Source organism: Bombus pascuorum, chromosome 14, assembly GCF_905332965.1.
Source record: "Bombus pascuorum chromosome 14, iyBomPasc1.1, whole genome shotgun sequence".
NCBI classification, from domain to species: Eukaryota; Metazoa; Arthropoda; class Insecta; order Hymenoptera; family Apidae; genus Bombus; species Bombus pascuorum.
The window spans coordinates 10,950,462-11,238,819 of NC_083501.1; the positions used below are offsets into that span (position 1 = coordinate 10,950,462).

Here is a 288,358-nt window from a genome sequence, read left to right on the forward strand (position 1 = left end):
TAGTTTCAGTTAAACTATACCTATTTATATGTTTGCCACTGCCTATGCAGTATTCCATTTCATATAATATAATTTTTATTCTTTCTTGTCACTAAATTATTGCTTTATGTTTAGCAATTGCTTTTATTTTGAACAAATTAAAAAGTTATGTAATTCTTCAATTTAAGTTATTGTAAAATATGCAACTCGTATAGTTGGAGTAATAATTAAGTACTGTAGTATCGTTATTCATTAAAAATAATTATAATTCACCGTGGATATATACGTTACGTTGCCATGATTATGTTATTGTAAGTATGCTGTTGACGCAATTGTGTTTTTGTTCTTCTGCTTCTCGAAGAAATAATTTATGTTAGAAGATATTTATATAATATTATATGATATAATACAAGATATTAATATAACATTAAACCTATTATTTTTCTCCTTTTATTTCATGTAAATATACACGTGTATGTAATTTTTTAAATATTATATTTGATATCTCTCAATTTCTTTTTCCTTATTAAAAATGAAAATAAATAAATAGTGTTACATTTCAAAAATATGTATCTTAATGTGTTAAAGAATTCGCAGAGCTAACGTTTTTTTATAATATTTTATATTTAAGGGGTATATTATTTGTTAGTAAATTATTGTGCAAGAGGACGTAGATAATGGAATTTACAAAATAGAATCTTACATACATATTTACACAGAATGTCTTTAATTTATAGTATAAACAGTATTAGGTAGGTTCTACAAATATGACTCGAAATAGTACGAAAATCAGGAATTGCTAAATTGCGTTGAAAGCTTCACTTTCAAGAAAATTGAATTAACAAATTTCGAGTACACGTGAATGTGTCAAGTTTTCTATTGGATAAAAGTGAACAGTCGGCAAGAGGTTATTTTATATGTGAAAATAAATCAAAAACATAGAATAAAATTATTTTATTTAGAGCTATATTTTGGAAAAAAATTGTACACGTCCCTGACAAAGTTTCGCGTTACTTGACAAAATCGATTTTTTCGAAAACAGAACTTGAGATGAAAAAATGTCATTCTACATTTTCGACTTTTTTTCGATTTGTAGAATAATCTGCCAATTGTCTATTCCCATCCAATGAAGAATTATTCAAATACAGATACATTTGACAAGTCTCCAAAATATATCTTTTATTTGATTGATTTTCATCTTATTTTAAACTATAGAATTTCCTTAACCACATTTGTGCCATAAATTGTGGGCCACTCTGTAGATATTTTCTTTTTGAAACATATCTTTCGAGATAAAATTTAGCAGGTAGATTTCATTATGAACCCTTAACTTTTATAAAACTTGGAAAATTTTAAAACACAGTCTTCTACTATCCGAGTATTCTGAAATCCGAACAGAACGTCTGCTAGTGACAGATGGTTCTCTCTGTTATAATAATTATTATTATATGTAAAACTGAAACTGCAAATGAAAATGATAAGAATTCCTCACGTTGAAGTACAAGCTACTAAAAAACTATTGGAAATTAAATATTAAAGTAAACTGGTAACTTCTTTGATTTATATCTTTGAACCTTATTTTTGATCTCTATCTTTGATCTCTGTGTCTATTTGAACAAGTGAAATTTAATATCAGAAAAGTGATTGTTCTTTTAGACTACGGTTATATCGGATGCGTCTAATTCGCCGTCCGTATACGTTCGTATATACACGAACGAATCAAAGTCTTCAAAATAAATGAAAATGGTTGTACTGTACTATCTGTACAATGTACACATTTGTCTTCCGATCAATTTGATTTCCTCGCCCGACTTCTTGCGAGGGTAGGTGACTTAGATTTTTCGGACGAACGATTATTTTATTTATTAAGTGTTCCTTTAGTTTCACGACGTAGAATATAAAAATATGTTTCAGAATTTATCTGATTAATTCAACAAATTTTGGAACAAGTTACAATAGTTTTCTTCTAAATTCCTTTTTCTTTCTTATAAAGAAACCACTTTATTTTCTTGTTTTAATTTTCTTAATTTATTGATACGAATTTTTGATAAGAGCTTATCTAAGAAACAGTAAGAATTTGCTAAATCCGTGTCCATTTCGTACAATGTGTATCACAAAATTGATCGGCCGAATACGCATCTAGTATAATAATATGTATTACACTATATATCATATGTAATTTATTGCACTTTTGATATGAGATCATCGCATACTAACCTTCTGTCCACGATGGCTGATCATTAGAATCCACGTGAGAAGAAGAACCGGCATCGTCCAGAACATGATCTTCGTTCTAGAGACTCGTCCTGCAATAAACATCATCGATATCGCTCCTATACAGATGCCACCATTTAAAATGCCCCCGATCAATCCGATTTCAGTTGCAGTAGCATCGAAATAATTCCTCAGTACAACACTAGCCTTTGAATTCCAACCTAGTGAGATGCCAAGCGCAAAACCGCCCAGGGACGCTGAAATTTTACCAAAAAACACTATTTTCAACTCTCTCATTCCCCTTTTCTCTTTTCTTTCGTCAAGTTTTCTTTCCTTTCTTCTATTTGTTTTTCCGTTCATCGCGCTAATTACGTGTTTTGCGGTTAATTTACTCGCGAATCTTGACGAGGATCGCACTCGTAGAAGAAAAATGTTTCTTTTTAGATTTTTAATTTTTCTACAGTCGAGGAGAAAAGGGGAAATTGGATGACGAGCACCGTGGGGTCAGACTTCCTCAACATGCTATGTTTTGTGCACGCGGTTTCCTTTGTTGACAAAGTCGGTTGTATCTGACGGACGTTAGGTGGTTAAGCATATACAGATGTCCTCATGCATATGTTAAGTTTATGCATGATGAGCAGATTGCAGATGTTTATGTATTTATGCAAAATTCACTAAAATTATATAAATGTCACAAAATGCATGTAATGTGAAAAATATATGGAATATTTAAAGCAAATTATTCATAATAATAATTGTTATTAAATAAAGCGAATATTTATTTAGGTGCTATTATTTCAGTTAAGTCTACAAGAATATGAATTTGCATAATCGTCTGCAGTATAGTAATGAACTTGGAAGTCGTTTGGTATATGTATGATAATGAGCTATTTAGTTAGTATGAGTTAAACTGTGAAATATGGAATTTCTTGTATTAAATATTAGAACAGACGATTCAATTAAGAAAACCGATTTATTAGTTGGAGATAAAGGAACATCTTATTCTTTATATATCTTTTTTTACTAGGAAGCTTCAAAAGAAAATACGAACAGCTTTTTACAAATATTTAAATTACTATTCATATTGTAATATACAATAGAAGATTTCAGGGAAATGAAAAACCAAAAACGTAATTTGAACCACAAATAAAAAAGTTATAATTGAAAAATATTATAAAACAAGATGCACAGTAAGATATTGCGATAATATAATTATGCGTTTAATATAAGATCTTTATGAATTTCTCTAGCAAGACCAAATATTTAGTTTTTAAAAATGATCTTTCCTTATTCTTCAATCTGATGAATCGTTTTACAAGTTACAGATTCTGTTATTTGTAATTCACAGACATGTGTCCACAGAGGCTTCTATGTAAAAATATAATATACAAAGTACCACAATAGTGATAAGTAAACAAATGAGGTATATCAAAATATATGCCAACACGTAGTTAGGTACCATATTGTGTAAATTCTTAAAATATTTATCTAAAAATAAGAAAGAACTTAATTCTGATAATACATAATTTAATCATTTGTTAGTATCGTTATTTTTTCATTTATTCTAAAATCTTTAATACAACTGTCAGTCAGAGTATTGAAAAATCTAAGTTTACAAACAAGTACGTACAATCAGAAATTGGAGAAAATAATACTTTCAGCCTCTCTTATAATTTTTATAAGAAATATAGAAGCTATAAATAGTTAATAATACAAATAAATCTAGATAAAGAGTTAACAACTGATATTTGTATTGTGAAATTTAAAAAATTATTTATTGTTTCGACAAATCAAATCAAGAAAACTAACTTCCAATGATTTAAAACAAATTACTTGCAATTTTAATAGATGATCGAAAACTTCCTTAATTTAAAAAATTGTTGTATTAGGAATTTGAATTTGACAAAGACGAAAAAGAGGTTAGCTCACCTACGAAGGCTCCGAGATATTGGTTTAATTTTCGTATCTCGACCACGTTGTCGTTGATCGATGCGGTGGTCATGGTCTGTTGAGAATGATATTTCTTTTTAAATAATTTTGCGTCGTCGACGATGGAAAAACAAATCGGCTCTATGAAATGAGATCGTAGTCGAGCCGAGTTCCGATTTCGACGTGGCACAATATCGACTTGGGATCTCGTAAAATCAATCGTAGTCGTCGTTCGTTTTCTGAAACAAAACATAAATCATGTTATGCCATTTGATCGAAGAATTAATCAGGGTTATATACTCGTGGGCGACAGTTTCTTCCGAAATATTTCAATAGTTCTTTTTCTTTTAACAGCAGTATTTATTTACCATTTATACTTCATTGGTATATTAATATTTCGTCAATACTTTCTTAGGGAAAGATTTATTTTTTCTTATTATAGCCACTCAAATAAGGTTAGACTCCATCGAGGTTAATTGTTGATTTACGAAAAATTAAACTAAATTAAGTAAATATGTACATACATAGAAGTTCATAGAAACTTACAAATTATAATATAGTATGACATATTTCTTATATTTATTATATTGATTTGTTCTGTTTTAATATTTCTGTCATTGTCCTTCATTGTATTTTTTTCAGTTTTTTTGAAAGGCAAAAGTATAAGTCCTTCCTAAAATCTTCATCGACATTTCAATAAATTTTATACAATTTTTCATTTAATATATTATCGATCTCTTCCGCAGGATATTTATTGTTTGTGAAAATTTTTATAAATAATTTCATATGCTCTTTACAATTATTCTTTTGTATTCTTTATGGGTATATATTATATGTATATGCTTTTCAGATCCATATATTTTTGCCATATACTTTTATATTATATATACATATATTATTTAATTATCTTGATATATATGTATGATATATATGTATATATAATATAACTTTTATATTATTTCCTCTTTGTTATACTATTTATGCATTTTAAAATATATTTATATTTGTTTACTTCAAACTTCTATTTGGAAGTTTCTTTCTATTATTATTATATATTTATTGTTTACTATTCCTGAATAGTAATTGTGTATACTAGTGGTATTGAACATGTGTAATAAAAAGATTCCATATTTACCCGATTATTTCGAAGATTTGTATAGGGAGATTCGTTTCGGCGCTTTTTAACAATGGATTCGCAATACGGGACGCTTCATTCGAAAACAAAATGGTTTCAGAGATAATTACAATGATCAACAGTCGTAGAATTTATCACGTGATACTCGCGCGTTTGTATTATACGCGCACACACGTATTAAAATTAACTGCGCTTACGCGTGTAATTCATTAAAATTTATTTTGAAATTGATCGCCACTCCACAGTCCCACGTACGCGCGTGAGAACTCCATTAAAATTTATGTCAATGTCAAAACCCTACTCTACACAATTAACAAATACTACGCATTGCATTGCTTGTGTACTTTTACAACGCACGTGGAAAATTTATCGCTGACGATCGGATTTTTAAATTTTTAATCAACTTTGTTACAAATGATGTTAAACGAAAGATGTGCATTCAGTTAAAAGAGCGCTGGAATGTTTAATCTCGCATAATTATTTTATCAAATGTGGAAATATTATTTATAACGATTTTAAATTTTAGTGAGTAAATTTATATTGTATTTGTTTGATTTGTGACGTTTTGTGTAGAGTGTTACGTTCAGTTCTAAATCATATAAATGTAATTCTGCCAAGTCGCTCATGATCTTAGTAGTCAATGCGATTATAAACCTGAAACAAAAAAAAATTCTAGACAATGTCGTTCTTTGAGATAAATTTTTAGAAACGGTTTTAAGAAAAGGGTACTATTTATCTACTGTGATATATTGTGAACGCGACAGGACATATTTGTACAAAAAGTTATTCTACATAAAAAGGTAAGTCAGAAAATCAAAACAAAATGTTTTCATTCAGAGCTTCGTTTTCAAGAAAATCGAAATTGAATGCTCATCAAGTACTGTAGTATTGTGTACAGAAGGCCTATGAGATATCGAGTGAACCATAAACAATATCGCGAGAGAGCTGAGGCGCCCATCAGTGTGTCGTCGGTCCTTCAATTGAATAGTTTCGTAGAAAAGGCCTACGTGACCCTGGCCAAGAGTAGATACGGAACACGTGCGTGGTGGGCCTAAGAAAAGACAAAGGAATGGTAAGGGAGAAAGACGAATTAACGGTCAGTGTCAGTGGAGAAGGCAGAGAGTGTGAATCAAGAAGTCAGGGAGTGCGAGTTACGTTGTCGATATAGTGTTGTTAGTGTTGTCGAGAAAGTGTAGTCCGCGCGTGAGAGAGAGAGAGAGAGAGAGAGCGTTGGATCCATGGTGACGAGAGTTGCAAATTAACTATTGAATTGTCTAAATTATAGTACGTTATTGTATTTAGTTCACGTTAAACAACCATCGTTTCCTATTTCATTCATTGTAAATAAATCATAATTGTTTACGTTACTACACTACATATGAATTCGATCAATTGCAATTAAATCCGAGCAAGCAACCGCACAAGGGGTATTCTGCATGACAAAATAAGTCGAAAATGTACAATACAATCCCCTTATTTAAGATCTTATTTTCTAGAGAATCAGTATACGCGTTGCCAATGAACTTTTGAATTTGACTTTAAATTAAACAATTGTATGCTACATTTTTTAATTACGTTTACATATAGAATAATCACTTGTCTGACTATATCACGTACGTGATATAATCTTGATACATCTAGTATAGTGTTTTGTATTATATATTGTTATTTATTTGTTTCACATACGCGGGATCTTTATCTCATTAGTATACAAAAGTTAATGTAAAATACGTAGAAAAATATGAGTATAAAAAAAGATGTATAAACATAAGATTTATGAAACTTTATGAATGGAAATCCCGAATATATGAGTAGAACCAAAGAAAGAATCTAATATATTGCCAAATGTATTTACGACATTGCAGTTGTGATTAAATAACAGTAAAATATAATCTTCAGTCTACACAAGCATTTTTAATGCGTCTTTTATCAATACGTCTTTAGTTTTTATTAGTTTTTAATTTTGAAATTGTTTACATATGTTATTGGACAGTTCTATTCTCGAAAAGTGTCGATATAGCATTAATAAAACATATAGTAAAGCATAAGAAAAATGTATTAATTTCCGAATTATTAGAATTAAATAGAACTATATACAAATGGTATAGTACAAGATAAGATCAGTGAATGATTATTGTTAATACATTTCAGTCAAAAGGCTATTAAAAACCATTTTCATTAAGCGTTAGTATACAAAATTATATAAAAAGAGGAAAAAGAGTTTTGTTATAATTCATTTGGTATATTTTTCACAGCTGCAATTATGTCTAAAAATTCATCTTCCTGCAGCGTAATGTATATTACTAGGATAAGTCATATTTCTTCTCCGATTGCAAATAGACAAAAATGTTAGAAACCAAAGTTTCAAAGATTGCTTGTTCTCTAAAATCACGTTTTTTTTTTCAAAAGTGCTTTACGCAAACTATTACTAACAACACATATGTATCACGCAATTGAATATTATTATAATTTTAACATACATAACAATATTTTTTAACATACATAAATTGTCCTTCCACAGCTGTGTATCAATAGATATATATTATATCAATACAGGGTGTCTCAGTATTGATGGTACAACTGTGGAGGGGGTGATTACACATGAGAAAGTAAGTCGAAAATATGGAATACATTTTTTATATTTGAGGCTTTGTTTTCGGGAAAATCGATATTGAATTTCCTCCGACGATGCATGCACTTCACTAAGTCGTGGTTCAATGGAACATGATACAAACTATATCTGTTGGTTTATGAGTAATAATAAAATACGTCATTCTTAAGATTTACTTTATTAATGGAAACATTTTTGAAACTGCTGGCCATCATACTGCATACACAGGTGTGCAAATTACATTTGGTACGGTAACTTGGTGACCGCGATCACCGGATTTATTACCCCTTGATTTTTATCTATGGGGTCATATTAAATCAAAAATTTATTCCGAAGACAACACAAGTCTTCCACAATTAAAACCGAAAATACGTAGAAAAGCGTTCATAAAAATTTAATTCGGAGAGCATACTTGTGTATGCAGTATGGTGGCCAGCATTTTCAACAATTTTTCCATTAATAAAATAAATCTTAAGAATTACATGCTTTATTATTACTCATAAATCAACGACATATAGTTTGTATCGTGATCCACGATAATAACCACGATAAGAGTAATCCAGGTTTAACCACGACATAGTCAAGTGCATGCAAAGTCGGAGGAAATTCAAAGTCGATTTTCTCAGAAATGAGGACTCGAATGAAAAAAATTTATTGTATGTTTTCGACATATTTTCTAATGTACCTCCACATTTGTTCCATCAATACTGGGACACCGTGTATATTATCGACTAAGATGGTTGAAAAGTGATTAGTTCGGAAAATATTTCAAGTTAATATCTTTACTAAAGGAGATGCTTAACTGCATTTATATTGTGTTTGTTATTACTTTTCCATTGTTTTCATGGAGCTGAAGTTAATCTTTAATTGTTGCTGTCCAATCTACTGTGATCTCTGATTCAATGTTTTAGGTTTTTTTAGAGAATAAAATGGATGCGAGTACCTTATCTTACTTCTTACAAAAAAAGTGTAAAAGACGCAAGGTAGATAAACGTAATGTGACCATTAAATTATTTACCTAATATCTTTTTACGAAGAATAATGAAAGGATTTGATTCATGCAGAAATAAAATATATTTTATTTGTTTTATAATAATTATGCAATTACACAATGCATATACAACTTTACATTTGTAAAAATATTCTGTTTAAACCATTCCTGTTTCTTCTAACAATATCCTACTACTGTACTGTTCACTGTGCTTAATCCGCTAAGGGGAGTCACGAACGACAAAGAAAATGATTTTTATTTTATTAGCGATCCAGAAGATATAAATCTTTCTGAATAATTTAATGTAAATTTTTTAAATTCCGAGTACAAGAGGTACATCATTTTTAATTTTTTTAGTTGATTTAAATAAATCTCTGCTTCATTTTCATACATTTCTATACATCGTTTTAAAATCTAAAATAACAAATCAAATACAACTTTTAACAATGATTCTTAACACATTATTAAAATTTATGAAAGAAAAGACTTTGGAAACTCAGGTTGAAAAAATCAATGTTCATAGTTTTTCAATAACACTTTATTCAAAATTCAAAATATAATTATATTTCTAAAAAATTTAAACAAAGATTATGTTTCCAATTTATTCACTGTTGCATATTAACCGAGTACTTAGCCAACGAAAATTTAATTAAAAGAGCTTCAGTGATTTGGAAGAAAATGGGTCATGTAGCAAGAAATTTTCCTATATTAGCTGGTTACATGTTCCCTTAACGTACGCTTCCCTAATGTTACATAAGGTGAAAGCTTCGGTTTTTGCAAGAAAAAATGCAAAGATGCAATCTTCTACAAAACATATTTATTTAATACAAATTATTTTATCTTGTAGTAAAAACGTTTCATTACGTCGATAAAGTATTCAAGTTTTTAAACAATTTATAATATTTACTATTCTAGAAACGCTTCATCTTAAAAACGCTTAAAACTCTAAAGGGTAGTTAGGTTATCGAGCATTCTTCGTTTGCATAGAAACAGTTCATGCGACAGGAAATAGAAGCTTGGCAAGCAATTGGATTACCGATTACTCTGCGCAGCATTTCCATGTACGGCCTATAGTTTACAAGCAATTAAGTGGGCCGCACAACAGTAAATGCAAACCCTTGATTATACTCCATTTATCAACGCTGTGCTCTTAACCAGAACCCATCAAGTCGTAGGTGTGCTCTCAATTGGCTCACTGGATGCAGAAGGATTACGCTTGCCATCAGGATGGCCAATTATGTCGTCAGACTGTCCACGTAGGTACTACGAATGTATCAATTCTGATTGAGACATGTCTGATAAAGACCGTTTTCTATTGATTTTCTCAAATTAGTTTGATCTTCAAATGCTGATTTTAGAATCTACAACGTAGGTACATTACTGTTATGGCATCTATCTATTTATTTAATTTCCTTAGAAAGTAAATAATTTGCATTCGTTAATTATTTACTAATCTCTGAATTTTCTGATATCTTTATCTTCTTTTCCTTTTGTTTTTAATTAGGTTAAACCGCTGTGAATTAATAATAGATTTATCTTTTGAAGTGAAACGTAACTATTTGTTGCGAATCTATTAATCTCTAAGGATATTTCCAAATTTTCCTACGTTCCCTTTCTAATTTTTAAATTAGAAGAAATTATTGTAAATTAACAGTAAAGCTGTATCATTAATCTTCTATAATCAGAATTTTAATTGCTTGAGAAAGACAAATATTGGAACACATTATAGTTTCTCAATATAATTTGAAATTTAGAAATTCATAACCGTTATATCTCATTTAATTTTAATAAAATAAGATAGTACAGTAAACTAAAATGTAATAAATATAAATACATGAATATAAACATAAGGGTTATAAAGGACTAATTAATATAACTAATTACATAGTATTTTAAAGCTCGGGAGCCTTTTATCATATAGAATCTAATAATAACAATGTAGTAATAATATTGCAATAATATGTTAATAATATTAAAATAGTAACTTGAACATATTATTGTATGTGTGTGCGTGTATGCGTGCGAATATTATTTATACAATTTAAATATTATTCAATATAATAATGTTTCACAAAAAATAATACAGTTTCTGACATATACCACAAATTTTTATGAAAACTATATGAACAAATGCATAAACATTGAAGATATTAAAAAATAACTCAATTAAAAAAGTGAATTCTATAATTAATAAGAAAATAAAAATCTTTTATTTACAAACAGTAGCAATCTGTTTTAGTACCAAATACATATTCAACCCGAAATTTAATGAACTTCAAAATACTAATAATTTTCCTTAGATTCAGTTCAACTTTATGAACTTAGTTTTCAAAGTTTGAAAACTCAACACTTCTCACAACATTAATTATGAAAGCAAAGACTAATTTTCCTCAAACAAATTCTGAAACTTTCCCAATCACTTATTTTTATTTTTATCGCGATTCACATTTTCTATATCGAGAATAGAATAAAGTATATCAATATTATTCAAATACACAAGTTGAGCATAAATGTTTTTGCTCTTCCAACGTTCTAAGTTATAAGTTGCTCCGTTCCATCCTGTTGTCGCTTTGAGCCTTCAAATAAAGCCGTGTCGACGCAACCAATTTTCGCATCAGTGCCACTTCAAGATTATCGGTGCAAGAAGGCAATTTTATACCGGACGTCAGGCCATTTCTATGTGCTGTCTGCAAAGTCGCACGACACCTGACGAAAAAGAACGCTTTAGCCATTAGGATTACTTTATCAATATATTCTTCAAAACAGACATTTACTTGGATAACGAACGAGCTTCTCGATATTTTTGGCAAAGTAAACTCAATAAAAATATGTAAATAAGAAAATTATATTCCTTTTATGTTTATATAAGTTGTAAAATCTTTCTGTATCTTTTGTTATGTTTATTCAAATACTAACAAAGTATACTCTATTATAAGATACATATTGTGCAAATGATATATTAGATTTACAAACATGATAATTAGGCTTACATACCATGCAACGCCAATAAAGTACTTAAATACGTGCATTAACCTTAAATTCGATTTGGTTGGTCAAGCCGGAATTTTTGGAGGTTTTTAGTAAATATTAATTTACCAATCTCCTTTGCCTGCCGACTGCACGGCCATCGATTTTCTATTCAACCGGGGAATTTATTATTTCACGTTCATATTTTATAACGAAAGTTCCAGTTACTCAGTTTTAGTACAAGGTAGGACGAAAATAAAATTCTCTTCACGCAGGATGTGTCGAATCATTTCATAATCGAAGAGGACAATAAACAGTTACAAACGATAGAGAGCTAACAAACAATTCAATTTATTCGTTTAATGAATAGCTTTGCAATTTGTCGAAGAAGTTATTTACTTATTCTACTACTTCTATTCTTCGTTCTGCTTCTTTATTTAAATATCTTGTTGTTGAGGTAGTTTTGTAACGTACATAAATATTCTCTTATATCTATTTTATCTAAGATTATTTTTTCGCATTTCCAAATTTTCGATTTTTCGTATAACTTTTTAATACGTTTTTTTATCAAATTATATTTCGATAAAAATATTTGAATCTTTAACCCTATAGTTGTACGTCGAACAGTATTCAATTTTTTCAATTTTGACATACAAATGTATTGATCTTATAATGGTATATCAACCTAAATTTGTTACAAGATATGAAACTGATAACAATACATTTTAATTACGAATAACGTTTAAGAATAATCTGTTAATCCCAGATATATTTGTGATGCCTATTTACATTATGTAGGTATATTATTAAACAAGGTTTAAAAATAAAGTTCAAAATTAGATTCAAAGTACAATGAACGTTTCAGCTGCTGTTTCATACCTTAAGAGGGTAGATGGATGTCGATCAGTCGTTTTTTGTTCCCAATGGCGATAAAGAACGCGGCACAATAATTTTGTAACGAAACAAACTATTACGCTGTCCAAAGGTGAAATAAAGGTACGAAATCACAACTCTCGATTAATTCAATTAAACTTCAACTACACGATTCGAATTATTATGAATTATTATTAATATTATTATGAATTGTATACATGAGCCACATACAGCAATTGTATAGAGCTATATTAGAGTAATTATATCTTCGTTTTTTTTGTTGAGATAAAAACTGTACGAAGAAAAAATTGGTTGGACGAATATCGTGATTCATGTTTTCTCCCTTCGAGGATTCTTCCCGAGTTTTCAAGATCCTCGATGATTTTTCAATAATGATGCCATATTTTCATCATCGCATTAGTATGGTTGATAAAAAACGGATTGTAAACATGTATATGTTGCTTCTGAAATGACCTAGAGTAAAAATTTCATAAATTCGGAATTAATGAATTCATGTAAGATATCGAGCATTTTCTTATTTTTGCTCAAAATTCTTATTGTTTTATAAAAAAGGTTCGATATCAGCTCCATCATTTTCAAGAACCCAATAAATTATGTTCTTAAGAATGAACTTCGTTTGATGACACTTTTGGTATTATTAACTCTAACATTTATAAAGATCACACAAATCGAAACATAATCCTTATCAAGGCAATCGAAGATTTCTCTGCCTTATTTGTCTCACTATCGTCGACTATCGTAACTAATAGTCGAGAAGAAAAGATTGAAATGGAGCTAATTTATGGAAACGTCGGTAGGAATTCTGTGGATGCACAGCGGCTTTACCATGGCTCCAACTATGATCGTACGTGCCAGATCATCATTCCATTGTACCATATATGAAATTATATATATATATAATTATATTAATTATAAATATATATACCAAAAGTGTCATCAAACGAAGTTCATTCTTAAGAACATAACTTATTGGGTTCTTGAAAATGATGGAGCTGATATATATACATTTATACATATATGATATATATACATTTATACATATATACATATATACATATACATATATACATATATACATATATACATTTCTTGTATAATAATACAAATTTGGGGAACAAATAAGAAAATGTTCGATTTCTTACTTCCCTTTAAATTATCATGAAACTTCTACTCAAGGTTATTCTAGAGTCAACTTCTATATTTTTGAAATCTTTTTTTTTATTAGGTACGATAATACCATGGTAAAAATATGCCACTATTATTTAAAAATCATCGATAACCTTGAAAACTATTAAAAAAATGACTTTTATGCAAAATAATTACATATTCGCTGTTCTAAACCAAAAAGTTTTCCTTGTAAATTTTTTGGTATCTGCACAAATAACGAAGATATAAAAGTGTACAAGATAAACGGAACATTTTGTATACTACTTTATAATTTTTCATTCTTTTGCATTGCCAATAACCTATGTAAAATAGCAAAAATAAAAATAAAGAAATATAAGAAAAATCGACAGTTTGATTCCGCACTTATTTTCATCAATATTCGGTCGTTTATTCGTCGAAGCGAAAAGCATCGTCGAAACAATAGCCCTCGACCAGTCATGTTCATTGTCGACGTTATTTGTCAGCATAACGAATATCATCGATGTCGATAGAGCAGATATCTCTCAACTGATGCTAGCTGTCACGCGATTTGCCGGCGTAACGATGCGTTTGCGAGGGACACCTGTCGTCGGCATGTACTTGCTTGCAAAACTATTCCTATGGACAAACCGCGAAACGGGCATCCGTGTTATGCTCTTTTATTACCGGTGTATATACCGGTTATGTTTTGTCCGGCGCACGAGAATGATTATAAATTCGTTGATTGCCCTGGTTGATCCTGATTCGATATTGATTCGGCTACTTTCCGTTTCTGAACCGTTTTCCTGGTTGTAATCTAGAACATGAGGCGTGTTGGGTATTTGAGAGAAAATGTTTTGCGTGGTTTTGAAGCAAGCCCTGATCGTTTCGGGCAATGAATTTATGAAGGTATAAATCTACATAATTTAAAAAATCTATAACGATTGTGTAAGACAATAAGCATGGAGCTTTATAAAGTGAAAGATTCGAATACTCACCGCAAAGATTAAATTCCAAAGAGGAAAAACGCGAGGACGTAATGGTACAATTATCGAAGGGAGAGGTTATGAAATTTGTTACAGTTCATAAGAATAATCCAATAGTGATATGATTTTCTCATTAACCTTCCTGCGACAGGTGTCTCTGGCTGATGATCAAAAGCTATTACGCTCGTGTAGATGACACAACGTCGAAAGAATCTCCATTCTATGACGTCCATTAAATTAACATGTTACTGGAAGTTATAAATGAATTTGTCATCTGTTCTCTGCCGGGACATTTTGTCAGACGAATTATTATTATATTATTTCTTTATATCAGCGAATTATGTCATCTCTGATAATTTATACACTACCGCCTAAAAGATTGGATTCACTTACAATATTTATGATTTATAAAAATAAATGATTTATGAAAAGAAAACGAAGAATAACGTAGTTCACCATGTCTTTGATATATTTATTAAAGATCTTTCCATTGTATCCATTGTATCGTCATGTTCGTATTTTATTTCCGCAAGCCCTTATTTCATTACTTTATTCTTCAGTTGATATATGTAACTCCTGCACAATAATTTACTTAATAATATTAGTAAATTGACACGTTGTAAACTGTAAATTATAGATTTCTCTTTTACGATCTTGCAATGTTACGTTATATTTATACATATAAGAAAATAGTAAACATAAGAAAATGATGAAGAGATAATTATAGGTTAATCCTTAGAATCTACTGATCCAAACCCCAATGACGGAATTTCGATTGAAATAGATAAAAGATCTCCAATCCTGTGTAGAATTTGAATCTGATATATAGAATCATTATAGGACATATATAATCGTTAGCACAATGGGTAAAAGACTGATAGGTTTTCGATAAAAATCAATAATATAATAGGAGAATTAATAATACGAATGCTAAAAGAAGTTAAGACAGTGATCGAAAGCGAGACAGATGGGAGATAGATTGTTAAACATAGTTTGTCAGATTGTTATTATATTGAGTAATAGAATACTTCTATCTACAGTTTTAAATGATCATAATTTTGCAAAGTTGTAATTATTTTCTAATAATTTTTTCTGGTTATATTTAATTATCTTTAAGTATTCTAACGTGTACTTATGAATAGGGATATATCTATTTTGAGTAATTTCAATTACAAGACTTTTCAGTGCAAAATTATTCTAAAACATTTTAATTTATAAGAGAAAATTAGCATGAATACAATCTAGATCCCAGACTTAATAGAAGATTTGAGGAAAGCTAATCTATCTAAATAGATGTAGATTACGCTCACAGTGTAGTCTTTGTATGGAATTTAAAGTGAATACTATATAAACTGTATAAACGCAAATCAAACTGAACTAAGATAATATATATGAGCTGAAAGTAGATCAAATTATACAATGAATGAAAAATCCTAATCCCATAATCGACATTCAATCCTAATTCAATGTAATTCACTATTATCCTTCTGTACTATTTGATGTAGTACTATATAGCAAAATCCATAATCGAAATATATCGATTGCAAAAACAATTTCTCATAATTTGTTGCGAGCCTAATTGAATTTAAACAAAGCATTGTGTTGTGGGTTGTAGAAAATTTCCAATTTACTATAATTGTTCTGATTTTCAATCTTATTTTATGCACGATAGTAATATATGTAACAATTAATAATGTAGAAATAATTTTTGGAAAGTTTTAAAGAACAGGGACCATATAAAGCATATTTATATGTATATTCAAAAATTAAAAAAAATAGCTATATTACGTTACTGCATAAAAAATGTCATTTTGAAATTCAGTATTATTAATATTATAACTTGCTTAAAAATAAAAATAAAAATTTATTTGAAGCAACATCATATGATTCGTTATATTTCTATTCTTTTATAAATATGTTGCTGGATAGTATATACATAGTTAGTTACAGAATTCTACATGCACTCGCCGCATTTTGTATATCTAATTTAGTGGAAGAAAGTAAAAGCATATGTATTTTGTGACAGTATCCTATATCATATACGTTTGAATTCGCTTAGTATGTTACTCCATTTTCAGATGAAATTAAAAAAATGTAAATTTTTAGATTACGAAGGTCCTAAAACGAAATTACATCAGAAATTATACAAAATTTCATTATGTTCAGATGTTTGTAGGTCTACAAAATATTGATATAATGTTAAATATATCTTTTTTTAAATTATTTTATGGAACTATAATAGATGTATACATATGCACTTTTGTGAACTTGTATTTTGTATTTTTGTACTTTTTCTTTTTAATGTATCATCCTAAAAACACCGTATCGATAAATATAACTTATTTTGAAATAAAAATTTCTAGTCAATTTAAAAACCATAGGAATTAATACTTTTAACGCAATGAATACTTCACTCAATATAATTAATATTCTCAATATCTTTTTTGAAATTTTATAAACTTGTTGATTCAGTTCTGAGAACCTGTTACCCGTGGTCTTTCAAGGTAATTTTTCCACGTTTATATTCATAAAGAAAAATGGACTGAAAGCCGTGTTTCTGTATGTTGCACTTTAAAAGCAATACAACATAATTAAGAATGTCATGAAACCAGTGGGTCGAACAATATAGTATCTGCTGAAGTCTTTCGAACGAAATAATACACAAATGAAAACGATTGTCGAATGTTTTATAATCTAAAATAACTGAAATACGATTTGCATGAAAAGTCGCGTTTATTATGCGACATAATAAAAGTTGAAGATGCACTAATTTAGAAGATAAAATTAAAATTGGAAGACATGACAGAAATGATCTTTTTATATGTTTTCTTTTCTGCAGTAAATTAAAAAATATCGTAACTGTTTAATTTTTGTTCAATATATTTCAATTTTTGAAAATAAAATATTCGTTATATTATATAATTCTTATAACTATATCTGCAATTATAACGCAGAATAATTATATGTAATTAAATTTTAAAGTTATGAATCTTTTGGTAGGGACTTTTTAAGAACTATATAATTTTCATTTGAGAATAAATCAAGATACAAATAAATTTTCATAATATCGATTTCATCGTGCTGTGAGTTTAACTTCCGATTATCATTACAGTCCATTATTATCTAAAAAGTAAAAAAAAAGTGAAATTGCTTTTGTTATAAGCCTTCCAATTATATTCATTGAGCATTCACTCAGGAGAGAATATCAGGTCATTTCAGGAGTTTTATTTCTGTCAATATTTCTACCTAAAATTACAGAAGAGCATTGTGTTCAATCATAAACATATTTTCGTTCCTTTTGTATTACTTGTCCTTATTTAAAAACTCTTGTTTATCCCTAATTTATAAAATTTATGTGATTTAAAATTTGTACATAATTCCTTTCTTGAAAACTCGAAAGTTACCTTCACGTGTTCTTATAGTCAAAGATTTCGGTTATTATCTTTCTCTACTGCCAATCTTCTCAAGATTAGCTTCTATTAAATATTAAATCTTCAAGATTAAATGCCAGTGACAAACATATAATAAATAAATAAATATTAATAAAGAAATAATGACAAAATAATCCAATACGTTCACAGAAAATATGCAGCGCAGAAAAGGTGGTTCACAGTTAATTCAATTACAACGAAAAATCGAACAGAGCCAACTACAGCGAGCCAAAAACCGCATCTCCTGTAAAAGGAAACCTTGGATGCGGATTTATTCGCAAGTCAGCATTTCCCTTCGACGTTCCAACTCGACGACCTCCATCAATCGAGCCTCAGAATGTGAATGTACAACCTTTTCCTCTTCTGCGCGTGCATATTTACATTCCACGTGAAAATTTAAGAAGGCGGACCACTGTAAAGCACGCGATCGTCTGACGCAGAGTTGATTCAACAGCTGCGCTCGCGCAGAAATTTATGTGGCCGAGAAAAATACCCGTGGAAAGGAGGGAAGCGACATTTGGATGGCTCGAAATAAACGGTGAAAAGAGGGTTCCTGTTGCGTGGCAGCTGCTGCGGCCGTCGACTTGAATGAGGAAGTTTCGCCTTTTCCCGCAACCATTCACCAATTCTCACTGTGGTTTTCCAATATAAAATCGAGATAAGATGATCGGAAGTACAATTTGCCAGCCAATTTTATCATGGCAGATTAATCTAGCATTTCAAATTCCATTAGGAAAAAATACCGTTTCTCAAGAAGAAAATAAAGTAGGGCTTCGATTATCCGAACTGATTACTTATAGAAAAACTGGATAATCAAATTTTTCGGATATTTAACCGACTAAAATTTTATTGTAAATGCGTTTCATATTGAAAATAATATAAATCATTTACTGCATCTTATTACGTACATATATACTTACATATGTATATCTTAATCATTCTCTTCTTAATCTTCTAATCTGTCTTTTCAATCTCTCTAAAGTGACAAAATATAAATGTTTTGTTTAAATCAGTAGTTCTGTAGGATTAACTTCCTTGCTATTTCACATCAATTACTGTTATGAATACTTCTGATATATGTCCGTCGTTGTTTTTGCTACTGTGAAATTTTCTTTTTATTCGTTCAATAGTTTCTTCGTAACTGACATATCTAATGATGAATTGGAAACGATAACGTAATTGATATAGATAAGCATATTTAAAATATCTATTTTATTTTACTGTTCGATATTGTTCGGATAACCAAATATTCGAATAAGAGATGTTCGAATGTCCAAACGTTAAAACAGTTAAACACTGTTCGGAAAATCGAGATTCTATTCTAATAATACTGAATTTCTTCTCAACTACTACTGCTGTCAGCTAAACGCAATACACGACAAAAATTCAATTTTCTTACTCTAATTCTTAAACATCTGATATCCGTATATTTGCAGCGCTTTCGTGCGAGCAGCATTCCGAATTATTGATTTTTTCTCGGTTGAAAGCCGCAAAAGTACACTTCGCCGTTAGTCTATAAATTGTCGTTTTCTATTCTCACGAGTACATGAATATTCACGAGCGGCTCGCGGTAGCTTTTTGCTCGGGAAACTTTTTTCCTGACCGTGATGCGGCGGACTAGAGGCCTGTTGACACTAATAAATATGTCAGCTGTTGATTAGGATTATACAGTCGTGTCTTTGTTGTCACGGTCGATTTTAGTGACCCGAAATGTAATTGTTCGATGATGCAACGAACGGTACGGCGATTGCTTTTTTCCCGATCCAATAGTTTTATCGTGGTCTCAGCTGTGATAATTATACTCATAATGTCGTTAGAGAAAATATCGTGGTCATGCACGATAATGCATGGATGCTGTTGCGTAGTCGACACCATTAATTGTTTTTTACTTTTTATTAATAATTTGATATAAAATTACAAAAATACATTATGAGGTCAATTCCGAACATTCGTTCATTTTCCATTACTTCTTCTCATTTAGAAATAAACTATTAACTAAAACTAAAATTTCTGCATTTTAGGATTTGATCAAAATTTTACGATAAAAATTTTACATGTAGGACTCGCAAATCTATCGAATTAATATTTTTAGTTGTCACTGTTGCTTTATCTCTTTTATGAAATTCGCGACATTACAGCAACATACCTTTACCATTCTACTAATCTGCTTGCAATTTGCACTTATTAGAAATTAAATACTAATTAAGACAATAAGTAACTAAAAGAAAATGTGGTTTCGACAGATAGAAAATAGTTCTTCATTGAAAGTTGATTATGAAATAAGGATAAGACTTATGTAGCTACGTAAAACATACTATACTTCCTATAATACTTTTTGCAATTCCATTGCATGCTAGATTATGATTATCTATATAAATGTATATTTTGATGGAAAGTTGATAATGATGTGAAACTAAGGACTTTTTGGATTAAATCACACTAATATCATATATTGTTGTTGTTGTTTTTTTAATTGCTCAAACTATAAATTACAAATTACGTATCAGTATAAATACATTTTTCTGCACAATAGGAACAATAGCACAAATGAAAGTCCACAAGTAAATTTCATAAATTACGAATTATCTGACTATTTCAGGTTACTACCACGATAATTATAAACAATTATTGAATAATTATAGATTAGTTAGATAAATAGAGACAAATTACAAGTTATGTATTATAGAATTGTATCGTTTGTAACTTGCAAAATCGTAACAATTAGTGTATAAAAATTCTATAAGCCATGACAATTCAAAGGTTGCAGAACCTTCTTGATGTAATATTCATTATTAGGGTAATATTGATAGTTTAACTTCTAACTTGTAAGATTCTAGAAATTATTTATGTAACAAAATTTTATAATCCTAAAATTGTTGCAGCTTATAGAATTTTGTTACAGAAACCGTTGTTACTATTCCACAAAGCACAGGTTAAACCACTAATATTATTGGAAAACTGCAAATTTTTAAGCAAAATGATAATAAAAATATCATTTACCTCTATTAAATATATTAATAAAAATAATATTACTTAAAAAATGAAACTTTAATGGAGATTTGTCTCACCTACTAAATATTACAACGTATGCTTTGATTTTGATACCTTACATATTATTTTATGATACGTACATTCTGCAAATTTTTGCATCTTCAAAGTCTCCATAAATGTATAAATATCCATAGTCTGATTATGGCGCAAGATTATAACTTGTTTCACTGTGAAACAAAAAATATTTGAGACTTGTACAATTTGAATACATAATTCGTATTCTCAGAATTTTCATACACAGCATTACTGCTGATGTAAATATATATACAAATACTACTAAATCGTCTATATTTTAAGCACGTAAACATCCGCAGTCTAATTATACGTCGTAATCTTTGAAAAAAGTTTGCAACAAAATACAGTCCTTTTATCAACAACGTCGATCAAAAGTCATTATTCACTGGCCACGATATCTCTTCCTTTCAAGACTGAAGCGACTAACAAAGGACAATGGCATTGCAACGAGCAATTTCTGAAAGTTGGCAATCGGCCGTTGCATCGTGCCAAAACGAAACACCAATACGCTCGAGTTTCGCGGCGATATATCGAACGGCGTTTCTCTGCTCGCGTTCTTTCCGGTTACCCTGGATTTAGAAGATTTAAAGGTTGCTTGAGTTATAACATCTCGTTTGAAAATTGTTTGTTCAACATTTTATAGAAGAACAAGAACAACATATGGAAAATATATTTTAATTATTGTTGTGACGTAGCTGGATATTTTATTACTTTATTTTGTTAGATGTTCAAAATATGGGCCACGGACGTCAAAACATCTTTATACACAGTAAGTAAACGAAAAAATATACAAATTATATGAAATATTCAAAATATAATATTCATTATAATATTGGTAATATTAATAATAAAACGAGAAAATAATTTTTGACATAGGTTCCATTTTTTTAGTTATTCATAAAAATATGAATTTAAGTAAATATTCGCAGTCTGCTTATGGTATTTCAACAGTCACCAATAATGTGTACAAAGTATATTAAATTACATGTTTTCAAAACGATGATGGATCGAGCATAATGTAAAGATTACCTAAGCAGTTCGGACATCCATCTTATCATAACTATATTATTTTTTGTGGAGCGCATTAAAATCTGCTGCTTATAATGAAATTTCTGCAACATTAGGTGTTACGAAAGAACGAACTTAAAATATATGTGTTGCAGTATGAACTACGGGAGTGCCATAAGATTGCATGCAGAAATGTGTGAATGTGATTGCATATGTGAACATCGGACAGAATAAGGTAATTTAGATTTTTACATGTATCGTAAAAAACAAGTCTTAGTATGCAAGAAAATTTCGATGAACTTAAAGTTCTTTATGACAAGACTTCTTGCATTTCTAGTAATTGAAAGCTTATACAAAAATTTATAGTTTTTTACAAATTCTGCTAGGAGCATCGAATCATGTAATTATCAATTTAGTAATATTTCAATATGTCTTATTACATAAATTTATTATAATTTTATAATTACATTAAAATATGATGATTAGATCCTACAAAAATTCGTCAACCATGTCTTTGAATTTAACAAATTCCTTTCATCTTTAGCTACTTTATATTAAAAATATTTTCTTCTAGTCATAATATTACATTGGTCAGAAAATCGACAAAAATATATTTAATAAAATTTGTTTTTTATGATCTTCATATATTATTTATATTAATATATGTAATATTTACAGTATTTAAAAAGATATATTAATATTGAAATCTCTACCAAAACCAATTTGAAGAAGTATACAATATAAAAAAAAGGCCTCTTTAATATTTAAGGAAATAACATGTTTACATCCATATTAAGTATACTTATAGAGTGTTATAATTATCATATTTTATTTGCATGTAAGAAAAATACTGACATCCACCTCAACTTGTATATATTAATTTCGCGTACGTATACTTTGATTCGATCAATGAGACTTATATGATTCTCTTAATTACACACAATTCATATAAAATACGTTGATCGACAACTTGTCTTATTGGTTTTTGTCGTGACTAGTGGGTCATTGTCATTAATAAGACTGGGTGATAAGAATTGCAACCGTTGACAAGTTAGTGCCAGCAAGGAATCTTACACTTATTGGCAAATGGAAACAGCAAAACAAGTTGTTTCCCAGTTATTCTAATAATAGCTGCTATTGATTTATTGTATACGTAAAATATAGACTAAGCAGTCTCATATTCGATGCAATACCAAAAAGGAATATAGATTAAAGGCTAAGTTAATAAACTTTACTTAATAAACTATGGTAATAAATTAAGTTTACCTGTATATTTTGTAAGACGTGTAATTGTATTGATAAATAGAGAAAATTGATATTAAAGAAGAAGAGTGCGGATGTTCATTTGAACTTTCCGATTTGGGGAATCAATTTCGATAGCTAGCTAGCTGGCTAGAAAATTTCTTTTGTTGATGCCATTAATTTGGTAGATGAGTTACGTTTTTAAAAAATCATCAATTTCTAGATGTCTACAAAAATTAAGCTTAAAAATGAATTATTTATTCAATTACGATAAGGATATTTATATCATTTTTAATCGAAATAAGACTATTATAGAAAGTATGCCAATAGTTATAGTACAATCGGCAATAGTGCAATTCTATGTGAAGAAACAAGTCGAAAAGGTAGAATACACTTTTCCGATATAATTCTTTGTTTTCGAGAAAATCGAGTTTGAAAAGTTATCAAGTACTCTTAAACCTGGTTAATTATCGATTTGGTATGCAGGACCTGAATAACAAAGATAATGACATGTAGAAAGAATATCTTACTCTAGACCATCAAAACCCAAAGACTATTAAATGCTAAATAAAAGAAAATAAATGTTTTCGTTGTTAAATTATGGAATAATTGGAAATTTTTTATAACACTTTAAATGTTTCTCTAAATCTTATTTATGTGGCTCTTATAGTAAAGTGATGGCATGACGAAAGTTAAAAATAAATAGAATAGACTTAATGTTGATGAGCGTAATATTAACTCAGTCGCTACTCACAGATTTTGCTCGTTTGCATAGCAGCACTGTCCAGGTTAAGCTCCTAAGCTTAGAGAGCTTTCTCCTCTCTATCCGGGTTAGCATGGTATAGGAACGCCATAAAGTTAATGTCATCTGTGAGAAATACGTATTACTGAACATAATTGCCTCTTACCAGAATTTGTCGATTTCTGTCTCTTAAATGTAAATGTATAAAATCTTTTTACATTTAGTAAAACACTAATTAAAACATTAAATTTTTTTAAGATCCAAAATACTTTTAATTTATACATTAAAATTATAGAGTTGCAAAAATATTATTTTTCATCTTTTTAGCGTTTACGTCGTTATTTCACCTGAACATAATACATAGTAAAAGTTGGGAGAATAATTTATTTTAGCGTCTATGGCTACAAAATAGAAATAAAATCTTGATTCCGCTGTATCTACGTAATATGGAGACTTCGCTTAATAGATATTAATAATACGTGAATGTTATTAAAATACAAGAATTAGTGGTAAACTAATGATCAAAAGCGATACTTAGTATATTCTTGTGGAAGCAATAAATATATACAAGATACATATAATATATACAGATTGAAGTTTTAAAGTTGTAAACGCAATCATCTCACGACTGTTCATTACTTAAAACAATGTTTCAAGCAAAACTTGATGTTCATCTTACAAGGTCATTCAAGGTCATCTATTGTTTTTCAGAAATTACCTTCATTGAGGTGAGTCCAAAATCTAGATTCTAGATAATAGTTCCATTCTCTTGAAAGCTATAAAGTTTATTTGTTGGCAAGCAACCCTAATACGATTCTTTATATTATTAAGGGTAGTCGGTTTCTCCTGACTAACTTAATCTTTCATAAAGCTTCAAAGAAAAGTCTAGGCTGTCAGGTTTTGGTGCGAAGGGTTCTCCTCTTTCTGTCCAAGAAATCAGAAATCCAGCCTAACTATAGATATCCGCTGTTCACAAACAAGAGTGACGATAAATCGCATCATTAGTGTGACTTAGATTCATGTTTATTGCTAAATCGATGATATATTCCGGTATACCAAATCTTGTTGATGTTCAACGGAGATAAGTTTTGAATGAATAAATGACTTCGAATGGCCTTCAAAGACCAATATTACAGATCGATGAATTCGTCATGGAATAGGCTACACATCTATTTAGGTGAAAACATATAACTTCAATTAAAAAGAACAGAGGTTGTTGTGAAATGGCAGGGACATATCCACCCACATAAGATTTGTGACCATCGCAAGATATAAGTTTTGCTCGAAACATTTCTTTGAATAATGAATAGTTTAGCAGACAATTGCGTATAATGCTTCAAATAGACTATCTGTCATCTGTATAACATATGAAATTTATATATATATATAAAATCTCATTAATGATGTATCAGAACAATGCACGTTTCGTTGAGATATTAATCGGTTTTAGATATCATTGCTCGAATTAATTACAATCATCAAACGAAGTGATGCCAATAAATTTCTTAAATAATAAAATCTTACAAATGTCAATTATTTTATCACGTATTAAGATTTAAAATTAAATTTTATCGGACAAAGGATTACTGAAGCATAAAATAATTATGAACCGTTCCATTAATAATTGGATCGTTTAGTTTAATAGTGGTGTAAATCCATTTTTTAAACAAATTGAGAAGACGAAAAATTTGCATATACTTTAATATGAACTTTTTAATTATAGGCAATATATGATTTAAATCTTAAAATATTTTTTTGTTTCAATGAATTGAAATTTCGTTAATAAATGGAATTGTATAATCTTTTATTTTGAAAGTGGTGTAAGTCCATTTCCTGTACTCTTTTCTTTACTCTGTTCAAACCGTAGTGATATATAGATAGATGGCGTGAATCGATAGCTGAGAAAATAATACAGGAATAGAAAGAGAATGCTGCATAAAGGCCTCTTGTGTCCTTATCTAATAACGCATGCACATTCGTATAGTAAATATGGAAGTGTAACGTTGATTAACGAGCGGTGTTAGTGTGCATGCTTGATTAAACTCTGACAGAAAGGACGCTTCTACGCGTGTTCTGCTTCCAATCTCGTGTCGCATCCACTTACACGGTAATATATGATTCGTGTACTCTATTTTGCTTTATATCTCAATGGTCCAAACAGTCGAGGGAGGTACCAATAATCAAACACAGATGATAGCAAATGTAACCCTAACCTCTGTATCTGGTATAATATTGTATGTACGGATGTAAACAAGTTTAAATGTGATTCAGTGATATGTCCGTAAATTATTATTACATTTATTAAATTATTATTATAATAAATTACATTGCTTAGTTTGTTTATTAAATGAATGATAATTTTATTTATATCGGGTCGTATCGAAGTGCAAACTTAAGATTCAAGAAAGTATTATGTGATGTTGTTATCTTTAGTTTCTTTTCTCAATGGATAACCACGTATTAAAATCTGATAGTGAGACAGACGTGTTTATTGAGTCTAATATAATAATATTATAATAATTTTAATTTATTTAGCTTTATTTTATATGTTTTCAAATATCTTACAGATATTTATAAACAAAAGTGGATTAAAGCATGAAATATAAAAAAAAAATAATTTACATTTAGTGAATTGTATAATTCACTAATTTTGGATGTAGCGCAAATCCATTCATGACTCTGAAAAAAGATATTGGCCTAGTTAATTCTCAAAGAAATCATTTGTATAATGAATTAATATCTACTTAAACACATAGAGACGCGGACATACTAAATGAATCTTACCAGGATTTTTTAATCGACGAAAACGCAAGTACTTCAATATTTCAAAACAAAGGAAAATAGACTTATTTACCTACATACCTATATTAATAGTAAATTACATTCTAACAAACATAAGCAAATGTTTACATATTTTTGAGCCGTAGTATATATGTAGCACGTGACACGACACTCGAAGTTGTTAATTTCTACTCATTGAAATATTCTTTTCTGAAATTTCCCTTGTATCCTTCCTAATCTAGTACTTGGTCCAGCCATATTGAACGTTCTATATACTTTGTAAAAATTTCGCACAAATAACAAGATCCAAAAATGATTATATTTTACTATCATTCCTTGCCTAGGATCTAATACTGAAACAATGTTCGAAACAATGTTCTTGTACAATGTTCGAACAATGCAGGCTGTGTTTCGCATTCGCATCACAGCAAGACTATTTTATTGATCCTGGGCCAGGGCAGCACGTGACGATGCCATTATCAATTCGTTGTGACCGATTCGATCGATCGTTTATCGACGGAGAAAAATTGTCCTGTGTGCTCGTTAATTCGCTCTCTCGTCGGATGGGAATCGGTCGAACGGGAACGAGAGAATTGCATCACGATCGGTGCTCGCGCGTCGCGATTCAACTCGCACCAAAATGTAATTATGCGAAACTTAATTACAATCTGCAGATACGCGAGCTATTTGCCGGCGTTGACACGTAGCCGCGGCTCACGCTGGCTGCGTGTCTGATAATTCGCCGAGATCGCTCCGACGACCTCCGATAAGGCCGATTTTCGCTGCGTGGTGCTGATCGTGTTGTTTATACATATAATCATTTTGAGGGAAATGGAGGTGTATGTTTCAACGTATTTCGAAGCTTGTTCAATTTTGCCGTGTTTTCTCTTTTGTTTGCATTTTGCAAGATTATTTGCGATTCGTGGGCGGTTGATGATATGAGTAATTATTGTTGGTATAGTAGAGTCTGAATTCTGATTCAAAATTAATGAGAAAGTATTCAAACAAGAAACCTTTTCATCAGTATAGTGGGATATAGTAATATACAAATAAGAGTTTTATAATTAGAAAAGTCCCCCCACTTGTATGAACCACTTTAGAGATAAAAATGTTCGGATTAGAGATTTTCCGCATAATCAAACAAGCAGTGTTTAGCATTGAGTCTTACATATAATAGTCAAGATAAAAAGATGAATATTGTTTTGTATGAAACTTTATAAATTGAATACAAAATCAAGAAGCATCTGCTTTGCTCAATTCCACTTATTTTTCCATGAAATTTGAAGGAGATCAAACTTATGAATCATAAATTTTGTTTAGCAGTAAATCACATGATTTTTTCAGTACCATTAGTATGTTATATTCATTTTAAACTTCAAACTATTTCAATCCTATTTCCAAAGCTGTAAATGCATGAAAATAAGGTAGTACATCTTTCTCACTACTGTGACTGCTTGTTTCATCTATAATACTTCTTGGCTATTATAATTTAATTTGTTTTGCGATATAACATCATCGGATGAATGTGCCTGATTATTATAATTATTATCGAAGTGAGGAATTCTCCAGGAGGAAGAAATGCAATGTATATATTTACATAGAGTATTCTAACAGGAAATATGCTGTTCGGATAATACAGCGTTCAGATAACGGATATTCGAATAAAGGAAGTTCTATTTCACATATAGGTATTCAGTAATATTCTATGGATATAATTAAGCAAGAAATATTATACATACACGTATGGTTCATTTAAAACCTTGTTAAACAAATATGAAGCAAATGTGAAATAAAAATGTGAAATACAAAGAAAAAAACACTTTCGTCTTGAATTTCAACGTCACTCGACTTGTATATATTGTTAATTACCAAAAAGAAAGGAGCAGCATTAGTACGCGTGGTTAACTGGTACAAAGAATCGATTGTTTCATTAAGATACAATGAAATTAAGATGCGGTGTATAGGATAATAAATTCAATTCGTTATGAGTTTTGCACAAGTAGAAACATGAATATTTTGAAATGGAGTATTAATAACTAATAATTGTGTTAAATCTATTCTTGTCTTGTAATATAGCATACATATACTATATATTTGTTACTCTTCTCTTCATATTTCGTATTTTTATTTTAATTTTTCACGGATGCTGTAAATGATCTGTATCTGTATTATAACATGTTTATGGTTGTGCCTACAGATAATACTAACAAAGTTTGGCTGTTAAACGTCGAGGCATCCTATCTATAATTCAATTTAATATTATAGAAAAACCTTCAAGATATGATTAACTTGCTTCATAATTGTAGTATCGAAAACACTCTCTTAATAATATCTTAATAATATAAAAACTGTTCTTATAGTATATTACAGTGTACAAATTTATATTTAGTTGATATAAAATATCATTATTTTGGCAACAATAGCGAAAGATAATATGTAATATAAATGTAACTTTTTTTTTATATATTTCAAATAAATATTGTTGACAAATTAGACAAATTTCTTGCTATGTACGACATATTATGTACTCTGTGCAAAAACAGAATAATTTTAAAGTTCGAGAGATGATGACAGCTGAAGAAATTTACATGTGTGTATTGTAATAATTTATAATATTCTATTGCTATTATATAAAATAAAATGTTTTTCTTCACTGTAATGTAACCACACTGTTTCCATAATAAACTCCAAAAACTATAGTAAGATACTTCCAAACAATCCAACATTTTCTTTTTACTTTACTTTTGCATTTACAATCCAAATAACTACTAATTAAACTAAACTAACCTAAACAAACTCAAAAAATTATACATTATTTTGTACATTCTCTCTTTCTGTTTTCTATTTTTAATGGATTTTTAGCTTACCTTTCTGTTTGCCTATCTATCTGGGTAAAATTTTGTAAGCGAAATTTCACTTGCTTCCCAACTAAAAAGCTGAAATTTGGATCATTTGTTCATTTCCGATGACGCTACAATATAAATAAAAAAATTGATAATTTTTTGATTAGAAATAATTAGTCTGGTTATCTAAGGTGAAATCTGAAAAAGTCTTTTTATGCAACTATAGGGTTCAATTATTTATTGTCGGATGACAGTTAAAGCTAAGAAGTACAAAATGAAATATATGCATTGAAAAAGTAAGAAAAGATGTTTTTTTTATTTAAAAGTGTACTAAAAAGAAAAAAACAATTTTCTTAAATATAATAATAATATAATTACAGGGAAACCTGTATATGTTGAGCACACGCTAATATAATGCATAATATAATAAGATATCAGTCATCATAAGATAGCACTTTAATTCATATTACTAAAAATACAAATCTGACAAGCTCATATTAGTTCCAAAATTTTCAGAATTTTAATGCTTTCTGTTTGATTAGATAAATCTCTAGTTATGATTTGAATCAAATATTCTTCCAATTTTACCTCCTAATCATTGAAAAATTATTTTCCTTGGCTTTATTAGAAATTTGTCCATTCAAGAAGTTCATCCAAGAGAACAAAAGAGGTGTTGGCCAAATGAAAGATGCATCGCAAGATTAATGCAATGAGCCCGTTAAGTTTTTACTTTTAGTAATATGAATTCATTAATTGAGTGATACCTTATTATATGATTACCGCATGTGCTCAACATATATAGGTTTCCCATACATTACCATTAAACTCAATTACTTAATAATACCTAATTAAGAATATTATTTTCTTCTCTTTAATGCGATTATAAGTAAAAAACATTTTTAAAAGCTTTGTTTAATCTATATATTCTTTCTATTCATTCTTTTTCGACAATAGATTCGTCTATAACAAATAGTTAGCACATGGATATTTACAGCCAAATAGGGAAGGAAAGAAAGAAGAAATAGGAATGTTCCTGGTATTCACTTTTATAAAGCGCACAAATGAGACCTGATGCAGATAGGAGGATCCACGAGCAGACTGTCCGCCTAGGCGGTCTGTAATTCTCTGTCAGCGCATTATAATAGGGACAAGTCGCTTGAAAAACTTGTGTGCAATCGGTTTCCATGCTGAGCTCGTGTATGTTGGCGTTTATGGCCTTTCACGAACTGTAACATAATGCACCTCATGGGGATCGAGTATCGTTACAAGTTCATCTATTATGGGAATCTCGATAATCGAACGTTTTCCCGGGATAAGTAGCGCCGAACGTTTCTTGTCAGCCATTGACTCGTGACTACTAACAATTAATAATGGCGAATCCTTTGGATCTACTCTAGAAGCATTTCGTGATTGTGGGAGTCAGTGTTCCTTGCGATCCTTTGGAATATCTGAAAATTTAAAAAATTATTATCGAATAAGAATTAGGATAGAATATTGTATGGATATTTATTTTTCATAGATTGTCTTTTTTGTTTCTTTATTTGTTTTTTCGACATACTACATGTTAATTTGTAAAAAATTATCTGTGATTCTTCTGTATTTATTTTTTATACAGAGGCTCACAAAAGTATTCGAATACTTGTAGATATCTTTTATGAATATATTATGTGTATGATACGAAACATTTTGAAATTTCACTAACTTCGAAATGACATGCAACTACCATGATTTTATTGGCAAAAATTTCAAGGATTCTGAAAATCTACATACACGGCAAATCACATGAGAAGAGTTGAAGCTGAAATATTTTAGATACTATTAATTATATTGAAAAATGTTTCGAATAAAAGTTAAATGACTTCAAGGGAGGTATATTTTGACGTTACTAGATTCTCTGTGAGTGTGCGTGTAAAGATCATGTGAAGGCCAATTTTGTTTTTTTCAATGGAATCATATATTTTTTAAATACATTACTCGATGCAGCTCAAAATTATCTGTACAAAATGATTAACATATTTGTCGAGTAGATATGCCAGAAAATTATTAGTTTAGTAAATATTTTAACTTTTATTTTGTAAAACTTATCCTCAAATAGATCATCTTCATCAAGAGATTCGCCGTCAGATTTATCAATAGATAGACAACCCTCAATATTCCGCAGGACCATCATTAACCTTTATTATATGCTTAAGGTGACCATTTATGCTGTATAAGTTTTCACTAAATATACGTTTACAATAAACATCTCGTAATTTCCATATACAGTTTCAGTTCAGTTTCATATTTTATAAATATAATCATAACAGTCGTGTCTTATTACAGTATTAATGATATTTCGAAATGCTCTATATAACATACAATATATGTGTACAGATACAATTTTTCTATGGTAAATGTCTAAATACTTTCATGCGTCAGTTTAAATCATGTATTTTTATAACATTGATTTGATTGGGGTATTTATCGATTCAATTCACTCAACTATATATAATAAGCCTCCTATATAGTGTAATTACATTCTGTTAATAATAGTTCGTATAATAGCTTTCTATTTGCAATATATTTCATTATTTCATCGATATATTTTAAAATTTTTGGAAGGTGTAATATTTGGTTTGAATTTAATTTCATAATAGAGGAAATAAAATTAATATAGGATGCATGATCTATTCTGATTCTGCAAATAATTAGGACCGGGACCTGCGTTGAAGAGAAGCTTAAGGATTTATTTTCATAAAGATATTTTTCACATTTAGCAAGTATATATTTCCATTCCTTGCTTCTTAGCTTATACTTAGGGACATATTAGAAAGGAGAACTGTTATCCCTGATAAGAATATTAAGTGTATTATTGGATAAGTTTTATTTTTAGTCCAATTCAATTTTGTCACTATCACTTTCCTTAAATGCTGAACGTAAACTGGAAACAAGAAGAATGAAAGAAAGGATAATCTTTGCTGTTTCTTTCATGTTGCTTTTCTAATCCAATTTTTAAGATTCGAGTTATTTCGAGCTTTTAAAGTAATTAGACAATTTAAATTGTTATAACAAAACACATAGGATTTGGAATTTCCATAACATATAGAAATTGAAATATTAAGATCTACATGCGAAATTTCGAAATACTATTTTATTTCATATAATATCATTTTTTAAATATCCTTTGACCGTTTAACAATCAATTCTAATTTTTATAATCTATAATTATAGATTTTTTCTAGGTTCATCGAAGATATTACTTTTTTCAATTTAGCCACGCTTATCTACTTATACCTTTCATCGAAACGCTTCTTTGCATTTTATTTCCTTTCCTTTTAGCTTCTTTATATTATTACCGTATCTAAATCCCCGTAATTCCCCTTCTTTCTTGTTCTTCTTCTACCCTTATATCTTTTGAAAGTATAGTCACTCTTTTTCTGTTAAACGTTACTTTTTTTCCTTCGTTTCCATGAAATTTTTGCCTTTCATTCTAGATTCTTCTTTCTTTCAGATTATAGAATAGACTATTTGTTTCATTTTTTATTACCATATTAGTATTATTCCTACTTTCTCCTTTTTCTCATATTATTTTGTTCGTTTATTCTTTTCAAAGCTATTCTCGAATATTATAAAATTTATTTTTCTTATCCTTTACAGTGATTATTTCATTTATTTTGTATAGATTTCTTTTCTACTGCAATTTTGTTTAATTCTTTTCATGTATTTTACACTTTCTTGATGAGCTTCTGTTATTTATTTTTTATTACCGTTATAACTCTGTTTCATGTATTTTTCGTAAAACTATGTATGTATATTCCTCCAAGCTTTTATTGGCTTCCTATATGTTTCTTCCTATTTGCCGTTTTAATCTCATCGTCATAGGTTTCTCCACAGACGAGTTTCTAACTTAGCTATTCTCTCTTTTGTTTCCAGAATTTTCTTCATATTTCTTACAGTGCATCGTCTTTCTGATACGTCTTCGTATTCATTCAATGCATAAAAAGTTATTTATGCTAGTAATAAATTATACTAAAAAAAAAAAAAAACAGTGCAGTACATTCAGTACGCATTTACAACGTTTCGAATATACCAGGTTGTGCATTAATTACCAATAGAGTATGGATATTTATGCATGTTAAATATGTAAGAAGCATATGACATGTATACATCTAACCTATGCAAAATATATCAAAAGTATATTTGATATAAATTTAAAAAATCGAATATTTTCTATAATACATTGCTTATCGAAGAATAGTTTCGTAGCCATTCTAATATATTATAATTTGCTTCGCAATAAATTTTAAGTGTTTTTTAAATTTACAGTTGTTTATTGTTGATATTTACGTGTAAAATATAATACTTGTTTGCCTTTTGAAATTTCCAAAAAAATGATAAAAATTTTTAAAAGTATTGACATTTTTATTAATATTCAAGGAAACTTTTCGTATATTTGCTTGTCAGTAACATAAATCACAATACTGTAAATGATACGATAAGCTTAATAAAACTGAACTACATCAGCTAGTAAACCTAACAATTGACAATCAGTAATTAATAATCAATGATTAATGATTAATAATCAGTGATTAGTTAACATTGATTACATATTATTGTTTTTTAATTCTTTATATAATTATAATAAATTATATCATTTTGATAGGATACGCGAGTTATTTGAACTTTTCGCGGCTTCACCTACCCCATGTTACGATAATGTTTCAATTCTATTTACACATACCGAAGTTGCATCTATCTTATACATAAGTTTTAAGTGTGACATTGATCTATCGGACAGTTTCTCGGAAAAATTAATTTAAAGAAAGCTTTCTCGTTGCTTGCCATAAAGTGAATAACTTTGAGCACCGTAATTAAATTTTTCGTTAAAAAAGATAACGCCAATAGAAATTTTTAATGAAATGAAAAATATGTTGAGTGGTCGTACACCATCACATACTGCAATAAAGAAATAGATGGCAGAATTTAAACGTGATCGTACCAGTTTGGTAGTTGACCCGCGTAGTGCACGCCCGAAAACTCCATCAGCAAAAGGGATTGTGAAAAAAATACACAATATTGTTTTGTAAGATCGATGAACGGAAATTACCGAATTGCTAAGATTAAAAAACGAAAGTAATTTGAGTCTTGAAATAGTGTTTTTATTTTAAAGCCGTAAACTTTTCAAAGGACCCTAGTAAATATGTCATATAAGCAAGAAATATGTAAGATATTTCTGTATATATTTTTAACATAATTATATGAAATTTATGCTAAGTATTGAAATGGAATATTATAAATATTATAAATGGAAAGCAATAAAGAAAAAAAGTAATATATGTATATAACATATAATAATAATATATTATATATTATATTATATATAATTTATGCATTATACAAAAAGTACAGAATAAGAAACGTATAACAAATTTCTATGCAGGTTTCATTTCTCTACTCATTGTAGGAAATATGTATGCACTTTAAGGGAATATATCGTCATTGTTATTAATGTTATTTAAAATTGCATTAACTGCCAAGGTAATTAGCGACTACTCTATGTTAAACAACTCACCTGTATCTTGTGGCATTCGTGCACGAGGTTCTAGTATTCTAAGGCGCAGGGCCATCTGTTTCCGACACTAAGCAGCAGTATTCTAATGCCTGAATGCGTACACGCAAAGTAGCAATCATTTTCGGAAATATTTGGAGACATGTGGGACCTACAATATTAGATAGATTCCGAACTGCCAGAGACTGTGCTGAAATAAGCCCAATACAATTACGAATAAGAAATGCACAAATATCAGAATTCTTGAGTGAAACATTCAGTAATATTTCATAGCTTTAAACAATTAAATTACAGTAGTATCTCAATTATATGAAATCTCTAATATCCAAGCACGTCTCGTATGTATTAAACAGTCCAATGTAAATACACACCGCAATGTACTGTACAAATCAGCAAAGATTTAGCCTAACACATTAGCCAGTTACAACACAGCGTAATGTTGTCGCGACGAAAATGTGTGGTGCTAACTATGAGCACAGAATACAAATTAATGAAAGAAGTTAAGAATGCCGAAAGTGCAGCACCAACGTGATATAATGGTTTCCATATAATAAAACTTCTTTAATTGACTATGATGCTTATAATACTTATACTATAATACTTATGTGTGCTTCAAATAACAAATTGGAACATAAATAGAATAGTAATGACGACTATTTCAACATTTTAAAGCATTTAAGTCTTTAGAAGTAGGACTAAAATGGTAAAAAGCACGAAAAGAATACAACTTTACCGAATTAAATCTGCTAAAAGAATTATGTGATTTAAAAACTCAAAAATTTTCATCTACAAATTTTTATCAAAATCATATTTAATTTTGTTATTTGTGATTGTTATTATTAATGTCTATGTTTTTTTAAATACATAAACATATGTATAACTGTTCTATTATCGGAAAATTCCTTTGTCAGAACATCAATCACATTAATTAATTCCAGCATCCGAACTTCTACTGTATGTACATCTATTTAAATAAAGCACAATAGAAATATATATCAGCCACAGAATTTGTAAAAAAAGACGTATTTTAATATCGATAGTTTACCTTTCAAGGCGAAATATGATCGAAAATAATAAAGTGGTATTTCTGAATAATAAGTACCTATATCGCTATTATATCATTATTTTTCGATATCATGCCTAAATTAAAAGAAAGAAAAATGAACGCAATTAGTTAGTAATAGTGGCTCCATATGTTTTAAGGGTTTTGACATGGGCTAGTTTCACTGGATTAATCATATATTCGTCGAATATTCAATAGTACATAAATTAGCAGTTCATTCGTCGAATATTCAATAGTACATAAATATTGGGTTTACATTGACGAAGGTGGACACTACTTTGGTACAAAACAACGTACTTAAAAGTGTGTTATATAAGAAAATTTAATATTATTGGTAATTTTTGACTTGCAAAATTTCGCTCATAATATTAGTTCAACCGAGTGCAGGAGGATTTTGATCTATTCAATATAAAATTATTAAATTATAGGAATTATTTGTGTAATAGAAATCTATGACCTAAAACTTCCACCTTCTTAATGCAGCCTTTCGAGAACTAAACTATTCAATCCAATTTCTTACAAACTTCTCAATTTTATTATATAATAAGTAAACGTAATTACAAGTATTACACGCAATAGAGTATATGACAGTATATTAAATAAATAAAAGTCCAGTTCTCACAAAACAAATGACTTCTATAAGTTTATTTATGATAAGAAGATGGCATAAGCAACAAAGAAAGAAAGTCTGGAACAAAACAGTGTTTCTAATATCATTATTTCTCTGTGTTTTCCAAGTTATGGTATTGATAGATATTCCAAACATCTTAATTCATAAATATTATTAATACCGCCATATTATAGTTATTCTAAACAGTTACGCGTGAATTTATCTCTTCATTATGTCTAGATTTTATTTTATTAAGAAGCATTATCCTTTTTATACATTTCAATAATCATAATTTTATATTGAGAATAAGATTTAGAAGCATTAAATCAAACATCTGAATCAATTGAAGTTAATAATTGGTACAAAGATTACACACGCTGAAAGTTATCAAGTTATTACGTAAAACGATTCTGATAAGTGAACAATATTTCGTTTGTATGAGCAATTTTTACAAATTATCTTCCTCTCTTTCTTTTCTTCTCTCTCTCCATCCCTTGCCGCTATCACCATCCATCTCCCTCTTTCTACCACCCTATCCCCACTTCTTCGCCCCACTCCAACCCCAATCGCGGCACTGTTCGTCTCTCTCAGGCGCACTTCGGGCATCTCCGTTGCTCAACCACGCTCATTCAAGCCCGACGCGTTCCGAGTCGACTTGGCTCGATTCAGTCGCGGCCGACCCGCCACGCTGAGAGCTTTGTCTATTACGTGTGTGTTCGTGCTTCCGTTCGACGCGTCTTTCACTCGGTTACGTCTCCTTCGTGTTCAACCCCCTTTTAAAAACGATCCACAGAATTTTCCAATCTAAAACTACCCTCTGCACGAATCTAAACAAAAGAATTGCCCAAAAAGCGTAGAAAAGAATAATCGGTGTGTTAATTTATTTTACTCTCTCGAGTTTTCATCCTCTGATAAGAATCTGAAATAAAGTTTCAAATATAGTTGACATTCGCTGCATGCTGTCCACGAATCTCGTGCATCTTTAACCCGTGCAGAAAAAGGAAAACAGGTGTCTCGCTCGGGGAATAAAAAGGGTGAACATCTGTTGGGTGCGGTATAATAAAGGTTTACGAAGCTCTCTTCGAGGGGTGTTTAAACGAATGAGTGTAGTGAAATGAGACGTTCAGTGTCCACGGTGTTTGCGGTGTTCGACCGACATTGCGACAAGCAGGGATTCGTGAACGGTGGTATTTTGTGAACCAGCGACGCGTGTGAAGTGGTGTAGAAACAAAGTGAATTCTCCTTCATTCCGGTGTTTTCTGCTCTTCTTCTAAGGGAATCAGAAAGTAAGTGAATTCATTCTCGTGTTTATCTACAGAACAGTAGTGAGACTACAGTTTTGAAATGTTTTATATTATTACAAGACAGTCCTATCGGATTGGAAAGCTTTTGTACTTTTTATGGGGCGCCTCAGTAACATGAAGAAAATACATAAATACAAACATTCCCCAGGGGAAACGATAAATATTTTCATTCATCATTCAATCTAGAAATTTCGAAAGGAAAACTGTCAACGATAAAACTATCGTTAATTTTCAACGATTTATCATATAAATTTAATTCTAGAACACAAGTGTTTATAATTTTATTGATGAAGCTTTCTTCATGGACTACAAATAATATATTTGATTATCGATTATCGAATTATATATTAAGCTACTAACGAAATAAGAAATTTATAATATTACGTTATATGAATAAAAATTTAAAAAATGTGATAAGTTAATACTTAATAAATTTCACGATTAACGTTTACGAAATTTACGAAATAATGTTTGTGTCTAACATTCAAGCTAATGAATTTTTATTTCCATGTAAGTATTTAATAACTATACAAACGTGACTCCTTCTTTCCTGTACTTGAAGGATTTTGAAATTTCTAAATCATCTGATTCATGCAAAAGAAACTATTTCCGCAGATTTAGTGAAGAAGATTGAAATAGGAAACAGATAATATGTACATGCTTATTCAGCTTAATTGAACTACTTAGAGCAAAAATCAGATAAGTGATAAAATGTTTAGTGAAACGAATTGTGGATAGAGATAAACTTTAATTTCATATATAAACCATAAAATAACCATAAAAGACATAATCCTCTAGATATCTATGAATCTTGCGTAGACACTGATTTTATCTCGCTTTCTTTTGCAGAAAGATGTACCACTATCTCTTTTCTAAAGTGCCCCATAATTTCTAAGAAAAAATAAAAAACAACCAATTATCACACCGATAAAGTAAAGATTAGATTAAGTTAAGAATAAACTAAAAATCTGTGATTTTCTTATCTGATATGTAACTGAATTATCAAAAAATCCGTTGTTGGATGTTATATGGATGTTTGAGCTACGACTTTTAGGATTTAGATTTGTGTAGTGTGTATTATCAAGAGGTTGCTGAAGCGCCTGTTCAGAGTTGTGATTAGAATATCTGACTACATAAAGGGTAACTGCAGGTTTCTACGTGATATATTACGAATCTGCCATTGATTTATATAATTAGGGCAAATTTGTATGAGTTATTGTGTTTAAGATTCCAAAAATATTAAATAAGCATGTTGTGAATGATAATTAGAACACAGGAGATTTTAACTTTTGTGTTATTTATTGTGGATACGTACTTTATTAGTGCTTCGATGATTTATATTAATTGAGTAGGACTGTTACTGTAAAGTTTAAATAATATAAAATCCTTTTCCATTATTTTTATAGCATTTATATTCAAATCAGGATATTTTGAACTCGGAGCATTTTTACAGTTAATTTGCTTAAATAATTTAGAATGTTCAAAATCCTGTTCGTTATTCATTCTGTATAATAATATTATTAGAATTGTTAGAGTCAAAATAAACATTTTAATCATATGAAACTTTGTGGTTTATTGTCCATGTGTGCAATTCGAAAAATACCATTGATATTGAAAATTGTGCTTGAGATATTTATAGTACAGATGTTTTCGTTTCTATTATACTATTTAGAGTTTAAATATGTGTAGTTTCGTCGTGCTAAATTTCTCCTCATTCGGTCGCTGTGTTCAAAGTTGTGACGAGGTCATTCAAATTCGTAGAGCTTGCGTTATTTACTTTGAACTTGTTTCTAAAATCTACTACCTTCAAGGCTTTCAGTGTTTCATCCAAATTTATCTAAGCTTGAAATATACTTAAAATCATTCGGTTTTACATGTATTTTGTATTTCAAAATTTGTATATAATATATTACAAGTATGTATTTTTTGTTTTATAGTTGTTTGACTGAAATTTATGATTCAATGGTATTTTTTTTTTAGTAATTTTTATAAATTTTTTATCCGATTATATTAGATATATTTGAATTTTGTTATTATCATTTGAAGAAGGAAACGTATTACATAATATTGCTGTTTGGAAACATTTATATTTTCTAATGTAATAGACGTATGACATTTATCAAGTCTGGATATGAGTGAATAAGTAGATAGTAGTTATTTGTTCAAGAATAAATTAACACTGTATCTGAATAAAAAAAATGTTTGAAATATGGTGTGAATAGTTTTGTAGTACATACATACAGGTAATTTGATATATCTAAAATATTTTATCATATTTAGCAAAATTACGTATTTAAGAATTAAATTTCTATAATTTATTTTCCTTACCGACATTTCAAATATTTCCTTCTAGAAGTTATACACAGTTAAATATTCATATATTTTACAACATATACATTTCAACAAGTATTACTACTGCATTTATTCCTAACTATAATTATTCTAATATCAGTATCTCAGTTAATGAAATTTGAAGTTTGATGATTAATTTTGTACATCCATCCATCTTATAGATTAATTAAAACGAAGAAAAATCTTATATCATGAAACATATTGTTTAGTGATATTTTTAGAGGATATCATTTTTAGAGGAAAAATTATATCATGTATAAATGCTAAAAAATATATCAATTTAGCTATATTTATTCCTTCGTACAATATAAGTATCTTAAAAAGCTAGAACATATTATGGCAGCACTTTTACTTTTTTTGCACCTTATTCCACTAAAAAAATCGTTTTATTTTAACATATACTTTGTTTGTCATCTTAGTTCCTAATTAACAGCATTATAATCTTCATCACAACTGCCAACATTAATAGAAATAAATATCATCAACCGAAATTTTGACATAAATTACGAATGTCAATATTATTAATTGAAACTACCAAGTATTGATATTCATAGAGTTTGTACCAACAACTAATTTCAACACTAAAATTATGAATATTCGGCATGAAGAACGGACAAGATCGTTTTGACGATTTAATTATCGCGTTAAGGAGCGGAGGAGCGCAGGTTGGTTGATCGATCGACACCGATTAGGGGAATTGGGCTGTTTTAGGGAAGCTTTCCGTGAGAAATGTGATCGAGTTCTGACCAGTAATTCAGTCGCTGATGTGGAATTCAGCTGGTTTTAGGAATAGGTTCACAGCGAAGACAAGTTTCGGTGGTAAAGCGATGAATCTGAACCATTCATTCGGTTTTCCAATGGTCGAACGCTTTTTGGTCAACGGTTTGCTTACTGGCAGAGATGCTTTCACGTCGAGGGCAAAATTTCGAGGGTACTTCGACGAATCGCTTAGTCAATGTGGAAGGTTTAATTTATTTCTCTCCATTGAGGGAGAATCGAATGAATGGGAACGTAGAATCTACAGAAGATTGAATATTTAAACACGTCTTGCTATTGTAAATATAGATGTACTAAAAATAATGCAAAGTAAAGATATGCAATGATATACGAAAATATTCTGCCTAAGGGAAATCACACGTCTTTTTCTATAAATATGAAACAAACGAAATAAAAAAGTAAAGGGAGAAGAGTTAGAAAATGAAAGAAGTGTCAAAGAAAATATATAAATATTTGATAAATTTTATTACATTTGACAAAGATATGCTCATCCAATGGCTTTTATGCATCACTATCGATTTGTTAAATATACAGATATATAGATAATGTTCTATCAGGGATGAAGAAACATTTGTCAGTAAACAAAAATGATTCTGAATAGAAAATATTATGTAAACATATAATATTTAAAGTTAGTAAATTAAGAAATATCACTTTCAAAGGTGTACAAAGTAAAGTTGCTAATTTTCGTTGATATCGATTTGTTTCGTTGACATAATAAATTCCTATTATGGAACTATTAATTATATAAATATGATATGTATTTATTCCGTTGAATAGGATTTAAAATTTTTAAATGTAGAAGTTTGAATATTAAATAATTTGTGTATACGAATTGTGAACAAAAGAATGAAATTTTGGAGGAATTATTATATATAAATATAATTTGTACCAAGCACGAAAAGCTATTTGTATAAACTTGCTGAAGGATATGAAATGAAAAACATAAGCTGAATTCAATTTCTAGAAAAAATGGAAAATCTGCAATCAAAAGATCGATGAAATTAAGATCCATAGATCGTATTTTATTTAATAATCGAATTACTGACTGCACTTTGTAAAAAAGACATAAAATTGAATATTTCGTCAATGAAAAATTGTCAATCAAGATTTCTGTAAAGAATCGAGTTTCATTCATTTTGTTGATTCAAAATTCTCTTAATTAAAAAATGAAGCGAATTTGATTTCGAAGGCAGCTGAATAATTTCACTGGAATCACGGAATTTTAGTACTAGTTGCAATGACTTTAAGTAGATTGATTCAAGTTGTTAATGCAGTTAGAAGGAATACGCACGTTCCAAGTGGAAGAACTATACGAGAATGAAACACGATCAATAGTTCAATTTCAACGAGGTCAAATTGAATGAAGCTCGATTTATTAGTAGAAGCAATCGATTTTGCTCTATTTCTTGGAGAAAAAGGATTCGCAACGTCGACAGATTTCGAAACGCAATTAATTCTCGATTATCTCCCAAGATTTACCGAGTCCTGTCATTGTGTGTTCGAAGCGTTTCTGATGACACTGAACGATATCTGCATTTTTATTCAAGAAATTTACAAAGTGATGTCTATTAAGATTTCTATTATGTCGTAAAAATATTTATAAGGAAAGAAAAACGTTTTATTACCATATAGTTGAAATATTATTATAAATTCTTATAATGTAGATTTATTCAATTACACTTACTTATTGTAATATTTACATAGTTATTCTGGTGACATTTTTAAATTTTTATTTCGTTGCAACTGTATTTTTTAGTTGATTTTAACGTTGCCACAACATCAAAGATTTAGATTCGTTTGTATCTAAATCGGTAATTAAAAATTTTGTAATTTACAACCTTCGGTACAGTTCTGATGCGAATAGAGATCGTGTGCAATTTATTAAGTTTTTAATCTGAATTCAGTCTGAATTCGCTCTCAATTTAATAGGCTATTCGTATTGTTCGACAGATTTACTATTCCTCTCACAGCGTCGCATCGCGTCGTAGTTTTTGCGTTCGTTGCATATGAAATTTTCAATTTCAAAAATATTTATATATTTAAATAAATCATTCAGAATGAAGTGATTATAAAGTGTTGTTAAATAATATTTGTATTACATATCAAGTTGAAGTTTGAAGTTAGTCGAGTACAATATGGTCGGAATTTTGTCAATTGCTTTATTATGAAAATATATTAGGAATTGTGTATTAGAGCAAATTATAGATCAACGTCACATTCGACATGTTTATAGAACTCCAAAAGCTACATGAAGAGAAGAGATAACCTGTTGTTAGTGTGGCAGATTCAGATTGGGAAATATCTATATTGACAATAGACCAAGGAAAGATTTTAATTGTAATAACTATAACTTTGTTTTATAGTGACCAGAATTGTTGTGTGATGGGATTCAATTTGCTGATCCATATTTTAATTAATACAGTTTGCAAGAAGCAATATATATTAAGTTTAATTCAAAATTTGGCCATCTCATTTGCAAATAATATTAATAATTAATAAATAAGCAAGAAAAAATTAATAGTTGACATTAGTAAATATAAATAAATACGTGTTTATCAAATATATTTATTCTTGTCATATTAAGATAGAGAAATTGAGTGTATATTTGAACAGAGTAGCTGAATTTTTTGTGATCTACAGTACATATATTATAAAATATTCGACTGGATATGTAAGCATCCAATTCGCCCAATGAAAACAAAATACGTTACAGTTGTACAATAGTTAACCGCGAATAAATATAACCTTTACAGAATGAAATTAACGTGTATATTTATTATTGTACGAATTTATCGACTAATAATAAAATACATGAAAAAAATGAAAATGAATAAACACAGCTTTCGACAGATGCCAGAAATCTATAATTTATTGACGAACAAATTCATTGGTGGATTATAAAATACGCCAAAAAAATTCATATAAATAAACGTAATTTTTAGAGAATACGAGAAACCTATGATTTATTAACAAATAAATTGATCGACAGAAAATGAAATACGAATTAAATTAATACTAAAGCTCAGTTAATATAATATGTTGTAAGTACCGTATTTTATATATTGTTTCATTCCTTTGTTTTTCAATATTTCTGCATAATAAAAATCAGTTTGATATTCTATATCTTATCAGAATCGTGTTTTACCGTTATTAAACGAAACAAATTCTACCCCATCCTAAATAAGTCGCATGAAATTTGTTCAACCGGAATCGCGTGAAGCTTTATTCGAAATAATCCAGTGATATTTGCTTTTTAGAGGAAATTCCCGTTCCTCATACGCGCGCATATTTTTCAGCCTGGAAACATGGATTCATTCCTCGCGGTGCTTCTGAAATTATGGGGTGACGAGAATTCGAACAATAAAATTGCTATGGAACATTGAAACCGTATATGCCGTTTATATTTACATTTTGTAGACGTCGCAATTCCATGGAGAAGGATTCCGTTTGTTTCTATTATTCGCTGGATCTTCCGTCATCGAAACAGTGAATTCGAAAAGTTTATTATGTATTTGATATACAAATGCTTTGGTTTATCGTTTAAATAAACATTGAAGCTACAGAAATTTTCATCTATAATATGTCGTAAACGCCTTATTGATTATATTAAGACATTTTGAAATATTTGAGTGTTCTAGGAATGGTTTTGAACTAATATTGTTGGTGGAAAAGTACAATATTATTAATATTATTAATACATTATTTTCCCAGTTCAATCCAATATTATATAATATTGATACCTCATATTTGTCAAGATTTATAGTAGTAGAAATGTGAAGAAATAATTAGCAAAGGGTATTTAAATCGTTTAATCGAGAAACAATTACTTGTAAAAGATTTTTGATTTCTTTATTATACTGTGTATTGTTCTGTGTGGATTTCGTTAAAAATCGTTTTCGTAATAGAAAAAGCTTATAGTAATGTTGTAGAATAAATAAAAATGTGAGATTCAAAATGGTAGATATTTTACAATAAATTGCTGGAACATTAATTCTCACATTGCAAGAAGATATCTACTTTCCACTTACATAAAACTTTGAATAGGACAAATGTTCTTTTATTAAGGTAATCTTTTCAATCAGTACAACGGTTAGTCGTATAAATTGAGTTGTACAAATCGTTGAAATACTACCGGTTCAATTAACGAGTTTGCTCAGTGCCCGATTAAGGATGTTCAGCTGTAATTTTTTATTCCATTAAAAAATTAAATTATATTGTTGTGACTTGATGGTGGAGGTATTTAAGTTTTTATGATTTTAAAACGACTGCTTCCATTACCGATAAAAATACTGAGGTATTTTAGTAATTTATTTTATCGTTGAGCTTCTGATAATTTCAAATATAAAATTATTTTATAATATTTGTTTTATAAAATATCAATTGCGCATTTGGGATTGAACAAGTTTAACCCCCGAAAGGACGAAAATAATATTTTGATTGTATATAATGGTAGTACATGATAATACAGAGATAAATAAGAAATAGAACTAATAGAGTAGCAAAATATAAATATATGACAAAAAAATTATTAAATTATTATAATTTTAATTTTATTATGAGTCAACAAGTAAACAATGAAAATATTGTTTGTATAGAATTTTTCAAAGTTGTTTAATATTTAAGTATTTACATAATGGATATTTAATGTTAAATTCTAATTACAGATCAAAATCCGATAATTTTATAGCCTTTATAATTGTAATGACGCATGATCTCATAATTTCATAATCTTGTGCTTAAATCCCATAGCCTCGCGGTTTCATGATTTCATAATTTTTATAGCCTCATAGCCTTAAGGTTTCATAATTTCATACCTTCACGACCCCATTGTTTTATAGTTTTCAGTTTCATGGTTCCATAATTGCTTCGTTTTAGAATCTCATAATCTCGTAATTTCATTGTTCCATTGTATAATTTCATACATAAGTCTACAATATTACGCTCAACATCGTCTCATAATTTTATAGTTCCTTATTTTTTTATAGTTTTATAATTCCAAAGTTCCACAGTCTTACAGTGTTGTAATTCAAAAGGCCCATAGTCTCGTAATCCTATAAACCAGCAGTTTTCAAGCTGTGATATGCATATGAGTAATAGTTGAGTGATATGTGGATAATAAAATGTATTAAATATACGCCATAAAAATGTTATCTAAAAGTTTATGAATGTTCATTGTACGGTTGTTTCAGTATTAAATAACTATGTTAGAGTTCAGTTCAAGTATTCAATTATTTTATTAGAAACGAAATAAAAATATATGACATGAGTAACATAAATATATACATACAAGATATATCTTCCTTAGTGACACTGAAATTTGTTATGGTTTTGGTTTTAGTGATATGCATTTATGAGATGGTTGGAAACCCCTGTTATAATCTCATGCTCTCAGAATATGCCTTATTGTAGTCTCCCTGGTTTGATGATTCTGTAATCTCATGGTACCATAATCCCTTTTCCCATTCATATTCCGTACGTCAGCAGGTGGCGTCGCACTATCTCACGAGTCACATCGTCGACCGATGCCATCCTAATAGCGAAAAATGATGACATTGGTTCGGTGTCGTGTCGGCAAACAATTTTGTTTACCGAGTGGACTCAAGAAAATTCTGTTTAGCAAATAAGATCGTATCACACGATGCGATACTGTTTCGCGTGACAACTGAAACAAGCGTTCCCGGGCTTTTGTCCGAGCGCACCTGTTCTATATTTCTTTTGCGGCCCGTAATGCGGCAGTCGACGTGCTCTGTTGCAAATCATCGTTAACCTTTCAGCCGTGACCACCTCTAAATCGAAATTATTTTCCATGTGTGACACGATATTTGCGCATCAATCGATTAAGTACATTAGAGCTGTTAAATTTCTCGTCATATTTGATGATCCGCGCAAACAATGCATTTTTTACAATGATCTAATCTCTTCTGAATTTATTACGTAACACGTGTGAATACAGTGATCGGCATTAATATTCGGACACTCTTTGAAACAATATGTTTTCTAACATTGGACCAAACGATCTGAGTATTTTTGACGAATTGAAATTAGACAAATTAGTTTATTGGATGACACGTAACAGAGTGTTGAAAATATTGCAACTGATTGAAATCGCGAGGGACAATGTGAAAGTCTCTTTTTACTACGTTTTTATCTGAGTCTGCAATGAAAATTTAGGCAATGCTTCTAAAATTAATTGGTAATATTAAGTGACAAAAATTACTAGTGAAGACTAATAAATAGGATACTAACAATAAGTTCTATTATAGTTGAAAATTGTCCATGATAATTACTGCAATAAATAGCTTTGATGTGACTCTAATTTGTTTAATATGGTATCTTTTGATTTGGAGAAAGAAGGATTCATGAATAAAATGTTTGTGTGTCGTATTCTATATTTGCTAGGATTAATTTCAACTTTCTCAGTTATTGAAGATTGAAAATATTATATAATAACTGTTAGAGGTAAAAATTTTCAGTATAAGCAAATACGGTGAGTTATGTTAATTTTGATATTCACATCGTTTATTATCTAAAATGCTATGGATTTTTAATTATCTTCATAAATCTAAGAGGAAATTAAATGATAAGAAATGTATAAAATTTGCTTAAATTTGTTTACTTGTAACACATTACTCATAATATATTACTTTTGGCATCTACATATGTACGTTGTTTATTATTCGAAGTCTATAAATAAGTTACGTTATGATGTAGTAGCGACAAATGGTAAAACTTTCCAAGTAAATTCCAAGTTTTAATAACTTAATTATTTTTCTAAATATTCCAAATGTACATGCATGTGCCAAACTTGCGGCTTATATTACGCTATAGACATCTTTTACGAATATATTATTTGTATTATATGAAATATTTTTAAGTTTTATTAATATCGTAATAAGATAACATGAATGGTCAATTTTTAAAGAAAGCTGAAAATTTACATGAGCATAATATTCATTGCACGTATACGATCTATTCGAAAAGTCAGTCATATTATTATATGAATAAGATATTTTGGACCATTTGGGATTATTTTCAGAAATAAATGTATGTTTACAACAACTGTTCATGCTATGCACTAACATTTTCTGAAACGAGTGTTTGTATATAGGTAGTAAATAACATGTATTTCCTACATATCTTTTCGAATTGGTTTTAAATTTTACCAGTATAATCATGACAGTCACATTTCATCACGTTAATGAAATTTCAAAAAGTGTCATATTACACATAATATAATCATAATAATTTTCGTGGTAAATGTTCAAGTATTTTTGTGAGTCACTGTACATATGACACATTGAGAGCAAAAGTTCATTAACCCAATATTCAGCAGACTGAGTTATTCGTTGATTAAAATAGATGAACAGAAAATATTCAGTACAAGGATTGATTTCGCTACATTATTTAAATTTGATTTGGAAAGAATAAATTTCTTCATATTTGACTAATTCTTAGATTAATTAATTAATTAGAATAATTAATGCTTTTATCTCACAATCAGAAAAGGTATGGTTTTGCTTATTTTTTCTTGTAATATCTCATAGTTTAGTATTCTGAACAATATTATAATCATTGTGGATATCTAAGCTTCTCAAAGCATAAACCTCAACGTATATACTTTTATTCGAACCTTCCTCTTCACGAAAACTTACGACAGCTAGAAAATTTCTGCTTAACGAAATACACATACAATGAGGGACAGAAATATCTGTACAATTCGTTTATCGCAGGAATAAAAGGAGAAATATTTTCCATATTACTAAATATGTTCAGATGTTCTGTCTCGACACAATGTTACAATTATGTGAATCTTGTCTCATAATTATACTACATAAATACACTATAAATTATAATACCAAATAATTTAATTGACATTTGTTATTTTTATTCATTATCGAAAGAGTCTCTATAATGTACAGTTAGATATATACATTTGGATATATTTAATAATATAATATACTCCAGCTATATGTATATGTTTGTCTGTCACTCTGTCTGCCGTTATAATGAAATAAACTATAATAGTAACTTTTACTTAACGAAAATTTGTTTTACGGAACCTGTTTAGATAGCTTGGAACATTGTTTTCCTCGTAAAAAATATGGTGCTCTTTTAAATTTATCAGGAAGTCATCGTTGGAGAACCTCCTTCACAGCTCAAAATTACTGATCGTGTGGTATTTAGAGGAAGATCGTATAGGCGATTTGGTGTAAGCTCGATTAAATCGACCTGACGTTTTTCTTTGCCCCTATTGCCAACTTATTTCGCGCTTTCCACGCTAGAAGGAATAAATAAAGCGTGCAATTCAATGTTCTTTGCTTCATTCAGTCAAGTGCGATGATGTAAATTACTTCTTTGAGGGTATTTCATCGATTGCAAGGTATTGTTCTCCTTTGTTACTCGTATAACAAGCCACCATGCCTTTATTTTCTTCTTTCTTTTTTTAGTCTCTGTCGTTCCTTTGAGTCTGTTCAGTGGATGCGGGAGTAGAATGGGGAATTGTAAGTGGATCTTGTGTTAACTGTACTGTCACTAAATAAAAAGTGTTACTTGGAAATTTGCAACTTGTATTTTTTTATAATATTCAATGTTTCTTTCATTTTTGTGAGACTAAATAAAAAATTTGCATTACGTTAGTTAGGTTTAAGTATTAGGTTGTCCGAAAAGTTTCTTTCCTTTTATGAGCAAATAATAGGCGTACAAAGCTTTTTGTTTTATATTATTTTGTCGAATTACGTACGATCCATTTTGTTCTGTTGAGATAAACACCGCAACATTTCAGGGACCTGGTTTCACGTTTGTATGAAGGTGCATTGTTATAAAAAACACGTTTGCGAAAGAAAAACGCTTTCCGGACAACTTAATAGATATTACGACTGTTTTAACTTATTTTGGGATCATTTTTACGAAAATAATTGCAAATTATGTTATAAACAAATACAAATTTTGCAATTAATGATAGAGTTTTATCTCTGAAATGAATATTTTTATATAGCTTACATATTGTAGTCACAGTTTTGAGTTTTTGTACTTTTCTATGAATTGTTTTCTGTCTTAGAAAATGTATATTCATAGATCTTTTCCTTTCCTTGATAAATCTTATCAATCTGAACAATGCAATATACTAATTTCTTAAGTATATGTATGAATATAATTAACTCAGGGTTACAACTGCTAAGCTACATACTTTACATTGTGCTTTTCCACTATGCAAACAAACTGAAATTGATGTTGAATAGTATAAAATGGGCAAACTCGAATCCTATTAGATACGTTTTGATTTATTCAATTTAAAAAAAATTTTTAAATTATCAAATATAGATACTAAAGTTATTTCTATAATACATTGTCTATAAAATAATATATGACCTTTTCCAATTTCATTAAATTTTGTAGTTACAGACACATATAATAAATAAAGCTACATACATATAACAAATAAATATATCTTCGAATGTTATGTGTATTGATTCGAATTTCAGATGTTTGTTGATTAAAGATATTTGTATCTTCGATTGTTGATACAACTTCTTGAAAATGATTAAATTTATACACTTTACTGTTCGCGTGTGTTTCATCACTATTACAAAAAATAATTATTTAACTTAATAATGTAACCAGCAACTGCACTAAAAGACTGATAAAATGCATCTTACGCCATCAGATATAATAGGCAGATTTTCAAAGAGTAATATTAAAGTGATACGTAACGGGTGAGGCAATAAGTTCATAATTCGCTGATAATTATCAAATCAAGAAAAACGGTTTTTCACATTAAGTCAAACAAAAGTAAGAAAGGAAGAAAGATAAGGTAATGAATGTCTTTTGTTATTCTCACTAAATTGTAATAAAAACGCAAATCTTCTAGCATTAAATACTTCATCATAATTTCCAAAAGGTCTGCAACATACTTAAATCTAATGATGTTCCATATTATATAAGATTTCGAAACAATTCGAAGCTATTGCTTTAAACGACTCGTCTTACATTTCTCGATCTCAACGATAGTCTGACTGATTTAACGTCTCGTACCGTTCTTTTTTTCCCATTAATCTCGAGGATGTTCTAGGATAGAAGAAACGCGATTTACATTCTAAGACGTAGCCAAGATTGATGCACCGTGCAAGGTTAACGTAATTTCGATTGTGTAACGATATGTACATGCTATAAGTAAGAAATTGAAAATACGTGCTGTGAATTAACTGATTTCAGATAAAAATGTTATGAATGTTTCAATACGTGTATTGAATCGATCGATAATATTTTAAAGTTCTATTTTAAACTTCTAACAAGTGTACTAATAATAAGTTACCTACGTAATAACACACAAATGTTCTATTATTGCCATAATAAAATCTGAAGATTAATAAAAAAGAATCTGTGGAAAATTCAGAGGCATAAAAAATTGTTAATATTTATTACAGTGGTATTTTCCTTTTCTTTCTTTTGTCTTAATTTAATTTTTTAAATATTAGTTAATATGTGCTCAGTCTGAGATTTTAACATGAGATAAGTTAGACATAACGTAACTGTAATATTCTTCATTTATTTATAAAATTCTTTTATTTAATTAAATGCTAACATCTGATCAATTGCATGATTATTAGCGATAGGATCGAATATTGTTATATTGTTATATTATTTTGTCAATTATTCTGATTCTTTTAATGAATTGAAGAAGATCATGAATTTTGTATGAAAGTAATGTAAATATTTTAATATAATTCATTTGCGTTGAATGATATTTTATTACTAGATTACGTTATGTAAGTGTCTCTTCTTCTACCGACGTAAATGTTTCGAAGCGAGAATATTCTACCAACGTCGTACATTTTCGCGACTCTTGCCGTATACTTAGCATTTTTTAGCTTCTGAAGTATTATATTTTCCGTTTTAGTAATTAGTATTGTATGTTTCTATTTTTATGCTACTATACAATAGGTGGCGATATTGGAACGTAAAGCCAATGTCATGCTAAAGTGATAAAGGAAACATTGTTCAAATAATAAAGTATTGGGATGTTAGATGTTCAAATGCGGAAAGTTATGCTGTAATTCAATGAATTGCATAATTCCTGTGAACTATGATTCAACGATGGAAAAAAGCAGAGAAAAACTGAGATTGTTTTAAGAAGCAAAAAGTTGGCATTATCTCTAGCATTATGCATAAGCTACTAACGTATACCACTATAGCATGCACATGATAGATCGAATAGAGTAAAATGTTTGAGAAGCGGAAGAGTTTAATATAGAAATGTTTAAATAGTAAAACATTTAGATAGTGAAATACTTGAACAATGAAACATTAAATTAAATTATATTAAATATTAAAACGTTCGAATTTGAGTCGAATATTAAAATAGAACTAACAGATGTAATAAAAGATATAAGATGTATAATAGAAATAGTAGAATTTTTAGACAGGATGGGCATTATTAGAATGAATTTTCATTCAAATAATTATACAGGTAAACTTTTTATTTTATTTGTTATTAGCTTTGCCATTTTAACTTAAATAACATTATTTAAATAACAATGATTTTTATTTGTTTTTATCAAGGAAATATAAAAATGTTTATCTATAGTATACGGAATTCCAACTCTAAAGTTCTAATACATAAGTCTAGTATATATATTCCTTCTTGAATTTCTTATCTTTTACGTTGGTTGATCTAATGAAATATTTCGATACACAGTTGTCCCTAAGGTAAGCATTTCATGCCAATGAATATATATTGCATATAAACGAAAAACAATTATTTATTTTCCGTTATCTTTTGTTATTACGTGAAATAATTAAATATTTGACAAATACATTATTTGAAGATAATCTATTTCTCAAATAAAACTTTATAATTTATTTGCAAATAACGTTATTCATAAATAAATTTATTCGTTATTCTGTTTGGGATAGTTAATTGGTCTTTTTATGTATTATTTCTCATTTGAAATAAAAAGTGCCCAATTCCGCTGTCTGACAGTAGAATATTTAGATAATGGAACGTCTGAACAGTAAAAGGTTGGAGAAGGTTCCGAGAAATAGGAGAACGTTCGAATAATATGTAAGATATTTAGATGGTATAATATTCGAATAATAGAACATTTGAATAGTGGAACAATTAAACAATGCAATACTAATACGAGAGTATCAGAATGTTTGGATAACGTAACGTTAAAATAGTAAAACATTAAGACAATTAAATATTCGAATAACGAAACGTTTGAACAATAAGGCCTTGATCATACAAAGAGCAGCGAGCGGAAAGAGCGACCAAACATGTGATGACAAAGCGGCAGAAAATAAATTAAACTCATAGATTTGTAGGAAATAATTCATACAGAATCTGAGCGGCGGAGTTCACCACTCGCCACTCTTTGTATGATCAAGGTCTAAGATGTTCAAATAATGGAATATTTAAGTACTAGAAGGCCAAAACAGTAAAACATTTGCACAATAAAATGTTCAAGTAGCGAAGTATTTAAATGGTACAATATTAGAATAGTGGAATTTTCATATAGTAAAACGTTTCATTAGTGCATTACAACATTTGCATAGTACAATGTTCGAATGGTACAACGTTCGAATAGGAGAACGTCGGAATGATGAAACGTTTGCATGGTAACACATTAAAATAATGAAATGTTTGCCCAGTATAATTTCCAAATAGTGGAACATTATAAAATGTTTGAACAATAGATATTTTAATAAAAACTATGTCCCGTTATTCTAAAATCCAAGTAATTCTTGTACTCTCCATTCACTTTTAAAATTCAATGTATAACCCTTTCCAAAAACTAGTGATTCGTTCAAGTGCTTAAGTAAGGGCGTAAGTAAGTAAATTGGCCAACTAGATTCGAACACTAAATATTTCGAAAAACAGGTGCAGTACTCACAAATAGATTCGAACTTAAACGCGACAGATTCGATCACAGTACTATGTGAGTACTTCGACGAAAGAAATGAAGGAAGTAGGGCGAAGTGGGGGATAATGGAACACGTAACTTTGGATTGTAATTACAAAAAATCAAAAGGCGATAGAACCAATAGGATTTCAATAGGAGTTTTAAGTAGGCCTTAGGCTAAAACAATGAGACACCTTGTTAAGAAAAGTATTTGGCTACGAAGGGAAGTAAGATTTTTCGGAAATTTAGCAATATCCGCTTCGCTCAAGTGGTCTGGCAAAACAGAACACTCATTTAAAATCATTTAAAAGTGCAAAACCTTTATTCTTATCAATTAAAAGCTCTTAATTTATATATATACATGTTTTAATTTTGTTTTATGAATAGAAGTCACAGATAAATACATCATCTTTTTCAGCACTGGTACAAATCTTACGGGCTCATCCTTGACATTCCATGCATTGTATCAATTTTATGAGAAACTATGACAGTAATTAAAATTTTACTCTACAATTTAATAATTGCAAGAAATAATAATAAAAGCTGAAAGACATTTCTATTCTTCCGTATAGGTACGTAGGCGTTTCGTTTTCACCAAATGAGGTACTTTAATAAACATTTAATATCAGTGAACTAAAGACCAAGTAAGACATCAAAATACAGTGTAAGGATTACAGAATTCAATACTGTACGTATTGTTCTAAATTTTCAAAATACAAGTTAAAAAAATGGTAGAAAAACCAACACAAAATAGAAAATTCGATACCGTAAATTTTTTCAATTCTATAAATCAAAAAATAATGTGTGTGCGATGATCGATCACAAATTGTTGTGAGGTCTGTTTAGTATTATATAATATAACTGCAACTCATTTGCAGCTCCTATCTAATTGTAAGAGAAACATTGATGTTCCATTTTATCCACCCGTTCCGTCATACTCTACATTGCCCTTTTTTCCAGTATCGAATACTAGTCGAATAAGTTGGAAATTTTATGAGCAACTTATTAGAAATTTTCCATTTCTTTCAAATAATTTCTCTTGGTGATCATTGACATCCACTATTGTAATTGTGTATAAAATATAAACTAAATATTATTTTCAAATAGGTGAGCGCAAGCAATAAAATAAAATTTATAAAATATGTAGCGCTTTTCTGACTATCATAACTTGATTAATACTTGCAAGAGTTTTGATTCGTTCTTATATCGAAGTACTTGTAAGTAGATTTTCGGAACTTATAAGTATTCATTCTGATGTTCGCAAACAGTGTATGACAGTCGAGTAGTTCGCAAGTGCAATGAACCATTATACTTATTTCGCAAAACGATGTCAGCAGATTTCACGAGTAAAAAGTAAGAAAAAGGGTATGATACATGGGTTCAGAAATCTTTCATTAGAAAATTATAACAAAAATACGAAATAATAATAGTTTGGTTTTCGTCAGATACGGCATAAAAACGGATTGTCAACATTTACCTATAGTAGTATCAAATCAAATTATTGCCTGTTCTAATAAGCATTGATATTTAATACCAGGAATTAATGCAAAGAATTTGTGCTTCATTCGCCACAATTGAAGAAAATCAACAAGAAATTCGTAATGTAATGAATTAAATTTTTGTTACACGTCGGACCCTCCCCGGGGGGACGCGGGGTTTGAGGATTTCCCCATGTAAATAAAAAAAACAAAAGGTAAACAAAAGGTATGGCCAATCTGTTCTTATGCTGTGTAGAACGAATAACTCGCTGTTATTTTGAGTTTTTGCTATAATTTGTTAACAAGGCTTCTTTGATATAAAAATGATATATATATATATATATATATATATATCGTATAAACATAGACTCAAAAGATGATATATATATATATATATATATATATATATATATATATATATATACAGGGTGCGCCGTTAGAATTCGGACAGAATTCAATTTGTAGTTCCCACCATATTAGAATTCAGATGTTTGTGCTGATTGACTCTGAAGTTAGTTAAATATGTCAATAAGTCTTCTATAACCTCAAAATGACAGAACTCGTTAAGCAAAACCCGGAATACGATAGAAGAGCGGCGATTATAGAAAGTCTTCGCGCCGGGAGAACGCCGGTCGAAATTATAAAATTCTTTAGCTACCCAAGATCGACGGTAATTTAATTTTGTTGTGGGCAAAACCAAATTTCCAGCAAGTGTTCACGTTTTGAGCGTTGTCTCAAGTGAGGGCGACGTCATGCCTCCGCACTTCTTCCAAAAAGGCGAAAGAATCACAAAGGAGGTTTATTTGGAGGTCCTGAAGACAGTAATAAAGCCGTGGATGGAAATTACGGCTTCTGGAAGGCCGTATTTATTTCAACAAGATGGCGCACCTGCTCACACAAGTCATCTTGTTCAAAATTGGCTCTCTGACAATGTGGACATGTTTTGGTCGAAAGATTTCTGGCCTCCTAACAGTCCCGACCTAAACCCATTGGACTATTACGTGTGGGGCGTTATCGAGAGACAAACTAATAAATGCAGGCACCCCAACGTCAACTCCCTACGAGCTGCTATCGAGTCAGAATTCGCGACAATTAAACGCGACCAGTTGAAGTCAGCGTGCTCGCGCTTTAGAGCAAGAATAGAGCAGGTCATAGAGGCAGAGGGTGGTTACATAGAATAAAAGTTCTCAGCAAGGACCCTTTAAATGAGATATAACAACATTTTCATGTGTTTTTGTGTATTGACTTAAATAAACAACTTTCTGCACAAAACTTCTTTTGTCCGGATTCTAACGGCGCACCCTGTATATAAATCATATAACCATAAACTCCAAGATTAACAAATTATAACAAAAACTAAAAATAACGGCGAGGTTTTCATTCGATACAGTATAAAAACAGATTGGCGATATTTACCTACATTCCATTTCAAAGCGTTGCCCATTCTTACAAATAGGGGACTGATATGTATCAAAAATTTAATTCATTACATTGCGAATTTTTTGTTGATTTCTTTCAATTTCAGCGAATTATATATGTATATATAGTGTAATGTAATAATATATATAATATAAACTTAGACTTAAAAATGTACACACACATACAGACACACATATATAAATCATATACAAAATATATATATATATATTTTTTTATTCTAGTAGAATATACCGACGTCGTTTTGCGGAAAAAAGTAAAGACAGTAAAGTTACGAGTAATATTAGAACTCTATGAAGTGAACCTTGGGTATCAGATTTCATTCAAATATTAAACTTCGTCTCATTACTAATTCTAACGCTCTTCTAACAAATATTTACGCCAAATTATGGGTTACTATATATTTCGAAGATCATCCATAGTTTTCCTTTATCAATCTCAAACTGGGAAGCTAATCGCGAGAAGCATCGCTCTTTCCAATTAATCCGCGTGATTCCACGATGTTCTGCTCTCGGCCATTCAATTTGCCAGCAAGCTCCACATTTCAACTGGAACGATATGTCAATTAAAAGTTTATTACTCCCAAGATTATTTCCCAGTCTGATGAAAGGATACAAAAACTGAGAAAAGAAGAAAGAAGGAAAAGATACAGAAGTTTTCGCGAAAACGATTTAATAAACTGCATGTTATCGGATAATTACAGAGCTCGCGGAAACCGACATTGCATACATATGTGAGTCATATTTTATGCGCCATTACCAGGGGCGGACTGCGACTTAAATTTTTACTTAAAGATTTTACTTGGAGTGATACGATCAGCGCTCCATTTTTATTCATTAATTAAATTCTACGTAGAATGGCCCCAAATTCTTATTGATTCACCTGCAATTTTTCCAAACTTTCCAATGACCAGTCCCCCCTGATATCTAACATATATGTCTTTTCATTATTTACGACAATTAGAAAGAATTTACGACTGTAATTTTATCCACACTGTTTATGGCATAAAAATTAAATTCTACATAAAGCGACCGTAAATCTCTACCGACTCATCGGCAATCTTTTCAAATTCTCCATGACCAGTAGTCCGCCCCTGATCGTTGCGGAATAATAAGTTGGCAAAACAGCGGTTCATCGCCGGTTGCCAGGCAGAGCTGACCGAATGGCAAACACGTGTCAAATCGTTTGACTCATTCTCTGCCGATCTTTGAATTTTCCACTCTAATAAAAAGGGTTCTTCAGAGATATCTTGTATATCTTTGCATTTTGTTTTAGCTTCAAAGTCTTCCTGTATTTCTTGGCTTTCTTACGTCTCTAACATTCCTTAGATCGTTAGATGGATTCAGTTGGATTAAATTTTCGAATCTGATAGGAAATATTATAGATCCTTTGGATATTTTAATTTCTTGGACTTCTATATTTTACGGTTTTCGCATTTTGTTTTAGTTTCAAGAATTTTCTGTATTTCTTGGGTTTCTTGCGTCCCTAGATTTTCTTATATTAACCCTCTGGATTCCCTGTTTTTCTAGATACCCATGACGTTTTAGATTTTTTGTAATTTCTTGAGTTTTAAGAGATTTTTCTCGTTTCTTAACCCAGTAAGGATCAAGCAACGAAATAGTATGTAAAAGTTACGTAAGCTGAACTTTACCAAGTAAACGTAAGTAAAATGAGTCACGAATTAGAGTCAAAAAAGGAAGTTATATGATTTGAAAAAAGAACAGTTTATCATTATGTTACAAGATACTTCAATTTCTTTAAACTTCATAAAATCATAGGCTTTAAGCGGAAGAAAAGGATAGCAATGTAAAAATGTATCGAGTAAAGTTCTCAAAACTCCTCTTCATAATCACAACACGAATTTAATAAAACTCTTAATGTTAGTCCTTAATAGATTGAATCACTTGCGTTGCTAGAATTCTTTAGATTTTTACTGGATTTGGATTAGGTTAAACTATTCAATTAAATAAAAACTAAATCTTATAGATTTTGTGACTTTATATATTTCTGTAATATTTAGATTTCTGGAATTTTCTGGATTTTTAGAATTTCTCGGATTCTTTAAGAAGCCTTGTCACACTTTTTATACTGATTTCGTATGGTGTTTCTTCAGCTGTATTTATAAATTTTTGTCGATCATTCTTAGTGATTTTTTATGTTCTGAAAGTTTTTGAATCTTACGTCTTTTGGATTTTCTTCAGGTCTTTTACGGTGTTGCGACTCCTTACGGTTTTTTTTATCTCTTTTGAAATTTTTCAGGTATATGAAGTTTCTTGCATACTTCTGAATTTTTATAATTTATTTGGATTTCCGAAGCGTTCTGAATTTTGAAGATTTCTTTACCTTTTAAGACGAAAAAGATGATTGAAATTTTTTTAGCGTTTATCGGGATTCTTACAGTTTTCAGGATGTCTTCCGCTTCGTCCAATCCTCAATTTTTTTTTTTTTACTTTCTTGAATTCTTTAGGTTTTTTTGGATTTTTATCAAACTTCTTACATCTTACGTAATCTTAAGAAGCTTCTTGAATCTTTTAGGTTTTTTTTATATCTTTTAAGCAGTTGATATTTCTGAAATTACTCTTCGAATTTTGACTATTTTCTTAATTACATAAAAGTTTTATGAATGCTTGAGATTCTGGAGGGCAAGTACGTTTTGGATTTTTGAAATTTGAAATTTTCTTGTGTTCTTAAAGTTTTTCTAAGTTTCTTCATTTTTCTGAAGTTTTGTCATTTATGTTTTATATTTTATATTATTTAGGTTTTCTTGTGCATTGTACAAACCGTAAGTTTCTTAAATTTTCCCGAAGGCCAACGATGGTGGCTGGGGAATTGAAATGTTCGAAGGGAATAAGAAAGTTTTCGTTACTTTTGGCAAAGATAGTGATAAAGAGATCTCTGCACGTGTCTTAGACCCTTTAACTTCGCTTTTTGTGTAATTTTCCTTTTCTTAGTAATATATTGCATTTTGGGGAATAGAGGCAAAGTAGAAATATCGAAGTTTGGCACATGGATTTCGTTCGAACTGGCCTATAGTCAGGAGATTTAATTTGTTGAAATTATGGATTTATAAAAATTGTTATAACTCGAAAAGAATTTTCACAGTAGATGGAATTCTGAGAGAGTAGTCAAATTATGGTACTATTTACACGCATGAGTTAAATTAATCATTTGTGTTAAAAAAATTGTAATATTATCATATTTAAATGATTTTTCATTTGTTAATTCGCGAAGAAATATATTTTGAGCGATCGATTACTACAGTTTTTTTTAATTTCATAAAGGGAAATTTACTTGGGTATAAAATTGCCTTCTTCTTATTGATGATGGATTTATAAAACTAAAATTAAACCAAAAATTGATTAAATATTTTGTAATATTATTGATATTTATATTCTTGAGCTGAATGCTACCTGAAATATTTTAAAATTATTTAATATCAATCAATTTTATTATATTCGTAACATTACTATAATTTGTAAAGTATAGAAAATAGGTTACATCAGCTCATTAATCTTCCCACGCTTTTACTTCACTAAAAGATGAAGATCTTGAATTGAAAAATAATAATTAACACGTCATATTAGATTTATGATATGAAAGACTGTGTAGGATAAATATGGCAAGCCCATTTTTGGTGATTTAATGAATTTTATGTCTTTTTACACTTACCGACTGAAAGAAAGTATTTTAATCTGAAATAGTTGAAAGATGCAATGCTTCTGAAAACAGGTGATAAAACGTATAATAGGTAATAACCGAGAGTGGCAAATAACTAGAGTGCGGATTTTTATACATTTATAAGAAATCAGAAAGTTAGTATAGGATGTTAGTATGAAAAAAATATACAAAATATTCAAAATATAGTGCTTTCTACAATATTTAGTGGATGAAACATGTTTTTTTTAATCGGAATATGTTCAAAAATATGAATTCGTATAAAAATCCGTAATCCAGTTATAGCTCATTTCGAGCTTATAATCCGCAAGCTCCGATTTTATAACTCATTGTTAAATTGCTAACGACGATGGAAATTTATTTTTAAAATTGATCACAAGTGTCTGCTTACATGTGAAACACGTAAGTAGCTTTAGCTACTGCTAGATCAGTTCACGCGTAAATCCAAACAGGAAGATTAGAAAGTGTATGTTCATCTCGAACTTTAAATTTTTGGATTAACGCAATCCACTACAGCGCATAGTTAATGCATTGAATTTATCGTCGTTCTCCAGTTTCCATCAAGACGCTGTTTTTGGCTGGCGTTCGGTGAATGGATGTATAATATATTTACTAACCGAAGCTATTTAGATATATTGCACGACTTAGGGAATGTTGTTGGAAGTAAAGAAGAACCTTGCCGCCGTACCTGACGTGGGTTTTTAGCAGGCTGAAGCGTCTATTTATCGCTGCTCTCAGTTTTTGTTGGAAATTAAGACGCAAAATACCATTCACTGAGAGCTGATGTTTTATTTAAGGATCAAACTTACTTGGATGTATTTTCAGGTGTTGAAATTATTCAACTTGTGTAACTTTAGTCCAAATCTGACCTAAATCTTGTAAACAAATATATTGATTTTTCACTTAATTTGTTTGAAGGAATAACATTTTTTCATCTAAGTTTTCGTTTTCGGAAATGTTTCTGTTGAGGTTTGTATTATTAAATCCAAAATATACTCCACGTATAATAACAACGTAGAAGAATTGTAGCAAACATTGTTTTGGCTTTCGAAAATTTAAAGATATACATAATACACTACAAGAACTGCATAACAATTTAGCTCAGAGATTACAGCTGTGTGTGCAACAACATGGTCAAGATTTCAAACACTTGTTACATTAGTCGAAGGATTCTTATAAAGTACTAATCTTATACTTATTTATAGAATTATTCAAATTAAATACCAAATAAAAGAAAGTAATATTACCTACAGACCGATATCGCGGTAATAAGATAACAGCAATAACAGGAAGCACATCGTGACATTATTCGTGTTCAATAATACAAACACGAACAGAAACAGAAATGTCTTACTTCGAAACTTCCAGTTAATACACGGTTATCCGACAGAATTTCAAACTCTTTTTTTTTTTGAAAACGAAACCATAAATGAAAAAATGTTATTCTTTCCTTCGACTTATTCTTGCATGTAGAATCACCTGTTGCACCACGATTTTGAGGACCAAGTTTCCAAGATTTTATTTTGTTTTAGGTTTCTCCTATTTAGTGAACGGACCAGAAAAAAGAATGGAAAATATTGAAATCGTACATTATCCATAATCTCATTAACAAGTCTTATCTTTATTAATAGCATCTTTTGCCAATTTTCATTTCCAATGTACAGTTTTATCAAATCTGTTAATTCTCAATCGAAAAAGGTGATCGGAATCCGTGTGGAAACATCTTTTGATGAAACCTTTTCAAGAAATATATTCTTAACCCTATTATCATTATCCTCTCATATATCGAGGTCCAACATCGAATGTCGACGTATGTCATCTGTGATGTGTCAGGCACATTAGATGCGAGACATCGATGCACAACCTTCGACAAAGCTCAAAATAACAATAATGCAGTGACGACACTTCTTCTTCCTCGCGTGCTCCGTGTGTCTTCGCAATGCATGCCAAAACAAAAACAGCTGAGTGCTATCAATAAACATTGCCATGCGAATTTAATTCGGGAGCTTCGTTTATGAGCTTGGAGCTGGTCTAGACTGGTGAAACGTTTCCAACAATTTCCGGTTGAATTTTCGCTGTATGCGATAAAGGGGAGCGATGATAGACAGATTGAGTGTTTTGAATGATGCGATGTTTGAATAGCTTTGTACTCGAAGTTCGTCCTGAAAGACATACGTAATTGGGTAATTTCTGACGTTTTGTTGGAAGCTTTACTTTCTTTCGTTGTAGATGATTGAATTCATTACTCGAGTGACGAGTCTTTTTCAAGAGAAGTTTGACAAAAGAATTATATTTATTTTGTGTCTACAAATTTTATGTCTCTTTATTGTTACATCGAGTGAATAATTCTTTCATGATTTTTCCTCTATAAATTTTAGAATATTATTCAGTAGATTGAACAGATTATTATGAGTAGATTCTATGAACATTAGAATGCACTACTAAATTCTTTGTTCTACTTGAATTTTTGAACTATAATATAACTTTTGATGCATATTTGCAATTTTTTCCATTTTTCATGAATTACAGCATTTTTTCATACTTTTTCATGGAATTTTGAAATTCTGTTTCTTTCAAACTTTTCCTCTCATCTTTTCTATCATAATTTTCAAACTTTTTCATATTTCTTTATGGAATTTATATCTTACACGTTTAAGCACTCAACCTTTTTCATTTCCTTTTTCTGAAATTCCCAAATTTTTAAGGAATTTTCTTATGATATTTATTACCTTGTATTTACTAATATCTAATTTCTTTAGCGAATTAAAAGCTTATTGTCTCTCGCGTTCCATACCACTTTTATATATTTATTATTATTACGTTTTGAAGAACCTTATTATTTTTGATAGCTTCGAATGGTTTTTATTGGATACGTTCTTCAGTTATCATGATACACTTCAAGCATCATTTTGAAATTGACAAAAGAAATCAATGTTTCTTTTGTGATTTTAGTAAAGAATTAAATCAAAATATTCTTTCTTCATTTTTTTTTTGTGCTCGTAATCTGCGATATTTAAGCTTTAACGGCCTGAAGTTCTTTGTATACTTGCTTATGTGTGATTTTAGAAAAATGGTAACATTTTTTAATTCTTATTGATCGAATACTAATGTTTTTCTAATTTCACACGGTTCGTAAATGAAATTACAAAATTTGTTTACGTATGCTATGTTCACTTTTGACTTTTGATACCAAAATATAACCAATGTCAATTACCCACTGTTCTTGAAACACAGTAAAAGACGAGAAATAAAGCAATAAAGTAGGTATGTTATTGCTAAGTTGAAAACTTAGCCATACTTCGTCTCAGTTATCATGATATATGATCCTTCACCAATGCTGCCTTGCCATGTTGTATGTCTATTAACGAAAATGATTGTTTTCACTCAGTATGTATTAATATGTTTGTGTTAAGGTCAGAGTTCTCTGACTTAACTAAAAAAATTTTTCTTATAAAATCATGTGAATTAAAAAAAAGCGTAAATGAAGTATAATAAGACTTTTGTAGGGCTGATATGGGTATATTGGAAAAATATATCTTTGAGTTAATATTAATACACTGAAGCATAAAAAATGCAATAGAAAATATAACAGTATAACATTTCTAACATTATTAAATTTAAGAAAAATTTTGTTGAACTGATATATGTAAGTAATGTTGTGCAATATATACATATATGTGCACATATGCAATATATGTTCGGTTTCACAAAAACCAAATTACTTACTTTCTGAAGGTTATTTATCGGAAATAAATGAGGAATAAATAATCTCAAATTCCAAAGTAAATTTAAGAGAATTATTTGTAATGTCATTATGTTTCTCCACTCTTTTATTTATGGAATTGATCAATATGGTTTTCGAATGACTCATATGTATCTGATAATTCATCTGGAATATCTTAAAAATTTTATAACGCTTTACAACGAAGAGTTGCTATAAAAAGCTACGAAATTCACATAAATCAAACTTTCTGTCAATGATAAACGATAGTCGTCATGTGAGTTCCTCAGTATCAATTTCACAAATCCCAACAAATGCCACGAAAATACCATTTCTCTCTAAAAATAATTCTCGTCGTTTATCACAAAACAAGGAACTGCCAACAGACTGACTTCACAGTTAAATATTTCCGTGTCCCCTTTTTCTGATGGTCAATTAACGAATCGTAGTACCGCAACTTTTACCAGCCGAATCACTTAGTAAATTTGTTATTTCTAAAATAAACCGTGTTCAATTATCTGTACGCAGTCGTATGCAGATAAAACGGCACAGAAATGAGTAACTCGCGACAGTGGAAGCTGCCAACTCGTTCGTGGCTCGATATCAATTCCTACAAGATGACACGGCCCGCTTAATTGTGGCGCTATGTTCCGTGAAATATTCCTCATCAAGATTTCCTTGCTTCGTTCTCCACCGTCTCGGAATTATCTTACTTTGTCGCTCTTATTTCATTGTTAAGCTCTAGCGTTTCGAAAAAGAAACTTACGACTTTCGCGTTTGATTTTTCTTCCGGACGAGAGACACTTCGTCTGTAAATTTGTATAACCCAAAGCTAAATGGAATTCAAAAAAATTATCTGCTTTTATTCATAATTCGTGAAACACGAGCAGTTTCGAGCAGATTTTTGATGTTATTAATTTTTCTAACTTGTAATACTGTAAGTGCATATTTTGAAAATTAACTTCTATTAACGAATAAAGTATTTATTAATGAAATTTTATTCTGTGTTAATTTGTTTTGAACTACTCTCTTAAGATGTGAAAAGACTACTTCAATCAAAGTTTATATGATGAACAATTCTTAATTCAATCTGTAATCAAATAACAATTCAATAAAAATTTATAAACAATTCTTCTGCAAAATTGAATTTACCACTCGTTATTTTTTATTGCAATTTCTAATAAATTATTCAATATGTCGAATAAAGGAATTTGAAAATAATTTATCAAATTTTGTATTGAATTACTTCATGAGAAAGTTTTCCCTTGTGGTACAAATTCCAAAATTTTTCTATGACGGTAAAGCTCATTTCCTCTTAAACCAAACTTTCATTTCACTTTTTTCTTTCATAGCAAAGATATATTTTGGATTTAATTTTTAATTATTGACGATGCCTTCGATTTTGATGTATGAATATAGTTCATAAATTTCTTTCTCTACCTCTGCTTTTATATGTAGATATTCTTTACAATTGAATCATTAAGTTAGTCTTTTAATTATTTGTATAGTATTGGATTTGTATTCTTTAATGAAATCCTACAACCTTAAACCATAAGCTTTTCTACCTCTATTTCTTATTTTCCGTTTGAAAATTCTAACTTTAATTGTTCTTATTATATTCTGCCATAATTCTTCATTTTTATTTCTCAATCTCAACTTTTCGCTGAGTCTACTTAGGTATTCCATCATAATTTCTCACCGTCGTTCTTCCCCCTTTCAATAGAATTTTCTGCTTCGACTTTCCAATTTTAATCGAATTTTTACACGTTAATTTTACGCCCTTTTATTAAATCCTTTCACGCTCGCTAGTTATCAATTTTCCATCGAAACTTTTTTAACTTTCGTTCCCCGATCTCTGTTCGTAGAGATACCATTTTAATTTTCCATATGTTCTATCACTTTCGTTTTTCAGTAAAGATTTTTACTCCGATTCTACAATCTTTTTATGGAAATTTTTATACATTCATTTCTCTCTGTTGCATAAAGGTTCCTCATTTTCATTTTGCAATTTTATTGGAGATTTTCTGTGATACAATGAACTCCATTTTATTATGTTGCTATTTTATTGTGGTAATTTTCTTCTCACATTTTTATCGAATATGACAGTAATTATTTAAAAAATAGATACTATGAATTAACTTCCACAAAAACTCTTCTTGAATATGAATTATTTGGTGATGATTCATAATATGTCGTGAAAAGTATATTAACATTAAAACTTTCAAACTCAAGATGAGTTTTAAATCATTTGTTCTTACGGTTAGTGGAAACAGATATTTTTTACAAAATTGATATTGATTTGTGTTGATTGCGTATTACTGACTTTATTATATACAGTACCATTTACAACTTATGATAATAGTATGTATATGAATTTTATCAAGATGTATGAATTAATTGAGAATTAATGACCGCATGATATATAATATGTGCAATATTTAGCACTTTCTTATAGAATTAACATACTATACATTTTAGGAATGGTATGTATTTATTTAGTAGGTACGCACAATTCACAAAAGTATTTGAACACTTACAGAAAGTTTTTACAGAAACATTCTATGTGTAGTACGAAATTTTCTAACTTCATTAGTACTCTAATGACTCATTATTAATAACAGGACTCTCATGATTACACGAGCAAAATTTGTATATTTTCAAGATTTGTAGAATTATTGAAAGCATACTCTTTGCAAAGATCTCAAAGTGTTTATTACTTGTTCATTATATTAATTGCAACAAGTAATAAAAAATGAGTAATCCCAATCACCCTCATGCTACAGGGAGAACATGTTTGAATTGCGCATCCCGGACCATGATGGTGAATAAGGACTGCTAATAAAGCTATCGCGATTGGTGGTTCGTTCCGATATAGCACAGCGAAATGTGAAGTAAATGCCCTTAGATTTGATGAACTAAAACTGAAATTTTCTATTTGATGTTTTTGTGTGACGTGGTCAACGTGGGTGTTTCAATTTAATACAGGTTCTTTTTTCACATATTATGTAAATATTCATATCACAGAGGGCGCTTTTTTATTGAATATAAATTTTAAATAATATTAGAAAAATTCTTACATTAATAAGTCACAATATTTAGTAGGGCCATTTTTAATACTATTTACAAAGACCACTAGCTACACTAATTTTTTATTATGCGTAGAATAAAATAACATTTGAGTACTATTTTCGTTATTTTATATTCACTATAAAAGTATTTAACAAATGCTGTTTTGATTACACAATATATTTAATAACTATTAAATATAAATAACTATAATAACTAAATATTTAATAGTTATTAAATGTTATAAACTTAGAACGTTAAGTATATCTATTGTTTTGTATTTTTTTCCTCTACGAACACTGTTCTATTTTGTGATAGTAACCAGGAATAAATTAATTATACCACCATTTGTAACATTTTTCTCACGTAACACATAGGGTTTACATGCCGTATATGTAGCCAAATTTTTACTGACTCTCCTATAAATATAATATAGAATCTTTTTTGGATCATATATCTTTATTTTGAATACAGATGTTAAGCTTTTCATAAACAAATTTATCGATTTTCAAAAATTAATATTTTTATTCAACTAAGCTTTGCGCGAAAAGATAATTTTTTATTCTTTTGTCACTTACATACTTAACGTTTACTATTTTAACCCTTCATTTATTACCATTCAATAATGGTAATGAAGTTTTATTCTCTGACAGAAAATTATGGGAGCAACGAAGTCTGGTAACGTTTAGTAGAAGTGGACTATAAATGGGAATCGTGAAGGAAATATCTCTGGAGGGTTGTTCTCTAACTTCGATATCTGAATGATAAATCACATCTTTCATGAGATTTATTAGTTGTCCGTTGTAATAATTCTTATACGAGATTAATTTATTAGTAACATCTAAATCGTGCTATTCGTGTAATAGTCTCCACCACGTCGAAATGAATTTCGATTGATTTATTGTTTAAAGTTATTTCTATTAAGATTCAAGAAACATGTTTTCGTTATTTCGTGTTTTAACCCTCTTTGTATATATCGCTCAGTTGTGAAGAGCGTCAAGAAGTTTTTACGCAAAAATATATATGTAAATAAACAATTTTTCTTCGAATTTAGTCTTTTAATTAACATCAATCAGTTTAAACTGAATTTCTGACGAAGCTTTATAATCCGAAATAATGAATCAAAGGCAGCGAATGCTTTTAAATAAATAATGTATAGAGACTTTATATGAATTTATCAAAGTTGTACCTTTCACAACTGAAGCATGTTATTTCGTTATAAAGTATATTTTTAAAACATAATTTTTGACAACATGAATTTTAGAATAATATTTATGTCGAACATTAATTATGTTATATAATAATATATACTTGACTCATTACTGTCTTCAAAACATATACAAAAGTATGGAGCGTGAAGTAATAATTATTTTGATTAATTAAAATTAACTATTATATTAGAGAAGAAGAAGTTGATGCTTAATGAAGGTAGATATACCGACCTCTATTAATTTTGATTTCTGAAAATTTTTAATGGTAATATGATACTGTGTTTTATATTCACGTCTACTGAACCATCAACTGATTGCTCATAGTGATTTTAAATAGTATTTGAGGATACTGGAGTTTAGTGGGTATGTAATATAATAGTTTATTAGCTTGATAATAAGTGTATATATTTATATGCAACTATAAGTACATCTTATAATAAAAGTAAGCTAGTAAGTGAAACAGGATCATCATTAGTCAGACATACCTTGGAACGAATATCACAATAATAATCATTATTCATTGCAAAAAGTTGTTCTGTAGTAATTACTTCTTGTTTTAATATAAATTTATTCTTGAAATTGTAGTGCAATGAATCTTCCATAGATTAAAAAAATCTGTAGTTTAACATGGATTTTAATTCATGTAACTTTTCATCTTTCAAAAACTCTTTCAAATGAGTTTTCTAAATATAATTGAACATTTTGAAATTGTCAATTTATGTATCACGAAGTCAGAGAGAAATGGTATTTTAAATCTATCTTATTACGTTGTTGTTATGTTTATTCTATTACCTTTATATATGTTCTGTATCTTTCTAATTGAAAGAGGAAGCTATAATATACACGCAACATATAAATAATTTAAATACACTTAATACTTAAATATTATGCAAACATAATAGCTACTTATCTTATTAGTTAACACAATTTCTAAAAACCTTCAACATAATAATAGATATGCTAGAAATATACAAAATGCAATGTTTGCGAATAAAATAAAAATATTCGAGTTACAAAAATAATAAGACAATAAAGTAAAAGATAGTATAGCTTATAGATGAGGAGCTTATCTATTTATTTACATTACTTTAAACTTTAATAAACATATAAAAATATATTTGGAAACATTATGCGATAGAAATTATGTGTTTACTATATACATATATAGTAAGAAATATAGATTTATTGGCAAATGACAACACAATGTATTTAGGGTCAATAGCATAATTGATAATATAGTGGTATAAGAGATAATTCTAATTATTCATGCTAATCCCAACGTTACACCGTCATTAATATTCAATATTAATCTTGAGATTTACGAATGAATATCTTCATTCATTTTCAATCTAATATCAACACCTCTAATACAATATACTCTTACAAACCAACCATGATATTATACTGTAACGAAAATTTGATATTAATTACAAGATTTACGCGTATGATGTCATTTTCAATCGAATAGCCATGCTTTTAATAGAAGTCTCCATATTGTTCGTATTAACTTCTGTATCTTATTACCATTAAAATGTAATGATAATGGCAAAATTTGCAAATTAGTGCCAAAACTTTCTTTTGCGCTAATCACAGTATCATATCATTACCGGAATTCAATATTAATCTCAAAATTTGCGAATCAATGTTATTTATAATCAATATCACAACTTTCTCCCTATATTATTTATATTAATTGGAGTATTATATTGTAATCAAAATTCAATATCAATCCCAAAATTTGCAAATCAGTATCATAATTTATGTATTTATTTATAATAAAACATTATACTTCTGATAAAAGTTAAGAAAAGCAATCAGTTTTAAATTTACAAATCAAAACTAAAACGAAAGATGTTACAATTTTTTTTCATTATCACATTCTTAAACTTATATCAAAATAGGATTATACTACCCCCAAGATTCAATAATATTATAATTATTACGATTGAAAGATTTAGCAATAAATATCGACCTTCTTTATTGCTCAAACTAATCATAACATAGCATTACATTTGAACTAAAATTTAATACTAACCCCAAATAATATAAATCAGTATCTCGAGTTTCTCTCGTCATGTATTCTCAATCAAACTTCAACCATCACAATTCGCTGCTACTAAAATTCAATATCAATTACAAGATTCATCAGTTAACTTTAACCTTATATATTGTTCATGTTAACCACAATATTACATTCCAATCAAAATTCAATTGCCATTGCAATATTTAAATATCAACCTTCTTCCTTCTTCATTCTTAAATTCATTGTTTATTACCACTAAAACTCAACAGTAGTTACAAAATTTGTTAATCTCCTCCATTAAGGTTTCTTCAATAAATTTGAAAAGATCTCTTTCCTTCGAAAAATATGATATCTTCAATTCTCATTATCAGACTGTACTTATGAATCTTTATGAACGTATCTAAAGAAATAAGATCTAAATAGAAATTTGTTTTACCTACTAAACGTCGTAATAAATATTCTACTACTTTTTATACTTCTGTATATTACATGCATTGGGTACATTCTTGCACTTTCAGGTTTCCCGCAAATGCATAAAAACCTACTCAATATCATCGCTAATATCCACCTATGTGTATTTGATGCGACGTTAAAATCTATTTTTTTAAAAAACTTCAAATTTTTCTCCATATCCAGATATCAACTTTACCTTTTATTCACTTTCAATCGAATACCGATCATTGTAATAAAATCGTCATTGTTCCCTTTACCAGCGCCATAAAGCTTCTGTTTTCATTCTTCTAACGGTGTAGTTCTTTGATATGGTCTAAAAATTTATTCCCTGACCTTATCAGCTATTTTGCACGAGGGTTCCGCCACCTTTGTAGGAAGCATGAAATTCAATTCCATCCGATTCTGGCAGACTGTGGCCGTGTTATTACCGTTGCCTTCCTAGCGCGGATTAGGGTTGGATTAAAGGTGTTGGAGTTAGGGGTTAAGGCTCGCGGATGCACAGCCTGTTCCAGCTTAACGGTAGAACTCGGTTTATCTCGTGCAACCACGAAGAACCGGAGAAATTTGGCGAACACCGAAGAATTGAGGATTTCTCTTGCTCCTCTTTCCTCATTTCCTTTTATTGAACATGTTCGCCTTGGTTATCACTGTTCATTATTATTTATTATTATGGTAAGAGGATTTGGAAATGTAGAATTCGCTACTAAAAGACTTCTATGAAATTTTGTTCCGCTTAAATTTGCTGCGAAATGGAAGTTGGAAGGGAAATTTCATGATTTTCATCGAATGAAATGTATTCTACTAGATACTTATTTGGATGTTTTATTTTTGCTACGGCAACTAGATTTGAAAATATGGAATTTGTTTTTAGAAGACCTCTACAAAATTTCGTTCCGGTTAAATTTATTTTAGAATGAAAGTTGAAATGAAAGTATGATTTTAGGGACGAGTTTTGAGAAAATCAAGCAGATGACATTTTTGGAAATGTGCGATATTGTTTTGATATTTGCTTAGAATTCATTGAGTTAATTTGTTGAAATTTGTATCTTTGTTATGGTAGGTAGGTTGAAAAATGGAATAATTGGAAGATCTCTATCAAATTTCGTTTCAGTTAAATTTCCTCTGGAATGGAATTGGGAATGGAAGCGTGATTGCGGGAATGAAGTTTGAAAAAACCAGTAAAACATATTTTACTTTATATTTACTTGGAATTTATTGAATTTATCTACGGAAATTTTTGTGTTGCGTGGTTAGTAGGTTTGTAAATGTAGAGTTTACTGCTGAAAGACTTCTATTCAATTTTCGTTCGGTTAAATTCACTTTAGGATCGAATTGGAACTAGAGGCAGGTTTCTGTATAAGAGGGTCAATTTTGAGAAAATTGAGAAATTTGTATTTTTATTGTGGCAGGTACATTTAGAGATATAACATTCGCTGAAAGATTTTTATGGAATTCCACTTCAGTCCTTCCTTTAAAATGGTAGTTGCTATGAAAATATGTAGTATGACATTGGGAATGAATTTTGAAGTATTCTGTTTGATATTTATTTGGAATGTATTGAATTTTTATTCTTATTATAGTAAGTAGATTTGAAATATATGATCCTCTACTGCAAGATTTCTGTAACAGAATGTGGAATAAAAATGAGATTGTGCGGATGAATTTTGAATAAGGCGAATATAAGGTATTTGCTTGGAATATATTTCGTCACTGTTTATTTACTTTTATAAAATATATTTATCCATATTTGTTTTCATTCGCTTTTATCTTTGCTGTTTTCAGCATGCAATGGAACTATACTTGATAAGAATTCACCTGTACCCATATACTCGTACTTTGTGACTTTTTATCTATTTCTCTGGAATACATTTTCTGAAATATTTCCTTTAACCGTTATTAATAGACTACGTATTTTTATGAAAATTCATATTTATGATTACGTAATTAGTAAAATAGAACTTCGGCAAAAGATTGTTTCACCTACCAAATATTATAAAAAACATTATACTTTAGATATTTTAGACATTTTCTCATATTATGTACATTTTGCGCAATATTGTACGCCCAACTTTCCTACAGATGCATAATCTGGTGCGCAATTCAGTTATTAATATGTAATGAAAATGTTATTGTATTATAACTACTATAGTTTATAGTATGAATTAAAGTTCGATTAAATAGAGTAGCACGGCATTTTCCCGTACTTGCAAAAAGAAAACAGGAAACAAAGCTTTATTTCACAAATGAACATCGTTCATTTTTAAGTGCTTTTAAAACGTACTATGAACAACTGATCGTTCCTAACTCAGTCGGCGATTGTTTGTTTTGAAAAGCAGTCAGTAATAAAGGAATTATTGTAAACAACGAGTGGCTCGTTCATGGCGATTCAGCTAGCTGAAAATAACTAACAAAAATAGATTTCGCAGGTCAGTTTACCATGCATATTCGCGGCGGAAAATTCAAATAGCGTTACGATGATCTCGTCTACCCGTTACCTCCATTTATTTCTCTCTCTCTTTCGCTATTTAAATTTGATTCGGTTTGTTCTCAAGATATGCTGATTTTGCATTTCTTGTAAATTCAATTTTTCAGCCAACTCGGGTGCGGCAATATCCAAATAAGAACGATCCAGTGTTTAATTATTTTGCCAATTTCTTTCAGGCTATTTACTAGTTTTAGTCGGTTTCTCGTTGCCCGCAAAATTTAGTGGAAAAATTGAAACGATGCTGATCGAAATTGCGAAGGATCGAATTTCAAAGAAATTTTTAGTGTATTTTCCTAGAAGATGTTTGGAAGTTTTGGTTTCAAAGGATGTTGTGCTCCAAAACACAAATAATCAAAGTTAGGTAATCAAATAATCTTAATTAATTAATCACTAACAAATTCTATATTTAATTGTATTCTCATGTCGCACTACACTTTTAACTTTTGTCGACTTATCTGCTGTCGCCTTACGTCTACTTGTGCTAAATACATTCGTTACCTAGTCACTTAACATTCGTTAGCTAGTCAGTGCTGTCAATCCTAATCTCTTGTTTTTAAAGATAATAGAACTCTCGCAGAAAAATAATAAAAATCTCTCGGAACAACAATACCTATTAAAATCTTCACTTCCAACACATATTCCATAACTTCCAATATAACATTATGTTGATAAGTAATTAAGTTCGATACCACTCGAGGAATAAACTGTAGTATCTTTATGTACTATATGTACTTACTGTATTTACCTTAGTAAGTTTATAATTTAGAGATATTTTTAGAGTAGACTTGGGCTTTATTTGAAATAAAAAGAGATAACCAATTTTCGATAGTGTATTTTCGTCCAGTCGCGGGGAGACGCGATCACATTGAGGCACGTCAACGGGAGTCGTAAATTCCCGTTACGATTATACGAATCGACACCGCGAGTAGGGCGATCTCCTGATTTCGTTTGGGATAATAGGGGTGTTTATTGTTGAATATAACTGGAGTCTACAGTTATATAATATAAGTATATTTACACCAAAATTACAACACTTAGAACATATACAGAAAATGTTTTGACGTCGTCGGAAAGTACACTGATTGACCCGAGGGTTGATAGCGTTAGCGCGTTGAATACCAAGATCGTGACTGAATAGTAGATTTGACTGCCCGATGAGCGAAAGAACAGTAGAGTTGACTATCCGAAGTGTGTAAGAGCAACATACTTGACTGTCCGAGGAGTGTAAGAGCACTAACTGACCCATCTCGTACTATTTAGGAGGAAAGCTCGATGTGGGGGTACCCTTTCTGAACTAAGGACGTGGATTCGTTGTTCACACTTTTCGGTAGAAAAGTGAGGGTAACGATCCGTGATGCCCATTGGTTATAGCCAATGTTAATAAACAAAATAGGAGGAGAAAGTTTTCTGCAGATGTGGCCCATGGATGTCCTTGTTCTTGAGAAAAACCAGCTGTTTCGCGGGGCACATCTGCTTTCTCCGCAATTAGCAGGAGTGTGTAATACACCCAAGGACCGTTCAAAGGACCATCCATAAACCGAAAATACTTGTGTGAATAGAAGTTAAGCTGGAAAGATTCGGTTTATGGTGGTTCCTTGGGTTTCTTGCTGGTCAGTGTAACGAGAGGTAGGCCTTGGCGGCCAGACCGAGAGGGACGTCGCACGGACCATCTCGCGCAGCGTAGCAGATAGTGAGTCTTACGTGTTTTATTAAGGCAATGTGTTTTAATTAGTGAGATTATTTTTAAATAATTTTGTATTAGTCAATTCTTCTGGATAAAATAAGAAGGGGATTATTATATTTTGATTACATTTGCGTCATCAACAACATAGTACAATTATTTTGCAATATAATAGTATTTGCCATGAGAACTGATTTTAATTCCAGTTACATTTATGTACAATTACGTACCTGAGCTTGTATGCAAAATATATCTTAATGACATTTTTATTTATGCAGTTCACAATATTGTATTCTATTCTATTCTATTCAATATTGTATTCAAAAACTATTCCAGAAATTATTTCATGAAACATTATACAAATACAAAATACTAAATAAAATGAAAAATTAGTTCGTTTGACAATTAAATAATAAAAGAATTAAAAAGATCATTGGCTTATTTAAATAAACGAACGCATAATCATTTTAAAATAACATATGACTGAATAACATCATATACGATATTTAAACAATCATTTTTCAAATATTTTATAAATAATGACTGAGCCTGATTCAAAGATTGTGGTTATATTTTTCTTAAATAAAATTTGGAAATTTAAATTTAAGGATGTCAAATTTTTAGATAAAATAGATTAAAATCGAATAATTAATCAATAAAAAATATATTTCTATAGAAGGTTTATAAAGTGTTAGTAATTACCATCGATTTTCGTCAAAGGTTTCGCTGACTTTGAAGTTCTGGTATTTGATGTATTAATTTAGCGAAATTCCTATTTTTATGATAGAAATTTTTGTGGGAAACGTCTATGAAAAATTATTGCGCACGTACACTGCGAAATATCAAAAGATAATTTTGAAGCTAAAGATATCAGATTTTGAGAAACAAATCCCAAAATTCCTTTTTCAGAAAAATTTACTAAATATACCAGTAAAATTTATCTGAAAAAGATGTAACAAAGTCCATATGGAGTTTGAAACTTCAATTTAAAAGATTGATTCTAAAAATTCATGTAGTAATATTAACATCTTCTGAAAATTATACAATAATAACTCACTAAATATAGAAGATTTTTTGCAATTCTAAATTTCCAAATAGTGTACAAATTTTATCTATAATCGTTCCTATAATTATTCTAAAAGTTCAATTTTTATAAATATTCGTTTTTATTTCAAACTGAGAGCCGATTTCAATACACCGCTGAAAAGAGAAAGAAAAGAAACGAAAATAGAAGAATTACTATGACATCTACCAAAATATTTATAAAAAAACGTGGTCATGTATAAAAATTTGCAATCAAAGTCGTTATATTTTTATGATGTAATTTAAATGTTCACTCACTAATTTTCCTGAAGCATTTAGAAAAATTCAATCTTCGCACGAAATTGTTATTGATCTGACGTGGAAAATTGTCGCGTTTCTAATATCCCTACAATTTCGATTGCATATTCGCGACGAATTTCGTGATTAAAAGCTTGCTGACCAGTAATGAAAATTTCGTTGATCTCACGTCTGGAAATTCGCTACGGTATTTTCGTAACGTGAACGTTACCTTGTTACAGGAATTTACTTAAAAAATTAGTAAAGTTGAATTGATTTTACCAAAGGATTTTACCAAATAAATTTGGCATTTCTAGATAGAAATTCCTACTCTTTTAATTATTTCTATTCTATTTTCTACAGTATTTTTTATATTTATTTTTTATCTTGTTTACACTAAAGTACAATAAAATCAGTATACAAACCGATAATTTTGATAAGAGAACTTTTTCATTTCAGAATACTTATCTTTACTTATAAACGTTATTCGAGGATAGTATCGATAACAGAGGTACTTCAGAAAGAACAACAATAACAACGAAGGGAAAGAATTATTTATGATAAAAATGTCATATATTCGTATTTATTTTTGAATTTCAACAGTCGACTGCGAACCTCCGAGCCAAACGGACCTCTCAGCCCTAAAAAAAAAAAGGGACAGCTGACCCAGACCCGAACAGTGCGCGCGCCAACTAGACAATCTTTCGCGTAGAGAAAGTCTAAGTGAAAAAAAAGAAAAAAGTGACAGAAAGTGGAAAATTGATTAGTGACACCATCGCTATAAATAGGGAAAAAAAAATAACAACAAAATAAATAAAAAAATAGGCGACATCGATAATGAAGCAGAAAGCAAAAAAACGGAACCCTCCGTAATCCCAACAAAAAAAACGAGTAAAAGAAAAGCAATCTCGCCAAAAACGGACAAAGAAAACAACATTAGCATAAGACTTTCCGCGCAAAAAACGCGGAAACTCAACCCACAACCAAAGCTAGTGGGAAGGCCCAAAAGACCACCAGACAACCCGGAAAACACAGAAGAAGATCTCGTTCTAATCCAAGAAGAAAACAATACACAAGACACCACCGTCAAAGAAAGCAAAAACATGAAAACTACAAGAAGCCCTCCCTCACCAGTGATACCAACAAAAAACAGATTTGAAGTGTTACAAACACAGGAAACCACCATACCACAACAACAGAATCACACTCAAGCAACGTCAACAAAAGAATCAACAATACAAAATGCGATCGTGGAAGCCATAAGAAAGAAGAACAATGAAATGCGAATCAAAGCAAACAGGAGGACTACGTCCACATTGGGAACACCACACACCCAAGAAAAATCAAACGACACACGAACAAACAGCCCCCTCGCTCCACCTAGAAGGCCGCCGACACCACAAAATCAACACACTCATCTGATCAAACCAAAAGAGCAACCCCCACCGACAAAGACACCGATGGAACAAGCACAACAGGAACAGCCCACCAACCACCCCACAGAGGAACAACAGGACGCCCCCTCACCCACAAAAGGTAACAGGCCCCCGCCAATCAACATAACGCATCAAGACCCAAAAGACACCATTGCTCTCTTACAAGACGCTCTCAAAATCAGAAACTTTCACATCAACAGAATACACGCAAACAAACACGCTCTATACCTACATAATCTAAGCGACTACATTAAAGCAAAAGAATTACTGATAACAACAAACACAACGTTCTACACATACACACCAAAAGCACAAAAACAACACACGTTCCTATTAAAAGGACTAGACATTAACCTCACAGAGACAGAAATACTAGAAGACTTACAAGCATTAAAAATAGACGACATACAGTTTACGAAAGTATCGCGCTTCTCGACAAGAAAGTCAAGGGAAAATAACAGACTGCTCCCAATATACATAGTACAGGTATCCCCCAATAGCAACGTCGTGAAATTACAAAAAATAAATAGACTAAGCTACTGCAAAATAACGTGGGAAAAAATAAGAAAAAATGACATTACCCAATGCCACAAATGCCGACGATTAGGCCACACAGCACAAAACTGCAACCTAATCTACCGCTGTGTAAAATGCACCGAGCCCCATGGCCTAGGCGAGTGCAAAATAAAAAAAGACGATACAATCACAAAGGATAAAATATTCTGCGTCAACTGCAAAAACTACGGACACCCCGCGTCATACAAAGGGTGCCCCAAAATCATAGAGCTGCGCCAAAAACTTTCAAAAAAAATTAAAAAAGACAAAGAAACAAAAATCAAACGACTAGAACAGATAAGCCGAAAATACACCCCAGAACTAAAGTTCTCGGACGCAGTGAAACAACAAGCAAGACCAAAGCAGGAAATCGAAAACCCCCCTCACACAATAAACCCAAAACTAGATTCGCGGGCAAACCAAATCCCAATTACAACCGAGATCATCCCTCAACAAATAATATTAAACGCTTTCGAAGATTTTAAAAAATGTATCATCCAAGCACTAAATCAACAACAAATACAACTCAACGAATTAAAAAAAACATTATCATCGCACGAAGAAAGGTTCAACATCATCTTTAACTCTTTAGATATCACAGACGACAAATAACCAAAACCCACTAAACCAACAACTACAGCAAAAAACATATAAATTAAACTTAAAACATCTGAAAGTAATTGCAATAAATACCAACTCTCTAATTTCAAACCAAAAAAGATACAGTATGCTAACCCTAATAAAGAAAGAAACCCCCGACATCGTACTCATCTCAGAAACAAAACTGAACAAAAGACACAAAGTATTCTTCAAAAACTACTCCATAATAAGACACGACAGACCAAACGCTATCCAAGGAGGAGGAACGGCAATCCTCATAAAAAACCCCTTGAAATTCAAAGAAATCCAAAACGACAAAATAACAAGTTTTAAAACCCTGGAGACGACAATCATAAAAATAAAAATAAACAAAAAGGAAAACTTACTCATCACCGCAGCCTACGCAACCTACGGAAACGAAAAAGAATTTAACGACGAATTCAATAACCTCTTCGAACTTTTACAGCTCGACAAACAAGAAAACTTCCACATAATAGCCGGCGACCTTAACGCAAAACACACAAGCTGGAAAAACCCACTAAACAATACGAGAGGAAACTTCATCAGAAACTGGCTAGACAATAAAAGCATACACTACAAAACAAACCTTTACAGCTCCGAGCTACCCTCCTACCCAAAAGGAGGCTCATACCTCGACATATGCCTAACAGATGCACGACTAAAAATCCAAAACTTACGACCAAATAACACGCTCAAAACCCTAGACTACGACAGCGACCATAAAGCCATACTCTTACAGATAAACAAAAACACATCCGACTACCTAACACTTGAAACACAAACCGAAACCCCCAAGTACAACTACAAAAAGACAAACTGGAAAAAATTCCAAAAACTAATCGAACAGAAATGCGACCTAAATATCTACAACAACGTCAACCTAACAAACAGACAAATCGATACATACATAGACGAAATCGAAAAACACATACAAAGCGCACTCCAAAAATGCGTCCCAACCTTCAAACAAAAAAACTCTTGCGAACCATATATCAACAACAAAATAAAAGAACTACAACGAGACAAAAGCTACATACTCTCCAAAATAAACAATATAAAACACAACTACTCTTACGACAAAAGAGAGGAATTAGAATACCTAAAATACCTACTACACAAAATAAAATTACAACAGAAACAAGAATTCGCAAACTCTATAAACCTCTACTGGACAAACAAAATAAAAAATATCTCCAAAAACGACTCAGCCAACATGTTCCCACAAATAAATCAAATCTTCAGACCGAAAGAACAAAACCCCAGCACCCCGCTCAAATTGCCTCCAGAGAAAGCTCCCCTCATCCAAGAAGCAGGTATAGAGATACACAACACCAGCAAAGACACCGAGAATAACTTCATAATAACTAAAACAACAGAAAAACTAGACATCATAGGCACCCACTTCTCCAAAACACACACCCAAAACGAACACATGGGCCGAGAAGAATTAAACAGAATCATCATCGCAGAAACGAACAAACTCAAAAACGAAATAGAACAAGACATAACGTTAAACAAAACAGTCTGCACGTTCTCAAACGAAAACACCTCAGACAATCCCAAACAACCAGAAACAGAAATAAATTACTTTACAAATTATAACCAACTAAACAAAATCTTCGCCAAGCTAAATAATAAAAAATCCTCCGGCTTCGACGGCATCCCGAACATCTCACTTAAGCACCTACCAAACAAAATAAAATGGTACTACACAGTAATATTCAACAATGCGCTAAACAACGCATACTTCCCGAAAAAGTGGAAAAAAGCCAAAATAATAGCAATCACAAAAAAAAATAAAGACGGCTCATCACTCACAAACCTACGACCAATAAGTCTCCTCCCCAACATAAGCAAAGTATTTGAAGTAGTCATCAATAACCCCCTAACTACATTCTGCAAAAAAAAAAAACATTATACCAGAAAACCAATTTGGCTTCCGACACAAACACTCCACACTACACGCGACAAACAAACTCACGTCAGACATCTGCTGGGCACTAAACGCAGAACAACGAGTAGCCGCCTGCTTAATAGATCTCGAAAAAGCCTTCGACACAGTCTGGATCACAGGCCTCATTTATAAATTAATTAAAAAAAACTTCCCGAGATACTTAATCAAAATAATATGGGACATGATTACAAACAGAACATTCCTAATGACCGAGAGTTCCCATACATCGAACAAAGAATTCACCATAAAAAACGGACTCCAACAAGGAACTGTAAACTCCCCGCTACTCTTCAACATATACAACAGTGACATATTAAACCTGTTCGACATGAACAAATCTACCCACAAACGCTCCATAGCCTTCGCAGACGACCTAATCATCTACGTAACAGGCCGCAAAACTAAAACAATAAACACAGACCTCCAAGAACTATTCGACAAAATCAATGATTACTACCACACATGGAAACTAAGAATCAACGCAAACAAATGCGAAAGCATACTGTTCAAACCCAAAACCAGCGAAATCGGCCCAGCAGAAAGAAAACACTGCAAAAATTTCCAATTAAAAGAAAAGTCATCCGAAGAGACAATCATACCACACAAAAACTGCGTAAAGTACCTAGGCATAAACATAGATGACAAACTAAATTACAAACAACACATAGAAACCCAACTCGCCAAGGCCAATAAAGCATTCTGGAGAGCAAAAAGACTATTTTACTCGAAACATCTCAAGAGCAATGTAAAAACATTATGCTACCAAGCTCTAATTAGACCAATTATAACATACGGTTGCCCAATCTGGTACAACATACCAGCATCGCTAATGGAGAGAATCCGCGTTTTCGAAAGAAAATGCATTAGAGCTTGCCAAAATGCGTACAGATCCGAACAGAGCGGATACAAAAAATATATAAAAAACAAAAAAATCTACGACCTAGCCAACATTCACCGCATTGACTGTCACATACTAAAACTAGCAAGAAATCATTTCGCACAAGCGTCAAAAATAAAAGAAAACAGCCTAATCTTCAGCGGCTTATACCCAAACGTACTATATTACAAAAACACAATGACAACAGGCTACATCCCCCCAGAAGCGTTCCTATACCTAGACGAAAAAAATTACCTCCAAGACCAAAACAATATCCCGATAATTTTCCACATAAAAAGAAAAATAGGGATAAAAACAATACTCTACGAGGAAAACTTAAACGGACTGACTGCAGACACCAGGTGGAGGTACAACATGGCCCTCCCCCAAAAAGACACTAAAGACAAACACAGAAGAAACACAAAAAAATATTGGTGGATTTCAAACCCATAAGAAAATATAAGTGAAAACTACCAATTCGACAAAAAAACCATTCCTACCACCGTGTAACCTAGATGTAAGTACTGTAAATATGTAAATACTATAATCATTGTAAATAATATAATTTAACACCCCCCTCCCCTTTCCACTCATCCCCCCCCCAAAATCCCACAACGCATAAAAGTAATACACCGAGGAGTCCTGTTTTGCGGCCAAGTTTCAGGACAAAATACAACACACACAAGAATACACAAAAATCACGCACCAATGCGACTTAAACCCAAAAAAAACAAAAAAATAAACGCAAAAACCGAAAACCCACGACACATATTAGACCATGGCTACGTCGTACCGACGCGTATCGGTACTTTTGCCTAATCCACACTACAACCGAAATTCATTGTTTATTGTGAATAACATACACATGTAATACTCATCTTCTTGGACAATAAACGTTAAAAAAAAAAAAAAAAGAAAAAAAAAAATTTTTGAATTTCAAGATGCCACTGCAGCTGAAATAATACAAACTTTTTTAATAAGTTAAATTCAATTATTTCAATATGTTGTTACGTTGAATTGCAATTTTCTTGTATGAGAGCAAATTGAAAAGTTTCCGAAATGACAATAACAATAACAAATAAAACAACTCCTAGCTGCGATTCTGGAAATTTTTCGATCTGTCCTCTACAGTATGTTACACTAGAGCTACATATAAACCCATTAAAATGATGAATTTGAGATTTGTTCTTTTCATAATTGATGATATCGTGTTTGCGGTCGAAGAGCCTACAGTTCAGTCTCAGTTGATTTTCGACCGGCACCTGTGTGACTCGATTTATTTTGCTTTTGTATTGTATTGTATTGTATTTTGTATTGTATTGTATTGTATTTTGTATTGTATTTAGCGCGATTCTGGTGGTTTGGATGGCGACCATTTAAAACTGTAGATTCCTCATGTTTAACTATCCCGTGTTGCTTATTCTGCATGTAACTACTGACATATGAGATTACTAACACCTTAGTGCTAACAATATAATATCCTTGCTCCTTGAGTAACTTGTACGCGAGAACCATAATAATTGTGTCAAAAGAAGACACTATATTACTAGCAGTACTCTCTAACAGAAACGAGAATATACAATGTCCCATTTAAATTGATCCCCGCGAATATTCCCGAAACTATCTACAATATCTCACCTACCGTTCAAGAGGGAAATTCAAACCATGCCAATGCTCAATCAAACAGAATGAAAAATTACATGAACCCATTAGCGAAAACTGCTATTCGGACATCCCCAAAAGATTTAGAAGAAAGCGCACGATTAATTTATTCACGAATATAATCAGAACACTGATTAATTCTAGTTATTGCCTGTAAATGTATCAAAATCGACACGCCCAATAAAATTCAATTAAGAAAGATGTAACTAATTGTATCGAACAATTAGGAATTAGAATTTATAAAGGAGATATAAAAAATATATTTGTATATAGAGATGATTTTGGCAAAATTAATGCGAACTTTATTGAGGCTCATTGTCCACGAAACGTCGCTTCATGGAAGCGTAAGCGTAGTCTATTACACACGATAATACGTTTACGGCGGTGTTCAGTCTACAATTAGTAAGATACAGAAAGATAAGATTTGCCTGATTATTAAAATATCAAGCTATGAGGACGCTTTCATCCTATATCAGTATACATCCGCTACATCCTATATCACAACGATACGCTGTATGCCTCGTTACTGACAATGTTAGTGGCAGTCGTCATGACGAAAACGCGTAGCGATAAAAACTTGCTGCTGTTTTGTGTACAGAGGCACAGTATGTTATAATGCTCGTTGCACGGGAGCGTGCTTGTTGTTATTATTGTTAATGTTCATTATTGTTATTGTTATTGTTAAGCGTACTTATTGTTAGTTTTATAGTATCACTTGAATTATAAATTCATGCTATGTATATAGTATAACATGTTTTGCTATATATTGCAAGTTGATCTAGTATTAAACTTACTTGGAGCGAGAATACCTTCAATATTATACAGGGTTCAAAATAACATGTACAAGCGGGCATGAGGTGACACCTTATGAAAAAATAAGCAGAAAATACATGTGAAATCAACACTTTATCGTCCGACGCTTATAATTAGTGTTTGAGATAATCGAGTTTGAAAATTTGCGAAGTATACTTGAACTTAGCTAATTACCAACTGGGTATGAGTAAACAATCAGCAGAAGATTATTACATGCAAAGATAAGTAAAAAATAAAATTTATCCGTTCAAGGCTTCATTTTCAAGCAAATAAATTTTGAACGTGTTTAGTTAAGGATTGGCATACTATACTCGTGTGCAAAATTCTCAAATTTATTTTTCCTTCGGAAAAAAAACGTCTTGTGAAAAAATTTCATTCTACATTTTTTACTTATTGCTCGTTCCTTTACTTCTGTTCAGTCCGGAATTACTCACGTTCAGGTATACTCATGTATAATAGATAGATTTTTTATTTCGATTTTCTGGAAAACGAAGCGTCCTACGAAATATTTTATTCTCACTTTGATAAGGAATCACCTTATGCCACATGTTATGCTAATTCTATATGTTATTCGGCTGCATCCTATATATTTCTATATTTTTTTGTTACATTATTACCATTTTCTATATTGTCTATCTCCAGTCTAGATTTTCTATTTTCTGAATTGGTTTAACAACTACATTATGATTAATTTAACCCTATTACTGTACATGATATACGCACACACGCTCACATATACATTATATTATAGTTATATATAACTATACTATAATTGTAAATAACATTATAACACATATAATATCAACTTTTATACTAAAAAAAGAAAGAAAATAATAAAATGTTTAAATAATGTTAGAATAACAAGTACTCTGACAATAGAGGTTCTATTGTACTGTGATATGCAATTATATATTTTTATGATTGTGGCTATAATATATAATAAAATATACATATATTTTATTAACTTATAGAAGAATATTCTTAATATTAGACAATTATATATATGCGTTTGTTCTATAAAATTATAGAACTTTAAGGATTAATTAATCACGAATGAGATAAACATTCTGTACAATAAATTTATACATTCAATGCGATTAATTTCGTTGAATAATCACGAAAGCTTATTTTGTGCTGTACGAATATTTTCATAATCGCTATTTACTTACTGAAATTTCCAGTTTCCCATGTATTTACGGACGTAGCGAATTTGTTCCGCAATCGTGCATGATCTCCCCAATTTTATCCAGAATTGCTTGAAAATATTATATATATGAAGTGGAAAAACCATGAAATTTTTCGGAAATTCAATTTTTACGTCGCATTAAAACCATTGAAATTCTTATGCGCTTTCAACGAATTTTACGATTTCCACTAGTAAATACATAAAATTATTCATTGCCCTATTTTAAAATTCTACTTGAAAAAGGTTGTTAATATTACTATTTCTTCTGTGGCACTACTCGCTAATTTTTATGATTGAATGGATTTGTTAAATGTCCAATTGTATGATTTATTAATCTATAATTATAATATAATGATCTATCAGCGTTATTTTGTATTGGGGGAATTATTTTTAAAAAATATGAAGGATCCTCGAAATATGCATAAATGGTTATTGTATAGTTTAGATTAAACAAAATTCGATACATATATTATTTTAAAGCCCTTTATTTGAATTTTATGTTTTTGCTTTTTAATATAGATATTATGTTCTTTATGAGAATGTTTATAGGTTTCCAAAACAGTTTATTGAATTCTTTGCAAGATCTTTAGGTCACCACTTAATTTGTTGCTTTCGCTTGAAACACGTGTATTATAATCGAAGACTTGTTTATTATATATTCAATTGAATTATTAAAATATTGTTGCATAAGAAATGACTTCGCACCGTCATTTAATTGGAGAAGAAATACAAATGATTCACAGTAAATATCTTATAAAATGGTATCCTATAACTTTGCACAATTTCCTTTAAAAACGAAAAATCATAACATTTAAACAATTATTTTCAGCATAGAAATTCTAAGATAGAAACTAGTTTTCGTAATGTACTTTGTTAAACATTATATTTTATGACTTTTTATAAATTTTGTATTTTTACTTTTTTCGCCCTAAATTATGATGGTTTGGTTATACACGATCACAAGAGTGTAAATTAAATTTGAGATAAGTTATTTAATTTTAAATATGTAACTTTTATTTCAATTTGTATTTATATTTTTTACGGTATATATTATGAATAATTTATAAGAATTATCGATTTTAGAATTCTTTAAATAACGATTCTCAGATTATTTTTTCTTTAAAATAATTTATGCATCCAATGTACTTTTCCATCATCGATGATTTTTATCATATAAAACACAATATAAATTAAGATATATTATTCGAAAATAATGTAGCTTAATCTAAAGCGAACCAATTAAAACTTAATAGCATGTCATAAACCATGTGAAATTTAATAAAATTCATTTAAAAATTGTATTTGTTGATGAGACTGGACGTTTTTACATTTAACACGACACATATCATTTTAAAAAACCAGTCACGCTGTAAGAAGGAGTTATTGTGTGAGTGTGCAATCCTGAAATTTATCATAATTACATCTCGATGCAAAATAGGGTTCAATCAAATACATGACATTCTTCGTTCATGACGGTAAAGACTTGATTACATAGGTTCTCCTTCGATGATTCGATATTATGTTCTTAGGTGCATTTATATTTAACAGGCAAGTTCATGATTCTATACTAGGAAAATTAAGCGTGACAACGTTACTAAGACTTAACAATACCAAAGCTAAGAAATCAAATTACCTTTAGAAATCTTATATTCTCAGTTACGCTGCGAAGATTGTGTAAAAAATAAACGGAAAACATTAGTAATTCCTCGATTTCACAGATCGAATGTCACAGATGATCTTTTGATATTGTCTGAACGTTCTTTAACATTTCCTTTAAGTATTTCGTTAAGTATACTCTATCATACATCTCGTAATATTTGGAAAATAAGAGCAGTGCTGAATATTTGAATACAGTATACTCGTTTTAAAATACAATGAACGAAAAAGAGAATCTTTCCTGTAAATTCCATCACTATACTATACTTAAGCAATTTAAATAAATAAAAAATGTGTGTGTGTGTGTGTTTATTTATTTGTTGCACGAGATTTTCGGCCATTGCAATTACGAATGTAATAAAAAAATATACAAGTGGATTACATCTTCTTATATATATGAATATATGTTATATATACATGTTTTAAATTTATAATAGATATTCATAATAATCATAAGAAATATATTTATAATATATTTTCGTAGCCTAATTCTGTTAATTTTTTATTTAAATACAAATCTTGCAGATTTACTTATTTAACTAGTATTAACATATTTCTAAGCTTCTATACAGTTTTAACTTGTTGGAACTAACTTAGATTAGGACACTGACTTTTGGGTTGATATTTTTGACTTCTCATAAGTCCAAGAAAATCCACCTTATTTCCAGTGTTTTCATTATTTGTTAGGGATGTTCAATCGTTTCAGGTTTGTTTTTGTTGCATAGTTTACCAATGTCCTTTTGCATTTAATTGGAATATGTATTCCTGTATATCTTTCCACTTTTATGTAACAAAAGTTTTTATTTTCCTTGTACTCGGCATTGTACGAAGATGCAGTAAATCTACTTACGTCTTCCTGTATTAAGTTTATTGTATATATCTTTAATTAATTACTTATATTACTATATACTGTATATACTATTATATAATATTATATAATATTTATTTAATATATTCCTTAATATAACAATATTTATTAATACCGTACTTATAATGATAAAATAAATTCAAAGTCGTACAGAGCATTCATTTGATTAATAATACAAGAGTCTAATAAGTAACTTTAGTAAGTTTGTTCGCTTTTAATAAACGCATCGTCTTTTTATATCGAGCAATTCTTTTTTCGGACGATCCGGAATATTTAAAGATCGAATTTATTTTCAAATCACGACCAGCAGCAATTTTCGCGTGCGACTGCTGCCAAAATCGCATTAAAGTCGGGCCACAGCATTCAGAGACACTCGTGTCATTAAAATGATGCATGGCTGACGTCCAAAAACCTGGTTGCTCTGCACCAACTTAAAATACGCTTCCACGATCTGTCAGATTTTTATTCTCTTAATCGCATGATTGAGTTTGATTATAATTAAATTCCTTCCATATAAAAATACGTCGATGAAGGTTAACCAAAAAACATGTCTATTACGTATTTGAAATTTGTGGTCGCAGCGCGTCAAATTTGGTGCGGATATACAAATTTATTCGTTATGATTCCATTGTGAAATGACACTTATGTTTCCACATGAATTACACGCGTAAATTAATTTCCATGATTTACGTTTAGCAATTTTTAGTTTAAATTTGAACAGTTCTGTTTTATGAACGTTTCAAAAAGTGACAGTGATTATAATGACAGACATTGTAACCTTTGCAAAATTAAATCCATAAATTTGCAATTACGCTGCGTCTTATCTATATTATAATTCGTCGGATAAGGGGAAGCAGATTTTTTTTCGAAGCGCCGTCCTCGATATACAACACAAAGTACTGTTGTTAGCGATCAGCGCTATCACAGTTTGTGACACGGCCATGGTATTTCGAGTCTTCTAGCGACTTGAATGAGAGAGCACTTGAAACTTAGAAAAGTCGCGTGCCACACACAGCCACGCTATAAATCCGAAGGGTCTCTTGACTAGCGTTAAACACTGGCATCAATTGTTGGAACTTGGAGGGAATTTCCCAGAGTTCAAAGTCCATTTTCGATGATTCCTGGAATCACTTCATATTCGCTCCATAAAGGAACGGATTTCTGGAAGAGAATCGTGAAGTTTCGCGGAGATGCTGATTGGCCGTTGTTTTTAGAGAAGTAGGCCAATCAGTGGCCTTGATGATTCTTGATCAGAGTTTGAGGCTAGGATGATTCCTGGATTCCTGGACGGGGCGAGGGTCGCTGAGAGGAGAGTATAGTTTAGAGTTGCGTCGTATCAGAATAGAAAGAACTATCGTCAGAGAAGCGAAGAAACTACCATCAAGAGCAAAAGCAAATAGTTCTCGCAAGTCAAAATAGTATTCAGATACCAATCAATTCAGTAAAGCTCGCTAAATTTCAAAGTTCAGTGAGTTCAGTCAGAAGGCTCAATTAACACAACGTTCCCAGTAACGTAAATTGGGTAGTCCTCCGGGAAGAGGCAGCACATATTGTGCAATGTCAAGACCAGAAGAAATTGCTTAAAAAATTGTTGAGCAAAGCAGTCCTTTAGTTCCAACAACTGTAGTCCATTGGAGAAACCTTATATTACGTATTAATAACAAGGAATGAGCGTAAAATGTTATATTATCGTTATCATTAACACATAAGGAATAAAGTATACGATGTTTGAAATCACATCGAAAAACAATATTTTCCTCGAAAAGAATGAATTGCATTCATTGAGGAAAGGATGCATTCGATGGAAGACAAGCTTATTTCTTGTTTCATAGAATCAACATAATAGAATATTTGATTACCCAAAAATTGAGTTTCAGATACAAGAAACTGTAATTGTATCAGTTATGTAGTTAGTAATGTCTCCCTATTTTCAGTAAGTTGAACTATTGAGTATTTGAGCAAAAGCTCATAAGACTATTCAATCTTGCTGTAAAGAAATTGAAAATTTTAAGATGATAAATTTAAATTTCTGTTGAGGTATGGTGAAGATTTGGAGAGAATAAAAAGTTAAACATTATTTACATATTAACTAAATTTAGCTCTACACGTGGGTCACTCTCTGAAGGGCTAAAAGGCACTTATTTGCTTGTTCTTTTTCTTCTAGTCGCTTTTTTGTCTCAACGGAGACCTGGGTCGTCTTGCGACGCTCACATACACTCTAGGGAGGAGATGCACACATGTGTCTGTTCTCTCTTCGCTCCCTCACTTTCACACATACAATACAAATGTACTATCTATTTAACAATTTCTTTAAGTAATTTTAAACAGAGAGGAAGAGTTCTCAGGCCTATCTTCATATGACCTTTTTTGATTTTTGGGGACAATTTATTTGCTTGCTACTCTGTATAATAAAATAAAATCTCTGCCTGAGTCCTACTTCTTAAATTATTTTCACAAGAATATGAAATATAGGAAGTAAGCTAATTGAAATAAGAATATAAAAAATTAGTTATAGGTATTGGAGGAAAAAAATGTTTTTTCATGCAAAAGTAGATATTTTTCCATATGAGGCTTTACTTTCAAGAAAATCGATTTTGAATATTCGTTAAATAAGCACGTATTTAAATAACAATAACCTCCATGCATATATTTAATCTTCCTCTTTGACAAACCTGACTAGTGGACACTATTTCTAATTGTATTTACAAACAATGCCAATCAAAGCTTGGTACGATTTTCAAGAATTCAGTAGTTTCAATAATTTATTCGCTTTAATAATTTACAAAATACTGAAAATGTCGGCTCTGATGTCGTAGACAGATTCTTGCTGAGCGAATAATTGATGTACTTGAATTCTTCGCCCCCTCGAGTGCTTGTATCCATTAATTTTGAGTATTTTTAACCTGAACTATTTCTGTGCTGCAGGAAGAATGAATAAAACAGTAATACCATGCTTCTTTATTTTACTGAACACGAATCTATCTGTGACATCAAGGGTGATGTTTTCAATACTCTGTAAATTATTCGAGCAATTCGATTTTATATGTGTTTATACAACCTTAAAAAATAAGAAGAGAGAAAGATAAAATGATAGAAATTATTACATTATTAAAAATTGTACCAAATTCATGCTGACATTGTCTATAAACAAATACATTCCAGTTTCATAATTTCATTCAATTTTGCAGAAAATTTACAAGAAATGGTCTAAAAAATTATCAGGAATATATTACAAAAGTCAGAATTATTATTTCATTTTATATATTGAGCTACAGAAAATGCATAAATATTTTGTATTCTAATACAAAATTCATTAGTTAAATAAAATTCTTCTGAATAATAAAATTAAATTCTTTTCTATATCTATTTATTTTTCTCTGCATCACATTTACTTATACCATCATTATTTCTACTATTCTCTAATTCCATGCAATATATCAATCCTTAGCAGAATTTTCGAAATATTCTAATTCATCTAAAATGTTCTCAAAGCAAAGCATTATGTGTCAATACACAAATCTTGATCCACTATAATCTATAACTTTCTATGTATGTAAATGACTTTTAAAAAATGTTGAAGTTGTACTCTTACATGAACAGAATTTTCTAATTAATTGTTTCCCTGAAGATCTTGGTCAATTATTACATTTTAACATTGTAACAGAATAATGAGATAGATACAGGTGATAATTAGATTTAGTCAATACAATTTTGTGTACAATTTTTCACTTTCTCCAATCACAATTATAATTTACGACAATTATATACTCCCCTCGACCCCAGTCTAATCCTCGACTACTTTCCTCCTCGAAACCACATTCAAGAACTGATAAGATCACTCACTCCATATTCATGTAACATTTATTTATTAAATCAGTAATCTATGCTCACATTGTTCACTCTTACAAACACTTATTATTAAATGTCATAAGTAACATTTGTTAATATATTATGAGCGAAATTTTTCAAATATACGAAATTTATTTCAAATCAAACTATTTGATCTAATTTGGATTTAAGTAACTATATATAGTTAGTAGATAGCGATGGAAACAATAGTTAATATCAATTAGTATAAATGAAAAGGCAATACTTAAAAATGAATAAAAATTACTCCTGCAGGGAAATCTAAGTTAAATGAATCGTGATGTTAAAGCAACTAAAATACGTGTTTCTATATGCATTCTGAAAATTCATATGAATTTACTGAAATGTCAGTTACTCATTATAGACGAATATGTAACTTGCGTGATGTAGATTGTTTCAGATTAAATTTTATTAAGTTTTTATTTCAATTATGATTGGAAGTAAGGAATGTACTATAGAAAAAGTATTGTTCAATCATAATTTTGAACAAAAACTCACAAAAATATCAAGATTTTGATGTAGATGCATCAGGCGTTTAAATACTTGTGCACTATACTGTCTGTCCTTCAGTAGCAGTACAGTTTACAGTAAAGAATAATTTTTTTAAATGGTAAGCACATATGACCAAATTTTATCCCATATTTTTAATTTACTCTTATATAAAGAATTATTTTATTTCTTGTTGTGCCACAATTTGAGGACCATTTTGTATAATTCACAAAATTAAATCATAAAGTGTTAGAAAATTAATGATATAAAGTAAACGAAAATGCGTAGAGAAATTTCTTTGATAAATCCTGAGTTCCGTTTGACGTAATATTTCAACTATTTCATTTCAGTAAAATCACAAGCCGGTTGTTGATGATTGTAGCTTTGAATATTACATGAAAGAGTGGTGTTTGAAGTGGTGGAAAGAGTCTCTGAGGAATCATGCGGGCTAAGTTGGCTCCATCGTTCGGGATGGAGAATTTTGTAGGAAATGGAAACTGGAGAAGTATTTGTTCAAAGGATGCATGTTGAAAAGAAGGGCATTAAATAACGCAAAAATCGAAAACGAGTGGTAAAAGCGATGAAAAATCTGATAGAAATAAAACCCTCTTTTCAAATCTGATACAAAATAAATGTTTAGAGTATGATAAATAGAATATTTTGCTAAAATATTTATTATATATTTCAAAAAGGATAGTAGATATCATTATATTATTTATGAGGTAACTACTATCTAGTATTATGAATTATTACTTATTTTTCTGATATAGAAATTATTTAATACTCTTACTTAGCTTTTTCTTAAAACATTTATATTCTGTAATTGAAGAGACTTCAAAAAATATATTTTTTTGTCATCAATTTTGAAAGTATGAATCTTTCTAAATATCTTAATTTAATAATTTTGAATAATTCAATGTTTTTTAAAATTTCTAATATAATGGCTACATAAACCTTTATTTCGAAGATTGAATTACATTAGCGAAGCAATTATTCTAGTCTCATAAGCAGGTTTATCTTTTCCTTCTTCTGAGAACACGTTCCTCAATTTACTTCTCTCTAGTGACCTTCCTTCCCTTACCTGTTGATAAATTTTTGCCGCTGTTGTTATTGAATTTCTTATTCAAATAAATTCTTATTTAAGTTGGTTAATAAGTGAATAATCGCTGTTTTTCAAAGAGCTGGTCCTCCTGTAGAATTGTATTTGTTGCTCATTCTGATTCATTTTTTGAAGATTTCAAGAAGTACATGCACTGAAATTTCTTGCCATGATTTTTAACAAGTTGGTGAATATACTAAATGGAGAAATTTGAAAAGCAGCGTATATATACATCGAGGAAGATATCATTTAATAGTGTCTGAATAATTCTTCATCAGTTACTTAATCTTTTTTACTTTAAGGTTTATGTATCTGTACACGTATCGATAAAGTCTATAATTTATTTATTAATAGAATCAAATTTTTATCGGAGTAATTTAAGTAGTTAAAAACCACAACTGATGGGCTCCTTCAAATTTCAAATAACTGCTTGAATTGTGATAAGTTTGGAAATTAAACAATTTTTCAAAAAGTTTTGAAACCTATTGTCTAATAGGTAAATATATATATATATATATATATATATATATATATATATATATATATATATATATATAATTGTTCTGGAAAATCTTTAATTACATCCTTTTATCTTTCAGTGTCTCTAATCTTTTACTTTCTAATATCTATTTTTTTTAATAATGGAATTGAATCATTAACATTTTCAATTATCTTAATGTTTTCTTATTTTATCTGTACTCTCATTTTCAACAATGTAAAGTTTAACATACACGCGCCAGTACATTGTACTGTATTATGTTATAATCAAATGTATAGAAAATACTTCTGTTTCAAAAAAGAACAGAATATATCGTTGTAAAATAAAATGCGTTCAGATAATAATACGTTTGAATAGCAGAGATAAAATCGTATTAGGACAATGGAAGCACGGATAATGGAATTTCTACTATAGCTGGAAAAAGTTGTACGGTAAACGAAAATCAATTTTCTGCGGAATAAAGGATCTCAGAGAGTAATTTTGGAAATTATGAGGAAAAAATGTTAATGCTTTGGGTATTCTCAATTAGAAATCATGAAATTGGGAAATTCGAAGATCAACATGTTTAAGTACAAAACTTTAAAATTTAAATTTCAATATTTTTAAAGTTCACAGTTACAAGTTGAAAATTTTGGAACTCAGCAGATTTTTATTCCTGACCATTGTTTTTTCACAATTAAAGATCAGCGCATTAAACTATTTCTTACACTATTTGCTATATTTATTACTTCCGAATAGGTCTGCGGTAAATATGTAGACGTTGAGTGTATTTTATAGACAAATAATTAAATTATTTTGAAATTTAAATTTAGTTAAAATTATTTTATAAATATAAAAAAAAATTTTCTTAAAAACTATTCTAATTATAGATACAAATGAAAGTGATGTGAAGAAATTAGAGGTAAAACGACGTGTTCTACTCGATTCACTATTTCATCTAATGGAAATCATCGTATTTGTGTTCCCCATTTTTAAATTGAGTAAAAAGAATGAAAGAGACAAGTAATTGAAGTCTGTATACATCGAATATCTGCAAATACAGCGAATGAAATTTTATTTTTTGTAATAAAAAACGTATGATGTGAGCTTTATTCATTTGAATATATGAAATCAGTATGTACATATTAAACTTGATTTTATCCATTTATTCCATAAATTAGTATTATTCTATAGACTATTTTTCCCAATTCAACATCTCTGTTGACAGATGGGCACTTCGGTGTTACGGAAAGTAATCACCAAATAGCCGCTGTATATTTTGAATTATTTATTCATATATGTATAGAAATTTTGTAATGTTTCGTATATATTACACATACAGTAGCGGACAAAAGTTTAAGACGAAATGGAAGAAATAAATAATTGATTTACTTTCCATAAAAAATATAAATACGGTGTTCTACTTTTGGTATTAACTAATTGTACATTTGTTTGTACACTTAGAAAAAAAATTTCATTTTGATATTTTGCTCAATAGCTAAGTTATAAAAAAGGAACGAAATCTGTATAATATTTCGTCGGTCAAAAGTTTAAGACTATACAAAAAATATTAATTTTTGGTTAAAAAATATACACAATTTTTGTTTAAATTCAATATTTTGTTCAATATCCGTTATTTCTTATCCCTTCGGTACATCTTCTTGGCATAGAATCTATTAATTTTTTATATTAATCTACCGTAATATTATTCCAGGCTGTTTCAATCGTAGAGTAAAGTTCATTTAAATTTTTCGGTTTATAACCTTGTACTGTCTTTTTTATGATGCTTCACAAATTCTCGATTGGGTTAATGTCTGGTGATTGCGACGGCCACGGCAGCACGGTGATATTTTCTTCTTGAAAAAACTGTTTCACAACCCGAGCCGTGTGCTTCGGATCATTATCATTTTGAAAAATAAAATCATCACTCATATTGTTGCGTGCAAAAGGTAACATTGTGTTCTTGAGTATGTCCTTGTATTGAAAACGGTCCATAATTCCATTGATACGACATATCGGACCAGGGCCGCTTCGAGAAAAACACGCCCACACCATAACGTTGCCACCACCATGTTTAAGAGTTTTTAAAACGCACTGTGTTTTCAAACTTTCGCCAATTCGACGTCTAACGTACCGTATCCCGTCAGAACAGACGCGATTGAATTTCGATTCGTCAGAAAACAATACCTTTTGCCAATCTTCACTTGTCCAATGCTTATGAGCTTTAGCAAATGCAAGTCGTCTTTTTCGATTCCTAGAACTCAGCAGTGGTTTCTTTTGGGGTTTTCGTCCTCTTAAGTTAAAGTCTTCTAATCTTCTCCTAACAGTTCTAGCACTAATTTGTGTATCGTTTTCATAGTTTATCTCCGCAGCAATATTATTTGCACTACGAAAACGATCCTTTTCGCTCAATCGATGAATCCGGCGATCCATTTTCGGTGTTGTTTTCCGTGGTCTTCCGTTTTTCGGTTGATCGCAATACATGCCTGTCTTTAAACATTTATACCAAGCTTGTTTACAAGCTGTTTCTGACCTGTTCACTATATTTGCTATTTCGGTGAAGGTTTTACTTTGCTTTCGCAGCCTTACGATTTGTTCCCTTTCGTTTTCAAGTAAATTCTTTGATTTACCCATAGTCTGTTCCTACCTAAATGAATTTTAAGCAATAAAAGGTACACTAAACAATGATTTTGACATTCCAGAATCAAAATGTTCAAAAACTGTACTCGTACTCACGTTTTACACAGATCGTCTTAAACTAATGTCCACTGTTTCCAAGTGCTAGGCGGTAACTAACTGTTGTAACTCCTACATTGTTTGTATTTAACAACTGACTGTCTGAGGTTACGAAGGTCAAACATACAGCTACGTTATTCCAAAGAGACAAACCGAATAGAAGAACAATATGCGTATAAGATGTTTGTAATCCGGTTTACAAATCATCGTCTTAAACTTTTGTCCGCTACTGTAGTATATTCAGAAAAATTATCCACAAGTATTCGAATATTTTCGTGTTAGTATTATCAACAAACTGCGGATTTTTATGCATATTCGTATTTTGATAGAGCTAATTACAGAAACGAAATGTAGAAATGTATTTCATTCATTGAATATTATAAGTTCTACACTTTTGATATTTTATGTAGTTTTACATGTTCCGTGCAGTTTGTGCACTTTTGCAATTTTAAATTTCCTACAAATGTATAAAAATCGAAAAATCATATTTATGTTTTTGTTTAGTAGTTCTCTTTTTGTAAAATATCTAATGAATTGAACGAAAAGTCTTATTATGTTCGTTTAGTTCTATATTTATTACAGTTTACAAGGATGATTTTTTTTCTTTTCCCCATTCCAACGATGAGTAATAACAGCGGTTTATTCCTAGAAAATAATACATGAAAATACTAAGGATTTCTTAGCAAGCAAAACATAAAGATTATTACTGAGATTATCGCCTATTACCTGGAAACAGCTGCTCGAATGCCAAAAGTGAAAGCACAGCAATGACAAAAGGTGTACCGACTGACGGAACGCGTAATAGATTCCGGTAATTAATTTGAACACCGTGTGTCAGGTACTGGGAATGCCAGACAGGCAATTAACAATGGCACAGTGCCGGCTCGTCCATGATTGAAGAGCGATTCTCGATGTTAGAGCTGCACGGTGCATTTCGGTAGATAAGAGGATTTTATTTGACGTCGCTCATTCCACTGCAAACATGAATGTGAAATAGAATTGAAACGGAAGCTTCAATGCAAAGACAATAAAAAGTTTGGTGATTTCTTTCATGACGCTGCTAATGGGCATAGTTTTTTATTTCAATTTAGACGGAAGACATTAACTTTGCTGTGATTTTCGAATTTTCATATTTCAATTTTTATGTTAGTTCATGTGTTAGCAAACATAAAAAACTTGATCAGTCATATCCTAATCATCTGTTCTAAGTATAGTATGAGAAAAGTACGACATCAAATTCACTAAACATAAACAAAAGGACTCCTGTAATAAAGTTCTAGTCTTCCTATAGGATGTTAATTTTTACTATCTAGTATAGATACGTGTTTGTCTTATTGACTGATCATGGACACGAACAACATTAAAAGATGTATGTATCTTATATCTGTAATTCGAGAAAAAATGATTTCGTTTATTTTGCGATATTGCGATATTTCACGAAATCGAATTGCAAAATCATTGCGATCACAGTATCAACAGCAATTTTGTCATACTTCGCTCAAATTTGAGATACTCTTTAATGTTACAAAAATGCAACCGAATCGAAAATGACCTAATGAACCTAACAGGATTAAGAAACGAAGATTTACATTCTATCTATGTATGTATTTGAATAATTTCTAAATTATGTGTTGCTTGATAAATTTTACACAAAAATTGCAGCATCTCGGGGGAAAATACAATACAATATACAGTCAGCCACGAAAACCTACATACATGTATACACTTTTTAAATTAGATAAGTTATAATAAAGACGTTAGATTTAGTAATCCTTTTAGCATCAAATTTCGTATTCGTTGAATTGTCACATATGTTTAAGAAGACAATATAATCTATTATATTTTTATAAAAGAAAAATAAAAGAAAACAAAATGCAATGTCAGAAAAGACATTTTGTTATACCTAAAAGAAATCGTAGGAAAAAGATAAATTTAATATTACATTAAACCATGTTAATACATTACGCTAATATGTTAAAATTTTATATTAATGTCTTCTAGGCATCTGGATCAATAACGGTTTACAATATTTGTAGTGCAGATGAAGATCATGGAATTATTAACATGGAATTAACAAAAATGTATTAATAATTATTCGTCCTCAATTGCCTAATATCAGCAAAGACTTCGTGTTTCACGAAGATTTTGTTGGTGTTGTTTTATCTATAATTAAAGAACTATTTTTTTCATTAAAAATACAGTATTTGAGGGTAGTAAACATTTTCACCTTTTCGCAATGTGAGCGGTATGTTATTATATAGATTTATCTGAAAAATTTGTTTTATTATGTATACTATTATTATTGACACCTCCAATGAAACATATGTTGTTCTATGAGACAAAATCGTAGAGCAACACATAAGGTATGAAAGTAAAGAAATTGTAGGAAAATAAAACGAAAATTAGCAAAATCGCATAGGGAATTTCAAAAAATTTTCCCAAACTTAATATTGTACAAGAATAAATAGCCTTGATTCACACATAATCAACACAACACAAAAATATCTGATAGTTTCAAAAATATTTCTCTAGTATATTAAATTTATTGATTTATAGGATGGCTAGATTTTAATACCGAACAGATAGAATCTTCCACTTTATTTTAATTATAATACACAATAATGAAGAGAATACACGGTTGAATAGTTTTCTTCCATATTATATTTCATAATGAAAACAGAATAACATTATTTGAATTAACATTATTCTTTAATTCTTTTATTCTATAACACACATATTTATTAAATAATAAATATTTATTCAAATCGAATATGTCACATAATAACGAAAATTTTTCGATAATTATGTAAAATGCTAAATTACTTCTCAATCGGATAATAATATTTGGTTTACTATTTTGTATTGTGCATTTTCAGGTACTATGTGGATACTCAGGTGATAGATCGGATAATGTGTGGATAATAACCATTCTACAGCCTTAGTAAGTTAATCAATTCGTTAAATGATTAAAAATATTTTCTCATAAAAACAAATATGCATATTGGTTTCTAAGAATGAAACTTTATACATTTTTATCCCATAAAAAACTTGCCGCTGTCTTTTCCTTATTTTTGCATATCTTAGTTTGTACATAGATGTTTCTATGAGTTATTAAAAATATAAGAATAATATAATAATAAAATGTATAAAAGATAATGTAACCTCGATAAATAGTATTTAGACGAGGAAAATATATGTCGTACCTACTATTATGCGAGTTCACTGTCTCAACATTGGCATATGTAAATTATTTTGTAGAAATTACGATTACGACGAGGTAATATAACATAAATTATAACAAATCATTGGAAATCTTGTATTAATTTTGTTTAAAGCTTTTGAATCTTAAGACAAAGTTTAAGAAATTATTTTCGGAAAAACGCATTGAAAATTAAAAAAAAATTGATAACAGTAAATTGTAGTGCATTAAATTTTATATACAAAAGGCGATTTAAGATTTATTATATATTATTCAAAAATATTTTATTTGACAAGATTAGTTAAAATTCGAAAAATAAGTTTAAAAATATTCTTGAGAATATTGATTACTAATATAGTAAAATATTAAAATAAAAAAATTTAATAAATTAAGGTGAATTATGTTTCCAAAACGCAAAATAAACAAGAATAAAAAAATGAATAGAATTAGGTACAAAGTACAAAAGAATTAACAATATTATATTGAAAGTCGAATGGTTAAATATAAAAACAATGAATTAATAACATTGTCAGTAAACCACATATTTTACTGTAATAATGTACATATGCCAATTTAGAATATATAAAACTTAATTGTCTATTTAAAAATATAAGGACATATATATAAGAATATTCATTTATACGTTTGTCATTAAACAATCCAATTCATTTCTCTGATAAACTGAGGATACAATACCAACCTTTTAAGCAGCAGGTGTATATTATGATATTCATAAATAAAAGATATCATTGGAAACTTTACTCTGTCTACATTAAAGTTACTCATCTCTCGAGAACAATTGAATTAAATAGCAGAGCGAAAGTTATCGTAACAAAGCAAATATATCGAACGAACAATGGAAATACAGAAAACTGATAAGAAATAATGCACGTGTTCAGTATCCGGGTATAACACATGCGATTATGCGATTTTAAATTAACTATATACATACATAATGCTAGTCAACGTTTAGTTGTTTTGTCAGAAACGTTAACGAATAACGTTCGGGAATTATCGAAAACATGTTTTCGTTAGTAAGTTACAGGGAATTAATGTTTCGCTGTTCGTTATTGCGAGGAAAATGTTATTAAATAATATCGTGCAGCGGCGTTCATGCGATGTTGCGTGATTTAACGGAAGTATTAGTATACTTTGGGAATTTGTTCGAAGCATGATGTTATTGAATTCTGGGAAATTAACGTTCTACGATACAATGTTGCAGCCTTATAGGATTAACGATGAATGATTATTAAAATGTTATATGTCATGTGTTTTTAAATGGGAAAAAATTAAAGACAAGTAACAAAATTATCTAGTAAGAATAAGTTGATAATATTTTGGAAATAATATTCTGTATGTATATATACTGGAAAAAATTAAGGATAAATGTTAATATTGATAGTAAATTGTAGTGTAATCTGTATTTTATATGCAAAATATATTTTTAAGTTGAAATTAGAGGTAATGAATAAGATTTAATAACTTTTAATATCTGAATTAATTTTTTTTAATGGAAGCCATAAAAAAGTTGGTCGAACATATATTTTGGAAATAATATTCTATAAATACGCATAAAGAGTGTAAATATATTTAAAGAAAAAATTGGATTATATTATACGATTGAAAATCACTATATGGAATATTTACTATTTTTCCAAGTTACCTAGGCTTTTTGAACAGATCTCAGTTTATCAAAAGATTGCATTCTTTAAGGTCCGTTACGTTTCAGATTTCTAGAAATGTATCTTAATTTAAAGAATATGTAGACTATGTAATTTCCACTTCCACATTTTTTATTATTACTTGATTTGTAGATTGTTAAATTCCCAAAAAACATGTTTTTTCTACTTTTCTAGATTTGTTGTTATATACAGATATATTTCTTAGCATTTATCTTTAATTTCGAAACAACTTTTTATTTCGCTTGTCTTAACGCCAAGATATTATGCAGTTATTTCAAATTATTTCAAATTATGTCAAATTATCCATATTTGAAAACTGTGCGGCTTCTAGAAATTCTAGATTTCCAAGTATCCTGAAAATTTCCGATTTAAAACGTCCGAATTTCTGCATTTTCACAATTTAAATTTTCTGTGCTTTCTAAAGATCTGAAAGTGACATACGTGACAAATTGTTATTTTCTATGACCATCTGTTCAATTTCAGAAAATCTGAATTTTAAGATTTCCAACTTTATATTAAGAAATTTCCAAACTTTTCACATGAAATTTCAATTTTCTGCTGTTCCGGAAACATTTTTTTAAACGAGCTATATCCAATTGTTCCTTGTATGTTACAATTTTTCACTTACAATGGCCACTCTTTCAATTATGTAACTCTATAAAAAAATTCCTATGATTCATATTACAAAAATTTTTTAATTTGTTCTCGAAAAGCTAAAAACTAATTACCTCCGATTATTCCCCATATGTTAGGACTTCTCATTTTACAAGATCATTCGCTCAATTCCGTACTCCCAATTTTAATATTATCAGGCTTCACATTAAAAAGTTTATATTGTCAATGTATCTTTTGTAATTTCTGTGATCTTGATAAATCTTAAAAGTCAAACATATTTCATTATCTCCCATATGTTATGATTTGTCACCTTCTGCCACTATCCATTTAAGATTGCACCCTCAATTGAAAAATTCTCGAATTTCATATTAATGCATGATTTATGTACCATGAAACTATACTAAAATAATTTCAAGAGTATTCTATTCTATCATATTTACTACTCAAAAAAAAATTTCCTACTACATGGCTGATATGCGTAAAACACATAAGCGAATCGTAAACAATATTGTGAAAACACAACAATTTTTTTATTTGTTATATGACAGACAGTTTTTAAAATATTTGTCATTCTTCGATTTTAGATCGCATCTCTAATAGTACGTTGCACTATGTTCCGACGTTTCATGAATAAACCAGTTCACTTCTTCAACTCAGACCTAAAACTATTCCGACCAAACGTTCCGGACACTGAATTAGACAGTTTCAAGTTTGCTCTGAAGAAGTGAACAGAAATGTTCACGAAATAGAGAGCAACGTACTACTAGAAATGCCATCGAAACCCGAAGAACCACGAATGTGTCATTAAATACACATTGTAGAAATTTGGAATCTAAAATTTTAAAAATACTTTCACATAATATGATCTTAAATATAGAAGGACAATATGTATGTATATAGGCATAAATAATATTAGGATATTCGGGTTATAGTGTAACTTAATAAAACAGAAAATTGCCTATTTCAGGATGGCGGGTTGATCCATATTCACTTACACCAACGTTTTGTACATTAATAGTACCAATGCATTCGACATATCACGCAATAAATGTTGTGACTGTGCTATATTAAGAAACATACAGTGATACACGAAAGTATTCGGATACTTATTACAGAATTTTTTTATCAATACGTTATGTACATTATTCGAAACTTTTTGAAATTTTATTAGCACTATAATGAGTATCGTGATTATAATAGTAAAGTTTGCAATCAATCCGAAAATGCAAATATGCACTTAGTGAAAAAGTAGTATGCAGCAGGAACAGTGGTCTTAAATATACAATTAATTCTAAATATAATTCCACTATATACTGTGGTTTAATATGTAATGAATATATATGGTAAATAACATAGTGAATAGTTGACTGTTCAAATACTTTGCTGATCTCTGTGAAATGTATAATATCCAATAAATAACTTCCATATATGTTTTTAAATTCGTTTCAAATTTTATCAATATAGTTATGATAGCCATATTTTGTGATAGTGTTAATAGAGTTTCAAAATTTTTATATAATATTCAAGGTGTCCCGCAATTTAGTCTATAAACTTTGCCAGTGCATTCTATAAATAAAAATAAAACTAAAATGATATATAATAAAAAGCCCATAAATACTTTATTAGAAAGTTATAATAAAAACATGAAACGTAACACTATATATATTGTACTTATGTGTGCATTTTGAAGAGTCGTTTGGCTTTATCAACGTACGATTTATATCAAATTTGTTGTTATTTCTGTATTTAGAGGTAGGATCACAATAGCTATTAGTTTATTCTTCGGATAAATCTATCACACCGTTCTGAGCTAAATAACCTTTATTGCACTTTTTACATGGACTAGGAATAAGAAAAAGAATATCTTAAACCTATCGATTAAATCTATCGGTTATATCTAGAACTATTTTTTAATTACTATTTATTGTAACTAGCGCATCTCCATATGGAGGCGAGCACGAACTCACGTTGTCATTTTCAACAAACTTTCATAGCAATTACGTCTTATTTCTTTACAGCGTACGTTCAACGTTGTATAATTCCATTGAATTATGCACAGAAATATTAAACACGTGTATCTTCTATCAACACGTATCATGAACATTATGTATCTTGTTTCTTTCTATGAAGCATTTATCGACTTTTTGCTACATGACATTTTATTTTTAATTTTACCTATAAAGCACACTGGCAAAATTTGTGTATTAAATGTGTTTGTGGGATACTCTGCATAGATATATAACAAGTTTTCGATAGCGTTCGAATATTTTTATGAGCCACTCTAAGTATGTTATTAAATGACATCATCATGCACTCTAGAGTTGCAAAATTACGTAATTTTGTTCTCGAAATATTTCAAAACAGACTATCTTCGTTTATTCTTCGATTTCTCATTTTCCATTCTATTATCCATTCAGCATCAAAATTTAAATCTCTGAGACAAGCCAAGATCGGAGGTGTCGTCTTCGAAGCGTCAAAACGCAACGTCGCGTCACATCGTTTCGATTCAAGTGCCGTATATACATAGAAGAGAGTTAGTATTCCTCTCAAGTGAATAATAGCCAATCGAATAGTCATAGGTCATAATAAAATGAGCAGTTGGTCGTGGCGGTGTTAGCGCCTCTTTAGCACACGTCGCTGCGCTCTTTAACTTCGGCATTAACTTGCTATTTCGTGGTCGACGGTTCAATTTTAAATAGCATTCTGCTTGTAGATCAGTGTTTATTTATTGAAACATTGGCATAGGCTATGAATAATAACTCGAAGGGAAGTCGGCAAGAAACTTGATTATGAACGATAATCTGGGAAAATAAATTCCCGATAGGCGGATTCGAAGACGCATATATCGAAATTTATGCGATTACAGCAAGTTTAATTCGAATGGTTTATTTGTCTACCAATCGATTGCCAGTATTTAATGATCTCAGTAAAAAATGTTACAAATAAATGGTAGTTTAAATAGAGATCTTTAAGTTCACGATCTGCTTTTCTTTTTATCGAATGTTCTCTTTTAAAAGATCATCCCTTTCGTTGATAAACTTTACGTTGTCAATTTCCATAATTAATCCATAGTTAATTCCATAATTACGTTGTTCAAAATTATACGGAGCAAAAGATTTGAACTTTCTTAACTCCGTTGCGTTCCTCCGATTACTTTCGGTTCAATTGAATTCTTCTAATATTACAAAATATTTCAAATTTGAGCAAAATATAGAAGAATTATCGGTATAGGGGCGAATCGTGCAGTATTGACCAGTCTAAATCTTTTTGTTATAGCTTAAGCTAGAGTCGTTAAAAATCAAACTTTTTTTAATTCGTTTATAGTACAAATAGTAATTTTCAAGAGTAAAAATGTTGTAATTTGTAGAAAACAAAAAATTGTTATCCAGTACCGACAGATATTTAATTAGTAAACTTTTTAGTCTAAATGGTCAATAATGTTAAAAAAAGAATATTTAAATGTTAGAATACACATTTTTATTCGAATTTTATTTTTACATTATATTACAAGTAGAATAATTAATATTTTCTTGATTTGTATATTCAACGCGTACGTAGTCTTCACATAGTTGATTTTTGGAACGTTGAAAGCCTCAGCGGCCTTAGGTTATTTTATTTCTTAGGGTGGCTTTTAAGTTGCATTTATGTTCTCTGTCCATTTTCCTTCTCTTTGCTTTGGAATTTCAGACATTTTTTTACAGAAAAAGGTAAAAGAAAGATTCAATGAATATCTCGTAATTTAATTGCAATTGTTAGTAAACAGATTTAATTTACAAATAAAAAAAATTTAGTCTGTACCAGTCCACGACTGATAGGCGGTAGTGGATGACATACACATGGGAACATAAAGAACATTTACGTTATAATATATAAAATATACAAAGAAAATTGCAAAACGTAAACGTACGTATGCAAACGTAATAGAAAAGAATCATTTACTCACTTAAGAAACAAGATACCAGGCCTAGAAAATAGCTTCTAATATGAATGTATACGTTTAATGTGTCACAACAGCAAAAAATCCTACATGATTTATCATTCTGTTCATATTAAATAAATTAATTAAATATTTTCTTAAAATATTAGAAACTTGCTTTGTTTACGGGAAATATAAAAATTCATTCAAAAATTCAATAATCGTAATAGTGTTAAGGAGAACTGTTAAGATAATTACATCGTTTTATTATCTTTTCCGAATTTTTATAATTTGTAAATTTGACGTTTTTGTCGAAAATTTTGTAAATAAATTGGCTAATAGATCAACTTTATGTGTGATGTGTTGAAAGTTATTCATTTTAAACGTTATTGCGAACTGAAAATTTCCAATATACAAGTAGGTACGGAGATGTTTAAGTTCGAAGTTTGGTTTTCGTTTCATCGGAAATGCTGTTTCGAACGTGTGTAGTTTGCTGACATTTTGTATATTATCGACTTCGATGTTTGTTGTGTATCGAAGAAGAAAATAGGAACTTTTTTAAATAGAAGATTATGTTTTTCTGTTTGAAATTGACAGTGGCACGAATCAAAAAATTTCAAACTGGCCTTTATTCAATAGATGTTACGTTTCTATTTTTTTTATCGCGTAAATTATTTTTTCATCAGAGCGCAAAGCTATTACTTGTACTACTATCTTCACTTGTTTCGTAACGCTCCATGGGAATATACGCGAAAAGTCAACCTTATAATGTCGTTGAAATAACTTACGAAGATTTCCGTGTAAATTTTAAAAAGCCACTCTTCTAAAACTTACATCTTTTATGTTAGGTTACTATCAACGCCAAGCAGAGATGTTAGAATGTCTACACAATATGCCAGACTTTCCTGCTTGTTTTCTTGTTGGAAAATATTTCCATTGAGATATTTGAATTTTTCTAACCCAGACACACACACAAATATTTCTGTTCCACGGAAATATGTAGATTGGTTGCTTCAAATCATGCAGTGAAAATTATTCGTTTCAAAATTGGTTAGAAATAAAAATTTCTCAAATATAACGAGTATGATGAAATTTATGTTCATATTGTTGTAACTGTTGGATGATCCCAAAAGTTGAAAACTTTAGTTTCCACGGTATTATTATAGTGAATTTACATTGTTAATACAATGCAAATTATAGTACTTCGAATAGTATATAAAGATGATATTACGAACTTTATAATGAATATAATAATAATACAATATATTAATACATTAATAATAACTGTATTAATAATATTTTTAAATATTGATATTTCTCTCTCCATTTATAGATCTACGTATTTCTTGCATATCAAATATTTCCTCATCATCAGAGAATTAAAAACATTTTCATATCGCACAAAAAACTTAACAAAGAACTGCAATTTAAAAAATTTGTTTACAGTTTTAATAATTATTTAATTATTTTTAATTCAACATTTATATAAAACATATATAACGCAAATTTCTGAAATTAACAAGAAACAGTGGTACCTTCAAATTCTAAATTAACCTACTAAACTCAGACTCTGTGCTTGTCACAGAACTTGTTACAAGTAACTCTAATCCAGAAAGCTTAACGTAACATATAGAAGTCCGTTACGGTGAATACTGATAGATTTCGTGGTCATTTGAACTGTCAGACAAGTTTTGATCTTTAGAATTAAATTTTCCTTCTGTGAGGCAAATATACGTAGAAATAGACAAGGTCAGAGACCTTCAACAGCGTGATTATATTCTTATCCGTGCCCCTTTGTCGACTAACTTGATTTGTCTGCATCTCCTGCGGACGATAATGGATCTGACTTGCGTGATGCCTAAAGTAATTACCACTTCGTTTCTAAAATGGATCCATTGTCCGTGGAAACAGCAAATGTCACGGATTTGTAGTAACCGCTTTTTGAATTATAAAAATTGGTTTGACTTGTATTTAATTTATTTTCCGATTGTAACAGTTTATTTAATTTGTTTGCTCTGTTTGCTTGATTAAATACCAAGAATTAATGTTTTATATTCTGTCTTTGATCTAACGCAAAGACACTAATTTTGTTTTTAGATAGAAGATATTCAGTTAAATATTAGGGAAAAATAATATGGTGATACTTGTGTGAAGATTGAGGATTGTGAATGGAAAGAGATTGTGTTGATAAATTTTCAAATTTTTGCAAGTAACAAAGTAGTAGTTTTGGCGATGCTTTTAAATAAAATTTCATTTGTGTAATTTGTATAGAAACTTAAATTATAAGAAGAATACGTATACAGAAACATTCAATAATTGCACAAAAAGATCTGCTTTTTTTGCATAGTTGTTATTCCTACCACAAAGAGAGGTTTCCCTGACGCACCGCGAAACTTGCCGGTCCGCCTCGATCGAGTTGTGTAACATGATCCAATGTCAGGTATCGTTAAGAAAATACGTATGTAGATACTAATTTAAAAATAAAACATTTTTATTTTTGTCTTTATTTAAATTAAACTTCGATTGATGTATTTGTGTAATTTTTCCGATTAACATGAGTCCAAACACGATATAATTTTCATTATATTTACTTATTGATACGTATTTAGATATCATTTATTAGGTAAGCAAATATGTTCCAAATTATATCATGTTTGGTACCATTTTAATCAGAAAAATGTAACAAACATCTCGGTAAAGTCTTTATTGATTAGATATCAAAAATAAAAAATTTTGATTTTTGAGTTAAAGATCTCGGCTTTTCTACGGTCGACACGTCTAAGATCTCAGTTTAGAAGAATAGAATCGTCTCTATATCTCCATAATTGTAACACTTGAGCCCCGATTTTCGTGCAATTATCGAATGTTTCCTGTATGTATCTAATATTTGTTTTATTGTTTTCCGGTATTTGTTGAACGAATAATTAAGACTTTGAGATATTTATAATTGTAATAAAATTATTGTTGAAAATATGATAATTATAATAATTTAATCAAATTAGAATAAAGATCAACGTAAATAAAGATGGCACTAAAGAGCATATGCACTGTAATATAATACAATAATAATATTACTTTATCGTTCTACATTATCTAATAGATCGTGGGTGTCATTTTATTACAAATAAGCTGTATAATTAATATTTGTAACGTAGTTGTCACCACTGTTCTGTAAAATCATGGAAACAAGCACTGGGAGAAAATTCTAGAAATCCAAATGAAGACGTTTGCTCTGCAACGTTAGTTATACAAAATTTCCAACGAAACCATCATACGTGTGTTTGCATTCGCGCTTTGAAGCTTTGAAGCAAAAACCACTTTTGCACGCGCTCGGACGCCACGTTGTCGCACCGTTCGCCATGAAAGCAAGCTTAACGATCGTTCAAAACCCAACGTTTTCCCAATGTGTCGGTCTTTCGTATTAATCGATCGATTACCAACGAATCGTAGTTGGGATTCGAATCGTTACAAAAAGACTCTTTAAAAGTGGCAACGACTAGAAAGAATCCGTTTCTGGATCGATAGTTTGTTCAACGAGAAAAATCCGATGGTATTGGCCACTTATGATAGCAACGATGAGTGATGTTGCTTTGAGAGATTTCGTACAGTAAAGGACTTGTGAGCGTGTATACTGATGGAAAATGAGAGAAAATATATACTTTTCAAAAGATGATTTCGCTAAAACTCATTTCTCGATATTTGAATGTACATTGCTGGTCAAGAATTTGGAGTCACTTTTGCGGTTGAACTTATATAAAATTAAAACAAATACAGCAAATATCAGTAAGAATTTCTTCCATTTGGCCAGATATCCTAAAAGTGTTTTTTAACGTTTTTAAACATTTATCGCACATACAGGATGAGTCAATAAGAAGTATCTAAGATATCTGTCTAAAATAACTCGTTACATATTGACTTTATCGAAAAAATGTATTAAATGAATTATATTGCATTTCAAGGAACCCATTGGATGAATATAAATTCATTTTCTAATATCTTATATTTTCTACGATATCAAAGTGAGTTTGCATTTTTTAAATGGCACCGAATTTATTGTTAATCAATCCAGCTGGACATTTGCTACAAAAGAGTATTAACCTATTTATACCGAAAAACTATTAGTTTAGAAGATATTTTAATTTTAATTTATCAAAATTTAATGTCCGAGAGACAAGGAAAGACGTAAAGCGATATTCTTGTGCTTATATTATTTTTGTTTTACGTGCGTTATATTTGATAAATTAAAGATAAAATATCTGCCAAACTAATGACTTTTTTAGTGTAAATAAATTAATACATTTTTATAGAAAATACACAGCTGGATCGACTAATAATAAAAGCGATGCATTTAAAAAAACTCAAAATTACTGATATTTTAAAAAATAAAATTACATTCTTCTGATGAGACGTTTGAGTTGCAACATACTTTATCTAAGACGTTTTTCAATAAAACCAATAGATAACGAGTTATTCTAGATAATATTTTTTATTGATTCACCCTGTATGTAAGTACTGTAATTTGTTTAGTTTAATCACTTATTTCAGTTCTTGATTTTTGTGAACACAACCTACAACTTCGTGTACTAAAATATCTATATGTCTTATAAAACTGATTTTTACTGTTGTATTCCATTATAAAAAAGTTTATTATACCTAGTACCTAGATACGAGAAAAATTCGAAATTAAATTTTTGTTAGAGGATTAAATTATTGGATTGTATAGCATATGTATACAACATGACTCAGACAACTAGGACAAGCTATAACTCTGGAACTGTGTTGCATCCAATTTGATGAAATTAAGATTGAAATATCTTTTAAACTAAAAATAAACATTTTCAGGTAGAAATACCCTAATATTTTTGTATCGGGAAACGTATCGATTGATGTGTAAAAAAGTGTATGACTCTGTCTGAAAAAATAGAGGTGATTTTAAAATATTCAAAACGCAACCGCTTTCGGAGTAAGCACCTATGCTAGATCATATATCATTCGAAACCTTTCAATTTTACTTAACAAAATTATTTTTCATCTTCTAGTGTTTTAGTTTCAGCAATTGGGTAGGTTACCTCGTGTACTGATACTTTCGCATGTATAGAATCAGCATGGTAATTCACATCTGTATTGTATAAAGTTAGAAAACGTAAAAAAGATGTTCAAACTCGTCACACATTAGACAAAAAAGACAGGTCCAAAACATGTAGAGCTCGTTGCAGATTGAACATTTCGAAATTGTAGATAATAAAGATCGAAATGCATTAGCGAACATTGAAACTTCTTGCGAGGACAAAATTATCGAGGGAGTCTGGAGGAATCACAACAGGTGTTCAGGAGCTGCAATGGTCGTTGTAATGCCTTTGAAATCAAGTCGGAAGCTCGGATTTTCTGCGCGTTCACATGCAAATGCGTCCTTCCGATGGACGGATCGCGTGTAAACATCGCGCGAGTGGATTACTCGCGTGTTATGAGCCTGTCATCGCCGTTAATCGATTTTTCCATCGTAGCATCGAGTCCGCGTCCTTTGACGAGTCGACCTCCACCGAGGTTTATTTCTCCTTCGGAATTCATCGACAGGGTCTTTCAGCATTCTTGATGGGATATCCTAACGAGATTTTAAATAAGCTCCCATTTGTTAGTCAATCTGTAGTTGTTATTAGGGAATAATAACAGTTTTAATGAGAATAATAGTAGGGGTGTTATTAGCATTGTTCCATGATAGGCTTAAAGCACGCAGAATTTGAAAAACTTTCATGAATAATTAGAAGCTCGAAAATTTGTTAGATATATGTGATAGAAAGTGTTTAATTTCATAAACAAAATTAGATGACAGTGGATCGTTAAGAAATTATTAATATCATTTAGAACTGCTGTTTTATTTGAATTTCTAGCCTAAAGAACCCATAAATTCAATACACATTACCATAATAAATCCATTAATTATGTATTATTAAATTTCTTCCACATCTGTATTCATTGATTCTTTTGACAACTGTTTCAACCAATCCTAAGATTCGTATCATAAACTTTCCCGTTGACTTCTTTATTATTTAATTTGGCGAATACTCTGAATGATTCAATAAATCAGATTCAAATTTTAGGTAGAGTCTTCATCTTAATTTTACTTCAAAATTTTTCAATGAATTTAGATCGGGATATGCTACATTGATATTTTTTTATTGGTATTCTATCATTATACATTGACTATTTTTACTTTCACTTTCCTAAACTTTAAAGTATTCTTTATGAAATTTTACTCTTAAAGCACATATAATTATAAGTTTTAATGTTAAAGCAAAAACAATTTTACAGATGTGTCAAAAGATATGCTTCTTAAAAAATGCATTGTTAAAAATAAGTAAGAACTAAAACCTAAAATATTGTACTAGTGATACAATATTTAATAACTAATTATGTGTTACTAACAAATTAATATATTATTTTTCTTTGTATTAATAATAAATGCTACACTTTTAAATAAAATAAAATATTTAAATACTCTTTATCTAGTCTGTTGAGCTAGTTTATTGAGACTATAAAATGTTGAATAAAATTTTCAATGCTATGTACGAAGACTGATTGGGTGTATTTACGATTCAAAAAATCGTACCAAAAATGGTTGGCAGTAATACTCAGTTAATTTACCAGTACTTTTAAGGAGTGAATTTCCCAAATCAATTGATGCCACTCGTCAATTGAAAAGTGTCCACTATTTTTCGTTTTGACGCGTATGACTTCTCAAGGTCAAAAAACAACGCCATACAATGAAAGCGTCCGACCATAACGCAATGGAATTTCTAGACTTATTATTGTCGTCTCGTTGGTGAAATATGTGTCCTTGACGTAGAAAAAAATTTAATACCGTTCGCCGGGAGAATTTCATTGCGAACGAAAGGGGAAGAAACGAGGAAGTCGCGAGACTACACTGCGTTCAGCTCCAAGAAAGCTATTTCCCCACGTGTCTTCCGGGCCATTTCTATTTTGAACTTTATTTCATCACTGCACTTTATCGTATTCTACAAAGGTAGCAATTTAATCGCAAGCTATACAATTTCTAGCTAGCTAAAGTACAATTTCTTAAATCTGAATTACAGTTACAGTAGAATTTCAATGATATCAGAGAATTGATTATTGGAACATCGATCAACGAAAATGGGGATTGCCTACTGTAAAAAGTGTTAGAAAAGAAAAATAGAGCCTGCAAAAATTATTATATTTCGATTTAACCATTTTTGGTTTAGCTTCGATATTTATAAAATAATCCAGAAAATTATTCGGTTATTGAAACAGCGTATTGTATAATTAATTTAAATAATTGAAGTTTTACTTCATTTTACATTCCACGTTTGTAGAAATTTCTCAACAAGAGAATTTCTTGATTACATTATATTCAAACCTCTTTTTTCCTCATTCAGTTAGACTTTTCACATTTCTCCAGACGATTAAAGTCATCCATATCTTAAAGGTTTTTGAATAATATTAGAAAATTATCACCATAAATTAATTTTTTTTAATATTAATTTGATTGGAATAAAATTTTTCCCAGTATGAGCCTTTTGACATATTATTTGAAAGTGAGTCTAGTGTCTTTTATTTTAATCATCTAATTATATATATATAGTGCAAAATGCTTTTAAGAAATTTAATGTAATTATAAAAGAGTTATAGTTAATATAATTTTGGAATATAAACCAAATATTACTAAATATTTAACTGTATTAATCAGAACAACTATTTAGAAAAATAAGTTTCATTTGAAACATCTTATAACGTGAATATGTACAGAATGAAAAATGATTTAAAAACTTTTGTTCTTATAACTATTCGCTTCTTACTTTTTATTATTATTTACATTATTAATTATTTACAATGTATACTGGAAAGAATTTCAATGTCCTTTATTTCGATTTCAAACTAAATTTCAATCAACGATAATTAAGATAAATAAATTTAAATTAAACTAAACTGTTGTGAAAATTATTTCATTGAACTATACAATTTTGTCCTCATTGAAAATTACGCATTGAAAAAGCATAATTAACGAATTCATGATTGAAAATTTTCCTTCCATATAGAATACTGTATTGGCACTTTAAATATTACTTTCAATTTATTTACCTATAGTAAATATTATAAGACAAACGAATATTTCTGTATTGTAGTGCACCTTCTCAGTCATTTCATCAGCTCTTTCAATAAAACATGTTCCAATGTTTACAACTGTTCGCGAAGGCTACTTTGATTTTTCATTGGATAGGAGTTCCTATAATAACTACAGAAGGTCAAGGTAGTACTTTTTATAAAACGTTCTTATAGCCCATCTTGTATATATACTCATTCAGTCAATCGCCTATTTACGGAATCCTCGCGACTGATAACGTTCAAATATTTAGAAGTTGCTAGTTCAGTGTGTGAATTTAAAGTAGACATAACCACGTAACAGAGATATGTATTTAATAAAAAATTTTACTACAATGCAATGTCTGCCTTTGCGAATACTCTATCGATCTATTTAAGAAAATAATCGCAATAACCGTAATAAATTGTTATTATTATCGATAAGCTACTTTTCTTTCGTTCTACATACACAGTTCTCTGTTTACAATCTTTTATTTAGCAAGAATAGATCTTAATTGGAAGTGATTCATAAATTTTTTAGATGAGTGCATTTATTTATTCAATAAATATATTAAAGACTATATAAATATGTATATCTAAAAGATATAGATTGTATGATGTAAGAATTTTAATGGCGATTCTGTGAGATTAGTATTTTTAGCCAAATTGTAGCATAATCCTTTTAACCCAAATATGCTATATATTGATCTTTTATTGCAAACTTTTTTCTAATTACAAGGTGAAGGTTACATGATCATACAATTATAAGTTACAAAGTACAAATCGTCGTTAAATTTTCGATTGTTTTTCAGAACACAATGATTCATACATTCGAAGATATCCTTCAATTTCCTCGAAGCAACACCCCGAAATTACACTTTTAAATCGGGCTTCAAGAGTTGCGTGTACGACGTGGTCGATTCGCTAGAAATCGATATTCAGAGCAATTCAGGGCGAACACCGATTGTTTCGCCTGCGAATTGATTTTCCGCGTTAACTGCTTCCCAACGAATCGTTCGATGATTCGATTCCAAGCACCATGGTATTGTTTCACCAAATTCACTTCATCAATCTACGCTCCTCTTCTGCACGATTAGAGTTCTTTCTTTTCTTCCTTACCGTTTTCAAAGAAATAAATTAACCCATTAAAGTTTGCTTGTGATTCCATCTATGGAAGTTAAAATCCTTCCTAACGTTACACCGGTCTCCTAATTCAATTCTTTTAATGATTTGCAAAGAAAAAAAGTATGACTTACAAAAATAAAACTAACTTCAACATATCTGAAAATACGTTTAGAAATTGCAAGATATTTACTGCAAACTTATGTGATCAATTGATGTACAGTATGAATAGTCACCTTAAGCTTGTAATAAGTGTCAAAGATAGACTCACTGAACACTATGATTCATTAACATCGTGGATAATTGTCTGTTTAAATACCTTTGTTATCTTTGCAAAATACATATATACTTGCACCAAATAACTTGAAACTTTTTTATACATTTTCAAAATCGCTTAAAATTTTACTAATGTAATCGTAATAATTGAGTATTATTGCAGTGCTAATGAAATCTCAAAATGTTTCGTATAACACACTTAACATGTTCGTAAAAAATGTCGACAAGTGTGCAAGTACTTTCGTTAAGAAACTATAAATAGATCTGAACAACACAAGGTAAGAAAGAAAACAAATACCAAAAACAGCATAAAAGAAGAACAAACATTTTTAGAAAAGTACTAGCAAGGGCACAACGATAATATCATAACTGTTACAATCTTGCATACTTTAATGAAAACTCGCGATTTGTTGCAGGGGGTTAACGAGAAAATGGATTAAAAGAATAGTGCTGGCGTAGGTAATTCACGAATAATTACCGTTATCTTTGGTGCCCAAGGGAACGGCCATGATAATGTAATAAAAAACGACGGACCGCTCCGTTTAGAACCCTCGAAAGAGGCAATAACAATAAAATATTATGCCTTCGAGGAAGACAATCTCATAAACAGCTGCGTTTACGTAGGTTTACTTTCACTGGGAAAGTGGAACGAATCACGATTCTTATCGCGATTTATACATGAAACTTTGGAATCGCGTTTAACGATTTTTTAAAACCAAAGGAAGAAAAGGGAGAAGGAGAAAAGAAGGGGAACAGACGGTTAGAGAAAAGAAATGTTCACGGTAATGGAGTTGATGTAACTTTGTTTGCATTAAAGAATCGCTTCCATGAAGGAAAGGATGATATTTAGAAGAATTTATATCCGACGAATAATTTAAAAATTTGCATGGGTGTAACGTTTTCGTTGAACTTCGGTGTCTTAAGATTAATTTAATAACAATTGTTTTCAAAGTAGAATGGTGTAGGTCTTTTATTTTTATCTCCTCTTACTTCTATATATTTCTGTGAAAAGGGAAAGCATTTTTAGAACATATATGTATATTTAGTAAATTTTTGTTCAAAAAGCGTCTTTGTAAATAAAATTCTAGGTACAAGTGTTGATTTTTCCGACAAGTTTTAGAGGGAAGTAAAAAGTTAGGAATTCTACATATTTTATTTCAATATCAATTTGCCAAGAAAAAATTGTAAGTTAAAATTACAACTTTTTAATTCTCCTAACCAAAATCTAAGTTGGAAATTGTAATATGTTCACAGCTATTCCGTTCTTTTAACTTTTTCTTTATTAATATACTATATTTTCATCATTTCATACATTTGGAGTTCAAATGAAAGTTATAGAAATTCAACACATTATCTTGACGGACCTAGACAGAGAATGAAAACAAAATATTTCAAAATATAGTTATATAGGAACATTGTCTAAGTAACGGAAGCAAAATATCAAAAACGATAAAGAAATATAAAAATTTCTTTAATATACAAAAAAATTCATAAAAATTATAAAGTAAATTAGAAAATATAAAATCTAATAGTATTACTAAAAGATCTAACATAATATTACTACGAATTTAATCACAAAATAAAAAGGAAATATTTAAAAAACCAATTTTACCTAGCAATTTATAGATATGACAAATTAAAATTAAAATTTATTTCATTTCTCTTAATACATACGTATACAAGGAAGAAAGCATAAGAAATTACAAAATAATTCGTCAAACTTAACAAATCAAAAAAATATAATAAAACTCGTCTATATAATAGTAATAACTATTATATAATAAAAATAATAATGATTTAAAGAAACTTTTCTCAAATTTATTTTAACTATATAATAATAATTACAACTTCGTCATTATATAGACATGGACATCTGGATTAAAGTTTTGTAGACTTTCATCACCGACTGGGGCAGAAAAATATAGGAAAATTCGTTAATTTCCTGAACTAAATTGGTAGCTGCACTAGCGACAATGAACAACTACCCAGAAAGTAATTCAATCTATCTCTTACTCCATCAAGGTGCTTCTAGGTGCAATCTTGCATTACAGGGTCATTGTCGTAGAATGCTTCTCACTGCAAAATCGGTTTCTTCTTCCCTTAGTCGTTCTAAACATGACCAATCGGTGAATGGAACTCGATGTTCAATCAGTTAAAATGACTGAGATCCAATGAAATCTTAGTGGTTCCAAATTGAATAATTGTCATTACCCTCAGAGCTCGTCACTATTTTTACAGATTTATTCTCACCTTTAATACTTTTAGAAGCGAAGAATTTCCTAAGTCGTGAATGTAAGCTTGTTGTTTTTTGTAACTACATATTAGACTTCGGGCACTTTTGCATTTACGAGAAATTAAAGTACTCCTTATAATAATATTTAATGAATGAAACAAATATTTAGTTAAATTTCACTTCTTTAGCCATATTACCAAAAATATGGTTTTGCGTAAACATACATAATTTACTAGTAATTAATAGTGGTGCTTATTTTTATAATTTTGTACAGAATACATAACGCAATAAAATTTAAAACAAGTTTTATCGAACGCAAATAAACTAGGTTCAACGATACGCATGAAGGATACAGAAAGAAATAAGGAATGTCACGAATTAGCTTAAAATGGTTATTGGATATTTGTGATGCTATACTTACGTATGTATAAGAATTTACTTTCATTATAAGTAAAGCGCAGATTTTTATGCAAAGTCATATTTCTATAAACATGATTAAAGAAAGTGAATTTAAAGAAAAATTCATTTTCATTCTCTAAATATTATAACGAATATTTTCTTGGATATTTTTTATATCATAGCACATAATTTATATATATTCTATGCATTTCTGGATGTTTAAGGTAACCATAATGTCACTCAATTATTTTAATGTATATATCCATTCAGTAATTATTTAAAATATGTTGTTAGGAACATGATTTTGAGCAACTTTTTCCTGTACATATAAGCACCGCTCGGTCTTAGTTTCCAAGATATTTGTAAGACTTGCCGGTACCACACAGTGAATTCTGCCTATAATTGTGCGTCTGTGACAGAGAATGCGTTAGTATTGGCTGGCGGCCGCTTCACAAGGGCCGGATAAAATGGCACCTAACCCAAACTTAATTCTTATCTTTTTATAGCTCATATAGGTTTGAGTTAGGTGTCATTTTATTCGGCCCACGTGAGGCGACCGGCAACCAATACTAACATATATACGCTATCATAAATGCACAATTGTAGGCAAAATTTACTATAGTGATGCCAACAGTTTTTTGCAAACATCTCGAAAATTAGAAGAGTTCAGCGATAACATGCAATGGAAAAAATTACTCGAAATGTTGATTTATAACATATTAAAAATTCATCAAAATCCAAGATGGCAAGAGCTACCTAAATAATTTATATTCATCCTGTAATAAACACGATAAATTGCATGTTTCGTTTAACTTGTCAATACAGTCATTTTAGACGTTTTTCTAACAATACTTCGTTAATTTTTATTATTGTTAAAGATATTTTTCTTCTCATTAAAATAATCTTTGTGTCACATAAAGGCAAAAGAGTGGTTCGTGTACTAAATTCAACTTAATTTACTTTCTAATTGTTACTTAAAATAAAAATTTTGGAATTATCCTATATTCACAACGTTGCAAACTGTAATAAACGTATTTTTAAATTCTATATTATAACAACAAAAATAGAAATAAAACTTTTGATAATATATTTGGATGAATTCACGAGTAAGTATTTTCCTATCTAGAAGCTCGTATCAATCTTGCAAAACGAATGCCTCTATGTCGTAATTTTAACTACAAACAGTTACGTATCAGTTGATCTTCAATAAATTGTAGATCCATGCCCTGAATTATTGACATTTACTCGTGGCTTGTTCGGATAATTTATGGTGACAACTAGCCCAGCTTGTAACTATCATTGATATATTTTGCAGTTTACATGAATGTCACTCATACTGTTTGGACGAGTTTATTTCGTTTGTATTGGAATTCGAACTTACAATACTTATCAACGTATTCATCAATACTCCGTGTCCTTATAATCGCTCTGTGTTCTGATAATAGATAGATATTAATGCAGTAGAATCTCTACAGTAGAACAAGGCAATTCGGATAAATGAGCAGTTCTGATAATAGAGATAATTATCCTGATCAGCTTTTCTTGTTAGTTCAGTTACAATGGTTTATGTATTATGATCTCGACTGTTTCTTCTTTGATACATAAAATAAATTTTGACCAAGAACAAATGATATATTAATATATTCAATGTAAGAATAACTGTACGTATTACAAAATTACGGTCGATCATAGTTCGAATAGCAGGTTCAGCATTAACTTGCTCATGTAAAGTAGGTCCTTATAAAGGAGGTTCTATTGTAAGGAGGTTGTATTGTATTGTATTTAATTCTGTTAAATTTAATGAGAATTGCAATGGTGTAAAGTAGGAAATGAAAAGTCATAAGAGACATATATATGCATATATAGTTAAAGAATTTTCTGAGAAAGTAGACATTTGTGACATTGTTTTAGAATTCAGTATTTGATCAGTATGGTTCAACAGAAGACTAATGTCATCAGCAACGTAGAAAAGTCTAGTCTAGCACTCTCCTACGCACAGTAAGAATGAGTAATACATAGTCACGCAATCAAGAAAAGAAACAGCCATCTTATCTGACAGTGTCGAAGGACTATGCCATTACCATTGGTAGACTAATGGGGAGGCAGGTTATCTGCTTTATTTCCCGAATCTCTAACGACCGCATTTGCATATACATTGATAGTAAACAGACATCCCATCAACTCCTGTCAAATCGTAGCTCGATCACTGTTGCGAATATCAGTACTGTAATAAGGCCATGCATCTCCCCGTCTAAATGAATAATATTATCTAACATAACTCTATGCATTCCCAATGATCACGTAGACAAATTTTTTACCAAAAACAACATTGAAATGAATTCTAAATTAACCTATCTAAGAGCAGCAATCGAAGATCGGCCATGTCTTGATTTTTAGAAGGCTTTACGTAAGCCCAGAAGACGTATCAAAGGTTTTAAGATTCCTCAAGATAATCTACGACAACACTAGTACCGCATATTCACGTCTACAAAAAACCTCGATGCATCATATGTAAAAAGGAAGGACATGCAGACGAAGAATGTAACATCAACAGAAAAGTCTCACATGTCACCAGTACCATCGCAGAAACAAAAGAAACAAACAAAGTCGATAACTTATTCCCACGAAACCCGAAAGTGATTCCCTGCCTCCCATCTTGGAATCCCAATTAGAAATCATGAAACAGATCAATGATCCAAATTTAGTTACCAAAAGAACGCACTATATATGCACACTAAACTCCACAGATACGAAAATAAAGAATAACCCTATTGTTCCACCAATTCCAATACCATTAAAAACTAATCCAACCAAAGTAAACAACTATACAAACATATACTAAACGAAACAGACGATTTAACGCAGAAAAATATCACTGAACTCAATCCAAACCACTGACTTCGATTGAAACTGCAAAAAAATATAGTAAATAACCTGAAATGAAACTTTCCGTTAAACTGGTCATAACTAGTTAGTTTCTTTGAAAATGCAATTGGAGTTGATGACCCTACAGAAGTAGCTCAAAACTATACTCACGACAAATTCGCTTTAATTGAAATGTTGACTGAAATTTTAATTTTATACCAGTCTCGACAGACTGCGACTCAGATCTTGAATATACAGAACTACCTATATCCTGTATCCGTTAGATACATAACTTTAGCAGATCACAAACGAACTTAAGTAATAACCATTAAGTATTAACCATACACAATCGTACAGTGGACTTTAAACGACTACGTTTCCCGACTACCTCACCTACAATTATTATTACACCAATATAATCCTGACATTGTATGGCTCTCAGAAAGCAATTTCAAGATATAACAAACCATAAAAGTAAAAAATTACAACACACTGCCAACCGCAAGTCTCAAATCGCAACGGAAGTACTATAGCTATATTAATCAAGAACACAGTATATGCCGAATAGATCCAAATAACATCCAACATGGAATTAATATTAACTAAAATAGACTTACAACCAAACGTACAAAACTATAACAGATATAAAGCAAACGTCATCAACTAGATGAAACTGAACTAAATAGCATTTTTGGAAAACCAAAGAAACTATTTATTATAGCAGAAGACTTCAACAGCCATAACATGCCTTGAAGCTCAGAGAAAATCGATGCAAGAAGTAGTTACAGAAAACAAAACTAGATAAATTCTACAACGGAACAACCCACAGTGATTAGAACAGAAGATCTTACTTCAATTAACGAATCTTTACAATAGGAGAACTAACAGATAAAGTAAAGAAATAGAAAAACATTTGGTGCCAGTAGCATCCCGAACATACTTATAGCAAAAACGCCCCAAAGTGGTATTAAATGGTATTAAGGTATTAAACTGCTAACAATTACCTACTTGATGTGGGTTTACGACTTCAAATGGTTTATTTCCAAACATGCCGAGGTGAATTATCATTGATTCAATCATCGAACTGGAAAAAAGATCCTATGTAATCAGACAGTTATCAACCAATAGTGCTTACGAATATCCTGTGTAGGCTAATGATAAATGACTGGCTTTAATGAACATTCAAAACTAATAACATAATATCTCCCTGCCAAAGTGGCTATACACCCTTTCACTCAACAATAAACGAATTAATTAGCATTCGAATACAAATTTGGCTCAATAATCTATGCGTCAGCGCAGAAAACCATCCTGAAGAAACTAGACACAATGCATAATACAGTCTTAAGAATTATAACAGGAACGTTCAAAATCAACCCCATTGCTGGTATCCTTCAAGAAGTAAACGAACTATCTCTCATATATAGCTACCTCCACAAATTAGTCTGTAACCAAATATATTTAATCCGAAAACTCAATCTTTACACTACAAAGGACACCAATGCGAGCACGAATTAAATCTAAAATGACTTTCCACTATGGCAATAGATTAGCAAGAAGATTACCAAGAATACTACCCTGGAAAATTCTCTAATCGAAATACGTATAAGTCTAACACTCTAGCACAAGTCTAACACTAGACTAGGCCTAATAGTACCTATGAACTTACCGCGGCCTAATAGTAATATTCCACAACTACAAAGATGATAGACACATTACAGAGCTGGCTCAAAGTCTGATCCGGGTACTGGATATTCGATCGTTATCCCCTCCCCCACTCCACAATTAGAATCAAACTTCCGAATGAACCACAGAATGAAACCTCAATCTATTGAGGCGAACTAATGACCATGCAACGCTCCTCCCAAATCGCATACACTATACCCTACCAACACATTTATGCCATATTTATGGACTCAAAAAATGCAATAACGGCGGTACACAATAGCACACTAAATAATGATAGTATCCTATAAATCCTAGAAAATACATCAATGAATAATATTGCATAGTAATAAAATTAAAATTATATGGATTCCGAGCCACATAGGAATCCCTGGCAATGAAAACGTTGATCAAGCTGCCAAAGAAGCTATTAATTCCCCGATTATCGACTGCTATAACAAATTAAACCTAGAAGACATGTTAAATATGCACCTTTTAATGATGTTAAATACGTTGTCAATCAGTTATCAACCAGTTATCAACGAATTATCAGCGATCTAATTAACGACTCATTAGTGATCCTATTTTACGACTTATACACTGTCTTAGCGAATCGGTTAGTACCAGCATCTTTGCGAACATTATCTGTATACTAATCTTAAATATATTCGACGGTTTCAACAACGAGCAATCTCGTCCATTAAACATCACTTACCAACCATCCTCTACACATAAATCTCTACAAATTGGTAGAATAACGCATCTTTTCACACCATAGATATCGACGAAAGCTTCTTCCAAAAACACAAGACGACTACTGCATGGCTAGTTTTATTAGTCGAATTCAAAAAGGCCACCCACTCGCATTAAAAGAGTCATGTAAGGAATATTCATCGAAGTTATCCCTTGAGGAAAATCTAGAGGATGAAAAAATTCACGACTTATTAAAATTCGTCAAGGAAAGCGGGTTAGCCAATAGAATATTTAAATGTAAAACTCTACACTTCACCACCCTCTCAACTGAGTCACTAATAGCCACGATGATGATGCGACATTAAACCTTAATAAAAAAAAAGGGGGAAAAACAGAAAATGTTTTTTTTTAAACGAAGTTGACATGTCTGGTTTTGTTGTTACAAGCACACCATCAGTACATACAGACAAGTGCTGCGTTATTTCATTTTTGATATACGTTATTTTATTCTTCATATATATCATAATTCTTATAAAATTTCATGTTTTAGTTATTCCATGTTATAATAAATATTAGCAATCTGGTATGTCCACTTTATTAAAGTTTGTACTAATGTCAATTGTTTAAAGCTGAAAATTTTCATGAAATGAAAATTACAAAAAAAGTTATTTGAAAAAATAGCACTTCTACTTCTGGTTCGAAATTTATTACAAATTTTAGATCTGAATACACTTATTCTATGTAAATGCTTTAAACCGAAATATAATAATTTTTAATCATTTCCCTTCCTAAACTCTTTTCAAATACATAATAATGATTAATAGCATTTTTATGCATTTACAGGAAATTTGGAAATAAAAAATATTGCATAGATGGCATATAATGTGAAAAAATATATAAAATATCAAAAGTATGGTACATTCCATAATATTTGGTAGGTAATATAATTTTCTACCGAGTCTCTATTTTTTAAATCGTATACTCAGAGATATGAACTTGCGAATTTTCTGTTTATTAGAAATAAATAAACATTATAATAAAAGACCTCTCTACGGTAAATAAATAAAAACTATAATAGAATATTATAGAAAATGATAAAAATATGCATTAAATTCTCTGTCATTACTCATTGGTTTCGATTCACGGATCTATTTTGATATCTTTAATGTATCTGTTTTCGTGTATAGACAATTACCTAATTAAGTATACATTTGTTTCGACTTTATCAAAGTTCGAATTCTAATAGTACAAAAACGATAATTTTCATAAAAGAAAAAAATGCAAATCTCAAATTCCTCGATAGAAGAAGATATCTCTACTCCTGTATTGAAATTCACAATCAAACCAGTTGCTGATAAATATATTATTCCGCGCGTCAGACATGTCTTACTTTTTGAAGAGTGACTTTTTCTTCCTTTAGACATACTTCATTCATAGATGCACCATTCTTACGGAGCACCCGTGCGATACATGTAGAAGTTTCAATTGAATGTAAGATTCCCGTGAAAAGATCACTCTTAAATGTTAGATAGGTTCATTTCTTCCAGATGTATTCACCACTTGTTACGATTAAAAATAAACCAAGGAATATTTATATACATATTCTTGTGTTATAAAGAAAGTTTGTCATTTCTTTCTTTCTCTTTCCTTTTTTGATCCTTCTTTTTCCAAAAATGAATTAAAATAAAATCTTAGATCAGGTATATTATATTTTTATTATTAATTACTACTGTTTCAATATTTTATATCGCTATCTTAAATATTAAAAATACCATGTATTTTCTAGTTGTCTATTTTAAGGCGTAGTTGTTTTCATGGTAATTCATATGCTTATAAATATATTTCATATTTCTGAAATTAATGGTAATTTTTTATATCTTTTAACAATAACGAAAAATTTTCGAAAAGATGTGAAATAGTATGTTAGGGGTAGAGTCCGTGAGATATTCGAATTCCTACATATTGCAGCAATATATCATAATACACAGCGTCTTGTAATTATAAAATCGCTTAAAGATCTTCACCTTTTATATGTTGCCTTTATTATAACAACTCATCATAAAGCAAATATGAAATCATATCAAAAAACAATGTTTCTTAGAAACGGATAGAATATATTCATTGATACAATATTAATGGGAAAAAGGCTTACTCGTTTCATAATTATAAAATTAGCGTAATTGAATGTTTCATTAAGTAAAAATTGAACTCAGAATATAATGAAACAGAATCTTAACAATAACGTATGTAAGTCTAACTGCCAGGTTTCGCAGATTTTTAGTCAGATATTGTCGTGATATATTTTGTACCTTGTATCTACGTGTATAAGAATTGATAATTTTACGTTAGTTTCATAGTTATGAAACGCAACGTGTAATATAGTAATAAATGACAAGAATAAGAATATGTTGTTTTTTTTCATAAAAAATAATCTTCTCTTAAGATAAAGTAACATAACCTAAATCTATTTTAATCTTAACTCAAATCAGTATGGTTACCTATGACCCATCAATATCACTAAAGTATTAATAATCGAACTATCGATTATAATTATTTCACAATGAATCAATCACTTTACACATTTGATCATACCGATTATCATAAATGAGCAATTATCTCAGATTTTTCCTAGTGAAACGCCAAGAGATCCCGTTTCTTATCAATAAAATTTTATCTTCTACTGTCTCGGTCGCTTGAGCACTTGAAAGAAACTTGTTAAGCGCTTTATAAAGGAAAAGTTGCCGGTAAGATCATACACTAAGAACAATATCAATCCTGAATACAACGATGAGAATTGTAAAATCGAGGGAAAGTAATAAGTTCTGAGCTTCGTGGCGCGCTCATTCGATCGATAGGAGTTTGCACCAGTGGAGAAGTTGGCAAAGTTGGGGAACGTTATTATAGCGCGAATAACGTTTCAGCGTAGTTGGATCGATCTTCCAAACTTTTATTGCGACTTACCTTTGTTTAATCGTTACCTCATCGCGTACATCTTGCTGCGAATTTCCATGAAGTAGAAAATTCACGTTCAAGAAATTTAACGCTGCGCTTACTTTGCCTTTGTACCATGGAAACGATCGATAAATCAACAGGTATTTATTATTTATTAGGTATATGTATATTCTTAAAATATTACTTACAACAATCGAAAAAATCATAAGAAAATGACCTCTGTTTGCTTGTTTTCTAGGAAAACGAAAAAATACTCCTGCATCTTTAATTTCGGTTTACTACGTCTCAATTTTTTTTCAATATTATTGCATATTACACAATTACTATAATTACTAGACTGCGGATTGTTGTGCACATTCATAATTTTGAGAGTACAATTCAGAAGATAGGATCTCAGTAGAAAATGACTAAACATAAAACATAAAAAAAAGCACTACACTTTTGATATTTTATATATTTTTGCATATTACGCGGATTTTGTACAATTTTTAGCTTCAAAATTTCCTATCAATGCATAAAACTACGCAGTTTAATAATTACAGTGAGCAACGAAATTATTCGAGCGACGTGATTGGAAATAATATAATTCATCAATCAAATATGTACGTATGCACAGCAGTGTGAGTTATGAATGTCCAAAATTATTGCAAATATAGTAATGCCATTATTCGAGCTACAATTTATGTTTCTTGCTAACGTACGGCTTTCATAATACTCTACTATGGATATTGTTTTTTCAGAAAATATTTTGGCATAATATATACAAGTACTTTTTTAACAAAAACTGTAGCAACAACTGATGACAATTTCAGTGCATTTCTGTTCATGGTGTTAACATCTTTCGCCTAAATCGTGACTCATTTGCAATATTTCTGTTCCTGTTGTATTTTTTTATTATGTAATAAATTGTTGATTTATTTCTATTTAGAAGAGCCATAATTTCTTTATACGATTTTCCTTTAAGCGCTGTATGTAATTTAACAGCAATTCTTTTAGGTTTACTTGTTATCGATTTCTTTTCACTCGTGATCCTCAATTATATAGAAAAACGTCAAATTTCCATTTGTATTTACTCTCAAGTACTTTTAGGATCATGCTGAAAATCATTTGTCTATTTATATGTATTTAGCTTTGGCTAGAACACATAGCATTCGAATACTTTTGTTACGTGTTATTTGTACTTAATAAATATTATGTAATTTGCTTACACGTTGTTGAATTTTTCTTTAATTCTACATGCATTTTGTGAATGTATATATATAATTTGTTTCAACAATTTGTATATAATGTATTATTTCCTAACGCGCCGTTAGAATATTCTTCATTCATTGCAGGTATCTAGATCATAGAAAAGATTATGTTTAGCTAATCATGAAGTTGTAGAACCTTAGTAAAGTTTGTGAAGTTATTTTATAATATAATAAAGTTTATTTTCTTTGTTGCTTGTTTTCAAGAAAGCAAATGAATATTAATCCAGTACCTTTAAGTTTTGTTCAATACAGCGTAATTTTCTTAAACAAAATATTCATCATGTTCCATAATTTTTATGAGTATATCTATTATATCGCAGAAGTATTATATCTAATTAAAGCACGAAGTTGCTATTAATAAAAGGTTTAAAAAATTAGCAAGCCTGGAAACAAAGATTGGGAAGGTTGACAACTGTTGTTTTGTTATAAGTCCCTGAATTATAAGATGTAATACTGCACATAGTCCTTTTATCTCATTTAGCGCATGTAGAGCATTACAAAATATTTATATACTGTATTTATACAATACAATATCTGCTGAGCTCATACAAAATAACACAGCTGAGACAAATTATCGAGGAAATTATTAATTGATGAAAATGTAAAATAAAATGCAAAGTCATAGAAGATAACGATTTCAAGCACGTAGTAAAGTTTATAAAAATTATAGTGGCTATACAAAATATTTGTATACCATTATTTTATAATAAATAATTTTCTATACTGATTAAATTCAAGTATATCTTACAAATCTAATCTAATAAAGAACGCTAAGAATCTGATAAAAAACGCTTTACTGTAAAATAAAGATATTTACAAATATTTTTTGTACCCATTAAATTTGCAAGAATTAAAGGAAAATAAATCTTCTGATCAAAAAATTCCACTGAAACAATGCTTTAAGTCGAAAGTGGCGTGCGAATATAAATCTGATTCAAATCTAACAAATTTCGAATGTCAAAAACAAACTCCGAAACTGACTTATAGAATTATTTACAGTATGCACGAAAACAAACAATAGATATAAAAATATCTACTGATATGAATATCAAAATAGGTTTATATGTAGGAATAATAGAAGAGTGAACCATTAATAGTATTATGCACTCGAAAATATTACAACTAGAAAAGATATTAAGTTAAACTTTCAGAAGCTAATAAAGAAACAAAATTCAAGAATCATATTACGAAAAGAACTTTGTCTAATTGTTTATATATATATATATATATATATATATATATATATATATGATAACAAATAAAATTAAACAGAAGATCAAATTCACTTTGTATTATGAAAGAGCTATTACAAAATACACAATTTTATTAAGAAAACTTCGAAGAAATCCAGCAATTCTACGATCAAATTCTTAAAGCTTTTTCAATTGCAGAATAATTCTGAGAAATATTCATATTTCCTATCTATCTTCTTCTGAACAAACATAGGCATTACTCCTCCTAGAAAATAAAGAACTGACCCTGAATTCTCATAAATCAATAAAGCTATATAACCGTTTCAATTCGAAGTAACCTTTAAATGAAATAAAATAGAGAAAGAAAGGTAAGAATGTTAAAGAAACTCCAAAGTAATCGTAAACCAACCAATAATTTCAGGACCTCGTTTTCGTAGCGACCTAAACATTTAATTTCCCCTCAAAAGAACGGATTTAAAGGGGGAATTGGACGAGAATGACTGGTCAAAAACAATAAATTCCGTGATTCAGTTTCACGAACTCGCATAGTAACCAGAATGGAATGCATTAAACGAGAAAAAAAGTTGGAACAGTTGTATGAACGTGAATCAACGGAAGGATATGCCGTGTATTCAGTTTAATAAATGACGATAAAGGCCGATGTTGGATCATGGAGGGCGTTTGATTTCATGCAGGATAGCCCGAATTAATTATAATCCAATGGAACGTCTACAACGACGCGTTGAATTTTAATGAAAGTCTGTTCAATGGATAAACCAAATAATTCAAAAAACTTCAAATAAAACGTAATTTTCTCGTATATAGTATTCTACATTTTAAATATACAGGTTTTATAATACAGAGTAAAATTCGAGAGACGTCGAATATCGCGTAACGCTCATATAGTACATTTGTAGAATATTATAAGTAATCTAGTAATAATTTAAATTAAAAGGTAGAGTATTGTTTCTTAAATGCGTCTATAATTATATTATATATGGACTGTGTTTAACTAAATCATGAAGTTATGGAATCTTGAGAAAGATTGTTTTTGTAGAAGTGTTTCATTCTCATTACATTATAAGTTAATTCTATTTAAGGAGACGAAAAGATTAAAAATGTCGTTTCTGTTATAAACCCCTCAATTGTAATTTAGTATTTTTAATTTCAGTGCAGAAAGAAATTACGCCAAATTAAAGATTTGTTCGCTTATGGTTTATAATATTTCCTTTCTAAACGCGTTAATTGCTCTAAGTGTACTAACAATAATCTTTAAATTCATCTTATCTTCATTTTGAGATTTTATTTCTACAAAAGACTGATCTTTTTACAAAGGATCTCCTCTTCCTTTAATCAACTGTGCTGTGTCTCTTCGGGTATTTCCATTCGAATCGCATTTTTATATTCTTAGAAGATTTGTCAAGTTTGAGGAAGATAAGAAAGAACTGTTCCTAATATGCGCGATTTTTCATTTCAATTGTGTATTAAAGTTTCTTTAAAACACCAATAGTTTTCTTCTCCATAAGAAAGAAATTAAGATATACGGAAGATATTAATATAAAATATTATATTTATATAAGAAAACCAGAGCAGAATTAAAACAAATCCAGCCATTCCCTAAATAAAACGTAAAATAAAATAAAATAGCATGAAGAAATGAAAAAATGAAGGAAACATATTTGAATAAAAGAAAAATATAAAAGATGCAAGAAAGAGGCAAAGAATACAAGACATAAAAAACTCGAGAATCGGGACAGGATCAAAACAGATTCAACAACAGTTTCCTAAATAAAAGATCGAATTGAATAAAAAGTAAACAATAAAATAAAATAATAGAAAAGAAACAAGAAATGAAGAAAAGACATTTAAATAAACGACAAATGCGTGCAACAACGAAATAGACAATACCGACAATAAATGTCATTAGCGATTTCGCTGACCACCGCAAAACTCTATACGGAAGAAACGGTAGCGGGGTGATGGTATGCGTGGTTTCGGAACGAGGTTTTCCGGTTTGACGATCCTTCCGGTAGCTTCTTGCATAACCGACGACGGCGTTTCTCGTCGTTGTAGCGTCTCAAGGTTTCCGTGCTGGATCCATTTCCTGACCATCATTGGAGAGAATATTACGCTGGCGGCAATCATTAAATCGACCGCGGACCTGTTTCAACGATATGGAAAGGAAAAGTATGCGTCACATCGCATCGTTCCCTGTGTTCTTCGTGGAAATTCTCCTAAACGTGCCTCGTTAGTTGTATGCTTGTTTGCTATTTTGAAGTAACTTCACACTTTTGCCATTCCTTCAGGGACTAATTCTTCTCACTGTGTTAGCTTGCCACCATTTCACAATTTTTTTATTCGCAACAATCGTTCGATTTTCTTTGACATCTTACTCATTTGTTCGTTTTTGGTTCTATCGTTTAATGGAAACTGAAGCATTTTTTATTTAATTGTCAGTCGAAGAGGTAAATATTAAAATAATTGATGTATCGTGAAAAAATTTTAGATAAGGAATTACGTGATGAATGTTTAACTACATACAGAATTAAGTGCATTAAAAATGAAATGATCTTGGTCTCTTTTATAATGATTATTAACAGTTATTAATAAACTGGAAGGATTTATGCATTCGTGAACTGTACAATTTTGTAAAAAACAAATGCACAAAAAGTTTCATCTTTTTCTCGACCGGAAAACGATATTCATCGCTTTACATTTGAACTCTCCTGAAAATCACAATCCCCAAGATGACTAAGTACAAAACAGTGGTACGTGCAGTGTAATAAATTGCGCCATTAATAATAATAATTATTATCGGTCAATTAGAAAAAGAAGTCATGCAAGTATAATTAATCGGAAAATTGTCGCTTACTAGATGCTGCAAAACACTATTATTACTTTATGTTTTATGTCCTATCATTTGCACTGACTTGGAAATACAAAATCCGTAGAAATATGTATTTACATAAACGTCAGTCATACCATGCAATTCATGGAATTACAATCACCAGCTTTCAATACGTACGTGGTGATTCTGTTTTTATAATTATAAACAAATGAAATCAGTATCCTTGTATTGTGGACAAAGTAACGATCACTGTAAGTTATGGATTGTTAATTGCTATAAAATATAGATTATATTACTTTTTTACCATCCATTATCTGAGTAATTTGTAAAAATTTATAATAGAATATTTATTAAAAGAAATGCGTTTTTCAACTAATTTTAAATTACTAATTGAAATTGTCTATTGTTTTTTGTAAAATTTAATGCTTGGAATTTGAATTAATTTCAAGAATCCCTTTTGTAGATATTCCTTATAAAATATTAACTATCAAATTTCTACATTTCATTTTTATTTACGATGTGAAATACTTCAAGAGATTACTTCATAGGCCATTTCAAATGTGAAAACTCTTGTGGATGAATCCTATGCTCAATATTTAATATAATAGTCACAATAACAAAAAATTTTACATATAGCAAAATCACACCGTTAACACGATATAACTGTCGAGAAAATAAAAGTCAAAAGAACGTAAAATATCAAAGGTAATATTCTGAAGATAAATGTATAAAACCTATATTCGGATTGTATTATTTACTCAAAATGATTTTGTAATTTTATAGACAAGCAATTAGCTATTCTTTGATCAAATATATTCATACATTTACGAAAAATTTATTTTTCGTCTTTGATTTATTATTTTTGGAAAGAGCAAATTTGCAATATATCTTCAATAGATAAAATTCAACTAATCATCCAATAAACGAATTATTTCAAAGATATAATAAAACGACTGAACTGTATTCGATACGTATATATCTCTTAAACATATAACTCTAAATGAGCGGCAAGCAATCAGAAAGACCTGTATCTATACAGCTCTAACAAGTTTCCAATAATTACAGCTGTGCCATACATACAACTCAGAATTGAACCAATTAAGTAGGTAACAATACAGTAACAATCTCAAAAACACATTCTCTATTCTGTCTGGCTTTCATTAATTTATTGGAGGTTTGTCTCGGTACAATTGTTATTAAATGACTAAAACTTCATTTGAATAAAATTATTAATTAATCAAAGCTAAACAAAAAAAGCTTATTAGACGGCAATATACACAGAAAAATTAGACATTTTTACGTTTTACATTGTAAGACGAGAATGTACAATAAAATTTACTGACAAAATGCTTTGTGTTCAGAAACATAAATCTGAAAATGTATCATACACCTGTACTAAGCCAATTCTTAACTAAACATGTCGTAACTTTATCTTTTTAAAAATGAAACCTTGAACGGAAAAATTTTATTCCACGTTTTTTACTTGTTTTCGCATGTGCAAGTTCAAATATGTTATATGTGACAAATTTTGAAACTCTATTTTCCTAAGAACTGAACTTATTTGATTGGTTCTGTATATTAGCAGAACGATCTTTCAAATCCGCCTTTCTATTAATATCAATGATAGACAAATAAAATTTCCATACCCATGATTTTAGTATCAAAAATCAAAATATATTAATAGTGCTAATTTCTCACAAATCAACCAATTAACCTCGATACAGCTAATTATTTGCATTTTTTGGATCCCCACCACATTTCATTCATAATTATTTTGTCTCTGGGGATGGAAACCATATGCATAAATTAAACCAAATAATTGGCTCCAGTCGTCTATTATCCAAAAACGATAATTAATTAGTAATTAGTAATTACACACAAAGACTACCTCTCAGCCACCGTTTGGCTGAGAAGTTATTCATCTGTGAGAGTTCAAGGAAATCTGCTGAGCTTTATAACCAATATAATAGTTCGAAATAGCATAGGGATTTCTTTGAATTGCCTTATTTCACTATAGGTCAACTTCAATCTAATTTACCGTGAAAAACATAACGCAATACATACAAGAAAGCAATCGAGAATATAAGCCGAATTAGATTCGGGTCTCAATAATCCTCTGAAATTTATGTAGCTTGGGTAGGATAGAAAGCGGATTATGATCAGACAGTTTTAAGATCCTAACGAGTGCTAGCTACGTATGTATATTTTAGGTACAGTGACTCGCAGAAGTATAAATTTTATATGTATATTGCGCGTATTACATAAAATCTTTTAAAATTTCATTACCATTACAATGAAACGCGATTGTTCTGATTATATTCACAAAATTTGAACTTAACATGAGAATATATGCTTGTATAGTATTGTGTATATATATACTTGTCTAAGTAGCGAGATATTTTCTGCAACCTTATATTTAGTAAAAAAGTTAATATAGAGTATGAATAATAATATAAGTATAATATAAATAATATGATATAAATATAAATTAATATAACAATATGAATAATAATATAAACTATGAATATTGCGGATGATTACTTGTTTAAATACTTTTGTGATTTTTGTAAAATATATAGTTTTAAATATGGTGCAACTTCTGTATACATTTCTAGAATCGCTAAAAAATTTACTCATTGTAACCATAATAGTTGGGTGACATTACAGTGCTAATGAAATTTCAAAATGTTTCGTATAATTCACATAATATGTTCATAAAAGGAGGAGACAAGTGCATGGATACTTTCACAAGCCACTGCATATGTAGACATTTTCTTCAATTTATATTAACAAGATACAAATGTTACCAGAATATATAAATTAATGACAAACTAATATGTTTTTACGCACACAGCGACCACAGTGTTCTATGGTTAGCAGTCGATTTGTAAATCACATCTTATGACTTCTGACTTATGAAATTATAAGCTTTATCTCCACCAAGAAACCTATTGTGTACGACTGTGAAGTGAAGACAATGTAAAGTGAACACGGAAGTGATTTCCTGTGTGAAATCTCATTTATTGTCGTTGCAAAGATAAATGTAGGAACTTAAGTAGATAAGTATGTACATGGTCTAACGCACAACAGCAACGCGATCTCGTAGCGGTGTCGCTGTACGATTCGGCAGGTCCTTCTTTTTAATTATGCAATGCACACGGGCGTGCAATTCCGCTACGATATCGTAACTGACAAGAGATTACTGCTATGGATGTATGTCATTTGCCGAATCGCAGAATTGTCGTACATTGCAAAGACCAAATATTGCTTTGGATATTGGAACTTTGAACATTCGGATTATGGATTGTTTGGCCATAGGATCGAGGAAATTTTATATAGTCGGTTATAATTTATTATAGTCGGTTCTAATTAGTTAGTAGATAAATGTAATAATAGATACAATGGTATACAAATACCTTTTATAACCACTGTATATTATATTGAAATCGTTTGTCTAGAACCTTATCAGTAATGCAGTTTAAGTCCATATACAAGTCCTTGAAACGTTGACCGGTTTTTAATATTACGGTCAGAATTATTCACGATATTCTCTTTATCAGTTTGGAAAAATCCTTGCAACTTTATTTAGAATTCGATAAGCAACCAAGAATAATGATATCTATAAATAACACATCGTTTAACACTTACAGATGATAAGATTTAATTTCAAAAATTAGTATGCAGTAAAAAGATTGACATCTGTGTCATAATATTCTGCAAAAACTTTAATAAAGGATGAATTTGTATTGAGTTTCGCTATTTGCAATTTTGTAATTAAAGTACATTTTATAAATATAAGCAGGCGCCCACATACTTTTCCATGAAGATTAGGATACTCACAGAGAATAAGATAAATTTGAAATATCTTTAGGCACTTTTTGTAAGCTTTATGATTATTTCCATTTGGAACAATGGATTATGGAGAATCAACATATTCTATGATACATATTTTATCATAATATTAGGTTGATTCATATATTCATATTCAAGGAGTAACTTATCTCTTTTCTCTATAAATACATAGCTTCCATCAAAAAATTCAGACAAGTGTATTTTTACATTCTGCCAATAATTTTTATATCATTTTTTAAAATCCATACGCTTGTGAAAGATGAACGGATTTATTACTCAACCCAATAGAAATCTCGTAAATAGTAATATTAACTCCTTTCTCATACTCCTTTTCAAATTTCATTCCTGCTATATTCGGTTTACGGAGTTTGATTCGGTTCTTTATTGCTTCCAAGGTTATTTAAAATGAACACCTAAACCAAAATCAGTAAAAACAAACATTATTTGTGCGATATTCAAGTTAGGTTTGAATTATGTTCGAACCCGGCAGGAACATTATTTATATATTTTTCGCAATCACTGTTTTAATTAATATTGTTATTTATATTATTAGGTTTCCCGATACAATTGGCATTCCATGGTGTGACACGTTTTATTTCTGATTTTGCGAGTGATTTTACGATACAATTTTTTTTTCGGAACCAATATATAATATACAAATATACAATCTTTATTATTTCTCTATAAATCTTGCAAATGACTCTTTCAAGCTACCATTGAATATTCCGAATATTTACTCTACAAACACTAAATAATTCTGATCAAATAATCGTTCCTTTGATAATGTACATTATCATTACATTCTAAGAGCAGTAAATGTTGTAATACCTTTGAACAGAGGTGTACGTTCGACTAATCTTCAAACTTAGTTATACGAAACGGAAAAAACCATAACTAATTATTTATTGTTAGTTATATATATAATGTACATATATATATAATGTATGATTAATATAATTACTCTATAATATACCAAGAAAATTCCATCATTCACAGGTACTTCAATTTCTTTGTTAACGCATTTGAACGGTCACGAAAAACTTACTTCGGCTGTGAAAAGACTAACGATTACGATCACGCGTGATCGCGTGATAATAAGTGGCGTTGCTCGTTGAAAATGTCTGATCGGATCTAGTGAACAGAGGGACCAGACATACGTGTATCTTTATAACGACGACAGGTTCGAGCTAGTCGATTTTTCGGCCCGTGAAAAAGTCCCGGCACAGTTGAAAATCATTGGTTCAGTAGCGAGAGCCATCGATGCACCGGAACGAGCTCTGCACGGCCTTATGCATCGCGCGCATTAGATCGATCGCGGCCCTACAGAGGAAACTGCATTGCAGCTGCCGAACTCGCGGCCGAGTCCGAAATTTCCAATTTCGAATTCGACAGCGAACGTGCCCGTGATTTTAGTCGTTTAATTGCTGACTGCATTCAAACCGAATATCTGTCCAGGATTTTTTATTTACTCGTTTTTTTCTCTTTCCTTTTTAGTAGGTTTTAACTCACGTCAACTACGCTACGCTATTAGTGACGATAATGAGCATTGAAAATGTTATGAGGATTTGATTTTATTTTTAATACTCTGCTTGAAAACGGTTTTCTGCATTTACAGAAGAAATTTAGATTTTCCCGAATACGAATTTTCAATATTTGGATTATTATTTATTATACCATATATGTATTATATATTATTGTTCCTTCACAATCGTTGTTTCACCACGCAAGTGATACACGATGAGGTTTTGTCCTAGAATTAATTTGGTCTTAATTAATTAATGTTTGAATTGTGGTATTGCGTATTATATTAAAAAGATTGTCTAGAAGCTAATCAGTTTGTATGGTACTATGTTTAGATAGTTCTTTAAGAGGAGTAATTAAAATATTTAATTTGAATTCGTATTCTTTCTATTCAGTTATTCAGTATCTACAATGTATTTTACGTTTAGGAATCTTAGGATACCTTCTGTTGCTGATAGAACTTGATAGTATTTGAGGTAATTTATGAATATCAAATTACAGTTGAGCCACACTAAAGTTCTGTTATCCGAATATGATATTTGCCAATAACAAGTACCTTTTTCAATCCCAAATATGTACATATTTTATTACTGTTCACATATAATGTATTCCTTATTCCACTGAGTAAATTCTGATTATCAGAATTTAATATGAAATTAATAGCGTTTTAACTATCAGAGAAAAAAAAAAAGAAAAATATAATATAAATGAAAAATTCGAAAGTAACGAAAGTGCAACAGAATTAATAAAAAATTACAATCATAGACATTAAAAGACAACATGATGTTGTAAATTATCTAAAGCACGTAGACTCTGGTGATGCTGGTAACAGTAGAAAAACTCTCTATACTGATATAATGAAATGGTTTCGTTGCAATAAAGACGATAATAATGACGACTTCATAAAAATGAAAACAGAAATGAAGGTGTCTTCTCATGCCGACACATTTGTCGCTTTTGAAAAAGGGTTTAGATGTTTCAAAGTGAAGAAAGTAACTATATGCGGTTATTTATGTTGAAAGAATTATGTGACTGAGCGGCGAAAAAGCTATGGGATCCATAAATATATAAAGAGACTGTCAACTAATCTGTATTTGGATAAATGAAATTTCATATTAAACAAGTGATTGTTTCTATTATCTGAAAATTCCATTAGTCGAGCAGTTTTATCTCCCTATTAGTTCGGATAAGTGATGCTCTACTATACACGTATCTCCTAGCGAAAGTTTTAATACGTTAGTTACTTTCCTTGTATAAAATATCAAACTAAATGATATTCCACACACAATTGTATATCTATATGTATGTTTATATTGACATCTATTATATTTATAGTTTTTTAAGATTACTTAAACATTTGATATTTAATATTTAATATTTAAATATCAGTTTCGAGGTAAACATGACAATCGTTATAGACTTTTATGTAGATAGGTATAATAAGAATATAAACAAATCCGTAGCTTCCATTAGAATAACCAAAAAGTGATATGTATGGAAATATGCTATAAACAAGTAATTATACTTAATGTGCTATGGTGGTATATGCGAATAAATAATCTTCTTTCACTCGTGATGAAAGTTAACATTTATTTTGCTTCCGATTTTATAATTTGTCATTTTTACAGTATTTTGTAATGTCACGGCAGATCAGAATATTTTAATGTCATGAGTAGAAAAATATCGAATGAATTTCGACAGACTACGATTGCAAAATATGTACCTGCGGATACAAGAGAATTTATTTACTATGAAATTCCCAGTGACACGATAAAAAATTGCGAACAATACTCATCAGTCAAAGATGATTAAATTTGATATAACGCACTGGAAATAAATACATTTCTATACTATATATTTATTATTCGTATAATTTCTTTTACAGTGTAGTACGGATTTCTGATATACATAAGGAAACTAATAGTTGTAAAAGACATAAAAGCGTTCTTTTATCTAAATTGATACAATCATGGTACACGTGTGTATAAATTATATACATATATGTACTATTGTTTTATAAATCTGCGAAATTTACGTTTACATGATTATTTGGACAGAAAATTTAGCAGATAATTGTCTGCAATATATTCATGTAGGAGCTTTAAAGCTGTATTAAGAATGAAGGGCAAACACTCCTGCTTTAAACCCAACAAACTATATAAGAGTTTGCTTTGTAGAAACAGAATAAATAAATCAATGTCTGAGAACAAGTGGCAAGAAAGCAACGTACATATGTTGAATACAAGACAAAAGAGTATGATTCAGTGCACGAAAATTGATGTTGCAGGTGTTCTTAAATTCATTGAAATAAATTTTCATCATCTCTAATTATATTTAACTATAAAACAAGAAGGTTTCAAGATCATTAAAAAATGCACGTAAGACATAACATTGTCAGATGTATCCGTAACAAAAAATTGACAGACTCGTTTTAAGTAGGTACTTTCAGGAAAAGAAAAGTTTCAACTATTTTAATATATATGCAAAAAGAAATATTGTATATATAACAATGTTATCAGAAATATTTAAAGAGAATTTCCAACATCACTAAAAATATTTACTCATAAAAAGGGAAGAACTTTTGTCATCATCATTTATGCTCAGAACGAAAGAGAAGAAGAAATTTTCGAGCTAAAATATTCACGAGAAAGAAAGAATTTCAGCTATCGTTATTTATATTTACCTCGCGAGAAGAAGGGAAAAACTAATTTCTGCTCCTTCCTTAGAAATATGAACAAACCAAGAAAATTGTTAACATTATTAAAAATATATAGAATAAAAGAACTCTGGCATTTCCAAAATATTAATAAAAAAACAGGAACTCTTTGCTGTCAAAAATATATATAACAGAAATTATTAATTATCCGAAATATTCATAAAATGATAAAAAGAAAGAAAAATTCCTTTTTAAAAGTATTGATAAAACCTGTCAAAAATATTCATAAACCAAGGAAAAAAGCATCATCGAACACATTTTCCACAAGGCGAAGACAGGGAGAAAGCAAAATGATTTTAATCAACGTCTCGAAGAAGTTGCTGTGTTGTGCGAATGCAACTCGAGGGAGAATGGAATTCGCAGCGTTGCATTAAACTTCGCGAAACTTTCATCTTTGATGCAATCAAACGTCCTAGCTGAATAAATAAAATATCAGTTTCTTTTCCCGAAAAAGCGCGTATGCATTCCTTTTCTTCTTTCGAAGTTGGTCGAAGTGAATCCAATAGCGACGCGGCCACTCAGGAAAATTACCTCTTTCGCCTACCCGCTTCTGCTGAAAAGTCAACAAACTTGCACAATCCTGTTGCTTTGGAACGAAGCGGATTAATCCAACGTAATGAAGTTCGTTACCGGCTCTCGTTGATTAACGAGTCGCATGCAAAAATATGGAAAAACGTCATCGAAAGAAACATAAGCTTGTGTTTTTATGATCGTGGAAGGATAAAATTAAAATCGAGTCAGCGGTGCCGGGAATTATTTGTGATTTTATTTGATATCTGCTACGTTAGAATATACAGTCGATTAAAGTTTCATATAAGTACTTTTTTTTATATCTTTTTGATATCTTTACATTATTACTTTCTAATTATATAACTAATTTATAGATACGATAATTAATCATGAAAAATATTAAAGTTGTCCTCTCCTCACAATTCGTTTGTTTATATATAACTTCTTAATATTAAAGATAGAATTAATTTCACAATATCAAAATATTCTTTTATTAACTACCTAAACGCAATAAAAGTCCCAGAAATGATTGATTATAAACGTATCAGATGTATTTCCTAAGAGAAAATTATTTTTCTAACGTTGACTAACTTTGATTGAAGAGGATTAGTCGCGGAACGTCAACGAAGATTTAATTGAAAAATATGACGTCCTTTCTACAGCTCGCAGTGATTGGTAATTGAAATCTCGAGAAACTAAACATATTTCCAACCAGTGTAACTGAAACGGTAATGGATTAAACGAAAGGAGCAATGGGAAAATCTGTGACAGATATGTCTATAAGGTATATCTTGGAGAACGCTTTACTTTAAGAAAAATACAGTAATTTGATATTTTGAAAGATATATAGCAATATTTCATCAATTATGTACCTAGTATTTCTGATACACAGTTTCTTAATAGTATCTTCTTAATTGGACTTTTATAACATCTTTTGCTCTTTATTATTAAAATTTATTGTTTATTATTATTTATTAACAAAATTTCGTTCAATGTGTACTGAATACTACTACCAATATTATGAAATTTCATTACATATTTTCTTATGGAAAATTGTAGGCGGAGAATTCAAATAAGGAATGGTGATTTAGTATATTGAAATATATACATAGTGAAGTTTTATTAATTTGTATTCTTCTTAATATTTTGTAACCAATTATGACGTATTTTTCTGCTCTTTATTGCTAGAACCTTGTTCAGCGTACACGTACGTTGGACATTACCATTATTGTTATGAAATTTTATTTTATAATTTTGTACAAATTAACGAGGAAAAGCTTAAATAAAAAGTAATGACTTTGACATTTCTTTAATTGGAATAGTGCGAAATGTTTCATTCTTTATTGTTGAAATATCGTTCGATTGAACATTATTTTTATCATAAAATCTTATTCTATATTATTTTTGTCATAAAATTTTATTTTATAAACCAACTTATAGTTTTAGAGCATTTAAAATTCCAGATGAATCGAAGCTTTTGCTTTTCATTCTAATTACTTATATCTAAAGTTACTCCTTTACCACCTTCCTAAATTTTTATATTATCAAGGAACATTATTTCATCTATAAATGAAAAAAGCGCTTTTTATAATTTTTATAAAGAAGATATTAAACGATTTGTATAAATATATAATAAACACTAAATTATAATAAACAATAAATTACTTGTATAAAGAAAATATTCAACATTTTCAAATTAAATGTTAAAACCAAGTAACAGATCAAATCCATTTCATTCGGAATTAATAAATTGTTAGAAAAATTAGCAAAAAATACCTATTAAGAATAGGAATGAAATTAAAAATGCAATTAAAACTAAAACAAATATATCGAACTAGCTACAAACGTAAACAATCATCTACTGCTCAAACAATGATGAACAATAATCTAAGAAATAAACTTCTGCGTCATAAATTTCTTATTTCTTGTACCATCAATGATAAATTCTCAAGCAATTCTGTGAAACAGGAAAGAAGAGAGACCTTGAACCACACCAAAACGTAACAATTTTGTTGATCAACGCGGAAACATGAATGTTTGTCGGGGTTACTGATTGTTAGAAATGCATGGTACGACGAGAAGGAACTTTTACGATTGTTTATCACAGACATCGTCTAATGACGAGCATCGAGCGAGCAGTAGTTGAAAAAGTTTTACTGTTTCGAGTTCATAAGTTTTCCAATCAGCGAAACGTTTCGACTGACGACAGTCGTTTCCAAACAGCTGCATTCGAGTAGAGTCGCGCTAAAAATTGATAGATTTCAACTCGATCGTCGCAAGTTTGTCGTTGATTGTAGTCGGAAGATTCGCAAGTGAAACAGTGTATCTAACAGTTTCGTAAACAGTTTCAACATTTATTTGCTTCTCTATTTTAGAATCTCTAATTTTGAATATTGGAAACGTCGATATTTGAAATTTGTGCGAATTACATTGTTCTCCTCATTTTGGTCGTAAAACGTTCTAAAGATCGCAGCTTTGCTATTTCTGTTTTTTTTCCGCAAACTGTCGTTCTCGAAATTTCCAAATCCTAGCTTTTCAAACTGTAAATACCTTAACTCTCGAAATTTCCAATCTCTGAATTTTTCAACGCTTAAATCCCCGCACATTTAATTTTTCAAGTTTCGAATTTTTCAACTCTTGAAATTTTAAGATTTTCACATTGCGATTTCCATATAAGCTATTACGATAGAAACTAATTTCAATTCTAAATTTTGCAAATAGCAAAATTTACGTTTGCAAGCTAGGCTGAACAGCTGCCTTGCACGCGAAAGCATGAGAGGCAGAATTTGTTAGCAGTTTAAGAATTGGCATATCATTTGAAAGCTTCCTCAGCCTTGTTTGTGGATACGGCTGATCGAAGGTCAATGTTGCAATCACACGTTGCAGCAAGCTGCATTATTTGCGGAAACTCTGGGACATTCTAAAAGTGAGTGTCGTGGTAGCCTTCAATTACGAAATTGTCGATTGCATCGGCCGAGAAAATAGACAACACCCAGCTCTTCCACGAATTTTCATTTCTACTCAACTCTCGAGTCCAATTGGTTTATGTGCTTTAATAAACGTTAGCTTACCAGTGAGAAAAAGAGAGAGAGAGAGAATACTTTTACTCCTCATTTAATACCCATTTATTTTAATTGGGAAACGTACTGCCGATCAAAAATTTGGAATGATTTTCGCAATTTTGGCTATGCCAAATCTCCTATTAATGTTTTCAGAACTTTGAAACTATTTTTACAAAACCTTTTACCTTTTTATAAAAGAATTCTCTAAAGTAACAGAATTCTATGCTTCTTTAAATTCTGAAATTTTATGATACATATAGTAATTATAAACATTGACAATATATGTATGTTTAGATACTTTATTATTGTTTAGTTAAATATTTTGTAGAAGATGATCCAATTAAATCAAATGAAATAGTTTTATAATGCTGAAAGGCAAATACAAATTTCATGAGATAACATAGCATATAAATTATATTACAAAACTAAATTAAAATATTTTGAAATGAAATATTTTGCACTTACATTTTATTCAAAAATATTTTATGGGGGATAAAAGAAGGCACGGTATATAAAAAAACATACAGTTTTGTTTGGAAATATTACTTTAATTATTATAAAATATGGCTCACTTTTTATCGTTTAATGTCCATTATCTTTCAATGTCTATTAAGTTTTAATAATTAAGATATAAATACATAAAATATTATACATACATGTATATATAGTTAATAATAATTAATTATTTTCTGATTATATTAAACTAATCAGTACAAAAACTAATTACGCATTAAAATACGTAAAAATTAAAAAAATGAACAAGTTAAGCATTGACAAAGATAAATTTAAATACTTATGTGACATCGAATTGGTATAATCTTGATTGTTATTACACCTTAAATTATGTCATACTTTAGTAGAGTAACGAAAGATATATTTTTACAATGAAATGTTTAGATAGTATTACAAAAACCTGACAATGTATTTGCCAATGTGACATTTTATCACAATTTTTTTAGTCTGCTTTTCACTTCCTATTACTCATATTTTTCTTGTTTACTTCTCACCACTCCGTCGGATTTTCCACTAAAGATACAACAATTATTCACCATCCCACGTGCTGGAATTTTTCCTCGCTCATCATTGTTTCAACAAAGTCAGATTCTCATCATAATTCCACGTAAAACGCGCTTTATTCACGTAACGTGACGTGATTAAGTAACCTGCCTGGCAGAACTTTGTAAACCAGCGAGCGAAGAATTAATCGAAGTCTAATTAACCGTTTATTCTCAGCTCATTTAACACGAAACCGTAATGGTGACTTTTTCCCATCTACCAATGGGCGAACCAGCGCCACTTTCTGCCTCGCGGTCGTTAATTTCGGTCTCAGAAAGATTTAATTGCTGGCTACCGAAGTTCTGGCCCGTTCCCATGGAGCCTTACGTCACGAAATCGCACAAATTGAAAGATTCCTATCAGTACGACGATTTTTTGTCGAGTAAAGGTTTTCTTCCGAATTGAAATTCCGAAATGTTACAGGTGAAAGATGTGATAATGTTAAAGAATTAGAAGTAAAGAATTAGAAGTAAAGAAGTAAGAATTTGAAGTAAATTGTGTAGAATGAAGAAAATGAAGAGAAATGCGTAGAATGCACATAGTATGCAAAAATATATAGAACATCTAACATATTTGCTTATGATATTATAATATAATACGATTGTGTTATTATAATATAACACATGATTATTTATAATACTAGTAGACAATACAGTATATAATAGTAGAAAATACAGTTTCCCGTCTAGAATTAATTCTTTAGTTTATTATATTCGCAAAGATATAAATTTGAATAAACATCTAAAGTCTAGTTATGTAACATATGAAATATCTGATATTTAACAAATTTCAAATTAACCAAGTTCAAATATAAATATCATATATAATAGAAAAAATTTTTAGTCGCAAGCGATATATAAAATTATTCACAAACAGGTGAAAATTGGTGATTAATGCGCACAATTATAACATCACAGGATCACATAAGGAATACAATAAACTACATTAAGGAAACAAGCATATACACTACAAAATGTAAGCCATTTAAAACCAATATTGCCGACAATGAGCTCGTACTTGATGCGACATGAAATACAGAATAAGACGAAGATGGAGAAATTAAATATTTCATTTGTTATAACTAAAATAATATCTGAAAATCTTTGGTTTTCTTACTAATTAAATGACACTTTTTAGTTTAGATCTTATGTTAATTATTACTGAAAAGTAGAAAAATGAAAAAGATTGGGAAAAATTAAAATAATATAGATATTAAACTAATCATTATTAAACATTGGCTGTTTTATTGTAGCCATTTTGGAATTTTAAGGATAAAACATAAATTTCATATCATCAACCATAAAATCTAAACGAGAATGTTGTTAAATATAAAAGATATATGCAGTTGAATATACGATAAAAAGCGATATATGCGGTTGGATATACAATATTCTGGAAATATGTCTTCATTCTCTGAGAAACAATTAAACTTTGTAAAATTATGTCGGAAATCAAAGAAAGTTTACAATTTATGGATTGAAGATAATTTACTGTTATGTATTAAATGATTAAGGTCAAAAAAGTGAAAAGAAATATAAAAATAGGAAAATGTGTTTGTAATTTTTATGTAGTTATGTTTATTATGTGTTCCATGTATCTGATGCTATAAATATATAAGACATATCTGCACTTTTAATTCAAATTTTTCGGACAAATCCTTGATCGTGCTCAATTTTTTAAAATCGAAATTATTTATGCACAATCTTGTAATTATATAAACGTTATAAATAACATATTATACTTACGTTTAGAAGTATATATTTATATTCCATAGTAGTATTCTATTAAGTGGAATCACAAATTCATTTGCGTAAGAATATTTCTTCTTGGAATTAAGATATAAACTGTTACAATACACATAACATAACATAACATATAGTACATAAACATATATGTATATGTACATATATATACTTTTTTTTCTATCGGTAATTTATCTTCGAAATCTCAAATCATTCTGTTTTCGCTTTTCAATGATCACATCCTTGCTATTGCAGCAACGCGCTGACTTACGCAAACTCAATTCAATTACTCTCAATAATCGATAATCAAATATGCCAATAGATTAATAACAAACAATATTATGTAACTATTCTGTTTTTAGACACTATATTTATTCTTATATTTGTTTTCATTTTGCTACTTTCTGATTTGTTAAAAAAATAAATCTACAAATTAGTAGGAAAAGATACAAATCAAAATAATAATTAATAAAACGTAACGTTAAGGATTTATAAGTATATATTTGTCTTCAATTTCTTAATTCTTGCTTATTTCGTAATTGTTATTACTAACCAAATTTTTTAAAATAAATCCTTAATTATTTTAAGACTTAGAAAACTACACTTCTTGATAAATGTAATTTATCTTCATCTTAACTATATTTGTTTGCACAGAAACATGACACGGTTATAATTTTTCCGTGCGCTGAATGCTATTTGCTTGGCCTCGACAATACATGCGGAATCACTGATCTATGGATAGATAAATAACAGCGCGACGTGCGGCATTAATTAAGCGTAACTTAACAAGCGTAACGTACTGTGTCACTGCCAAGAGACCATATGACTGGTTCATTGTCACGGTTCAAGGTGCTGATCGTTGCATCACTTATCGGCTGGAAATCACGTTCTATGTCAATATTTTTTTCGTTTATATTTTGCTGATCAGTATCTGAATCTTTGTTTTCCATCGTACGGTTATTTCTATATTATATTCTATATTATTTGAGGGCGAATACGTCTTTGGTGTAAAACTAAAAAGATCTCTCTTATGCATTTGATATGTTCTCAATTTTTTAATTTGTTTTTAAGCAACTTCCAAATTTTGTATTATCTTACTGCTTCAGTTTCAGCTAGTTTAATCTTAATTTCCTGTGGAATTTTAAATTTCTTTCTCTCTAATTGTATGTTCCATTTTTACGTTTTTGATGACCTAAATTCTCTTATTTCCGATTAAGCACTTTGCCAGATCATACTCTAATCTTAGTTTCTCTTTTGCATAATTTAACTAAAATTAATAAAATATCGTAATTGCTAAAATTTGTGGAACAGAACAACCTTTTTAAAAATTTTTAAACTCGACCTGTGATTTTAACTGAATAATCTATACATATCTATTGTAATTCATGCAACTGCAAACTATCAGAGAAAAATATATTTAACTTTACATAATTTTCTCAGTTTCCTATTTTTCAAGATTTTAATCATATAATTTTCTAAGTTTTTAATGTTTCATATTTTTATTTTTAGGATTCACTCTGGGATTTCATTATAAACGCACAGCGTTTAATGTAAGTTGATTTTGATAATTCTGAATATTTTCCTAATTTTTCATTTATTATTTACATAATTATGAAATTCTATTTCTTCATTTATCTAAACATTTAACTTTCTATTTTTTTAAATTCTGTTACTTTTTGAACCCTTGCTTATCAATTCGATAAATTTACAATTTTTTATCTTTGTTTTTTTATTTTTTCATAGAATATATCTTAATTTCATCTAACATGTGACTTATTTGCGTTTCCAACATCGTGATCTCTTCTATCTTTCTAAGTCCGTCCTTCCTAAACTTCCTGATCTGAATCATCCCGTTAATTTCTCAACCTAACCATTTTCTTACTTCCGTAACACCAGCAAACATCCGCCATAAATTAAGGAACCAACACTATAAAGAAGTAACTCTAACTTCCAATTCCTCGTACCACATCCCTTCTTCACCATTTTCTGTTTATCCGTACTATCCTATCTTTAAACTTTAGATTAATACAATCTTTTCTTAATTTGAAGGTATTAGAATGTTTTTTTTTTTTTTTTTAATCAAAATTGGTTTTTAAATTTAGCGAAGATTTAAATATTTTCTTTTTCCATTTTTCTTTGCATATTAAAATTCCCATCCTTTTCGGTTCTATTTCCAAATACAACGTCAATTTAAATATTTTAATTTTCTATCTTTATTTCTAAAGAGTGACAAATCGCCTGTTTTTAGTTCCACGATTTTGCAACTGAATTTTGTGCCAAATAATACCTTATGATGAGACATCAATCACCACTAATTTTCAGGTTGAGCTGACAATTAGTTTCTGACATATAGGTGGTCAAAAATGTGAAGATTCATTAACTTAGATCATACGCTTCGATGCACGAACTTTAAGGTCAGTTTAACAACTTTAGAAATTGTTGGCAGTGGTTTTGCCAACAGTTAACAACAAATTTCCTTTCTAAATAAGAAAGGTATTACAGTCAATTCTCACAGATAATTTTTAGTAATTATGATATCGTGTTACTATAGCATAAGGTGTAATCTCAAAATGAAGCTACTTCATTTTAATATATATCTTAGTATCTTTAGTAGATATAGGATCTTTTGCTAGTTTAATTTTTTGTGTAGATACAATGTATAGCGTTTTTCTAGTCTTCGATTTTGCTCTATTAAGAAACTGGGACTAGAAAATTGTTATAATTGGTTAAGCCTGCGTTGACCAATAAACGTTATTGAATTTCGATATTTCTTCTTTAACTGTAGGTATTTTTAAGTCTCTGTAATATAGTTTCATTGATTACGTATCAAAGGGTATTACTGATAAACCTTAATGCTTTTGGTTGAGATCGCTAGACGAACAATGTTAAAATTGCTGACTGTGCTCTACAATTGAGTCCCATAGATCCATACACATCTTAGAGTGACTTTATATAAGATGAGATGCTTTCTAGGGATCACTTTGATCGCTTACGCAGGGGCCATAGAACTGTCTCACTCTTCCTTTCGAGAAGGTGCTTTTGGTCTTGATATGCTATTTCCAAGTTAATCTTCTGTGTAGTGGCATTCCCAGGTACTTTATCGCGTGTTTAGCAGGGATTTCTGTGTTATTCAATGTTACCGGTAGACACGCGCGTTTACATAAGGTGAAAGTAATATCCGTAAATTTGCTTCCATTTGATGCGCCATTTATGGAACCACTTCTCGATATTGTTTAGATGCTTTTTGAAGAGCTGTAAAAGGTACTTAGGATTTTCATGAAATTTATTATCATTTTTTTTTTCATCATCTCCATTATCATATATCTTTATTTGTCACCAATACATGTGGCTGTGATAGTGTTGGTGTAGTGGATATATAGTTATATATAGTTATAGTAAGTATAAGAATGATCCAAGGACATTGTCCTGTGATGCACTAGTGTCAATAGGGAAGTCTTAAATTGTCTATTGTTTAAGTAGGAATGCATGATTAAATAGTAAGGCAACGAGGCATCTTTTTGAGCTTGTATAATAATCCAGCATGTTATACCTTGTCGAACAATTGTTTAATGTTCAGAAATACTGCCGCACGATATTCTTTCTTCTCCAATTTCCGACTAAATATTAGTTGTAATTCGATGTACTTATTCTGTTGTTGAATGTCATTTCCAAAATCCGAACTGATGGTGAGTCATCATTGCTTCTTCCAGTAAAGTATGTAAGCGTTTGTTTAACATTTCTGCAAGAAGAAGGTTAGATAGAATTGGCAATAGGTTAATTGATTAGTATGATTCCATTTCCTTGAAGTACACATTTTCCTGGTCTGTGGTAATTGTCAGTTTGCGTAAGAACGGATAATCCAAGACGAAGAATAGCTTTAAATATGCATGTAACAAGTAACCCTTTCTTTGGTAACTCTTTGATCACTTCATCACTTACCAAATCGCGCCCTGAAACCTCTTTCCGATTTAGGTTTTTGTCAATCGTTGCTTTGATTTCTTGGAGGAAAAATAGTTTAATAGAAGAGGTTTGACATGGCGATTGGAAATATGTAAATGTTTTGGTTTCACGAGAAATGGATTTGGGAGGAAATGGTTTGGATACAATAGCTAGGTAAAAAGCGAATAGGTTGTTCTCGTCTGTGGGACTCATTGCCCAACCACCATGTGGAGAACGAACAGGATGGATTATCTGCTGAGATCGAATGACTGTTTTGGCAACTCTCCAAAGAGAGTAATTTGCATCAGATGTAGAAGATAGATTCTCCGAGCATCTTTGGGAATAATCATTTTTTAAATTTTGGAGAAATCTTTTGAGTTTTTTGATTGTCCTATTCTGTTTCTACTTGTCTTCAAGATATCTACTATTTTTCCATAACTTCCGTAATTTTGTTTTCTTCGACTTTTTTTTTTTTAGTCGTTTACTCTAGTTTAGGAATACAAAAACGGATCTCAACATTGCAACAACTGTATCTTCGTTTGATTTTAAAGATACTAATGTCATTATTGAAACATTAAGTGTTCATATTAATGTGATATGTTAAAAGTTCAACATTATCGAATTCCGTGAAGTAAAACTAGTCGGTTAGAGTTTTATGCTGAGCTAATCCGTTAACGTAATCTCTAGTCTGTTGAAGTTTCTTGTAGTTTGCACATTAGTTGTATATAAATATTACTAGTACCATCATGTAAAAATGTACTGTTTATATTTCCTAGAGCTACCTGTGAGTAGGAAGCAAAAGGAGGGACAAAACCTGAGATTAAGTTGTATTTCATTGTATCCGATTTTAAGGAACATTTTTCTGTGAAATTATTTGTATGCTGAGCAGCCTTTGCAATTTACCAAATTGTCACTTCCGCAACGAATACGTTTTGTAGAAGTATCTCCTGGTTTTGTGTATTCAGTTTTTGAGTATATGGTTGTGCATTTTACAGAGAAATTGATGATTACAGTATCTCTGAGTATACCTATATTCTTAACATCACTGAATTATTTTTATGCAGTGATTCGATATTAGCCATGGAGTTCATAAGTCGGTCAATGTCATAATCAGTTTCGTTATTTGGCTCCTGATTCAGATCTATAAAAAACAAGGACAAAGTATTTTGTGTAATTCTCTTTTCTATATTGCTAATATTAATTGCTTCGAATCTATGCCACAGTAATTCTTCCTTTAGTTCTTTCACGTTTGCTGAATGTTGTAAATTGATTAAAACTGTACGAAAGGACCTCTCCTGTTTTAGTGGAAATGCGTAAAAGTTTGCATTCTGAATTTTTAGAAGTTTTGTTATTTTTCGACATGGATCAGAGTTGACTGATATTATCTTGACCTGATCATTATTTACCTTCTACTTGAAATCATCTTTGTTGATCACATTGTTTAGAGTCTTCATCATCATTTGTACGTCAATGACCTGATGTGTCTAATAATGCAAATTTATTGGGAATTGTTATCGCATCCATTGCAAGGTCATCTCTGGACCCTCCATATCTTCCTGTGCGTTCAGGACTTTTTTTTATTTATTCTTAAACAGTTCTTTAATTCAGTCATCTTTGTACTACGGAGGTGGCATGCCGCTTGGCTGAAAGATTAGAGAATATCTTGATTGTTCAAGTCATCTTCGTTTAAAGCCATCTTCGAGCCAGATATGATCGATTAAAGAGAAAAATCGCTACATCTCATCGAATAACTCAATGCATTGTCTTATTTAATTTTCGATTCCCAATACAGTTGCAGTTGTCCTTATCTAATGCTAATATACATATATGCGTTATTTATAAACTCGCAGAGCACATGTCTGTATGCTACAGCAACTAGATCATGACTAACAACGAATTTAGGCTTATATTTTCAAAATGTGCAACGGCGGATTCACTGTAGCAATCCATATGTCAAAAAATGTTCTAATTTTCATAATACTTTCATTTAATTATTTGTAAAGTAAAAATGTATAAAGTAAATTTTGTACTCAATATTACTATGGTATTATTAATAATATTAATATTAATAAGTAATATCCATTGCTTTAATAATAATTTATTTTATTGAATAATAATTTTTTTATTATAGTGGAAGTCATCAGCACATTTTCATACTTGCCGATATGATTAAAACCGACAAGAATCAATCGGAGAGTACATACTACTGCATATAGGGAAGTGATGTGTGAACTGTTAGCTGTTACAGTCACTTCGCGTACAAATCATGACAGTTGTCATGAATCCTTCGGGAAATGAAATATGGTATTCATATTTTGAATCCTAATATCGTAATGTATCCATCATTATCTCCATGGATCAGAACCAGGAAAAATAAATATCGTTGTAGTAGGTGTCTTTTAAATATATTGTGAGAAAGTATAAAATGCAATTTTATTATGGAATTGCTAAATGCGTCGCCAAGCGAATTGTCCACAGAATATCGCAGAATTCTTTTTTGCTCCACTCGTTACCTCTCCGGACCTTCTCTTGTCTGGAAGATTTGCTGTCGCCAACCAATACGCTGTAGAGGCCGGCGCTCGCACCGTGGGTCAAGATATACGTTTTCGCCATAGACATACAAAAATAGAGCACGTGAGCGAGCTAAGAAAATAATATAAGAATAAAAAGAAAACGCTGCACAGAGATCACTTGTGTTCTTGTCTAACAACGCGCTCGCATTCGTATAGTAAGTATGTAGTGTAACAACGATCAATGAGCGACGTGAGTGTGTATTTCTCATTAAACAAGGATAGAAAAGACGCCTCTATGCAGCGTTCTTTTTTTATTCCCATATCGCATTCACCTACATGGTAACATATACTTGCGTGCTCTATCTTTATATGTATCTCCATGGTTTCGATGACAATCAACAAACGACATACACATTGCAACGTGTACAATAGTACAATATATTCATATTTCCTATAATATCGTTCACCATATTGAATCGGCCATTGTGAATTTTGAAAATGTAAGTTCAAATGCACTGTTAACAGTTGGAAAAATCTCTAGGAACAATATTTTAAGTAATCAAACTGACATAAGAATCTGTACATCGTATGTATGAGCATTAATGAATTTCTACATTTTGGACGTCCTATAACTTAAACACTAATCAATTTTAAAACTAATTCAACTTGAAAATTTGTGGTGCCTGATGTCTCGCCATAAGGTAGCTTTTGGCACAAAATTTAGTTTCAAAATGGTGAAAGCAGAAACGAGCGAAGACTTCTCACATTTTTAGGTCACTCTTTGATATCGATTCAAATATTTAAATTCTTCGCCCTTACTTCTAAATTCAACGATGATTCAAATATTTGAATTTTTCGTACTTTGAAATTCGATGGCCATTCATACATTCCCATTATTAATTTTTACTTCTAAATTTAGAGACGAGTAAAACATTTACTTTCTTTAACTTCATCTTTAAAGCGACAATTCTAATATTTTCGCCATTCAATCATATCTCCTAATTTAGAACCATTTCAAATTTCAAACATTGTTTTGTTCCTATTTAGTTCCTGATACAGATATTCTCTTTCTCCAACTTTCGAATTCTACATCTATTTAAATATTTTCATTTCTTGCTTTCAAATTTATTATCAATTCAATTTCCTCATTTAAAAGGAGTATGTAAACCTGGAGGCCTAAAAAAATAGTAATCTTTTTTCGTCTACAAGTATTTGTTAAAGGATCAAGATTTTTATAAGAAACTTTACAGAGTATTTTACAATATGACGGAGTGGTGTAACGTTAACTGACTCTATATCCAACGGTACCTTGTTTGTTTGTAACCAGCGGCAAATATGGATTGTAAAAAGTAAAAGATTTTTGTGCAAACTTATAAAAAATATATTATTTTCAATGTAACGTACAATTTTTCCATAATTTTGGAAAATAAGAAAATAGCGGTTCGTTAAGAACAAAATTTTATTTTTCGCTGAAAAAAGTTAGCTTTAAACATTTATAAAAATTCAAAAGATTAAGATATCAAACAAATCTTACACTACGTTGTATATAATGTAACGTAAAATAATGTGTAAAAATGTCAAGTTAATCGAATCAAGGGTTTCAGAGATCCACTGGGTGCAAGATTGAAAAACATGGTTGTGAGAAAAATGTGCTTAAAGTTTCAAGTTAATCTTTCTCTAAAATAAAACAATACACTCGTATTCAGTGTTGTAATCTCGCCATTTTTTAGAATTTGAAAATACCCTTTACAACAATATTCCATACATATCAATCTTTGAGAAAAAAATCTAAAAAAAGAAATTTCAGCTTTTGAAGCAGACGTGATTGCGTCCCTCTTAATAACGCGGAAAGATTTAACTAGTATTTGTCCAAATCTAGCAATTTAGATGACTCGAATTTTTTCATTTTTCATCCTCACATATTTTCAAATTCAACGATGATTCAAATATTTTTGTCTTTCATCCCTATATTTAAATTCAGGGATGATTCAACTATTTTTTTATTTAACTTCATCATCAAATTTAGCGACGAACGTATCTTTCGTCCAAATTTCGACTTTCAAAATTCGTGTATCTTCTGCATTTAACTTTCTCTTTAAATCCAATGGCAATTCAATGTCTAACTTCATTTCCAAACTCAACAACGGATCAAATAATCTTTTCGTTCTCGATTTTCAAATTTAGTGAAGATTTAAATTGTCTTCCTCCTTGAAACTTGTTTCTAAATTCACCAAAGATTTGTATATTTCATTCCTTCACTCTTATTTCTAAATTCAACGACGACTCGAATATTTTCCTCGTTCAACGTCTCGAAGTTGTGGAATAAAGTGTCCATGTTTCACGAGCGACACTTCCGCCACCGCATTTCCCCTTGAAAATATCACGAATGGACTCTGGCGAGTTCTATCGACGAAGAATAATATCGCAGCACGAGTGTCCATGACAAACTTCATATCTGCCGGATGTCCTGCGTTCACCGGTCGCAAGTAAGTTAGACGTGCAGCTTGAATGGCGGAAAAAGACCGAAATATTGGTCTATCAGTCTACATGTAATAAGTCTATCTGAAGCTAAGATATGGACAACTATCTTCCTTTTCTTATTGTCTATAAATGCATGATTCAATATATTTCTTTTTGGAAAAATTCTTGAAACTTTAAGAAAAATATTATAGAAGTGCTGTAGAACTTTGTGCAAACGCAAACGTAATATAATGAACATACAGTGGTTCGAAAAAGAATTCGTACACTTGCCATGGGAAATTCTTATGTCTATATTGTGCATGTTACATAAAATATTTTGAAATTGTATTAACATTGTAACGAAATGCGATTGTTATGATTATGTTGGCAAAATGTAAACCCAATCTGACGATACAAAAATTGTAAGATATTTACTGTAAACTTATATTTAATAAAAACTTAATAGATATACAGTATGAATAGTCGTCAACTTAAACATGTAACATTAGAAATGGTCCCACTGAACATTGATATCACTGGATGACTGCCTGTTTTGACACTTCTGCGATCTCTGCAAAACATGTATGGATTAAACATCTTGCAACTTGTGTATATATTTTCAGAATCGTTAACATTTTTACTAGTTGCAGTAATTATGAACAACAAGTTGAGTGTCATTACAACACTAATAAAATTAAAAAATATTTTGGGTTACATACATATTTATTATGTTCATAAAAAGTATACAACTTTTACGAGCAATTGTATGTATGCAATCAATTTTTCGTATTGAAAGTAAATTCGATTAGGAAATTAAATTCGAAATAGGAAAGTAAATAAAAATGTATGTATGTATATATATACTATCAATATCTACCAACTATATATGATTGCCTGAGATAAGATCAAAGATGTAACGATAGATAAAAGTTCTGTATTTGAAGTACGTATATTTTATATATTTGCTTTAATTTGGAAGCGTCCAATCATTTTCTTTTTGATCTTCTAATGAGCTTCCCAGTCTCTTTGAAACGACAAATTACAAACTTCTCTTTTACGGGATTACTTTCCTTCTATTCTGTATTTCATACCATCTACTGGTTTTTTTTTCTGTTGCTACGAATGCTTTTGATTCACAAATCAGCGCCGTTTTCGGTATCGTTTAAGTTTTCTTTAATACTTTGAATAATTTCTTCGTCACTTACGTGTCTTATAATGAATGCAAAGCGATGTCAATGTATTTGGTCTAATATTACTATACTACAGTATATAAGGCTTGACGGATGACTTTTTAGTCTTTCATATTATGTTAAAAAGATATGCACGATAACTTACTCACGACTAATCTGGGAATGTCTATGCAAACTTATATTTTTTTAAACAATTGTAAACAAAATTCGTGCCGCTCCGTAAATATTATAACGAACACTTTGTTTAGATATTTTTTATATTAAGTATATTCTGTGTATTTTTGCACATTTCAATTTCACATAAATGCAGAAATATCCATAATATATTGAGAACGAATTATCATAAGATTTATTTTGATGGTATCTATATGTAAAATTGTAAGTGAAACACGATCAAACTAAATCATTATGCAAATTGATAATATTCTGAATTTGATTATCTTCTTACATAAATTTAGGTTCGGTAGATTTTTCAACGCGTGATTACATGGTATCGTCAGAGAATATCATTGTCTGCATGAGAAATACATTGTCGTATTTGCATGAGCTAAAGTGAATTAATTCACCTTTATTATACTCTAGTTATTAAACTCCCTAAGGGAAGTTTCTGATTTAGGTTCTGAAAGATTCAATTAACAGGTGAACTGCTAAGTATACCCTTATTGCAGTATTAATCTTGAAGTATTGGAGAGATTTCTTGTGCTGGGAAGAAATAAACTTGATAAATTTAGTGACACCGTTAGTATCATTATATCATATCAGTGGCATCATTCTAGATAATAGGAAAGTGCTTCATTCAATTATTTTTTAATATTCAATAGTATTATATGCACATGTTAACAAAATTAATTCACATATTAAAAAATATAAAATTTAATATGAAATAAAAAATTAAAATAATTTATAAATTAGATATGAATATTTAATACATTTCATCTTGATATTGTTGATATACCCATTTATAGAAGTGAATTAAAATGTTATCATAATAAAATGTATAATAATAAAATCACCAAAATATTAAAGAGAATAAATGAAACTTTTATCGATTCCTGTCAGGGAAAGGGCCTTTGTCGAAGAAATTTCTACTTAAATAATCCTTCCACATTAATCACCACCTACAGTTTCACATAAAGAGTAAAGAGATTACAGAGCACAAAGCATGCGTAACCCGCAAAACAGTTACAAGATAATTCTACACGCGCATTTCATCCTCACTGTCGTTCGCACGACTTTACCGTAATAAGATTTCAGCTTAAGTATGGCGGACGAAAATGATATTCAACCCTCGTTGTTAATACGCCGTTCATGTTTTCTCGTATTAAGTTCGTCTTATTACGTAATTATTAAATGGCTACGGGCACAAACTAATATTGGAGTTGCGTTACAACTTCAATATTGCAACAGAGTTTGGTGTTATGCACGACTAACGGTTTGCCAATATAGGTGAAACCAAAAACTTTAAAACGATACCTACAACCTGTTAATGAATTCGCCAGATTGGATTTTCCCCGTCCGTTGTCCAGTTTTCATAAACAATTTGAGTGGAACGTTCGTTAAAAGTTGCGTAAATACACAGTCTCCCGGTATAATATAATTTAATATGTTTAAAACAAGGGTTGAGAACAATTGAACTACACCTAAAAATGTTGATGAAAAGTACGATATGTTAATTTAAATGATATTGTAAAATATCGGAACTTTATATTTAATCTATCTTTCGACTTTATTGGATTGGAGCCTGATTTACTCGGGGAAAGCTGTAGCTCTATAACGGTAGAGGATAACGTAATTTTATTAGGCAAAATTAAAAGATTCCGAATGATATAGGTATGATTTAATGTAGATGTCTACTCCGAAAGTGGTGGCGTTTTGAATATTTTAAGATTATTCATATTTTTTCAAATGAAACTATGAATTGCTTACGCATACAATCAATGAATTCTGAATTCTGTACAAAAAAGTATTAAGGCGGTTAAATAAAAGATTGATTAATTTGAAAGATATCTTAACTTTAGTTTCGTAAAATCTTTCGTATTGATATTTTCTTTACCCTTCATATATTCAATTTGATGAAATTGAAATTCAGATATCTTTTGAACTAAACATTTTTATACAAGTAACTACCTTAATATAGAGAATTAAAATACGTATCGATTGGTGTATAAAAAGATTTATAGTTCTATTTTAAAAAATGAAGATCTTTAAAACGCTGTTATTTCCCAAATAATCACGATGCGCCATATGAAATCTTTTAATTTTGTCTAGTAAAATTTTTGTCTACCTTCAATCGTTTCCAAGTTATATCTTATTTCAGTTGCATGGTATTCATTGTGTATAAAATTTTCGCCGTGAAATATTAAATATCCTATTTCGAATGAGGTGACTTTATTTTAGTGTTTAATTTTCCGAGTATTTAGTAATTTGTATTCCATGGTTTATTATCTATAAACAATTTACGAGTAACGTTTGTTAGAAGTTGCTGGAATATGACAGCCTTGTGATGCAACGTAATTTAATGTGTTTAGAACTAGAGGAATCAGAGGAAAGATTTGGTTGAGGATTGAGAAGGTTAATGAAGAACGTAGTGGAATTTCCTAACTAGAATATTACTAGAAAATTATCGAAATAAACAAATAATAATTTTATGGACTTACAATACATATGTATGACATACATGTACGATACATTATATGGAATTTGAATATAATAAAGTACATGAATAAACATCTTTTTCCTTGAACTATGTATTCGTTTATGCAGTCGGCCGTATAAATATTCGTCCACCTACTATACTCAACACATTACAATATCTCATTTAATTTTTTACTATATAACAATTATGGATTTCTAGAAATGTCACCTTCTTCCATATTAATCAAAAATAATTTTTGTACTTCTGATTTCTATTTTATGTACATATATATGTGTGTAATGTGTAATTTGAGCGATTGTACATGCCATTTTTATTTCGCGCAAGTTTTATATTTAAGTCACTGACATTTGTAGTTCTAAATAGTAGTGTGACGTGTTGGAATGTTAATAGATTATGCTGATAAATATTTAATAAAGTTTAATGTTTTTACGATCATTGGTCTATTTAGAGGTCCTTATAAAATTTTTACTGCAAAATATGAAATATTGTATTTGTATCCTTTTTCAATTAATTCATATTACTAAATGATAAGAGTGGCTGGACAATTTGAAATATTTTAAGCTACAGTACCTTATTCTAGCGCATTAACTTTTATCTATATATTGCAGAACGAAAGGTACTGATAATACTGATGATAGTACAGAACGATAATAGTAATGGTAGTAATGGTATAGAATAAATAAAATTAAAATAAAATAATAATCACTCTCCAAGAAGATATAATCCAAGTTATATAAAAAATATTATCGAACTTAGATATCCGTTACAGTAGCGTAAAAGAAATATTGTGCTTAATAATCTTCCCCAAAAACTACGAAATTCAAATAATGATTTCAGCCGCGTCGTTAATAACTATACTGTATATTTTTATATAAGTAGCAAAAGAAATAAAACCTAAATAGAGATTTGTTTCATCATCTAAATATTACAGGCACTTTGAATACTTTACATCTTTTTGGATATGATACACATCCTGTACATTTTTCCACATTTAAATATCCTATAAATGCTGGAATATTCGGAGTTAATAATCCATTATAGGTTTCAATGATTTTGTAAACAATCAACTAAGAAAAGAAAAAGGCAAATTCTCAAAGCAAAAGAGGGTAACAAAATTTTAAATATCATTCTTGTTTAACTCTATTATATGGAAGTTGATAACACATGCAATCTTCTAACTAAAATAACGAAGGAAACGTGTTATTCAGGTAACAATTATTCAGATACGCATTTCAAAGCAACTTTTTTTATTCTTAATGCTAATGGACTTCATTCTAATGACGAAAAAACGAAAGAAAAACAAACTTAGTGTCTGCCTATCGCGAATTCGGCGGGGAAACGTGCATTTAAATGGTGGAAAACGGCAAAGTGAAATAATTCCGCCTTATCGCTGGCTATTAACCGCGAGAGCCACGTTTTTAGGACAAAGTCGAAACGGTGCCGTGGTTCGCTCATTAGAGCGGTTATTGTTCGCCGGTTCATGCTCATTATGGAGTCGTTTCACTTGGAATTTGAGGTTCCGCCGTTGGTTGCCCGTTGCAGGTGCGACAAAAGCACCGAAATTTTGACAGGGCTGCGTGGATAGCGCAGTTAATTCGAATAGGGCGTGTGGAACGATAAACCACAAACATACATTGATCAGAGTTCTTGTCATAAAATTGTCTCATGGGAAAACAGGCCTTGTATGACGAAACGAGAAGTTTTTAGATAGATTTATGAATTTCGATGTGGTACGTGAAAACTATTTTGGCCCGACTATTTTTGGAAATTAATTTTGTACTTAGTAGCGAATGTTTAAAATGTTACTTGATTGAAGCTTGGATGCTATTTTGAATATCATTCGATTTTTATCTAAAAGATGATGCTTCGAATATTATTCGATCTTTATGTAAAATATTTTATTTGAATATAATATTTTTATAAAGGGACATTATAAATAATAGATTTTCAAAACTTTCTTTTATATGTACATATCTATTTTTTATTATTTTTGACAACGAAGTTTTCTTATAATAATATTACGTAACAATTTTTAACTATTATTTTAATTGACTTCATCAGCTACATATATTCATTGGGATCATAACTTACGTATATTTTACTGTTTATATTGTAAAAAAGAATAAAGTACGAAGCATTTAATAAAACTTGAAATGAAGGCACTTGTCGTGCGCCATATTTTAACAGAATATGTATTTCTATTTTGATATTTTGTGTAATTACTGATTCGTGAGCATAGCAATTTACATTTCCAATCCCTTTAATTAAATCAATAGTTAGATTCTACATGTTATAACATATGAACCGTTATAGTTATCTTCATAGTAAATATACACATGCTGATGATATAATAGGCATTGCAACCCATTGAAATCCGCATAGAATATTTCTGTTTGAGAAACAGATAGAATATAAGCATTTATATAATAGAATATTCATACATCAGAATGCTTTTGCAACGAGGTATTCATTATAACTCAATTAGTACCAAACTGAATAGGGGATATTATTGTATAAAATATGAAAGATATACTGTATAACAGAATCAGAAAATAGAATTTTCCAACAATTTCAAAAAGGAGTATAAATATTGCGTCGTTAATGTTAATAACATTTAAAAGTTTCAAATCATTTATTATTCTAGACAATACATTTATTAATATATGTTCATATATTCATTCATTAGAAATAGTGTCACATAAGAAATAGTAGTATAATCTCTCACTCAATAGTATTTAATATAATCTTATCAGTTGATAAAATAAATTAAATTTATTTTCACAAATGAGAAAATGTTATAATTAATTTTCTAAATGCAAGGGATAACCATAATCAGTTATGAAAATCTACATATCAGATTTTCTGTATCTGACGTACCAAATAAACTAAAAATGCAATTGTCACAAAATTATTCATACTTGCATAGCAGGAAAATTATTATTAATGTATCACTAAAAGGAATTTAAAAAATTTAAACATGTCATAAAAATATTGGCATAAAATTACACCAGAAATGTTAAAACTATAACTTTTTCAACGTACAGAAGATAACAGAGTATTATATTATTGGTGTTTACGTAACGAAGGGGAACGGAACTATTCGATATTATTATAATATTAAATCTACTATTTTTATGATTTCATGCAGATATAACAGGTGTATGTAATTTTATGATCTTGTCAAACACTTTATTTTATTTCTTTTTTTTCTTCTTTATTCTCAAGAAAGGTAAATAAATATGAATAAATTGTATCACATCTTAACAATATGTACCTTGATGAGTTAACAAAATTCGTCAGCTTAATATTTTCACCTATAATAACTTATAATTAAAGTGTGTATATAAACTTTTGTGATCGACTGATTTATATGCAAAAAAGAAAAAGAATAGTTTTCATTTGAGAGAAATAATTCATGTTGGAAAGGGTTAGTATTTTACAAACCTTTTTCGACATTCCTTCAAATTTCATTTTGGTACAGTCGTGTAATTACCTATTGATCTTCGCTATCGGACTGTTGACACACTTCCTAACAAACCAACGCAGAAGTTGTAGGCGATGCACGAACGGGAGAAGCCGAATTTCCGTCCGATCGATACCGCGGCATCGCGCCATTTCGAAAACTCTGCGCACATGGCGCTGTGCATATTTCAAATGATCGTCAAGCAGATTTCAAGAGCCATTCGAATTCGAAATGCAGGCATCGGATTCCCTTCGCGAGAGGGGGATGCATAAAACGTACAAATGTTTTCGCGTAAACCGCGATTTTTCATATCGGTGTCCCAAAGGAAACGGGGTTGTCAGCGACGTTGAAATAGCAACGACGATGTGATGCAGAAAAATTGTGCTCTGCGCGAGATTGGAAAAAAATATGAATGGTGGTTTTTCTTCTTTCTTTCTTTGCCATTTTATTCTTCGTGTTTTTAATTGCCTTCCAAATTTTTTTTAATCAAAGTTTTAAAACATAGCGATTCAGGTTTTTGTGCTTTATATGTGTTTTTAGATTAGCTGATGCGTTATACTGTGCATTGCAGCGTGAAAAAGAGAAAATTGGATAGTTATTACAATTCAATAAAATTTTTAATAATTTATTAATGTTTAATTTGTTTTTTAATTGAACTAGTCATTTAAATGAATTTTCTGAAATTGTGCAATACATTGTTATTATGTTAGAAATAAATGGGTTCACTGATTCATTGGAAAGACTAAGCATAAGTTTAAAAATAGCTTGACCTCGTTCTTAGAATTTTTTAGATTGTTTTGAAATATTCAAAATAAAATTTTAGACACAATTAGATTTCAAAGTACAATTTTTTGTTTTAATCTAAAATCTGCAGACTAATAATTAAGAACCTCATTCTCATACAACATGAAATCAAATGAATCTTTTATCGCAAATAGAATCAGTACATACCATATTTATGTAGAAGATTTTTCAGTGAATCTCTAAGCTTATATTATTACATATAATAATAATGTGTTTATTGTTGTATTGTATTTGAAAGCATACAGATTTGTTGTTCATAGTTTAACATAGACTATCTCGATTGTTACAAAACAAAATATCACAACAAAACAAAATAAGATTTAAAAAATATATAAAATGGGTCAAGTAAATCTGTTCTCTCCAAAACCATGGCAATAAATCTTACTAAAGTATTTGTTAGAGCCATGAATTTAGTTGAATTGAATTTAATAACAGTTATTTTAAACATTTTTATCTTATTTTGCATGGAACGCCAAGTGATAATAGAATAAAAGTTTTCAAGTTGCAAATCATTTTATGAGATATTTAGAAGACTGTTTTTGGATTTCTAGTTACTTATTAATAGCTATCAATAATTAACATTATCATTGAAATTACACTGTTTGGTTTAAGTATGTAGATATACCTATATAAGTTATACACAAGCCAAGAAAAATAAACAAAAGTTCAAGAAAGTAATTTTAACTATGAATAAAAATACAGTGGCTATCTGATCCTATCCTGTGCTTCGTTAAATTGCAAATGCCTGAACCACCCATATCTCGTTTTCTTGTCGATACTAACCAGGTCGTTAGAAAATAGTTGTTGAGAAAACAAGGCACGTTTTCGATAAAAACACAACAGGATCTATTCTCTAACAGCTGTAAACTCCCCTAAGATGGCTCGACGATGGTTTCCTTCTGAACGACATCCTCTTTTTTCGTTATCGCGGATCCATCGCGACTAAAGGCAACTTAAAAAATTTCTGAAAGGCTTCGCTTGTCTCATGCCAACTCAATAACAGTCAATGATATCGGATTTAAATCCACGATCACCAAGCTTCCATACGTCACATGAAAAGATTACGAGGGAAAGATATTAAGAACGAAACATCTTCTTGAAATGGATCAGAGAATGGAAGTATAGTATAATAAATATTAGAATATAGTAAAAAAATTTTCTTGGCTAAAGTTTAAGATTAGCTCTAACACGAAACGTAAAATCACAGGATCGTAATTTAATTATTAAGGAAGTATTATTCTATTATTGAATTGTACTTTTTTCAATGATGTAAATATGGAAAAATGAATGGAAAAGTTAATTTGTAATTTTTAAAGATCACTATTTCCAAACAAGATTGACATTTTATCTTTACTTTTTAATTAGATTTAACTAACTCCATTTTTACCAATTATTTTTGTTTCATTTGTTCAACTTACAATATATTTGTTGTAAATTTATAATAATGTAAAGTAAATCGGATTTAATCAACCTTCTCTGCTTTTAATCTCCTTTGGAATGAAAAAAATATCTTGTTGCGTATTAAAATTTTTAAATTTCCAAATTTTTCAAAAATATTTTATAAAAATATTTCGGCAAAGATGCTTTAAAAGATTGAATAATGTCATTTTGAATTTTTGAAAATAATATTTCATTCAACACTATGCAACATAAAAACATTACAACTTTGGTCATGGAAACCAATTTTTAAGAAAAAAACTTTCTGAGAGAACTAGAAAATGAGAGTTCCAAAGTTAAAAAGATCTAAACTATTATATCTAGAGATAAATAAAAATTTATTTCTTTAGTTAACAATCTCTTGACTAATTAACCTTTCAAGAAGGAAAAGATATTTTACACGCACGGTAGATAAACTAGGCCGCATTCAAGCTTATGTAATTCGTTTATTGTTCTAGGGTCTCCAAAAGTTAAGATGCGCATCAAATTCTCAATTACATTAAATCATTCCATAAAATCATTTATTAAGTTAAATATTTGAAATTTCATTTAATAAAAATAAAAATTCTAAAAGAATTTAATGACTGCCTATAGAGGGCTGAGTTAAAAATTAAAAATGTAATCGTCAGAAACTTTCAACCTAAATTTAGTCGGATATTTATTAGTACGTTTACTTACACAAATCAGAGAAAGCTGCAGAAAATTTTCTCTTAGGATACCTTTCTGGTATTTATTATGTACTTACGTTCTACGTAATGGTTACTTTGAACCTTCTAAAGCCGAGTTACGGTCCACTGTACCTCGTCTGCGCAATGCCGGAGGTCCACTTAAGTTTTATCGATACGGAGGAATAGGAATTAACATCGCTTTAAAGTTTCGAAAGAAGTTTATCCAAGTATTTATAATGCGTTTAATAATTAACGATGTCCGTGTTAATTTTAGTCTCACCTTCTACTTAGCTGTTAATCATCCTTGAAAATCTTACACGCGGTTTTAAATGTCCTTGTCTTAGAACTTTATATTCGTTTAAAAATAATAGTCATTTAATAATAGTAAATGATTAACGCTTACTAGTCTGCAGATTTTTATGCAAACGTGCAAAAATATACAGAATATATTTAATATACAAAAATATATAAAATATCTAAAGTAAAGTGTTCTTTATAATATTTACTGGATTCTGTAATTTTTATAATTGAGTTCATAAACATATGGTTTTGCATAAAAATATGCAATCTAGTGATAAAAGTCGATTAATTTTAATTTTTTATACCATCCGCGACTTTTCAAAATTTATACCACTGTTATAATTATATTTGAAATTTATTTAACGAGATTACGTTCTTAGGAAATTTTCTATCACAATTAATTTCATTTTACACAATACTACACGTTTTATTACATTATTTTAATCGATAATCGGTTTTATCTATTACAATGTTAAATTATGATTTCAATAATGTAAGATAACTAAAATAAATATATAACCTTGAGATGTAAATAGTTCTTTGTGTAACTCTAATAAGATTTTATATCTATCTTTGTGAAATCCTGGTTTAAGTTCAAAATGATATTTTCCATTTTGATTTCCACTGTAACTGACATACATCAATCTCATTGGCATACGTCAAGTGATGTGTATCAGTATTAATTAGATGCTTCATGACATGCTGTCATCTTAATATATCAAAAATGTAAAATACGATATTACAAAAAAATGTATTATTATATGATCAAGAATCAATTTTACTAATAGAAAGTGTAAATTAGTGGATTAATATCTGCGAATGATCCGATGATCGTTCGAAACGTTCCATGTTATATGTCTACTACAGAAAAATTCAAAAAACCATTTCGACAAGAAAAATACATATATGAAATCCCAAATGCAGTTTGTGAAGCTATATAGTGTGGCTTTCGTTACATAAAGACTTGAAATAACTCGCAAATTATTTGCAATAAGAAAAAGATGCTTCAACCAAAAGTTGTATGGTATCTAAGCAATAGTAATATTATGGTATAATACACACACTAATAATTTTCATATATCTTCAACCATTTTACACTAATACGTGTACTGAACAAAGTTAATGCTACATATTAAATCGAAGATTTGCATGAAACTAATGTGGCTCAAACAGTTTACAGTGTAAACAAACAGTATAAAGTTTGTATAAAATTTAAAAGGATAGTTGTATCAGGCATCCATGTCATTAACCTGGGCAACTTAAATGAAAAGATGTATCAATGATAAATACAATTTTTTAAAAATGATTTGAACTTCTTGGCCGACTAATGGTATGTATATCGCTAGTTTACGTATAGAAGCTTTGCGGTTTACAGGCAACGATGATACAAGAACGGCTGCAATAAAAGTGCATCAGCTTCTGCCATAGTATTTTTATCCCCGTGGAGGAGCGGCGCTACGAGCTTTCGATTACTTATTCATGAACGCGTGCCCGTAATCGAGTCGAGGGAGAGCCGCAGAGTCGATATTAACTCCGGCCAGGAATCAGCCCCGGCCTTCGAATGGGCTAATTAATATTCACTTTGCCGGGAATTAGCGCGTTCCACCATCGAGACCTCGTAATTGACGACTTAACCGAGTCCATCACTTGAAAGTTAAGTTTCGAAGCTTGAACCGTTTCAACCTCCTCAGGTTTCTTCGATTAATCATGGATCGCTTGAGAACTCGATATGGTTTTCCACGGTTTCAGCTCCTTCTGTTGAGAGATATTCATCCTATACTTTTGATTTATTCTGTTATTAAGGTATTAAATTTTCGTTTTAATTATTCTTTAGGTTATCGTTTCTGTTCCATTTAGATAATTTTATTGGTTCTCCGGTCTTGTTTAATCCCTTGTCTTGTAATAGTATTATACTTAAAATATCATAAAATAAGAAATATATTCAGGTTAAATCTCCATTCTAATTTTAAATTGGTAATTACAGTATTTTCTCTATAATTGAGTGCCATTGTGTTCTTCATAATTGATCGGTCGACATCGATAATCGGTAATGTTTGTCGGCTGAATAGTGTAACCTGATCCGAATTCAATTGTGCATGAAAAAATACTAATTAGCCATGAGACTATGACTAAACTTTTCTATTTCTAATTTTTTTTTAATTAAACTTTTACCAACATATTTGTGAAAGTTCTGCAATGAAACCAAACAGGATATAGTTTAAATCGCAATTAAATGTATATATAATAGACGAAACTGAATCAGCAAATATGGTACAAACTACATCGTGTTTGTTTGCGGACTGTTAGTTTGCGAGATATTTGCAAAAAGCTGTTGGTACCGCTGCAGTGAATTTTGCCCATATGTATATATGTGTGATACAGTCCCACACTCGCTACCTCTTTGTTCGCCTCTTGGCGATCTGTTTAGATCTATCAACAGTTGATCTCTTTATCCTTGCGCTATATACTTTACAAATCTAAATAATCACTCACAACTGCACATGCGAGACTGCAAAAAATGTCTTCAAAAATTTGTTCCGACATCACGATTTTGATAATCGAATAGTTAAATTCTTTGATATTATGGCTGATATGTTTTTAATTTCAATTATAGAAATAAAATATAAAACTTAGTATGTATTACAATTATTATGATTTATTACCCAAACCCATGACCGGCCACCTCGCGGCGGCTGCATTTAGAAAAATTAATCCAAACCTAAGCCAGACCATTTGATAATCATTTTTAATATGCAGTTGTGCATGGGACTGTAATCCGAAAGATCCATGGAATACTCAAGCCCGGCTAGCCTTCGTTTACATACATGTATTATATTTAAACAACAGGTAGGAGTTACGTTTGGATTAGCTTATTAAATCCGGCCTCCATGGGGCGGCCGGCAACCAATACTCACCCATACCTACGTTGCTACGAACGTGCAAATGTAGGCAGAATTCGCTGTACTAGTACCAATAGTTTTGTGCGAATATCTCGAAAACTAAAACTGAGCAATGGTTACATGTATAGGAAAAAAATTATTCAAAATTATGCTGTCGACGATATATTGAGAAATCATCGAAATTTAAGATGACAGCAGCTTTTTAAATAATTTTCTTAACAACCTCCGAGATTTCCACGAATTCTTTTTAGTATTGTAACAAAATAAATAATACGGAAATGATGTTCGTGAAATAAAATGAGTAAGATATACTTAATAATTAAATAATAGTAATAATAACATTTTAACAATACAACGATTATTACTTTCGATTCTTTCAAAATTTTATACTTTTCCGTCTATCTTTCTTTGTGTTAACCGTAGCTCTACATCCCTGTCACACCCACAACAGATATGCACAATAAAAGGCTATGGTCTACTAATTATTTTATTGATGATCTGGGTCAATTATCACGTTTTGTATGGGACCATAACCTGCTCTAACACATATAAATGGGCATGATTCGGTATAGGGAGTGTATACATATATGAAAACATTAAATATTAAGTTTATATACATGAAATGTCGTTTTCTCAAATGACACTTTAATCACACATAATTCAGTTAAAATAATTTCTACATGATTACATATACAAATTATTTTTAAATATTGTTTCCAAATAAAGTGAACTAATGAGATATTTGTCAGTCCTCGAATCTAAGTCGTGTTTTTAATAATATGATACGCTCTGTTGTAATTTCATTTGCAGTTCCAGATTTAATCTGCAGAAGTGAGGTAGAATGTTCACAAAACGTCGGAACAAAGTGCAAAGCTACTAAAAACAAATAAGTCATCTAATATACATAGTAAAAGTTTAAAATCGAAAAGTCAACTAAGGCCATTACTAGTGGATTCACAAAAGTTACTATACTTTAGAACTACTTTAGAATTAATGATTCTTTATGTACTAATGTGTACTATATACTATATAATATGTACTATATTATATACTGTATAATATATTCTATATACGATATGTACAATTTAATCATTCCAGAACGATTTATTTATAAAGAATTGTCTAAATATTAAAATACCTATCCTAATCATTGAAGTTCTTCATATCCATTTTTCATATTTAATATACATATTTCCATATCATATTTCTCTATATTATCTATTATATATCTATTACATATCTATTACTTCAATGTCTCCATATGTATTTAGCATTCCTATTATAAATATACATTAGGCCATCACATTAAAGCTCCATAAAAGCTATATTTCTATTCTGCAGATTTTTATACATCTACGAAAGAGTAAAAATACGAAAGTTTCCAAAATACACGTAATATGTAAAAGTATAAAAAATATTTGAAGTAAAGTAATCTACTCTAAAGTCTAGAGGGTGATTCAAATCTCTATGTTGGTTCTATTTCTTTAATTATCTTCATAAAAATATATGTTTACATAAAAGTCTGTAGTCTAGATATTCCATATGTACTAATTTAATGCATAATATGCATCGTGATAGTGGATGACAAATAATCTCGTTCAGTCAACACATTAGGCTTCTGCCTTAATCTCTACATTTAGATCAATTTGCAAAAACCCGTAACCTCCTTTTAGCGAAACTGCACTGATGAAGCAATGTCTTCGTCGGATTTTAATCGCTGAACGCTAAGTTTCTTATCGTACAGAACGAAGATAAGCTCGAGGTCTCGAATCAACTCACAGTTGCCGCAGGTCGCGTACTTGTACATGAAGGTGAGCTCATAGCGTGTTATCGCGCGTTATGCTTAGCCCGTTTACATTACCGGCGGAGACGTGAGCCATAAAAGTTGTGAATCATATATCGTTTTTTGGGTTCAAAACTGCACCTTTGGACGAAACGAAATACGATCGAAACGAAGAATTCAAACAATTGTTGTAAATTCTGCACGCTATAAGCTCGCTATCAAGGTCTGTATCGACCTTATAAGTTTCGAGAATTTATTAGATTCGAGAAACCTAGCAAGTATGCATAAAGTCTATGCTGGCATGAATTACTGTTTCTCAGTTTGATATACAGTGATGTCGCTGTTACATAGAGTTTGTATAATATATGTGTATGTTGTATACTTAGATAAGGAAATGTGGGGAAAATTACACACTCGTAGATGCCAGCGGATGCTCTACATCTTACAATAAGTTCTATTCTCTATCGGATGTCATTACACACTATACACTTTCGGTAGTTCGCATTATATTCTAATTATTGTCATTTACGCGATCCTCGCGATTCCCAGTTGGCACACTTTTGGACGCTTATACATATAAAGCAGTGTTCTTCTGTAAAGTCGATGAAGAAGTTTGTTGGTCACTCTTGTTGAATGTGTGTTATAAACGTGATCCGTTGTTTCGTTGTGATATTTTGAAGGGGGTTTGTCAGCATTCGACAATCCATTTTTACCAAACCGTTATATGTATTTCGTCGCTATTCATCAAGTGGTATCAGAAAATACAAAAAAATTGTTTTAATTAAATTTTACCTTGGATAGTATTTTTTTCTTTTAGATTATTGGGGTTTGATTGCCCGTTTTTATCATTCTTTTTTTCATTATATGTTCGTTACAACAAGGTCTCGTTGTAGTATACAAGTATCCAACATTGTCGCAGGTTTACACGAATGATTTATAATTATAAAACTATAATTGTAATTATAACAATTTTATAATATGCGAAGAGGTAATATTCATTTCGAAATAAACAGTATAACGAACAAACAAAATCGTATATTCCGATAAATTCTCGTGATACGAGGCAATAGGTCCATTTATTAAACGAATCGCCGCACTGTCGGTGTACGTTTCATTCATTCGAGATCTCGCTTGATTTATTGTGCTCTTATCAACGAATGTGGTGGTGGGGAGGTTCCATCCAGCTCCAATCGTCGACTGTTGACCGTGAAAAAGGAATTACTCGAAATCAGCAAGGGTGAGGAAGAGAACCAAGTCTTCTGTGATTGGATATTTTTTTCGATTTCCGAAGACATATTGGACGATCACTCGGCAATCTCCTAGGAGCGATTTGTTTCATAACACTCGATAAAATTGTAATCTCCCGAGCACGATGAGACACGAAATTGATATACAAATATTGGTTGATTACGATACAACGAATTTTAATATCTCTGCAGACATTTTCAGTGGTTAATATTCAGTAATTAATATTTCGGTGTATTTTGCGATTCCAGTTGATTAGTTGCAGTATTGAAGTATATTAATGGTTAAAGACCGGTTATTTTATGCGTTCGAATGCGCAGCAGAATATTTAAGTAATATAATCTATTAATTAACAGTTCCAAATATTACTGTTTTACCAAAAGCAGTATATGAACGTCTTTTAGCTTTAGTTGCCCACAAAAGTTTTCATTACAGTATATCAAACGGCTACTTTTATTCAAATAAAGCATTGGAAAATACACTGTAGGTTTATTAAAAATAAGTTCTATATTGAGAGAATTAACATAAATATTAAGAAACAAATATGACAAGGGCTTTAGAATATTGAAGCTTAATATTTGAATTATGAGCATAAAAGAATTCTAATATACGCGGTGTTACAGATTTTAATAGTGAAATAAATGATCATTCTATGGGTTTAAGTAGCAGAAAAGTATTGTATAAACACAGGGTCGTTAAAAAGTTTATTGAAAAATTATGACAAAAATATGACATGCGAAGGAAACAGGAATGGATTTGGAGTTAGGTAGTGAAATACAATCTAGGAATACATCAGCAATATTTACCTTCAGTTTATTTATGCTAACTATAATGTACACGTATCCTTCCTTACGATGCTTTTTTTTATCTTATGAATCAATTTGTTTCATTTCGACCATTTTACTATTGGCCCAAGCAATAAAAGATTATGATAAGAATTGTTTCAAATCCAAATAGCTCCAAGAACGTTATTATACCATTGCTGATGGTAAATATTCTTATCCAAAAGTACTTACTACCTAAGGTATATTTATTACATAAAACTGTATAAATATTCTATTGCCGTGAAACTATGTCAAAACGTATTTGTAATAGTTTCACGGCAATAGAATATTTGTAATCTAATTTGCGCTAGTATATTTAACGTACATGCTATCTACAGATATGAGTAGGTGGGAAACAAATCACAGGGTATTTTTATATTTAGGTTGCAAATGTTTGTATAAATTTATATTTTCTGGAATACAACTAGAAAAATAGAACCTATATAGAGATCTTTTTTATCTATTAAATATTATAACTAAATTTGCTTTATATATTGGATATATGTATATATGTATATATAGTATATTGGGCGTTGATTATAAAACGTTGATAAATTACTAATTTCATTCTACATGCAGAAGAACTAGAATTGAACGTTACTGTAACAATTGAATATATATATATATATATGTCGGGTTGACGTTAGGGGCGTTTAATGAATCTTCACCAATGTTGTTCATGGTTGTCGCACCGATATTTATTACACAAGTATGGCTGATACAAGATTGACAATCGGACGCGGTAGCTGGACGCTAATGACAATGGCCCTAGGTTCGATAAAGCGAATCCACGGTCCACGGGATAACGAATATACTTTGCTTCGAAGTCTAAGTCGGATTCGACTCGTAGATTATTCACCGATCGTACAAGCACACTAGGCGTATAGCTAATGAGACTGCCAGAAAGGGAATGACTTTCCGTCACGACGACGCTGCAGAGGAAGACTATGATGGGATGTGCCTAAGGGCACGAGATCATCGGATTCGTCAAAGAAAGCCTCCACACGGAGGGTGAGGGAAATGGGCGTTGCTGTTAATTGGTTAATTTCTATATCGGCGGTTAGCAAAAGATGCTAACCGCCTTTGAGAGAGAGTTCCTGGCGGGAAGCGTCGCACGTGAGGAAATCTGATCTCCCATATCTTTCCGCAATAGGTGACAGATTTACGGGCGGATAGAACAAAGACTGTTTGTCAATCGGAAGGACCAAGTCCTAAGATTTGTAGCGGCTCCTCAGACTATCCGAGCATAAACCGCGAATGATGCATCGGCATCCGGCGATCATCTTACTCAAAGAATGCGGTCCCCGTGTGACGAGCCGCGGAACTGTTACAATGTTTCATTGTCAAGTGTCGGTACTGCCAATTCTTTAAAGGAAAGCTATGTAACTTCATATCTCTGTTAAGCGGAACGTTCATCCCGTGACCGTGGCTACGCTCGGCGACCGATTGTCGCCTCGAGCCTAAAAGCTCATTGTCACGAGTTTCGAATGACTGTGTTTGGGTTATTTCGTACATGCTACGGTATTGAGGTTTTCCAAGTAACTCTAACGGAAACCCGGTGTCCTTTCATCTCCGACATATATATATATATATATATATATATATTGTATATATACTATATATACAATAGGTATATATATCATTTGTACATTTTCTATGCATATTTTCATATTTATATTTCCTATAAATACATAAATGTACAAGTAGAATCAGTATAAAATTATTCAAGATTGAAATAGTGTCATTAATTTCTCTGACAACTTGTTGGTGTTCTTGTTGGAGAATTTAATAATTATCAATCAAATTCGATGCTATTGTAACTTCCTACAAACGACGATTCCTCAAGCAAACAACAAGGACCATAAATTGCCTCCGTATTAAATTTTTCATCTCGTATCTGTCCACAATTTCTATCTCGTTTTCATGAAAATCGGGGACCATCAAACGAACATCAACGTGCTCGCATGCCGAGGAATCGTAAAATTATGTTTCACGTCGAACCAGAAGACGGGCGTCTTCCTCGCATTGTGATTTATCCAATACAATAAATTGAACGATACAAGCCGAAAGTTCTACAGAGGACAATAAATCGTGCCATTTTTAATCCGTAAGAGATAAAGATAGACAGCGTCATTTCGCTACGTCTCGTAGTGCTTCGTTCAATTTCGATAAAGGCACCCCTAGTCAATTTTTTCCTTCGAACAATCGAGGTACACGTGATTAAGGTGAAAGGGAGGATCAACAGTGATAACGTCAATGGAAGAGGAGGGTTCTTGCTCCTCTCATAATTCACTTTTTATACCCCCATTTCTCAACATTCATTTTTTAGATTGCCACTGTGGAATTTTAATTGAGTGATTTGTTATTTCCATATGGCGATTAAAATGACCTATTTTCAGAAGATTCTGTTATGAATAATTCATTCGAGTTTTTACAATCGTTTTTATTTATTACTGGGCAAATGCAAAAGTTTTGGCGGCTTTTATTCATAAAAAGTCTGGAAAATTATTACTTGGGGAGAGCAATATAAATATAAAAAAGTGCTGTTTACTTTGCTTTGTGCTACTTTCTGTACATTTTTACAAGTCAAAAATGGAGACAAAAGACATCAAAAAATATATTTTACCGAGCTTTCCATTTGCAAGTCATATTTCATTTAACACGACGTTTGGCCATTTAGATTTATGAACCCAGTGGTATACTATGGCCTCATGTAGATCGTTTGCAATCTTGTTATTCTGTCTTGTAGGTCAACAAGCGTTAGAAATTATGCAAACAAGATCAAGGTGTAAATGAGAGCAACCTAGTCAATCCTTAAGCTTGTGTCCTAGGATAATTTGAAACTTACACAAATCCTTGTTTAAGGATCTAACGACTAACCATTACAGAGATACCTTACTAGAAAGGAAAAAATTGATAATTTTAATCTTTATCGTTAATTTGATATCGAAAAAGTCACTTTCTTTAAGATTCTTTTAGTTGTAGTATAATACCTTCCTATCGTCTTCTTATTTGTTTCAACTGTAATAATACCTCTGATTCGTTGCAAAATGTAAAAAGTGAAAATTCAATATATTAACAAATAAATCTCGTAAGAAATTACATAGTAAGAAATTGTAATTATAAAACTATATACAATAAAGGCTAATAGTAGAAGTATTTTTGGTGCAGACATTTAATATAGAATAATTGTACTTAACATTACGACAATAAAAGCAAAAGGAAGAAGAAAATGTAGAAGATACTGTTTATTTTACTTTTCCATAAAATTACTCTGAATACATGTTATTACAACACAAAAACAGACTTATAACGACATTATAACAATTTTTGTCTAAAGTTGCTTACTAATTTCATTCTACATGCAGAAGAACTAGAATTGAACGTTACTGTAACAATTAAAGGCATAGTGCGGATTGCCTGCCAAAACCTACTGCACAGAACATGAAGGTATGTGATATATAGGAGACAGTATATGCCATTTGAGTAGGTAAACCTGCCCACAATCCCGTAGTTTCTGTACTTGGCGTTCTCATGGATTTGCGGTACATTGATCCTTGAGAAAGAAATTTCTAGTTCTTCAAAGTACACAGCAAGTTTGAGATATTTTTTAATCACCAATAGAAATTTAAACTGATTTAATTTAACGTTACAGAAGAAATAGTGAATGTTGTTTTAATTATTAGAAATTCAAACGTTAATCAGAATCTTTCATGAAATATATTACTAGGAATTATTAGGGATTAATTACAGTTATATATATATTTTTTTTAAAATAGATAGCTTTTCAATTATTTTAAATGAAATTTCGAATTTTAAGGAATATATGCATTTAACCAGAAAGATTTTGCATAGAATAAATATAATTATTATATTTTCGTTATATTGTTTACAGAATAAAATACTACAAATCAAACATTTTATAACATAAAATGTTCTTAAGGAAGAATTTTTGATTATTAGAGAGTAATGGAGCATCATTGAAATAGTTGTTTGTTTAAGAAACCTTAAAATTTTCAGTGAATTGCGTTTTAATGATGTTAAATTCAAATCTTCCTGTTACACATTCATAATTGTTAAAAAGGGTGGCCAATGTTTATATAAATTTTATATTTATATTTATATAAAATAAAATTATAAAAATGTATACATATAATTATATAAAATTTAAATGAACTTTGTACAAAATTAACGCGACGTAAGAATGAATGGTATTGAGAAAATGTCGGGATTAATATAAATGACTAGAAGCGATAATTTTGCGCCGCTGTATCTGAACCCTTATTATCAAAATGCCTTAATATCTAAATGTTATACAATGCTTAAACCGCCTGTTACCCGAATAGAATATCTGCAAACAACAGGAGTATTTTTCTGTTGCAAATAGCGTCGAATTTCGATTATCAGAACAGTTAACGGAACGATTAATTAACGGAACATCGATTAATAGAAAATTTAACTATGATTCCTTGTAGGAAAGATTGAAAAATAAAAATAGAAAATATAAGAGATTGTTACATATTTACTGAAGATATTTTATTCCTATTTGATGCTAGTTCTTATCTAATAATTCAAATAGTAAAATATTTCAAGTTATTTGAAATTAAGTGACTTGACTAATGAAGATAAGCGTAGAAACTTGAAAGGATATTTCAAGTCGAGTAACTGATGACTTTATGCTGAAGAAGTTTCAAGTTACTCAAAATTAATTATTGAACCCAAATAACTTGACAAATTTAAACGAAGATTTGCGGCCATTGTATAAGTATTATTAACGCAATGCATTTTCATTATGGAATCAAATTTCGGCAATTCCAACCTCTATGTATTATATATACATAAATTGAAAATTTCCATAAGTCTATAATTTTGTTCAATCTACTCCTCCGTAGAAATCGCTACAAATCAAAATAATAGACTTACTTTGCTTCGAAATATTTATGGCATATTTATTGTAGGTGTGTTATTTCATCTCTGAAACTCGAATCCACACTAAGAAGTCCAATTTCTGTTGATCAAAGTTTCTTTATAACTCAAAGTTTGACCGCCGCTTTTTCTATAATTCGACATAATTTATTTGTATTTATATTCATCTATTTATTTCGTGTGCGGGAGAGAATCCTTATTAAAATAGAAATAGTCAGTGCATAATAATACGCTAGCATAACAACACTAAAGGTATAAAAAAAAAATTAAGAAAAATAGACGCGAAGCTTCTAAAAAAAGGAAAGAAAGAAAAGAAGAAGAAAGAAGAAATGTAAATAAATAATTGTAACATAATTCGAAACATATTACTCCTTGTACAAGGTTTTTTTATGTCATTTTCATTTATCATACTTTTATATGAAAGAACCTTCGCAATACGAAAATTTGTATCCCCTTCAGATTCGAGTTACCAAGGTTCAACTGTATTATAAACGAATAAAACAAGGAAAGGAAATAAGCATGAGGAGAGCTTCAAAATGTTGAAGATGAATTATCGTGAATTATGAGCATAAAAGAAAAGTTTAATAGAAATAAAGAAAAAATATTTAGTTTTGTTTAATTCTTTGTTAAAGTTATCAAATATACTAACATTACTTATGTCTTTGAAATGATTTATAAAATCTTAATTCTATTAAATTTTGTAATTACTGCTATATATAATAAATAAATATGTATAGCTTCGAATGTTATGTGTACTGATTCAAACTTCAGTCTTTCGTTTCGGACTGAAGAAATCTATATCTTCAAGTTCAAATGAAATGTAAGCCCACAGTATGCATTTGATTCATTTATAGTCGTTGCTGTAGTTTCTTCAAAACCATTGAACTTCTATTTTTTGCTATTCATGTGTATTTCATTAAATAGTAATATATCACTATTTGTCAAAAATAACTACTATTAATTCACGGATGTAACCGATGTAAAGTGGTTGATGAAATCCATCCCAAGCCACCAGACATGATACTACATAATCTTTCAAAGAGCAGTATAAAAATTTTCAAGTTGATCGTATATGTGGAAATAAGTGAAGATTCAATTACAAGATATTTTTTCCATACAAGTAAAGCTAAATAGAAGTGTGTAAAATGGTATGAAACGGAGGAGACAATATGCTCATAATTTGCTAAAAATAAACGAGGAGAGGAAAAAACTAAGCACACGAGAAAATATTCCACGAAAAGAAATCAACGTCCGGAAGCGCGACGCAACCAGCAAGAAGTGTCGCCGGAATTCCACTCGGAGACCGGGAACCGACAGCCAGAATTCCCTCGTCTCCATTCCGTAGCGCATCTGCTAAATGGATTTATGGGGGTCGTGATGGTAGGAGAATTAGCGACGATACAAAAGCGGTCGACTCGTAGACGATCGGAAATGCGAGAAATTCTCATTAAGCGTCGCCGAACGAGACGGCACGAAGCCGAGGCTTCGTCATTGATCTTGCAAATTCCGCGAGCCTTTTCACTGCCCTTGCCTTTTTCCTCGTCACCCTCTAACTTCTTAGATTCTATGAGAATTCTACTTATACTTGAGACGCCTCGAGGTCAGACTTTCGTAAGCACATGGTTACTGCATCTTACGTGATGCGATTTACGGTTGTGATTGACTTCTTTTGAGTTTCTTTTGAATTTCGAGAACTTTCTAACACGATGATTTATATTAATTTATTCTGATGGAACAGGAAATTGAGGTACAAAACTATCGTTTGCCAACACTTTAACAATATCATTACTGAATATCATCACGTAAGTCACAGTATCTATATTAAAATTTACCCTCCAGTGTTTAGGGTAAGATTTTGTAAATGAATTTACTATTATCATTTTGATAAATAAACAGTCAAACAGATAAGATGTTAAATATAAATTACTAAATACATAGAAATGAATAGGTAAAGGAAGGATAAGGAGGGAAAATTTGTTCCGAATATTATATTTGTTATGCCTTTTTATTCACCTGGCTGTTTATCTATTTACTTTCACCCATTTGGTAATTTATTTATTTTTTTATTCATTTTCTCTTTATATATTTACATATATTTAATATTTTATTTATTTTGTATATCTATTTTCGACCAAAACAGTAAATTCTACTTATATTCTAAACACTGAAGGATGAATTTTAATATGAATATTGTTAAATACCTATGTAATGCAATATAAGTAAATGATATTTCTGCATCGTAAATTTCGAGAATTTCTAGGAAAGGCAAATAGAATTATATGTTTTTAGTACAAGATGAATAAAGGGAAAGCTATTTTTAAAAGTATTTGTACATACTATACATTACGAAATAAAATATGTAAAACTTGTTTACGAATTAAAGATAATTTTATCCATATTTTCTCATATCTTATTATTCTAATATTGTTCTAATATTAATAATATTAATTTTATTTCTAATATGAAGTTTATGTACTGCCTGTTATAAAAATTACGTTAATTTTCTTTTATTAATGCCAAGAATTGATAATGCGAAAACAAATGTTTTCAAATGGCGATGGAATAATATTCTTGACTTGTATTATTAGTTCACAAATGTTTATGCAAATTCATACTTTTATGAACACAATAAAGAAATAGAAAAATATCCGCTTCATCCCCTAAATGTTATATTAAACACTTTGAATATATTTTATATTTTTTACATTTAGATACCTTGTAAATACATAGCTTTATTTATGGTAAGCGCAAAACGATTATGCAAAAAATCTTAATTTTAATAAAAATATTTGTTATCGAAGTGACAGGAATAGTAACAAAATCGTTAACCGTTCTACCAATGCATGAAATAGTAACATATTCAATCTACCGATCTACTATGCGTTCAATAAACGATTTTAGAGCGCGATCAATCACGAGATATACATAGAATCCATTGATGCAATTATTAACTGAAATCGCCACCGGTTATTGTCAGGTTGATTCGTCGCTAATCCGTACGATCAATTTGTTTGGTGCGATGTCGATTCATTAATAAATAGCTTGTCCGGTGCGATTATCCACGCAGCCGAGTAAACCCTTAAACGATGTCCAAATGTTATTTATCCACGAATCTCATCGGAATTGTATAATTTTTCAGATCAATGGTAGATCGATTTCGATTCAATATATAACTCTTTTCAAACGATTACTATGTAATCATCTATTATTGTGTGTTGAGATTAGAAATAGGATTACAATACGTTAAAAAATATACATTACAACTTGTGGTAAATAGTAATTGAGATTGGTGTAAAGAATAGAGTATAGAATTTATTGTTTTGTAGTTTTATTTTACAAGTTACACATTACGATTAATAAACTTAATATTACGAGTAATAAATTTGATTCACTCTAAAAAAAAGATGAATTACGTTGGTTTCTATTAAATTTATAATTAAAAGAAATTGAATTATGATAAAAAGCTTTTCATTATTGGCTAATATCTCACTATACAAAGATTCAAGATTTAGTTTAATAAATTATTATATTCAAATATTAGCTGTATCAGTTCATCGAAATATTATGTGCAACTTGATATATTATGAATGTGTTAATTAATATTCCATCTTTCTTAGAATTTTTCTAAGAGAACAAATCGGTTATGTTATAATATAATTAGTTAATTGTACTTATACTATGCGTGTTAAGGAACATTCAATCAACGTAAAAAGTAAAGAGTCTACGCAACATAATGGGAAAGATATACACGTACATTTTCGTTAACTGAAAGAAATACTGGCATATTCAACTCTGAAGAGAAATGGTATTGCAACATGAAAGAAAGATATAGACACGTAAAGCTTATACATCACTCGTAATTACTGTTGTAAGGTGAAATATACAAATCTGTGATCAACGCCATAACCTCTTAATTACAAATAATAATATAAACAAATAAGTTTTATATAAAAATTATATTATTACATATCATTATAGAAAGAGAAGATTTACCATAATAAAGATACTGAAACACACAATAAATTTTAATACTAATCATAAGTAATCTACGAATTTTTATACAGTTTCATATTTTTATGAAGAAAACTAAAGAAATGGATCCTATATTATTTATTTCGGCTACTTAAGATCATGATCATGACGAGTAGTCCAGTTTCGATAATTTATTTTATATTTTTATACATTATATGCTCTGTAGATTTCCGTATCTGTAAATTTATCATAAATACGTAGAAAACCATAGTCCAGTTATAGCATAATAATACCGTCTAGTCATTTTATATAAACATTTAACACATGAATAACACATTGAAATTTATATACGTATCGAAATATGGAAGTATTTGCAAACATTAAAGTTACAATAAATTTCGCTCTAAACTACTTACATATCGATTAACTTTATCATACATATAACAATAATTTTCATCTTCCTTTTGTAACTTTGGAACGATTTCGAGCGGAGAACGCATATCGATTTTAATGGAAACTTCTTTCCCATTCTCTTTGATTCGCGTAGTATTGTGGAAATGTTCTCCACAGCTATATGAAATCGATAAAATCAGAGTTTATATTTTTAACGTAGCATGCGTGGTATGCTACGTAAAGAGTTCACAATTTGCGTTATACTAAACCCGGTATTCCAGTGGTGTATACGCGAGCACTCCCATTATTTATATCTAAATCGAGTTGCAGTGTGTAATATAAACTTTGATAAAGATATACGCGAAGCAGGCCTGCGTATAACTTGAAACGCGTTTAAAATTCAAATAACAGTTTTCCATAATCGACCGGGTGAATTTCGGCGTGATAAAAGTTTGTCGCCATCACGAATACTGATAAGATTTTTCGTAGAAGGTACACTTCGGAAAAGTTTGATGAGCCATGAGGACGATGTTATTTAATGGGAAAAAATGAGATTTCCACATTTAGTCCGGAATTCTATCTTTTTTTTTTTTTTTTTTTTTTTTTTTAGCAAACGAGGAAATAGAAGTTATTCGGTTGATTCTGTTAAAAATAAAAAGATCTATTTGTTAAAAGATGAAATGTTACATGAATGTGTTGTTGTATATGAAAGTTTACTTCACTTTGAATTAGAAATAGTATTATAGCATGAGGACATATATTTGACGAGAAAAAATAAGAAATGGCTGATAGTTTATGTATGTAAACTAATGGCTTTTTCTTTGAGAGTACATCTTTTGAAACAGACAGTGGTGGTACACATATGTCTGTCTTTTATGATCCATATAACTTTTACAACGCTTCTTCGTAAAGTCTTTTATAATGTAAACGTGTAGCGAAGTACTTCGAAAAATTTTTCTTTTTGGTTTGATATATTTTTCCATAATTTTGCGTTAAATTCATACTTTTATGAATACATTTAAAGAAATGTAACCTAACCCTCCTTTTATTGACGTTGTCTGTATAATGACGGTCGTTTAAGTCCATGCAGTCTTTTTATGCTTTTGCGTTTTAAAAAATCCCCCAAAATCCCAAAATTCTCTTTCAAGTTACTAAAATATCATCCACTAAATTTTATTGCTAAGGCGTTACTTTAATTTTTTTAAGCAAAGCAATACTTGAAAACGAAATATACTATACTAAATATGTATATTATAACAAATATTCCATTTTAGATATTTTTGCATATTATAAATTATTCTGCGCATTTTTACATCTTTAAATTTTCCACAAATACATAAAACTCTATAATATATTCATAAATAATATAAACAACATATCAATTTATTCTAATTCTAATAAGATAGATGTAAATTATAACGATAATGTAAGAAATAAAGAGTTTCATAAATACTTTTATTAAAGAAAATTCTAAATAGAATAAGGTGAAAAATTCAAGTTTTAAGATCAAATTGAGAAACAAATATGTATTTGTTAAGAAAAGGCAAGAAACACGTGATAGTATATGTACGTAAACTAATAATGTTCTCATAGTAACTTTGTGTTGAACTAATTTTGAACAATTTAGAAATGCAACTTTCAAACTGGACTTATTTGTCAAGTCCCAATGTGTGATATATTAAAAGAAATAAAATAAAGAAATTTTAGCATATACTATACCGCACTATTATGAAACTTATATAAAAACACCATAATGTTGTTTTATCTATCTTTATCTGCAACTGTCCCTAAAGTTTTAATTCATTGATATGTATCCCATTTTACCATCTTGCATTATTATATAAGATTGACGCAGATATAAATGTTCTTGTACTATAATAGCATACTGAAAGTCTAGATATGTATGAGATCAAATTTTGTTTCTATTACATAACTTTAACTTCCTTCTTCCCCCTTCTCCTTTCTTTTAGTATATTATTTTTCTTTATTTTGTTGATCACATTCTTGTTATTAGTATTTATTGTTATTTATTGTCACTTTTTATTTTACGTTTTTTTACTTAAGAACTAATAAAGCCCATTATAAGTAGGACGAATAAGATGGAGTTATTATTAACTGAGTAACGAATAAGAAACACATCGTATATAGTAGCGCGTTAACTAGGAAAGCTCCATAGAGAATCTATATTCTATAAGTTTAAGAAATACAAGGAACAAAAATAAGTGGACGAGTAACAGAAGTAAGTACATACTAATAAAGTTTACTCAAACAAGTGTTAATGTTATACGTACTAAAGTTTTAGTTATTATATATATTCCTAATACATAAATTATCTAGTAAATGATTGAAATTAATATTTATATATTTGTGTAAACAGGCTGTATTTAACGAAACTTTGTTCGCTTATTTTTGTCCTTCACTATATGTATTAATAATCTATATAAAATTTTCTATATCTATATAAAAAAGTGTGAAAAACAGTTTCATCAGAGACATGCTATACATTTTTAAACAAGATACAATCAAATCACCCAAAATATTCCGAACACATTTGCTGTACCTAAATTTCTGAAACGCCTAAGGTATCGCAAACTTTTTTCAAATCTTGAAGGGCATAGTTGATATAGAAGATAGGGAGTCACAAGGAGGAATATAAAAGGGGCTGAATGAATGTTGCACAGGTCGGCGTAGTTGAAGTGCGATCATTTTTTATGAACAAGTCCCACGACTTATGTTGTACGAAGCGTAGTAAGCTACAAGTCTGGATATAGCGAAACTTGAATAAATTGGATGGCGTTACGAACCAGACACTGCGAATTTATCACGTCGATGTATATACTTTGTCAAATAAAATTAGATTGTAAACGTCGCTGATTTTCGTGTTATGAGTATTCCGTGTAATCTTCGCGTGGATCATTGTGAACTTTGAATGTATTTTCACAACTAGAACGAACAAAGTAAAATAGATAAATATAATGGCAAGCAACTGAGCTAGGAGAAATCTTGAATATGAAACAGAATATACATAGTAAAAATTGTATGTTAACTGAGAATACTTGTCTACTTGCGGAAAATTTAAGTGTGCAAAAATGTAAGAAATGTATCTGAATACTTACTGTAGAAAGCTTTCATGAATTTATGATATGTGTTACATAAACCTTTTTGAAATTTTATGGCCATTGAAATGAGATGAGGCCATGATTGTTTGGTAAAATTTGAATCCAGTCTGAAAATATGTGTACCTATAGAAGTTACTAATTATATACTTATATTTAACGAATATACATTTAATAAAAAGTTAATATACAACACGAGTACATAGTCTTGAATGTATAATTAGCCCTAAAAGTTTGAATTGAGACTTTTAAATTGAGTTCTATTAATATAATGTACAATTGATTGTTTATAAATATCTGCTTTTGTGACTACTGCCAAGTGTTTGTAGCTTTTATGTATATTTTCCTATTTGTTTCACAATACAATACAATCATAATAATCGTGTCTTACTAAAGTGCTGGTGAAATTTCAAAATGCTTTGTATACACAAATTGTTTGTATATTTATACAAAATTTTCACGTACTCAAATAGTTTCATGAAACATCGTATATACATAATATAGGAAAGTACATATATATACAATACCTAACGTAAAGTACTCATTACATAATAATATTAGATTGTATAATAAATTCATTAGCATTTCTTGAAAAAACTGTCAAACTTTTATATAAGATTGATTTAGTCAACAATGTACGTATTGTTTTATTCTGTTAACCTTTTGCAAGGAATTAAGTAACTTATTTATTCTATCACTCCATAGCTTTTGTATTTATATTAAAAAATTCCGATATATATATATATGAGATTACAGATTTCTTTTATGACACAGCAAAAATACATTTTTGGATTATTGGAATATTTGCTGTGATGCAAATATTGGAGTACATAGTAATTATTTTTTAACAAATAACCATTAAATAATTGAAAGCATGTAAATATATATATAGTGATTATTTGTTAAAAAATAATTACTATGTACTCCAATGTTTACATCACGGCAAATATTCCAATAATCTGAAATATAGGTATATCGAAAATCTTAAACATGTATTTTTGCTGTGTCATAAAAGAAATCTGTAATCTCATGTGTATAGCGTAATAAATAGTTCTTTTGTTTTTCCTCTAGTGTTATTATTAAATGATGCTTATAAGCAAAATCTACCCATTATTTATGTATGTTATTTATTCTACATTGTCTATTGGAGCTAACATAAGCAATGATTTAATAATACTTAAAATATAACATGAAGAGGCGAATAATACTAACTCACTGCATATACTAACCCTTTGCGCTGGAGGACATTTTCCAGATGATTCAGCGTATATGTGATGCGTGTCTTATAGATAGCGTAAAATGATTTTATATACAAATTAACTCGCGGAAACATTACATTCTAATAATTTATCTATATTTACATCTTTGAAGATATGATTTTGTAATATTAATTTCTGTATTTTTTGGTATGATAATTTATAAAACATTCACCAAGATGCATGCTTGAATATAATTGATCTCATTTCTCAACAATTCAAACTCAAATTCATCTTAATTTAAGCTAATTTCAATTCCGAAAACTGTTTTTTTAGGGTTTCTAAGCTATAATACTTTTGCCATGATCGCCTAATCTGAACTAACGTCGGAGGCGTTGTCAGAAACATAGTTTCGAAGGGATTTAGGATCAAATATTTTATCTTTATTTTAAAATCTAACACTTTACACTTTCTAACAAAGAACATAAAGAGTCAAGGAACTTATTTATGAACCAATATTGCACTCTCATTAATTGTAGGTGTCGAAATTTAGCATAAACAGGGACTGTCGACTCTTACTCGGTGCTGGAGTTGCAGCACGGAACGCCGTAGCGACTGAGAGCGCAAAGGGCCTATATTTCTCATTACCACCCCTTCCCTTTTTTAAATTGCGTTCATTGCGTTTAATTTCAATAAAAGTATATATACTGATTAAGAAATTCCATAAGATACCATATGTATATTCTTAAAATACTAATTAATGCGATTGTACCCTGTACATATAAGGAAAGCATTAATGTATTTATGTGTCATATGGAAACAAATATTTTCAAATGTAGTTTAATTTTAATTCTGCAATATTCAATATATAAAAACTATGACAAGAAAACAAATGAAGGCATAGATGCAGATATTCCGTTGTATCTTTTTAATATAATTTTGTTTTACTTATTATTGTTCCAAAGTTATCACTTGACCCAGTTAAATGTACAATAATAACCATGTAAATTTCCAACTTGCATAGCGTTATGTTACAAGCAACGGACATATCTAAAAAATTCTCGACAATATGAATATTATGAATAACCGGACGCATATAAGGAAAACACGATTGTGTAGCTAGTTCTAGTTGTGTGTAGTTGTTTCTGGAGAAACGATAAATGAGAATGCGAGATAGAATCAGATTTCGCGAGATGCAGCCAGGCGATTGGGTACGTTTCGAGAAAATCGAATTGCACGCCGCGCGAAATGGAGCAAACGGATCACGTGTTGCGGACGTTGCATCCTGCAATTGCGGCAATGAATCGCGTTTCAATCGGAAGATAAATTGGTATCGATCGCGGCCTTTCCCGCGGGGTGACATTATCAAATTTTTCCTGTCCGTAGCAACGATCCTTTTTTTTCCTCGGCACCGGTCGTGTTAGCGGTTTATCGGTCCATCGCGGGAATCGAAACCAATGGCGGATCAATTGGAGAAATATTACAGTGGAACGTGTACTGTTTTCTCTTGTTCGATTCGCTTCAGTTCGATCCACTTCAGTTCGGCTCGATATTGATTTGATCTAGAGTGCACCAAATTTTTGTAATGCAACTGTTTCGAATAAAAAAACAATCAGATATTTTGATAGTATAACCAGTTCCGTGGGGTTCTGGAATATCCCGTTATGTTATAAATATGTATTGTCGTAATTACAATCTGAAATGAGACGTGACACCAAGTACCTTATTAATAGACTGCAGATTTGTATAAATTTATGATAGAAGATGTATAAATGTACAGTAAAATGCATATAGTAAACAGAAATATGTAAAATATCTAAGAGCCGTGCCATAATATTGAATGATAGAAATAAATTTTCAATTATATAAAATTTCTTTAAATATTTTAACAGAAACATGAATTTGCATAATTATCAAGAATTTACATATCAATGTTCGATTAGATTTAAGAAAACTGCAGCATTAGATATATTTTATGTTCGGTCATTAGTAATTAAAGGGATGTCATAAAATAATTAAGGAATGATAAAAGGAAGGAAATTAATATTAAGGACTAAAGTAAAGATATTCGTGTATTTGTTATAAATGAAATATAATGTTTTAATGTGTAGTACAACAAACATTTGGACAGGAGCAGACTTTTGAATGAATAGAAGAAATATAAGAATTATAATAGTAATTCCTTTTTAAATTGAAACCAATCAAATCCGTGTGTAACAAAGATTAATCACGACCTTCTTAAACGGTTCTACACTTCTTTTTTTTATAAAGATGCAACGATTTTCTATTGATTTATAGAAATAGCTTTATTGTTAAGGGTATTGTTATTGTCACTGTCACGTATATATGTCACGTTGGTTTACACCCAATTGCAAACTCAGTCCTTTGGGGTATAATTTTTCTTTCTCTTTTTCTGAATTGTTCTCCACAGCCCAATTAATTTTTACAATGAATAGAATGAGAGATAACGGATGATATACGAGAGAACTCCACTTATTGAATAAATATATGCTTTATACCTTAATCTATTGATTGTAAGAGAATATTATACAATATATAATTTCAATTAATGTTAGCATTAAATATCGATAATACTTATATCAATGTTACATATTATATATGGTGCAATGGTACATGGTGCAGGGTGCAATATTCAGTTTAAAAGTGTGAAATACTGCTTTAGATATATGGTAATATTGTATCGTGTTAAGTTCAAAGTGAGGCTGTAAAAGATAAAATGGTAGAAAGAGAAAATTCGAAGAGAAATAACAGACAAGAAAGAAAACTCTGAATAGAAACACTAGTATAGTAATAGAAATAGTAGAAGAGTTTGGATTGAGATAAGTGTGTTTCACATGTCGTTTAAAGTAAGAGTGCTTTTCCTTACAGGGAATGAAAACAGAACATGAAAATCAGCAAAGTTGGAATGAGTATGCATATTAGGATTTGGAAAGAGAGATTCTGTCATGTCAATGGAATGGATAAAAAATGGTAGTAGGAAAAATTATTTATACATTATAAATATTATCATTATTACTAGTACTGAAAAAATTAGTTAAAAGCTAATTTGAGACAAATAATCAGACGATTAAAATTTTCTAACCGAAATTAAAAAACACAATGTCCTAAAGTTTCAAAATATCGATTGTCCTATTGTTGCAATCATTATTTTTGAGTATCAAATGTGTGACTACTGCAACTTCATTAAAGTTACGAAGCTAAACCTCCTGAATAAAACAGGTATTTAAAGATCACTCGGTATTGCATCAAATTCCACAATAGGAAATCACTATCTTGTTTCTTGCCAAACGGGCAGCCATATTATTGGCACATATCGTTAATTCTCAATGAAGCGTATTTTTATCAGATTCTATGCATTTCACTTCCATAGTATTGATCTTGGTAGTCATATGAGAGAGCTGCTTCGTAAATCTATTATGAAATCTAATATACTTCAATTATATCAGTTAGGATGTAAATATTTCATAATAGATATGTATAATGCTATAACAAATATGTACAATGCTATAACAAATATGTACAGTTCGCTAATACATCTTGTAGCTACGGTAAAAATCCTTTACCAAATATGTTTCTTTATCAAATAAAGAGCTAAATACCTAAAAATTTCCTTCTATTTCTTTCCATAGGTAAACTCTCCAATTTTCTCTATTCCTCTCTACTTCTTGCTAATCTCCAATTCTCTCCAATTTATTAAATTTTTTCTACTACAGATAAAATTTTGTCTTATTCAATCTTCAATTGATCTAACTACGATAGAAACAGCGAGAACAGAAATGTCAGCAAGCAAACCTAGCTTAGACCTAGTACTGTCTGATACGTGGTCTAATCTTAGCTCGACGCTCTTTTAATCGCTCTAAATGAGGCTTATGATTTTCCTCGTGTGCAGCATACGAAGAGAGGTGGCACCCTCAAGCTTCGTTTTCGTCGACATCTTGTCAAGGCCACGTTCTCCAATGTCGCCCCAGGTGGCGCGTATTACGGTCACCGTATTAGAATGACTGTCAGCGTTATTTCTTGGACCGCCGGAAGAAAGAGACTTCGTGGGGAATATGGCGGCTTGATGGCACGTCTTGGAGAAGATAAATGGACACTCGAGCGACACTCCGTTTCTCTGTTTTCGTTTCAGTAGATTACGTCGAGAACAGCTATCCAGTTTGAGAAGCAAATAATATACAGAGAAACGTTACTCGATTCTTGTTATGTATATATACACGAGTAGTTGATAATTTATCTGCTTTTATTTGGACATTTATGTGTGGAATATTTTAGTTGGATATTTATATTAGTATGCAATAGTAACTTAAATCTTTGCATTTATATATTATAAGATTCCGGAAATTTTAGGTGATTCATTATTTCCATTATTTAATTTGGATGTTTAATTTATCTATTATAAATTTTCAAAAATCTTAAGCGATTAATTGTTTTGGTTATTTAATTTTTATTTTTAAATATCGTATAACAGATACTTGTTAATATATTTTATTTTCAATAATATGATTTCGAATCTGATTTTAATATTAATGAAGAAAGAAACTTATATATTGCTGTTTAGTTTAGTATTTGTATATTTTAATTTCGGTTGAAATAACATAAGAGTAATTAATGATAATATGATAATAATATGTTTTAGGTATGTTTATATAAATTTAAAGAAATTTACCAAACTAAATAACTTTTCGTTTATTCAGATAAGATCAAAAAATAAAAATTATTTAGACAGACTTTTCAAAATATTAACTTTGAAGACTTTAGTAATATACGCTAAATGCATTAAATGTATGTTTAACAATGCATTAAAGGTATACTTGAATAGAAAGATCAGTCGATCTTCGATTCTTAAGTGTCATGAAAACTATTCAAGACAATCAATGCAGTAATGAAACTACTCAAACAATAAACTATATAACAACTTAAGTATTTGGATGATAGCCAATCTTCATTATATAACATTGTCTACAACAATAAAAACAACATGTAAGATGTACTTACTTATAAATATTTTGTCATGGTGCGTAATATGTGAAAGTATGCGACGATAATATTTAGTACATCTTACAACATTTGTTTCTATTAATGCAATAATATTCCACTAATGCATTCTATTAATGCACTAATGCAATAATATCATAGTACTAATATTACTAATCTGATATAAATAAAGTGAATAAAAGAAAATGTTATAGGATATCCGATATGTCAGATATATATGTAATTGCAATCGACTAATATAACAGTGTTATTACGATAAACAACTACTAAATGTTTAAACTAGTTACGTGTTATATATCATAAAGTATTTTATGTTATATAAACTGAAGTCGGGATCTACGATTAAAGTTCATGATCTAATTCCATTGGTATGTGTTATAGGTATATATACGAATATAGGGTGTCCCAAAAATAGCGGTACGGCAACAAAATCGGGTGGTGATCCTATATACAAAATAGGTCGATAAGAAAGGCTTTAAGGCTTTCCTTTTGAAAACCCATCAGGTAACCGTATATTAAATGAATGTTCCAAAATATGAAACTTTTGTTTCTATCCGTGTCATTCTCGTATCATTAAACATGAACAGTGGCACGATTTGCTTCCTGTTCTTATTTTTATCTTATCTCCGCGATATCGATTATTGTTTTCTTTTATTCTGCATTTAATTTGAATGGTTTCATAAATAAGAATAAGATTAGTACTTTCTAAGATTCATTTTATTAATCAAAAAGCAAATTATGACATTTTCCTTATTTAATATAGCAGACACGAGCAGAAATCGAAGTTTTGTAATTCGAAACTTCCTGTCAAAACACGGATACCCGATGGGTTTTTAAACTCACGTTCTTCGAAAAGAAAAGCTTAAATGAAAAAATGTTATTCTTCTTCTTTCGACTTAGTTCTTTGTGTAGAATCACCAGCCGACCGGTTACACCATGATTTTTAAGGTAGTCTGTATAGAAAATTTTACAAATTATAATTCAAATAATCACTTTATTTAGTGTAAAAATTATATAAAATCGTGAGAACCGTTTTTGCAACGGTATTAATAATAATTATTAAATTGCGGATTATTTTAATATATAATTGTAATAAAAATGAAAAATTGAGGTAATTGTAATAGTAGCGTTAAGTTTATAAATTATTTGATATAAAACGTTTCTTTTTGTTTAGGAATGATAAATATCTGAAAAGGCAGACAAGTACATTATGTTATATTTCAATAAATAAATATCCATAAGTATGCATATTTATTTATTAAATACTTATTATATAATACTTATTATATAACAGTTTATATGAAAAATAAAAATGTGCAGGAAGATTATAATTCATTATAATGCAAATTAAAAAATATCAGAGAGATCACAAAAGTATTATTAAATATTTGCTATTGTATATCGTATATCGTATCATAGAAAATATTCAATTTTTAAACCTTATATCAAACACATTGCTGACATACTTTGTATATTTTGCATGTATAAAAATCAATAGTTTAGTAATAATAATTATTATTATATATCACTTTACTATACTATTTTGATAATTGTAACATAGTAATAGAAAGATATATATTTAGTTATACTACTAATTATATACTATTATTAAGAAAATTACTATACAGGAGGAATTAATATTACTAAACATCTTTACTCTCATTACTAAAAATAATTTTCTTTGAAAAGCCTGTATATATACAGGATGTCGCATTTTAATATATAAGTGCAAATTTTTGGTTAACTACCTGCTGTATAAAAAAGATGTTCAGGCAGGCGTTAAATGGTTTCGAAGGAGACATAATGTGGTGTAATTTTTCTGGAAAAATAAAGGTCATATGATGGTGACATACGTTCAAATACAATCATATAAATTTTAATGTACTAATCGATCCGTTTTCGTAATCCCTATAAAAAATTATTAATCTATCGTATCGAAGGACATTTTCCTTGTATTTATATCATAGGTTTTACAAAATGAAGGTTAAGATATCTGGTATAATATAATGGTTTTTCGCTTAAATAGATTAATAATTTTGTATAAGTTAATAATTTTTTAAATGAAATGCCAAGATGGAACGATTAATATATTAAAAACTGTACGATTAATACATTTAAGGAAACGTGTGTCACTATCATACGACTTTTACGTATCTATTTACAGAGAAACTAATTATATACATCAGATTATATCCTTCTTGAAACTGAATATATTTTTTATACAATTATAACTAATTTACTAGTAAATCGCATTTATGGATTGAAATGGAACACCCTGTATGTAACAAGACGCTCCGGTCATCTTTATCTTTATTCTAGAACAAGCGACGGCAATCGTCTCACGAAAATCATTTCACCATTACTTCAGTTCTTACTCACCACCCCTGATCACTATCCAGCGACCCATTACGCGAGGATCCTTGCTCAAAACTATCATAAAACTCGCGAAAAACGTGACCCGGTAGAAGGCCAACAGACAGGATGTCGCGTCGAAGGTCAAAACCGTAATCGAAGCTGTTGGTCGCGAATCCCTGGCGGGGTTGTCGATTTCGCGGAGGAATAAAAGTGGCGTTCTCCAGTCTTTCGGCGTAATGACGGTGGTTGGGCAGGAGGAGGGTGTTGTTTATCATCGGTAGTGCCGGCTCCACGGCGCTAGCACGGCCACTGTCGGAATAATTGACCCAAATATACCGCAAAAATAGCGGATCATAAATTACATGGACGGAACGGGAGTGCACTTGACACGGCCCTGTCGCGACACAGTCAACGAAGCCGGAGACGACAGACGACGGCAGCAGAAAAAGAGGGTCCCATTCAAGGTTACTCATTCTTCCGGCGCGTCCTCGTTTCGAGTGGTGACAGTCGGGAAACTAGCGCCGCAATGGATGCAAGGGGAAAATCGGGGAAATGGTTGTTGATTCTTTATCGATTGCGTCTTCAAGGATTTTCAGGCAGCAATTCAGAAACATAGGAAAATTATCGTCGTTTTTGGAGAGAAATTAAAATTTCAAGTTACATGATCGAATATTATAATTTTATTGTCACCCGCTTTTTACCAGTTTAATGTTGCTGTTCAAAAAAGTTTCCGTTACTGCTATGATTCGGAATGGTTTTCATCATCCGATAAAGTGAATGTGTTTACATTCTTTAGATACCATTAGATTGCAGATTTTTATACATTTATAGGAAATTTGAAACTGAAAAATTGCACAGAATGCACATGATATTAAAAGATATACAAAATATTCAAAGTATAGTGCCTTCTATAATATTTGATACTGTATTCATAATTATATTTATTCTTAGAAATATGAATTTGCATAAAAATTTGCAACCTAGTTATCACGATGCACTTCGAGTATCATTTCGGGTCAATGTAATAAATCAAAGTGTTTTGTTTTCTTGCGACTTTAATAAATTGAATAAATCAAAGTATCTTTTCTTTATTTTATATTAAAACTTATTTGTGTTCATAATTCGTGATAATTAGGTTGTAATATTTTGAAGCTCTTCTCGTGTTCGTTTTTAAATAGAGAGAGTGGTTGTTTATTCTCTGTTGATTACATATCAATGATTTTGAGAAAGTATCTAATTGAGTAATGTAGGAATCTTTTAATAAAAGGTGTGGCACCTCTTAGCAATGAAATAAACTTTTAACGATTGATGAATTCTTTTATTATTGATTCCATAACATAATGACTTTATGTACTTAGAAAGATTACTCTTACTGAAAATTAGAAGGAAGTACTAAATTTTAATAAAACCCTGTCTGTAATAATTCGAAGGTCGTTTATCCAAATTAATACATATGTTGTTCTAAGAAAAAAATGGGTCAGTTTTTATATTAAATATGATTTATGATTGGTTCAGGCATTATAATAGTTTTATAGTTTTATAGAGTTTTGTGTCTAATCAACCAATATTCTTATATATAAAATAGTTATTTATAAAACAGTTTGAGAATTCACATTTGATAATTTCAATATGTTTGATTTACCTCAATCCAGTGATGATTTCTTGTTTTGCTAAAATCAGTACCACTAATTAAGAATTTAGGACATTCATTCGTCCATTTATTCTTCGATATGGGTAAAAGTGATTGTTGAACTAAACAACATAATGGTACATTATATTCAAACAATATCATATATTTCGATTTATAGGTAGTAATATTTTTATAATAGCATTAATTTATGATTTGATCCTCGATAATAGTTAATTTGAATGTTTTATATGATATAAAATCTTCCATTTCATAATTTGCTTACTAAATTTTAAAAAAATTTAATAAATATATATACATGAAACCCAAATTCTTTGACCGCATCATGTTTTAAGAAAAGATTAAACTGTAAACGAGAAGCTCTTTTGATAATATAACAATTTTGCAAAACATAGAAAAATAATATAATTGGAAATTAAATGACGTCAAATGTATCTATTAAAAAGTTTTAATCCATACGTAATTTTTTCAGAACATTATATATTTAATGAATATAATTTTCACGTGTTGACTGATAAACATTTTGAATATCTAATTATTTCATTATATTAGATTTAATAAGAATAAATTCTTGAAATAGAATTGTTTCAGTAAAATAAAGAACATTTTTAATTTTTCCTAAATGTTACTTAAACTAAAAGTTATAGGAAAAAATGATTCACACATTCTGACCATTCATATCAATAATTAAATCTTAATATTAATGCATCTGATTGATAATTGAGGATAGAACAAAATTTAATAATAATTATTTATATTATTTCGATTTAATAACAATATATAAAGCTAAAGTAAGTAAATAGCAATATATAAAATTCGGATGTCTTCCAAACGCGACGCTTTAAAAGAAGGCTTCTATGAAAAACAAGAAATTTTTTAGGATATCTACTATTATGTAAAGATGTAACAAAATAATATAATTGAAAATTTCCTATCGAATAATACCAAATATTTCTTAAGTGAAAAGTTTTTAAGATTTAAATTTCTATCAACGATATTACAGGGACGATATTCCGTGAAAACATTCGAAACAATGCAAGCAATTTTATCGAACGCCGTCATAGAACTTGACGAAGAATACAGAACTTGGAGCAAATAGATCTGCTGGCACTGTATTAGTGCCATATAGATGAATAAATTGAATAGTCCGAATGATTGTAATGGATTGAGTAGATTAAGCAAGTAGTACAAACAAATCGAATAAAGTGGGTCGTCTAGTGTGCTTGATATCTCTCTTGTGTCGAATACCTCAATCGAGTCGACAAGAACTTCAATATCACGTTAAAATACCGCGAAACCGTCCCATTCAATTCGCTATTCGTGTTACGAAAGAGCTATGTACACATGAATCCTAAAAAACGATTACTTTAATCAAAATTTATTCTCTATAAAAATGCAATCCAATCAATTAGATAGATGATTGAAAGAATGGAGTTTCATTCATAATGCTTGTAAAACCATAAAAATGCTGATAATTGGAGGCAGAAATAAGAATTACTCATGTTTGATATATTAAACTTTAGAAATTTGTTGTAGTTATACATACAGAATATTAGAAAGTAAGATCTGACATTTTAAGATCTTACAATTAGAATGTTCTCTGAATGGAATGAAAAATTCTTAGTTAACATCGAATTTAAAACCAATTTTTTTACAACTGATCTTAATTATCTAACATTGAAACTAAAATCAATTTTTTTTTACAATAAAATTTAATTTTATATTTGAAAGCAATTTATGTAAGACTGATAACAACGCAGAAGGTGTTAATGAAGTAAATGTGAAATTACAGTTATTAATCATCAACATTTATAAACACTACGGAAGAATTTAAGTATTAAATAGAGATTTGCTTCATTCTTTAAACATTTGGACGAGTATTTCATTTTGAATATTTCATGTACTTTATGTACATTCTATATACTTATCCATTTTATATATTCTATATCGCGCGAATTTTTGCATATTTAAGTTCCTCATAAATGTTTAAACATTCGTAATCTATCACCAATATCAAAAGAAATCGTAGAAACAATAGTAAACTATGAACTTTTGAATTTTATTTATATATAACTCATTAATTGTATAATAATTTTAAACACACTTTATTATAATATATTTTAATAAAAGTATTAATCTTAACATCTATGATAATTAAACATATTTCATTTTCTTTGGTGAATATTACAAGGCTTTAAACTTCTAACTTGTAATCATTCTGTTTCCCAGACTCCAAGTGAATCCAGAAGGCGGTTTTACATAATGTAAAATCTGAAGTCGTGTTTAGTACACTAAGTTAACTATTAAATAAAAATAAAATCAAAATTAAATTTTTCATAAATAATAATAATACGTAAAATAAATAAGAATACTTGAGAATATTTTGAAAAAAGATTCAACGTGGAACGATAATTTTTCTTAACAATATTACGATCTGAAAAATTTATCAAAATAATACAATTAAAATTTGTCTATTAAACGATATTAGATATATTTCAAGTAATTTCTAATGTTTGACCTCCCACTATTACTGTTCCCATATTATTATTAATAGAATGATTACTAGATTGCGGATTCTTATGCAAATTTATATTTTTGAGAATATAATTTAAAAAGTAGAACCTCGCGGTAGAAAATTGTTCTACTTACTAAGTATCATAGAAAGTACAATACCTTGGATATTTTATATATTTTTTCATATGAGCATTGTACGTTTTTGCAACTTTTCATCTTCTATAAATGCATAAAAATCCGCAGTCTAATAATTACTATCGAACATTCATTGAATGTAAAACTTACCAAAATCATCGCTAATTCTGTATTTAATCTCAATTTTCCAGGTAACCGCTAACAGAAACCTCGTGGAATGTAAAATCGAGGTACCAAGCTCCCAGGCCACCGCACACGATTCTGATTAACTCTCGAAGCCAAACTATTCAAGCAAAAACCTTGGAAGAAGCAAACGGTGCACCCGCGTATCAGCGATTAACGCTGGCAAGCGTCCCAGGGTACAAGGAACTTGGCAAGAGGCATCGCCCTTTCCCCGTCGGGAAGATGAAGGCTAGCCTGGTACGTCGGCTCGTTGGCACGTCCGTGACCTAAGGCCACCCGTCGAGTCTCTTCCGGCCAGAAGAAGAGGAACAAGGTCAAGGGAAAACGTACGGTTTCGTGCGGTGGTCGAGTATGACGACGATCGTGACGAGCTCCGAGTCGACGGAGGTGGTGTCCTCGATGGACGTGACGACCATCTTGAACGCCATTTCGACTGAGGACAACCAATTTGCAAACAGCAGCTACTCGAACTATCAAAAGTGGTCCGTACCTATAACGATCGCAAAAGGCTGCGTCTTAGGCTCCATCATCGTAACCGCGGTATTTGGCAACCTACTGGTGATGGTGTCCGTGATGCGGCACCGGAAGCTACGAATTATCACCAACTACTTCGTAGTTTCGTTAGCCTTGGCCGACATGTTAGTTGCGATGTTCGCCATGACGTTCAACGCGAGCGTTCAAATAACCGGCAAATGGATGTTCAGCTATTTCATGTGTGATGTCTGGAACTCGTTGGACGTGTACTTTAGCACCAGTTCCATCCTCCATTTGATGTGCATCTCGGTCGATCGTTACTGGGCGATCGTCAAGCCGCTCAAATACCCCATCATCATGACCAAGAGGCTAGCTGCTTACATGCTGCTCGCTTGTTGGATTATGCCCGCGTTCATCTCGTTCATGCCTATCTTTATGGGATGGTATACCACAGAAGAGAACAATATGCATCGACAGAAGCATCCTGAATTATGCGAGTTCAAAGTGAACAAGGTGTACGTAATATTCTCGTCGAGTATCTCGTTCTGGATACCATGCACTATTATGACCCTCACGTACTTCGCCGTGTTCAAGGAGGCGAGTAGGCAAGAAAAACAGATGCACAGCCGTATGGGCAATGTGATGCTGTTGAGTCACAGGCCGAGTAAAGATTTGAATAATTTGAACGGGGAACTAAATAGTGCTGGTTCCTCAAAGACGCTGACATTGAACGAGATCAGCACCGATCATCTGCATACTCCCACCAAAGATAAGAATATCATGAAGATGAAAAGAGAGCACAAGGCTGCCAGAACGTTAGGCATCATCATGGGTACCTTCATAATTTGCTGGTTGCCGTTCTTCTTGTGGTGCGTGTAAGAATTCAGGAATCCAGAATTTCTAAAGGATAACCCTTATTCTTCTATGGGCGAACATATTTTCATACTGCCCATAGGAAAGCTGAGTTATTTATGTCCTTAATCTTTTCAATGTTCTAAATTTTTAAAAACTGTGTGGAAATGTTGGAATACTTATTGAAATTCTTGTTATATTGTATAATCAGCTTTAGGTCAACTGTTTAAAATTTGCCCCGGAAAAATTTTCATGGATCAAATTATGCAGGGTTAAAATTTAATCTTTATTATTTTGTATTTTTCTTTTGTTCTCTTTGGGCAGAAACACTTAGAACGATCTTAAGAGTTCATGGAATTGTTTGTTTCTGTTAAATTGGTGATATTTTTGTACGGTTTGTTGATTTAATTATATCGTGCAAACTGAGAAAGATAGTGACGTGCATCGTGCTCAATTAATGCGTTTAATTACTCTTGTTAGGATAAGAAAACACAACTAATTGAATACAATGGGAGAGACCTAGGTGAAACAAAGTTTGTTTCCGTTTTGTTAGTAGTCTGATAATAAATATTTTTATTTTTATTTACTTCATCTTACTGTTAGTTTTTAGAATCACTTTGCTTTATCAAATTAAACAAGATAAACTGATATCTTTTTCTAAAAGTATATATTATTGAATTGTAAGGATTATCTTTTCATCTTTGAAAATCATGTTAAAACCATAATACTATGTTAGCAGTAAAGAATAAAAAACATATACGTATATTCTTTATATAATAAAAGATCAGTTTTTTTAAAAATAAAAATTTGTATTACATTGTGCTTCTCTTTCGAGATCATTGAGATTAGGTTTCACAGTTGTTAAAATATTAAAAAATTATAAAATAATATAGAATCGAAAGAAGTATTTAGGTTTTTTCATTCTTCACCCCCTCTGTGTATTTTCCATTTAATTTTTTAAAAGTTATCAAATAACACGTTCCACTATAATTTTCATTCGGCCTATATACGTAATAAATCTAAAAATTCTTACCTACATCTTTCGATGCCTATCGCTTGTTTCTACATCAACCGATGTCGATGAAGTTTTCAGTATGTACATATACACCACGTTGGGTCAAACTTCAGAATAGGATTTGGGAAAGAAATAACTTCCTTGCTTGTTTGATTTTATGTTATAAGTTTATACACATGTTAGAACTGAGGCTTAAGATATGGATTATGATGAGTTACACAAAGGATCAACGCGTAGAAATCGTAGAGTTCTGTTATCAAAGTAATAAGTTCATTATTAACTGCTACGTTCGTCCGATCTTTCGATCTCTGATTACTTCCTGTGGGATCATTTAAAACAACGGGTATATTAGAATAAACTAGGGAGACGCGAATAGCTGAAGAAAAACGTTCGTGCAGAAATTCGAACATTAGAACCTCAGACATTAATCATTGTTATGAAACATGCTACCGAAAGAGCCTGACTTTCCCAGCCAGTAAGTGGAAGGCATTTGAAGGATGTTATCTTCCACATAAACCACATAAACTCCATATTATAAGCTTTAAATATTGAACGATATCGTTATTCTGAATGTTGACTCAACCTGTATATAACTTATATAAATCTACAAAATGTATTGTTTAAACTTCCATTAGGTACAGATTGAGACCAAAAAATAGTAAAAAGCGATATTTATTATTTTCTTCACAATTCCAACTTATTGGAATTGTTTCAACATACTTGCTACTTTTTATCTAATAAACTAATTCTTCTAATTTCTCGAACAAAAAGCGTCAAGTCGTTTAGTCCAAATTGAAAAAATTATTTTGGAAAAAAAGTTCTTTTTTCGATCGAAACGAAATCCAAATTGAGAAATTCGAGGCTCGCAGCAGGGTTAATGTATTATTTCTGCTTCTAGTGTCTCAATTTTTAAGTTTGTTCGAGGTTCACCGAACGTGTTAATTCAATCGTTACGAACGAAATCTTCGCTGAATCCTGAAATCTATGTTCACAGGTACGTTATTACGACACTGTGCGGAGAATCCTGCCCATGTCCCGATATCGTTATCGCAATACTTTTTTGGATCGGGTACACAAACTCAGCATTGAACCCGCTGATCTACGCGTATTTCAATCGCGACTTCCGAGAAGCCTTCAAAAATACGCTGCAGTGCGCGTTCTGTTCGCTCTGCAGACGAGAGCCGTCCGACCTCGAGGCGCTCGATTTCCGTCGGCCGTCCCTAAGGTACGATCTGGTCTGACACGTTGAGGTACGCACTATATTCTATCGCTTTTTTTCCCCTTTTCCCCTTTTTCGTCTATTTAATCCTTGATAGAACAAAACCTTTTCGAGCCTTTATTTTTGTACGAATGATATAGATTGTTTGGAAGATTTGACGAGTGATTTCTGAAAGTACAGTGACTCACGAAAGTATTCGAACACTTCTAGGAACTTTTTATGTATATATTATACAAAACATTTCAAAATTTTATAAACACCTTGACGAAATACAACCATCGTGATTCTATTGGTAAAATTTGAAACAGATCTGAAAATGTACATATATAAAAGTTATAAAATATTTATTAGATGTATTAGATTAGATGTGTGTACTACACGTTTATTGAATGTATATATTTCGCAGAGATCACTAAAGTAACATTTGAGCAGTCCATTATTTAGTATACTAACAAGCCATAATGCACTCATCCCTCAATTTATGTGCATTATTCGTTCCATTTGATCTTTTTTTGCATGGCAGAAAATTGCGTAAATAAGTCTGCCAAAACGGAAAAGATTGTTGCTCAATCACAAGAATGGCACGCTGTTTACCATACATTTAAAATACATTCTTTTGTACATCCTATTATTTTATATTTGCAGTATTTGCAAGTAGAATGGGAAAATACCGTTGTTATTGCTTAAGCGATCAAGTTCAAACATGCTCTCTACAAATCAGAAAAAATCAAAAGAACGTCATTAGTACAATTAAATAAGAATTTACGTCTCACTGATATGTAGTAAATTCAATAAAGATTATAGAAATATGTATTTTCTTCTCGCGTAAAATGAGATCGCGTAGATTAATACCGCGTATAAAAACTTTAAAAATAATAAAATTCATGGATAAAAATTATAGCGTATATCAAGAGATGAGTGTGTAGTATATATAGCGAGATTATCTTTTGTTTAATTGTCGTAATGTTTAAATTGAAGGTTTAATATTTGAAATTGAAGATCCTAGTATTCATGGTGTTTATTAATTTTTCAATATGTGTATGTTCACAAAAATATCCTGTGACATATTCTACATTTTCAGTTCGCTATGTATTATATTATATATTATATATTATATATATATATATTATTTTACATATTATCGCATCCTACTACAGTGCTAACGAAATTTTAAAAATTTTCATATAATACAAATAATATATTCATAAAAAGACCCTGAAAAAAGTACAAAGTTATTATTTATATGAGAAATCCACTTGTGAAGAGAGACAGTAACTTTAAAATAGTCTGGAATAAGATTCTTTTTATTTTTAAATATTTATGAACATTTTAGCATTGATTTAATGATAAATTGCAGTAAAGTATAGTATTCTGCTAAAAAAATTAGCCGTTAAACAAAATGTAATGACATAAACTATGATTTAAAATATAAAAATTGAATACACAAGTTAATAAATGTAACTAATCTGATACATTTTTTTATCAGTTATTCTTTAAATCTGTAAAGGTGGTAAACGCTGCTTTTAAGTAATAAAAGATGCAAATTATAAAATTGAGACAATTGAATTCCTGATTGAATTCCTTTTGAAAATCTTTTGGCATTTCTATCATTTGTCAATTTCACTATCAGGAAAGAAGAAATGTATAAACTTTAAATAGATTTCGCACAGAAATTAGCTCCGCACTTAGGTAAAAGTAGAAGAATGTTTGTAGCTGCTGACCACAAATATTGATTTATCAAGTCAGTATCTTGTAAGATTCTATACGGAACATGCATTAAATAATGATTGTAGAATTTCAAAACGGTGTTAACAGCTATTTTGTTATACATGTAATAATATGTTTCTGTAAATGAGTATGTATCTCTTAATGTATAAATGTACTAAATTCAAATGGTTTCTTTATCAATAGCAATTACAACTTTCCAAATTTCATATTAAATTTAAACTAGTGAATTATGGAATATTAATATATCATATTATATATATCAGCAGGCTGTGTTGTTTGCCCGTCTAAAAATATTTATAAGAATATTTCTCATGCATCCGATAGATCAACATCCACAGTGTTAACTACTAGTTGTTAAGTGATTAGATCAAGAAACATGTAATTGAAAGTAAAACGTTAATGGTAAACGAAGATTTAGAACATAATTAAAAATCTAGAACACATTAAGAACGGTAAAGAGTGAATCATTTCCAAAGTTATCATCAAAGTTAGAAGGAACCATAGTAGTTAAACTTTTCTACCTCTATTTGAATATTCAATTTACTAAATTTACTCAACCCAATTCTAAGGCTACATTCAATCTTTACTACATATTACTTTCTAAAAGAGTTGTCGTGAATTATAGAACTTGTTTAAAACTTTAAGTACATATTTCAAAACCATTTCGCATTCATAAAATAAATAAATAAACGTAATCGTTTTCGCTAGAATCTTGCAGAATAATTTCAGTAAAAAGGCTCATAAATCAATTAAGTACACGAATATAATCTAAAATTGACATAGCAAGGAAATTTCATGCAAACATTTGCATAATGAATTTCTTTTGAGTCTACGTACATCTTATGCCGATGACGACTGATTCAACACAACATTTCAGACCTTGTTTGTATTTCAACCAGTCACAGTCGAACTCGCGACGAAGTAGAACTGTACGTAACTTGTTTGTGTCTAAGAAGTTTATCACGCGGTGCTTGTTGTTCAACGTCATAATTTGATGTACTATCAAAGATCTATGGTACATTCAATCCGATAAACGCGAAACAAAATTCTGGAAACTAAAATTATCATTTCAAGGGTAATTCCGTTATAAACGAACAAACGGCAAATTCGAATAATTAATTTAATGTAGTATCTCGAATAATTAATCTTATATTATTGTCAAATACGGAACATCTAAGTTTTCGTTGTAAAAATAAAATTTCATATTCCTTACGATGATGATGATGAATTTTAGTCGATTCTAATGTCTTATTCGCCTTCTAAAGTCACATTATACATCTCGTCTATAAATATTAGAACACTGCTGGTTTCATACACAAGGTAATACCTGATCTACATTAACAATGTAACGATTAGTCGACCAGAATTACTTAGTTCATACAAGATAACGATTCGGGACATATGTGTAATAAACATTTAAGAAGTTGTTTCTAACATATACAGAGAAATAGTGGATTAAGGACTATAATATTAAGGCCGATAACCTTTGATTTAAATTTTATTCAAAAAATTAGATTAGTTAGAAAATTCAACGAGATCTGTAAAAATTTGAATGTAATGAAAAACCTAATGATACAAATATAAAGATTATTTTCACACTCTAATGTTAAGTATCGCAAAGCTGTAACGCTGTAAAGTTCTATCAATTTTATTATGACTTGTCATAATATTCACTACTCGTGATCGGTGGTGTTTAGCACGTATAATACAAAATACAAAATACAAAATACAAAATACAAAATACAAAATACAAAATACAAAATACAAAATACAAAATACAAAATACAAAATACAAAATACAAAATACAAAATACAAAATACAAAATACAAAATACAAAATACAAAATACAAAATACAAAATACAAAATACAAAATACAAAATACAAAATACAAAATACAAAATACAGAATACAAAATACAAAATAAAGTACTTTAAATAATTTTAAGTAACTTTGTATGTTGTCTACAATCCAATGATTTCGAAAACGTACACCATTAAAATGTAAACATAGAATTCAAAATATTTTAATGTCTTATGTACTAAGCATACACACTCTTTTCACAATCTAACTTCAAATAATCTTCCATTCAAGAGTCGAAATCTAGCCAATCGTTAGTAAGATACACATTTTGAATTAATAAATTGGTACCATATGGTCATCTACATAGCATTCACCTGTTAATTTTAAATTTTGGAAATAGAATATTTTATATGTATCAACCTAATAATTATCCTGTGAGACTTGACCTCATCAGTGCAGTCGAGTCATAAAAGTTATTGAAAATGCAGGAACAATTTGTTCATCCGTAGTATAGTGTTACATATACATGAGCATAACTTATAACATTTTGTTTTGGATTGAAATTATCCACGTGATGATTGTTCATAATTTAATTAACTTTGTCTAGTACATATACATATACGAGTCGCCTTCCGTTTGTTAACGAGATCAATCGTGATTTTATTCTTTGTTGAAAATTGCACGCCACGTGTAACTTAGCGCAATTAATTGCATGAACTGATTAGGAAGATTGCAAAAGTCTCATGAATTTACACGTTCGTTATTACGCTTCGTGTATAAAGTCTAATTTGTCGACTCAGAGAACATATATTTTGGTATCTAACTCAATTGATTATTTATCGTATATTATTGCAGTGCAAGATGACAGCATGAACAATCGTTCCTATTTAATTCTACAATTGCTTTGAAAATGCAACTTTTTTATCGTAATATGAAAAAAAAATTTTTTTTTTTATAGTATTTATAATTAGTGTTTTCTCTTTTACATAATATGTGTACAGTAGTATCTCCGGTATTCGAATTAAGAAGGAATTGATTGAATTGAGAAATTTTTGAATAGTAGAAATCATTTGCTATGCGTAATGGGTTATAAATTTGATAATTTATCTATAAATATATTTGTATAACATCACAATTCACTGTAATCTTAGTATTATATGTTTAGATTTACAATTTCTGAAGACAGTTTATATTTTTATTAATTCATATTGTTCTTCTCGTAAATTCTATATATAATCTCCTAAATTCTCTACCATTCTTTTAATAATAAACCTATTAACTTATAGTGTGTATTTAGATATACTATATATATGTAATGATTATAATTACAATAATATAAATAAATATATATAGAAGAATAGATTATATATGGGTGGTTCTACAGAAATGAGAACTATTTGACAGTGATTTCGTCCACAAATTTTTTCATTTAATTTATGAATTGTAATAAGCTTCAGGTATGGTAAAGGATATATTGGTATTGCTACAAAAGCGGTCAAATAAATAAATAACTATATGTGATCTATAGGGGACTGACAAGGTATCATGTAATCAACTGTATTTAAAACTTTTAATAAAAAAAAAACAACTTCATTTTTATCAAAGAATTAGATAAGAGATAATTAATTTTCTCAAGGATTATTTATAAAATTTCTATATCTAACATCATACATTAATAATTTCCATAACTTTCAATCTTGTCCTAATACCGGTCTTGATAAGAATCTGCAAGTTAAACTTTAACAAAAGTAATTAAACTTAAAACAAAATTAATATTTAATCATAAACTAATTAGTTATCAATCTTGACAAATGTCAGTTAAACTTAAAACAAAAATCATTAAATTTCTAAAATTAACGAATATTTATTCCTTACATATACAAACAAGTGATGAGTCTTGCGTTCTTTATATAAACTAAAACAAATAAGTAGTACATTTTATATTCTAACCTTTAAATTATAACTTTACCTAAATAATGCAAGGAATTCTTTAAATATCTATGTGACATAGATACAATCGACACAGACTTGTATCTTCTAGTTCTCTTAGAATACTTCTAGTCCTCTATCATATTTTTTGATGGGAGACTAAAGTCAGGGGACTGAGAATTTTGAGGTTAAATGTTAAAAATTCTCGCGCGGTTTACTATTTCATTTATTAAAAAGGAAGTTGAATGTCAATGTTATATTTATGTTACGTTAAATTAAATTTAGTAAAAATAGTAAACTTAGAATATAATACGAACCAGGGAACTAAAAAGCTGACTGCAACAGGTGGTTGTCAACGATTTTACAATCTTAAGTAATCCAAAATGGCCACTTGTTGTGAAACGAAAGAGGAGCACTAATTCGCTTAATTAATTTTGATTTATTTCACGTGATTTCTTTCTTAATACCACAGATATCGTTTCTTTTAAAAATAATTTCGCAGAGAGGGAACTGAGACGTAAAAGGAGTGACGAAGACTGTAGATATTCTTTGCCAATAAAATAAAGTCAGTTAAAATAAAAAATAAATATGAATGATAAATGCGACTATCGTAAAATATATATAAAAAGGAAAGATTAAGAAATCATTTGAAATTCATGCTCTGGAGATAGATTGTAGACTAAATTTTGTAGGCATGGAACTTCTATGTAGACATGGTAGGGAACTGAGAACTTCACGCATAAAAGGTAATTTTTTAATATAAATTGGTAATTCTTCATAGCTCGCCTATGAATTTACAGTTGTTATCTTTCTCTGTCATGCAAATATAATGCGATTTAATGTTTTTAAGAACTTTAAAATGTAAGAGCCACAGATAATCTCCATTTCTGAAAAATCATCCACATGTATATAATTATAATATATATAATATATTATGTACTTACTCATATATAATCATATTTTTATCTCAATAAAAGTTAGTATTCGTTTCTCCAAAAGCACTTACTTTGTAATAATTCCAAAAAGAAAAACAAACATAAAAACTTCGGAATTCAACATTTTGACGCGTTTGATTACAGATGTTGATATACTGTCGCTCATAAATATCACAATAGAGGTAATAAACCATAAACTTAAATTATCTCCTGAAAATATATCGGTATTAACGTGTTTTAACTCTTTAGTATATATACCACTACATGTCTTTGCTGTTTATAAACATTATTACTTGTATTAAGTTCGAAACAATTTCTGTTAATTTTATAATTATTTTAATTTTATATTTTAGAAATGGAAGAATCTGAAGACAAAGAGATTGTCCAATAATAAAGTGATTTCAAAATTTGATAATTACAAACGTCGACGTGGCATCATATGTTTATATACTTTTATGCAGTACATATATGTATAAGTGTATATATATCTACAGAGACTACAAAAAGTATTTGTAAACCATTATACATATATATTTACATATCATTTTTATATTAATTAATTAGCTTCAGCTATATTAAATTCTGTATTATTTAGTAGTACTTTCATATAACTACAAAATATTGATACTGTAAAAATGAAATGTGGGATCTGCTAAAGAAAATGCTTCATTAAAAAGCAAAGGCGTACGCAAGTACCTTTTCGTAGTCACTTTATAATGACTCTACACTCTTTAAATCACGTAAAAATGCAATTTTCTCTATTTATTAGGAATATACTAGTATCGGTTAAATCGACTATCAGATTACTTTTATGGCTGACGACTAGCCGGCAAAAAAGGTCGATTAATCGGCCTTAAATTTTTTAGTATATTTCTTGTAGTAATAATTTACTATATTTATTGATAACTTAATAAGTCATAGAAAGAAAAATACAATATTCTGTCTGTACTGGCATTAGCATAACTTTTATATCTTTTAATACGTAGTATACTTACTTATAGGCACATATTTATGTGTAGCATAATTATTACATAAAAGATTAAAAATAATAATTAGTATTTAATGAAATAAATTAAATATGTACCAATTAATTAGGTACTTTAGTCATTATTTCTTCATTTTATCGTAACAAAAACTTTTTAAAACAAAAAAACAAGTCATAATAAAAGAAGTATAATAAAGAATGTTCGAAAATTGTTTCTTTGGGTGCGTAACACTAAACAATCATAAACTTGACGAGTTTTGTAGCGTTATTTGAAAATAATCGGTAAAGACAAGTAGTCGGTCAACAAGCCTTGAAAGCCGATCATTCGGTTAATCGGTTAGTCGGCCAAAATTCTACTCGGTATATCTCTACTATTTACATAATTATGAAATAAGACCAAGTTGCATAAACTAAAAATATTTCCAAATTATAATATATAATCTAAAATAGTAAAGCGAAAGGAATGTTAACTAAAATTACTGTCTTCAAACAGAAAGTTTCTTTAATATAGACGGGCTACCCCGTTTCTAAGAAGATCAGTCTGGTCTTACCCTTTTTAAACTATTCATTCGGATTATTTAGAGCTTGGAAATCACTACAGAAATCTTCAACACCATTCAAGTTCCTGGCGCAAAGGGCCGCCATAAAATGGGGTGATCAGATGCGGCCAGGGAAGAAAGGGAAGGACATTACTTTTAATTTCGTGCGATGAAAGTAGGACGAGTCGAGAACCGGATGCTCGACTTTTTCACACGAATGCGAACGTAACTCAAGGAACGCGTACTTTTTCCTATCTAGCGCATCTCTCTAACCCTCTCCTAAAGTGAATTTTTTCGAAACAAGAAAAGGAAAAGAGAAACGAGAAAGCCTCGAGATTTTTCGAGCATTAAAGGCTCGATCACGAAATCGTTGCTTGATATTTTAATAATCTTGAAACGAACGCACGATTTCAGCGGTGCATTTCTGTGTATTCTTCGAATTTTATTTTTCTATTCTATCCTTATTCTTGATGAAATCTTTTTATCTATTCTTATTTTAAATTATATTCATTCCAAACATACTATTAATAATTAATAGACTATAATTAATAGCGGATGTTGATATATTTACGGAAGATTTAAAGATAGAAAATTCAATAATATTTACATAATTCGTAATTTACATATTTGATGGATGAAACAAATTTTTCTATAGTTAACATTTCTTTTCACTGTATTCATAAAAATACGAATTTGTATAAATATCTGCGGTCTAGTAATTGGGTTGTTTAAAATAGTTTCGATCTACAGTTTAAAACAAGTGATGAAAGAAAAGAATACTTGTATAGAAATGCTTTTTCTTGGCCGGTTCTTTATCATCAATTACATTTAATACTAATTATGCTTTCTTGAATGAACCAGTTTTATTAAACGTTATGCAGATTGATATATTTCGTGTACTTAAAGTATTTGAAGGCTTAAACTTTTAAATAAATTAGATTTAGTTTTATATAAATAAAATTTAATATATTCGTTCGATTTTTATTTCTCTAAAGCTAAATTTGTTTAACACATGTAATTTCTTCCGTCAAACCATTTTTAATACTGGCAACCTTGAAAATATCTTCTTAAAAATATGTTTGAATCTGAAAGTAGATCTTTTTCATTCATGTTATATAGTAATAATTTAGTATTTTGCATCAGTCGCGATACTATAGCAATGAATAGCCAATTCTGATTTAAATAGGTGTTAAAGGAATTATAATCAAAAAGATAGATTATTATTTACAAATTGACATTATAGAATAGTATTAAATACTGTTAAGATAACCGAATTAAAACATATTTACGGCTAATACTTCATTAGGTTCTAACGATCATTTAAAATTCGACTGTAAAACAACTGCAGTATAAAATAAATTATTCGGGAGCTGCGTGTAACGCGAACACATATCAGCAATTTGCATTGGCGGAAGTAGATCGCGTTTTATGTCCCGCCTGGTTGTCATAAACTTAATTAAATGTGCTTTATGAATTTTACTTGAGTTCAACATTGTTAGAATTGTAAAATCTTCCTTCCAACTAAATTGTATCTTCTTTTAAGGTTATGATATCAAGAAAGTAATAATTATGAATGTACTAGATATTATATAAATGAATTAATTAGAAGTTAATACAATCTCTAAATATATTTGATTAAATTTAATTTAGAGTTAGTAATTAAAGAGATAACGATCGGTAATGCAAATAAAGGACAAATAAAATGATTCGAATATTGTCAAACCTATCATTCTATCACCCAATGTTACTACATAGTAATATTGTAACATAGTAATGCGTATAATCAGGACAAATTAAGTCAAGTAGAATGAAGTTAATGTAATGAAACAGATTCTTATATATAAGAAGACAACAAGTGATAATTTTTATAATTTATACAATTTAAAACATTAATGCTGCAATCATGTGATGTGATTAATTTATAAAAGAAGGAATTTAACTTACTTGAAATATTGATTAGTAGTTATTAAAAAGTTCTTTGAATTTAAAGAGATATTTCACAGAACATTTCCACTATTTGCATAATTACGTTAATTGATTCTGATACAATTCGAGTGACATTGATAATTTTATCACTGAAACATAATATCAACGAAAAATATCAAAATGTAGTGGAAGTACATGCCTATCAGATATAATCAATCAAAATTTCAGTTTTCTACTTTTTGCGTTTGCAAGTCAATTACAAGAAGTGACAAAGATAATTCAATTAAGGTCCAAGTAACGTGATCCAAGTATACCAAAGTGCATATCATGTTTAACAGGATTCATACACGTTTGTTTTATCTTTTTGTATGACATGTGCATAATTTGTATACTATTTAAATTTGTAAATGAAATCATACAGCCAAATTTAAAAAACGAACATGACTATAACATCTATATATATACATATATTATATTTGTATATTACATATATTTAGTATTTATATCTTATGTACATATGTATCTTATGTATTATAGGAATAGTTTTATAATATTGTAATGAAAACATAAATACATAATGAAATTAACATTATCAATTTATATACCTAGTTAACAATAATGATTGATCATAATAATAATTGAATTCGTTTCACATATGAATGTGATAATCGAGTATAGTGAATTCGGATAATGCATCGATATAATTTTGAGGATGCAGAAATTAAAGAGTGAAAGCAATGTGATGTATGTATGTATGTGTATGTATGTATTGTAATAGCTTATAATATTTTCCTCCTTTTAGAATAACATGTTTTCTTTTCTTTGCAAACGTTTCTATATGTGCATAAAAGTTCTAGCTCTCAAAAATGTATTTTAATATTCTCTTATGAAATTAAAGAATAGTTAATATAAAATGGAACTTCTAGATATAGTTAATAATATATGAAGACGACAGATAAAATGTATTATATAATTTTCTTTGTGGAAATTTCATGATTTTTATGTTATTTGATGGTTGAATGAAGTGCTTCAATACAGTAGTACTTCATCTTTTTGAACTTATCGGGAAACAAACAACTTATATAATTGGAATTTATACAATAGGAGCTCACCAATTTTGCCGACTACCTAATATTTTGCCGTCACATAATAGGGGCTCATAACTAAATTCAACCAGTAATAATTCAGTTAATCAAGCATTAACTAAAATCCCAACAAATGAAGTTCTATTGTATGATATAATTAAAAAAGAGAACAGTCATTTAGGTTTGAAAATACAAAATTAAACGATAAATCTACGATGTTTTGTATACAAAAATTATGGAAAACTGTTAACAAATAAAAAAGACGATACTTTATGCAGTAATTTACAGGTTAATAATATTAATAGTTCATAGATTTCTGTTATATAAACTATTAGCTACAATTTGATAATTTTACGTAAAATTTATCTACTAAAATTAGTTCAGTTATGTAACAGATCACAAAATTGAGATTGATTAACAATATATTAAATTTCAAAACTGCTCCTATATAAAAAGTGAAAAATATAACATTTTCCCCTGTGGTCTTCATATAAATTTAGTCTATATCACAAAGAAACAAAAAGAACAACTAAAATTCTCTTGATTCCGTCAACCCAAAATCCTAAACAATAATACTTGCAAACAAACGATCTCAAACCTGGAACCGCATGAACATCGTCGAAGCGAACAAAACGTATTGGTGCCACTGTCTTTTTTTGCTTGCAGGTACGACGACCGCACTAAGAGCATATATTCGGAGACGTACATAAAGCACATTGACCGACGAAGATCGAGCGAGTACGGTAGCAGCCTCTGAGAGGAGAGCAAGTTTATACTGTGAACTGCATCCGTAATGGAAAACAAAAAGAAGAAAACAAAAAGACACGCATAGATACGTACATACCCACCTAATTATACATCCACATCGTCGCCTACACATGCAACAAATAAAACGATGCGTATAATCGTCGACTATATACGTAACGTGTAGCCCGCATCGAGAGATTCTTCGCCATCTTGTCAAAAACTCACGGAAGACGAATCTCATCAAGTAACTCGCGTTTTTAAACATATTTGGCTGCCTCGCATGCTTACGGTTTCAACACAGTGCTCGTATATTAAATCATGTGCATTTTGGATTACTTGGTAATGGATAAAAGACTTTTCAAAGGTTTACTTTAAGCCGGGTGCACGCATGTTTATTCAGTCAGTTGAAGAAACATTCAAAGATATATTCACAAAAAAACCATATGTGAGAAATCTGGCAAGGATTATAGGAATGTATGGTCAAAAATATGAATCAAATACGGTCAATCAGCAATTAGCAATGGTGCATATACACCGCCTGTCATAAGTATTAAGTCAACTGATATTTGGTATAAATTGTATACTTCTCATTGCTTTTATTTTCTAAATATTTTGTTATAGATTTATTATTTTATTCATATTATGTGTGTCCTTTGATATAAAGTAGAATAATATTTGATAGAGCTGTTCAATAGATATAATGATATAGGTGTCCTATATATAGCAATTAATATTATTATAACTGATATTTGTGGCTGGCAGTATATATTATCATTTTTAAACCTTAAAGTTTCCTACGAAACTATTTATTGGAACTTTAACATATTTATATTTTGGCCACATATTAGGTTCCATTATTTTCTAATTTACCTCAAAATCTGTCATATATGAGACTATGCCGAAACCATTCAGAAAATAGTAGCCAGTTCGTTCGAAAGATTCACAATAACACAGATACCGTTTGAAACATCGAAACCTCAAAACTTCCTAAAAAAATAATGATAGAGGAAGAAACTAAATTCAAATATTTATCACGCCAGAAAAGAGACATTACTATACAAGGCTGTTGAAGAAACCGGGCACGCGTGGTCAGAGAATACAGAGACACGAAGATCATATACCATCGTGAAACGATCACAGAGATGCACACTAAGGACCGATAGACGCGCATGAAACGCGTAGATCATATCGCATTGCCAATACTATCGATACTATTGTACTTTTAAGCGACATTCTCGCGAAAAGAAAGGCACGCGCTTCACGCTGGAATCGATCGATCGATGGGTCAGGGAACGATCTTGGAGAAACTTACAAGAAACCATGTTTTGAAAGACATGCAGGAAAGAAAGAATGAAGATTTTCTTTAAAAAAGATGTCTTGTCGATTCGTTAAGCTCATCAAGACACCTTCGCCTAATTTTTGTTTCGATCCTTAAAAAAAATCTACGTTGTATTGGGTGGCCAAGTGTGCTGTTCGATTCGTACATAACTCGAGATCCATTTGAAATCGTTTATCAATAAGATTGAAGAAGTTACAAGAAAGATAAACTATAAGGGATAATGAATTATCGAAGCTTCGAAGCAAGTAAATGTTTATTAATGTAATGGATTTGATTGGCAGCTCGAGAGTTAATATGTAATATATTTAGATAACCAATGAAGTCGACTACGCGGTTTTATAACCATTTATTCGAAGGTAAAGTGAATAGAATCGTTTTTAATAGTGAGAGCTCGCTGTGCCTGATGTTAAGCGGTCGATAGTGAGATTCAAGGTTCGATGTTAAGTAATAGTCGACTTTAGTGTCGTTTCTGACCTATATTCGAAGAAAAGACAAAAGAAATGAACAGTGTAGTCTTTGTTATTTTTAATGCAATTAGTATTATTGCTCACCGATAATGTTATTACATGACACGTTGCATGACATGATGCCGACGTTGATTTCAACGGTATTGCGTATTTTCTTTTTCTTAAAAGAAAATTATGATGTGATATATAATTCCAAAGTGATCGTCGTTATTATTATCGTTGTTGTTTGATTAGTGTTATTCATCGTCGAAAAGCTATTTATTTTGTTGTTTACGCTTTGGAAAAGCGCCGCGTTTTAAAATCGTTGGTAGTAGATGATCGAGATAATGTTAGTAACCGATAACATCGGAAAAATTGTTTTTTAATTCTTTTCTGTATTTTATTGTATGTTTTATCGTTCATTGTTGTTATGTGATTTTATGCAGAGAATTTATAACACGTTGTTGCGAAGATTTTTATAGATTTTGTGATATTTTTATTTTTTCTTCATTTTATAGTTGAAATATGTCTTCCTTCGAAGAAAGTATAATGGCTGCTTTTAGAATTAAAGTGCAATACAGAAATAATTATAGCTCGTTGAACTTTCCCTCCGATTATTTATTTAATCTTATTTGAGAAAAATATTGACTTGCTTAATTATGTGTATATTGGACTTAACAATCAAATTTCTGCAGTAGCATCCGTATAATCGGACCATGAATGCAATTCGTTTTAGTGTTAGTTTAAATAACGAATATTTATGTACAAAAAATATATATTTTTTATCATCGCAAATTTTATTTGAATATTAAGTGTTATGTAGATAATTAATTAGATGATGTGATTATAGTTTTTGTTTTTCTGTCAGGAGTATTTATTTATTTTTCTTGTACGGTTAATAATATTTGTTTAGCTTCTAGTCATCTAAAAAATAGCAACAGCACAATTTTACAATTATATTAAACTATCCAAATATTCACACATTCAAAAATAATAAAATTTCCATTCGGCGAATCTAACGATTTATGTTTCAAGACGTTTAAGGTAAAACATGAATAGGATTTCAAAGATTAGTAATAATAATAAACATATGATCATCTATTGGTAAATCAAAGGCAGCGAAATCCTATAAACGTTTAATAAAACTCTAAATATTTAATAAAAGGCAAACAAATTACGCTTTATCCAGAATAAATTCACCAATAATGTAATACCATTTTAATTCGTACATTCTGATATTATAAAACATTAATATTTAACTCTCTGTGATCAATATTTCCTGTTAATTTTAAAAGAATAAGAGTTTATAAATATCTAAATAGATGAAATCGTTATGTCATAAACATTCGAATCTTATAAAATTTTCGTTTCTCGAAATTTTCGAAAAGAATGGCCCAACTTTTACGCAGGACGTAAAACGAGTCACAAATCAATTAAAAAGCCATTCCCTGTTGTGGACTGAATAATTCACACTGCAAATTAGCGAAGGCACCTTGAAAACCCCGCGCGAAATTCTATTCGAATTAATTACGTGCATCTACGCCGTTTCGATGTTCTGAAAAACAGTTTGAATAAGGAATGTTGAACGATTAAATCGATAATAAAGTATGCCATTTAGTCGACAGAAAAAGGTCGATTTGAAATGATCGAAAGCTCGTACTAACATAATCAAAGGAGCTTTTAAAAATAAAGATAAAGTCAAGAGATATTGTACAATGAAATAACTTTTTTTATTAGAGTCTGGTTAGGTAAGATTTCATTATATTTTAATTCGTCGATGTGCGTGTCCTTCAGTTGTTAATTAATATTAACTCATTGTCAGTGGAATATGTCGTTTAATTTATGCTTTGTTAATAGTCACGTCGATTGATCAGCAATAAATCAAAGTCTGATAATTTTATCTATGATATTGTACGACTTCTTTATCTTTTGTCTCTTCTAATGTTTCTTCCTTTCTTTTTTTTTTTAAATTTTGATTCATCGTTTCTCTGTGATAGAATTCTCGTGTTAACGTCCGCTGTAAATAATTTATAAATATATGTACGTCGTTTCAGTAACGCGATAATCGATAGTCGGAAAAAAGTGTTTCTCTCATATAAATAACTAGTATTTAGTTTGTAAAAATGATGGGCTACGTGTCAACAATCGCATATGTAAAATTAACCAGGGATGAACAATGTGTCCGAAGAAAATTCTGTATCTAATATTAATTCGCGAATTTAGTACATTATCTAATGTTCGTTATTTTCTTATGTTGAGACGCGGTTTCGTTTATTTTTTGTTATGGAGTTAATGCTCCAGATATGATTATTTCTCAATTGTAAGATCGCGAGATAATTTAATTTTATTTCATGTATGAATTTATAATAAATTGTCGCTTTTTTACAATGTTTCGATGTAATTAGGAAACTTTATTACTTTACTTCTTGTTAGTTTTGTTAATCTTGAAAACAATTAAAATTAATAAAAAGAAGTAGAAAAATTTGCGTTATGAACGAAATTTCAATTTGTTTTATTAAGTACTTTTAATTTAATAATCTACATGCTCATGTTGCATTTTTTGTAAATTTTGATGACCATTTGTTTCTACAATATCTGCAAGGTTTAATATTATAAGAGAAATTCGCTGCATACCTATGCATACATATCTCACATGTACGTGAAATAATTTTTAGTGAAGAAAAGAAGAAATGTGTTCTGAAAAAATACGTTCTGGAACCTTTTTATAGTTTCATATTCATTTTTTGTATTAGCCTGCCAGAAATAAAACTTGATTATATTTCAACTGTCAAATATTGTTTTTCTTCTTTTTATTAAAGTAATATACTACGTATGTTACGAACTAATCTAAATAAGATAATATTAATATTACTTGTAATATAATTAAGTTTAATCATTTTTAATTAATCTCAATTCGTAATAAAAATATGTCAACGCGCATCGTATATTTTATGATAAAAATATAAAGTTTAAATGACTGAAATGTTGATAATTTTAATGATATACAGCTCATTACTAAAATAAATTAAATAAAAAGAAAATAATTGTTCATAAGGAGGATTTGAATAATTTTAATTAATTATTAAATTAATAAATAAAATAAGCATTCTGTTATTAATTCTGTTACAATCAGAATACAGTTCTTTTATTCGATAATGTTAATAGCAATCTTTATTCCGTAAAAATTGCAGGAGTTTAATCAATTATCGCTTCTACTGCTATAAAGAATTAAAATCGCAGTTGAATGAGACACACAAATATTTAAGAGTAATATGAAACGGAATATAAAAATAGCCTTACTTCCATAAAATAATAAAGCGATTTTTAGAACGCCTCGCAAATATGCATTAATTAATGATTAACTCCATTATTAGTGAAATTTATAGAAAGAGAAAGATTGTCTCACTACAATCATTTAAATGATTAATTAATTACCTATTCATCGATCTCCATTTTCGTAAAAGACTTATGAGATAAAGAAAACGAAAAGGATAAAAAACATTACACAATTTCTTATACTTCTTTAAAACCTGTTAAAAAATTGTTTAATTCGCAGTAATAAAATACCCGATGAATGTAATTTCTCAAAGAAATACATTTTCTGGTAACTTGATTATTATCGTTCCTTTTTTAATCAAAAATTTGACATAAACAAAATTTTATTCAAAATTTTGATATAGTTTGTTACTTAAGTCTTGGTGGTTTATATTCTTTCATTTATGATAATTAAACACGCGACAAATGTAACTTTTTTTTAGCATTCTCTATTCTAATAATTCTTGCAAGCATTCATTTTTTTCATCAATTAAAATACAAGAATTTTTATTTATAAATTTGATATAATAAAATATCTGATTAATAAAAATTTTAGTATGATTTGTTTCTCTTATTTTTAAAACCTTTCTCCTGAAATTTATTTTGCCTGAAATCGTGGTGCGTATGAGCTTACAGCGATTCCTTGCTTAATACATATTAATGAAACGGGTGACAATTTTCCAAGGGATTGCGACGCGTAACGTACCCTCACGGATCAAACAATCAAGTTTGCTGACTCGCCTCATAAACGAATAGACGTAATGCGACGTCGTCTTTTATGAATTCTTTACGACTGTATATTGCACATTTTATACCAGTTATTGGACAAAATTTACACGTGTAGTATTTCATATGATTACTGATTGACCGGAAAGAAAGAAAAGATTTGCAAGTCGTGTTTGTTGAATATTTGAATCGAAACTATTTTGGTCTTAAATTAACGACTAACCAGTTGAAGTGTGATTTTGTGTATATAAAACAAATATATCTATGTTTTTTAATTATTCATATATCTCTCTGTTCATTAATTGAAGTTTTCAGCTGTACAGATTTGAAAATTTCTTTCGAATTGTACTTAATTTCAAACGAAATAACAGATATTCTCTAAATGGTAAAGTCTTAATTTCCCATTTACTTTCTGTTATATCATAATTTTTCCGATATATTATATATCTTTTTTTAAATTAGGTAAAGATTTGTTTAGAACGACTGAATATTTGAGAAAAATTAATCTAAAGTACCTGATATATAAATATTTTATGAAAAAATTATTTTTCAAAATTTTAATTCTATTTCAAAATTTTAGTTCTATGATAATTTTCCCAATTTTTATAATTGAAAAGACAACAAATGTATACTTGCAAGTTTTTATAAATTCCTTTTAGTTTTAATTTAAAAAGTTCGAAAAATTAGTCGAAATAAATGTTATTGAATTTAAAAAGAATTGTAAATATTCGATAAAACATAATTTGTCAACTTTTTAATTTAATTTCGATTTACTTTAATTTCTTTTCACTCTCACCTTAATTTTTCAACTTTTTAAGGCCAAAGGAAGTTTAGAAATATACGTGATACTTGTAAGTTACATATGTTAAGTCGTTTTAGTTTAACATTTTAATCTACAAAAATATCGAATATTTTAGACTTGAAAAAATTCTCTCGAAACTCGATGAACGATAATTTTCTAATTTTCTACTTTAATTTCGAAATTTTAATTCCATAACAATTTTTAAGGCCAAATTCACCGTTTAACATAACTAAAAGGCTACACAAGAAATACTTCAACTACCTTCTTCTCCGATCTATTGCTACAGCAACTTACGTTGTAAAGTTGAACCTAATGTACACATACTTCATATTGGTAAAACATGTACGTGATATAAATATACTCACTACTATAACAACTTACCGAATGTCCCTTCTGGACAAACTGTAAAAATCCTCGGAGTTAGTAAAAAAATCTAATAAAACAACGTAAACGACCAAAAACAGGTTCGTTACGATACATATATGCCAAAGAATTTATTAAGTTTTTGTGAATAAACTATTTTTAGCAACTACTTTTCATAAAATCTTCCATTGGAGAAAACTGTTGGCAAAGTTTAAAGAGAAAACTATGGTTCACAACATTAAAATACATTAGTAGACTGTGGTTGTTTATACAATATTTATGGAAAATGTGTAAGTGAAAAACTGCATGTAATACACATAACATGCAAACATACACAGGATATCCAATAATTAAAGGCATACCCGAGAAAAAGATGATTCGTCATGAGAAAATAAGTAAGAAAATGAAGAATAAAGTTTCTGTCTATGACTGTCTTCAGTATATGTAGTAAAGTCTGCCATTAGTACACGTGTATTTCAAACATGTATATAATCCCTAAAATATTAATAAATTATTTATATTTATAAATACGAAATTAACGAAAAAAGTTACGTGATGTTAACCATTGCAAAATTAATCAAAAGTCCTGATAATCTATACAAAAAAATACAAATATATACTTTGCGCAAAGAAAAAGTTAAACAAAGAACTAACCTCAAACTTTAAAGAAATTAATAGATGCATCAATAATTTATTTCTTCCAACCTAACCTCAAAGAACCGTATTTTTAGTACTTAAACACAAAATCAGAATATAAATACAGATGTCGTTTGATTATTACAGAATAAATCATCACCTTAATGCTGATTCTTATAGCCTACGCTAGTATAAGTACAAAGTTGAAAAGATGATTAAAAGAAGGAATGCGAATCTGACTGGTTATTTCTGATAGACTTAACATAATCATAAAGATAAGCCGATAAGCCTTATTGGCCGAAAGTGTCACAGTGTCACATAGACAAATAAGACACAGAACGATACATTGCCCGAATAAACCTTTATCTAGGTAATTATTCGAATAAATAATAAATTGATAATCAATTAATTAATTAAATGATTCGAAACTTTTATTCGCGAATATCTTATTCTCCGCTATTTGCTACTAAAGCTTGCTAATTGTTATTTATTATCCCTATATTTATCTGTAAATGGCGCAAATATTTATGTTTACTCGCTTTTATTCTCTCTATGCATTGGTTTACTAAAGATCGATTACAAATTTAATAATTATGTTCAGCGAGTTATCTTTATTCGCTCCACGATACAAATAAATCCTAGTATTGGTGAAGACGAATAAATTCTGTGAATGAATAAAATTATTCGTGATTCACGAGTAATGATTACTTTGTTATCTTTATTTGCTATTCGTTATTCGAATAAATTTTGACTGTTTTTACGTGGCTAGAAAATTTCTCAAGTTTGAGGAAACTAAGTACGAATTTTTATTAATATGTGTCATTTCTCGTTTCAATTTTATGTTAAAAATAGTTTCAAAACATTAAGTCTTTTTTTCGATTGAAATAAAAGCGAAATTGAAAGATAGAAGGTTCAAGGATCGTAGCTGAATTAATCATTTTTCCAGCTCTTCACGTTTCATTATATAGACGCAACATCGACTACAGTTGACATTCGTATTCGCTGACCCTTGCATGAACGGCGACTATAGGCATCGTTAGGAATGGAAGGATTAAATTAATCAGAACTCGATTGGTCCACGAATATTTTTGAAAAATCAGAAAGAAAGAAATCATCAAGTTACATGAATTGAACATAATTTTCTTTTACGGTCATAAAATATGAAAGATTAAACGGATCGATAAGCGCAACAAGCCCCCAATACAGATAATTCTAAGTGTTAATTAGAACCATCAGTCGGATCTAGGCGACGAGGACTGGTGCGGGCGAAATTCAATTGCTGAAGAGCTGAGAAAAAAAGAAACTAGTACGCTTCAATTCTTCAGAAACCTGACCGGCAGATTGCGTAAAGCGTGAAGTAATATCTTGATAGAGTAAATTGACGAAGGCGTGGATTAATTTCGTCGTACGTACATCTGCGTTCGTCGAATTCAAGTTTTCTCTTTCCGGTTTCTCTTGTAGGTGTAACAATGCGAGTGTGATGGGAATGTGATTACGTTGGTAGAATCGCGGTTGCGGTGGAAGGAAAGTAATTTGGTGATTGATTAATTTTTGGAACCACAACAGAATAGGGTATTCTTTATTACGTGTCTGAATTTATTTGGAAAATGAAAAAAACAGACCGTAGAGATTTTGTTGAATTATTTATCATGAGATTGAACGAATGAACTTTACAAAATTCTTTTATTTTTTCTCCTGCTTCCCGAAATGTAATTTAACAAATAGAGAATTTTTGAACTGTAAAATTGAGTGGACCAATTTTATAGAATTTTTCTATTTCTCTCGTTTCTCTGAATGTAAAATTGGCTCAATGAGCTTCATAGAATTTTCCTGTTTTCTTTTGTATCTTTATAAACGTACAGATACCAAATATGAATTTTTTCTTTTTTTCTTTTCTCTTGTCCTCTTCTAAATATTCTTTAGCAAAGAGTTTTATTGGGCACTGAACTATACAATTTAATGAATGAGCTGAATGAAACTTTTTTATTTTTTCTCGTGCTTTTTTAAATGGACACAAGATTAAAACACAGATTTTACTCGGCATACTTCTGTAGAATTCAATAAACAAATAGTATGAAATTTCCTTATCTTTTTGTATTTTCTCAGAAATTTGTACTTTGGAAGAGGAGAAAGACAAACAAAATTCTATTAAAATATGTATTTTAGTATTTTGTAGGGTCTTTCCAATACCCAATTTCGTGGTTTGAATTCTAAACATGTGAGATATCAAATAATAAAGAGAGATTTATTTATTTAACGCACAAATTTAAAAATCCGTCAAAATAAGTTTTAGATTTTTTTTATTTTTTCAATTACTGAAAGTAGACAAGTAATTTTGGCACTATATACTATATACCATATACTATAATCATCTGTTTATTATATATTTCGATTCATTTTACAGGTGGATAGTTTTAGCATTAATAATTATTATAAATTTACAAAAGTGGGAAAATCAAAATTTCAAGCGAAACGTGGTTAGATATGTAAATATCGATAAATACAAACTTCGTCAAAGCTGGAAAGAAACATTTAAAGAACTGAACCTAAATATAGGGACAAAGATTCTTGTTTTATATTTTTCAAACCTAATTACGCTTAACTAAATTAAGTTGATAAATTTTTGTAGTTCATAAAAAGTATTAAAATAAACTATTTTTTACACGTTGGTTGCCAAGTTACTAAATTCATTAGAATGATTAAAATAAGATAAACTTCATGGATTAACAAACTTTCTAAGATGTGACTGACTTAGATAGATAACTTTGTCAGAAAAAAGTGCGCAAGTGCAATATAATATTTTGCAAAAATTAAATGTTATGGCGTAGTATATTTCGATGTATCGCAACTCCCAGGGTAAAATACATAGGTATATAAAATTTGCGTGGAAGCCAACGTATTAAAAGATGAAGCAAAGCTGAAAATAAGAGAGCGAGTTACCAACTTCCACCGTAGCTATCATCAAAGTAATACATGTATATAGCAACCATTTTCTCGTTCATGCTGAATCTCCATGATTCAGAACGATGAGCAAGCAATAATAAGCGATAATTGCGTGTGATAAATAAAATAAACTGTTTCGAATCGTCGCGAGGTAATCGTTCATAATTGTTCCTTTGTATGTTAAGAATGCGACAAATCGTAAAAAGAGAGAAGAGAATAGAGTGTTTCGCGAATACAACAGACTTTTCACTAATATTCACAAAAGGTGAGTACGGTATCGCGAAAAAAAAAAAATGCAGAGACAGGCTGTCATTCTTTTTGTTTTAATTTTTTTTCCCTTGGAGCAGTCGAGCAGATCTCGAAATCTAAAACATACTTTCTAGTATAGGTATTTTAAATGTGTCACAATAAATACATTGTACGAGGCGAGAAAGTTACGAGATGGTGGCTAAAAGTTTTGTAATGATAGAGAGACGAGTCACGGGTCGAGAAGAATTAAGTTTTATCACCACTAAATTTATACAGAATTAAAGTTCGAGGGGATCACAGGAAAATGTCACTTACATTATACTATTTAATGAATTTACTTCGTGTTGATACCAATAAGTGTTAATTTGTTATGATATGTGGCATTGAAAAAGGCAAGTGATTGCCTGGATAAATTTTAAATTATGAAATTATATAAATTTTTAGACATAAAAATATTCCTTAACTAACGATTTCTGTAGAATCTTCCAATTATCTTCTTTTTCTATGCTAAAGAAAGATTACTTTTAATTGGACTTTTAACTTTCTGCAATTAAAATCTTTCTTTCGCACATCGACGATCATACGTTTTTTAATTTGAAACCTAGAAACTTTTGAATTGTTACTGAGGTATATAAATTGTTTAATGCAGATGTACTTATGCAAGTGAAGGAGTATAAAAGCTCAAAGGAAGGATACATGTGGGTATTTTGAAATCATATAGTGTTATGAAGGAGTTAGTTTAGTAAAGAATTATTATTGTATTTTTTTATATGACCCATAAAATTGTTCGATAGCATATTCTTAAACATATTGTTAAATTCTTAGTTGTGCAAATATTTACTGTATGTATAATGTTTAGAGTTGTGATATATTATTTCCAAACATTTTTTTTTTCTGTTTCTATTCCTTTTATGTTACATGGATACTCATACTACATACCACTGAAGATAATTCTTCTTGACGTGTGACATAATTAAAGAGTACGCACATCGAACTGTAGAAATTGCAAGCTCTCAATACAAAAATCATTCGTTCTCATATAAATTTTTATCGAAATAAATTACGCTGATATTTTGGACGTTATTACGCTAGGTATTTAATACGAAAAGCATAACAAATAAATAAATGTACCTTATTTTGATGTCAAAATTCAACATTTCATAATTTATTACCAATTCAAACAATCATATTTATTTTAAATACTATCTGACACCAAATTTTAAATGAAATTTTTGTTACCTATCGGAATTCTATAATTTTCTTTAAAAAATTCGTAATTTTGAAATCTTGCAGTTTCTCTATATTTAAAAAATCGCGTGCTTTCGTCCATACTGTGAAGAAAGCGATTGAAATGATAATAGGAGGAAAGAAATTTAGATGTAATCGTACGAAATACATACTATAGACAATCAAACGTGCGTCACAAAACAAAAAAAAAACATGATCATGTGACGTGCGATTTTCACATCACGGAATTTCGCCTGCATCGCGTCGTTCAATTTCGTGTGTACAAGCGTCAACGTGTTACGTTTACGATATAAAGATAATAATGATAATTGTAACGATAAAGATAATTGATAATAATAACTGTAACGATCGATGAATATTATCGCAATAAAACGAGGACTAAATCGATGATAAGAAAGGACGAAGATTATATAAAAAATAAAAAACATGTGAATGTCTTGTATGTAAATAGTAAGTGTATAAATTGTCATTGTATAGCGATCACGGTATTGTAGCTGGATATACGATTGTATTTTAAATGTCCATTACTTCTTTTTGTTATAACTTATTTAAATGAAGATCAGTCAAAATAAAAATTGTTTCTTCGAAATCTACTCGATTGCGATTTTTATCGTATATAGTGAAACGAATGGTTGGACGAATTTCAGTTTTTTGGAATACAGGTACGTACATATATAAAATTCCAGTGAGCTGTGAACAGAGAACTTACGTGTTTTTAAAAAAGGAGTATATAGAATTGCAAATACCATTAGATGGAAGTTATTGCAGCATTTCAACGTTTATGATTACTGAACATTAAGTTTTGGTTTAAATACGGATATTACTTTAAAAAGCTATGTCAGAAAGATCGGGATTCCTCAGAAGAGAGAAAACAAGCAAAGAAACTTTAGGAATAGTCTAATCAAAAAATGTTATAATAAGATAGACTTTCTCGTCGCGTGCCAGTCGAAGACTGCCGCTTTTTCTCGTTGGCCGCACGATCGCGCACGCGATCATATAAACAGGTCTCGACGCTCATATACCGAAGCCTAGGGAAAATCACCTCAAGATTGAGTTGGGAAAAATCAACATGGGAAACAAGATCCTCGTTCCCCATGTGCGTGACGTACTATGAATGTCTCCCACAGAGACAGAGACACCCCACTCATCTCTTTCTGTCTCACGAGAACGCGAACTTTGTTGTCTTCCATGTTGATCTCTCACGATTAGTCACGACTCAATTTTCGGACGCTTTTCCCCAGAGATTTGTTTAAATGATCGTAATCGCAGACACAGTCATGATTTAACCGTTGCCGTTGGTTCAGATTCCTAAACTCATTAAATCTCTTTTTTTTTTTAAATAAATGTAAATCCTGTATTATCTTATTTTATTATCGTTCTTTCGCGCATTTCTTAATTTTGTATTGATAGTAGACGAAACGTTTATTGATTTTGGAATTGTCATAAACTTTATATGTTCGCAAAACTGTAGAAATAATATTACATTGTATTAACATATTTCGGATATCTGATTGAATGATCAAAACCCACTCCTATTCGGTTCAAACTGTGAGACTATCTTAAAAATTTATTACAATTCTTATGAGTGAAAATTCTTGAAAGTGAACTTTTATGTGTGCACTGTACATACATACAGGGTGCGCCGTTAGAATCCGGACAAAAGAAGTTTTGTGCAGAAAGTTGTTTATTTAAGTCAATACACAAAAACACATGAAAATGTTGTTATATCTCATTTAAAGGGTCCTTGCTGAGAACTTTTATTCTATGTAACCACCCTCTGCCTCTATGACCTGCTCTATTCTTGCTCTAAAGCGCGAGCACGCTGACTTCAACTGGTCGCGTTTAATTGTCGCGAATTCTGACTCGATAGCAGCTCGTAGGGAGTTGACGTTGGGGTGCCTGCATTTATTAGTTTGTCTCTCGATAACGCCCCACACGTAATAGTCCAATGGGTTTAGGTCGGGACTGTTAGGAGGCCAGAAATCTTTCGACCAAAACATGTCCACATTGTCAGAGAGCCAATTTTGAACAAGATGACTTGTGTGAGCAGGTGCGCCATCTTGTTGAAATAAATACGGCCTTCCAGAAGCCGTAATTTCCATCCACGGCTTTATTACTGTCTTCAGGACCTCCAAATAAACCTCCTTTGTGATTCTTTCGCCTTTTTGGAAGAAGTGCGGAGGCATGACGTCGCCCTCACTTGAGACAACGCTCAAAACGTGAACACTTGCTGGAAATTTGGTTTTGCCCACAACAGGAACATCTTCGAGATTGTGGGCCAGCCAACGGTCGTTCCTCCGATTCACTTTGGCATCCACCCGGCGCGAAGACTTTCTATAATCGCCGCTCTTCTATCGTATTCCGGGTTTTGCTTAACGAGTTCTGTCATTTTGAGGTTATAGAAGACTTATTGACATATTTAACTAACTTCAGAGTCAATCAGCACAAACATCTGAATTCTAATATGGTGGGAACTACAAATTGAATTCTGTCCGAATTCTAACGGCGCACCCTGTATATGTATATCATTTCTTACATTAATTCCACCTTATGTACATTTGTATTTCACTTCCCTACTTAGTTTCTTATTTTATATACAGAATGATATTTCTTTCAATGATTTGTTATTTTTCCACAAGGAGTCACATGTCCGTTCTTACATGTTATTCAGCCGAATCCTGTATATTTACATGCGTATCAATAAGTAACGATCACTGTAAGATGTGCGACAATTGTATATAATGTATACAAATGTATATACATACATTTTCCGCGAGTGGGCGATGATTTTTATTTGTCGCATGTAATTCTCTGTGCAGAATTCGGACAAATAACATGTACAAGCAGACGTGAGTTGATTCGTTATGAAAAAATAAGAAGAAAATGAGGAACAAAATTTTTGTATAGGATATGTATCCGAGAAAATGGAAATTAAAAATTTATCAAGTGAACTAAAACATTCCTCGAATGAACAAATTTTATTACATATCTTTTTCCCTTTTTACTTTTTCTTTTTTCTTATAAAGAATCACCTTATGCTCATTTGTACATATTATTCAACAGGACTAGTAAGGAATACAGGAATAGTACAGAAATAGTAAGATATTCGTTCGACGAAACTCATTTGCCTGCATTAAGTTTAAAAAAGTGAATCGGATGTTTCAATAATACGAGAACCATAAAAGTAATAATTTTGGTTTTATTAAAGCAGAATGTTCTTGTGCCTATCTATTGTTCGCTATAAATTAATATCATTTGATAATGTTCCAGAATTCCTACGCTCCATTAAACTCCATTAAACGTGTAATATAATCTTAAGATTACAAACAGAATATCTTCACATCATGTTGTATTCCTCTTTGCAGATTCGCTCAAAATATATCTTGGAAATGGTCGATTACATAGTCTTTTCTGTTATTACACTTCCAATCATTACATAATACACACAAATTGCTGAAAATTTGCTCATATTTTTCTAAAAGAAAACAGAATGCATTTTTAAAATTTAGTAAATCCACTCCTTGCAATTATTTTCAATAATTCAACCCAGTCATAAACAAAACTATCTACTAAAAAATATCCGTTATTAGAATTCTTCATCATATTTGTACACAATGCACATTAATATTTTTTCTGGAGATACATTCGCTTTACTCGTTACCACTAGTACCGTAAGAAACCTCTACCCTACTATTCCTTAGAATTGTATACGACGACCAGATATCGATTTCCATGAAATGTCCGATTATTCATACAACTACACACCTCATTGTATAAACAATAATATATATATCTACAAAAAATTTTCTATCACATTTTTATTCTCAATAATAGAAACTAGGGGGCAAGGTAGCTATATCTTAAAAATCCACATTTTTCTAGAAAATATCAATTGATGACAATTTGAACAATACACGCTTCTCCATCCTCGGCTGCTTTTCTTCAAACTTACATTTTTCACTCGTCAAGATATCATCAAGCAGCATATCAAGATAGCATCATAAGAAACTTTTTCCCTCGTTTCGAATACTTGCTATAAAACTGTTTTAATTACCAACCTACCCCTCGTCCTTTCTCCCATTCTCCTCATCTCAAGAGGCTAATTCGTCATATGAAACGTTTAATGAAATTCCTAAACACGCTGGGTAAAACGGTGTGGTCCTGGCGTGGCCGTTGCGCATTGCAGCAACCCCACTACAAATGCCGAGCCGCTTCGAGCTGCATGTAGCTAATGCAGCAGCTGGCATGCGGTGCAGTTACAATTCCGAGAAGCCAGCCTCTTTGATTGCAGGTCGTACCGAGGACACTTAATTGCGAGCTGCATTCTTTTTTACCTTTTGCCTCAATTTTTTCTCCTTTACGTCCATTTTTTCGGGGCCGAGTACTTTTTACGGATGAGGGGATAAAAACGAGTTCCTTTTCTTGTGTTTGGTTATTGTGTCGAGGAATTTGTGATGTTGTAGGCTGAATTTTTGGGTGTTCTTTTATGATATGGGTTATGTCTGGTATGTTGAATTTGAAAGAGTGTAAAGATTCTGTGATGTTTAGGTAGAATGGAGTATATTTGATTATTTAAATAAAAGGGGATATTTTTGAGCGAACTATTGGTGTTTTACGAGATTTTCCGAAGTTGTTAACTGTAAAGATACATAGAATGCACAAGAATCTCAGTTTAGATTCAATTGCTTTAGTTGCATTCAGAAAAATATTCATATTCTTTACTTAAGCATAAACCATCTAGTTATATATAATTTAGGAATGATTAATAAACAGTATTTAACTTCACGAAATTAATATCGCTAAGACTTTACAATTAGATTAAGGCGTTTACTATGGTATAAGCACGCAATTTGGATCATACTTGATATATAAATATGTAAAGGGAATGTGGTTTGTTGCAGAATGCTTGTTAACAAAAATTTTCCCAAGGTAAATGAAAGATAAATTGAATATTTTATAAGTATGTGGTGATTAAGTGGGTAATATATGAGGATTTTTATGGACCATAATTAAATCTGTTCTTTGATTTAATTCGAAGACTTGTAGAGTGTTGCCCTGAAGTAGTGAATTTAATCATTGACAGGAATTAAATTCATTAATCAGTATAAAATTAAATATTACAATGCTGATGTACAATGCCAAATATTTTAATTAATTACGAACGATAGCAATCTTAATGCATGTACTTATGTATATTAAAGTTCCTGTTTTTTTAGTTAGGTATTTTACCAGTTTACTTAATACTCCTTATTCAGTATTAACATTGCAAATTTTGTACATATTATAGAAGTAACTACCCATTCGTAGAGAAATACATATAAATAAGTATTGTTTTAATTTTTACAAAGTTTCGAGAATTATTCAAAGAATATTATCAAAAGTACCTGTGTATGATATTGCACTATTTGAAATAAATCATACATATATGAATGAGAAATAAATTCTGAAAATTATTATATTACAAAGTGCTTCCCTTTCATTATTATATATATTAGATTAGCACGTTAAATACACAATTTCAGAAATATGTGAAATCATTCAGAATTTAGTGAATAAATGTATTGTTAAATAATATTTGTTAGATGTAATTATTTTGTCAGAGTAGACAATATGATATAGTCCACAAGACATCATACAACTTATCAAATATTCAATAGATGTGATGATTTAAGAATCAAAATAAAATGGAATTTATTAATTTATTTTAGAATTAATTAAGTAATGCTGTTTCTCAACAACATCTTATAATGATTATTTTCTAATTATCGCACAAGTAAAAAATTATTGAAGTATTGATAGACTTCATCTTACCAGCTCTAGGTTGGATAACAACTGTTAATAAGACAAAATTGAATGCGTAATATTGCCCTGCCTTGAAACATCAAATAAACAGTTTCATGTACATACATACATATATCAGTATCATATTTATAGATTAAAAGGGCTTAATGTGTTCAAAAGGTAAGCATTTCTCAGAATTCATGACTGAACTTTAATTAAAATTTTACAATAAAAACAGAGAGAAGTATGAGTAGAATTTTTTGAAAAATTCGTAACAAAGTTGTGAAAAATATGAAGGTAATTTACTTTTATAAAATAGAAATTCATGCACTATTTTCTATGATGACAACTCTTTATGTAACTTCACGATTGTTCTCTTGAAGAATTTTTTGTCTTTCTTTAGAAATTGATTTCTTCAAGCGCTCTTTGCAAAATTTCGAAGTATTTTATTTTCTCTAATCAACTAAGTGTTGATTAAAAACACTTTTTTCATTAAACAACCAGCGTTTGTCTAGAAAAGTTTGCTAAATTCAGCAATGCATTACTTTTGCAACCAAACAAATAATAAATAGAAAATAATAAATAAATAATAAATAAATGTTAATAAATATTTCAAAGTTTATAATAAATAACCACATTCCACTTCTGGAAAAGCTAAGAACTTCCCAAACAGTTTAACACGATAACGATCAGTGATTACTATGATGTCACGTGATTTTTAACAAATATTCACATTTTTTAAATTCATAATAGAACTTGGCGGCCCCTGGTGAAAGTTCCTTCTGAAAGTAGGTGGTTGTTACAGTGTTTATATATATATATAGAAATTAATACATTTACATGAATAATATATAATTATTTATTATATATGTCGGGTTGACGTTAGGGGCGTATAATGAATCTTCACCAGTGTTGTTCATGGTTGTCGCACAGATATTTATTACACAAGTATGGCTGATACAAGATTGACAAACGGACGCGGTAGCTGGACGCTAATGACAATGGCCCTAAGTTCGATATAGCGAATCCACGGTCAACGGGATGACGAATATACTTTGCTTCAAAGTCTAAGTCGGACTCGTGATACTAGGAACGCTTGATTGACTCTTAGCTAATCAGATTGCCAGAAAAGAATGACTTTCCGTCGCGACGACGCTGCAGAGGAAAACTATGACGGGGTGTGCCTAAGGGCACGAGATCATCGGATTCGTCAAAGAAAGCCTCCACTCGGAGGGTGAGGGAAATAGGCGCTGCTGTTAATTGGTCAATTTCTATGTTGGCGGTTAGAAAAGGATGCTAGCCGCCCTAGAGAGAGAGTTCCTAGCAGGCAACGTCGTACGTGACCAAATCAGGCTTTCCCATAACTTCCCGCAATAGGTGACAGATTTACAGGCTGATAGAATAAAGACTGTTTGTCAATCTGAAGGACTTTAGTTAACTAAGTCCTAAGATTTGTAACGGTTCCTCAGGTTATCTGAACATAAACTGTAAACGATGCATCGGCATCTGGCGATCATCTGGCCCAAAGAATGGGGTCTGTGTGTGTCGAGCTGCGGGGCTGTTGGAATGTATTATTGTCAAGTGTCTGTACTGCCAATTCTTTAAAGGAAAGCTATGTTACTTTATATCTCTGTTAGGTGAAACGTTCATCCCGTGACCGTGGCTACGCTCGGCGACCGGTTGTCGCCTCGAGCCTAAACTCATTGTCTCAAGTTTCGAATGACTGTGTCTGGGTTATTTCGTAAATGCTACAGTATTGAGGCTTTTCCAAATAATTTCAACGGGGGGGGACCCGGTGTCCTTTCATCTCCGACACGGCCATCCTGACTATCACACGTCCTCGGGTGTATCTAGAATATTGGGTTTCCCCAATGTTAGATTCGATATAACTGTCGTTATTTACAATTTAGTTAAGTGTCAAAATAGGTCAAGGGTCCAGTTTGACAGCAAAAATTCTGGTCGGACGTTTGATAAAGAAAGAGTTAAAAGAGAGTGGAAATCCGTAACGTTACGATTGATATTCGAAGTGCTAGTCGCATTTTGTGAATCATCAGTCTGGGCGTAATAACATGATGGACCATTCTCGACCTCGCACCTGGACGACCCTCAGTTCTCTGGATCATGATACCACACTGAGCTTTTGTTCAAACACTATGTTAGATGTTATCTCCGTAGTGTTAACGATACTTGAATTGAATTCGGTAACGGTGTGTTGATCCCACACTTACTTTGTTTGGGCCGTATGCCCCCCGTAAGCGTGTGTGTGCCACTATGTTCGATCCGACACCTGATTACCGCACTGGACATGTATGAAGACATTGTCCTTTGCCATATCGCCACACTACGTTAGATGTTATTTCCATGATACTTGAATCGAATTCGGTAACGGTGTGTTGATCCCGCACTTACTTTGTTTGGGCCGTATGCCCCCCGTAAGGCGTATGTGAGCCACTATGTTCGATCCGACACCTGATTACCGCACTGGACATGTATGAAGACATTGTCCTTTGCCATATCGCCACACTGGCATATGCAAACTCTTTCTGCTAAGTGCTGTGGTCAGCATGATCCTCTGGGACCGAGGTACTCGCATCGTCATGGTCACTGTTCTCGTCATCACCGCAGACGTCCAACTCAATAGGAACGCGACTATCTGGCATTTTCTTTAACCTATCATGGCTGTATTTATATGACCGTTTGCCGTCTAGTGTTTTTATATTGTACCTATCTCCTTCCAAAATTTCCGCTATCACAAATGGACCGCTAAATTTCGGATCTAGTTTCGTTTGGTTCCTTTCCTCGTTTTTCTTTAATACAAAGTCACCGAGATTAAATTTAACTACTTTGGCTTTCGTTTTATCGAATCTTTCCTTATCATACTTAGCGCTATCTTCCATATTTCGTATGGCCTGTTGTCTTACGTTGCAGATATCTATTTCCTTTTCTTCGGTATTTTCAGATAGTAGTAACCCGTAGGGTCTCGCTGTTTTACCAATTAATAATTCTAGCGGACTCGATTTAGTCACACGATGAGTGGTGCAATTTAAAGCTAACTGTATTTCGCCGATCGCGTCTTGCCATGATCGCCCGGTCGTTTCTACTGTTGTAAACATATTCTTTAATGTACCCATAGTACGCTCTACTTGTCCATTCGCTCTACTAGCACCGGTTGCTATTAGGTGGAGTTTAATTTGTCTATCCTTACAAAAATCTTGAAATTCTTTGCCGGTAAAACATCGCCCTTGATCTGCTATTATCCGAGAGGGACTGCCGAATAGAAATATGGCGGACTTAAGTGCCTTAACGGTGCTAAGTGAGTCTATTTTACGAGTGTGGTGTAAGTATACAAATTTGGTAAAGGCATCGATCAGGACAATGACGTATTCTTTCGAGTCGTTCTTGCCGCTCAGCTTTCCCGTTATGTCTACGTGAATGGTATGCCAAGGTATGCTGGTCTTAGGTATGGGATGTAATTCAACTTGCACTTTGCCTGAATTCGCCTTAGAAATCTGACAAGCATGACAGTTCTCTACGAATTTGCGAACATATTTCGCCATCCCTTCGAACCAGTAATACTCGTACAGTTTCTCGAGCGTTTTATCCCAACCTAAGTGCATAATTGACTGGTGTATGTGGTTAATGACGGACCACCTAAACCCTCTTGGTACGATGGGCAGGCAGAGGGTCTTGCCTCTCCTTTGTATTTTACGGTAAAGGGTACCGGATCGTAACTCATACGTACTCGCAATGTCTTCCGCGAACTCGTCGTTTCGCAGTTTGTTGACGATTTCAGAAATTTGAGGGTCGCGACGTTGTTCCGCTAGTAGCCAATCTTCCGAGATTTCGGCCAAATTAATTTTCTTTTCTTCGATCTTGTTGGTGGGGGCGCGGTCGGTGTCTACAAGATTACGCGAGAAGAAATCTACGTGGGCCATTCGTTTGCCTTCTCGATACATAATGTCGAAAGTGAAAGTTTGCAAGTAAGCCCACCACCTATGAACCCTGTCACTTAGACTTACTTTATTACGAGCTGCTTTTAACGAGTTACAATCAGTGACAACGAGAAATTCCCGTCCGTGTAAATAGTGGCGAAACTGTTTAACGGCGTTTACAACTGCCAGGGTCTCTAGTTCATATGAATGATATCTGGATTCCGCGGGGCTCGTTCTCTTACTGTAATATTCTATTACTCGGTTTCTGCCGTCGATTTTGTGCATTAAAATAGCGCCGTATCCGTCCGAACTAGCGTCAGTATGTAATTCTATCGGGTAATTCGGGTCAAATATCATCAACACCGGCTCGTTGGTCAGGATGGAAATTATTTTTTGCCTTATGGTTTCGTGTCTATCTGTCCAAGTTAGGTTTTTAATACCGGAGGTAAGTGCGTACAATGGTTTCATTACCTGCGAAAATTTAGGGACGAATTTTCGGAAATAGGAGGCTAAACCTATGAACTGCCTAAGTTGAGCGACGGTCGTTGGTGCCGGTAGAGAACTCAAGGCTTGTATTTTACCCGGATTTGGGCGAACTTCTCCGTTATGAACTACGTACCCGAGATAAAGTACAGACGTCTTGAGAAAGGAACACTTCGAAAAATTGAAGGAGAACCCGGCGTTTACGAGGGTACCTAGTACGATGCGTAATCTTTCTAAAGCCTGATCTACCGATTCAGCGATGATTAGGACGTCATCCAGGTAGACAACGACGTACGAGTGGGCGAGGCCGCCCAAGGCATTGAGAATAGCCCTCTGGAAAACGGACGGTGCGTTTTTCAATCCAAACGGCATCGTCGTATACTCGTATTGCCCGTCGGGGGTGACAAACGCTGTATATTCTGTCGAATTGGGATGAATGGGGATTTGATGGAACCCGCTGGCCATGTCGAGGCTAATGAAGTACTTCGCCCTTTGCAATCTCGCGATTTGATCCGCGATAAGAGGTAGAGGATATCGGTCCGCGACCGTATTTTTGTTTAGCTCTCGAAAATCTACGCACAACCTATCCGAGCCGTCCTTCTTCTTTACGAGTAACATAGGGCTCGCGAACGGTGAGTTACTAGGCCTTATAATTTCTGCCTTAATTAATTCGCTTATTCGTTCGCGCACTATGCTTCGCTCTGCCTCGCTAAGCCTGTAGGGGCTTCTTTGTACGGTGATATTAGGATCGATCAGACGTATCTCTAACTGTCCCGTATTTACTCGTGCACGCGGGAAACCCGTAATAAATGAACTTTTGAATTCTTCGAGGATGGAGATCAATCGGTCTTTGTCTTTACCGAACACCTCGGTGTCGACCCCATTAATATCGATTTTACTTTCGGCGGTTACATTGTAAACATTGGCAGCTTTTGCCCTGCAGATACTGAGGCTATTTTGGGTAATATTTACGTTAAAATCTTGGCTCAAAATTTCGCGGCCTATCATGATGTCGTAATTTAGGTAGCCGTCGGCAAGGATGTGAAAAATTATTTCCAACGCAAAACCATTAATACGTACTATGGATGCAATTTGAGACGTGCAATTAATACGGTGATTTCCTATCCCTCGCATTACTACTACTTCGGTCGTTCTTTTGCCGGAAAATTTCGAGGCTACGGACTCTTTGATTAGCGAACATTCGGCTCCAGAATCGAAATAAAACGAGAACGACTCACCCAGATGGCTTAATTTACCAGTTGAAGACTCCACCACGCAGGAGTTGACTCGACGTTCGTTATCAGGGTTGCGATTTGTTTTCTGCAGCAGCGGGCAGTTGGGTGCGATGTGGCCCTCTCCGCGACACTTGAAGCATGACACCTTGGGCGATCCAGCCGGTCGGCTTTTCTCCTGGCGTCGTGCAGTCTCCTGTCTCTCGGTTCTCATTCTCGTACGACACTCCGCTATCTTATGCCCGGGAATACCACAGTGACGACACTTGATCCGGGGGTCAGGTAGCTTCTGCCGTTTAACTTCGGGGCCCGTTGATGGATTTCCTGACGAAGGCGCCAGCCTCTTCTTCGCGTAGTGGAAAGCATTCATTTCCGTCAAAAATTGGTCCAGAGTCTTGATGTCGCTTGTAAGCGCTAGTTTCTCGACACGTTCGTCGCGCAGACTCAGGTGATGAAGAACGGTGGTGATACTTCCTTAGGTTCCGCACCCGCCTCTTGCTTTTTCAATTGACTCACGATGGCCAGAAGCTGCTCCTTAATTGTAGACGGTGGTGATCCCACTTCTGATGTCGGGTTGACGTTAGGGGCGTATAATGAATCTTCACCAGTGTTGTTCATGGTTGTCGCACAGATATTTATTACACAAGTATGGCTGATACAAGATTGACAAACGGACGCGGTAGCTGGACGCTAATGACAATGGCCCTAAGTTCGATATAGCGAATCCACGGTCAACGGGATGACGAATATACTTTGCTTCAAAGTCTAAGTCGGACTCGTGATACTAGGAACGCTTGATTGACTCTTAGCTAATCAGATTGCCAGAAAAGAATGACTTTCCGTCGCGACGACGCTGCAGAGGAAAACTATGACGGGGTGTGCCTAAGGGCACGAGATCATCGGATTCGTCAAAGAAAGCCTCCACTCGGAGGGTGAGGGAAATAGGCGCTGCTGTTAATTGGTCAATTTCTATGTTGGCGGTTAGAAAAGGATGCTAGCCGCCCTAGAGAGAGAGTTCCTAGCAGGCAACGTCGTACGTGACCAAATCAGGCTTTCCCATAACTTCCCGCAATAGGTGACAGATTTACAGGCTGATAGAATAAAGACTGTTTGTCAATCTGAAGGACTTTAGTTAACTAAGTCCTAAGATTTGTAACGGTTCCTCAGGTTATCTGAACATAAACTGTAAACGATGCATCGGCATCTGGCGATCATCTGGCCCAAAGAATGGGGTCTGTGTGTGTCGAGCTGCGGGGCTGTTGGAATGTATTATTGTCAAGTGTCTGTACTGCCAATTCTTTAAAGGAAAGCTATGTTACTTTATATCTCTGTTAGGTGAAACGTTCATCCCGTGACCGTGGCTACGCTCGGCGACCGGTTGTCGCCTCGAGCCTAAACTCATTGTCTCAAGTTTCGAATGACTGTGTCTGGGTTATTTCGTAAATGCTACAGTATTGAGGCTTTTCCAAATAATTTCAACGGGGGGGGGACCCGGTGTCCTTTCATCTCCGACATATATATTTGTCTTTTCCGTTATACTCTAAACAATCTAAGGTACTCTATTAATAGCTCATCTTTTTTGTCAGCTATGTCATGGTATATTCCTGACCGCTATATTAGTTTTGTAAGAAAATTAAGTTATATAAATATATATGTCGGAGATGAAAGGACACCGGGCCCCCCCCGTTGGAATTATTTGGAAAAGCCTCAATACTGTAGCATCTACGAAATAACCCAGACACAGTCATTCGAAACTTGAGACAATGAGTTTAGGCTCGAGGCGACAACCGGTCGCCGAGCGTAGCCACGGTCACGGGATGAACGTTCCACCTAACAGAGATATAAAGTAACATAGCTTTCCTTTAAAGAATTGGCAGTACAGACACTTGACAATAAGACATTCCAACAGCCCCGCAGCTCGCCACACACAGACCCCATTCTTTGGGCCAGATGATCGCCAGATGCCGATGCATCATTTACAGTTTCAGATAACCTGAAGGAACCGTTACAAATCTTAGGACTTAGTTAACTAAAGTCCTTCAGATTGACAAACAGTCTTTATTCTATCAGCCTGTAAATCTGTCACCTATTGCGGGAAGTTATGGGAAAGCCTGATTTGGTCACGTACGACGTTGCCTGCTAGGAACTTTCTCTCTAGGGCGGCTAGTATCCTTTTCTAACCGCCAACATAGAAATTGACCAATTAACAGCAGCGTCTATTTCCCTCACCCTCCGAGTGGAGGCTTTCTTTGAGGAATCCGATGATCTCGTGCCCTTAGGCACACCCCATCATAGTTTTCCTCTGCAGCGTCGTCGCGACGGAAAGTCATTCTTTTCTGGCAATCTGATTAGCTAAGAGTCAATCAAGCGTTCCTAGTATCGCGAGTAGTAAGTTGAGTCCGACTTAGACTTTGAAGCAAAGTATATTCGTTATCCCGTTGGCCGTGGATTCGCTATATCGAACCTAGGGCCATTGTCATTAGCGTCCAGTTACCGCGTCCGCTCGTCAATCTTGTATCAGCCATACTTGTGTAATAAATATCTGTGCGACAACCATGAACAACCCTGGTGAAGATTCATTATACGCCCCTACCTACAACCCGACATATATATATATATATATAAATTATATATAAATTGTTTTAATTTTGCTACAAAATAGATATAACAGTCAAGAGTATACAATGGCATGTATGGCTGACAAGATGAACTACTAATAGAATACCTTAAAGTATAACAAAAGGGATATACATCAAAGATGCTATTAGTCAAAGTTCCGTTACATTTCTGAGTGTGAAGTAAATTAGAGATAGAGAGAGAGCAAGAGAGAGAGAGAGAGAGAGAGAGAGAGAAAGATTAGCGAAACTTTGATGAGGCAAGCAAATACATAGTAATGAGAAAATGTCGTTAAGTTGTGAGACAGACGAAGGGGGTAGAAGATTAATGAACAAACAAGAGAGACAGTATTCATCTCTTGTTACAGCTCGCTGACAATACCGGTATAATTACGTGCTCCGATACATGCAGTTTTCGTGAAGGTAATCGTATTACGTGGTAATGCTGAATGTTATTAAATTCCAAGTGGTCTGATGAGAAAGCATCAACTGGCTTGTTTGTTGTCCAAGGATGAGCTCAATTCTCTTTGTACCTTGGTAGCCAACCTTCTCCGCCGGATAATTTTTATTTTCAGGAACATTTCTCGACCATAGAGATCCTCGTTAATATGCAGGGTTGCTCGAAATTAAATGGTGGAACTGTGAAAGGGGCAATTTTGCGAGTCGAAATATTTCGAAATGAAAGAATAAATTTCCCTTGTACAAACTTTTTCCTGGGTACGTCTCCGTGGAAAAATATGTATGCTCATCTGACCTTTAGTTGTAATTTCATAACTAGATTGCGAATGCTTTTGCACGTTAAATACTTAACGTTAATTGATGAAAATTTAATATTCATTATAGAAATAATTTGTAATATGTGTCGACCCCCACAGTTTTCCAATTTAAATTCTTTGTAACTGCAAGTAGTCTATAAGATCAATGTCTGTATTGCACAATTGTTCGTAACGTACGTAACTGAATAGCAAAAAATATAATAATAATTATACGATTGCCAATATTGGTAAAAATTATTATTGACAAATAAGTATATGCAAGACAGAAATTAATTGTGTCATATCAAAAAAATTGATGAGATCATTATAATAATATAGTATAATATTATGTCATTCCATACGAGAGAATGATCTTTAAGACTTGTTAAGATCTTCATAACTTGTTAATAATTTACTTACGTTGTAAGTGTTCACATAGTCGTAAAAAAGGGTGTACATGTATTTCGTACATATGTAGAATAACAGTAGATATTCTTGAAAAGTTGTCAGAAAGTCACATTTGGTTTAAGTTTTATAATTATTAAAAACAAAGAGGATATAGATTTGATTCTAGTCAAACACCTTATATATAATACATTCTTTCTAACAATTACCAGTTAGCACGTTTCATCATAAACAAAATATAACTATTCTAACAGTACCATAGTTTTAAAAAAAGAAGGAAATGCAAAATGAAACTTCATTGCACTAAATTGAGATAATATTGTTACATCAGGATCTTCTTGCATAATAATTTGCTAACAAATATTATATGAACAAATGTTATTATATAAATATTACTAACAAATATAACACATATTACGTAACAAATATTAGTAAATCGACAAATGTTGAGTTATAAATTGTGGGCTTCTCTGTTATACTCTTTTACTCTGTTATACTCTGTTTACAACTTTATGTCAGATAGTATAGAGAAATTAACATTTCACTTGTTTCGGGGACAAACTTGTCGTGATTATGTAAGAGAATCTTCGTATCATTAGTAATTTGTAACTTGTGACTTATAAAATTTTATTATTAATATTAATGAATTAAAGAAGTCTATCCAGATATTCGTAATTTATATTTTCATGATTTTTTCATCAGTGTCATATTTCAATGTATGTAGTTTAACAATAAAAATTCTGAATATTCTTATTTAGCACCTTTTACACGTTACCTTTTATTACTCCTTTCATACAAAAGATCGATAAACGTTATTTCAATGCTATTTTCTCGACATTGAAAGTCAAGACCCGATTAAATGACTTGAAGAATCGTCGAAGCTCGAAGAGACAAGCTGACCAGATCGATACCGAACATCGAAAACTCAGAATGCTTAAGTAAGAAACTCATTTACGTCAGTAGAGAGCCGATGAGGCTGAAATATGTGACCTTGGTGAAGTGGAGAGGGTTGATTCCTCGCATTGATTAGCATGCAAAACTACCTCTTCTGCGAAGGTCTCGTTGCACATATCGTAAAACGCATTTCAAGCTCGAACGCTATGGAAAAATGTTAAATGACAGTTATTTTCAGCAACACGATCTTAAACTTTATCGAAGCAATCTTGCTGCGCGATACCCGAGAAATTTTCTAAAGGTGTTCCTCTCGAAAAATTTCTCCAAGAGATAAAAGGTCGAACGCGTTACGAAGAAAAAGGGCAAATGGAAGTAATCCAACGTCACCCCTTTTTTACGGAAACAAAAATTTTTGCATAATGATTATGGTAATTACCTGGATATTGTAGAAGTTCTAGAAGACGTAATATAATAATATACGAGAGTTTTAGATTGTCCACTGACTGCTGCACTTTTAAGGACTAATACAAAAATATTTGCTGTCACCTTAATTTTTATGTCCCCGGCTTGGACTGAGGATGTAAATTTATGTTTATATAAATGCAACTAAAAAAATAGAATCTATGCTGTCACTCAGAAATATGTGAACATTTATTTATCTCTGACATAATATGATTTACTTAAAAAATTACAAGTAGAAAGACCTAGAGTGATTTATTAGGTATTTACCAGAGCTGTTGCAGAATATAATTACACGATAAAATTTATTTTTAGAAGTCGCTGTGCAAGCTCACAATAAATGAGCATCGTAATTATCAATTATTCAACAAACAAATAGTACAAGCGGATAAAACACGCGTTGCGTCGTTATAACTGAAATTCCTGTTCGAGTAAATATTCTGTGAAAGATCTTGTCAAAATTTTCCCATCTCGTTTTCTGTTTATCTTCGCAAGGTATAACTCGTAGCGGGTAGACGGAATTCTGGAGATTTGCGCACGAGAAACGCAAAAAAGACATCTCAGCAACCGCGAGAATCCTTTTGGTTTGAAACCAGGTCGTCTATGAAGAGAAACGAAAAGAATTCCGTGTTGGAGACGGAAACGAATGAATCTGAGTCAGTCGATATTCGAGCAACGTTCCAAGTAGGGTTATTGAAAACGGATAGAAGCGCGAAATTCTGGAGAATGTATTGTATACGATAATTGCATTTTATATTTACGTAGGAGATCGAATTTTCGATCTTATTTCTATTCTACAATCTGTTTATGTGAATATCATATCTTTCTTTTTACAGCTTCAAGGATTCGTTATTTTAAAGCATTGCAGTTATACGAGACGACTTACCTACTGGTAGTTTGAGGTTTTGTATATACGGTGAGTAATAAAAGTATTGATACAGTTGGAATGTGCAAATAAAAAGAGAAATATTTTCTATATATTAAATGTATTTAAATATATGTAGCAATATATTATTCATAGATATTTACAATAATAACTTTACAGTACTTACTACAGTAATTACAGTAATTAACTATAGTAATTGACTTCTATTTATGTATATCTGTTGTGGTAAATATCTCCGACCATATAAATATAATATAGGACTACTGTAGTCTATTCACAGAAATATAATATAGGACTATATAGGCGACTATAAATAATAATATAGGAAATACTGCTTTCTTTATTTCTACATTCTAACTGGACGAATACATTTGTCTCTCGCTATATATATGAAACTTACAACTATTAGATCATCCCGCATAACTGCAATGCTTTAAAATAACAAATCCTTGAAGCTGTAAGCAAGAAGATATAATAGATATTCACAGAAATATAAGATTGAGAATTCGATTGTATATAATTTGAGAAAATCAAATCAAATTACAAAAAATTTCTAAAACAAATTAATTCTTTCTAAACATTATAACATTCAACCGATTATGTTTCCGCCTGAATCTTTAATAACATATTCAAGAGATTGACACTATTTTAAATAATCAATTAAGAAACAAAAAGATTGCAAATTTCGAAATAAATTTCTGGAAACAATTATCACTTTCCTATGTCCTCCAAATTTTGAAATTGATCGAAGTGACTTCGATTTAAATATCTTGTATAAAATTTAATATTTCTAATTTTAGTTATTCGTTTAAAAGGTGTTGAAATATTGAAAATTGAAACATTAGAAACTAAAAATTCAAATGTTAAAATATACTAGAAGTAGTTTATTGCCTGCCCTATAGAATTACAATTATGTTTGTCATTATAAAATTATATTTGTGATTATATTTTTCAATAATGTGTTAAAATTAAATATACGATTCACCGATGGATACATTGATTTTAAATATAACTGTTTGAATTAACTATAACAGGCTGTATATCAATCTAAATTTGTATAGGTATATTCAATATATTATAATCTTTCTGATTTATACTTAACTTACAAAGGAACATCTCGAATTTAGAACATATCGATTTTGATGGAACGTATCTAAATATATGAAAAATAGATCTCGAAAAAATATTTTCCACGCATTTTTTATATCCGCTGTCATCTACATTAAAGGGATAATAATATTCCTGAAAGTTGAGAGTGGAATATATATTTTTTGGAATATGTCTGACGCTTGAGGACGTATAAAAAAGATCTTTTTAGATTGTACTTCTTGAAATGGAGAATCTAGCCACATAGAAAATATTTCACATAAATTATTTATTTAAATATGATATTAAAAATTCCAATCTTTTTGTTAATTTTTTTGTTAGATATTACTCCATATTCGGGTAAATTTGTGTGTATAAAATATGAACCAACAGTAGGTAGTTTTTAGATTTCTTTGTTTTCTTGGCATTCGACGATAATTATTTAATGCATAATTTTCTCTCACTCTGTGTTATGATAACCGTTCAATCATTTAATGTATGTATATGAATTCCGAATTAGGAAGAATTTTTCCTGAAACATCTCTGGCTATAGAATGTCACTAAATGCAGATATAAATTTACGAGAACTGTCTTGTATGCAAGTTTCGTCAAAATCGATGTGTATAGATTCAATATGTTTCTTCATTAGTTAGTTTTGAGGAAAAAGAAATTATGAATGAATTAATCAAAGCCACGCTATCAGGAATAATCTGACGAAAATGGATCGTTTCTAACAGATCCAAGGCAAATATACCACTTTGATTTACTATTAAATCAATATAAAATTAATTGATTCGTCTACTTCTTGTAAATATACGCATTATATATATTATTATGTTTCATCTACATTTTTTTCTTTTAGTAACTCCTACTAGATTCTTGCAATGGTTCATAGATTCATATATAACATTAATAAATGTTCTATCCGAAGGAACATACGCGAAGATATTTGTAAGTACTTTTTGTGACACCTGTATTCGAATACAAAAGGCATTTTTGAGTAAGAACACTAGTTTGATTCTAGCTATTGCTAACGCTTTCTAACAGTACCTTCTACAACACTTTCAATATTTGTCTCGTCCCAATAGCCGAAAGTGTCACAAACTCGATCTTTAGAAACTGATCGGTAATTAGCGTAGCGAATAACAAACGAAATTTCGCAACCTTTTTCTAATCATTCAGCGCAGGTATCTCACACCCGCTATAGGAAAAGACACAAGAAAGGTTAGTCAGTAATAATTAACGGGCATACTGATTGGAATATTGTACGATCAGTACAAATCAATCCGAAATAATCAGAATACATAATTTCAGGACCGCACTTGTATGGTTTGATCGCCGCGCGGGTTTCACAAGATCAGAATTATTTTAGTCGTCGAATAGAACAATCAGAATACCGCAAAATACAATTTACCTGACATTAGAATTCAAAAAGTTAAGACCTGGGGAATTGAATATGTTAAGAAAAATACTGAACGTACAAGACAGATGGAAAGAATTAATGGTAATTGTGGCAAAGGAGAATTTATTATTATTTAAACTTTTATAACATGATAAAGCATACAGCAGTACGACAGTAGAGAAAGATATTTTTAATTCATTGGAGAACAATGGGGAGAAAGAAGCCAACCTTGGGTTCCTTACTGAGCCTTTGTTAAAAGGCTCTGTTATTCCGAGCTGCATAACTCCTAAATGCACTATATGGCTGCAGAACAACTAAATGAAAGCCCACGGGAGAAGGGAAGAATATCAAGTTCTAATGCTGAGCATTTCTCAGAAAATGAAATTTTATATTTCAATATATAGTATAACGTCAAAACATCATATTTTCTCATTTATCAAAATTATAGGGAGAGCGCTTAATGTTTAAAGAAAAAGCGAGTTACGTTCATTTGCTCAGCTATTTAATGTGACGAAGGCATCGGAATCTCGGATCTGGACCTTTCGACATTTGCTCGGTGACTGACCGAAACCGATCATTAACGGTTTGATGATGGAGAGTGATCAGATTATCGACGCCCGACCCGTCGCGAATGTCACGTAATTTTTAAGTAATTACACGACTGGTGATTTTTTAGTATAGTCTTTATTCTTTAGACTCAGAGTTTTATTACAAAGGTCAATATTGTGACTGAATTGGAATTAGAAATAGAACCGGATTGAAATTAGAAATAGAACTACTTGAACGGACTCGTACCATCAAAGAAGAAAGCTCGGTGTGGGTGTTCCCTTTGGAACTCAGAACGCGGATTCGTTGTCCACACTTTTTGGTGGAAAAGTGAGGGTAACGATCCGCGATGCCCATTGGTAAATGAATTAGGTAGTAAAGACAAGGAGAGCTAGATATGGCTCGTGGGCATCCTTGTTCGTGGAAAAACTCTTATCTTGCCAGACACCCGCTTTCTCCGTATTAGGTAAGAGCGTGCAACAAACATAAACCGAAAATATCAACGTGAAGGAAACTGAAACTGAACAGATTCGGTTTATGTTTGTCTTCCTAGGCCTGTTGCGAGTTAATGGAACAATAGATAGGTCTTGGCGTTCGGACTACGTGGAATTTTACAAGGACCGTCACATCTGGCGTACCACATGGCAAAAGGAAAGTTGGTTCGTGACACGAACGCCGATAACTGACACGGATCTTTAAGGGAGGTTTTCACGTTTTATCATCTACAGTTCGTTCAGTCCTCATACTCGTGACTGATCGCGGACACGGACAGATGATGACGAAATCTACACAACACTTAAATTTACGGAACTTATTTATTAATGCTTAAATCTAAATATAACATATACCTTAATACATACTGTAGTAACCTTACAAGACAATTCGCGTAACGTTACCAGTTGATACTTAATTCTAAATACGCTAATTTGTTAATAACAGCTTTAGGTTATATCACAAAAGCAACGTTTGATTTGGTTAGGGCCGATAATTCCGGTAAATAGTACGCGCGCCTTTTGAAAACTTTCAATATCGTTGACAACATATCGATCATTGTCGAGTACTTTTGTCATGACGTAGGCGCTTTAAATTTTGGCAATAATTTTTTTCTTTACCCCGGGTGCAACAACATGATTTGAAATGACGACGCGATCCCTAACTTGATATTTAGCGCCGGTTTGCGTTTCCGATCATACAATTTCTCGTTTCCAGTTTGTTTAGATGATGGAATGTACTCGAAAGTGTTTGGTTTTAAGATAAGGATAAGTTGCGTAACAGCACAATGCGTCAACGTATGACATTTTCGTTCCGATCCAATGTTTGATATCATAATCACATAAAGATAAATATTAAACCTTTCATTAAACCAATTGTCAAAAAGATGTTGCACGGCATACCACGAGGAACTAGCGGGCGCAGAAGGAACGGTATGACCAGAGTAAGGGAGACGCCCAGACGTATACTGCAGGAGAACAAGTGGTGGTACTGCGGACCAGTGAACTTGCCACGGGCGCAAGCCAAAAGCTACTTCCGAAATTCAAGGGATCGTCCCGGATTCGAACCATTTTGCCTAATGAACGCTATGACCTAGAAGATATTCGGGAAGGGGTAAGACAGTACTGGACAGTTGTCGTTGCTGATCGGATCAAGCCGTGGATCACGATGCAAGGTGACGACCACGACGGCTCGGAGTAATCCGTTTCTTGCAGGAATTGATAGCCGAAGAAACTATCAAGGGTACGATCATGGTACATGGTACGAATGATTTTTTTCTGTGTGCAAAAAAAAGACTAAGGAGAGCAAGGTGGAATCCAGGAGTGGCTAGCCCCTAGCGCTGGCACAGATCACGGAACCGTCGAGCAGGACGAACGCCGTGTTGAGCCGTAGCTTTGGGGATAGGGAGCCAATGATGATGGTATGGTGGTTACGAGAGCACACATGCGCAGTGTCGTGTAGAGATTAGTTCATTTCAATTTGTTACAATTATAGCAACGAACTTCCCTTGTACACGCTGGTGTATCCGCTGCGCGTACAGGCGCTTCTCTCGTGAGTGTAAATGTTTCCACCTTTTGCGAAATCTTCGAAATCTACGGTTTGTCACCTTCGTACGATCTCGATTGTTTCTAAGTGGCTCGGAAAACGAAATGTTTATAATGTGTATATACGATGCGTCCTTGTCTGATCTCTTAACCGGATATCTAGGAATCCATCAATTATAAAATCGAGTTCTTCTTGGTCGATGGTGACTTGATTCGCCAGCGTAACTTTGTCGAAATAATATTCGCAAAAATATTCGTCTTTCGAACTCTTTGCGCAATGTTGCTTTGCTTGGTCGATTATCAAAAACGCGTACAACTTGTCAAGGAGATCCGTAACCATCATTCTCAAATGGTCGGGCTTCGAATTTTGCCACGTAAGCATAAATCCGTAAAAATTCTGACACTATTGTCTTCCAGGCGGTAAGTATCTCGCAGTAATTTCAACTATTACTTCCAATTACGAAAATTATCTTTAGGTCCGCCAGAAATTTCAACCAAAAGATCAGCGATCATCTTGATTCTGGTCGTTAGAAGCATGGAAAGAGTAACAGCACCCTCTGTAGGTTGTGTAAATTGCAACTCTTACCCATATTGTAAGTTTCGCTCTCGCTCTTTTGCGCGTTGAGCCTCTTGCTCGCGTTGCATGGCTGTCATTTCCACACCCGTCATTTCCATCATTTATAGCAAAATTTACGTATCTAAGTTGCTTATAGAACTTTCGGCTGGTGCATCTTCCGAATGTCTTGCATAAACTTTCTCTATACCAGTGGGAAGAGATATTACAATATCCGGGTTAACTTGTAACAAACACGTAATCAGTTCAACCAGTCACCACCAGATCATCTTTGCGTAATAGTTCTTCTAATTGGTTAATCCTTAATTTTTGCAAGTTTCCCTTCTGCCCACTCGGAATCTTGATAGAAAAAAAAGAAAAAGAAAAAAACACTTATGTGTACAAAGCTAAACGTCTAACAAAAAGTTCAATACAAAACTTGCACAATAAGCGGACCGCGAAATTAACTGTACAGATCTTCAGATTGTCATCATTATCATTCAGATTGTTATCATTAGTTACAAACTCTTTCCAAATCGATGGCACGTAAATGGCAGTCACAGTTAAAACGAAAAGTCGCGAATCCTACTAAAATTTTCGATTATCCCACTTTTAAATTTGTAAAGAGAAAACTTAATGGTTTCAAAAGAACGAGTCACGTTCATTTGCTTAGCTATTTAATGTGACGTTTATGGGATTATTACGAGTCAGGCTTTCGAGCAGTGAGAGAAGTCGGCGAGGATATTTTAAACTGCAAAGGAATACGATTGTAATGTGTTGGCAAGTATAATGCTTATACATTGGACCGGTTCGAGAAATTTCTGCAATGCGAGAAATTGCAAGAGGCCGTAGCGCGGGAGAACACCGGATGTGTCCATCATTGAATTCTCCACAATGGTGTTTTTAATTGGTAAAGGTAAAAACATAGCGAGCAGGTTTAGATCACAGTGAATATTACGTCATTGCTGAATATTCAGCTGATTGAGAGAATATATCAAGTAAAACAAATGCAACGTCACACAGAGAGACGACTCAATTAAATAGTGACTTTAACTAACCTCAAATAATCTTGTTTCGTCAGTTTGGTAGTTAGGTGATTTGCGTAGTGTTCTATACTGTACGTGGATTAAGGAAATGTAGTTTCCTCTAGTGCAAGAGACAGTGAATATCTTTTAACATTTATTTGCCAAACACCATTTATATTTATCTAGACATAGTTAATGTTGCTAGTTAATAAATCAATTGTCTGGCTATTCATTTCCGATGGAATCGATGGGTCAAAAATATAAGTGCGTTGCATCTCTTTTCGCAAGGATGAAATTTGACATACTAATCAATACTATCGTAAAATTCAGAAAAAAGCAGTCTGGTCAATTTCCGATTATGGAACCTGCAATCTGTCAACATTCCTTAGATGTTCCCGATTTTTTTTTATTCGGGTTGATTCCAAAACGGGCTGCACTTATTTTCACAATAATGAAAATATTTATACTAATTAATATTATTATGAAGGAAGTAAAAGAGTTGTCTGCTTGATGTACAACGTTGGACAATAATTCTAGCAATATCTCAAAGATTTGAAAAAAGAACTTAGTGCAGTTATTTGATGATAATTTACATTATCACTTTAGGAAAAAAACAGAGCTTGGCTCTTGTAAGAAGTCATTAAAGTATTTCCAGATTAATTGGAAGGCGCACAACCTGTATATATCTGAAAATACGAAAAAATATTTTAGATTTTGCATTTTTGAAGTCGTTAGTTCGACAATGTAATTAAATGTATCTGAGTTCATTCTTAAATACTCATAAAACTTCCCAGAAAAATTTTTTATTTTCTTGTATGTGGCGGCACTCGACGACGGAACTTTCCAACGGCTTCGCGACACAAAGCGTAATATCATCAAAGCGTAAGGCCGACGTGCCTGATGTACCATCTATATCTCTACGGTCCTTTTGCCGAATATTCGGAAAAATGCGTACGCGACAGCGGTCGCGGACGTCTAACGAACGCGTACATAATGAAAATATCGAGGGACAACAAAAGAAAAGAATCTGTCCAAAGATTCATTCGGTTTTGAGCAGCGAAGTGTGAAGAATCAAGTGTAACAGCGAAGCAAACAGTCGAAAAGCGAGGATTGTTGATTGTTACATAAATTATATTGTTGAACATCGAGAGTGTTTATTGGGCACTTACATCTAACACCACCTCATGTATAAGTAATAAAACTCGCTAAAATTGAACCTTTCCGCGTTAATTGAGTGACATCTATATTGATTCTTTCAAACAATATTTATTAAAAACCACGATTTAACTCCTGAACTATTTTTCTCACTATCATTACTGTCTCCTAACACGTCAATTAAAAAACTGATTTATTCTTAACTGAAAAGTAAGAAGTGTATTCTAGTCTCTCGTTCGAAGCGAAGTAAATTCTAGTTGACGGAACAACCGCGCTATGTACATTTTACTCAGACTCAACTTAACAGTCAGCTAAATAATCAGATACATCGCGACCTAAACCGACTCGCTATGTTTTTAGTCTAAGCAATAAAGTAGGTAAAGAAATAAAGTAAAATAGTAGTGCCGCGAGGTGATTAGTCAGCTGTCTCTCTGTATGATGTCACATTTATTTTACTTGCTTTGTTCTCTCAGTTAGTCAATCGGAATAATCAGTTCTCTCGGAATAATCAACTATAACATGACCTATGCCCCCTCGCTATGTCTAAGAGTCCCACACTACGCTCCCATGGACTCCAGAGTGTCATTTTATGATTCACACCACGTTAAAAAAAAGCCTATTGTGAAATTGAAGATCACTTATGATATTAATATACATGGAAAATTTTTAAATATATTACTAAATAAATGTGAATAGCTCTCTGTAATATAACTAACGACTTGTGTTTCAGATACTGTTTAATATGGAACGGAGTAAATGTTAAAAAAATCCATCCAAAGAACATTAAATGGAAAGCACTATCGTGAAACAAGAGTCTCCTCGAAGGCGTCACGACGCCCGTCCTAGTTATCATTTATTTTCCATTTAGCCACCCCTGACAGCCGCGGAATGAAGAGCAGCTCATTAGGATTCTTGCAGCGTTCAGGTATTTCTCACTCGCCAAGGGATTACATAGAGTAGCATGGACGCCGTCTCTTCCGGTTTTCTTCGCCTTTTTCGCTCATTCTTGTTGCGTGCGGGCGTGACGTATCGAATTTACGTGAGCTGACAGAACGCGACATGCGAGAAGAAAAGAAAATATGTAAATCGAGTTTGTTTATGCAGCTGGAAAGCTGGCGTGGTAATCGAATTTTCACAGACCATCTCATATTTGCAAGTACAGGCTGGCCAATGTAACAGCCGCGAATGAAACGACGTGATCGCGTGAAGAAACCTGATTTTCGAACGATGGCAACGACAACGACAACGACGACGAAGACCAAGACGACGGCGACGATTGCTACGATGCTACGATGTGGCAGAGGAAAGATGAATATGTAATCAACAATGAATTGAGTGGCATGATTGTGAGCTAACAGAACGGTAGAAAAATGATGCGGCAAGTAGGGGGAGAATGTTGGAACTGATTGTCAATTGTTGTTGATCCGAATGAAATTTCTATAAGGATATATTTATTTTTGCACAGGATAAGATAGTGACAAGATTCAATATGTGCTTATAAATCCGAATGAAGCACGATATCCAAGGTTCACTTTGGAAGATTTGAATCATTGTATTTGCGAAATATTCGATCTTCAGAGACACTTCAAATCTCAGAATGAGTATTAACGTTACGAAAATCTCTTTACAAAACTTCGATATTAAAATGAATCGATACCCTTACAAATACTAGTCAAGTCATGAAAGTCAGAAAGCACTATATATCTTATAAATTTGACTTGTGTTGGCTGGTTTTACGACGGTTTATTAGTGACGGTTTAATAGTCTCCGTGCCTAGTGCCCTTTAATATAAGTATATGCCTTATAATAGATAAATGTTTAGTGCAGAACAAAATGTCTAACGCAAATTTTAGTTATATTCTTGCTACTCTCCCTCTCTCTCTCTTTCTCTCTCTCTTTCTCTCTCTCTTTCTCTCTCTCTCTCTCTCTCTCTCGCTCGCCACTCGGTCCTATTAATCACTTGTCTTCCTCCTATTATTCACTCAACATTTAAACAATCACCTCATTGTTACCCAAAAGATATTTCTGATTTCACATTCGTAATCTCATCCTAGTTGATGAAACAATGTTGTGTTGTATATAATGCAAAGTTGAATTATCTATAAAGCTTCTAATATTTAGAGATTTATTAAAAATAAGTTATTGTTCTAACAGTATTTTCACGTGTCATTTTCCAACTCTTATAATCCTGAAGTTTCTATACGTTGCACCAATATCGTAGAGATATTTATTTCACTGAATTTCGATTGCGTTTTTCTCTATTTATACGAATACATGGATATATGTATAGTACTTGTACATTTTATCGAAATGAAAATTCATCATGCATACATAGATTTTTTACTAGATAGAAGCTTCACAAAGTTCCATCAAATCTCTTCGTTTTCTTCGTCATGAGATCGCTATCCCATCTTTCCACGCGTAAACAAACTTCTTCGATTTTTTGCTAGTTTCAGAGTGGTTGGTATCTCGAGGTGAAATTGAAGCCGAGGCATTCGCGAGTAATTGCTGCGTCGAATTCCAACAAGAATAGACCTTCCTTGAAATTTTCTCTCTCTCTCTCTCTCTCTTTTTCTCTCTCTGTGAATCATTTTCGTATCTCAGGTCTTACGTTTCAAACATACCTCGTAATCTTCGTACATTATATTCAATAAAATGTACCAAGGAACAATTTTAGCAATTCATATCAGAGAACTGGGAATACGGATTTCAAGTAAGACTACTGTTACTTATATCAATATCCTGGCGTAGCATTATGTCTGTATTTGTTACTTTGTGTAAGAGGGAATGATTTAAATATCGTGTTGCTTATTCTTCGAAAATACATATGAACCATTTAATGCAACTTGAAAATAGTCAATAGTTTCTTTCTAACAATAACGTATAATTGTACAAGATGGAAAGAAATGTTTTATCTTCGCCAGTACAGACGAATTTTACACCTCCGATTCAGTGGAGATCTGTTTAAAAAAGGTAGAGAGTAAATAACACAATATTAATAAGGAAACAGCAAATTATTCCCTAGACTATGAAATAGCTAATCACGATCAAAATGAAACAATTAATCCTGCGATTTTACATTACTATAAAATTACATAGGGTGCATGAAGACATGTAACGGTTAACTGCATTTTTTTTTTTAAATAGTATAACATTTCTTTATGCGTTGATCCACGAATTTCATTATTTCATATAAGAAACTACATACTTAGTTGTTTATGTCAAAAAACTATCTCAGGAGATGTTCATTAGTTTTCTTATTTTTCTTCAAAAGTATAATTTATTAAAATATCCTCTAAACTAAATTGCTTTTTGGCATGTGCAAGAATTTATAGAATTCAATAATTTAAACTATCCCTTCTTATACAAAGTAATAAACAATAGTAATAATCAGCAGAAATTGCGCTGAGTCCGAATATTAATGCGAGTTATTAAAAAACGCAATAGACCGACTTCATGATCGTGTCAAATATGGTGGATTTTTAGATCGTCATTTACCAATAGCTTTAGAAGATCGACCTGCAGCCAATATATAGCATTTAGAGAAATTCCATTTATTTGAGGTTAGACTTCGTTCGGTTTAAGCGTTTGCGTTTAGCAAGTATCATAATATCGTTTCCCAAATATGGGTCTTTTGGAAACCAAATGCTCGGTACCTAACCTAATGGCACTTGGATACTCAACTTCGGTAGTTCGATGCCTAAGTACCAATTCTCGGTACTTCGAAGTATCGATTGTTTAGCTTAACGAGATTTTCTACCCTATTACCAAGTCTTCGTCCAGTAGCTACCAACTTCTTTACTTCTACTCTAAAGACATATTGCGTTACGGATGCACTGGAAGGTGGTGACCGAAAGTTGTCCCTTTTCAAGAATAAGTTTAGTTAATCATAGACTGTAGTTTAGCATAGTTTTATTTTGAGTTATAGTTTCCAATACGAAATGGCCCTTCGTGTAGCTTTTATTAATTGACACCACATGCAAACAGCGAGAAATTCCGACGGGTCAATCACAAGAATATTTTTAAAATATATTTTTAAAATGAGAAAACTTATAACAACTCGTAATAATATATATTATTATTCGAAAGTATTTGATCACTTCCCATGGAAACTTTTATGTCCGTATCGTATGTGTTATATAAAGCATTTTGAAATCACAATAGTACTGTAATGATGCACGACTGCCATTATTATATCGATAAAATTCGATATGTGTTTGAAATCTGAAGATGTACATAGAAATTACAATATATTTATTGCAAACATATATTTAGCAGCATTTAGTGACAAATTAGTATACAGCATGAAGAGCCACCTTAAGCACACCTACGTATGAATAATATGATTCCACTGAATATTGAGATTCATGGATAAATGACTTTAAATACTTTTGTGACCTCTGTGAAATACGCACTTGTATAAAAAGTCAATATATATTTTCAAATTTGTTTCAAACTTTACGAATACATATAATAGTTGGATTTGATTATAGTGTTAATGAAATTTCAATCTGATCGATTTGTAGTAACAGTACTTAATTTACTTTCACTAAGTTATACAAATTCGTGACGAATTAATCTGTGAAAGCAGCATTTATTATATTTCTCTAGAATCTACAGGCTACACAAAATATAATAATTCAGATATATATATTATATGTATACATACAACTACATATGAATTATTATTTAAATATGACTGATTCCGTTAACATCATAAGCATTTCTATCAATCTAAAAAAATTATTTTAATGTAACTTATATTTATCTATTAATTGCTTTAAACAAGATTTTTGGGATCGGTAAATAAGTCGGTAAGAGAAACTCTGATGTCTGGTATAACAGTTTTATTTTCTTCATCGCTTCTTTTGTGAATAAGTCTATTTTCTTATTGTCAGTGACTTCAATATGACGAACTTAATAAAATTCTGGATATTACTGCTCGATAGGTAACATATTGTTACATTCATGTCATATAATTTCTTTATTTGGAGATTATACGCTCGGATTAGATTCTAAAAGATTCAGGATCAACGTGAATTAAGAATCTTTCTTACAAAAATTTCGCGTAGAGCACAGACTCTTATCCCCCACTACTTCTTTTCCTCAATTCGTAGGTCTATAAAAAGGATAATGATAAGGGCTAAACGGATTAGTTAAACAAGAGCTTTGCTGCTATATCGAAGTCTCTGTTGAGTTTTCTTCAGTAACAATATAGTACGTCGAATTACTGTTAGGCATTATCTCTCATTACTCTTTGTCTTCTGCTCTCGTGTTTGTATAAAAACCGAGAAGGATTAGATTCTTGCTCCGTCGGAATCGAAACTTAACTTTATTAAATTTAAGTTGCAATATTCTTTTCGAAATTTCTTATTTTGTGATTTAGGGTCTAACATAAATATCGCGACTATTACACTCAACAGTTTTATTTCCCGAGTCATAGAACATATATATTGTTCTTTACTATATAACGTTTTGCTCAATCGTAATATCCAATCCAGGAAACCCACAACGGTATACTTTTGTCGCTCTAGGTGCTTGTTCCATTAGCTGAATGTTACGAAACCTACTACTAAACGTTTCTAGCGGCTCCCTTCGTTAACCATACGTTGGTTCATCCGCATATCACATTCCTGTAGCTCGTAGCGTTAGCTAACATCGATTTCGCCCAACTCCTGGGATTCCCTTCGTTGGCTTGTCCTCGCGCCTATTTCATTCTGCAACCAGTGCGATTAACAATAGTGGATTCACTTGATTAACAACTACGTAACCTAAACAACACCCTGGCTAGATAGTCGCTCTTCGGCGATAGCGTAACAATATTTATATTTAATTTGAATAAGTTACCTATTCAGACTATAACAAAAAGTTGTTTCTGTAACGATCTAATTACACTTAGGAAGTCAATGGCGATAAGAAAATTCATAATAGAAGTGTTCAGGTAATCAAGTTGACTGAAGGGTGGTATCCTGGTCAGTGTCAGGTTCTCCCATTTTTAATAATTCTAGTTACCCTGTTCTATTATGTATTATGATGTGTTAGGCTTGGGATACGGATAGACGACCCGTAACATGTTGCTCAGTACTTTAATATCGTCGATAAGCTTCCTAGCTACGTCAAGATGGTTAAGATTGCTTAGAAGAAAATTGCTTAGGTTGGTGTAATTCAAAATAATAGTACTTTGGTGTTGAGTCAGAATGTCTTTAACTGAAGCAAAGCCTCAGATAACTCAATACCTAGTTCCTGATTGCTACTAATTGCATTTGTTCGTGACTTTTTATCGTTTTTTTTCTATTTATACATATGCTTGTAGTAATCTATTCGTGATTAACCTTGGTATCAGAATCGTCTGATGAGAGGTATAAATTGCTCGAAGTTTTCATGTTGGTAGAACAAGATTCAGTATTTGACAGAGGACTTTTGTCATCTTCTCTGTGAATGTCGACATCAAATTCAGCAACTTCAAGAGTGTCACCTATAGCTACAGTTTCTTCGTAACTAGTATTTTCTGTCAGATTAATAGGTGACTTAACAGGTAACGAGTATTCTGTGGTTATATTAACGTTTGGACATTGTTTGTCTAAATTGTTGTTTTTTTTTTTGTAAGTGAAACATTTTGGATTATCGGCTAAAATATAAATCCAATTATTAACGTTGTCGCAATGAATTTGTATACAATTGGATAATTTACTTATATCACTCATTTCTATGTAAGTTAGTCGTCAAGAATTTAAAATATGAGAGAAATTCATTTCGTTCATACCTACTTCTATAAGTGTTATTTGCGAGGTGTACCTTATGCCCGTAGCTGTTAAATTTTTTTTCCAATCGTAGCATGGTGAATAATTGAATAGACATTCGATAACATCTGTAATGTTATTAACATTGAAAATGAGCTGAAACGTGAGTATGAATATTGATATTTATATTAAGCAGAGATTCTCGAGTAACAACAATACTAGCAGTGACTTTTATGAATTTTTTTAGCTCAACTATAGTAGTTATATGAGACCTCTTTTAGATGTAAATATAGTCTTGAAATACGTATGTAATTTTTTTATATTTCTATTCTTCTTATTACTTATACTACTTTTTAAATTGACGTGTACGATAAATGGAAAACTAATTGATCGATCAATTGCGGGCAGACCTCACTTCGTTACTAATTTCTCCATGAACTGAACCTCAAACTTTTATTTCATTGTTCGTTCATAATATTTTCTTAACACTAGAACTACCACACCAGTCAAATTGACCGGTTTTACAATTTCATTTTCAATTTTTCAAATTTCTACTTCATGTTATATCTTTTTCCGCAATGGTGTAATGACCTTCGCAACGATAACTAAAAGAATAATATAATGAATTTTATTTTGTTTTTTATGTATTCAATTTCAAAATAAATTTATATCAAGGTTACTTATATTAATACCAGTCAAAATGATCGGTATTTGTCAAAGCGTAAAAGATTCCTGCAATCTGTTTATCGAACCCTGATTAACCAGTTTCCTTGTTTTGTACAACTTCCCACACGTTTTTAAAATTTTTATTGCGTATTATTCAATATGATGATATCAGTTATCAGGACGATTCTGGATCGATCGCTAGAGTGCTAGATGTTAACACTAGAAATATCACACCAGTCAACATGACTGGTTCGACAATTTTATAAATGTGTCAACCTTCGTTTAGGGATTACGGTCCCAGATGGATTAATAATACCAAAAATGTACTATATAACACGGAATTCGTTCCATAAGAAAGTAATAAATCAATAAATATAAAAATATTCTATTATTACATATTTTTTAAAGACCAGTCATTTTATTTGGTTTTGGTAGAAATAGCTTCGTGTTAACTATCGGTAGTTCTAGTGTTAAATAACATAAACTCAATTTATGTGCCAAGAAAAATATATCTCTCTTCTAACTGTTAGAACATCATTCATTGTTGCTACAAACCCAGCGTAAACTATCAAGCTTTAGAAAAATTTCTTATTTTTTTCACTTTGATGACTATGCACACATGCTATACCGTATGTCAACAATGGTTACATTGTCAGAGATGATCAAAAGATTTGTATGATATACGATAAATAATAAAAAGAATCGGAATAAAAAAATTACATTTGTACTTCGGGACTATTTATTTGCATCCTAAAAATGTCTAATCCTATATAACCAATAATTAGTCTAAAAAAGATTCATACTAAATCATTTGAGTGTTGTTGGCTAGCAAGATATATACAAATCCTGTCGTTTCAGATTCTACAGACATTAATCTGATATTAACCGGAGAAATTGCTTCAGTAACTGCCATTGTATATTTCCTGATGAAAGCGTCATCGATTGTATCCACAACAATTGCTTGTTCTTAATCGGGAACAAGACAATCCACGGAACAGCCGCGTACGTTATGCATACATCTTCTGCCACAGCTTTCGCTGGATTGACTGATTTGTTTAACTAAACACTTGTGTAGTCAGAAGCATCCATGCTTCTTGTGTTATCTACAGGTGAGACCCGCCTGGTGCGTAGCGAACGTCATTGCTTTCCTTAATTGTAATTAATTCGTAAATGTAGCCAAACAATTATTTCATGAACATTCGTGTGCTAAACTACTGGAGCGGAACGATGATGTTCATTTTGCAAATAAGTCCAACTGCATAACTTGTAAAGTACAAATTAAATAAATAAAAAATGTGTACATGAAAAAAAAATTTTTTTAAAAACGTTTGACTCGCTCAATGATCTGATCGAGGCTCATCCATCGTCTATCTTATAATTCAGAAATCAGAAGGTTTGAAAATAAAGAGCTTATTTAATAATAAAATAACTCTACAAAATTTGGCAATTACAAATGCCGGTTTTATTAGTACATATTGACCTTAAAATGTAATCGAATTATAATACACCATTACGCGCAGCCACCATTTATCATTATAAAGGATAAAATCATCACAGTACGACCTCTTCAGAAGTTTTTACCTAAAATATAAGTATATTAATGTAAATATAATAATATATTATACAACGTATAATACTAGAGTTTGTAACAGGACAAGATATTTGCTATTAACAAACACTCTGTTTCGATAGCGAAATGTTCGAATAATGGAGCTTCGGATACGGAATATTCTACTGCATCTAGCGATTAATAATTTGCAAAGACACGCATACACACATGCATACACACATAAATCACAAAAGCGGTAAATCTCTATAGAATATTACATTCAACAAAGAGAATCATAGAATGACTTACGAAATTAAAGATTTACTACGAGAAGTACATATGTAAGAAATGGAATATATGATTTTAAAAGAAAAATGATCATAAGAAGCTTACGAATTAGATAAATTTCAGAAATTTGAACTAAAGTGAAATCCAAAGTGTGCATTGTATACAATGATATAAGAAATTTGTTGTTAAAGATATAAAATATGGGTTTCACTTAAAATACCTAAGTCGCAGAAAATTGTAGAGGGTTTAAAAATTATATGAAACACTTAATAATTTACTGATTTACAAAAATCACAAAAATATCAAAAACATATTGTCCTTACCAGATTATATTATGAATGTTTGTTGTTTAAAATTCATAATACAGGAGCTTCACCATCTAAGAATTTAATAAAATATTTGTCCAAGAAACCTTCACGCTATTTGTCCTGTATCCTATTAACAGAGTAAAGTAAAATATACGCAGAGGTAAAGTGAATAATATGTCTCAAAGAAGGTTGTTTAAAGAAAGTCAAGTATTTTTATGAAATATTTAATAATAATGTTGAGCTTATAAAAATAATCTTATTAATACTAAGCACATTAATAAAAGCTAAAGCTTGAAACTTGAAACGTGTTTGTAGAAAAATTTGAAGAAAAAGGAGTAAAAACTTGGAAAAGCACATACAATATATTAGTAATAAAAAGAATAGTTAAAAAAAGAAGTATACGTGTTGAACATAGATACCTTTCTTTTTTTCTGAAGTCGGTACAAAAATATACATAAAATTATAAGAAAAGAGTACAAAATTATTTAGTACATAGTTAATTATCTTTTATATTAAGTTTAACTTTGTTTCTTTGATTTTATTTTTGAGCACAGTAGGAGATTAATAAGTGAATGTTATGAAAAATCATTGTTAATAATAATAACATAATTCCATATTATCTAAACAACAAACTAAGAGAATAACATCTATACAAATAGATATAAACATTTACTATTTCACGCAACAATTTCGAAAATTTATTTGTAATGCAAATTTTTATTTATAAATGTAATAAAGGAAAGGACAGTTTAATTTAAAATTCTATTTTCTTATCTCAAACAAATTTTATTTATCCTGTCCTTTCGATTTGTTAGCTAAATAAAACTTGAATTTAAAACTAAATCTTTATTTTACTTGTAAATCTAATAAACGACAGGACCGTTTGTTTAACGATTGTACTTTTCCTAGAAAGATTCACCACTCTCGAAAAAGTTGGAAGGGTTCGTTACATAAACCAGACTTTTGGAATTTTTGCGATTGCGATTCTGAACACGAACAGAAAAAAGGTATTTGAGAATTCATTTGTAACAAGTTTTTCTGTTCTCTTTAACATTTGTCCTATTTCCCTTTTCCTTTTATTTTCTGATCATGATAGAATGGTGATAGAATGCAAATTTCTTGTTTTTTATATGTGCGATGAATTTTATCTTTTTATTTCAGAAATAGCCGGCGTAGCCAAGTTTCGCTCGTGAATCATTTTTTTTCTTGTTTAAGCGAAATACTTTCTTTCCTCTTGGAATCCCTTTTTTCGCCGCAGGACGAATGTAATTTGTTCTTGTTCGATGCAATGTGCAAGCGCGTTACCTCTTTTTTGAAAATTATTCAAGCGTATAGCAACGTGTAGGAGTTGGAAAGAAATTAAATGCACACAAATAAAGGCCTGTAAACTTTTGATAGATACGGTGTGTTTAAACAAAACTTTTTAAAGGAAAGGAAATTAAATTGTGAATTTGATTGGAGAATATTGTAAATTAAAATCAGAATGCTAATGTTGTATTGATAAAAGAAACGTATTACATCTAAATCACGGTAGAATGACAGGAAGTAAAGATTCAAATTGGTTAGATATGGTAAACGAAAGTAGAAAAGCAAACCTGGCAAGATTAAATGAAATTATATGGAAAAGGAAAAGAGAAGAACAGGCCAGGAAAGAAGAAATACGAGATAGTTGCAAGGTAGAACGGAGGGAAGAGGGAGATGATAAGAACAGTGTTAATAGAATCTAGGGTAGGGAAAATAATTCAGGGTAGGAGAGGGAAAGTGATATATAAAAAAGAAAATAAAAGCTGGAGAAAATGAGGATGTAACGGAAATAGACTGGATATAATGTAAGTATTGTATTGATTTGTACATTTTTGTAAAATTCAAATATTATCAGCAAATAATATAAAAAGTTTGGATACTTACGTATAATACATAGTATATTAGATATTAAGTTTGTTTAAATACCATATATATTTATTTATTTTTAAGTTTTGATATTTATCCAAATTCAGTAATAGATATAACATAACAATTAACAACCACCAAAACCAACTTTTACTCAATTACTTGACACGACGGATCAGATCCGCAGGCTAAAAAGAAATTACCCTCTAGATTTAAACATTAGATTCAGCTAGAATAAAACATACGATAATCATTTATTATTCATGTTATAGTACCACGCCAGAATAATTTATTTATAATTCTCAATGAGAATTGATTGTGAACTATTTCCAAATAAGAAAAACAAAGTTTTGATATGTTATACATATATGACAATATTTTATTTTACGTAGGTAAATAATTCCAGAGTGTTTCAAATTTAATGATGCTTTTTAGGATTGGAATAAAACTAAAATTCAGGAAACCATTAAACAAAATTACGTATTTAATCCACTGCGAATGTTTTTTACATTTTTGAAACGAATGTTTCTTTAATAATTCTTAGTTAATAGTTGGGGAACAAAATAAATAGGGAGGGTAAGAATTCTCATAAAAACTAAAATTTATCTTCATAAAAATCATTCAGCTTTATTTTTCCTATATCAGAGAACTATATACTATTCTCTGATAATCCAGTACCGTAATAATTCTAGATAAATTCAATTAAATTAGTAAGGCAGTCGATAACATCGTAGAACATTTTTCATTAAAAGAATCCCCTGAATGATAAGTTATGCAGGATGTAGGCAATATAAAGTAAAGAACAAAAGATTCGCACGATTTATAAGAGCGAATCTTTATTCTCGATAAATTATCATTGGTACTAAGAATAGATATTATTACTCATGTCATGGTATTCATACATATTGGATAATATTAGGACATAGATGTGTGATATACCATATTATAATATGTAGGAAAGAATTTCCTATTTTTAGTTGTACTATTTTCAGCAAATTCCAATTAAATTGAGCTATCTTACAATTAGTGTCTTTTAGTGTCTTTTATGACGTATCTGTACTTCTTATGATATACCTAATTCGAAAGATGATTATAAGTATAACGACAGGCAATAAAATTCGTATTCAACTATGTTTTAGCTAAGCAAAAATTATATTGAAATTATTGATATAATCTGCTCTACTTGCTCATTAATACTTTAATTTATAATACATATAAAAAACTTGCTATTAAACAACGGGTTTTTATTCATTTATGAGAAGTTCGGAAGTATAAAAACGCACAAGTATCCAAAATATAATATTCATTATTATATTTCGCAATTGACGGCATAACTTCCATTTTTCTGGTTTTATTTATAAAAATAAATACTTACGTAAATATTGTTGAAATACGGTCGCAGTTGTGAGCAGGTTGACAGAGGAAAAAAGTTGCAGGCTAGACAGATAGATTACAAAATGGATTACGTAAATTTTTTGGATTTTCGATTTTATAAATTTATTGGATACGTGACTAACAAAGGACTGCCCCTCATATACATAATATAATATCAACTGTTGTGTCGTGTCAGTCGGTCAGACAGCGACCATTGAACCTCGTGAGACGAAGGAGAGCGTACTCTACGACCGACTGTTGGTAGCTGCTCGATGAATGTGGTTCGTCGTGTCCGGTGGTCATATCAATATCTGGAAATGTCGTAAGACGCGGGTACAACCCTGTTTCTGATGACTCCTTGGCACCTCTGCTCTTCGTGTGTGGCGACCAGACCTTGACCCTTGATTCTCGTAAGACAGAAGATAACAACTATTAATGACTAAGCGTTCACATCTGCCCCGCAGTTGATCGCTCAAGATGGGAGTGAAAGTTAAACGTGAAAATTTGCTTCTCTTATTAAGTTTATGAGACTGGTGCCCCTTCAAGAATTTTTTCAGGCCTAGACCCCTCTGAGGACCCACTCAGCTGTGTCATAAATCCTTACCCGTTTCAATGATCTCGAACAGTCCAATTGTTTTAAATATAAATCTCGTGTCAATAGCTCTAAAACTTCAAAATTAAAGAATAACAGAATCAATACTTAGAATAATTACAGAATCGATAAGATCGAAAAATAAGGAGAAACGATTAAATGAGTGAAAAATATTTGAATAATTGAAATAATGTCAATATTTTAAAAATAAAGATACGTTTTATTTCTTACGTGTGTTGCCAAGAACATTTGTCTCTATACCTAATAGATTTAAGAATGATGTAAATTATATTGATTGATTGAAATTTTGTGTCTTACTATTAATCTTTTGAACATGTGAAAATGTATTATTAATTTAATTTTTCGTTTACTGGGTACAGCGTTCTATTGGTAAGTATTTATTAAAATTAACTTAAAATTAAGAGAGGATGAAATATTTCGAACGTGTGAAAAAGAATTTAATGTAAAAGTTTAAATACAAATAAAATTTCTACAGTTTGATTACAGTATAATAAATTATAATTGTTATACTATAGTCATTTGTAATTGAATAAACTGACCAATTAATTTGAAGCACAAGATACACGCATACAAAATTCTTCTTGCTTTTTAAATGAAAAGTAAAGAGTTTAATTCCAATTAAAAATTCACATGGAATATTATCAGAAGGATTTTCTTGTTAATTGTGTATTAATATTGACTACGATAAGTGAAAGTTATCGATGGAGGATAAAGCAGTATTGTAATATTGTGTGAAAGTGTGTATAGTTTCCTACTTCAGTTTTCTTTGTAGAATAGTTACTACCAACTTAGTCAATGGTTGTAAAGAGATTGGAAAATTTCAAGTTTCAATGTCTAGCAAAACTCTTCAACGCATACACACACATACATTTACATACTGTTATATCTATATAAAAAATATAATTAATGACGTATAGATACCGCTGAGATACAAATCGTCTATCGTAACGGCAATATTCCGATTGTAATTATGTCAACCATTGACCTAATTATAATTCCTATCGTTCGAGTGGCGCTAGTAGTTTATTCCACAGTAAACCGATAACGTCGCATTTGATAAAAATGGACTAGGGGGTCATATGCGTTTAATCGACTATCTAAATAAAAATAAACTAAATAAAGAAAGAAAAAGGTTCAGAGTGTCACGTCCAGTAGTAGTGCAAGGATTCCCTTTTTTGGTGGAACCTAGTACGCCGACATGAGATACCCAGATAATCCTCTGCCCAATATACCTTTATAAATAAATAGATGTTTAATTTTTAATGGCTGCACATTGCAAGATCCATCTTGGACATTTAAGCAATGCATGCTCCGCATCGTCGGACTCTTCTTTGCATTCCCAGCATTGGTTGGAGTTTTCTTTATTTAGTCTCATCATATAACTGTTAAAAATACCACGTCCGGTTAGTAATTGCATGGTGTATTGTTTATTGTGAAACGGATCCTATCCTAGATGTTTTTCTATAGTATTTTTGAAAGTATTTTCACATACTTCATTTATTGATAGCAAAATACTGTTGAGGAGGGGGGGGGGTTTACCTGGCTTTGTAAGCAAAATTACCCTAGTTATCTTCCATTTTCTGGGTATTTTGCCTAAATTGTAAATGTTGTTTATCATTTTTAGTTCTCCCCAATTCACCTAGTTCTGAAGAATTCCATCGGAAGGAGTTACTCCAATACATTTGCCAGTTTGGTCCCTCGTATTCTAATACCAGTGGTTACACGACCGATCCTAACTCGGCGATGACGCCATGTCGTTCGTTTTCCTGAGGAAAAAGCAACTACAACAGCAGCTGTTGCATCCGGTGAACGTGATAAGCAGCTACGAAGGTTCATCGGTCTACAGCGATGCCACGTCATAGACGAGTGTCTGCATCTCAATCTATGAGCGGCATCAGTGTGCATGTTTCATTAGAGAAAGACAGAAGGTATAACATAGAGATATAAAGATAGAGTATGCAGATTACATGTTACTATCTCTATGATTAGAACACAAATGGGGTGGTTAGAATGTGGTTAGAATGAGGTAGTTAACCATAGCAGGAATTTGCTTTATTGGTAGCTATAACATTAGTAACGTTGATAAGCGTTAAATCTGCCTGTGCGTGTTCGTATCACCATGGATGAAAAACAGAATCTTGCATGCAATTCAACGTTCCACGACTCTCATCCGTCCCATATCACACTCTCCTTGTTAGCGTACAATTGTTGTAGAAAGGCGATCGTTGATAATGGTGCGGTAGTCCACTGTTAAGAACTCTGCTATTACTTCTTAAACAACGCGTCCATGCTTAGATCGGTAAATAGGATTTATTGAGATTCTGAACCGATAGATGCTTGGACATCGCCTGTTCTAGATCTATCACGGAAGTGCCAATACTATCGACGTTGCTTGTTCTATCATTCACCCGCCTCGATTTTGGACTGGTCGAGCACAGCACATGTTCACCTCTTGAAATGGAATTATTTAATGAAGCTGCACTTACAATATGGTATCTCTCGTTATTCGTGGTTTTCATAGTTGAATCGTTCTCTTTGTGCAGCGTTCGCTTGTGTTCACGTAATTTCACTACAAACATGCTAATGTTCCTTCCTGTCATCTGCAGTTCTTGCTGCAATTAAGATATGCTGTCGTGATGTGCTGGCAGCATCGCTTCTCACTTTATGAACCTGCGAATATCTTCACGATCTTCTAACGGCGATCTATGAGGGTATTTCTGATATTGATTCTGTGGCGATGTGTCAAAATCCTGTATGGCCTTCCCCATGGATCGGACTCGATTGCTTCGAGCAGGGCCGACCAGGAACTGTTCTTCACGATCTTGGTCTCCTTTTGCAGTGAGCGCCGTAGCTCGCAGTACACCCGATAGCACAGAGAGACTTCTTCCTCGTCGTCTGCGGCGTTGTCTGCGGCGGACTCTCTGGTACCGTCTTCGGGCCTGAGCGCATGTCGTCTTTAGCTCCGCGATGTCGGGAATTCACCAATACACGGCTCTGCTTCTTCCAGTACCCAGCATGGTTTGGGGCATGGATGCATCGCATATTGCAGTCATGACTGGGCAGAGGTTTTCGGCCTCTTCTTCCACTCCTGTTTCCATCGTCGACGTCGAGGCCTCTCAGCTACTGTTGTAGCCGCCCGAAGTAGATCTTCGTTCCTCTTCTTGATCTTTCACCTTGGTGGCGGGCGTGCGCGGCTGCCTCTCGTAGGGCCGCAGCCATCACCCACGGACGCCGTTCTAGGTCTAGGTGTGTCCTTTACCTCTATAAATGTAGAAATGGTCCGAGAGTGTCTCTACCCCTTCGGCCACTCTTCGACAGTGCGCGGCTGCACGCATTGGTCATAGGATTTCCCCATTCCATAGAGTGAGCATTGAAATCTCCCAGGAAGGCGCCGTCTGACGAAGTCGCCAACTCCGTCCAGAAACTCCTCGAACGCTGCCCATCCACTATTGGGCGATACGTACACGCTCACCACCACCATTCCTGACCGCGACGTATCCGTTGCCGCGCTCCAGCCAGATGGATGGGGCGGATGCCCCCGGCGTTGATGTCTAGGTAACAGCATATCTCCGTCCCAGTCCGGAGCATCCAGAACTCCGTATGGTTCGGCCACCACCGTTAGGAAAACCGTGCTCTTTCGGATGATTTGGAAGAGCAGTTTTTGCGCCCGTCCTGACCGTCCCAAGTTATCAATAATTATGACAATAATCTAAGTAATAATAACTTGTTTAGTCTATTGTAAGAAATTAATAAGAACATTCAATGTTATTTATTAATTAAATAATAAACAGCTAGAGTAAAATTGAAGAAACAACATTTATTTCCTTGTATGTTGTCATGCATCAATTTATTTTGATGAATATTTTTACATAACTTTTTAATAAAATATTGTAATCCATCTATTTTGTAGCTTTCTAAAAAAACAATTTTTAAAACAGTGACGGATGATTTATCTCAATGAGGAAGTTAGTTGCCAAGAGATAAAATATTTTACCGTTTAGGAATTTTAATATTGACTTTACTTTCTGCAACATAATCTCGTAAAGGCGAATCGTGATCGATTTTTAGAAGAATTGCTCCTATTACTCATATATATGTCGGGTTCTCATTATGATTAGGGTTAGGAGCGTGTAATGAATCTTCACTGGAATTAGCCATCGTTATTATACAATCGAGGTAATGTTTATTAGCACAAGTGTGGATATTAAAGAATTGACAAGTAACCGCAGTGATTATACGTTAATGACAATGGTCTTAGATTTGATAACGAATCCACGGTCAACGGGACAACAATTGTACTTTTCCCCAAAGTACCACTCCCTCGTAGAGTCGGCGAACACCCACTCCTGCTTCGCCGATGTTCGGTAGTACGTCGCATAAGGCGTTGGCTACGGCTGTCACCCTCGGGACCAGAAGCTCGAAGTGCGGTTCGAACGTCCATTGGCTGTCGATGGTCAGACCCAGATATCTCATCTGGCGTCTCACCGGCACCTCTTCCCCTCACGGACAGTCCAGGAGGAGGGGTTGCTCTGCGGCGGTGATCTAAGAACCACAGAGCCTCGGATTTGGCCGGCGATACGCTCAAGCCGAGTCTCTGGATGGCGTGTACCGCACATGCCACGGCGGCCTCCGTGGGGTTCACGGTATCGTTCCACCAACGTCCCTCGGTCAGGACCAAGGTGTCGTCGGCATAGCATACCAAGCCTGTGACCGGGACATCGAAGGACGTAGTTGTAGGCGGTGATCGATAGGATGGGTCCCAGCAGGGAACCCTGCAGCACGCTACGCTCGACCGATCTTCTCTCTTCCCCGTTCTTGCCGGTGTAAGTGATCCAGCTTTTTTTTTTTAACGTGGAGATATCCTCATAGACACCCGGTTCCCGCAAGCGGGAACCGGGTAGTGTCGGACTCTTACCGACTAAAACTCCACGTGGCTGCTCGACGCGCAAGAAAGGGGTCCCAGAGCACTCAAATTGAAATACCACTTGAAAGACCCCTTCCTCCTGTCATCTCTCCTGGCCGAGGAGAGACTCCCTTATATTGGCTCCCGAGGCAGCCATCTCCGGGGCCTATGTTACTCATCTTTCTGTATCCGCTGGGGGAGATGGCGGTCTCCCACCTCTATTCCGTCCCGGATTCCTGCTCCGCTGCACTCTTGCTGGATGGCCGGTCTTAATCCGGGTTGACTGGCGAAGACGTTGGCTTCTTTTCGTAAAAGAAAGCTCTCATTTCAATTTGAAATTGGTCCAAAGTCCTGAGATCACTCGTAAGTGATAGTCGTTCAAAGCGTTGATCGCGCACACTCAGTAGATAAAGAGTGGCGGCATTGATTACTTCGTTAATCTTTGCCACCTCGCCCTGAGAAGGGAATTGAGACGCATATTGTAAGTTCCCGGGGTTTTGTCCTTCAGTGGTGGTTCCCTGGCTACCTTCATTAACGCCGAGGCTGTCGTTTTTCCGCCACCATAACGCGTAGTGAAAAGTTCCTTGAACTTTGGCCAGGTAACGTCTTTATCGGTCTGCATTTGCGTAAACAAACTCGCGGCGGAACCCTCTGGAGTACTACTTAAGGCAGAAAATAACTCGTCACCTTGTAAAGGATTTCTCTTCATCGCCCGGTGGACAGTTGAGCACCATGCAGCTGGGTCGGCGCCCGCGATTTTGAGGTTAAAACGAGGTAGCGTCAAATTTTTGGCTTCCGCACTCGGTTTCTGCATTAGCGGCTGGATTATCTCGCGCATGAAGATTACGAGCCCTTAAATTGTTGTATTCAGCATCGATCCCACTTTGATATCGGGTTAACATTAGGATTAGGGCTAGGGGCACGTAGGAAATCTTCACTGGAATTGGCCATTGTTGTTACACAATCGAAGTAATGTTTATTAGCACAAGATTGGACGCTACAGGCACTACAGAGTTGATAAATAACCGCGGCGGTTAGACGTTAAGGACAATGGCCTTCGATTCAATAACGAATCCGCGGTCGGCTGGATAGCAATTATCCTTCTCTCTAGAATCTAAGTCGGACTCCTCGTTAAAACGTAAAGTATCTGTTGATCGTAAAGACGTTATATCTCGCTGATGATATCGCACGAGAATGTGCCTCTCCGCCGTAGTGATGCTGTAGAGGAAAACTATGATGGGTTCCTAAGAGCTTCCTAAGAATTCCAAAGAGAAGGTCCGGTGTCCTTTCATCTCCGACATATATATGATTAAGTACATATTCTTCTATAGACCACATCTTTAATTCAAAAATTACTGGAAACTTATCATCGATTCAAAAACTTTCTATACTATCTGTTCTCGACCTCCATAAAGTCTCTCCCGTATAAATAGCTACATAAATATGAACCGAGAATATCATTACAAAGCATCTGTGCACAATTTTCGCAAATAAAGTGCCATTGATATTTGTAAGGATGATATTAGAAACAGAAAAAAAATTATTTCCTGCTTCTAGTATTAGTACATTCTTCAATACGTCCAGTACATTAAATGCATGAAGCAATTGTGGCAGCACTCAACATCAATATCCCAACGGTCCTTCCGCCGAATGTTCGAAAAGAAGGCGTGCATGGTAACGGTTACGGACGCCTAAAAAATGCGTGGGTAGTGGGGATATGGAAAGATAACAAAAAGAGAAAAAAAGGATCAAGATATCAATTGTGATTAAAAGTCGTGATTGAGGAGTCGGAAATGAGCGTCGTACGTGAAGAGTCGTGAATAAATTTCGTCCGCACCAGTCGCGAGTCGAGACTTGTAAAGAAGCCGTTGGTCTAGTTAATAAATACACTATTAAATAAAACGTCAAGTACTTCTTGGGCATCCTACACGTCCTACCACCTCAGGTTATATTTATCCAATTGAAAGAAAATAGGCAAACTATTCATTACTACGAGCACTGTGCTCTGCGTATTGTAAAATATTTGTTTTTTTAAGCTCTTGCATCTGATGATTAGCTTCGGAATTGTTCAATTATTCTGGTAAGACTTGTAATAAAAGAAATATTGCAAAGAGTCTTTTCACGAATCGATGAACGTTGTAATATATGTACTTGGATCAGTTCGAAAATTTCTATTGTGATTTCTGTAGGACTATTCTATCGTAGCTATAGGGACAGTTGTATCAGGTTCAGAGAACGCTTTAGAATCTGACTGCGCGAAAGCTTGATTCTTCGCGAGTAAATTCTCAGATCGACTCTTCTTTACCAAATTGTCCATCGATTTTACATTCACTTTATTGGTGTTAATCGTTAGATCATTGGTTGACAAATCGCTCCAGTGAATTAATCAATTTAACAGACAGGGTCTTCTTATGTTCTTTGTTATCGATGGTCTTTTGATGTTCGGATAGTCAGTGTATTTCATAAATCTCCTCATGAACCTCAATCCTCATGAACTTTACCAAGTCTTCCAATTGCATACGCATCAGTTTACAATATTTTTTGGTCTTTCCGTTTACTTGTCACAGTATCTACCGATCTCGGTAGCGATGTACTGTTCCGAAACTAACTTCAGTCACTGTATGTAATAGACTTCCTTCTCCATCTCATTTTTCAGTGGCGCAAGATTCAGTACATAGCCTGTCATGATTTTTCACGTGTACGATCTCGTCCGCGTCGATGTAGTTCAGTTGGGTCACCTTATTGATAAATATTACGTTGAAACCAACGTCCTTTAGTACATTGATTAGAATCGATAGCTATGCACTTTCTTACATCATGTCTTTGTTCTTGCTCCACTGTTTTTTGTTCATCAACTTCTGTACGTTCTGTGTCTTCGCTTACAGATCTTCTTCTCTTCAAGGTACGAGAAAACGTCCTCTGGCTCAGTCGAATTCTCGACATCGCTTTCATCATTTTTTTTAATTTGTCAAGTTCATTCATCTGGTCTTGAAGTTGTTGCTTTATCGCCTGCTTTCCGATTTTGAAGACTCTATCTTTTGTTCGCGTTCGCGGGCGATGTATCGTTAACTATTCGTAAGTTTCAGTTATACATCGCATAGCAGCAGTCGCTTCGTATCGCATAATCGCAATAAGCATTCGTAAATCGCGACTCAGCAATCGAAAAAATACAATTCTTGGTGTCCTTGTCTGTTTTTCAGGCATTCGACCATTACTCTCCTACTACTACTACTCTACTGTGAATCAGTTTTCCAAAGTTAATTCGGCATTGTTACTACATGTTATCATAAGTTACAGCGCAGTATCATCGATATCGAATATACGCACACGCAACATATCTTCCGATACTTGACCCTTGTTTTTGCATTAATTGATTTCGATAAACTTTCAGTATATACGTATATAAGAACATGTTTTTATTATTTATAGAGGAAATGAAAAACTTTCAGGATTTGTAGTAAATTCTAAATGTACTAGGAAAGATTATGAGTTTAAAACAGACTTTGACCATTTCTTAGTGATAGTTGAAGTGAAGGCAATAAGAGAGGAAATAAAAGAAAAAGAAAGGACAATGCATTTTAATATTTTTTTACAGTGTGGTATCGTTCGATTATGGCTTTATTTAGTCACAATTGATAGTATAACTCTTTAGTTAATTTTAACACCACTAAATAATGTGGATGTATCAAAACACTACAGTGCACAAGAAATTTTACAGAAACCATCTTGTGTACACGACTATAATAAATTGATGGTTGCGGTAGACAGGACCGACATGGTCATATAAATTCTACACGCAAAACAACAAAATGGTACAAAAAATATTTCTTTCATATGATTGACATGCGCTTGTGGAATTCATATTGTCTATACAAATTGAAACCCAACAAAACAATATAAATTGCAAAATTTCAACTGAAATTAATAGATCAAATTTTTAAGAAATATCAGAAAAACAACCACTCATCAAGACTCAGCGGAAGACATTTTCCTTCGCTTTGTGTGCGAAGCTATAGGAAAAAATAGATCACGAAAGTGTGTTGTGCGTGCGAAAAATGATAAGAGACAAGAATCGCGTTATCAATGCCAAGAATGTGATGTAGGGTTGTGCGTATTGCCATATTTCAAAAAATACTGATGTTACGTCGCGTGAGATGGTCCGCGCGACATCCCTTATGGTCAGGCCGCCTAGGCCTACCCATCGTCACAGTGACCCGTTTTAGGCCCAAGGAACCCCCATAAACCGCATCTATTAACCATTAAGTTACAGTCATATAAGCAGAGCCGGTTTCTGGAAGGTCCCAAAATTTCGTTAGTTTATTGCACATCCTCGCTAATTGCGAAGAAAGCAGATGTGCCCTGCGAAACTGCTGGGTTTTTCCCAAGTACAAGGACACCCATGAGCCAAATGTGCAGGAGAGTTTCTCCTCATATTGTATGTATTAATATTGGCCAAAACCAATGGGCATCGCGGATCGTTACCCTCACTATTCTACCGAGAAGAGTAAACAGCGAATCCGCGTCCTTAGTTCAGAAGAACACACCCTCACCGAGTTTTCCTCAGTAAGAGCAGTAGAGCAGACAGTCAGTCAGGTTCTCGGGCTATAACGCGCTAACATCTAAACCCTCGGGTCAGATCGAAAAATAATTTCTGTAAGTCCCACGTTTTGTTAATGGTGATAAATAAACATATATTAGATAACTGTAGACTACAGTTATTCAAACACAACCACCCCTATTCTCGTAACTGAAATCAGGGGATCGCCCTGCTCGCGGTGTCGATTCGTGCATCGTAACGGGAATTTACGACTCCCGTTGACGCGTCTCAAAGCGAACGCGTCTCCCCGCGACCGGACGAAAAAACAACTGAATTAAATTATTAATCACTGTATGTTATACTTTCACTATTTTCAATCATTAATTAGACCTTTATACCCATTAAATAAGTTTATATCTTTTATGGAGAAATTGTAAGTATATTATTTTAAAGAAAAGTCCCTTTTCTTCTAAGATAAACTGTCTACGTGCAATGAGTAGATTTTCGGCGCGGGGTCCAGTTCAGTGGCTGCGCTACGGCGGATCGAACCGCCTACTACACTTCAGAGAGGGGAGATCTCCCTACTTAGTTGGCTAAGTGTTAAATGGAACAACAGCTTGGCGTTGTGGACTTTGGATACTTCTAGGCTAACCGGACCGGTGGTGTAACAACTAAGTGGATCACTTCTCAAACGGAACTTTGATGATACTTTTCTGATGATCCTTCAGCGGTGAAGAAGGAGTCCAAGCACCGTCGCATCAAACATCTATATGTGTGAGCCCTGGCAGTGAATTATCGCCCCTAACACCGTCTGAAATAGACACAAGCCTCGGATTAAGCTACTGGCCTCAAAAACACGCTTAAAATCACACTATATGCCTAGATCAACATAGATGAGCTCTTCCCCTTTCCCGTTGCATGGTTACGTTCCGTTTTCGGAACGAAGCATCTGCACTTCCACCTTATTTCCTTCTTCCTCTTCTCCAATTGTAGTATCAGTGGAATGTCTCAAAGTATATAAAATATAAAATTATTTACAAATATAAATTGCAAGCACGAATGTCGAAGCTAAATGTGCATTTAAACTTTCAATATTTATGACTTACTCATTAGCCGCAGTTCCGTTCCTTATCGAATTTATGGATAAGACTCTACATCATTGGCTTCATTACTAGATTTTATATGTCCCTCCTATTTCTCCCTCCGGCATTGTATCAGCAATAGTCTAGTCTTTCTTTCTATCTTCGTTTGCTCTACTCCCACTGTCAGTGATATTTTATTACACACATAGTTACTCTTCTATCTATTTTTATACTACAGTAGCTTATTGCATAACAGTAGCTAATTCCATAAGATCGGATCTTCCTCGTACAGTTGAACCAAATATTGTGTTCTTTATCGTTTAGTCACTCCATTTCCTAAATTTCAGTATAAAAATTATGAACTCCATTACATTAAAGAGAACACTTGTTCAACGACGTCTAAGTACTTCTTCAACGACGTCTAAGCACTTATTCAACGATGAATAGATCACGACATGCGACAAATTAAGAAAATAATTAATAAATACTTTAAATAAGAATTTAAAACACAAAAAATTTTAAAATATAACTTCAAATTAATAAATAATGTAAGTAATATAAAGTATGGCCATGTTCAATATAATTTTGATTGTAAGAAGCTCAATAATCCCATTAAAACAATCTTATAACAAATTAAATCACGAATATAGAAGTTGCATTTTTCTTGTTTCAAGAATTTATTAATAATTGTGTCATCGTCAGTACCAATCACAGGTAACCCTGCGGATTGTTTCGGACAAGCAGTTTCATAGAGTAGGGATTATAAATATTTGGAGGAATTGTATATATTTATTTCCTGTATCTTCTTTGGAAGTTAAATTTGTCGGCATTCAATGCATTGATATCAATCGAGGATTGGTAGGGAAACATGAGGATGGCGCATGCAGAAAGAACGCGTTCACGTCGCTCCGTACTCTGTAACGGAAATCACAGGGAAAATTAAAGAAAGGTGATAAGGAAAGTTATCCAAAATGTTGTGCTAATGCTTGCGTACAAAAGTGCATAAAAGGACTAGTAAAAGTCGAACCGAAATAACAAATGAAAAGCAAAGTAAATTCACTAGTGTTGACGAGGCAGTAAGAAGGTCATATTGGAAACCGCGCTGGTAGAGCCGCCGCAGGGGCTACTTCTGAAACTACCCAGGAGCACGTGCGTGCAAACGAGGCCATTTTGCGATACCATATTACCGTGCTGCAGCAACTTTCTCGTGCTTGAGGTATGGTGCGAAAGAAAGACTGACACCAGGATTGGAATTACTGGGGAGGGAGTCTCCAGTTCCGGCGTAGGTGATGGTAGTCAAGTGGGCCCCACTACATCGTCATTTCACGACCATGCGAGTGTCACGAATCAACTTTCCTTTTTGCCATGTGGTACGCCAGATGTGACGGTCCTTGCGAGATTCCCCGTAGTCCGGACGCCAAGACCTATCTATTGTTCTGTTAACTCGCAGCAGGCCTAAGAAGACGACATAAACCGAATCTGTTCAGTTTCAGTTTCCTTCACGTAAACATTTTCGGTTTATGTTTGTTGCACGCTCTTACCTAATACGGAGAAAGCGGGTGTCTGGCAAGATAAGAGTTTTTCCATGAACAAGGATGCCCACGAGCCATATCTAGCTCTCCTTGTCTTTACTACCTAATTCATTTACCAATGGGCATCGCGGATCGTTACCCTCACTTTTCCACCAAAAAGTGTGGACAACGAATCCGCGTTCTGAGTTCCAAAGGGAACACCCACACCGAGCTTTCTTCTTTGATGGTACGAGACCGTTCAAACAGTTCTATTTCCAATTTCAATCCAGTTCTATTTCTAATTTTAATCCAGTTACAATATTGGCCTCTGTAATAAAACACTGAGTCTAAAGAATAAAGACTATACTAAAAAATCACCAGTTGTGTAATTACTAAAAAATTACGTGACAGCCGATCGGGGGTGGACCGCCAGGTCCCCGTTCGTGTACATGCGTCTGGCGACGAAATGGAAGTCACCTCGCTGGAGGTGGCTTCAAAAGACCGGATGGTATCCGAGAGGAAGAAAAGGAGGGAAAAAGGATCCAAGAAATCCTCCTTCTCCTCCTCCTCCTCTGAAAAGCGTAAGGAGGTGTTCCGCTCCCCGAAAGGGGTAAGCGACAAGGAAGCAAGAAAGGAGATGAAGGAGCCACCGCTACAAACAAGATCTGAGGATGAGGAATCGTGCACATCCAGGTCAACAGTAGCATTCATCACCTCTAGAGGAAAAAAGAGAAAGATTATCAGCGTTACTCCGAATGTGCCCGATCATCTAAGAGCGCTGATACAGACCAGCTCGCCGTTGGATGTGAACGCGGAGGTGCTGAGACACCTTACGGCGGTGATGAAGGTAGCAGCTACCTCGTCCAACTTGAAGGGCACCTATATCAAAGCCCTCAGAGACGCGGTAAGCTACGTAACGGCGGCATAGGTCAACCAAGCAACTAGGAAGGCGACTACGGGGCGGGACATCAGCCTCGGGTCAAGCAAGTCGGGAGAAAAGAAGCGTGCAACGTTGGAGGAGGAAAACGAGGCACTTAAAAAGCAGTGCAAAGAACTCTCTAAAAAGGTTGCACGCCTACAGGAGGGTGCTAATGGCGACTCGACAACGACGAAGGTGGGCCACAGCTCGCGAGAAAGAGACGACTTAAGAGTCCTAGTGATAATCCTAGAGAGACAAATAGAGGAAATTGGTGGTGCCCAACTGTGCCCACTGTGCGAATCGCTCGGGGCACCCGCCAACCACAGGATGGGCGGGGCGGCAGAGCCGTATCGTGTTCCCGACTCCTCCAACTGGGTCGGGGACCTGAACGGGTCAACGGCCATCGGATGGACGACGATGTGGCAACGGCAACGTCGCGGTCGAGTGGGTCGGGATAGCGGTGGTGGGCGTCTACGTCTCCCATAACAGCGGCTTGGACGCGTTCGAAGATTTCCTGGACGGGCTTGGCGGCTGCGTAAGAAGAAAATGCTGTCCCCGTCAGGTACTTGTCCTGGGGGACTTCAACGCCCGTTCCTCGCAGTGGGGAGACACCCGAACGAGCACGCGGGGAAGGATGCTGTCCGATTGGGCCGCGGGTCTCGGCCTCCTTCTAGCCAACAGGGGCTCGAGGAGCACGTGCGTGGCATGGAAGGGATCCTCTGTGGTTGACGTCACGTGGACCACTGTCAGCCTGCACCGACGGATATGCAATTGGAGAGTGGCCGAGGGGGTCGAGACACTGTCCGATTACCTATACGTAATGATGAAGCTGACCCCGAAGACTGCGCCCACCGGACAGGTCTGCAGCAACACCCGAGGTCCAAGCCGTTCCCGCCCACCGCCAACACCAAGATAGCGACTGAAGGAAAGGGATAGAGACCTGCTCCAAGCGGCGGTCACCGTATCCGTGTGGAGCAGGGATGCGCGGGCAACGCAAGAGAGCAGCATCGACGAGGAAGCGGAAAGCCTGTGGAGGGATATGAGCGCGGTTTGCAACGCCTCGATGCCGCGTTCCGTGCCCGGCGGCGGTGCACGCAACCGATGCGTCTACTGGTGGACAGACGAGATCACGGTAATCCGAAGAGGATGCGTTCGGGCCCACAGAAGGCTCCAATGGGGTTGGCGCAGGCGGATACGCGACGAAGAAGAGATCTCCCGCTACTACAAGAACTACAGGGAGAAGAGAGGCGCTGTTCAGCGGATGATTAAGAGAAAGCTGCGACTGCCGCACCCACCCCCCATTGATCGCAAACATGGATCCGGTGTTGCTCGCCAAAGTCATCGGGACTTTGTTCCCACGGCAGCGAGACGACAACAACAACGACGACGCGGGGTGGACACCATTCTCCCGCTCCGGCGAGACCACGGTGTGAAGCGAAGAGCTGCGAGTCACACAAGAGGAGCTCTTCGCAGCAACAAAGTGGACGGCATCCCGCGGCGACGTAGCACCGGGTCCGGACGGAATCCCAGGCCGGGTTTGGGCGGAGTCTATGAACACCTTGGCTTCCCGCCTGCGAAGAATGTACACCAGATGCTTGAGGAAAGGAGCTTACCGCCGCGCATGGCGGACAGCGAGGTTGGTTCTGCTGCGGAAGGAGGGTCGCCTGTCGGAACGCCCTCCGCGTACAGGCCGGTGTGCCTTCTGGACGAGATGGGCAAACTATTCGAAAGAATAATCGCCGCCCGACTGGAGGCCCACATGACGGAACGCGTACCTGGGTGGCGCGACAGCCAGTTTGAATTTCATCGAGGCCGATCGATGGTGGACACAGTAAAGCGGGTGAGATCCACGACGGAAGCCGTGGTCTCCCGGAAACGAGTGGCGCTAGCGGTATCCCTGGACGTCACAAACGCCTTCAATATCATACCCTGGGGCGAGATAGTAGAGGCGCTGGAGCGTTTCAGGGTGCCGCCGTACCTAGTGCGCCTCATCCAGTCGTACCTGAACGACCGATGGACCGCGTACACCGGCAGGAACGGAGAGGAGGTCGAGCGCGGTGTTCCGCAGGGTTCGGATTGGGACCCATCTTGTGGATCACGGTCTACGATTCGGTCCTTCGATGCCCCATGCTCCCGGGCACGGACATGGTATGCTACGGAGATGACACCTTGGTCCTGGCCGGGAGACGCGGATGGTAGGAGACACAGAGGCTCGCGGAGACCGCCGTGACATGTGCGGTGCGCGCTATCCGAAGACTGGGCCTGAACGAGTTGCGAACCAAGTCAGAGGCCTGGGAGTTCATCGACCATCACCGTAGAGGAGGCCCCCCTCCTGGACTGTGCGTGGACATCGACGGAGAAGAGGTCCCGGTGCGAGGCCAGATGAAGTACCTGGGCCTCACCATCGACAGCGGATGGACGTTTGGGCCGCATTTCGATCTACTGATCCCGAGAGTGGCAGCCGCAGCCAACGCCCTGTGCGGCTTACTGCCGAACATCGAAAGAGCAGGGGCCGGAGTGCGCCGAATTTACGAAGGTGTGGTTCGATCGCGAGTCCTCTTCGAGGCTCCCGTATGGGCCGAAGACCTTATGGCCAATCGTCGCAGCCAGCTCTTGCTGAGAAGGCTGCACAGAATGACCGCCATTCTAATAGCGAGGGGATATTGGACGATATCCCACGCGTCGGCGTCCGTACTGGCGGCGTCTCCTCCGTTCGAGTTGCAGGCCCTCGCGCTCCAACGGGTGTACGAACACCTGAGTGGCCTGAGCACGGGTGGCGGGGATACGCAGCCCATCAATATCGACCGACCGGTCCAAGACGTCCGGGAGAAGGCAAAGCGACTGACCTGGGAAAGGTGGCGCTCCCAGCTGCTAGAGGAAGATGCCACGCGGCCGCACCGTGTCGTTCGGGCCGCCCTCCCAACTGGGAGGCTTGGAGGGATCGTGGCGGAGACCCGCTGACATTTAGAATAACGCAGGTGCTCACCCGTCACGGTGTGTTCGGTGAGTACCTGTTAAGGATTCGGCGGGAGGTGACTTCCACCTGTCACCACTGCGAGGAGGAGGAGGACACGGCATAGCATACGCTGGAGTTCTGCCCAGCGTGGAAAAAACCGCGCCGTGCCCTGCATCTGGCCATCGGCGGTCGTCGAGGCCATGTTGAGGGGCCAACAGGAGTTAGCCACCGTCCGCACCTACTGCGAACGAGTCATGCTCGCTAAGGAACGGGAGGGGAGAAGCAAGTAGTTTGGCGCTGTGGTGGCCATGGGCCGTGCCGTACCTAGAGTAAAAACTCATACCGGCGAGCGCAGTCACGATGGTCTGTGACTATTTCCTACTTCTCCAGCGTCCCCTGTCAAGGGAGCGGCGCGCAGGTGGTCGGCGCGCGGCTTGGAAAAACCCTGTCCTCACCTTGCGGATCACTGGACAAGTTGAACCTGCCCTTTCGGGCAGCAGCTCTCTTAGCCGGCGCCTCGCGACGCACGCGTCGTGCTGCGCCGTTACCAGCGGGGGCCACGGGGAGGCGGAGCTGCCAGCGCAAGGCTCGGTCCCAGCAGGTTGGCTTTCCAGCCGATTATAACCTGCACCGTCACAGCTCCCATTGTGTGGGTGCCGCCTGCACCGACGGTCGCAGGTCAACTCCTCGGTTCGCGCTCTTGCGCTTCTGTTCTTGCTGGATCTGTATTTATGATTTTTAAGTTTTCTGCTTCTTTTTCTATTGGTCCTATTTTAATATGGTCCGGTGAACTGTGTTTTGTTACTTGTTTTTTTTTCCATGGCTGGTTAGTGACTTCTTCCTTGTTCTTCCCTATTGTCTATTTCCTCGTCCTCCTCCGCCCTAGTTTGTTGGCGGGTTCTTCTTGTCGTCCTCGTCGGCTGTTGACTCGGTTGCTCTTCCGTCCTTCTCCTTGTGGGATTCCCTTGTTGGGGCGGGCCGCTCGTTCCTTGCAGAGCCGTTCTCCTCCTTTGTTCGTTAGTCAGAAGAACGGCTCTTGCAAATGCTTGGAAGTGGAGAAATACGTCTTTGGTGACGAACTCCCTCTTCTCCCTCGGCCAGGAAAGTTCTAGCTCCTGGATGGAGTCCCGCAGTCTCTGTCGATCCTCCTCGAAGAGACGGCATACTTCCAGTATGTGTTCCGGGGTTTCTTCCATGCCGCAGTCACGCGTGTCCTCTTCGCTGAGCTGGAAAGACTTCAGTTTGCTCTTGAAGTCCCCGTGACCACTTATGAACTGTGTCGTGTAGTGGTCCGGGTTAATCCAGCGGTTTGCCAATCTTTCCTGTGGGGTCTTGAGGTATTCAAAGGTTATCCTACCTTTGGTCGTGGTGAGCCAGCGGGCTTTCCACTTCTGGGTGGCTTCGCGGTAGATTGCTCCGATTCTGTTGCCTTCGGTGAGGTTCCTCTTCTGTTTGTAAGCTTTTGCCCTTATCTCGATGAGGAGATCAATGGGCATGGTTCCTGCAATTATTTGCAGTGCGTCCGTGGAAGTCGTCCTGTAGGCTTCTGTTACCTGCAGGAGCGCCATTCTCTGCGTTCGTAGGAGTTTTGCCTTCGTGTAATAAATAGCCCTTTGTACAGAGTACGCATGGCCACCTGTCCGAGTCTCCACTTCGCCTTGGCCACTCTTGCGAGACTGCTGAGTAGGTCCCTTGCCTTGTGGGTTGTTTCTTCCGTGTGTCTGTGAATCCGTTTTCGAAGTGGACACCAAGGTACTTGATTGTCTGCTTCATTTTTATGCTTCTGTCCTTTATTTTGATTATTGGAGGCCTCTCGGCGTCCAATTTCCCTTTTATCAAGAGCATCTCGGTTTTGGTTGCCGATAGCTCGAGCTTTTTTCTGGTGCACCAATTGGAGACGCGCGTGACTGCTTCTTGTCCCGTTTTCTGTAAATCCGTTCTAGCATTCCCTGCCACCAGAATAATTATGTCGTCCGCGTATGCGATCGGTTCGCATTCGGGTGTGTGCGTTGTAAGTTCGTCCAGCAGGTCGTCGAAAATTAGGTTCCAAAAACTTGGACCCAATACCGAGCCCTGCGGGCACCCCTTAGTTACTGGCTTTTTGATGATCTCGTTTTTACCCACGATCTGCACGATCCTGTTCGAAAAGTAGCTCCCCGTCAGCTTGTACAGGCTGTCAGGGCATCCTCTTCTTTTCAGCTCGTGCAGCACGTTAGGCCACCAGACGTTGTCGAATGCACCCGATATGTCGAGCGCGATCGCGAGGACGTACTTACGGTCACTCATCTGCGCAGCTTTCTCCCTGAGCTGGATTATCGCATCCGTGGTTGATCTCCCAGGGCGAAAGCCGTATTGCCTGTCCGAGGTCAGCTCGTGGTGAAGGAGGGTTGTCATCTTGGTAGCCATCAGTCGCTCCAGCAATTTTCCTACCATGGAGAGCAGGCAGATTGGTCTGTAGGACTTTGGGCTACTTCTGTCTCGGTCTGGTCCTTTTGGGATGGTTATAAGGTTTCCCACTTTCCATATTCCTGGGAAGATCCCCCAGGTGAGGCAGCCGTTCATTGTCTTTAAGATTTCCTGGTGGAGTACTCGCCAGGCGTGTTGAATCGCTTCTACCTCGATCATGTCTGGTCCAGGACACTTTCCTCTCGTCAGTCTCGTGGCTGCACCGCAGAGTTCTTCCATGCTGAATTCCGCGGTGTCTTCGACTCCCGGGAGAGTCTCCATGTTCCGTCGGATCATGGCTTGCTCCGGCGTGTCCGTGCATTCCTGGTCGTCAGGTAGGAGGGCTGCCAGTATCGCCTCCGCGGTTGAGCGCCAGTTGGAGGTCTCCCCCTGTGGCGTTTGCAGTACCGACACCGTTTCCTCTCTCCTGATCTTCCCTGTGACCGTTTTGTAGACAATCCCCCAGGGCTCCTTGTTACCTTCCTTGGTGACGAAATTTTGCCAGCTCTGGGTTCTCGCTTCCATTATCGCTTTTTTGTATGCTTTTAGCATTTCGCGATATCTCTTTTTGCCCTCTTCCCTTTCTGTGGGGTCCTTGGTCGCCTGGTATTTCCTCCTTGCCCTGTATGTGCGCCGTTTTACTCTGGTGAGTTCCGGCGTCCACCATGGCACCGATCTGTCGTACCACTTTTTCCTAGGGATGGCCTTGTCGCAGGCTCTGATCAGAGCGCCCTGCAGCCGCTCTGCCATCCTTTCGGCGTCGTCCGCTCGCTGGATGGTTGTCTCTCGGAGTTCCTTCCTCTCCTCCAAGAGGACTCTTTGAAACTCTTCCCAGTTAGCGGCTCTCACGTTGTATCTCCTTTCCTGCTGATGAGGCGGGGTATTTCGTTTACCGAGGTCGAGGCGCGTCTCCAGGATTCTGTGGTCACTGGAGGTTCCATCCTCGCGGACTTTCCACGTCTTCACGAGCGGTATTAGCTGCGAGCTCGCCAGTGTTACATCGATGTTGGATCTTCCGTTCGTTGTTTCGAACGTGTATGCCTGCCCTGGTTCGTTGACAACGTGGAGGCCGTACTGCGCGATGACGGCCTCCAGGGCTTCTCCTCTGTCATCGGTGCTCCCGCTGTTCCATAGCGGGGATTTTGCATTTGCATCGATGCCAATTAGAGTTTTCTTGCCCTTCAGTTGTTTTAGTACCTCCTCCAGTTGACGAATGCCGATCTCGATTTTCTCGGTCGGCGGGAAGTACTGGCTGACTACATAGATCTCTGTCGCTCCGTCGCTAATCTGCACACAAACACAGTGCGTTGTGCAGAGACCAGCGATCTCGAGCGCCGTCATGTGCCTGCTTCTGATCCCCACGGCTGCCCTTGGTGGGTCCTGTTTTGAACCTCTGCAGGCGATCGCTGTATCAGTGCCGAGCCCAGGTACTTTGCCTTCGAAGCTGTATGGCTCCTGCATTAGCAGGATCTCGTTACCATCCGCACTCATCTGCGCCCTGATTTCCTGGGAAACAATTTTGGATCTCTGCATATTGTGTTGCAGGATCCTTATTCCCCGTTGGCTCCTGAGTCTGCTATCCTCTTTGCTGGGCATCTTATTCATAAGATGTCTTTGCTGTCAATAGTTCCAACGCCTTTTTATGCATTGGGCAGTTCGCGTTGGAGGCCGCGTGGTCGCCCTTTTTTCCTGCCTTCTTGCAATTGACGTAACTGGGGTGTTTCGCCTTGTTTGGGCATTCCTTGGTGGCATGCCCACTTTCCGCGCAGTGGGAGCAGATATCGTGGGGTACGCGGCAGTATTTCGCCACGTGCCCATAGTTTTGGCATTTGTAGCACCTGCTGATCGCAAGGTAGTCTCTTACCTTGCACGCGTTCCAGGAGATGTACAACTTGCCAAGCAGCAGCTTTGTTCTGACGCAAGGGGGTACCTCCATAATCCAGTTCGCTTCTGTTTGGTCTTTGCGACCTGTCCTAAAGCAGAACTTGATGGCTGCCACGTCTTCTTCCGTGAACCTATCACGGTTCTGTTTCTTTAAGCACGTTCGGATTTCTTCTTCGGAGATATCCCTTGGGACGTCGTAGAGGATCATCCTGGGGTGTCTCCGTTGCGGCGTGCTGGCTTTCAGGCCGGCCTCCTTGAGTTTATCATTGTTGGTGAAGGCTTTGAGGCCCTCCGCGTTCGTCGTTTCAACTGCTAGGCCGTTGCCGCTTATATTACGGACCGCGGCCACCTGGATACCTTTTTTGCGGGGGTTTACCAGAGTAAACACCGCTTCCCGTGCTTCTTCGCTAGTCTTTATCTTTCCCTGGTCGGTTTCTGGATTATCACCACATTCTTCGGTGGTTGGACCGCCTTTGGTGCAACTTTCTTGCTGGTCATATTCACCTTCTCTGCGTACGAGAGAGGTCGTTCTTCGGTTTGCGCTCTTTTGGTGACTGCCACCTCGAGCCGCTTGCTTGCCTGTAGCGATCGATTTACTGCGTTTAAGATCGCTTTACCCTTTTTATGTTCCTCGCCGGAGCTCTGTTCGAGCCTGCCGAACAGGTAGCTATTGTGGTGTAGCAGCTCCTCCACAATACTCTTCATGTCTTTGAAGTACCGCATTATCGTTGCGGTCTGGTCCTTGTTCACTTTCTTTGTCGGGTCGAGGCAGTACTCCATCATTCTGTCCTCGATCTCGCTTGCCTGTTCTTTCAGTTCAGATACAGGCCGCGTGTCCGTCTCTTTTTCCGTTTCGCTGCTTTCCCTTTCATTTTCCTCTGGCTTGTTCGTCTTCAAGGGTTGTAGAACAACCCTTGCACTTTTGGTGGGCATCGCTTTCTTTTGCGTAGGCATTCCGTTGGAACTGCTGCTACGGTCGGTAAGCGGGCTACGGTCGGTAAGTGGGCTGCGATCGGTAAGCGAGCTCGTGCGAGGTTCCAGCGTCGTCCGCGAGTTGGCGTGGCTGGTTGTGCGGCAGTTTCCAGCGTCGTCCGCGAGATGGCGTGGCTGGTTGTGCGGCAGTTTCCAGGGTATCCCGAGTGGCGGCGCTGCGGTCGCTCGATCTCAATATGGCGTCCCCTTACACTTAACCTCAAACTGAGCACGTGTTCACTGCAGAATCTTTTACTTCACCTTTTTTGATACTTATTCACTGCACCTTTTCACACATTCACTTCCAGCAATGCCTTGGCACTTAAACTTCACTTTGAAGAACAATTTAAGTTCCGAATCTGACTTTTTCCCAGTATTTCGACTTTTGCGAGCGGAGCGATCTTTACACGTCCTCTCTGCATGCCGCCATCTTGGGAACTCTAGGGGAGAAGCAGAGAGAAAAGGAGCAACCCTGTCAGGGTGGCACGCCGAGGAGAACCGACACGCCACCGCCGCGGGATCGCGGCACCACCGCCGCCGCCGCCGTCTTAGGCGCGTACGTCAAGAAGCCGTCACGCCGAGGAGGATCTGGGCCCCCCCCCATGGTCTTGCACGACGGCTCATGGAACGGGGCACTAGGGGGTGGGTGGTCCGCCCCTTGCTGCCCAGATCGACCAGGTTGCCTCCCACAACAGCGAAGGGAGACGACGGCGAGAGAGTGTCATGGTAGCATATCTCAGAGTGAAACCGGGACACTCCTGTCAAGCGTCAGGATGGCCACCGTGGGGTTTTAGTCGGTAAGAGTCCGACACTACGATAAGGTATTCTGTTCATATGTATATTTTTGAAGTCATGATCTATGATTAAATTATATTTTGATTTTTACATCAATCCGACATATAAATATTATACTGGACATATATTTGTTTTTTTAACAACACGTTAGAAAACTTGTAATATCAGTTTTCACGTTTATGTGCTAAGAACTGCAATAGGGAAAATATATATCTGTAAATTTAAATTACTATATAGTTAATGTTATATGTATGTATAATGTTACATCGGTAAAGTACCCTAATGATAGGAAGCACTAAAATACGCAAAATACATTAAAACTCCATTTATAGAAAACAAATTGTGTTTAGTGCTCAATTGAATGAAATTCTGCGCAAGAATACATACAAAAAATTCCTAAGAATGGGCAGAAAAATGATCCTATTATATAAACACCGTTTGCATGAATTTTTTGTGAACTGATGAGTACACATAAATGAGCTCGTAAATAAAAGTTGTTCTTAATTACAATCAAATATACATTGCTATTGTTCTGAATAAAATGAAGTGACTTCGCAAAAAGTCAGCATTATATTTTCAATTTGGGTATTTAGCTTGATATATACATATACGTGTGTGTGTGTGTGTTTAATCTAATTATTACAATTACATTTGCACACACAAACACACACAGTATTTTAATGAATATATATATGTCGGAGATGAAAGGACACCGCCCCCCCCCCGTTGGAATTATTTGGAAAAGCCTCAATACTGTAGCATTTACGAAATAACCCAGACACAGTCATTCGAAACTTGAGACAATGAGTTTAGGCTCGAGGCGACAACCGGTCGCCGAGCGTAGCCACGGTCACGGGATGAACGTTCCACCTAACAGAGATATAAAGTAACATAGCTTTCCTTTAAAGAATTGGCAGTACCAACACTTGACAATAAAACATTGTAACAGCCCCGCGGCTCGTCACACACAGACCGCATTCTTTGAGTAAGATGATCGCCAGATGCCGATGCATCATGCACAGTTTATGATCAGATAGTCTGAAGAGCCGCTACAAATCTTAGGACTTAGATAACTAAAGTCCTTCCGATTGACAGACAGTCTTTATTCTATCCGCCCGTAAATCTGTCACCTATTGCGGAAAGATATGGGAGATCAGATTTCCTCACGTGCGGCGCTTCCCGCCAGGAACTATCTCTCAAGGGCGGCTAGCATCTTTTGCTAACCGCCGATATAGAAATTAACCAATTAATAGCAACGCCCATTTCCCTCACTCTCCGTGTGGAGGCTTTCTTAGACGAATCCGATGATCTCGTGCCCTTAGGCACATCCCATCATAGTTTTCCTCTGCAGCGTCGTCGTGACGGAAAGTCATTCTCTTTCTGGCAGTCTCATTAGCCGTACGCCTAGTGTGTTTGTACGATCGGTGAATAATCTACGTCTTAGCAAAGAGCTAATCAAGCGATCCTTGTATCACGAGTAGTAAATCGAGTCCGACTTAGACTTCGAAGCAAAGTATATTCGTTATACCGTGGACCGTGGATTCGCCATATCGAACCTAGGGTCATTGTCATTAGCGTCTAGTTACCGCGGACGCTTGTCAATCTTGTACCAACTATACATGTGTACTAAACGTTTGTGCAACAACAATGAACAACACCGGCGAAGACTCATTACACGCCCCTAACGCCAACACGACATATATATATATATATATATCCAAAATATATACATGCATATTGCAATTTAATTAAATTTACAAATAATGAATTCTAACGACATATTATATTCGGTTTCGAGTGTTTAATGTAAATAATGATGCTAACCCGCGCTTTCGACTATATACTGAAGTATGCTTGCTTAAGCTTCAATTACATACAACTTACATTGATGAATTATTTTTCATAAATTT

General features: G+C 32.0%; 3 protein-coding genes across 4 annotated transcripts in view; 2 read left to right on the forward strand and 1 right to left on the reverse strand.

Annotated features, from left to right (window-relative positions):
* Window positions 1–4,359, reverse strand: part of LOC132914031 (facilitated trehalose transporter Tret1-like) — a 16,151-nt gene extending 11,792 nt beyond the window's left edge. The window contains exons 1-2 of the mRNA XM_060972799.1: window positions 4,123–4,359; window positions 2,197–2,450 (exon numbers count right to left, since the gene is read on the reverse strand). Of these exons, the coding sequence (XP_060828782.1) occupies window positions 2,197–2,450; window positions 4,123–4,195 (327 nt within the window). The 5' untranslated portion in view covers window positions 4,196–4,359. The remainder of the gene's footprint in view (window positions 1–2,196; window positions 2,451–4,122) is intronic.
* Window positions 4,360–37,826: 33,467 nt separating this feature from the next.
* On the forward strand, window positions 37,827–214,655 carry LOC132914033 (octopamine receptor beta-2R-like). Of its 2 annotated transcripts, XM_060972801.1 has the most exons (6): window positions 37,827–38,451; window positions 100,227–100,291; window positions 148,342–148,382; window positions 198,477–199,811; window positions 201,804–202,034; window positions 213,624–214,655. In XM_060972801.1, the coding sequence occupies exons 4-6, from the start codon at window positions 198,820–198,822 to the stop codon at window positions 213,712–213,714; spliced, it is 1,314 nt and encodes a 437-aa protein (XP_060828784.1). In that variant the 5' UTR covers window positions 37,827–38,451; window positions 100,227–100,291; window positions 148,342–148,382; window positions 198,477–198,819; the 3' UTR covers window positions 213,715–214,655. The 2 variants fall into 2 exon arrangements, with proteins under 2 accessions (XP_060828784.1, XP_060828785.1); XM_060972802.1 differs by lacking the exon at window positions 37,827–38,451 and having other exon boundaries at window positions 201,804–202,059.
* A 63,780-nt stretch (window positions 214,656–278,435) lies between these two features.
* Window positions 278,436–279,626, forward strand: LOC132914148 (uncharacterized). The gene has a single exon (XM_060972986.1). The coding sequence runs from the start codon at window positions 278,436–278,438 to the stop codon at window positions 279,624–279,626; it is 1,191 nt and encodes a 396-aa protein (XP_060828969.1).
* Window positions 279,627–288,358: the final 8,732 nt, after the last annotated feature.

Bases quoted from the DNA above. Each gene is read 5' to 3' on its own strand.
- LOC132914033 (XM_060972801.1), top strand. From the start codon at position 198,820: ATGACGACGATCGTGACGAGCTCCGAGTCGACGGAGGTGGTGTCCTCG. The intron at 199,812-201,803 runs GTGCGTGTAAGA...CTATGTTCACAG, and splicing joins TGGTTGCCGTTCTTCTTGTG to GTACGTTATTACGACACTGT. The intron at 202,035-213,623 runs GTACGATCTGGT...TTTTGCTTGCAG, and splicing joins TTCCGTCGGCCGTCCCTAAG to GTACGACGACCGCACTAAGA.
- LOC132914148 (XM_060972986.1), top strand. From the start codon at position 278,436: ATGAGCGCGGTTTGCAACGCCTCGATGCCGCGTTCCGTGCCCGGCGGC.